Source organism: Myotis myotis, unplaced genomic scaffold (genome assembly GCF_014108235.1).
Source record: "Myotis myotis isolate mMyoMyo1 unplaced genomic scaffold, mMyoMyo1.p scaffold_m19_p_6, whole genome shotgun sequence".
Lineage (NCBI taxonomy): Eukaryota > Metazoa > Chordata > Mammalia > Chiroptera > Vespertilionidae > Myotis > Myotis myotis.
In genome coordinates, this window is record NW_023416368.1 from 98,550,853 (window position 1) to 98,815,262 (window position 264,410).

The 264,410-nt window shown below is 47.3% G+C and overlaps 3 protein-coding genes and 2 pseudogenes across 7 annotated transcripts; 3 read left to right on the forward strand and 2 right to left on the reverse strand.

The window, feature by feature from the left end:
* Window positions 1–1,000: 1,000 nt before the first annotated feature.
* Window positions 1,001–146,215, reverse strand: RNF130 (ring finger protein 130). Of its 5 annotated transcripts, none has more exons than XM_036315152.1 (9): window positions 145,884–146,211; window positions 122,407–122,601; window positions 94,033–94,283; window positions 51,233–51,304; window positions 46,447–46,529; window positions 37,555–37,651; window positions 35,081–35,285; window positions 31,899–31,992; window positions 25,267–25,321 (listed from the first exon to the last, which is right to left on the reverse strand). In XM_036315152.1, the coding sequence occupies exons 1-9, from the start codon at window positions 146,128–146,130 to the stop codon at window positions 25,306–25,308; spliced, it is 1,260 nt and encodes a 419-aa protein (XP_036171045.1). In that variant the 5' UTR covers window positions 146,131–146,211; the 3' UTR covers window positions 25,267–25,305. The 5 variants fall into 5 exon arrangements, with proteins under 5 accessions (XP_036171046.1, XP_036171048.1, XP_036171045.1 ...); XM_036315156.1 differs by lacking the exon at window positions 145,884–146,211 and adding an exon at window positions 122,941–123,078; XM_036315154.1 differs by lacking the exon at window positions 25,267–25,321 and adding an exon at window positions 30,083–30,238 and having other exon boundaries at window positions 145,884–146,212.
* LOC118659101 (brain protein I3-like) lies at window positions 11,413–12,141 on the forward strand. Its single transcript, XM_036315157.1, has one exon. The coding sequence runs from the start codon at window positions 11,493–11,495 to the stop codon at window positions 11,868–11,870; it is 378 nt and encodes a 125-aa protein (XP_036171050.1). The 5' UTR covers window positions 11,413–11,492; the 3' UTR covers window positions 11,871–12,141.
* Window positions 146,216–165,063: 18,848 nt separating the features above from the next.
* LOC118658620 lies at window positions 165,064–166,114 on the forward strand (annotated as a pseudogene).
* Window positions 166,115–192,276: 26,162 nt separating this feature from the next.
* Window positions 192,277–217,650, reverse strand: RASGEF1C (RasGEF domain family member 1C). The gene is given in 14 exon segments (XM_036314682.1): window positions 192,277–192,301; window positions 193,188–193,260; window positions 197,534–197,657; window positions 199,837–199,932; window positions 201,356–201,451; window positions 201,518–201,612; window positions 202,077–202,179; window positions 203,373–203,461; window positions 209,052–209,157; window positions 210,173–210,315; window positions 210,318–210,369; window positions 215,979–216,116; window positions 217,173–217,295; window positions 217,474–217,650. Coding segments are annotated over 14 exon segments (1,440 nt in total).
* Window positions 217,651–226,266: 8,616 nt separating this feature from the next.
* On the forward strand, window positions 226,267–227,826 carry LOC118658421 (annotated as a pseudogene).
* Window positions 227,827–264,410: the final 36,584 nt, after the last annotated feature.

Genomic DNA, 264,410 nt, shown 5'->3' on the forward strand with positions numbered 1-264,410 from the left:
ATGAGAAGAACTTATAAAGCCCACAGGAGACATGAAGTTAGTTAATTTAGCAATCTTATTTTGTTTAAACCCTTTGTGACTGTATCTCTTTTTAAGTTTTCACTGGAGGATATGTTTTTATTGATTTGAGAGAGAGAGAGAGAGGGATAAATCGATGTGAAACATTGGATTGCCTCCCGCACTCCTGGATGTGCCCCAACTAGGGATCGAACCCACAACCTACGTATGTGCCCTAACTGGGAACTGAACTGCAACCTTCTGGTGTACGGGACGATGCTCCAACCACCTGAGCCACCTGGCCAGGTACAACCACATCTTTGGAAGCCGGGCTGTGGCAGGCGCGGGTGCTGGCGGGTGTTCAGGGGAGTGCCTCCTGGGCGTTCTCTGAGTCAGGCCTGAGGAGGGGCAGGGAGATGGAGCCTTTCTTAAAAAGTGGAGCTCACCAGACATTACAAGGTACTGCTAACCCCCTGGTGGTAGAACTGGTGTTCCCCTGAGGGGGCAGAGGCAGGTGGCCCTGGGTGGACAGCAGCCCACTAGCACCACCCATCACCCCCACCCTGCCATGGGTGCCCAGCTTGGGCCTCCGCCTGTGACCAGCTGGCCAGCCACCTCTCCTCTGTCCCTGAAATAACGGAAAAGGAGGGCTATGGAAGTTCTTCCCTCAGGAAGTTAAAAATCACCAAATTGTAGGCATTGGCATTTTAACTGTCAACCCAATTCCTGCTGCTCCGGACCTCAGCCCACATGCCCTGGGGCCTGCTGCCAGCTCAGAGCCCACCGCAGGGACAGAGGTCTGTGGTGGAAGTCACGGCTCTGCCCCCTCTATCTTCAAATAGTCCCCCCACCGTACCCCCCAAACGATCAGAGGTTACCATACACTCCCCGGGGAATACCCGCGGTGGCTGGAGATCTGCGACAGCGGAGACACTCCTATGATGTGGGAAGAGCCCTCTCCGCACCCCCAACCGCACACGCCTGGCCCACAAGCTCTGAGACTTGAGCTTCTCACCCCCACGGTCACCCCCAAGCAGCCCTGCTGCCCCTCCAGGCCCCTGGGTGGCTCGCGAGGGTTTCCCTCAGCTCAGCTGCCAGCAATGAGGCCGCTTTGGAGACAGTCATGCCTCCCTCGCTCTGCCCGACGTGACGTGCGTGGCCTGCGCGGAGAAGCCACTGTCCCTCCGGACAACGCGGGGCACTGTGGAGCTGAGAAGGAAAGCAGCTCCGACGTCCAGGAAACAGTGTCTGCCTGGACCTGAAGCACCGCCCGCAGGGACTCCCTGTAAGAAACGCCCCCTCGGTTCTCCGGCAGGAAGCGTGTGCCCTAGATTTGCCAGAAATTCAAATACGACATCAAGAAGTGGACTTTTAGGGGCCTGAATTTTACATTTCTTCCCAAGTAATTTAATTGAAAGTAACTGCTTTTGTGAGACCGCACAGGTCGGAAGAAAATGCTGCGCTGGGATCTGAGTTCTGGTTCAGAAAAGCCGGTGTGGTGCCCATGGTGAGAGCGGCCCCTTCCCCGCGGGAGGAGCCGAACCAAACCCCGAGGCAGGCGCGAGTCTGGGGCCTCCGCAGGCCAGACGGCGCCGGCGCCCGGACCCCGTGCTCTCGCCAAGCCGGTGGCCAACCTGTCCATGAACGGGGCTGCTTGAAGCTGTTTTTTATAAGAAATATTTGTGTAGTGCAGTGACTATAACTAGGAAACGAACAAAAGCCCTTGGCTAAAGGGAAAAAGAAAAACCTGCCAAGACCTTAAAACTCTGCACTGGTCCAACCTGGAGCGATGAAACCCCAAACCTGCCGAGACGGGGAGCCTCAGGCTGCTCCGCCGGGTTCTGTGCGGGCTTTGCTCCTGGCCTAACTGTGTCCGAGGCATCTTAGCGACAAATCGCAAGCAGAGAGGCTGTGAAAGAGAAGCCGGGGCGTGGGGAAGGGCGAGGGTCCCCTCACACTCCTGTCCGGCGGGTCCGTGAGAAGGGCGGCATGGGGACGCGTGCGGTTTGCTGCTGGTCTAACTCTTGGCGTGCGGAGACTGAAGGTCCGTCCTCATAAACAGACAGGCGGGCTCTGACACTCCGCGGTGTCACCAGGAGAAACAGCTGGACTAGGGTGCGTCCTTGAGCAACAAGGATGTCTAGATTTGTTTCGTAAATTTGCTCATCGTGATTCTGTGTTGGGATTACTCTTAAAATGCATGTTTCTTGTGAGGTTAACTTGATGTCATCCCAGGTGAGTCAGGGCACGAGTCCCAGATCTGCGCTGCGCGGGCCACCAGCATTATTCTGTAAGCTCCCGCGCCTTCCTCATCCGACCCGAGGCTGGCGGAGAGCACTGGGCTGGACCGGTGAAGCCTGAAGCGAGGTGCTCGTCCGGTGTCTGCCAGCGAGGGGGTGATCCAATCTTCTAGAAAAAAGCACGCAGAACCCTTCCGATTTTGACACCCACTGGCTGTCACGCTGGGATGATTGCCAGGCTGGCCTCCTGGGTGCCACCTCCCCACGCGCCTCAGTGGCTGCCAAGCAAATAAGTCACAGGCCTTGGGGACAGAGCCTTCAGTGTTCGGTGGTCACAGAAGCGTGTGACACCTTCTGTCATGCTCTGTGACCGTGTGGACGATGCCTGTCCGGCACAGCCTGCCAGCAGCCTGTGGCGACGCTCTGGGTGGTCAGTCTCAGAGGAGGGACAAAAGGCGAGACTTTCTCTCAGGAACCTTCAGAAAGAGGCCTTTTAACAGGAAGTAGATTAAGAGACAGGAAAATACAGAGTGGGCCATGCAGCAGCAACTCGTGCCCACGTCGGTAAGAAGCGCGCCTGTGGGCGTTAGGACGCATCCTAAGTGAGGAGCACAAAGGTATTTAAAAATGCCAGCATCGCCCGGCACAGACAGCATGTGGCTCTTCAGACACATGTTCACGATGTACCATGAACCCTGGGCTGCCTCCTCTGCAAACAGCCAGGCTTGTCGGGGCCATGGTCAGTGGCCAGCTTTGGGCGGGGTTTGGCTGCCACCAGGTCACCTGGGAACCAAGGCTGTTCTCAAAGCCTCACCAGGGGGGAACCTCGCAATTTACCCCTGAGCCCCCACCTGAGCTTGGAAAGCGCTGCCATTCTTCCAAAACAGACGCTGACAGAAGAATACAAAACAAGGAAGGTGATCGTAAATCAAATCACCGAAGAGGTGACCCCCAACGGCCCCTTTGTAAAAAATCAGGTTTTGTTCTCATCATACATGTCCAAGGAAGGCTCGAGTGTGGAGAATTCACTTTCATACACCAGGCTCCGAGGGGACAGAGAGCTGCGCTGAAAGAAGTGACCACCTGGAGAGGGGACAAGAAGGACAGATCACTAGGTCATCAGGCCTCTACTCCCCACATTTCCCACGTGGCTTGGAGGAAAGAAGGTGAATTATCTTCAAAGCATCACATTGTCTCAAATATGTGTCTATATTTTGGGTTCTTGTCATGAGAAAAGTGCAAAGAACTCAGGCGCCCCTCAATTTAAGCCGCTTTAAGCAGGCCAGTTCCAACGTTTGGGTCCTCAGAAGATGACCCACTGGAGCTCTTCAGAGCAAAAGCTGCCTGGTGCGCTCACACAGCCTCCACTCGCAAACCTGAAGACTCTGACCGAGGGCCTGCGATCACATGGGAAATCCCGTGTCTCCTGTCTGAGCCCGGGGTCGGGGCACACAGAGCCGCTCCACCACCAGGCAGACTGAGGTAGTGACTCTGAGGCTCTGGTAGTGCCCTACAAGTTCTTATTTATATTAAAGTTATACCTGAACATGGTTCAGACAGTTCCTCCCACATGTGCTAAGACCAGTAATCTGCGACCCCCTTCCTCAGAGACAGCCACCGGGAGCCGACTCGTGGCATACTTCCCCCCACGTCCGTAAACAGCATGTTTCCAGCCTTAGACTTTACCTGCTGAACCCCCACTGTGGAGGACTCCCCCATCTAGCCCTTTACACAGCCACACATCTCTCTGTTGCCTCCACATAATTATATTTTAAAGAAAATTCAATGTTTACATTATTTGACTATTTGTCCTATTCAGAACTAAGCCATGCTTGCATTTCCTTTTCTGAATAACTGTGTTTCGTGTTACAGTTTTATTGGGGTATAATTGACATATAACAAAATGCACATATTTAAAGTGTGTAATTTGCCCTAACCAGTTTGGCTCAGTGGATAGAGCGTCGACCTGTGGACTGAAAGGTCCCAGGTTCGATTCCGGTCAAGGGCATGTACCTGGGTTGCGGGCACATCCCCAGTGGGAGGTGTGCAGGAGGCAGCTGATCGATGTTTCTCTCTCACTGATGTTTCTAACTCTCTATCCCTCTCCCTTCCTCTCTGTAAAAAATAAATAAAATATATTTTAAAGTGTGTAATTTGATGAGTCTTGACCTATGTACATGTCCCTGAAACGATCGCTGAAATCAAGACAGCAAGCAAAACATCACCCCCAAAACTTCCTGGTGACTCATAATTCTTCCTTTCTTTCCACCCTAGTCGTACCCCCAGGTAAATGTAGGTAAGTTTTGTATCTTTCTAGAATTTTACGTAAGTGGAGTCGTATAGTAATTTATTGGCTGTTACAAATAAAGCTGCTATGAACATGTGTGTGCGTCTGACTGCCACTGCTCTCGGTGGGTTTCTAGGAGTGAAAGGCTGAATAGACGTAAGTCGACGTTTCTAAAGCGGGTGAACTACTGAGCATCCTGCCAGCTGTGTGAGTTCTACCTCCCAACACGCACACAGTCAGTGTTTTACGTGTTAGCCATGGAAGGAGTGCAGTAGCATCTCACTGTGGCGTAATTGGCATTTCCCTGATTTCTGGCATTTTTCATGTGCTTATGTACCGATTGTATATATTTTGTGAAGAATTTTGTTCAAATCTTTTGCCCATTTAAAAAATTGGGTTGTCTTCCTTATTATTGAGTTGTAAGAGTTTTTTTAAAAATATTTTGGACACAGTTCCTCTGTCAGATATACATGTTTTGCAAGTATTTTCTCCCAGTTTGTGGCTTGCCTTTTTATTTTCTTAACAATGCCCTTTGAAGAGCAAAAGTTTGAAATTTTAATAAAATCTGATTTATTGATTTTTCCTTCTATAGGCGATGCTTTTGTAGCAGGATAAAGAAATCTTTGGAAAACCCAAGGCCATTAAGATTTTCATCCTATGTGTTCATCTAGAACTTTTACAGTTTTAGCTCTTACATTTAGGTAAACCACTTCAAATACATTTTTGTATATGGTGAGAAATAAAGGTTGAAGTTCATCTTTCTGCCGATGGATATGTTCAACAGTTTCAGCATCGTTTGTTTAAAGAACTAGCCTTTTCCCATTGAATTGCCTTGAGACCCTAGTTGAAAATCTATTGCTCTTATAGGTATGGGTTTTTCTGGGCACTATTTTGTTCCAGCAATGCGTTTGCCTATCTCTACTACAGCTTTAATTGTTAAAGTTATCCATCTTGTCATTGGTCTCCTAAATGTACTTAAAGTTATTTTAAAGTCCATGTCGGATATTTCCAATATGTGTATTTCTTGTGGATCTATTTCTGTTCTTTGTTTTTCCTCTTTTTGGTCATCTGGTTTTCTGGTACGCCTGTGTTTTTGTTGTTGTTGTTAACCCTGACCTGAGGATATTTTTCCATTGATTTTTAGAGAGAGTAGAAGGGAGGGGGAGAGACACACAGAGAGAAATATCAACGTGAGAGAGACATCGATTGGCTGCCTCCTGCACTGGGGATCGAGCCCACAACCTGCACCGGAAATCAAGCCCACATCCAGGGCATGTGTGCCCCAACCAGGAATCGAACCGTGACCTCCTGATTCATAGGTCGATGCTCAACCACTGAGCTACACTGGCTGGGCTATGCCTGGTATTTTTTATTTTATTGTATTATTCTTTCTTTAAAAAATATTTTTATTGATTTCAGAGAGGAACGGAGAGAGATAGACATATCAAAGATGAGAGAGAATCATTGATTGGCAGCCTCCTGCGTGCCCTCAACTGGTGATCCAACCTACAACCTGGGCATGTGCCCTTGACCAGAATCAAACCTGGGACTTTTCAGTCTGCAGGCCTACGCCCTATCCACTGAGCCAAACCAGCTAGGGCTGTATTATTCTTTCTTTATTAAAGTATACTTGACATACAATATGATATTATTTTTAGGTGTACAATACAGTGATTCTACCCTTATATACCTTACAATATGATCATGGTAAGCCTATTATCATCTGTCACCATACAAAGTTATATTATATTTACTTGTTTTATTTATTTTTGTTATTTTTCCATTGATTTTAGATAGAGTAGAAGAGCGGGAGGAAGAGAGACATTGATTGGTTGCCTCTGGCACAGGTGCCAGGAATCCAACCTGTAACCCAGGTATGTGCTCTTGACTGGGAATTGAACCCAAGACACTTCAGTGTGCTGGCTGAGGCTCTAACCATTGAGTACAACAGCCAGGGCCAAAGTTATGACATTATTGATTACATTCCCTCTGCTGTACATTATATCCTGTGACATTACTTTATAACTGGAAGTTTGTACCTCTTAATCCCCTTCCCTTTTTTCACCCCTTCCCCTCTTTAACCCCTTCCCCACTCCCTCCTTTGGCAACCATCAGTTTGTTCTTCATATATATAAGTCTGTTTGTCCATTTGTTTTCTTAGATTCAACATATAAGTGAGATCATATGGTATTTGCCTCTGAGTTATTTCATTTAGCATAATACAAGGTAGGTCCATCCATGCTATCACAAATGGCAATATTTCATTCTTTTTTTATTGCTGAATAATATTCCATTGTATCCTATATAATCCTATATAATAAAAGCCTAATATGCAAATCAACCGAAAGGCAGAACGACTGGTCACTATGATGCGCACTGACCACCAGGGGGCAGACACTCAACACAGGAGCTGTCCCCAGCCCACAGGCCTCAGGCCAGCCAAGGCGGGTGCCAGTGGGGTCCCCCGATCGCTCCACCGGTTGCCCCACAGAGGAAGCGACTGGTGGCAGCAGCAGGTGGTAGGGCTGGCAAGCAGGCAGCACTAGGCTGGCCAAGGCAGGTGCCAGCGGGGGTCCCCCGATCACACTGCTGGTCGCCCCACAGATTGGCCCTGATTGCCATCCAGGCCTAGGGACCCTACCTGTGCACGAATTTTGTGCACTGGGCCTCTAGTCTCTCTATATAAAACCCTAATATGCAAACAGAACGAATGGTGGAACAACGGAACAACTGGTCGCTATGATGTGCTCTGACCACCAGGGGGCATGTACGGAACATGGCAGGCATTGGCAGCAAGCAGCAGAGCGTGAACATGGTGGGTATTGGCTGTGGTGGGATGGTGGAGCAGGTGAGTGGAGGCACCAGAACAAGGTGGGGCACCGGTCGCTGTCACTGGGGAAAGCCTCTGGTGGTTACTGAAAACTCTTTTCTCCCATGTGCCACGGTCCCGCCCAGTGCTCACACCTGCTGCCGGCGCTGGAGCCACCGCTTGCACCCACTGCTGGCACCTGGCGCTGGCCCCGATTACCCTGAGGGCTTCCAGCAGACAGGGGACTGGGGACTGCAGTGGGAGGGGCCAGGCAGGGGCGTGGAGGATGGGCTGAGACCCACTCCTATGCCCACTGCAGCCTCGCAGCCCACAGTTCCTTTCAAGGTGCACGAATTCATGCACTGGGCCCTAGACTATAATAATATGCCTGTTATTTTTGATGGATTGCTATACATTGCATGTGAAAAATGTGGAGATAAATGGAGGCTGCTGATGGTGGTGTCTTCCACAGGTTTCTTATTGCCTTAAGAAGGAATATATCCCTTTTAGGATATGGAATGCCACTTGAATCCAATTAGAAGTTAAGCAGAGGCAGAGTTGGGCTGGTCAGATTCTGGTTCACCCTCAGTTGCGGGTGCAGACGTTGGGGAGTCCAGTGGAAAGCCTTGGTGTTTATCAGAGCTGGTTCTCCTCGGTGGGCCCTGAGCACCCCAGTTCGTCTCACAGGCACACTAAGCCTGCTGGGCTCTCCTCGCCTCTGTGGCTTTCACCCACATGTAGCCACTTCACAGTGTTTGTTCATGACAGCAAATGCCTGAAATGCCCAGTGTTGAACTTTCCTTTTCTGGGCTCTTAGTACCTAAGGTCCTCACTGCATCTATAGCTCTTCAATGGCTTAAAATCAAATATTCAAAAAAAGGCTTTTCCCTATTTGCTGTTTTTGCTGGTATGCTGGTTCCACTACAACAAGCTAGAATGACATTTCTAGAAGCAGAAACCTAATCAACTTATTATCAATGGCTTCGGGTTCCCTTAGTGCAGTGGTTCTCAACCTTCCTAATGCCGCGACCTTTAATACCGTTCCTCATGTTGTGGTGACCCCCAACCATAAAATTATTCTTGTTGCTACTTCATAACTGTAATTTTGCTGCTGTTATGAATCGTAATGTAAATATCTGATATGCAGGATGTATTTTCATTGTCACCAATTGAACATAATTAAAGCATAGTGATTCATCACAAAAACAATATGTAATTATATATGTGTTTTCCGATGGTCTTAGGCGACCCCTGTGAAAGGGTCGTTCGACCCCCAAAGGGGTCGCGACCCACAGGTTGGCGACCCACAGGTTGAGAACCGCTGCCTTAGTGTCTTAAAAGTCCCTTCTAGATTTTAGAATCCTGAAACTGACAAATGCAATTAAAAAAATAAGAAATTTTGCAGTTTAATGATTATTCAGTCTGCAGGCTGACACTCTCTCTACTGAGCCAAACCGGCTAGGGGACAACTCAATATACTTTATTTCTGTCTCTTCACACTGTGCCCATAAACACTACATAAAGCTGAGGTGACGGATGTATATCATCCCAATTAGGGGTAACTAATTTGTGTCCAACTAGTTTTAACTTGGAACTATCTCAGCATGAATAAAAAGGGCTTTTACACTAAGAGACAATCAAGAACCCAGAAATTAACACTAGAAAGACTGAAACTTAGTATATACCTGTATTGCCCAGAAGCAGTCAAAATGACTGCACTGTGAAAGAATAATATCGGAGCACTCTTCACTTATGTTCCTTAGCTTTTCCAATAACTCACTTCTATTCGACATTTCTTTCATGAATTTAGGGCGCAAAAGAAATAAAATAAACAACTTATTAGAACAAGTATCACTGCATAAAGATTCGAATAACAAGTACTAGTTTAGCTTATTGAGCAACTGCAACTTATCAAGTATCGACAATTTATCATGTACTTGTATGTTATGTGACGGTAATCGAAAAATAATGAAAACTGTTATTTCAATACAGAGCCGAACTGGTCATATAAGAAATTTACTCAATTCAATAATAAGAGCCATTTGATTATTTAAAATCCCCCCCCCCCAAGCAGTCAAAATGACTGCTTTTGGGCAATATAGGTATAACACATATATATATACCGGAAATGAAGGAGGGGGAGGTAACTACAATTATTAATAAACGCATTTATATGTTGTACAAAAAGTCACAAAATTCTAAGACATTGTGTCCTTATATACATAATTGTTTTTCTAATTGAAATTAAAAAGCAGTCAAAATGACTTCCTTGGGCAATCTAGTGTTAACCACCCTTGCTATTTATGTACATCATCAGTTTTGGTAGTTATATGGCCTCATAGAAATTATGAAGATTCTCAAATAACTGAAATGTCCATCAATTTAGAATTGATTCAATATAAAATGCATTTATTAATATTAAAGAGGAGAGTGCAGATGGATCTATATGCACTGATGTAGAATAATCTCCAAATATTGGGGAAGAAGAATATTATGATCCACATATTCTTTTTTTGAATAATCTATTGTTTCCTATATTCTTGGTCTCAAATTTTATTAAGTACTCGTTTTCTGATTCATTTCTAGCAAAGAGAAATGGAAGCTTGTCTATACCTTGAGGGAACTGTTGATGTAGATGCAAAATGGGAAAAGAACTGTGTAGAGTTGAGCTATTTAGGAGAAGCCTGTCAGGTTAAGATGAAGACAGGAAATGTTTACAAAAGCATAGGTCCCTCCTACTTACAAATGTAACCGTTAGAGAGTCTGTGACAGTATTACGGAAACCCTTTTCTGAGATTTCTGATCTTCAAAGATGTAGTATTCTTCTGGGATGCTACATTTAATTCTTAAGGCACCCTATGTTGTCCTGGCTGGGTGGCTCAGTTGGTTGGAGCATCGTTCTGTACACCAAAAGGTTGCAGATTCCATCCCAAGTCAGGGCATGCACGGGAGGCAGCCGATGATGTTTCTCTCTCATGTCAACGTTTCTATTGCCTCCTTACTCTCCCTCTCCACCCCTGTATAGGGGGAAGGACACACAATAAGAATAGGATCACAGTTGTTTAATGATTATTCACCTTACTAACTATAGACAAGAGGCTTTCTTACAGACTCTGGGGCTGTAAAAAAAATAAGAGATGGGAGATTTGAAGATGGCAGCAGAGGTAAATGCCTGCACTTGCCACCTCCCACAACCACATCAAAATTACAATTAAAATACAGAACAGCCATCATCCAGAATCTATAGAAAGCTGGCTGAATGGAAGTCCTACAACTAGAGAAGTAAAGAAGATAGCACACTGAGACTCATAGGAGGTGCGAAGGCATGGGACAGGTTGGTCTGGCACCCACATGTGCCTTTTTTAAATCGGGAGGGTGATTGTCTCTGCAGAGGCTGCCTTGAGGAGCAAGGGGTCCTAGCCCCACACAAGATGCCCAGCCCAGGGTTCCAGAGCTGGGAAGAGGAGTCCCTATGGGCAGTAAGAACTATGGGCTGTAAAAACCAGTACGGATTGGGGCTCAGTGACACAGAGGCTGCTGGAGACCCAGCTGTTCCTCTTTAAAGGCCTGCACCATGAACTGACCTTACAAGGTCCCACTGCCTCTGAGCTCCAGCACCAGGGTGAGGCTCTGGGGGACAGACACATATGAGGAGAAAGTGGATTGGCTGGCATTGTGGTGGCTTTCTCCCAGATGGAGGTGCCCACAGGGATCATTGTTCCTATGGTGGGACCTCCCGGGTTGCAGAGCTAATTGGCAGCCATTTCTGTTTGCTCTGCCCTTGTGATTCCCTAAGACCCTATCTCATCCAATTTACAACCACACCCAAGCTGTGTGCAGTGTCTTTTGCATATGAATGGCCTGTCCTTGCTCAGGCTAAAATCTGTCAAACAAGCTGCAGGTGGGTCAGGAAGCCCTAAAGCTATCAATAAAAGGCCCACGACCCAGCACCAGCACCAGCCTGCCTTGCTTCACAGCTGGGCCTCATCTGGGCACTTCCAAACCTGATACAAAGAGGAGGAATCTAAAGATCTCTCTGTGAAGCCCGCCCGCCGCCCGCCGGGAGCGGGACTCGTCCGGGTGTCCCCACGAGTCAGCGTCTGAGCCAGAGCGGGAGTCAGAGCGGGAGCCGAGCCGGGCGCGGTGGGCGCCGCCCGCTATGGACCACAAGTCGCTGCTGCAGGACCGGCCGCCCACCTACAATCTGGAGGCCGGCCAGGGCGACTTTGCGTGCGGCCCGCACGGCTACGGCGCCATCCCCGCCGCGCCCCCGCCACCGCCCTACCCCTACCTCGTCACAGGGATACCTACCCACCACCCCAGGGTCTACAACATCCACAGTCGAAATGTCACCCGGTACCCTGCCAATTCCATCGTTGTCGTTGGCGGCTGCCCAGTCTGCAGAGTCGGGGTTCTGGAGGACTCCTTCACCTTCCTGGGCATCTTATTGGCCATCGTCTTTTTCCCCTTTGGGTTCATCTGCTGTTTTGCCTTGAGGAAGCGAAGATGTCCCAACTGTGGAGCAAACTTTACCTAACGGGAACAGCACACCTGGCTTTCCTTCATCCAGCTGTCTTTTTCTAATGTATATGTCGTGTACAGTAGCTTTATTTGATTAAGCTTCAGGACTGTTTTGTAAGGGAGGTGGGATAGATTTGGCATGTGCGAGCTGGGTTCAGGGCATAGGTCACGGAGTGTGGACACGCGGCAACACTGCTCCCAAGGTTAACGACAATTCAGAAAAGCACTTTTATTTTTTGCAGTCTTCAATTTGAGAAGGTGAGAAATTGTTTTAAATAAATAAGATTAAATTATTAAAAAAAAAAAAAAAAAAAGATCTCTCTGTAGCTCCTGCTGAGTGGCCCCAGACAGTGGCTGACTTTGCACCTTCCTAGAGACCCAAGAGCCAGTGCACCAAGTGGTCAGTGTGAGACCACACCAGGTTACAACTCTACACATTCATAAGCGACACACTCAAGGGGCAGACTCAGTGAGCACCAAAGCCCCACTGAAGCAAGTCCTGCTCCATAGGGGTGCCTCCTGCACAGCAGCTCCCCACTGTAGTTGCAGCTGGTCCTCACAGCCAATTGGCCTGGAGGTCAATTCCTCTTGGTGATGGTGGCATGAGGACATGACTGATGTCCCCTGAGGAAGCTGCAGTCCCTGTACTTGTCAGCCTTTCACTGTGCTTTGAGAGTTTTTAGAAAGTAACTGGGACGTTTTACTTTTTGCCTTTATAAACTGCCCTAAATCCCTAGGATGTAACCCCCTATTACAGTTTGTTAAGTACGTGACCAAAAGCGAGGTGCTGGAAATGCATTTTTCTGGGTTTGAAGAGAAAGAAATCACTTGTGTCTTTGAATTCTGCAGGACTCTTCTCTGTCCATGAGCCTGGGCCATTCCTATCGTAGTCATGTGCGGTGTGTGTTGGTCACGAGGAAAGAGCCTCCGGGAGGGAGGGAGGTGTTGGGTCGGCTGTGGCCAGGACCCCTTTGCCTCTGCCCAGAGCAGGCGGAGGCACCGTGGGGGGCGGGGGTGGGGCACGGGGGGCGGGGTGGGGGGGCGGCAGCCTGCCTGAGGCTCTGACCCAGGCGGAGGAAACCCTTGTGCCTTCGTGGTTAGGTAAGACCAACTGACACTTTCTTCAAAGGGAACTTGTATAAAAAACTTTAAAGGAAGCCGGAGTGAAGGAACTGTGTAACTTTTACAGACCTGCTGGACTTCTGGGCTCCAAAGCCTCCTCAGAGACTGCGGGCCATTGTTGCCGGCACAGCTCCCCTCCTGGGCATCTTCTTACTCTGGGTTACCTTTATCCTTTTCCTCAGGCTGAAGTCGGTTCTGATGTTATCTGGACCTGTTCTTTAGGCCCATCAGTAGGAAAGCGCTCTCCAGCAAGGTCTCCAGCTTCCCTCTCGGGGCAGTTCTGCTGCTCTCCTGTCCGAGGGAGTCTTCCCAGAGGTCGCTTTACCTATGGGTGTCGAGAATCTTCCTCTTGTCACTGACCCAAATGTGCCAACCCTATTTCTTGCCCGTGGGCTTGTCTGTTAGGTAGCTCTGAGCTATAATGTTCTAAACGTTTTCTTTTGTGACCCCATTCTTTTAATTCCAGAAGCCAACCCACATCTACTTCACTCCTTCCAAAATTCCTGGGCCTCCCCGTGGAAAGCCATGCTCTGTGAATGTTACAGAAACTCCTGGAAGTTTTTGTGATCTTCAGTTACATAATCGTTTCCTAGATATGACACCTAAAACACAAACCAGAGAAAGAACAGACACTCTGGATTCCCATCAAAATTAAAACTTGGGAGGCGGGCCCAAGATGGTGGTGTAGGAGGATGCTGCGCTCGACCCTCCCAAGAACACACAGAATGTACACCTCTACTAGAGCAATTCCTCCTGAGAGGCAAGAGAGGGCCAGTTGAACAGCTTCGGCACAACAAGTGAGACGGACCACATACGGCAGGCTGGGTGCCTCAAGAGTGCAGGGCTGCTGCAAGGAGTCTCCAGCCAACCCTCCCAGAGCTGACTCCAGCAGGAGTGTGCGTGCACGGGGCCCCTCGGCTGGAGACTCATCCAGTGCACCAGCAGGATGCAGCTGCAGGCACCCACTGGGTTGCACACTCAGGGGGTGCTCCCCTGACCAGAGAGAAGGTGAACTAGAGTAACACTGTGGTACCTCGCACAGGGCTGTCCTGTGGAGAAAGCGCAGAACAAGTAGGGCCGTGCGATGGCAACAGACAGTTAAAAAAATGGGGCGCACCACATGCGCACTGGGCAGCCCGCCTGGATCAGAAGAGCAAGGAAGCACACACCGCTGCCCGACCCGGGACTCACTCATCCTGGCCACGTAGCACACCAGGTGCCCACATGCACCGCCCTGACAAGGAACAGCCTACCCAAACCATTGGCACACAGTCTACATAGAGACCACATTTGCAAGATTGGGAGAGAGAGCTATTTCATCTAACTCAGGAACAAACACAGAAAGTCAAACGAAAAATGGGAGACAGATGAACATTCACCAAATGAAGAAACAAAAAATACCTGGAGAAAAACACTAGTGAAACAGAGATAAGCAATTTGCCGGATAAAGAACTCCACAAAGAGGTAGAAAATATAACAAAGAGCCAATCAGAGATGAAAAAGACCGTAACTGAAATGAAGAACACATTAGAAGGAATTAGAAAAGGGGCAGAAAGTATAGTTGAAGAAATAATGGCTGAAAACTTTCCTAATTTGGGGCAGGAAACAGACATCCAGGTTCAGGAAGCACAGAGAGTTCCAAACAAGATGAACCCAAAGAGGCTCATGCCAAGACATACTGTAATTAAAATGGCAAAAGTTAAAGATAAAAAAAACAATTTTGAAGGCAGCAAGAAAGAAACAAGTCACATACAAGGGAAACCCCGTAAGGCTATCAGCTGATTTCTGAGCAGCAACTGTACAGGCCGCAAGGGAGTGACAGGAAATATTTAAAGTGCTGAAAGAAAGGAACCTACAACCTAGAATACTCTACCTGGCAAGGTTATCACTCAGAACTGAAGAAGAGAGAAAGAGTTTCCCAGATAAGCAAAAACTAAAGGACTTTATCACAATTAAACTGGTTTTCCAAGAAATGTTAAAGAGTCTTCTTTATGCTGAAAAGAAAAGGCCATAACCAGAAATAAGAAGATATAAGAAAAAAAATCACAATGGTAAAGGCAAATATATAACAAACGCAGTAAATCAACCACTTAAAAAGCTAATATGAAGGTTAAAAGACAAAAGTAGCAACATTAACTATAACTAAATAGTCAAGGGATACACAAAACAAAAAGATATAGAACATGTATCAGCTTAAAATAGACTGCTATATATATATATATATATATATATATATATCAATAACTATATATATATATATATATATATATATCAATAACTATATATATAGATGAATATCTATGAACCTCATGGTAACCACAAACCAAAAACCTACAAAAAATATAGAGGAACCCAAACAAAACACTAAAGAATATCTGCAAATCAAAAGGAAAGGAATTAAGAAAGGAACAGAGAACAAAAACAGCCAAAAAAATTAACAAAATAAGCACATACCTATAAATTATTACTGATTTTTAAAACAGATTTTTCAGAGAGGAAGGGAGAGATAGAAACATCGATGATGAAAGTTATCAATCGGCTGCCTCCTGCATGCCTCCTACTGGGGATTGAGCTGGCAGCCCAGGCATGTGCCTTGACTAGGAATTGAACAGTGATGTCCTACTTCATAGTTTGACTCTCAACCACTGAGCCACATCAGCCTGGCTCAATTATTACTTTAAATGTAAATGGAATAAATGTTCCAATCAAAAGACATAGAGTGGCTGAATGGATAAAAGAACAAGACCCCTCTACATGCTGCTTCCAAGAGATTCACTTTAGATAAAACACACACACACACACACACACACACACACACACACACACACACACACAGACTGAAAGTGAAGGGATAGAAAAAGAAGAGTCCATGCAAAAAGAAACAAAAAGAAAGCTGGGATAGCAATACGCATAGCAGGCAGAACAGACTTCAAATCAAAGAATGTAAAAAGCCCGGCTGGCATGGCTCCGTGGTTGAGCATCAACTTATGAACCAGGAGGTCACAGTTCGATTCCTGGTCAGGGCACATGCCCAGGTTGTGGGCTCAATCCCCAGTCATGGGATGTGCAGGAGGCAGCAGATCCATGAGTTTCTCTCATCACTGATGTTTCTATCTCTCTCCCTCTCTCCTCCTCTCTGAAATCAATAAAAATATATTTTAAAAAAAGGAGAGACAAAAGGATATTACATAATAATAAAGGAGTTAACCCAAAAAGAGGATATAACAATTATAAATATTTATACACTCAACATAGGTGCAAGTATCAATGGACATAAAAGCAGAAATTAACAGTAATATAATAATTGGAGAATTTGGTACTCCACATATGTCCATGGATAGATCATCCACACAAAAAATCAACAAGGAGATAATGGCTTTAAATGCCACACTTGACTAGACTGACTTAATAGATATTCAAGGAGCATTTCATCCCCAAACTGCAGATTACACAGTTTTCTCAAAGGCACATAGGACATTTTCTAGGATAGACCACATATTAGGTCAGAAAATAAGCCTCGACTTTACTAAGATTAAAGTTATATCAAGCATATTTTCTGACCACAGTGCCACAAATCAACTACAGGAAGAAAGCTGGAAAAAACACACATATGTGAAGATTAAACACCATGATACTAAACAACCAACGGATCAAAAAGGAAATCAGCCCTGGCTGGTTTTGCTCAGTGGTTAGAGTGTTGGCCTGAGGACCAAAGTGACATGGGTTTGATTCTGGTCAAGGACATGTACCTCAGTTGCACGCTCAATCCCCAGCCTAGGTCGGGGCATGTGCCTCGCAATCAATGGATGTGTCTCTCTCACATGGATGTTTCTCTCTTCTTCTCTCCCTGCCCCCTCCCTTCCACTCTCTCTAAAAATCAATGGAAAAAATATCCTTAGATGAAAATTAATAACAACAAACAATCACAAAAAAATCCCCCAAAACTTCCTTGAGACAAATGAAAATGAAAACACAACTTTCCAAAAGTTGTGTTTTATGGGAAGTTCATAGCTTTACAGGCCTACATTTAGAAACAGGAAAAATCCCAAATAAACCAAACAATCCACTTTACACCTGAAGAAACTAGAAAAAGAACAAAATCCAAAGTAGAAGGAAAAAAATAATAAATATCAGAAACTACAAAACAGAGACAAAATAAAACAATAGAAAAGATCAATGAAACTAAGAGCTAGTTCTTTGAAAGGATAAACCTCTAGCAAGATTCTTCAAGAAAAAAGAGAAAGTGCCCAGCTGATGTGGCCCAGTGGTTGAGCATCAACCTATGAACCAGGAAGTCACAGTTTGATTCCCGTCAGAGCACATGTCTGGGTTTCAAGCTCGATCCCCAGTAGGGCACGTGCAGGAGGCAGCCAATCAATGATTCTCTCCCATCATTAATGTTCCTGTCTCTTTTTTCCTCTCCCTTCCTCTCTGAAATCAATAAAAAATATATAAAAAGAAATAATATTAAAAAAGAAAAAGAAAAAAGAGAAAGAGCTCAAATAAATAAAATTAGAAATGAAAGAAGAGGGATTACAATCAACATCACAAAAATACAAAGGATCATTAAAGAACACTGAATAATTATATGCCAAAAAACTGGACAACTGAAGTGGATACATTTCTAACAACAGACAACCTTCGAAGACTAAATCAGAAACAAACAGCAAATCTGAACACACCGAATACTAGCAATGAACTTGAAACAATAATAAGAACTACAAAATACAAAAGCCCAGCACCTGTCAGCTTCACAGGTGAATTCCACCAAAAATTTAGAGAAGAATTAATACCTATCCTTCTCAAACTATTAAAAAAAATTGATAAGATAGGCTTCTATACTCATTCTACAAGAACAGCATTAACCTGATACCAAAACCAGGCCAAAAAAGAGAATTACAGGCCACTATCTCTGATGACCATAGATGTAAAAATTCTCAACAAAATACTAGCAAACCCAATTCAACATACATTAAAAAGCCTATACACCATGATCAAGTGGGATTTATACCAGGAATGCAAGGGCAGTTCAATATCCACAAAACAATTGATGTGATACATCACATCAACAAAACCAAAGATAAAAATCATATGATCATCTTAATAGAAAAAGTATTTAACAAATTTAACATTCATCTCTGATAAAAGTTCTCAAAAAAGTGGGTACAGAAGGAACTTACCTAAAATGATAAGGGCCATACATGACAATCCCACAACTAACATCATACTCAGTGGTGAAAACTGAAAGCTTTTCCTCTAAGATTAGGAACAAGATAAGGATGCCAGCTCTTACTACTATTATGCAGTACAGTATTGGAAGTCCTAGCCACAGCAATCAGACAAGACAAGAAAAAGAAAGCCATCTAAAATGGAAAGGAAGAGTAAAACTATCATTCGCGGATGACAAGATACTATGTATAGAAACCCTAAAGAATCCACCAAAAAATTAGCAGAATAAATGAATTCAGTAAAGTATCAGGATACAAAACTAATACAGAAATATGTCGCCAAAACCGGTTTGGCTCAGTGGATAGAGCATCGGCCTGCGGACTGAAAGGTCCCAGGTTCGATTCCGGTCAAGGGCATGTACCTGGGTTGCGGGCATATCCCCAGTGGGAGATGTGCAGGAGGCAGCTGATCGATGTTTCTCTTTCATCAATGTTTCTAACTCTCTATCTCTCTCCCTTCCTCTCTGTAAAAAATCAATAAAATATATTTAAAAAAAAAAAAAAGAAATATGTCACACTAATAATGAATGATCAGAAGAAGAAATTACAAAAACAATTTCATTTACAATTGCATCTAAAGAATAAAATAATAGGTATAAATTTAATGAAGGAGGTGAAAGACCTGTACCCTGAAAACTGTAAGATGCTAAAGAATGAAAATAAAGAGGACATTAATAAATGGAAAAATATACTGTGCTCATGGACTAGAAGGATTAATATTGTTAAAATGACCACTAAGAAGGCTACAGATTCAATGTAATCCCTATCAAAATACAAATGGCATTTTAAATTAACAGAAGTATAACAAATAATTTTAAATTTATATGGAATCACAAAATACCACAAATAGCTAAGCAATCTTGAGAAAGTAGAACAAAGTTGGAGATATCAGGCTCTCTGATTTCAAACTACTACAAAGCTATAATAATCAAAATAGTATGGTAGTGGCACAAAAACAGAACCCAGAAATAAACCCTTGCATATAAGATCAATTAATTGAAGACAAAGGAGGCAAGAATATACCATGGAGAAATGACAGTCTCTTCAACAAGTGGTGCTGGGAAAACTGGACAGACATGTGCAAAAAAATAAAATAATATTGGAGCACTGTCTAATATCATATACAAAAATAAACTCTAAATGAATTAAAAGACTTAAATGTAAGACCTGAAGCCATAAAACTCCTAGAAGGAAACATAGGTAGTAAACTATCTGACATCAACATTACAATTATCTTTATGGATATGTCCCCTTGAGCAAGGGAAATAAAAACAAAAGTAAATAAATGGGACTTGATCAAATTAAAAAGATTCTGCACAGTGAAGGAAACCATCAACAAAACAAAAGGACAACCTACTGAATGGGAATATATTTGCCAATGATATATCTGCTAAGGGGTCAATATCCAAAATATATAAGGAACTCATACAACTTAACACCCAAAACCAAACAATCTAAGTAAAAAATGGGCAGAGTACCTGAATAGACATTTCTCTAAAGAGGGCATACATATGGCTGATAGATATGCGAAAAGATGCTCAACATCATTAATCATCACCACAATTTGGAAATGCAAATCAAAACCACGATGAGGAATCACCTCACACCTGTCACAATGGCTACCATCAATAAATCAACAAACAACAAGCACTGGTAGGATGTGGAGAACAGAGAACCCTCATGCACGCTTGGTGGGACTGCAAAATGGCGCAGCCACTAGGGGAAACAGTATGAAATACAACAACCATATGACCCAGCAATCCCACTTCCGGACAGTTATCTGAAGAAAACAAAAATACTAATTTGAAAACACATGCACCACTATGTTCACTGCAGAGTTATTTACAATAGCCAAGCAAGGGAAGCAACCAGGTGTTCATTGATAGATGAATGAAGAGGATATGGTATATATACACAATGGAATATTACTCAGCAATTAAAGAATGAAGTTTTGCTATTTGAGACAACATAGATGGACCTAGAAGGTATTGTACTAAATGAAATAAGACAGAGAAAGACAAATACTTCATTTCACTGATATGTGGAATTTTTTTAAAAAGCAGAACAAGCAAAACAAAACAAAAACAGATTCAGAAACAAAGAATAAACTTATGGTTGTCAGAGGGGAGGGGTGAAAAAGGTGAAGGGGAATATAGTCAACAATAGTGGTAAGTTGGCATGGTGACAGATAGTTACTACACTTAGTGTGATGAACACAGTGTAAGGTATATAATTGTCAAATCACTATATCGTACGCCTGAAACTAATATAATACATATAGTTAACTATCTAGGTACTTGTGGCCTGGTGCACATTGAAAGGAAATTAATTAGAAGAAATATTTTAATATTGCTATTTGCCCTTTCTCTATAATAGAAGTGTCAACCAAATTCACGATTGACAATGACAGATGGAAACACACGCATGCGATTGGCACCAGCAACAGCTTTATATGTATCATGCATGCGCTAGTCAACTTAGCTTTTTACAGATATAGAATAAACTTGCCAAAACCGGTTTGGCTCAGTGGCTAGAGCGTCGGCCTGCGGACTGAGGGGTCCCAGGTTCGATTCCGGTCAAGGGCATGTACCTGGGTTGCGGGCATATCCCCAGTGGGAGATGTGCAGGAGGCAGCTGATCGATGTTTCTCTCTCATCGATGTTTCTAACTCTCTATCTCTCTCCCTTCCTCTCTGTAAAAAATCAATAAAATATATATATAAAAAAAAGAATAAACTTGCTTAATTAGACCTGCTTTCTGATGTAGCTAAACTTTTTCTAGCCCAATGAAGCACCCCAACTTCTCTTTCAGGTAAGTGTCAGCACACGGCAGTAAATATCAACATGAAGCAGATTATTATTATAGATCACGCAGGGAGAACAAAGGGTAAAATATTTAAGGGCAGCAGTGTTTGACTATATTATGTGCAGTGAGAAAACCTGAAGTCATTTTCAAGGTCCACCATTTCTTACTTCTTTTCAGTCGGGTCAAGTTTCTAAGCTTTCTAAATCTCCATTTTCCAGCTAATGAAAAGAAAATAGGATTCTACTGAGTCTCCTATCTACTTACTCCAGGACTTCTGTGAGGATCAAATGAGATGAGACATGTGAAAACGCTTCACAGCATTTAGTTAAAGTATAAATGCTTGCGCCTGGCTATAAAGCAAATCGGGTTCCTGGGCTGAAGAAACTGCAAGGAGCTAGTCCAGGGGTGGGCAAACTTTTTGACTCGAGGGCCACAATGGGTTCTTAAACTGGACCGGAGGGCCGGAACAAAAGCATGGATGGAGTGTTTGTGTGAACTAATATAAATTCAAAGTAAACATCATTACATAAAAGGGTACGGTCTTTTTTTTTTTTTTAGTTTTATTCATTTCAAACGGGCCAGATCCGGCCTGCGGGCCGTAGTTTGCCCACGGCTGAGCTAGTTGCTAAGGAGAGGAAGCCGGATGTTGCTACGTGAGGTCATTACCCGGATGGTCGGACACTTAGCATATTAGCCTTTTATATATATAGATATAAAAGCCTAAGCAACCGTCCGACCGGTAGCAATGATGTGCACTGACCACCAGGGGGCAGACACTCAATGCAGTAGCTGTCAAGCTGTGGTGACTTGGCAGCTGTGGTTCTTGGGTGACGCACCTGGAACCAGAGAGGAGGGAGCCTGATTCTGGGGTGCGTCACCTGAGAACCGCTCTCTCACAATCCATACCCCTTGGGGGTGTCGGAGAGCCAGTTTTGGCCCAATCCCTGGAGGCCAGGCTGAGGGACCCCACCTGCCAGAGGGACCCCGCTCACTCCGCAGATGCCCTTTGAGCCCTGGCACCGCCCCAGATGTGGCTGGCTGGGGAGGGACTGTGAGAGGTTGGCTCCAGGGCGTGTCCAGCCTGTCTTGCCCAGTCCTGCCCTGCAGGCCACCTGCTAATTAATTTCCTTTCAATGTGCACGAATCTGTGTACCGGGCCTTTAATTAATATATAAAATATATATAATATATAATGAGTTGACCCTCACCTGAGGATATTTTTTCCATAGAATTTTTAGAGAGTGGGAGAGAGAGGGAGAGGAGGGAAGGAGGAAAAAGAGAGAGAGAGAAACATCAATGTGAGCAAGATATATTGATTGTTTACCTCCTGAATGCACCTTGGCTGGGGATTGAACCTGCAACCCAGGTAACATGCCCTTGACCCGGAATCAAACCTACGACCCTTCTGTGCGTGGGTCGACACTCTAACCACTGAGTACACCAGCCAAGGCACCAACTATATTTTAATTAAAAACAAAAAGACAGGGACGACTGCAGGGGAAGGGAATGCGGTTTTATAAAGGGCAATTGTAACCCAACGGGGGTGGTCCAATGACTGTCAACCTGTGAACCAGGAGGTCACGCTTTGATTCTCAGTCAGGGCACTTGCCCAGGCTGTGGCTCAACCTCCAATGTGGGGTGTGCAGGAGGCAGCTCTCATCATTGATGTTTTTATGTCTCTCTCTCTCTGAAATCAATAAAAAATTTATTAAAATAAAAAAGAAAGGAAAAAAGGACTTAAAGGGAAAATGCTTGCAAATCATACGTCTGATAAGGGTCTAATACCTGGAATATATAATGAACTCTTACAATTCAACAACAAAAAGTCAAATAGTCCAATTAAAAATGTGCAAAGGACTTGAATAGACGTTTTCTAAAGAAGACACTCAAGTGGCCAACAAGCAAATGAAAAGATACTCAAATCATTAGTCATTAGGGAAATGTAAATCAAAACCAAAATGAGGTGCTACTGTACACTCACTAAAAATATGGCTGTAATTCTTTCAAAAAGAAAAGTAGTAAGTGCTGGCGAGGATGTGGAGAAACTGGAACCCTTGTACATTGTGAAATTGTACAGCTGCTTTGGAGAACACTTTGGCAGTTTTCAACAACTTAAATTTATCAGGTTACCCTATGGCCCAGCAATTCCACTCCTAGAAATGTGCCAAGAGAACTGAAAAGATAAGTTCACACAAAACCCATTCACTAATGTTTATACTAGCTTTGTTTACAACAGTCAAAAGTGGGAACCCAACAGCCATCACTGGCTGACTGGATGAATAAAATGTGGTGTATCTATGTAATGGAATATTATTCAACCACAAAAAAGAATAAAGTCCTGTTACTGCTACAACATGGATAAAACTTGAAGACATTAGCCAGACACAACAGGCCACATACTGCCCAACCAGCATGGGTCAGTGGTTGAGCATTGACCTATGAATCAGGAGGTCACAGTTTGATTCCCGGTCAGGGACATGTGCCCCGATTGCCAGCAGGAGGCAGCCAATCAACGATTCTCTCATCATTGAAGTTTCTATCTCTCTCTTCCTTTTCCTTCCTCTCTGAAATAAAAAAAAATACATACATATACACAGATATGTCTGTGTGTGTGTGTGTGTGTGTGAGTGTGTGTGTGTGTGTGTGTGTATACATTAGAGGTCCGGTGCATGAAATTCATGCACAGGTAGGGTCCCTAGGCCTGGCGGGTGATCAGGGCTGATCTGTGTGGTGACTGGTGGGGAGACTGAGGGGGCCCTGCTGGCACCTGCCTTGGTTGGCCTGGCGCCACCCGCTCGCCGGCCCTATCCTCCACTGCCACCTGTCGGGGCCTGTGGGCAGCTCCTGTGTTGAGTGTCTGCCCCCTGATGGTCAGTGTGTGTCACAGCAACCGGTCGTCCTGCCGTTCAGTCGATTTGCATATTAGGCTTTTGTTATATAGGATTAAAAGGCCACATACTGTATGACTGTATTTATAGAAAACGTCCAGGGTAGGTAAATTCATAGAGACAGAGAGTAGATTAGTGAGAGGTTACTGTTAATGGGTACAGGACTTCATTTTTGAGTGATGAAAATGCGACATAGTTAGACAGTTGTGATGCTAGTGCAACCTTGTGAGTATACTAAAAACCCCTGAAATGGCTTACCCTTTAAAAGGGTAAGTTTTATGGTATGTGAATTATAGCTAAAAAAACAAAAGACTAAACAAAGGAAAAAAATCTTCAACCCAGCCTACCAATTTGAGCATGACTGCTGAAGGAACCTGCTACCAACAGGAATATGTTCTCACCCTCAGGTATGCTGAGGTGGAAGGCTGAGAACTCCGTGCTCAAAATGTCACACATATGACCCCAGTCAGTGTGGCTCAGTGGCAGAGCACTGGCCTGTGCACAGAAGGGTCGCCGGTGGGGGCGTGTGCAAGAGGCAGCCACATCAACGTCTCTCTCACATTGATGTTTCTCTCTCTCCCTCCCTCCCACTCTCTCCAAAATTATCAATGGAAAAATATCCTCGGGTGAAACACAGACTGATAATTCTTCAAGCTCATATGATTCAATATAACAAAATATTTCAACGTCTTGCTCATCAATAAAGCAAAAATATACCATTTATATACGTAAAATTGCTTTCATCCAACTTTTTAGAATTTGCTATATTTAAATGGATGCTGTAAAAACTAGGTTTAAAAAAGTCAGACAGACTTATTAATCAGCGAGGCTTTTGGAGATTTTTTTCTTACACTTAACCCTTCATCCCACAAATATTTATTGAGTACTTACTATGTGCAAAGCACTCTACTAGGTAGGCGGGTAGTGGCAAGCGATGCAATGTCATGTCCCTGGAGCTGCCGTTGTGGCTGGAGGGATAGCAACCACAAACAAAGGAACAAGATGCGATCAGAGTGAATGGTGACCTTGAAGAGCCCGAAGGACATTACCACACACAGGCTGGGGTCCTAGTCGGGCACAGTAGGAGCCAACATGAAAATGCCAACAGAATGAGTGGCACTGGTCCTCCCAGGGGGAGTCGCGAGCACGTTCTGTCTCTGAAACAGAAACCTGGGCATGTGACCTCCAAATCAGCCTTCCAAACACACGTGGGCGAATAACACGCAACAGCACAGCCTTTCACTTTATTATTTATTTATTTTAATACAAAGCTTTGGCATTAGCAATTTATGAAAAAATAAAATGTACTAAAAATAAATGCTTGTGTGGCATGATTGGTAAATGATGCACAAAAATAGGTTCTTTTTTCCCTTCAAGGCAATCAGTCAGAAAGCAGTTTGTTTCTTCTTTAAAACCATTCTACCCTATGGAATAAAAGGAAAAAAGGTCAGGAATTAGTGAAAGGGTAGTTGTCAATGTTTTAAAATAACAGAGGAAGGGATCCTAACCGACAGTGGCTGAGGGTTGCCCCCGCTTTTCCCAAGCTACTTCCCAAGCCCCCCTGGGAAGCCAGCAAGCCATCGGCATTTCCCTGAACTCAGCAGCCTCAGATCCACGTCCCCTTAGAATGTGTTAGTATTCCCAGAGAAATGCAGGGGACAGTGTAGGCTAACAGCTTCCTGTTTAAAAGGTGGGGACAACTCCACAATTGAACTGTTCCTGGCTTGAACACATGCTCAAACTGAGTGTCCTGAAATCTGCCGCTGTTGTTCTTAAAACATGCTCCTCTTTTCCTCAAACAAGAACGCCATTATTTATTTTGAAATAATATGTGAAGAGCACGGACTTCCAGGGAGGTATGGCTCTTATGGGAACTCCCCGGATCATGGGTACGTGTGCCTGCATCAGTGCCTGAGGCACCTCAGGTCCTCTGCTGCCTCCTCACTGCCCTGGGCTAGTGCTGCCTGCCTGCAGCCGCACGACGGGACCAGGACCGCCCTCCTTCCTGAACCCTGCGCTGCCCGGTTCACTTCCAGGTTCCCAAGTCCGGTCCCCAGTTCTGCCCGCTTTTCTCTTTGCTGAGTTCCAGGTCCGTAGTTCAAACCATCACCTTTGTTACCACACAATCGCTAACATTTCTTGACTTCATCTCCTCCCTTATCACCCTGACTTCCTCATTCAATTTTGCATTTTACCTCCCTTATCTTCCTGCCTCCAGTCTACCAGCCGGAGCAGCTTCTCAGCCGCCAGGAATTACTTTCTGCTGAAAAGCCTTACACATTACGCACCGTTTACAAGAATAACGTTCAAATTCTAGAGTCCGCCTACCACCGCCACTGCCACCTACAGCAGACACATCAAACACGACTCCCTGAGCTGCTCTGCCTTTCCCTCGCTTTGTGCCCAATGATGCCCAGCCTGCGTCTAAGTCACCCCCTCCAGGAAGCCTGTGCACCCCCACCCGTGCGGTACTGAGCTACCCAGCTCACCTCCGGCGGCAAGTGCTCGGCCCAGGCCAACGCCGCAGGGCACTGAGCGGCACAGCCGGGCCCCAGGCTGCATGCGGGCACACTGGCATCTGAGCAACGAAACACCGTTCACCGCAGCTTCACGTAAGCTCTAGGCCTTATTAATCGCTCTAGTGCCGTGGTCGGCAAACCGACTTCTGCGCACGGGCCACGAAGTGTCAATCGCACTGTACGTGCGCTCCGCACGTGGTGTTCTGTGGAAGAGCCACACTCAAGGGGCCAAAGAGCCGCATGTGGCTCGCAAGCTGCGGTTTGCCGAACCGCAGTTTGCCGACCACTACTCTAGTGCATATGTAAGATACATTGCCTTGGTAGTATTTCCTCAGAAAAGCTGGCTATCAGATATGAGGACTTTTAATGGGTGAATCAAAAATTTTAAACTTACTTATTATAAACTAATGCAGCCATAACATTAAAGGTACTTCTGGAAAAAAATAAAAAGCCCACTGCCAAAGACAGTACAGAAGTCCAATCAAAGGTCCCACTGCTTTTAATTCTTTTTGTCATACTGTTTTTAGAAAACCAAATCTGTCATCTTCCCCCACACTGCCTGAGCCCTTCAACGGCTCGCTCTCCGGAGCAGCAGAGACACGCGGTGCAGGGAAAGGACTGACCCAGGACGCCGTTTCAATGCCAGGCTCCGCTTCCTACGCCATTTCTCGGGGTCACTTAGGCCAGACAGGCCTGAGGTTACTCCTCTGTATGTATCTCAGGCTCAGGGAGGCTAACAGGAAAAGCAAATGCTCAGATGAAGAAGAGGGTTCATTAACCCGCTCGGACAAGTTCAAGTCTTTGCTGGCATTGTTACAAGAAAGGCTCTCTCAGAAAAATAAACAAAGATGGGCGCTAGTGTGAGCAATTCAAAGTTCTTTAGATCAGAGTTTTTCAAACTTATTCATGGATTGTAAATCAATGTACGAGCTGACGACTAGCATTAGCAACCAAGTACTGAACAGATCAGAGTGCTGCACGAGTAAGGACAACGCCTATGAAATTTCTGCTCCAGCTGTACACAGGGCAGTCCTGGGTCACATGCAGAATGGACCTCACAGTGGGAGATGGTCTAAAACGCCCCCTCCTCTGGCTCTCATCGCTCCGGGAAGGGCCCATTTGGGACGCTCCGCTCAGGAGGGACTCTCAGACCGACAGGAACCTTAGACTTCCGCTTGATGCAGGACCTGCCTCTGAACAGCTCCAGCTTTGTAGCTTCTGTCTGATAAGCAGGTCCAGGCGGGCTCACTAGCCTTCAAGACATGCTGTCCCGGGGGACAATTCTGACAGCAGTTCTTTCTTACGTCAAGTGGAAGTCTACCTCCCTGCGGATGCCTCCAGAAGGTGTCACAGTAAGTGTTGCTTCTGTGAGCCCTGGGGACTCACCAGGGACTGTTCGGAGTATTAACGGGGCCAGGTGGGAGAAACAGAGCCCAGTGCAGGAATACGGTCTCGGTAGGGGCTATTCTCATCTTTGGGAGTCCTCCCAGCAGCTGGAGACACCTCTCATCTCACCCAGGTTCCTCTTTTTCTAAGCTAAGCTTCCCCAAGACATCAAATCTTGAATTTTCAGACCCTTTTATATTGAGATATGTCAGTGCTCCTCTTAAAGTCTGAGCAGAACAATTCAGAAATATTGAGTGGAGAGTAAACCAGAGTCATCAATTCCTTTGATGTGGTCTAGACCAGCAGAAGTTTGATGTGGGCAAACTACGGCCCGCGGGCCGGATCTGGCCCGTTTGAAATGAATAAAACTAAAAAAAAAAAAGACCGTACCCTTCTATGTAATGATGTTTACTTTGAATTTATATTAGTTCACACAAACACTCCATCCATGCTTTTGTTCCGGCCCTCCGGTCCAGTTTAAGAACCCATTGTGGCCCTCGAGTCAAAAAGTTTGCCCACCCCTGGTCTAGACGCTTCTACCGTGACCCACGGAGGACGGCTCAGGAAGGGTGCTGGGAGACAACCCAGGCCACTGGCCTGCTGCAGAGCCGGCGGCTGGGTCTGGGGCACTGTCACAGGATTTGACATTTGTCCCAGTTGCTTCATCATGCTAACCACAGCCGGCTTCTTCCTCCTGCCGAGACTGTATCAATCTTGAATGTATGGGTTACACTCTGCAAATTTTAGGACATGATTTCCATGAATCCAAATTTAGGAACTGAGAATGGGCTGTAGAGCCTATCTAACTCATCCTTCCGCTCAACTCAAAATATCTCCTACATCACCCACAGATTTTACTTATAACTTGTTCCTCAAAAAAAACAAAAAAAACAAAAAACAAAAAACAGTATTTACTTTTCTTCTGTTGAGAGAAAATTAGCTTGACACAAATATAAGCCTGTAAATGCTAGGCTTTAACAAGGTTCATTTGAATAATAAAGTAGAGGAGAAAACCTCCTTGGAAACTGAACTTCAATAACCTTGCTTGCTTAGGTACTAAGAAACAGAGGTATGAAACTCAAATATATAAAAATATATTTACCTTGGTTTATTTGCTTCTTTGACTACTATCCTGTTTATATTGCAAAGTCTCAAAATTCACTAGATTTGCAATGTTAAAAAAATTAAAAAGCATAATTAGTGATGGTTGAGTACCTGGAGTATTTCCTCACAGTAGGAGTGACCCCAGGTACATGGACTTTTGATTGACTCCTGATTAAGCCAGTAGCGTCAAGCCCTGGGTAACCCTGCAGAGGGGGTGAGGGAGATGGCAGTGCGCTCGCCCCTGGGGGCAGCAATCCTCCCCGTGGGTGGAGGCCGAGGCCCGCCAGGGGGTGCCGCATGCCTGCCCTTTCAGCCGGACAGTGCTGCTTCACAAATTTTCACAAGTGACTCGACTGGGTCTAGGTCTGGCTTAAATCACAATACAAGTTCAGTGTAACAGGGTCAGAAAAGTAAACTGTAATAGAAGATTATCTTACAAATGAATGAGGTTACCTAGAAAATTAAAAGCGAACTATTAAGTTGCAAAGGCAATCTCATTTTGGTTGTAAGTTTTTGGTAAAGGCAAAAAGGGAAGTAAGATAGATTTAAAAAAATTCATTAATGAAGAATACTTACAAATTTATTTGCTAAAATAAACTTTTCTCTGGAATTAAAATTTTTCATCAACATTTTGGGGGAAGAGACATTGAGTGACTATTATCTCTTACAATTAAAAAGGCTTTTAAAAATTAAGTCATTCATGCTATAAAAACATCAACACATAAAAGCACAATAGGAGAGAAAAACACCGTGAGTCTACTAAATTAAGATTCACCATTAATATTCTGGTGACCATCTTTCATGCATCTCCCCACACTCTCTCTCACACTCTCTCAATTTCTCTCTTTAAATGGGATCATGAAAATCATCTTTCAGAATGGCTCTGATCGAAGGCACAGACATAATATTCAAATGAATAATTGCAGCATCAAGGCTAACGGGAGAAAGGTTGGACTAAGACATGGATCTAAGATCTATGACTTAGATTCTAGGCCATGCAGGCGTTTACGCATGGGACTGAAATAGGATGTCTCAGGTACTCGGGTTTCTAACAGGTGACATGGCTGTTGAGCGCTCTCTAAAGCATCTGCTGCGCGAACGGAGCATCTGGCCGACTCGGAGCGGCTGCAAGCTGACCACTGAATTACCTTAAAATCTTCTAAGCGCCCACAGTGGCACTATTTGCTGTGACTGGTTCTCACCATCTGTGAGATCACCTAGCCTGATGGGTCAGCATGGGAGTAAGCAGAAGAGGCGACTACAGGTGAAATGCGTACTTCCCTCCAAACTGGCTTGAATCACAGGCACTCGCAGAGCTCCTGACTCTGTCATCTATTTCATGAAAGAAAATGATACGGGCAGATGGCTGTCTTACTCACAGGACCTAAAACAGCTCAGTGGAATTGATGGGCTAACATTTATTGAGCACTAATTATGTACCAGGCACTGTGCTAAACACTTTAGGTGCTATGATGTACTCCTACCATTATCCTTGTTTCATGAAGGACTGAAATGAGCTTCAGATAAATATAACTTCCCAGCTCAGGGAATCATATTCATGTATGTCTGCCTCCAGAGTATGAGCAGTTAATATTGTGTGTGTTTGAAGTAAAACTGCATCAGCTGGGCCCAACAGAAACAGCCAGCTGGTGACCTGTTGGGTGAGGCTGAAGAATCTGAAGGTTGAAGAATGCCTACCGACTATGACACTCCCCAACACGTCATCCTTCAGGAATGCCAAGGGCACTTCCTATAAGCATCTAGCCAACAGATCAGGTGAGAGGTAATAAAATCATGTCACTGAACTGGAGGTTACTTATCCATAGTTTCTACGGCTGAACAATGAGCATTTAATTGAATCCATTACATGAGCTTGGTTGGTTATGAAATGGCAGACATAACTGAATGTGGGCAGCATGTGAATCCCACCTGTACCATTTATGTTCAGACTAGAGGCCCAATGCACGAAATTCTGCAAGGGCTTGGCCCTCGCAGCCACAGCGGCTTGCCTCAGCCCTCGCAGCCCAGGTTTCGTCTGGAAGGTTGTCCGGAAGGTTGTTCAGCTGTCCAGTCTAATTAGCATATTACGCTTTTATTATTATAGATTTGGGCAGTGTCCCAGGGGTGCTCCCGTCTTGAATTAGTTTGCCTGAATACTGGTAAGTGACTGAACATTATCCTACAGTAAATGCCCAAACAAAACAAAAACCGTTTTCTATCTTACCCTATGGAAAGCTAATCTTGGAAAATCACTGGATCAAAATGGATGGGAACAGCCATCTAACCCATTGTTCCATCCTCTGAAAAACCTCACCTAGAGCAGCCCTGACAAGTGACCTCCAGCTCGCTAGTCCTGAGCACTCCCCGCTCTCCACAGCAAACCACCTCCCTGGCAAGCAGCCTCCGACAGAGTCTTCCTGTCACCGGGGTGACATCTCCTTCCTGTAACCTACTCTTTGGTCCTTGTTTTGCCTCTGGATATACAGCTTACAGTTACTTCCTCCTCCCTTCACTCCTGACTGTTTCCTGATCACATCTTTGCCTCTTCCTTGCAGGCTAAACATCCACGTCCCTGTTCCGTGACCTTCGGCCAGGGTGCAGTGCTCCACCCAAAGCTCAGGGCATAGACTCCAGGTCACGTCCGACAGGTACGTGGCCTTTAAAGGGGCTGTTCCTGTCAGTGACCAGGACACAAATGCCTTTATCCTCAGCTGTACCGGCTCCCGTGGCATCAGCATCACATGGTTGATTCACTCTAAACTTGTGGCTAAGGAGAAGCCCTGGATCTTTTCTCAAGTGAGCTACTGTGGCTGAGCGAGGTGAACTCCCAATCTGAGTGACTGTTCCTGAAATAAATGGTTTTGCTAGGTGTGATCCCATCAGAATCAGTATGAAACGGGTGAAAGCCAATTCTCACCATCTTTATTAAAGTTTCTCTACATATTTTCCTGGGATCTGGCACATGCAATCCAAAAAACAATTTGTTACTTACTCATTAGCATTCAAGCTAGCTGTGGCTCTGATGATCATGTAGCAGAGTGTGAGAGCACTGAGGAGGCCAAAACTGGCAATAATAAACCATTCTTCTGTTGACAAAGGAAAGGGAGGAAATCACTCTGGGGAGAAGGCTTAAGTCAAATCGATGTCAACATTTCCCTCAAAAGCAACGACGCAGACGTCAACGGAGGTGTGAGCCCAGACTGGCTCAAGGAAGTGAAGCAGGAGGAGGTTTGCCAGAGAGCTACTAACTGGAGAAGGTTAGTGGAAGGAGTGGTGAAAGCTGCAAGGGAGAGAGGAAAGCATGGCCCAAATATTTCTTCCAGTTCAGGTCCTGAGGTCTGTGAGGAGTGTGGCCATCAAAAACTGTAGTGAAAATATGTATATAAAATTGCACATGGATGTCGATTTTTTCACTTGTCAAATTAAGTGACAGTAAAGTGGGCTAGCCGTACATGAGACCTTTCCTTCTTCATTCTGTCACGTCTGCACGGTTATGTCATTCATTCTTGGAGAATGGCTTAGAAACATGGAGTGGCGGCTCCCAAGGGTCTCGTGGGCAGTCCGCAGGCTGGCCTTCGGCGGCATTCACTTCCACCTTCTTTTCTCTTATGCGAGGGCCACTCAGAGTCTTTACTTAACAAGCACATGCTATTGGCGTCTCCCACGAGGACTGCCCTCCCAGCCCCAGCGCTGGAAGCGGCCCTGGCTGGTCTGGCTCTGTCAAGCTTTAGGAAGAAGGTAGGTGACTCACAAGACACCTGGCCCATCACAGAGTTGAAAGCCTCTGGCACACAGAACTCTAAGGATTTTTATCTAGTCTCACTCTAGGTCCAGGAAGTCAGTTTATATTTTCCCTAACTTTTCAACGTCTGTATTGCAAATTTCCAAATACAATATTTACTGAGAATCTTGAAAATAACCCGAGAATCAATCTGACGTCCTAAAAGTCTGAACTCTCAAATGTCTGCTACAGTATACACTGACTAGGGCTGGCTTACCAAAGTGTCACACAGTAAAATTCCTACATGTCTGCATTAAGGCAGAGAGAAGAGATTCCTGCTTGAAATGACAGCTGTTTATATGCAAAAGCTGTGTGCAACTTGTGTGTTTCTTAATTTGGTTTTCATGAATCCTACAACTTTGCAAAACAGTGTGTGCAATTCTAGAAATTTTCTAGAAGAAGGTGATTCTACTTTCATTGGATTTTAAAAGTGGTGATCTTTAATTCTCTGCCCACCTTGGTTTATATTATTAAAAAAAGACTTGGCAAAGTCATTCTTTTTAAATAACAATGCAGCCACTGCTCCTTGGATTATCGATTTCTCATTAGAGTGAATTTATGAGTTTTTTTTAAGTCAAAATAAACATTCAAGGACCCATACAAAATGCACCATTTTACACGCATATATTTTAAGTTAGGAAAAATGTATAATGGCATTTAAAAAAATTAAGAGATGATTGGTCATCAGTATCAAGAAGCGCAACACAGCATTTTCATTTTTTTCTACCTAGAGACTTTTATACAAGGTAAGGAGACTAACTTTTAGAACTTCAATGATTTCTGAGTGTACCATCCATATATGTGTGGGCTGTCAGTGATAAAAACTAGTAATCAAAAGGAAATGAACACCTATATCATAACAATACTGATGGGCTCAGGGGTGTTTTAGCAAAGGGTTTACTGCAGCCGGGGTCTCGTCACCTCTGACCTCCAGGGTGTATTAGCACAGTGCCTTGCACACAGTGGGCGCTGTCTGAATCACTGTAGTTGCTATGGTGCTACAGAGTTTTGAGGGAAAATAGAGGCAGCTGTGGCGTGATTTAACCACATGAATTTTATTTATTAACATGCATAAATTCTTCTCACGGTGATTAATTTGATGAATGAAGTAGTATCTTTTATCATCAAAATAGGCGATTTTGAGAGGACATTTCTACATAAAATATAATGGAATAATCAGCACTTAATGTCGTAGTAGGTGCTCAATAAGTGTTGATAATGAAGGGCCTACAAAACTCATCAACAAACACACAGCTTTTTGCTACTTGATCAACTAAAAAAATCTAGAGCATAAAACCTAAATACCAACAGAGAAAAATATGAAGTGCTGTTAAAATAAATCACTTGGAAATGGTCAGAAATGAGTCAAACCATATGGAAGACTAGTTTTACTTATTGTATAACTGAATGAAGTCTCCTTGAGTTTAGACAAATGATAGAATAAAACCTGGCAAATCATTTTCTAATAACTTCTGGTTGCTGAGAAACATATATACATTAATTGAACAGTCCACACAAGTCTTACTATGTGAAGGGGAAAATATTTCTTAACAGCTTTACTATTGCACTGACTCTGAGTTAAGCGGAGTCTCATTAGGTTTAGGGCTTGAAGCTAGAGGCAAGCAATAGCACATTCTGGAAAAGGCAGCATCAGAGTGGTGATGAGATGGGGTGATGAGTTGTTAGATGAAAATAACAAGGAAAGAACAGAACTGAAGAAACAGCTGACTGGCTACAGGTGAATGTCCACAAGGCCACATGCACGCCCACCAGCCACTCACACGGACTTAGGTCTGGCATCCAAACACTGGGCTGCTTCTCTTTTGTCAATGGTTCGGCACTGACGATGCTCACAACGAGCCCAAGAGCATTTCAGGCAGATCCCCTCTGGCTCTTCTCCCGCCGTGTGTACAATCATACCAACGCGGCGGGCGCCGAAACACCGGACTCCACACAGAGTGCGAGATACAGTGAGCAGCGAGAGGCCGCCTCAGCTAACCCTGAAGTCGTGACTTGTTAGGTCCAGATTCTGGGTTGGCTTCTCAGGAGGCTGTGCAGCCTGGGAACCAGTGCTCAGTCACACCCTCCCCCATGCTGCAGGGCCTTTTGAAATGCCTGTCTGCATCACATCATTTCAAAACATGTTTCTTAAACAGCTACTGAGACAAACCTCTGAACAACGACTGGTCAGGGCAGCTCGTCATTTAATTCCACACAGACACACAAGCCCCTTTCATAAAGCAAGTTTCTTATCTCCAACAGCTGTTTTAACAAAAGTACCCATCGGCTACAGACGAAGTCACTGTCCCGTGACTCACTCAACTCTCCTCCGGACTGTCAACCACCAAACGGCAGCAGAAGCCTGCTGCTCGCCGGGCGCAGGGCCCACTTACTTGTCACTGCAATGTTGATCTCTCCCGTCCTCGGCGTGAGCTCCCCGTCCTGGGGAAGAGGCGAGATCCCCGACGTGCGAAGCGGCTCGAGGCCGAGGGCGTTGTCGTTGGCGAGGTCAGCGAGGGCTGATCTCCGGTTCACGGCCTGGGTCCTGGTGAGCCTTTCCATGTCGAGCACTACGTTATCAGTGCAGGGCAAATTTGGCTGCAAAATATTTCCAGATTGAAAGGACTTGTAAGAATAACCATTTCTAAAGGTTTGACACTGTGTTGAAATGACTTCACCAAGTTTTTTCCACAGGATTTCCTCTCATTTCTCTCCCCATCTACCTTTTCCACTACCTTTTCCCAAGAGGTTTTCTTTAAAATAAAAAGGTAAAAAAAAAAAGAAAAAACAGGTAATTTCCTCCCAAAAAAGGTACTAAGGAAAATCCATTGCAGAACTGAGAAAACTGGATTACTTCACGTTTATAAAAAAATGACAACCTTGTGGATGCGGCTCAGAGGCAGAGCACATCTATATAAAAGCGTAAGCGGCTGTTATGACTGAACAACCGGTCGCTATGCACACACTGACCACCAGGGGGCAGACGCTCAACGCAGAAGCTGCCCCCTGGTGGTCAGTGCGCTCCCACAGCCAACCTCTTGTGGCCAGCCAACCACCGCCCACAGTCCACCACTCCCCCCCCCCCTGCCCCCCCCCCCCCCCGCCCCATGCATGAATTCCTGCACTGGGCCTCTAGTCTTAGCATAAAGCTGACCGATAGTCAAGGGTGTAACTTTGGTTCAATGCTCAAGGACAGCAGATAACATACAACACCCCTTCATCCTAGTAACTTCTCTGTAATGCCCCATTTATCTAGTCGTCAGTTTTTAAATATCTTCCTCCTTTAAACACAAGTAAAGCTTAAAACCAAGAGCAGATAATGCTGAAAAGACTTTTGAACTGTAAGAAAATGGTTTCAAAACCTCAGCGTCTAATCCTGGAGAGGCACAGAGCTGCCTTGGGGCCAAAGCTTACCAACTGACAAGTGGATATACAAGTCTTCTGATTTCACAATATGGATGTTTGGTTTCCCTAGCAACCTTCATCCTTTTAGCCGACAGCAGATAGCATATTAGAAGCAGGGTTGGGAATGGTGGCTGAGAGCAGCTTATAAACAGAGAAGTGACAGCAAACCACACCTAACACAAATAGCTTCCTAGGCAAAATAATTTCGTTCTACATCAGCCCAAAGCCCAACTGTGTAATCACTGGTGCTTATAATGACAGTTAGGTTTATTATTATTATTATTTTTAACATACAAGGAACCATGGTGGCTTGTAATACATTTTAGAAGAATTTTCATTAAAACGGAGGAAAAGTATTAACAGTTGAAATAGGATTAAAAACAAAACAAAAAACCACCAAGGAGGCTGGAGGCAACAAAAGAGGCTAAGTTAGTATTTTCCAGTGTCTTCCACATGCAGACACGATGGCAGCTCTATGTTACACCCCACAAACGGGGGAGACTTTGTCCCTCAAGGGACATTTGGCAATGTCTGGAGACATTTCTATAGCGTGACCAGGAGGCCATGCTCCTGGCATTTAGCCGAGGCCAGGGACCCTGCGAGGCAGTCCGAGTGGCCACGGTGCTGAAAACCCTGTTCAACTACGTCAGTGAGCTCTGAAGACAGAGGCTAAACGGGGAGGAATGTCCCTCTAGGGCTGCACCTGAACTGTCACCTGAGAGCGTATGTCAAATAGGAATGCTTAGGCCTGCTCTGAACTGTCACCTGAGAGCGTGTGTCAAACAGGAACGCTTAGGCCTGCTCTGGGCTGCCAAGCTAAAATGGGGATTCGTCTGTTGGGTCAAACTAAACTTTTCGCTCCTAAGGAGATTATCCATTCACTCTTTTTTTTGGAGACAAGAGAGTATTTTTTTTTTTTTGTCTAAAAAGCAATAATCCTGGATATATACCTCTCTTAATGAAGGAACTGTAACTGTAGGAAGTCTCGGGGGTCCTCGCGGCTCAGCGCCCACTCTCCCCGCCAGAGCTGAAGTGCTCTTTGTGCCCCGACCAACGCCACTGCGGGGGTCAAGGTTCGCCCAGGGGTGCCACCGCCCACCTTCGCTGCTGCCACTTACCAACACCCAGGAGAACAAAGCCAAATTCAAGAGGAAGGAACAGAAGTGATGACACAGTTTTATGTTATGCTGAACGCAGGAAAAATTGCTACTGGAATGAAGCCCATCTACATTCTGTTCCTTTTTCCAGTTCTTCCCCACACGCCCACCACCCGACAGGCGCCCTTGGGGGCCAGCACAGCGCCTGCCCTTCTCTGTGGGAGTTCCCCGAGATGGGCTGGGAAAAAGGCGCGGTCGGACACCACGCCTGGCAAAGGAGCCAGTGTCTTCTCGTGAGAGGTAACTGTCCACTTGTGCTGTTCAGTTACACTGAGAGATGATACTTCACAAAACAGGCAACATACCACAATTCCCAGGGCCTTCAAAATGTTCAGTTTGCACATAGGACAGGTACAGTGTTCACTAAGCCAGGGATCCACGCAGGACTTGTGGAAAACATGCCTATAAGAAAATGGAGAATTGCATCAGAAATTGTACACTGAAAAACTATTAGGTCCAAGTGCAAAGGAACTGTATTAACATAGCTGACAGAAAAGCTCCTGAGTCCAATCCTATCTAATAATAGAGAAACATGGTAATTAGATGTACCTCCGCTACCCTTCCCATTGGCTAATCAGGGCGATATGCAAATTAACTGCCAACCAAGATGGCGGCCGGCAGCCAGGCAGCTTAAAGCGAACAGGAGGCTTGCTTGCTTCAGTGACGGAGGAAGCCAACGTTCCCCGCCTGCCGCTGCCGGCCTCTGAGCTTGCAGTTTAAGAAACATTGTAACAAATATAGAAGATAAACAAAACCCCAGAAAACCTGCTTTCAGCCAGCCGGGCCTCAGGGCTGGAGTTGAAACAGTGTTTCGATTATAGAACCCAAACAAACCAGATACCTGCTTACAGCAGCCGAGGTCTCAGAGCTAGAGCTGAGCCTCAGAGAGAAAGCCGGCTCTCAGTTCCAGTGACAGCCATAGAAGGTAAATAAATCCAAGAATAAAAAGAAAAAAGAAGAAGCCGAAACCGGTTTGGCTCAGTGGATAGAGCGTCGGCCTGCGGACTGAGGGGTCCCGGGTTCGATTCCGGTCAAGGGCATGTGCCTGGGTTGCGGGCATATCCCCAGTGGGAGATGTGCGGGAGGCAGCTGATCGATGTTTCTCTCTCATCGATGTTTCTAACTCTCTATCTCTCTCCCTTCCTCTCTGTAAAAAATCAATAAAATATATTAAAAAAAAAAAAAGAAAAAAGAAAAAAAGGAGAGGTTTGGAGGTTCAGTTGCCTGCCAGCCTGAAAACGGCCCTCAGCCCCTTACCCAGACTGGCCAGGCACCCCAGTGGGGACCCCCACCCTGAAGGGGGTGTGATCAGCTGGAAACAGCCATCAACCCCTCACCCAGGCTGGCCAGTCACCCAGTGGCGACCCCCACCCTGAAGGGGGTGTGATCAGCTGCAAACAGCCATCATTCCCTCACCCAGGCTGGCCAGGCACCCCAGTGGGGACCCCCACCCTGAAGGGGGTGTGACCAGCTGGAAACAGCCATCATCCCCTCATCCAGGCTGGCCAGGCACCCAAGTGGGACCCCCACCCTGATCCAGGACACCCTTCAGGGCAAACCAGCCAGCCCCCACCCATGCACCAGGCCTCTATCCTATATAGTAAAAAGGTAATATGCCTCCCGGCACCGGGATCAGCGGAGCCACGAGGCCTCCTGGCCCCTGGAATAGCATGACAGGGGGCAGAGCCCAAACCCCCTGATCACCCTGCGGCTCTGAGTGTGACAGGGGGCGGGGCCACAACCACCCTATCCTCCCTGCTCTGTTCATGACAGGGGAAGGTGCCCCAACCCCCTGATCGGCCCTGTTCTGTGCCTGATAGGGGGGAGTTCCCCAACTCCCTGATCAGCCCTGCTCTGTGTGTGACAGGGTGTGGTGCCCCAAGCCCCTCATAGGCCCTGCTCTGTGTGTGACGGGGTGGAGCCGCAACCTCCCCATCGGCCCTGCCCTGAGTGTGACGGGGGAGTGCCCCAACACCCTGATCGGCCCTGCTCTGTGGGTGACAGGGGGTGGCGCCCCAACCCCCTGATCCGCCCTGCTGTGTGTGACAGGGTACGGAGCCCCAACCCCCCTGATGGTCCCTGCTCTGTGCGTGGCAGGGGGCAGCGCCCCAACCCCGATCGGCCCTGCTCTGTGCATGACAGGGGGTGGTGCGGCAACCTCCCCATCTACCCTGCCTTGAGTGTGACAGTGGGCGGCGCCCCAACTCCCCAATCGGCCCTGCTCTGAGCCCGACCAGGGGCTGCACCTAGGGATTAGGCCTGCCCTCTGCTACCCGGGAGCGGGCCTAAGCCAGCATGTTGTTATCTCCTGAGGGGTCCCAGACTGTGAGAGGGCACAAGTGAGGCTGAGGGACACCCCCCCACCCCCGCCAGTGCACAAATTTTTGTGCACCGGGCCTCTAGTCTATATATGTAAGTGCACTGGCAATTTAAAAATAAATGGTGACTCACGCATGCGTGATACATATAAAGCTCTCGCTGGCGCCAATCTAGACAGAGTAGGAATATTACTAACTGAACCCGTTTTTGGACATGGTCAGTTATATGTTGCTTTCTCTCGAGTTCGAAGAGCATGTGACATTAAAGTTATAAATACTTCATCACAAGGGAAATTAGTCAAGCACTCTGAAAGTGTTTTTATTCTTAATGTGGTATACAGGGATATATTAGAATAAGTTTAATCAATTTATCATTGTTTTTATCAATGTTGTGTTTATGTCATGTTTTTGTTGTTTTTCTATCATGTTATTACTTATTAATCAATTTATATATTATTTTCATATGCATTTTACTAATTTTCTTTCATCTCTGACACTTCTACTATAAGAGTCTCATGCTCTACCGACTGAGCTAGCCGGGCACTTCCAACACACTTCTACTATAGAGAAAGGGCGAATAGCGATATTAAAATATTTCTTCTAATTTCCTTTCAATGTGCACAAATCTGTACACCAGGCCACTAGTCTTATATATCGATAAGATTGTATAATGAGAATGGATAAGTAGTATTTGGCTGTTTGGTCTTTTATTCCACCAAATTCCAAAAAAGACCTGAGGAAACTTAGGAGGAAATTAAGAATGAAGACAGTGAATGACACTTTATACACTGGTTATGTTTTCTATCGGTTAAAGCAGAAAAGTGGAATTTCAAAATATATTAAATAAAAGTTAAATGGAAAGAGTTCTCTGTATAACTATTAATTCATTTCATGGAACTCTGTTTAAATATCATTTAAACATTATTTAAAAAGACTTCTAAGCAACCTTATGCTAAGTGGCTGCACAAGTCACAGGGTAGTTGGGACCATTTTTAGAGATGAACTGTATTTCAGAATCAGATAACACTTAGCTAGCAGCTTCAGCTGTAATGTTAAAGGGAGAGAGAGGACAGGTGATTCTCTTTTATTCAGGAGAACAGAAAGTCACGACCTGGTGACTGGAAATAAGTCAGCCACGGAGGGTTTTACGTTCCTAGAAAAGAACCTGTGTCCCTTGAAGGGAGAAAGACGTGAGGGAGCTACAGCAAACACTGTCCTCCTCAAGGCCCCCCGCGGCAGCTCTGAGGCTGAGACAGGCGTGCGAGCCGGGGGCCTGGCCACGCAAGACATTCCAGGTGCCTTTGGAGGAACTGGAATTTGAGTCTTGGGATAAGATGAAGACATTTTGAGAAAGATACCAAACTGAACCATGGTGTGTCTTTAAAACCTTGTTAATTTGCATCTGGCTTATAGTTATATTCAGCTATTTAAAAACGCAGTTTTGACTTAAACAAGAGCTGTGAGAACTCTTGCCTCAATTGGGATTTGAAAGCACTATTTGTGCTGAGAGCTTCAGCAGAACAACGCACACCCACCTCCTACTGCCCAGGCGGTGGCCTTGCATCCATTTTGTGGGTAAGAAGCTAGATCTTGAAGAATGAATTTATCAATCTAACCTGAAGCCTGCAGAGGATGCACTGAACCAGAGCCCAATGGTCCCTGAAGGCGCTCATTTAAATCTGAAGGTTTGGACTTAAGAGGTGGAAGTCACCAAACAGTAGCTGAGATCTAAACACAGGGTGTCCCCCCAAAACGTAAACACACTTTGGATCGTTATCGATTCCCATGCTTCATCCTTTTCAGATTTAACCCACTGGAATTAACAACGATTCAAAGTGTGCACACATTTTTGGGGACGCCCTGTACGTGCGGTATTCACAAGGCACCATGCCCGCTTCTTGCTCCTCGCATCTTCGTCCGAGTGCTCCCAGAGGGAGACGAAGGCCTGAGCGCAGGCACCCTGAGGGCGTGCTCGTGCTCGGACTGGGGACTACCCCATAGCTGACAACTGTGCCCTGCTGGCTGCAGTCCAACCAAGACCAGAGCTAGGCTTTCAATCCTTTTAGGGGGTAGAGACCCCTTTAGGTTTAACATAAATGACAGATCCTCCCCTTACAAGGGGGCATCTGCTTCATACCTGGCCTAGGTTTCTGGGAGGACCATGGACAATGAGGGCTTGGTTAGTGCTGGGGGTGGGGGTGGGGTGGGGGAGGTGGGAGGTGCTCTAGGCCAGTCCTATGTAGGGTGGACAATGGGCTTTGGCCGGGTGACAGGTGATCTGGACAGGTCACTCTGGTCCAGGGATGGGTGGGCCGCTGACTTTGAGCAGATGTGTGTGGGGACCTCAGTTTAAACAAGCAGCAGTGGCCTGGGGGTCTGCAATGGTTTGGCTCTGGCCTCCCACTCTCGCTAGCATTTTTGCTTTCCCCGTTTTTGTCCTGCCTTTCTTTTCTATTTCTGGTTATTCAGGAAGAACAAAACGGCATCCTCCCATATTTAATTTTTAAAGCTGTAAGAGCTGAGTATTTCCTGCTCATCTCTTCCTTTAAACCAGCGGTTCTCAACCTGTGGGTCGCGACCCCTCTGGCGGTCGAACGACCCTTTCACAGGGGTCGCCTAAGACCATCCTGCATATCAGATATTTACATGACGACTCATAACAGTAGCAACATTACAGTTATGAAGTAGCAACGAAAATAATTTTATGGTTGGGTCACAACATGAGGAACTGTATTTAAAGGGCCAGAAGGTTGAGCACCACTGCTAAACCTTAGTTACAGATTTCTCTTAAATTGGGTTTGTTGATTTAAGAGAAAGTGTTGGCCCTGCTATGGGGCAGCCTAATGAAGGACAACAAAGACTACCTGGCTCTCAAGGTACAAACTGAGAGCGCCCTCCTTCCTTAGATAAGTCAAAATCCAGAAGGAGTATTCTCTTTAAAAAGTCCCCAACCTTTTCCTTGTGACTGTCCGTCCACCCATGGCTTTCCCAGCCCCCACCCCCACCTGTCAGCGAGCTGCCCTCCCCCCTCCCCTGACCCACAGCACACCCCTCTCTTCTGAAAATAAACCCAGCAGCCTTCCTCTTCCCCCGCTGGCCCTTCTGACACAGCCAGTCCCTCTCCTGGCGTCACCAGCATTCTCTTCCCCCTCCGGCTCTCTCTCCTCAGCTCTACTGTTTCACAAGCTCCGCTGGGCTGTTCCCTCCCTCCGGGCAAAGCCCTTCGAGTCTGACCTGGACAGCTGCCCTTTCCGACTCCCAGCTGTCTCTTCTGGAAGCCGGGTGGGGGGTGAGGGGTGGGGGTGGAGAGTAGGGGGGCTGTTGGAAGCAGTAAGTGAAACACTGTACACATGGCATGCTCAGAGCGGCATCAAGGAGTGCTACTGAAAGGTGTTACTAAACACACATTCAGGGAAAATAACATGAATGTTTCACACGGTATCACAATCAATGGGCAGGGCGCCTGAGCATGCCTGGCACCGGAGTGACCCTGGCCAGCTTGCGGGTGGCCACAAGCATCCAGACACCTCAGGGGGGACACCTGGGGCCAGTCTGACCTTGCAAAGGAGCCCCTTCCCAGGTTACAAAAGACTCGATAAAAGAATAAAACAATAAAAATACACACAGAAGCAGAGAAGGGCCCTACATGGTCAGGGCAGAGTGGCGTCCTGGGCTGGGAAGCGGGTGAGTTCAGGACAGGGACATGGGAAAAGGACAAGCAGATCAGACTTCAGCGCAGTCCTTTATTCCTGTACGGCGGATGCTTTGGGATCCAGAATGCGAAACGCATGGCACATGAAGGGAACGACACCCACAGTCCTGGGATAGAGCCCCCCTTCCCCACTCCCCCGCTGCTAACTAGAGTGAGCAGAACGCTGGGGTGGGTGGAGTCTACAGGGAAGGCGACTTGCTTTCACAGCTCTGCAGCCTCTCGGTGCCGTGCAAGAACCTGGCAAATATAAAAGGATCCAGGATTATTCAAGGTCAGAGACAAGCACTTGCCCCGCTGGGACTGGCAGCAGACACTGTGGTAAAGAGGCCACCCTCTGAGGCGGGGCAGCACAGGGCCAGCAGCCAGAGGCCTGACCCATTTCAGCCCTTAAAGTGGCATCTCAGGCCTGTTCACCCACAGGCAGCACTCTGCTTATGGAGAGTATTTTTATCTTATGAAAAATGTGGCTGACCTTTAAATAAAAGGTCTAAGGCGACTTTTTCAGCTTCTAAGGCAAGTTGGCTAACATCCAAAGGATGATCAGCTGCCGTCAACTGACACAGCAGCAGGTCCCAAAGCAACACCAACACCGTGTCCACAGAACAGTAACCTGGCAGAAGGTGGGAAGCAAAGGCCATGCACAAGCCAGCAACCCAGAGGCGTGCTTTCGAGAGAGGAGTCAGTTCAGGCTCCACACAGGCTTGTTAGCCCTGGGGACAGACAGACACAAAAGCACTGGGCTTTCCCTCTCCCCTTACGGGCAAAGAGGGGACGGCGAGTGCAGAGCCTGCAGGGATGTCTGGAGGTGGGTGTGAGAGCTGTGAGGACTGGAGCAGGAGGGCCTGAAAGCTGATGAGCAGATGGAGGGAGCGGTCTATAGACTATAGTAAAAACGAGTACGTGTGCAGCCATGCTCTAGGCCAGTCTCCACTGGAGACACCCAGAATGGTTACAGTTATGTGCGGGGCTGGGGGTGTGGGGTGTGGGGGGGGAGTGCTCCTGGCATCTACGGGCTGGAGCCGGGGATCCTGCTAAATACCCTGCAGGGCACAGAACACCCGCCGCCCCCAGCCCGTCACCATGCCAAGGCTGAGAAACCCGGCTCCAGCCCAGAGGCTGTCACCTGGGTCCCACAGCATGTCTCAGTGTGGCTGATTTGTATAAACCCCAGAGCCGTGCATCGTTGCCATCTCAGTGAGGTGACATGCTTTGCTGAGCAGGGTGTGCGGTGTAGCTTAGAGAAAGCTACGACTGAAGACGTAAGTGTAACAAACAACCTGCTCCAATGCAGAAAGGGCAGCGCAGAAGTGAGCAGTGCCCTAGCTATGGGTGTAAAGAAATGCTGTCAAGTTTGCCAAAATTCTGATACTCAAAAACAGAGCATGGCCCTGGCCGGTGTGTTCAGTGGTTAGGGCGTTGGCCTGTACACCTGGAGGGTTGTGGGTTTGATTCCCAGTCAAGCTCAGTTGTAGGTTCAACCCCCAGCCCCGGCTGAGGCACATGCAGGAGGCAATCAATTGATGCCTCTCTCTCACATTGATGTCCCTCTCTCTCTCCCCTCTCCTCCCTTCCCTTTTACTCTCTCTAAAAATCAATGGAAAAAATATCTTCGAGGGAGGATTAACCAAAATAAATAAATAAATAAAAAAAGCAGGGAGCAGCTGACCATCTTTATCACGTACCCTGCTGACCTTTTCCTGATTGGTATTTGCTTTCACCCCATGCTTTAGGCTGTAAATGACTACATAGAACAGAATACTGGAAATGCATAACTTAATTTCTATAGGACAACTCACATTTAATTTTATAGATTTATCTTCATATGTAAAGTAGGTATTCTTAAGTTCCATGATCTTTTAAAACAGATATTTCTAGGCTCAAAATAGGCCACTTTGTGAATAAGAAATAATACCAGTAGTTCATGGAGAAAACGCTTATTCATTATTTCATTCATTCCCATCTGGCATTATCAGAGGCGTGGGGTTGTGGGGATGTGTTATAAATTAAGGGAGAAGGAAGAGAAAAAAATCTTTGATTTTAGGCTTCTCAATAGGTACTTCCCTATTCTTCCAATCAATAGTTGGACAGTGTTGCCCTAACCGGTTTGGCTCAGTGGATAGAGCGTCGGCCTGCGGACTCAACGGTCCCAGGTTCGATTCTGGTCAAGGGCATGTACCTTGGTTGTGGGCACATACCCAGTAGGGGGTGTGCAGGAGGCAGCTGATCGAGGTTTCTCTCTCATCGATGTTTCTAACTCTCTATCCCTCACCCTTCCTCTGTAAAAAATCAATAAAATATATTAAAAACAAAACAAAACAAAACAATAGTTGGACAGTGTATCTTCATGTTTCACATTCCCAGGTATGGGGAGCACCATGCAGGGACTGGCACGCTAACAGAGGACGTGCTCCAGTCAGGCACCGAAGTGCAGGCACACGCCTCCTTCTGAGACAGGTCTGGCCCTGTGCCAGGGGCCCAGCATTGAGCAGACCTCCGGGCATGTGCCCTGACCAAGAATTAAACCCTGACCTTCTGGTTCACAGGTCAACGCTCAACCACTAAGCCACACTGGCTAGGCAGCTCAGCCATTTCTGAATAGCATGGCATTGGCAGGTACTGTTGGCTTCACTACCCTCCATGGGGAGAAAACACTGACCCCTTACAGGAGACTGGAAACGTGAACTGCACAGAGCAAAGCACCTGACCCAGGTGCCCACCCAGCTCCCACTCTGCATGACCAGGCTCAGAAAAGGACAACCGAGGTCCCTAGGCTCTGGCACCCCGCCCACTGCTGAGGCATTATCACAGGGACTAGGGGCGTGCACTGATTCAAGGAGAGGAATGGTGGCTCGTTTTGAAACCCACAGAATTCACAGAATTAAATATTTTTGACCTTCATGCTCTCTAGCCTACAGAAGTGGCCAGAGGTCGTGCCCTTGTGTTTCTCATAACCAGAGAAACCTTGTGCAATCAGCTCTGGCGGGCAGCACGGCTTGCCCCTGACTGCAGCTCCAGGTCCAGCTCCAGCTCCAGCTCCGTGCAGGCGCAGCGGCCGCGCCTGCAGGAAAGCCCGGCTCAGGCGGCTCGGAAAGCAGCCGCCTCCCCACTCTGAGGGAGACATACACGCCACCACCAGTGTTTCTTTTAAACCGAGGAGGCTGACATACTTGCAGGGGAGAACCCGGACAACATCATTCTGCTTATAGCTCTCTATGCAGACGGCACAGTGATCGAAGTCTGGGTCTGTTTCCTGAAACGCAAAGCATAGGAACCAAAGTCACACGCTGCAGCGAACAATGTATAAACGAAGAGAAGCAATTCAGACAAGAACCTCCCTGTGGCAACTCGAGGAAACGAGTGATTATAAAGTAAAAGGTTATAAAAACAATTTAATGTTTCTATTTGCTTAACTGGATCAACCCAAATGATATCTAAACCAGCCTACTTTGTCTTTATACTATGTTGTAACAATTCATACTAATGCTGTTTGTGTAATATCTTAGAAGTCAGAATTCCAATTTCCCCCCTACAACACATCATCTGTGCACTGTATTGTGTTCATCACCCCGTCAAGTCTCTGTCCTTCACTGTTTACCTCCCCAGACCCTCTTCTATGCCCCCTTCGCCCTCTGAATTCTAATTTCTTTTAAGATTCAAATGAGCTGTCACCCTGACCATTTTCCTATCTCCTTCCCCAGTCCCGCTGCATCCTATTCAGGTCTAGGAGGTGCCACTGCACACCAGGAGTCGCCTGTGGCTAAGTGCAGGCAGAGAAGACGACGAGCCCCCAGACGCTGGCTCTCCAGAAGGCCGCCCCAAGGATGGTCGCAGACTTGGGGTAGAAAACTCATGGGCTCCCCTTGATACTGGATCTTTTCCAGACTCAGGCAGACTCAGCCAGGTACTGGGTCATCCAGAACAACGGATGTCCCTCCTTCTCTGGTTTGGGGACAGGTTTCCCTGATTTGTCATTAGACAGAGCATTTCTAAGAACCTAAGCCAGGAAAGGTGACACTGTTGTGCCACCACCACGTGGACTGGAACTCAGGGGTGAACTCGTGGCAGGTCTAGAAAACACACACTGAGAAGAGGTGTTGGTTCTAGTGAGGAAGGAGTGCTTTGTGCTGGCCTGAGCAACGAGGCAGGATGAAATGAATGTGGCAGCTGAAGACCAGGCCAAGAGAGCGCCCAGGTGACAGTGCAGCTGTTATCATGCTGCTTACATTTTCTGCAAGTGCCTTTACTCTTTTCTTTCCCGAGTGTACAGTAAAGTTTACTGACCACGTCTCCACTTTCAGAAGCTGTGTCTTGAAAAATCAAATGTGGTGGTGTGAAGGCAATAGGAATAAAAGGGAGTCCAGGCAACACAGTGGTAAACCGACACTGGACAATAGCTGAATGATCCTTCCAGAGCTCTTTGCTAAAACATGAGAGTGGGTGCAGGGCAGAAGGTGATTTGACTCTATACTTCCGAAGATGAAATTTTTTCATTCTAGATAACCGTGACTGTACAGGATCAGGGTCTAAGTTTAAGTTGCCGCCCTGTCCTCATGGAGCAGAAGCAGGGCTGTTAACTGAGACTCCCCTGAAATCTGGACCTCTAGGTTTCCACGTAATGCTAAAGAAATAAAACACAAGGAGAGCTGGTGAAGTCTGAGAAAGCATAGCCAAAAACTGCAGGAGAAAGAGCGTTAGTCGATCTCTGCAGAAACATTTCAGGCCAGAAGGGGTGGCAGGAAACATCAAAGTGATGAAAAGCAAGGACCTACAACTAAGACTGCTTTACCCAGCAAGGCTATCATTTAAAATTGAAGGAGAAAGAATAAGAAACTTTTCAGAAAAGAAAAAGCTAAAGGAGTTTGTTATCACCAAACCAGTATTACAAGAAATGTTAAAGGGCCTGCTTTAAAAAGAAGAAGAAAAACCAGAAGAATAAAAGAAAAAGAAAATGGCAATAAATATGTACTTATTAACAATCACTTTAAATGTAAATGGCTTAAATGCTCCAAACAAAAAACAAAGGGTAGCTAAATGGATAAGAAAACAAGACCCATATATATGCTGTCTGTAAGAGACCCACTTCAGAACAACAGATACACATAGACTAAAAGTAAAGGGATGGAAAAAGATATTTTACGCAAATAGCAGGGGGCAAAAAAAGCTGGAGTATCAATACTTATATCTGACAAAACAGACTTTAAAACAAAGGCTATAGTAAGATACAAAGAAGGTCACTATCTCTATTATAAAACCCCTGTGGCCGTGGCACCATCACGCCGTAACGACCAAACGCCAAAGGCACCTGCTGAATGTCATATGATTTCCTCATGGGAACAAGGAAGTGTTGCTCTGTTCAATTCTCATCTTCCAATGGAGGCCAATTTAAGTGCTCCCGAGAAGGAACGGTTAGAGCAGGAAACTATTCTTATATCTGTCCACAACTGTCTTCAAGGTGGGTGGGTCTGTGTGCGCGGCGAGGCGCGCATGGGTGGGTGGGGATTTGACACTGTGTCCCACGGTGCACTGGGTCCCATGGTGCGCCGGGTTGGGGTCTTGCGCGATTTCGCGCAGTGGGCCTCTAGTATAATGATAAAGGAAGCAATCCAACAAGAGGATATAATCCCTGTAAACATTTATGCACCAAAACATAGGAGCACTTAAATATATAAGGCAAATCATGATGGTCATAAAGAGAGAGATCAACAGCAATGCAGTCAAAGCAGGAGATTTCAACACCCCACTGACATCAATGGATAAGTCTCCTGGACAGAAAATCCACAAGGAAACAGTGGCCTTAGATGACACACTAGATCAGATGGATTTAATTGATATTTCCAGAGCATTTCACCCCAAAGCAGCAGGATATACATTCGTTTCAAGGGAACATGGAACATTTTCTAGGATAGACCACATACTAGGATACAAGCATCTTCTCTGACCATAATGGTATGAAACTAGAAATCAATCACACAAAAACCCTGAAAAACATACAAAGACATGAATGGGTTAACAGTGAGATCAAGGAAGAAATCAAAGATAACCCTGAAACAAATAAAAATGAGAACACAACAACCCCAAATCTGTGGACACAGGGAAAGCAGTCGTAAGAGGGAAATTGGTAGCATTACTGACCTATCTCAAGAAACAAGAACAATCTTGCCCTGGCTGGTGTGGCTTAATTGATTATCATCCCGTGTACTGAGAGATCTCCAGTTCGATTCCTGGTCAGAGCACACGGCCAGGTTGTGGTCTCATTCTCCAGTAGGGGTTGTGCAGAAGGCAGCCAATAGATGTTTCTCTTTTTCCCTCTCCCTTCCTCTCGCTCTCAAATCAATAAAAACATATATTAAAAAAAAGAGAAACAAGAAAAAGCTCAACTAAACAATCTAACTTTATACTTAAAGGAACTTGAGAAAGAACAAGAAATAAAGCTCAAAGTCAGTAGAAGGAAGGAAATAGTAAAGATCGGAGCAGAAATAAACAAAATAGGCTCTAAAAAAAATTCAGCCTGGCCAATGCGCTCAGTAGTTGAGCCCTGACCCAGAAACCAAGAAGTCACCGGTTTGATCCCCAGTGGGGGGCGTGCAAGAGGCAGTCAATGATTCTCGCTCATCATTGATGTTTCTACCTTTCTCTCTCTCTCCCTTCCTCTCTGAAATCAATAAAAATATATTTAAAAAAAATAGAAAAGATCAATGAAACAAAGAGTTAGTTCTTTGAAAAAATAAACAAGGCTGATAAACGTTTAACCAGACTCATCAAGAAAAAAAGAGGACTCAAATAAATAAAATCAGAAATGAAAGGGAAGAAACAACTGACACCAAAGAAATACAAACGACTGTAAGAAAATAAAAGCTGTGGTATGTTTACACAATAGAATACAACTTGGCTGTAAAAAAGAAGGAAATCTTACCCTTTGCAACAGAATGGATGGACATGGAGAGCATTATGCTAAGTGAAATAAGTCAGTCAAAGAAAGAAAAGTACTATATGATTTCACTCATGTGGAATCTAATGAACAAAATGAACTACAATAGACATTTTCATAGTAGAGAGCAGGCTGACAGCTTGGGGGTGGGTGAAGGGGTTGAGTAAAATAGAAAAAAGAAACACGTATGGACACAGACAACAGAGAGGTGATTGCCAGGGGTGGGGCAGTGTTGGGGGTGATAGAGGAGGGTATAGGGTGATAAATTGTGATGGACAGAGACTTGACTTGGGAGTGGTGAACACCCAATACAGTGTACAGATGATGTATTACAGACTTGTGCACCTGAAACCTGTATAATTTTGTTAACTAGTGCCATCCCAATAAATTCAATAAAAAAGAAAAGAAAAAAAGAAAGTAGAGCAAGACAACACATGTTCCTGGCTACTTAGTGCATAAACAGCTCCATCAGAGTTCTTCCCAAAAGGATGCTAGGTGTTGCAGAAGAAAATTTTGTTGAATACCCTAAGTAAGGTAACTGTAAGTCATCGGTAAGCTAATAATAGCAAGCGCATTCAAAGTCCAGGAAAGGTAGAGAACTACACGAGGGTCTCCAAATGGCAGGCATAGTGAGAATAAGATTTCAGCCCGGCCGGTGTGGCTCAGCAGTTGGTTGAATGTCGACCTATGAACCAGGAGGTCACAGTTCGGTTCCTGATCAGGGCACATGCCCAGGTTGTGGGCTTGATTCCGTGTGGGGCGTGCAGGAAGCAGCCCATCAAGGATTCTCATTATTGATGTTTCTATCTCTCTCTCTCCCTTCTTCTCTGAAATCAATAAAAAAAAATACATAAAAAAATATTAAGATTTCCAAGAGAAGCTAGTTTAAAATAAAGCATTAGAGTATACTTGGAGAAAAATAATAGACTAACAAATGAGACACAATTGATATATTCTCTCCCACTAAATCAAAAGCAAATCTACGTTGTTGTTTTAATAGTGTTAAAGTTACTTCATTACTGTACCTTATCACCCTTCTTCACTGTTCTGGTTGTCAATTTGCTGATGGCTTTCTTGGCTGCATCTCCAAGACGACGCTATGGACATTGCAAAGAAAAGTAGACATTAAGTGCAAGATCTCCGAATAATGTTCTTTACTTTAAAATAATTAAATGTATAAAGTCCCTATCTACATCACTCTCCATGTCACAGCATATGAGAGGGCTCCAAAAGAGAATTGAAAGTTAGAGAAACTGGCAGTTTTCCTATAGACTCAGTATTCTGGTTGAATAACTAAAAAGGGAATATAGCTAAAGGGCCAGATGGCATAATCACTGCTGCGTTTTGTATTTAATAAGCATTGGGAACATTCCAGCATTATCAAAATCTACTTGTTGTACATGTCAGCGCTCCCAATAGTTTTTTATTCTGCTCCATGGACACCCTGGATGATGTTAGATGTTTAAGCTCCGTCTTGGTGAAAGGAAACCTCCAATGCTCCTTGAAATAGCTCATCACATTACCCGGTGTGGGAGAAGGGGCCTGGCCATGAAGCCTACTTCTGCCTGTCACTCAGGCTCTGTCATCTTAGGAAGGTCTATTTACCTTTCCAGGGTTGAGTCATTTTCATTTATCCGAGAGGGTTAAGTCAGAGAATCTCTAAGGCTGGACTGATGCAACATTTTGCCAGGCACAGAGAGCTAGTGCTGCCAGATACCAAGAATCCAAGATGAACAGACAGTGGACCTCTGATCTCGCAAAGCAAACGGAATTGGGGCCAGCCTCCTCCAACAGTGCGTACCCTCGGAGCATGGCAGTGCCATGCTGACGCAGGCCCGAGGGAGAGGGCCGAGGAGCCGTGCAGAGGAGGTGCTGAGGAAATGCCGCCTGAGCTCAGGCTGGGAAAACGGGCAGGAAGGAGTCAGATAAGGAAAAGCATAAGGGTCACCAGGGGGATTCCGACAAAGAAGAACCTAGTGAAGGCAGACAGTGTGACATGCAGGCACGTGAAGGGAGTTACAGGTCAACACAACCAGGCTGAGCACCATTTCACTGTTCAGATTAGAATGCTTGGCAGTCAGAGGCCCTACTAATAATTACCCGGGACGATCGGTGCGAATGGGCACCTGGGGACAAATGGTCCCTTGACACACAGCCAGATTCTACACTGTGGGGATCACAGGAGGAATACCTTGGGTTCTGTCCTGAGGATAAACAGTCATAAAAACATAAAAAATTAGGGGTAATTAAAAATATGCAAAGAAAATAATTTAACGAACTTCTTTGCACCCACAAACCAGCTTCAATGATCATTGTTTTATCTATATTTTTCAGCTATTCTCCCTCTTTACTGTATGAGAGGTTTTCAAAGCACATCACAAGCTTGTATAATTTCACGTATAAAGCCTTCACTATATTTAACAATGGGCTTTCATTTGGTGTCACTGTCTTATCTAACAAAATTAACAATAATCAATCAACCTCATCAAATACTCAGACTATACTATAATTTTCCTAGTTGTCCCCAGAATGTCTTTTTATAGTTAGCTTGTTTGAATCAGGATATGAAGTCCAAACACTGCATTTGGTTGCTATGCCTCTCAAGTAAGTCTCTTTTAATATATAAGAGTCCCCTCCATAATATATGTATATAAAAATGTATATATATATACACAGAGAGAGAGAGAGCCTCCAGATGCTTTATATCATTCTATCTAATAAAAGAGAAACATGGTAATTAGCCGTACCTCCGCTACCCTTCCCATCGGCTAATCAAGGCAATATGCAAATTAACTGCCAGCCAAGATGGCGGCCAGCAGCCAGGCAGCTTGAAGCGAACATGAGGCTTGCAGTCTGAAACATTGTTACAAATATAGAAGCTAAACAAAACCCCAGAAACCTGCTTTCAGCCAGCCAGGATCTCAGAGCTGGAGTTGAAACAGTGTTTCGATTATAGAACCCAAACAAACCAGATACCTGCTTTCAGCAGCCGAGGCCTCAGAGCTGGAGCCAAGCCTCAGAGCTAAAGCTGGCCCAGAATAAAAAAGAAAAGAAAAAAGGAGCGGTTGGGAGCTTCAGTCACCCGCCAACCTGAAAACAGCCCTCAGCCCCTCACCCAGACTGGCCAGGCACCCCAGTGGGGACCCCCACCCTGAAGGGGGTGTGACCAGCCGCAAACAGCCATCATCCCCTCATCCAGGCTGGCCAGGCACCCAAGGGGGACCCCCACCATGATCCAAGACACCCTTCAGGGCAAACCAGCCGGCCCCCACCCGTGCAGCAGGCCTCTATCCTATATAGTAAAAGGGTAATATGCCTCCCAGCCCCGGGAAAAGCAGAGTTGAGAGGCCTCCCAGCACTGGAATCAGCGGAGCAGCGAGGCATCCTGGCACCGGGATCAGCGTGACAGGGGGCAGTGCCCAAACCCCCTGATCGCCCTGCAGCTCTGTGTGTGACAGGGGGCGGCCCCCCCACCCCCTGATTGGCCCTGCTCTGTGTGTGATAGAGGGCGGCGCCCCAACCCCCCGCCACGGGCCCTGCTCTGTGTGTGACGGGGGGGAGCTCCCCAACCCCCTGATCGACCCTGCTCTGTGCGTGACAGGGTACAGAGCCCCAACCCCCCTGATGGGCCCTACTCTGTGAGTGACAGGGGGCAGCGCCCCAACCCCCTGATTGGCCCTGCTCTGTGTGTGACAGGGGGTGGCACCTCAACCTCCCCATCGACCCTGCCTTGAGTATGACAGGGGGCGGTGCCCCAACCCCCCATCAGCCCTACCCTGAGTGTCACTGAGGGTGGCATCGCAACCTCCCGATCCGCCCTGCTCTGTGCATGACAGGGGGCGGCACCCCAACTCCCCAATCAGCCCTGCTCTGAGCCCGACCAGGGGCTGCACCTAGGGATTGGGCCTGCCCTCTGCCACCCGGGAGCAGGTCTAAGCCAGCAGGGCTTTATCTCCCGAGGGGTCCCAGACTGCGAGAGGGCACAGGCCGGGCTGAGGGACCCCCCCTTCCTCCCGAGTGCACAAATTTTTGTGCACCAGGCCTCTAGTATATAATAAAAGGGTAATATGCAAATTGACCTAATGGCAGAACGACCAGTCACTATGATGTGCACTGACCACCAGGGGATAGATGATCAACACAGGAGCTGTCCCCATCCCGCAGGCCCCGATTGCCCGATGGGGAATGGCGAACTGGGGGTGGTGGTGGCAGACACAGGTGATGCCAGGCCAAGCCCCCACCCTTCTGGTCACTCCACACATAGAGGGCGACTGGCGTCGGGGACAGGGCTGGCGAGCGGGCGGGAATAGCCAACCTCTTGGTCCCTCCCCCCAACCAGCAAGCTCCAATTGCTTGATGGTGAGGAGGGAACCGGGGGTGGGTGGCAGAGGGGGGCAGAGCCGGCAGCCGGGGAAGATGGCCCTGATCTCAGGTCAGGCCTAGGGTCTGTACCCTGTGCACAAATTTCATGCGCCAGGCCTCTAGCATAAATATATATGTAAATAAGTATCAGCCTCATGGAGGTATAACTGACTTGTAATAAACTGCATATATTGTGTACAATGTGACGTTTTTACACGATCCAAAAAACTGTCACTATGATCAAGATAGTGTATCTAGCTCTAGCTGCTTTGGCTCAGTGGATAGAGTGCTGGCCTGCACACCGAAGGGTCCCGGGTTCAATTCCAATCAAGAGCTGGTACCTAGGTTGCAGGCTCCTCCCGGGCCCTGTTCGGGGCTTGTGCCGGAGGCAACCAATCAATGTGTTTCTCTCACATCAATATTTCTCTCTGTCTTCCCCTCTCTTTTACTTTCTCTGAAATTTCTGATTTTCCATAATCAATGGAAAAAATCCTCAAGTCAGGATTAAAAGCAAAAAAGAAAGATAGTGTATCTACCATTCCACCAATGCCCCTGTGGTTCTTACTCCTTTGTCCCCCCACCCTCCCACCCCATTGCCGGTGACTTATTTTCTGCTACTATACCTGCATTTTCATGAGTTTTACATAAGGGAATGATATTTACATTTATTTACATAGATGGAATGTACTGCTTTGTGTATGGTTTTTTTACTCAGTATAACTATCTTGAGATTAATCATGTTGCTGCATGTATCAACAGTTCATTTTTCCCTTATGCTATGCAGCATCCCACTATGCAGCATCCCACTATACAGATACACTGCAATTTACCTTTTTATGGGGCAGGAGTACTATTTTCGAGATTATAAAAACAACAACTTCCCCCAAAGAGTGAGGATATTTATTGATGAGAGAGAGAGAGAGAGAGAGAGAGAGAGAGAGAGAGAGAGAGAGAGAGAGAGAGAGAGAGAGAGAGAAACATTGATTTGCTGTTCTATTCATTGGTTGATTCTTATATGTTCCCTGATCAAGAATTAAACCTGCAACCTTGTTGTATCAGGACAACACTCTAAAGCCAGCGGTCGCCAACCTTTTGGACTTTCCGTGGATCACCAGTTGGTGACCGCTGCTTTAACCAACGAAGCTACCTGGTGTTCTTAGAGAAAAATCAATAAAGTTGATAAGCCTCTGGCCAAACTGAAAGGGGAAAAAGAGAGAAGGCATAAATCAGCAATATAAAAAAAGAGAGCTGATTGGTGGTGTTACTCTTATATCAGTCAGGGGCAAAGCAGATGTACAGTCCTTAGTTCATCCTAGCTTGATGCCTGTGTCAGTGGCCAGAGCTGTTTCATGCCTAGGCACATAAAAAAAAAAAAAAAAAAAGAGAGACCTGGCCAATGTGACTCAGTGGATTTGAGCTTCGGCCCCTGCATCAAAGTGTCATGAGTTCGATTCCTGGTCAAGGGCACATACCGGGTTGCAGGTTTGATCCCTGCCCTATTGGGACAAATGGGGAGACAACCAATCGATGTGTCTCTCTCACATCGATGTGTGTGTATCTCTTTCTCTCCTTTTCCTTCTACTCTCTCTAAAAATCAATGGGAAAAGTAGCCTTGGGTAAGGATTTAAAAGAAGAAAGAGATAATATCACTGCTGACTGTAAGGATCATAAAGGGAGTATTATGAACAACTCAATGGACAAATTTCAGGAAAGACACTAATGACCAAAGCTTACTCAAGATGAACAGATAAATTAAATAGCCCATATTACTAAAGGAAATTGCACTTGTAGTTTAAAACCTTTCCCCCAAAAGAGAACTCCAGGCAGATGGTTTCTGGGTATTTCTAACAAACATTTAAGGGGGGAGGGGAACTCTACACAAACTCTAGAAAATGGAAAAGGCAGGAGTACCTCCCATTTTCTTCTGTGAAGCCAGCATCATCCTGATACCAAAACTAGACAAAAGCATTCCAGGACAGAAAGCTACAGACCAGAATCCCTCTTGAACATAGATGTAAAAATTCAAAAAAACCCCTCAGCAAATTATATTTAACAATATATGAAAACGATAATTCATCATGACTGGGTGGGGTTTATTCCAGGAATGCAAGCCTGATTTAACATTAGAAAGTTAATCGAAGGTCCTGACTGGTTTGGCTCAGTGGATGGAGCGTTGGCCTACAGACTGAAAGGTTCCAGGTTCGATTCCAGTCAAGGTCATGTACCTTGGTTGCGGGCACATCCCCAGTGGGGGGTGTGCAGGAGGCAGCTGATGGATGTTTCTCTCTCATTGATGTTTCTAACCCTCTATCCCTCTCCCTTCCTCTCTGTAAAAAATCAATAAAATATATTAAAAAAAAGTTAATCAAAGGAGACATATGTAAAACTTTAGACAATAAATAAATTAAAAAAGTTAATCGATGTAATTTGGCATATGAACAGATAAAGGGAACCATATGATCTCTGTAGATGAAGAGAGGAAATTTTGCCAAAATTAAACATCAATTCTGGATTTTAAAGCTTTTAGCAAAACAGGAATAAGAGGTAGCTTCCTTATGCTGATGAGGAGCACCTATGAAAACTGACAGCTGTCATCATACTTATGGTGAAGACTAAACACTCTTTCCGAAGATGAGGAACAAGAGATCTGTGCTCTGACTTTTATTTCTACATTGTACTAGAGGTTCTGACCAACACAACAAGGAAGAAAGAAAAGAACCATTATTAGAAATGAAGAAGTAAAACTGTATTCATACACAGATGATATTACTGTCTATGTAGAAAATTTGAATAAGTCTCTTAAAAAGCTGCTAGAACTAATATGGGTTTGGCAAGGCGAGAGATACAAGATCAGTACACAAAAATCAATTTTATTTCTATATAAGCAACGAATGGGAATTGACTCTTTTCAGAATATCATTTTCATTAGCTTTTGTTAAATGGAGTGTTCTACAAATGTCTGTCAGGTCAAGTTAATTGATTATGTTATTCAAATCTTTTATAAACTCACGGACTTTCTACTTATTCTTCCAGTTATTGAGAGGGAGCATGGGAATCTCTGGCTATCACTGCAAGTTTACTTTTCACTGCAGTTCTATCAGTTTTCACTTTACTGGCATATTATCTTGAAGCTCTGCTATTAGCTGTGCAAATGTTTAGGTGCAATATCCTCTTACTAAATTGACCACTTTATTATTAAGAAGTGACTTGGTCCCTTGCAACAGCTTGGCTCTGAAATCTCTACAGTTCAACTTTATTGTGAAATAAAGTGGCCCGGTGCACAAAATTTGTGCATGGGGTGGGGAGGGGGGATGTCCCTCAGTCCGGCCTGCACCCTCTCCAATCTGGGACCCCTTGGGAGATGTCCGCCTGCCGGTTTAGGCCCGATCACACAGGGCCTAAACTGGCAGTCGGACAACCCTCTTGCAATCCAGGACCGCTGGCTCCTAACCACTCACCTACCTGCCTGCCTGATCACACCTAACCAGTCTGCCAACCAGCCTGCTCGTACACAACTACCCCCCCACCAGCCTTCTCACCCCCAACTGCCCCCCCTTGCTGGCCTGATTGCCCCCAAATGACCCCCTCTGCTGGACTGCTCGCCCCAAACTGCCCTCTCCTCCTGGCCTGATTGCCCCTAACCACCTCTGCCTCGGCCCTGCCACTATGGCTTTGTCTGGGCAGCAGGCACAGAGCTGGCTGGAGCGACCAAGGAAGCCAAGCCTCCTGCCCGCTCATCTTTGTCATATTAATTTGCATATTCCCTCTTTATTGGCTGTGGGTGCCGCCATCTTTATTGTGAAGTGATGGTTAATTTGCACATTACTCTTTTATTAGATAGGACTAGAGGCCCGGTGCACAAAATTCATGCATGGGTGGGGTGGGCGGTCCTCTCAGCCCAGCCTGCACCCTCTCTAATTCGGGACCCCTCGAGGGATGTCTGACTGCCGGTTTAGGCCCGATCTTGGGGATAGGGTCTGAGTGTTGGACATCCCTCTCACAATCCAGGATTGCTGACTCCTAATTGCTCACCTGCCTGCCTGCCTGATTGCCCCTAACCACCTCTGCCTGCCGACCTGATCACCCTTAACTGCCCCCCGGTCTGCCAGCCTGGTCACACCCAACAGCCCCCCCTTGCTGGCCTGGTTGCCCCACACAGCCTGCTGTTCAGTCGTTTGGTCATCCCTCATTAACCCCCCTGCCAGCCTGGTCGCCCCACGCAGCCTGCTGCTCAGTCATTTAGTCATCCTGCACTAACCCCCCTGCCGGCCTGGTCACCCTACTCAGCCTGTACGGTCGTCCGTTCGGTTGTTTTGGATGTGATGGCCCCTGGCTCTTTATATATATAGATGGTGTAGCAATTTTCATCCTTTTGATCTGTTTGTTTGTTTTTTATTTTTTCCATTGATTTTTAAAGAGTGGAAGGGAGGGGGAGAGACAGAGATAGAGAAACATGGATGTGAGAGAGACACATTGATTGGTTGTCCCCCGCACATGCCCCGACCTGGGTCAGGAATCGAACCTACCACCGAGGTGCATGCCCTTGATCCTTCAGTCTGTGGGCCAACACTCTTACCATAATCCAAACCAGTTGGGGATTATTTGTATTTTTACCGGTAGGCATCATATGGTTAGGTCTTTTTTTTTTTTAAATCCAATCTGTTAATCTCTCCTTTAATTGGGGTGTTTAAACCATATACTTTAATACAATTATTGATATGGTTATGCTTAAATCTACTATCTTGGTATTTGTTTTCTATTTGTTCCATCTGTTCCTTATTTCCCTTTTTGTCTTCTTTTGAATTATTTTCTTTTTTAATTGTGTTAAAACATAAGTAACATAAAATGTACCACAGTTCAGTCATCACCACCATCCATTCCCGTAACTCTTGTAAATCTGAAAGACTGTTCCCATTAAACACAATTCCCATTCCTTCCTTCTCCCAGTCCCTGGCCACCATCATTGTATTTTCTATCTTTATGCTTTTGTTTTTTTGTGATGGCTTCTTTCACTTAGCATAATATCCTCAAGGTTCATCCATGTTATGCATTTCACAAAAGTTTTTCTTTTATAAGGCTAAATAATATTAAACTATATGTGCATATCACATTTGCTTATCAACTCATCCACTGATGGACAGACACTTCAGTTGCTTCTATGTTTCAGCTATTGTGAACAATTCTATGAACATGGGTATACAAATATCTCTGAGGCTCTACTTTCAATTCTTTTGGGTATATATCAAGAAGTGAAACTGCTTAGGTCATAGGGTAATTTTATTTTTAATTTTTTGAGGAAACTACATACAACAGCTGTTCCATTTTACATTCCCATCAACAGTGCACAAGGGCCCCAATTTCTCCATATCATCACCAACATTATTGTTTCTTAGAGAGTAGCCATTTTAATGGGTGCAAGGTGGTATCTCACTGTAGTTTCGCCTTATATTTTCCTAATGATTAGTAAAGTCAAGCATTTTTTCATGTGCTTATTGGCCGTTCATGTATCTTTGGAGAAATGTCTCTTCAAGCCCTTTGTCCATTTTTAAAAATCGGTGTTGGCTCTTTTGTTGTTGAGTCGGAGGAGTTCTTTACATATACTGGCTATTATTCCCTTATCAGTTATATGGTTTGCAAATATTTTCTCTCATCCTCTCGTTGCCTTTGCATTCTGTTGATCGTGTCCTTTGATGCTGTTTTAAATTTTGGTGTAGTCCAATCTATCCCTCCCCCTCTTTTTTTTTACTTGTGCTGTTGGTGTCATATCCAAGAAATCACTGCCACATCCAATGTCATGTAGCTTTCCCATGTTTTGTTCTAAGAGTCTTACTTATGTTAAGGTCTCTGATCCATTTTGAGTTAATTTTTATATAAGGGACCCACTTCATTCCTTTGTATTTGCATATCCAGTTTTCCCAGAACCATTTGTTGAAAAGACTGTTCTTTCTGCGTTGAATAGCTCTGGCCCCAAGTCAAAGATCATTTGACCATATACACAAGGGTTTACTTCTGGGCTCTGCATTCTAGTCTACTGGTTCCTCTGTATTCCTGTGCCACAGTTTTGATTACTGTAGCTTTGTAGTAAGTTATTAAATCAGGAAGTGTGAGACCTGCAACTTAGTTCTTTTTAAAGACTTTAAAAAAAAAAAAAAGAAAGAAAGAAAACAAAGAGACTTTTCCCAATTTGGGATCTCTTGAATTTCCATATGAGTTTTTTAGGATGTATTTATTGCCGCAAAAAAGTCATTTGGTTTTTTATAGGGGTTGCACTGAATCTGTAGATCCCTTTGGCAGTGCTGATGTCTTCACAGTCTTAATGTTTCCCAGTCTGTAAACACCGTATGTCTTTCCACTCTGTGTCTTCTTTCATTTCTCCCAGCAGTGCCTTTTCCTTTTCAGTGTATGCCTTTCACCTCCAGCGTTAAGTGTATTCCTAAATAATTTTTTCTTTTTGGTGCTATTATAAATGACATCTTCTTAGTTTCCTTTTGGGATTGTTTGGAGTTAACGTATAACAGGGTATATTTTGAAGGCAGTTCCGAGGACTGATGGGTCAGATGTGGGGTTTAAGAGACAGAAAGGGGCCAAAGATGACACTGGCTTTGCCCGGGGCAGCTCAGGGAACAGACGGCATTCAGTGACAGGGGACGATGCAGGAAGAGCAGGTTTGGAAGAATTCCGTTTTGGACATATGACGTTTAAGGTCAAGGATAAGGAGAACTAAGAATTGACCACTGGAGATGGCAAAGAGAGGTCCTGGTGGCCTTGGTAAGAGCTGTTCAGTGAAGGACAGGAAGAAGAGCCTGACTGAAGTGGCCTTCAAGTGGGACCGGTGGTGGTGCCTGGGTAATTTTTAAAATCTTACCAAATTTCCTCATCAAACCACACAGAGCAACTTTAAAAGTAAAAGCAAAAGTCCACAGACAGCACCTTCAACAAAACCAGGAGCAAGGGCATTGCCACACCCCAGACTGCAGTGGGGGGGTCTGAGCGCCGCAGGGCGTTCTGCATAGACACAGCATCACAGCTGCGCTGGGGCCAGGGAGGGGAGAGGAAAGGGGTTCTGCCTGACAGCCCCAGGGCCCAGAGCTCAGACTGCTCAGGCTCCTTTACAGATAAGCCAACAGAACAACACGGGGAATCCACTAGGAGCTGAGAGATGAGGGAAAAGCTAGGGCTTCCCGGGCCTGAGGATTTCAGAAATACCCAACAAATCAAACTCCGCAAGGAAGAAACGGCTGAGCCATCAGGGCAGGAACACGGGGGAGTACAGGCAGAGACGCTCCCCACCCAGAGATCGTCTCTGCCCTCAGTCGTCCTGGAGGGGCTTCATGGAGACGGCAGCAGAGGACGGCTCTGCACCTGCCCCGCACACAAACACAGGACAGTCACGTCACTTAAATGGGAGCAACATTCTAGGTGCCGCAGGGAAGGAAACAAACCAAATAACCCCTCGCAGACAAAGAAGGCACAATGAATGTTTTGTTAAATTGTAGTTCTTTATATATTCTGATAGGAATCCCTTATCAGATATGTTAGTTGTAATAATTATCTTTTAAAAAAATTTAAATGAGAAAAATGTCAGGTACCTGCATACTAAACATACTTCTCGTGCCTACCCTCCCTCTCTCCCTCCCTCCTGTACTTCCACATCAGTGATGCCATCTTCCTTCTGCCTGGGGGACACCTTCTTTAACGTTTCTTTAGTGTAGGTCTCAGGCGATTAATTCTTTCAGGTTTGTATAGGCGAATTTCACCTTCATATTTGGAAGGTATTTGTGGTGCATATAAAATTAAAGATGTTGCTCTAGCGTCTCTCCCTGTGTTGATCTCAGCGAGACAACTGCACTGTCCTCAGGCTTATTCCCTTGTATTTTTTGGCTGACATGCCCCCATTTCTATTGGTCTCTAATGACATCTGTATTGGGTTGCGTGAGGTTGTCCCAGAGCTCACTAATGGTCTGCTCACATTTTTGTGTAATTCAGCATTTCATTTTTGGTAGTTTCTATGGCCATGACTTTATGTTCACAAACCATTTCTTCTACAACGCCTAATCTGCCATTAATATGTCAGTTTACTTTTCCTTTCAGACATTAGTTTTTATCACTACAATTTTGATTTGGATCATTTTTTCTTGTAACTACCTTGCTGTTTCCAATTAATTATTTGAATTTATGTGTGATAGGCAGAGTGATGAGTCCCCCAAAGATGTCCAGATCCTAATCCCAGGAACCCATGAGCATGTTGTCACATGGCAACGGGAATTAATGTTGCAGGTAGAGTTACGGTTGCCAAACAGCTAACTTTAAAACAGGAGAGGAGACTGGACTATCTGGGCAGGACCCATGTAATCACAAGGTCCTGGGAAATGGAAAAGAACAGGAAGTGGGAAGCTGAGAGATGGCAGTGTGAGGACTCAGCCTGACACTGCTGGCCTTGAAGATGAAGAAAGAGGGCCATGAACCAAGGTATGCTGGGGGCTTCTGGAAGCTGGAAAGGTAAGGAAACAGATTCTTGTCTGGAGCCTACAGAGACGAATGCAGCCCTGACAACACCTTGATTTTTAGCCCAGTGAGACCCATCCTCTGCCCTATGGATTATGAGGTTCTGTAGTCTGGGACCAGGCATGGTTTCCTGGGTGCTACCCTCTGAATCCTTATGGTCTTCTCCCAGCCTCAGGGAGGTTCCGCACACACAGGGCTGATCAATACTAAAGGTGGTCAGACCCTCGCCAGACCTCAGGGCTTTGCTTTCTCTGCATATTTCTCTCCTCTTCGCTAACTGTCCTGTGACTCCAGCGGCCTCATTCCAAGTCACAAATCAGGCGGCGACTGGGCTCTGCTCTGCGTCCCCTCAGTGCACTATGGACTCTTGCAAAACCTCAAGCTAAACAATGCTCATCTCTTTTGTCCCATTTTCCAGGAATCATCTGCCCTTGTTGTCTGCTGTCTAGTGTCTTGAAAACATTGTTTTCTATCTTCTTTCTGTTGTTTATTTTTAACTGTTTCAGACAGGAGGGTAAACCGAGTCCATTACCCATCTTAGCCATAAGCAGAAGTCTCTACCATACATTTTAAAAATGCTGTTTTTAAAAGGGAACACTGGGTTACTTGTCCCACATTCTGAATTTGGCTGCTGTTTCCTTCTTGTGTCATTTTACTTGGCTCATTTATTATAAAATGGTTGTTAGATTCAGGTTCAATTGCTTTGACAAGAATACCTCCTAATGCATCCCATCATGAGGACAAATGGTAGACTGTCCGGCTTTCAGTGATATCAAGCATGATCAATAGTTCCAGCTCTGTCAGTGTGATCCATGCATTGTAAGTTCCATCAATCAGTATTTCATCTGATTTTAGCAGCCATCAACGATCACTGCCTAAATACATCATTTCATTAGGGATTACAAAATGGTGATTTCTAAGTCTATAATTCATTTATTAGTTGGAATTCTTCTATAAAGAACTTTCCCTCATCAACTAGCTGGTTACTATGCAATATAATTTGTACAGAAAAAACCCCCAGGATGAATCTTTTTTATTTGTATTTATTTTTTAATCCTCACCCAAGGATATTTTTCCATTAATTTTTAGAGCGAGTGGAAGAGAAGGGGAAAGACAGACAGAAATATCGATGTGAGAGAAACACATTGACTGGTTGCTTCCTGAACGTGCTCTGACCAGGCCGGGGAGGAGCCTGCAACCGAGGTATATGCCCTTGATTGGAATCGAACCCAGGACCCTTCAGCCCGCAGGCCAACGCTCTATCCACTGAGCCAAACCAGCTATGGCAGGATGAATCTTTTTTAAAAACCTGATTGTTAGAACAGCAAGTTGGTCTTCTATCAGCCTCCTGTTTCAATGGTCTGTCTCATCTTTGGATAAGGCAAGCTCCTTTAAGGAGGAACACAGGTCCTTTAGACACCATTTCGGTAGTTTCAAGTTTTCTTGCTTTCTGAAACTACATTCATCTCACACATATTTGCTGCCCTAAATCTTGAATAGGCCATTTCTCCAAGAACTCCTGGTTCCTTTGAGTGGGCAATGGCATTTAAAGATAACCCCAGAGCAACTTCAAGGTGGAATGAGATGGGGCAGAGATTATTTTATTAAGGATATAAAATGGTACTTTTCTAATTCTGTCATTCTCCACTTATTAGTTGGAATTCTATAAACAGGGGTACTGGTTATTGGGCTGTCATGGGCAGATGAGTGCTGCACTTTTTAGAAAAAGGAAAATAAAGGACTTCATAGTGATATTTCCAATTCAAAATTAAGATTATAGGGTTATAACTTAATTTCTTTGATTTTAATATTTTCTCTTATGCTGAAAATCTTGATTTCTAATATCATTAATATAATCACATCCATTTTATCCCACAATAGACATATACTAGTTTCAAACAATCAATACTACTAACAATAAGACTCTAAATGCACTTAGACTTTTTTATATTTTAAAAATATATCCCAATAGAAAAGTACTGTCAAAAATAATTTCCCTAAAATAATTCATTTTTCATGTTTATGCCACCATCTTCAAATATATTTAGTTGTTTCCATTTATTTTCAATTTTTATTTCATTTCTTTCTTTTAAAAAAAATTATCTAAAATACTTACATGGTTCCAAAGTCAAACCATAAGACCAGGTTCAGGCAAGTCTCACTTATCTCCTCTACCCTGTTCCCTTTCCTTTAAAGTAATAACTGTTTATGTTAATTTTGCTTTATCCTTACATTTTTTCCTTTGAAGTTATAAGCATATATGTGTATGTGTGCATATATGTAGATATGTGATATGTAATCCACATAAAGGAATGTGTTTTCATAGTTCCCGTCTTTCTTACAATAAACTAACACTGTTCTGCATGAAACCCCCAGCAGCCTGTGGAGATCTCCACAGAACCCCCTCTTTTACAGGCATGTTCTATTCCATTGCAGAGTATTTTACTGTGTAGAGCACAGTTTATTCAAGCAGACTCCCACTGATGGACATGTGGGTAGCCCAAGTCTTTTGTTGCTATAAATAATATCATGATGAACAGTATGGCATATGTGTCATTTTTAATTTCTGTAAGTTTATCATCCGGCTATGGGGTTACAAAGACTACGGCAAAGGATAAGCATCTATCTGATTACACTAGTTCCACCACAAGAACTGTATCATTCTGTGTTCCCATCATCAATGTATAAGAACGCTTGTTTTCCCTATTACTTTGTCAAGAGTGTGTTGTCAAACTTTAGATTTTTTTTTAAACAAGCTGATCAATATGAAGTGGTATCTCCAATATGGTTTTAAGTTACATTTAACTTGAGTGCAGTTGACAATCTTTTTAACATTTTAAATATCATTTGAATTTTTTTAAGTGAACTGTTTTTTTCTATCAGGTTTTTAGTTTTTTTAAAAAAATATATATCAGGGACACTAGCCCTCTGTGAAATGTTGCAATTATCTTTTTCTAGTTTGTCATTCAATTATCTTTTGATTTTCCTTTAAAAATACAGTCATTTTTCTTTTATTTTACTGGATTTTGAGTCATAATTCAAAGTTTTCCATATTCACCATTATAAAGGGAAATTTTAGCCCATATTTTCTTCTAATATTTAAAGTTTTGCCTGGCCAGTGTTGCTCACTGGTTAAGCATCGACTTATGAAACAGGAGGTCATAGTAGGGAGCATGTAGGAGGCAGCCAATCAATGATTCTCTCTCATCATTGATGTTTCTATCTTTCCCTCTCCTTTCTTCTCTGAAATCAATAAAAAATATTTTTAAAAGTATTTGAAGTTTTATTATAATTAGACTTCTAATTCATTTGAAATTTATCCTTGTGTACAATCCTTTTCCAGTCCCACAACCATTTATTAAAAAGTTCATTTTCGTCTTGGCCAGTTTTGCTAAATGTTCAGAGTGTCGACCAAAGGGTTGTGGGTTTGATTCCTGGTTAAGGGCACATAGTTCGGTTGCAGGTTCCCCAGCTCTGGTAGGGGTGTGTGCGGGAGACAACCAATCAATATGTGTGTGTCTCTCCCCCCATCCTCCCTTCCTTCTATGCTCTCTGAAAATCAATGGGAAAAATAACCTGGGGTGAGGATTAAAAAAAAGAAAGAAAAGAGTTCATTTCCCCCCACTGTTTGAGATGATGCTTTCTATTACATACCGTATTAAATTTCCATATGCAGTTGTAGTTTTAGATTTTGCATTTGTTCTATTGCTCTATTCATGGGCTTTTAACACTCTTTTAAATAAGAGGCTTTGTTGTACTAGAGGCCCGGTGTACGACATTTGTGCACTGGAGTGTGTGTGTGTGGGGGGGAGTGGGGGGGCGGTCCCTCAGCCTGGCCTGTGCCCTCGTTCAGTCCAGGACCCCTTGGGGGATGTCCACTTGCCGGCTTAGCCCCTATCGGGAATCAGGGCTAAGCCGGCAGTCAGATATCCCTCTCGGTCCTGGGCTCTCGCAGTCCGGGACTCCTGGCTCCTTACTGCCCGCCTGCAGTGGAGGTGGGAGAGGCACTGACCACAGGGGGGCAGCTACTGCGTCGAGCGTCTGCCCCGTGGTGGTCAGTGCATTATCACAGCAACCGGTCGTTCTGCCTTTCAGTTGATTTGCATATTACCCTTTCATTATATAGGATTATGAAAGTTGGTGTGGTTAGCCACTGGTCACTGCTCCTCTTTTTCAGTTTTTTCCCCCTGGCTATTCTTAATTACTTATTCTTCCATATGAATCTTATAATTACATTACCCAACCCCCCAAAATATGTGAAGGTAATTTTATTGGGATCAAATTATAAATGAACTTAAGGAAAACTGACATCTTTACTTTATTGAATGTGTATATTCAATTGGAACAAAGTATGTCTTTTCCATTTGTTTAAGTACATCCCTGGGTCTTTCAGGAGTGTTTTGTAGTTTTTCTCACATAAATTTTATAGTTTTGTTAAGTTGATACCTAGATTAATTCTCTATCCATCTGGCTGTCTATCCGTCTGTCCATCCTTCCATCCAGTTGTAAATGGTGCCTCCCCTCTCATTATATCTTCCGATTATTTCTGCATGTTAATTTTATATTCTGTTCTTTTTTGTTGTTTTGTTAACCCTCACCCGAGGATATTTTTCCATTGATTTTTAGAGAGAGTGGAAAGGAGGGGGAGATACAGAGAGAGAGAAACATCGATGTGAAAGAGATACATTGATTGGTTGCCTCCTGCACACGCCCCAACCAGGGTTGGGGATCGAGTCTGCAACCAACGTCCATGTCCTTCACCAGAGTCGAACCTGGGACCCTTCAGTCCTTGGGCTGAGCTCGATCCAAACCAGCTAGGACTATATTCCATTCTTTTACTAAATCTTTTCTGTTTGTAGTAGTTATTCTATTGATTCTTTTGAGATTTTCAGATCAATGGAAAATAGAGATACTTTTCCAAGTCTTATGCATCTCACTGCTTTGGCCAACACCTGCCGCTTATCGGAGAGCAGAGCAGCACACCAGCGTAACATGAAATGTGTATACATTCATCCAGTGAGTAAGACGCTGGCTTTCAGTCTGAGTGTGTGCGCATGTATGCTCCAGGGCCGCGGCTGCCCCGCCACCTTCGGTACCTCTGACGTTCCCAATTGGGTTCCAAGGTCTTCCTCACTTGTTCACGAATTAAGAGTCTGTGGTGCCACCTCTGTCTCACAGCTGTTCTCAGATCTACCTGCTCAGGCTTTCCCTCAGAGCGAACTCTTCTCCCAGTTCCTGGGTTTTCATTCTCAGGGCCCCTCTTCTTCCCCTGGCTTCCTTCCTCGGAGCTGCAGCGCTGGTCTTCAGGCTGCCTGGAGTGTGTGGCCTGATCACTCCTTTTCCGGGAGTTCTTGGAGGTGCCATGCTGCTTGGCATCCCTATCCTGTCTGTGGGGTTTCTTTTTGCTGTGCTAGAAGCTCTTGTATTTTAAAAAAGAGATTTGGGGAGATTAAAAAAATATCTACTGCTTCCCTGGTGTTCAGATCAGAATTCTACTGAAGAATTTTAAACACAAGATTCCATAGGAGATCTGAATTTTGGAGAATTCAGATCTGGCTTCCTGAGCAGAATGTAACATAGGAAAGACCAGGGGGCAGCGAGACCAGGTAGGGTCTAGTATTTCAGCGAGAAAAGGAGGACCTGAATTAGGCAAACTGAGGTGGGGAGGGGACTGGACAAAGTTAAGAACCATTTAGGAGGTAAAAGTGACAGAACCTAGTGACTGACGGACGTGGGGGCATGAGAAGGGAGTCATGGATGGCTGTCCCAGCTTTCTAGTGAGGTGTGGCATCACATCCGATTGGGGAGTATCAGAGAGAGGAGAGCCGGCACTGCGGGAGCAGGTGTGCAGCCTTCAGCAAGATGCTAGGGATTCAGGTAGCGTGTGTACATTAGGTATCACCCACCAATTCCTGGACATATCACCCCTTCCACTTCCGAACATCTTTTCTCTGTGTTTGATATTAATGTCACATATCTTCACGGTAATATTTTTCTTTGGACTTGGCTTCTGTTACTACCTTCTTATGGATCATCCCTTGAGTTTTAAATCTCTCAACATTTCCTGCCACTTTTGACAGGTATGTCTCGCTATGATTGTGGTCTCTCACTTACTGTCTACAAGCCACTACTTCCCCTCCCCCTCACTAGGTTGTAATGCTGTTAGTGTCTTGCTGACTCTCAAATATCTAAGGCAGTGGTTCTCAACCTTCCTAATGCCGCGACCCTTTAATACAGTTCCTCATGTTGTGGTGACCCCCAATTTCATTGCTACAAGTTGAACATAATTAAAGCATAGTGATTAATCACAAAAACAATATGTAATTGTATATGTGTTTTCCAATGGTCTTAGGCGACCCCTGTGAAAGGGTCGTTCGACCCCCAAAGGGATTGTGACCCACAGGTTGAGAACGGCTGATCTAAGGTGAAGCACAAATTCCTTTTGTGAAGATCATTTTTTTCATGAAGGCCCCTTACCTTCACCTGACCACCATGCCATTAAGTAACTGTTTTTCAAGGTGTGGTCCACGGGCAAATGTTTGTTTTTTAAAAAAATATATTTTTATTGATTTCAGACAGAAAGGGAGAGGGAGAGAGAGATAGAAACATCAATGATGAGAGAGAATCATTGATCAGCTGCCTCCTGCACGCCCCACACTGGGGATGCAACCCGGCATGTGCCCTGACAGGAACTGCACCGCGACCTCCTGGTTCATACGTCGATGCTCAACCACTGAGCAAGCTGGTCGGACTATGAGCAAATGTTTTAAATCTACCACAAATGCTTAATAATATGAAACAAAGATGACATGCATAGCAACTAAGATTTATTCAGTACGTACAATGTGCTAGGTTCTAAGCTCCTCACATGTACTGACTCATATAATCCTCACAATCATTTTATGAGAAAGGAACTACATTATTCCCATTTGTAGAAGAGGAGACTGAGACACAGAGAGATTAAGTGATGTGCCCAGATCGAAAGCTGATAAATAGGTCCAATCCAAACTTCCCCAATCAGACTGGAGAGAGGCGTCTTGGGAATTTGCAGTTTTAAAGTGTGCCCCCAGGAAAAGAAGGATAATGAGGGTAAGAGGAGGGAAGAGGAGGAGGAGGAAGAGCTGGAGCGGAAGGAGCAGGAGGAGCAGTGGTGATGCCGTTGTAATTGACCTAGTTATTAATAACAGGAAAGGAGAAAGGGAAGGCCAAAAATTAAGCATGTCATTTAGGCATATTCACCAGGAAGCTACAGCCTTACACTCTCCAGGGAGCCACCAGTCTCGTCCCTGAAGAATTGAAGGGGGAAGGACTGGACTGGGAGGATTGACGCATGTCCAGTAAAGCTGGAGGGACTAGCGAAGGTGCTTGCTGTCAGTCACACCTGGGAAGAGGTCACTGGTCAAAGTAGGCGTGGCCACTTCAAATGAGCAAAGATTTGAGATACTGAAGTCCCTAAACAAAGGAGCTCGCTCCTTGGCCCTCGTGTGCTCCTGGCTCTCTTGGCCATCATGCGATCTTGGTTTTCTTGGGACTCTTGTGTAGGAGGCACGCTCTCTTGGCTCCCCTACATTCCCGACATGGCCTATTGCCACATGGACCCCCCGGCCATTCTGCTAGTGCAGAATGGACTGCACTAGCCGATGCTGAGCTGGAGCTCACTGCAGCTGGCTGCAACAAGGAGCAGAACCTCTGGACACTGGCTTTGCTTCCAGCTCTACTGAGGCCCCAGTTATACTTCTTCCAGGACTGGATTAAGGGCAATGGGATCTTGAAAACCCAGGGATGTAATTCCATGCAAATAAAAGCCACTCATCCTCCGGTATGAGTCTCAGAAAACTCTTTTTCTCAAGATATCATAAGGACTCCATTCCCAGCCCTTAGTGGGGAAAAGGATATCCCACTTCCACTGATAACAGAAGGAGAAACAGGAGGAGGAGAAAAAAGAGGAGTTGTTGTGGTGGGAGAGGGAGGAGGTGTGGGAGGGGAAGGAAGAGTGAGAAGAGAAGGAGGAGGAGAAGGAGGAGGAGGCGGAGGAGGAGGAGGAGGAGGAGGAGTGCCTCTATATGATTCTTTCGCATACTAAAGCTTGAGACTCACTATCCTATCTAATAAAAGAGAAACATGGTAATTGGCATACGACCGCTACCCTTCTCATTGGCTAATCAGCGAGATATGCAAATTAACTGCCAGCCAAGATGGCGGCCGGCAGCCAGACAGCTTGAACTGAACATGAGGCTTGCTTGCTTCAGTGACGGAGGAAACCAACGTTCCCCACCTGCTTTGCCGGCCTCTGAGCCTGCAGTTTAAGAAACATTGTAATGAATATAGAAGCTAAACAAAACCCCAGAAATCTGCTTTCAGCAAGCCTGGGATCTCAGAGCTAGAGTTGATACAGAGTTTCGATTATAGAACCGAAAACAAACCAGATACCTGCTTTCAGCAGCAGAGGCCTCAGAGCTGGAGCCAAGCCTCAGAGCTAAAGCTGGCCCAGAATAAAAAAAGAAAAAAAGGAGCAGTTGGGAGCTTCAGTCCCAGTCTGAAAACAGCCCTCAGCCCCTCACCCAGACTGGCCAGGCACCCCAGTGGAGACCCCCACCATGAAGGGTGTGTGACCAGCTGCAAACAGCCATCATCCCCTCACCCAGGCTGGCCAGGCACCCCAGTGGAGACCCCCACCCTGAAGGGTGTGTGACCAGCTGCAAACAGCCATCATCCCCTCACCCAGGCTGGCCAGGAACCCCAGTGGGGACCCCCACCCTGATCCAGGACACCCTCAGGGCAAACCAGCCAGCCCCACCCATGCACCAGGCCTCTATCCTATATAGTAAAAGGGTAATATGCCTCCCAGCACCGGGATTAGCGGAGCCCAGAGGCCTCCCGACACCGGGATCAGCGTGACAGGGGGCAGCGCCCAAACCCCCAGATCGCCCTGCAGCTCTGTGTGTGTCAGGGGGCGGGGCCACAACCTCCCTATCCGCCCTGCTCTGTTCGTGACAGGGTAAGGCGCCCCAACCCCCTGATCAGCCCTGCTCTGTGCCTGATAGGGGGGAGCTCCCCAACCCCCTGATCGCTCTGCGGCTCTGTGTGTGACAGGGTGCGGCGCCTCAACCCCCTGATCAGCCCTGCTCTGTGGGTGACAGGGTGCGGTGCCCCAATCCCCCCCCCAATGGGCCCTGCCCTGAGTGTGACGGGGTAGAGCCATAACCTCCCCATCGGCCCTGCCCTGAGTGTGAGAGTGGCGGCGCCCCAACCACCTGATTGGCCCTGCTCTGTGGGTGATAGAGGGTGGCGCCCCAACGCGCCCCCCCCCCCCACGGGCCTTGCTCTGTGTGTGATGGGGTAGAGCCATAACCTCCCCATCGGCCCTGCCCTGAGTGTGACAGTGGCGGCGCCCCAACCCCCTGATCGGCCCTGCTCTGTGGGTGATAGAGGGTGGCGCCCCAACCCCCTGATCCGCCCTGCCCTGAGTGTGACAGGGGGCAGTGCCCCAACTCCCCTATCGGCCCTGCTCTGTGCATGACAGGGGGGGAGCTCCCCAACCCCTTGATTGACCCTGCTCTGTGAGTGACAGGGGGCAGCGCCCCAACCCCGATTGGCCCTGCTCTGTGCATGACAAGGTACGGAGCCCCAACCCCCCTTATGGGCCCTGCTCTGTGCGTGACAGGGGGTGGCGCCGCAACCTCCCCATCGACCCTGCCTTGAGTGTGACAGGGGGCGGTGCCCCAACCCCCCAATCGGCCCTACCCTGAGCGTGACTGAAGGTGGCATTGCAACCTCCCAATCTGCCCTGCTCTGTGCATGACAGGGGAAGGCGCCCCAACTCCCCAATCGGCCCTGCTCTGAGCCCGACCAGGGGCTGCACCTAAGGATTGGGCCTGCCCTCTGCCACCCGGGAGCAGGCCTAAGCCAGCAGGTCGTTATCTCCCGAGGGGTCCCAGACTGCGAGAGGGCACAGGTCGGGCTGAGGGACCCTCCCTCCCCCCCGAGTGCACAAATTTTTGTGTACCGGGCCTCTAGTACTAAGTATAAACAATTAACCCTAATGCCCAAAGCATTTCCACTAAATCCTTTTCGGTACTTCTGACTGTGCCCTAGTCATTAGGTAAGAAAACTACTCAAGTTTCCACCTTGCCCAACACAGAATATCAGAATGGGACAAAGCCACAGGGACGCATCAGTTTACAAAGCAGAAACTCCAAGCCCAGAGAGAGCTGAGGTGACCTGCCTAAAGTTGGTGAAAGTGCTGGGGCCAGAATCGGAGGTCTCCTGACTTTCTGGTCCTAAAGCATTCCCATTGTAAATGCTTAAAGACCTCTCATACTGCAAATACACAGGGATACCGATCGCCAGGGGCCAGGTTATCTCATTTCACCTGGTTAAAGACACCAGTAATACCCTGTGAACACTACTCTATAGTGGGACACCGAGTGCCAAAAGCTTTACATTGGTAGAAAACAGCGTAAAACAGCGTAAAACAGCTCACACTGCTTAATCTAATGGGAACCATTTGCTCAAAGACAGAGGGTTCCCAATATATTGAGGACAGGTCCCTTCAAGGAGACTCCCTCAGGTCCCTGTTTACGTTACCAGAGCTCTCCCACAGGAACGGAATGAGATCTGTCAGCATCCAGCTGGTTCTGCCTTTAAACAACGTGAAATGCAGGTGCTGGGAGTGTAGTTTTCCTGAACCTGCCTTGTAGTCTGCAGCCGCTTCCATTCACTATCATCACTACCACCTTTCCTGTCTCGAAAAAAGCATCCTCATGCTTTTCCAAGGGAAACATCTACCTATGCCCCTTCTCCCCAGCTCTCTGCACAAACTGCCTTTATTAATATTATCTTCTTTTGCTTTTCAATATTTCCCTTTAAGAGCTCCTTTCTCCTAAGCTTTTCCCATTTAAAAATAAAATCTTATATTGCTCCACTGCTGAAAACCTCTGATGACTCCTTCCTGCTTAGAGAACAAAGTCTAAATTCTTCAGCATGAGATTCAAGGCCTTCGTCTCCGAGTGCCGACAGGCTAGTCCAGTGTCGGCGCACAGTCTCGGTCTCCTCCCACCACTCCTGATGTTGTTCACCTCTCCTGTCTCTCCTTTTCTCCTTCCACTGCTCTGAGGAAAATAGCCCCTTGCCCGACTTTCCTTCCAGTCTCTCTGTGATGAAGTCTTATTCATCCTTTAAAATTCAGCTCAAATGTCACTGCCTCCTCTGCAAAGCACCCTGACTTGTCTAGAGTAATATCAATCTAACCTCACCAGTAACTCTTATCCCACACAATATTTTGATGGCACCTGTATGCTTTCCCAATAATTCATTCTTTAATTCATTTAAGCAGTTACTGAGTCAGTGTGACATGCCAGGCCTGATGCTAAACCCCCACCCAGTATCCTATCTAATAATAGACAAACATGGTAATTAACCATACCTCTGCTACACTTCCCACTGACTAATCAGGGTGATATGCAAATTAACTGCCAACAAAGATGGCGGCCAGCAGCCAGGCAGCTGAAGCAAACATGAGGCTTGCTTGCTCCAGTGATGGAGGAAGCCAAGGTCCCCCGCCTGCCGTGGCTGGGCTCTGAGCTGCACTCTAAGCAACAATGTTGCAATTATAGAAGCTAAACAAATCCCAGATACCTGCTTTCAGCCAGCAGGCCTCGGAGCTGGAGCTGCAACAAAGTTTCAATTACAGAAGGTAAATAAATCCCAGAATAAAAAAAAATAAAGAAAAAAAGGAGAGACTGGGAGCTTCAGTTGCAGGCTTGGCCTGCCTGAAAACAGCCACCAGCCCCTCATCCAGGCTGGCAAGGCACCCCAGTGGGGACCCCCACCCTAAAGGGGGTGCGAGCAGCCTGAAAACAGCCATCAGACCCTCAGCCAGGCTGGCCAGGCACCCAAGCGGGAACCCCACCCTGATCCGGGACACCATTCAGGGCAAACCAGCTGGCCCCCACCCGTGCACCAGGCCTCTATCCTATATAGTAAAAGGGTAATATGCAAACTGACCCTAACAGCAGAAGGACTGGGAATGACTGGTCACTATGACACACACTGACCACCAGGGGGCAGACGCTCAATGCAGGAGCTGCCCTCTGGTGGTCAGTGCGCTCTCACAGGGGGGAGCTCTGCTCAGCCACAAGCCAGGCTGATGGGTGCCAGTACAGTGGTGGTGGTGGGAGCCTCTCCTGCCTCCTCAGCAGCGCTAAGGATGTCTGACTGCAGCTTAGATCTGCTCCCCGCTGGCAAGTGGACACCCCCCGAGGGCTGCCGGGCTTCCAGAGGGATGTCTGATTGTCATCTTAGGCCCAATCCCCCGGGGAGCAGGCCTCAGCCAGCAGGTGGTCATCCCCCTAGGGGTCCCAGACTACGAGAGGGCACAGGCCGGGCTGAGGGACACCCCCCTGCCGAGTGCACAAATTTTTGTGCACCAGGCCTCTAGTGTAAAAATAAATGTCTTAGAAACACTCTAATCTCAAGGGCATATTTAGTGCTAGAAAAACAAAATCTTTAACTCTTGATGTATAATGTTTAAAAGGCACATAGTCTCTCTATAGAAAGTGGTATTTATGTAAATGGATCACAGTAGCAGGACATAAAACAAAAAAGACAGTTATTGCAGTATATTAAAAAAGTAGTAAAATAATACATTCTCAACTTAAACATCTATTTTCCTTTCCCAGTTCTTCTGGGATTGTTAATCCCTAATAAACACAATAAAATTCAATCTACCATCCAACAATGAGTGACAGAAGAAGTCTATTTCTTTTGACTGCATAGTATTTTCCTAGGGGAAAATCCTGACAGTGTGCAGAACTCCCCCCCCCCCCCCAACTTTGGAAGGGAGATCTTTTGAACCCATCATTTTTCAAAGATCAATGGTATATATGCAAAGTATTAGCCATCCTCGTCTACACTCACATGCAAGTGCATCTCCAAATAGCTGCCTTCCAAGAGAAAAATAGGCAACAAAAGCATTTTTTGTTCCAGTAAACCTGAGATATTTATTAAGTCTAAGAATACTGTACACACATTTTGCCAAGGAGCATTAAAAAGTTTTAACCGGCCCGGCCGTCGTGGCTCAGTAGTTGAGCGTTGACCTATGAACTGGGGGTCACGGTTCAATTCCCAGTCAAGGGCACATGCCTGGGTTGCAGGCTTGATCCCCAGTGTGGGGCGTGCAGGAGGCAGGTGATCAATGATTCTCTTTCATCATTGATGTTTCTATCTCTCTCTCTCTCCCTCTCCTTTCCTCTCTGAAATCAATAAAAATATATTTTTAAAAAGTTTTAACTGTATGCATTTTCAAAGAGAATTTCCATTAGGGGACATTCTAAACTCAGGAGTCCATTAGGTCATGGAATTTTTTTTTATATCTGCCCTATTCTTCAACAGTAAAATTAAAATCTATTATTCTTTTTGGGAATCAAACCTGACTACCGTGGGAATAAAGGTGTAATATTAACCACGTAATTCTGAAGCAGTTTACATTTCTCAGAAAAACCTCAGGCACCCTTTCAACATAAACATACCGAACAGCCATCCTCTTGTGTAACAACAATCACTGACTCGCGAGAAGGTTTAAGTTTTCCGTGAGCCATCATCGGAGCTATTTGCACTTATTTGGGTGGGTTCTAGCGGTTTTTCAGAAAGAGCAAACCATAGACACTCAGCAGGATACTGAAAAGCCAAAGCCTTAGACTCTGATTTCACAGGTAAAATGGTGTCAATTGTGTGCAATGCGCTGTGCTTAGAAGGTTATTGACAACGCACGGCTCTCGGTAGCATATTCTGTACAAAAGGCTGCTTCCTGATGACAGTTTATGGGCGACAAGGAGTCGCTCCTTAAACTCAGTGTTTCCTCTGCTGATAGTGCTGGCTTCCTTTTTAAAAGAGCCAAAGGTTTCCACCTTCTTATTAAACTTTAATAAACTAAGCTTTTTATGCCACATAATTTTTGTCGAGTGTTTCTCAACGTTAGGAAAAACGCGAGGAGGAAGGGAGGTCAGAACATCACTTTCCACGGCAGCTGCGCCTGGAGAAGAATGCTCTGGAAGCCTGCATGCCGTCAGCTGCAAACGAGCGCTGGGAAGCAAGTTCCCATTTGTGGCCTGCACCAGATGGTGACCGCGCCGAACCCACCGCACACAGGCCCGGCCAGTGCTAATTAAAGCACACGGTCACACAGCAGGCTCCTGGGGCGAACCATCCGCTCTCTGAAAAGTCCTTGAGATGCTACATTCAACCCTCCATTGTAAGGGCTTTTTGTCAAGAGCACCATTTCAGAGCAATTCTTGATCATTTTACTTTTAGTGTTTTATAATAGTATCATATTAACAATCTTTATTTTTTAAAAAGGAATATAGCATGCTACTTAGATATCTGAAGTTCATAGGACAGGGAACAGATAAAGGAGTTGAAAGGGGTGACTTGTCTCTGGGAAAACAGAGTTAGGAGTAGGAAAAGACTGGGCAAGGAACAAAGCCTTGTGCTACTACTTACTTTTAAAAATCATGCTCATGTATTATGGCGTTCAAAATTTTAATTTAAAAATGAAGCAACATCACAGAAGAACTTCAACTAACGTCTAGTTTCTTCAAACATCGTTAGACAGAATTTGTCAGGTGCTTTTATGATAAATACACAAATGCCGTCATTTTGCTAGTGTTGATCTGCCTCTGTATTCCTCCATTCATTAGAATTTGATTTCACATATATTCATTTTGTCAAAAATCCTGTAAAACTGATGCATTCTATTTTAAGGCTGTAAATCTGATTTCATACATGTATATAAAATAATCTTATCTATGGAAGTAGCATATTTTAGATCAGTTAACACTTTCATCTAAGAGTTCTTCATTGTGAGGTAGTAGGGGATTCAGGCCATCCGCTCATACCTAAAACCCCGGAACCAGACCCACACGGGCACAGGGAGCCTCTGAAAGGGCTGCTGCAGGACCTGGAGACGTGAGGAGCACAGGCCAGCGCGTTCCCTGGCTTTCCTACGGCCTCATCTTTCCCAGACAACGTGCTGCTGAAGCCTCCATCTGCAGCTGCAGACAGAACAGACCAACTGGGAGGGAAAGCCGGCTTCTTGTAGCCAAAGTACCAGGAAGAGCAGCCTATACCTGCCTACTCCAGCCAAAAACCAATGAAAGATGCAGCCCTCTTCCCACAACAGTGGAAGGTGACCTTTCCACCTCACCTTTTCTCAGAAGTGAGCTGACGGCACCGATCTAACTGCCAGCAATAGAACACTCCACCCAACAGCAAAACACACATTTTTTCCAAGCACCAAGGGAATATTTACCAAGCCCGACCACATCCTGGGTCTAAAACAAACCTCCACAAATCTAAAAGAACTGAAATCAGACAGGGTATTTCTCTGATTATAATGGAATCAAACTAGAAACCAGTAAGAGACAACAGCAAACAAGTGAAAATTTAAAAAAACATGCTTCTAAATAATACAAGGGTCAAAGAGAAAGTCTCAAAAGAAAATATTACATATTATTGAATAAAAATGAAAATACAGAATATCAAAGTATGTGGGACACAGCTGAAGTAGTGCTGAAAAATGTCCATCACTAAATGCTTACATTAGAAAGACAAAGGTTTCAAAGAAATAACCTAAGTTCATATGTTAAAAATGAAATGGAAAAAAGCTGGTTCTTTGGAAAAAAAATCAATAATATCTAGAAATTTCTAGCATAACTGACAAAGATAAAAAGAAAAGGTACAAACCATGAAAATCAGGAATGAACAGGGAATACTGATACAAATACTGCAGCCATCAAAAGGAGAACAAGGGCATTCTATGAAAAACTATGCTATGAATTTGCTATATGAAAAATGGGCCAGCCCTAACCGGTTTGGCTCAGTGGATAGAGAGTCAGTCTGCGGACTCAAGGGTCCCAGGTTCGATTCCGGTCAAGGGCATGTACCTTGGTTGCAGGCACATCTCCAGTAGGGAGTGTGCAGGAGGCAGCTGATCAATGTTTCTCTCTCATCGATGTTTCTAACTCTCTATCCCTCTCCCTTCCTATCTGCAAAAAAATCAATAAAATATATTTTTTTAAAAAAATGGGCCAATTCCTCAAATGCCAAAATCACCAAAATTCAATAAAGATGAAACAGACAACATGAATAGTCTTTTAACTATTAAACAGATCCAATTTTTAGAATCCCCACCCAAACTAGTATCTATAAAACTCAACAAAATATCAGCCAATAGAATCCAGCAATGCACAAAAAATTATATACCATAACCAAGTGGGATTTATTATAGGTATGCAAGGCCAGATCATGTGCTAGTCAAGGTATGCAAGTCTGGTTCAACATTCAAAAATCAATGAATGCAATTCACCATGTCAACAGGCTAAAGAAGAAAACAAACAAAAAATATATGATCACATTAATTGACACATAAAACCATTTGACAAAATTCAACACTTGTGATAAAAACTCTCAGCAAACTAGAAGTAGAGAGGAGCTTCCTCAACTTGGTAATAAACATCTATAAACACAACAGCTAACAACATTACTAATAATGAAAGACTGAATCCTTTACTCTAAGATCAGGCAAGAATGCTCACTCTCACCACATTATTTAAAACAGTACTGGAAATTCTAGCCATTTCAATAAGGCAAGGAAAAGAAAGATTGAAAAGGAAGAAATAAAATGGTTCCTATTTGCAGATAAACATGATGGTTTATAAAGAAAATACCACGTAATCAATCCTATATAATAAAAGCCTAATATGCAAATAGACTGAACGGTGGAACGACCAGTCACTATGATGCATACTATCCACCAGAGGGCAGATGCTCAACACAGGAGCTGTCCCCAACCTGTAGGCCCCAGGCCAGCCAAGGCAGGTGCCAGCGGGGGCCCCCCAATCACCCCATCGGTCACCCTATAGATTGGCCCTGATCGCCGGCCTGGCCTAGGGATCCTACCAGTGCATGGATTTCATGCACCGGGCCTCTAGTCTATAATAATAAGTGAGTTTACCAAGGTTGCACAATAAAAAGTGAACCACATTTCAATATACTAACAATGAACATATAGAACTTGAAATTAAAACACACTTACAGTCCATTTACCTTTATATTACCGTTAATGGTCACTCCAAACAAAATTACATTCTTAGGTATAAACCTAAAACATATATAGGATCTGTATGCTAAAACCTATAAAGTGCTGAAGAAAAAAAATAAAAAATGACCTAAATAAATGGAAAAAAATGCAAAGTTCACAGACTGGAAGATTCAACATGGTAAATATATCAATTCTCTCCAAATTAATCTATAGGCTTTATTGGTTTATTTAATGTTTTAATTGATTTTTTAGAGAGAAAGGAAAGGGGAGAGAGGGAGGGAGGGAGGGAGGGAGAGAGAGTGAGAGAGAGAGGGAGAGAGGGAGGGGGGGAGAGAGAGAGAGAGAGAGAGAGAAACATTGATGTGAGAAACATCAATAGGCTGCCTCCTGCACACCCCCTACTGGGGATCATGCCCTGACCAGGAACTGAACTGGAGACCTTTTGGTGCATGGGAAGATGCTCAACCAATTGAGCCACACCAGCCAGAGCATTAATGTATAGGTTTAATGCATTCATATAAAAGCCCAGCAGGGGTGGTGTGTGTGTGTGTGTGTGTGTGTGTGTGTGTGTGTGTGTGTGTGTGTATTTTTTTTTTTTTTTTTGCAGAGATACAGACAAGCTTATTCTTAAATTTGTATGAACAGCCCTGGCCAGATGGCTCAGTTGGTTGGAGTGTCATCCTGTAAACAAAAGATTGCATGTTAAAAAAAAAAAGAGACTGCAGGTTCGATTCCTGGTCAGGGCACATACCTAGGTTGTGGGTTCAATCTCCAGTTGGGGCACATATGGGAGGTAACTGATGTTTCTCTCTCACATCAATGTTTCTCTCCCTCTCTCTGTCCCCATTCCTCTCTATAAAAATCAATAAAAACATATCTTCAAGTGAGGATCACAAAATTTTTATATGGAGAGGCTCTAAGACCAAGAATAGCTAAAACAATCTTGAAAAATAAGGATAAAGTGAGAGGAATCACTCTACCCAATACCAAAGCCTAATATACAGACAAGACATTGTGGTATGGACAGAGGAACATCGGTGGAAGAGAAAACCCAGAAACATACTCACACAAAATATGCCCAATTGACTTTTGAAAAAGGTGCAATATTGGAGATATATAAGCTAAATAAGTAACCTCAACCTAAACGTCACACTTTCTATAAAAATTAATTCAAGCCGAAACCGGTTTGGCTCAGTGGATAGAGCGTCGGCCTGCGGACTGAGGGGTCCCAGGTTCGATTCTGGTCAAGGGCATGTACGTGGATTGCGGGCATATCCCCAGTGGGAGATGTGCAGGAGGCAGCTGATCGATGTTTCTCTCTCATTGATGTTTCTAACTCTCTATCTCTCTCCCTTTCTCTCTGTAAAAAATCAATAAAATATATTAAAAAAAAATTAATTCAAAATGGATTATGAACTTAAATGTAACATGTAAAACTATAAAACTTATAACTATATACTTTTAGAAAAAGAAATCTTTAGACTTGACTAGAAAACCAAGACTCATAAAAGAAAAAAAATCAATAAATTGAACCTCATCAAAATTTAAAAATTTTGCTTTTCAAAAGAATCTGTTAAAAGGTTGAAAAGACAAGATACAAACTGGGAGAATATATTTGCAAACCACAATTCTGACAAAGGACTTGTATCTGGAATGCATGAAGAACTCTCAAAACTCAACAGTAAAAACACAGCCCAAGTGGAAAATGGACAAAATACATAAATGGGCACTGCACTGAAAAGGTTATACTGCTGGCAAATAGCATGAAAAAACATTCACCATCAGCAGCCATTAGGGAAACGTAAAGAAAAACCACAAAAGAGGTATTCTATACCTACCAGAACGGCCAAAATAAAAAGAGTGACAACATCAAATGTCATCAAGAATACAAAGGAGGAACTGGATCAGGGAAATGTATCTAGTGGGAATGTGAGAGTGATCACTGGGGCTTCTTACGAAATTAAATAAATGCTTCCATAATAACCCCCAATTTCAGGGAAATGAAAACTCATGTCCACACAAACGCCTGTACATGAATGTTCATAGTCACTTTATTTATAACTACTGGCCTGGTGCACGAATTCGTGTACATTGAAAGGGAATTAATTAGAAGAAATATTTTAATATCGCTATTCACCCTTTCTCTATATAGAAGTTTCAGAGATTAAAGAAAAGTAGTAAAATGTATATGAAAATAGTATATAAATTTATTAAACAATAGCAACATGCTATAATAAAGATATGACATAAAACATGATATAAAAACAACAAAAACATGATATAAAAACAAAAACGTGATACAAAAACAACATTGATACAAATGACTGATAAATTGATTAAACTTATTCTAATATCTCCCTGTATACCACATTAAGAGTAAAAGTACTTTCAGAGTGCTTGACTGATTTCCCTTGTGATGAAGTATTTACAACTTTAACATCACACGCTCTTTGAGCTCAAGAGAAAGCAACATATAACTGACCATGTCTGAAATCAGGTTTGGGTAGGAATATTCCTACTCCGTCTAGAGTTTGTCCTTGTGATTTATTAATTGTCATTGCAAATGCTGGCATCATGGGAAACTATCTTCAAATTAATTTAAATGGGAGGCCAGTGTCAGATGGGAACAAATCAATTCTTAGAATCAGAACCACCTCTCCCTCTGCAGATCCTGTTAATACTTCAGCTTCGATTATGTTAGGTTGCAATCTTGTGATAATAAATCTAGTACCATTACAAAGACCCCATTTACTATTAACACATTGTATGCGGGAAACGTATTTATACGTTTTACGTTGACTGGTAGTAGTGCGGCGCGGGACACGTATTAATACTTTTTTTACAGACTGGCGGTAGAATGCGGGTAACGTATAAATACGTAAACTAAAGTTATCGTAATTTTACTGAATGTTGCCATTTGTCAAAAAATTAGCAAAAATGGCCCGCGCCACCTGTTAGTGCGCGATAAAAACTACACGCAAAAAATGTGTTAAGATATCTCAGTAGCATGATGATTGCAACTACTTTCAATTTTAATTTATGACACAGCATTCCCGAAGGTGTAATACTATTAAGAAATTCGATGGGAAAATTTTCCTTTTCATCGTCATCTGTTAAATCGATGGAATCAACACTCAAGTAGGTGTGAAAATCTCTGAGTATATCCAAAATTTCTTTATTTAATTTATGAACGTGCTCATTTTTAGGATAAAGAATTGCACGTTTAGATATATTTTTAATATTACCTATAGATATACTATTTCCTATGGTAGCTTCAATAATAGATCCATTACAAATCATTTCATGGAGGATTTCAATAATATCCATTCCTAAATGAAAACTGCTATCAAGTTTGCCATCTCCAAGTTTTACTAACCATCCTATCTAATAAAAGAGAAACATGGGAATTGGCGTACAACCGCTACCCTTCCCATTGGCTAATCAGGGCAATATGCAAATTAACTGTCAGCCAAGATGGCGGCTGGCAGCCAGGCATCTTGAAACTAACATGAGGCTTGCTTGCTTCAGTGACGGAGGACTCCAACGTTCCCCGCCTGCCGCTGCAGGCCTCTGAGCTGCAAGCAACTATGTAACAAACATAGAAGCTAAACAAAACCCCAGAAACCTGCCGGGCTTCAGCCAGCAGGATCGCAACATTGTAAGCAAAGGCCAGAAACCTACTTTCAACAGCGGAGGCCTCAGAGCTGGAGCCAAGCCTCAAAGCTAAAGCTGGCCCAGAAAAAAAAAAAGAAAAAAAGGAGCGGTTGGGAGCTTCAGTCACCCCCAGCCTGAAAACAGCCATCAGCCCCTCACCCAGGCTGGCCAGGCACCCCAGTGGGGACCCCCACCCTGATCCAGGACACCCTTCAGGGCAAACCAGCCGGCACCCACCCATGCACCAGGCCTCTACCCTATATAGTAAAAGGGTAATATGCCTCCCAGCACCGGGATCAGCGGAGCCTTGAGGCCTCCCGGCACCGGGATCAGCGTGACAGGGGGCAGCGCCCAAACCCCCAAATCGCCCTGCGGTTCTGTGTGTGACAGGGGGCGGGGCCACAACCTCCCTATCTGCCCTGCTCTGTTGGTGACAGGGGAAGGTGCCCCAACCTCCTGATCAGCCCTGCTCTGTGCCTGATAGGGGGGAGCTCCCCAACCCCCTGATTGCCCTGTGGCTCTGTGTGTGACAGGGGCCAGCGCCCAAACCCCCTGATCGCCCTGCGGCTCTGTGTGTGACAGGGTGCGGTACCCCCCCCCCCCCCACCGGCCCTGCTCTGTGTGTGACGGGGTAGAGCCATAACCTCCCCATCAGCCCTGCCTGAGTATGAGAGTGGCGGGACCCCAACCCCCTGATCAGCCCTGCTCTGTGGGTGATGAGGGCGGTGCCCCAACCCCCTGATGGGCCCTGCTCTGTGCGTGACAGGGGGCTGTGCCCCAACCCCCTGATGGGCCCTGCTCTGTGCGTGACAGGGTACAGAGTCCCAACCCCCCTGATGGGCCCTGCTCTGTGAGTGCCAGGGGGAAATGCCCCAACCCCCTGATTGACCCTGCTCTGTGCATGACAGGGGATGGCGCCGCAACCTCCCCATCGACCCTGCCTTGAGTGTGACAGGGGATGGTGCCCCAACCCCCCAATCGGCCCTACCCTGAGCGTGACTGAGGGTGGAATCACAACCTCCCGATTGCCCTGCTCTGTGTATGACAGGGGGCGGCGCCCCAACTCCCCAATTGGCCCTGCTCTGAGCCCGACCAGGGGCTGCACCTAGGGATTGGGCCTGCCCTGTGCCACCCGGGAGCAGGCCTAAGCCAGCAGGTCGTTATCACCCGACCTGCCAGACTGCGAGAGGGCACAGGCCGGGCTGAGGGACCGCCCCCTCCCCCCCGAGTGCACAAATTTTTGTGCACCGGCCTCTAGTCCTATATAATAAAAGGGTAATATGCAAATTGACCCTAACAGCAGAACAACTGGGAATGACTGGTCACTATGACACACACTGACCAACAGAGGGCAGATGCTCAATGCAGGAGCTGCCCCTTGGTGGTCAGTGCGCTCCCACAGGGAGAGCTCTGCTCAGCCCCAAGCCAGGCTGATGGCTGCCAGCACAGCAGTGGTGGTGGGAGCCTCTCCCACCTTCTCAGCAGTGCTAAGGATGTCCAACTACAGCTTAGGCCTGCTCCCCGCTGGCAAATGGACATCCTCTGATGGCTGCCGGAGGGATGTTTGACTGCCAGCTTAGGCCCGATCCCCAGGGGGGGGTAGGCCTAAGCCAGCAGGTGGACATCCCCCGAGGGGTCCCAGACTGTGAGAGGGCACAGGCCGGGCTGAGGGAGGATCCCCCCACCCCCCCGCTGAGTGCACAAATTTTTGTGCACTGGGCCTCTCTATACTAATAAAAGAGAAAGATGCAAATGACCATCTTTGGATGGTCAGTTTCCACAGCTGTGATGAGGAAGCATGGCCCCCTCCGTCACCCCAGCTTCCTCACCACAGCTGTGGAAACTGACCATCCCTCTGCAATGCCCACAAGCCACACCCACCAACCAATCAGGAGTGAGCATGCAAATTAACCCAACAAAGATGGTGGGCTAATTTGCATACACAGGTGTCAAGCACCCTGGGAGGCAACGGCAGCCAGGGGCTCCCGGAACCTTCGCCAGTGGAGAGCAGAGCAGGAGAGTGGGCGGAGAGTGGGAGGTTTGGAAGACTTGGCAGAGCAGGAGGCCGCTGGACATAGAGCAGAGCAAGAGGGTGGCTTGGAGGGCGTGGCTCCCTCTGTCACCCCAGCTTCCTCATCACAGCTGTGGAAACTGACAGCAGGGAGGAGGAAGTCCCACCCCCTCGGAATCAGCCAGAATCAGCCATTGGTCAGACAGCCCTCAGCAGCCTGAAAGCCAGGACTCTCATTCACCTGCATCTCAGATCATGACAGTAGAGAGGTGGGACTATGTCTAAAGAACAACTGTTGATACAACGTAGCTCTGCAGCCAAAAGATGCCGGCGTTATCGACAGAAAATGTCTGAAGAGCAACGTACGTCTGATCTTGAAAGAAGGCAGCGCCTGCGACAGAATGTATCTGAAGACCAGCTATTGGAAAAACATTGCTCTGATGCTGAAAAACACCGGCGTCATCGACAGAAAATGTCTAAAGACCAACGTGCCTTTGAAGTTGAAAGAAGGTGGTGGAGACGACAGAATATGTCTAGGGAAGGGTCATCAACAAGTACTACCAATTCTGGTAGGAACTGCCTTCTCAGCAAAAATGGAGTACATGAGGATGCAATTCTCGAACATAGTTGTGGTGGAATGACTGTTCGATGTGAGTTTTGCCTATCACTAAATTTCTCTGATGAAAAACCATCCGATGGGAAATTTACTTGATGTTGTAGCAAAGATAAAGTCTGTCCAAATGATATATATTTTCCAGATTATCCAGCATATTTAAAAAGATTAATGACAAAGATTCTGACAGTAAAAATTTCATGGAAAATATTTGTTCCATAAATAGTTCTTTTGCTTTTGCTTCCATGGGTGCAAATATTGCATCACCATCAGGATATGGGCCATACTGTTTTAGAATACACGGACAAATTTATCACTGTACTGGAACTTTACATCCTTTGGATGGTATTTCTCAGAAGTTTGCTCAACTCTTTATTTTTGGATACAGCTGAAGCTACAAGTAAAAGATTAGCAATGCCAAAAAACCAGGGCTGCTCAGAAAGACTCATGATCAACATCAACAACCTCATGCATGACATAAATGAATTAACAAAATTGTACAAGATGCTACATGAGGTAGAAAAGGAAGCCCAATCTGAAGCAGCAGCAAAAGGTATTGCTCCCACAGAGGTAACAATGGCAATTAAATATGATCGTAACAGTGACCCAGGTAGATATAATTTTTCCTGTGTAACCAAGGTTGCCATCATTTTCAGAAACAAAGATGGAGAACCTCCTTTTGAAAGGGACTTGCTCATTCATTGTAAACCAGATCCCAATAATCCAAATGCCACTAAAATGAAACAAATCAGTATCCTGTTTCCTACATTAGATGCAATGACATATTCTATTCTTTTTCCACATGGTGAAAAAGGTTGGGGAACAGATATTGCATTAAGACTCAGAGACAACAGTGTAATCGACAATAATACTAGACAAAATGTAAGGACACGAGTCACACAAATGCAGTATTATGGATTTCATCTCTCTGCGCGGGACACATTCAATCCTATTTTAAATGCAGGAAAATTAACTCAACAGTTTATCATGGATTCATATTAAAAAATGGAGGCCAATCGGATAAATTTCATCAAAGCAAACCAATCTAAGTTGAGAGTTGAAAAATACAGTGGTTTGATGGATTATCTCAAATCTAGATCTGAAAATGACAATGTGCCGATTGGTAAAAATGATAATACTTCCATCATCTTTTGAGGGTAGTCCCAGAAATATGCAGCAGTGATATCAGGATGCTATGGCAATTTTAACAAACTATGGCAAGCCCGATTTATTCAAAACCATGACATGCAACCCTAAATGGGCAGATATTGCAAACAATTTACAACGCTGGCAAAAAGTTGAAAACAGACCTGACTTGGTAGCCAGAGTTTTTAATATTAAGCTGAATGCTCTTTTAACTGATATCTGTAAATTCCATTTATTTGGCAAAGTAATAGCTAAAATTCATGTCATTGAATTTCAGAAATGCGGACTGCCTCACGCTCACATCCTCTAATTAATTCCCTTTCAATGTGCACGAATTTCGTGCACCAGGCCACTAGTTCACTATAAGCAGAATCCTCTGATCTGCTGACCTCCTCCCTGCTGTCAGTGTTCGAGGTGTGCGTGAACGAGATTGGGGCTGTCAGGGCTCGGACAGCAAGCTGACCAACGGCCGATTCCGTGAGGAATGGGACTCCCTCCTCCCTGCTTTCAGGGTCCAGGGTGCGGGTATCCGGCTCCTTCCTCCCAGCTGTCAGGGTCTGAGGTGCAGGTGAATGGGATTTGGAGCAGTCAGGGCGCCAACAGCTACCTGACCAACGTCTGATTCTGGGAGGAATGGGACTCCCGCCTCCCTGCTGTCAGGGTCAGGGGTTCAGGTATCTGGCTCCCTCCTCCCTCCTGTCAGGGTCAGGGGTTTGGGTGAATGGAATTTGGGGCTGTCAGGGCGTTCACAGCAAGGTCTGGCTCAGTGCTTGTCATAGCTACAGGCTGGTGGTCTGGCTGGTGGTTGTTCTGGTTTTTAGACCATAACAGTTGCTGGGCTTTTATTATATTGGACTAGAGGCCCGGTGCACAAAAATTTGTGCACTCGGGGGGGGAGGGGGGGTCGGTCCCTCAGCCCGGCCTGTGCCCTCTCGCAGTCTAGGACAACCTCAGGAGATAACGACCTGATGGCCTAGGCCTGATTCCAGGTGGCAGAGGGCAGGCCCAATCCCTAGGTGCAGCCCCTGGTCGGGCTCAGAGCAGGGCTGATTGGGGAGTTGGGGCGCCGCCCCCTGTCATGCACAGAGCAGGGCAGATAGGGAGGTTGCGATGCCACCCTCAGTCACGCTCAGGGTAGGGCCGATTGGAGGGTTGGGGCACCGCCCACTGTCACACTCAAGGTAGGGTCAATGGGGAGGTTGCAGCGCCACCCCCCGTCATGCACAGAGCAGGGCCGATCAGGGGGTTGAGGAGCTCCCCCCTGTCTCTCACAGAGTAGGGCCGATAGGGGAATTGGGGCACTGCCCCGTCACACACAGAGCAGGGAGGATAAGGGGGTTGGGGCGTCGCACCCTGTCACACTCAGGGCAGGGCCGAAGGAGAGGTTATGGCTCTACCCTGTCACACACAGAGCAGGGCCTGTGGGGGGGGGATTTGGGGTGCTGCCCTCTATCACCCACAGAGCAGGGCCAATCAGGGGGTTGGGGCACCGCCACTGTCACACTCAGGCAGGGCCGATGGGGAGGTTATGGCTCTACCCCGTCACACACAGAGCAGGGCCCGTGGTGGGGGTTGGGGTGCTGCACCCTGTCACACACAGAGCAGGGCCGATCAGGGGGTTGGGGCGCCGCAGCCTGTCACACACAGAGTCGCAGGGCAATCAGGGGGTTGGGGAGCTCCCCCCTATCAGGCACAGAGCAGGGCTGATCAGGGGTTTGGGGTGCCTTCCCCTGTCACCAACAGAGCAGGGCAGATAGGGAGGTTGTGGCCCCGCCCCCTGTCACACACAGAGCCGCAGGGCGATCTGGGGGTTTGGGCGCTGCCCCCTGTCACGCTGATCCCAGTGCCGGGAGGCCTCGCGGCTCTGCTGATCCTGGTGCTGGGAGGCATATTACCCTTTGACTATATAGGATAGAGGCCTGCTGCACGGGTGGTGGCCGGCTGGTTTGCCCTGAAGGGTGTCCTGGATCAGGGTGGGGGTCCCCACTGGGGTGCCTGGCCAGCCTGGATGAGGGGATGATGGCTGTTTGCAGCTGGTCACATCCCCTTCAGGGTGGGGGTTCCCACTGGGGTGCCTGGCCAGCCTGGATGAGGGGATTATGGCTGTTTGCAGCTGGTCACACACCCTTCAGGGTGGGGGTCCCCACTGGGGTGCCTGGCCAGTCTGGGTGAGGGGCTGAGGGCTGTTTTCAGGCTGGCGGGTGACTGAAGCTCCCAGTCTCTCCTTTTTTTCTTTTTTTCTTTTTTTTATTCTGGGCCAGCTTTAGCTCTGAGGCTTGGCTCCAGCTCTGAGGCCTCGGCTGCTGAAAGCAGGTATCTGGTTTGTTTGGGTTCTATAATCGAAACACTGTTTCAACTCCAGCTCTGAGATCCTGGCTGGCTGAAAGCAGGTTTCTGGGGTTTTGTTTAGCTTCTATATTTGTAACAATGTTTCAAACTGCAAGCTCAGAGGCCGGCAGCTGTAGGTGGGGAACGTTGGAGTCCTTTATCACTGAAGCAAGCAAGCCTCATGTTCGCTTCAAGCTGCCTGGCTGCTGGCCGCCATCTTGGCTGGCAGTTAATTTGCATATCGCCCTGATTAGCCAATGGGAAGGCTAGCGGAGGTACAGCTAATTACCATGTTTCTCTTTTATTAGATAGGATAGCCCCAAACTGGAAACAAGTTGGTTAACCAAATCTTGGTAGATCCAATCCATGGAATACCACTGAGCAGTAAAAAGGAATAAACTTTTGATACACACAACTTGGAAGGATCTCAAAGGAATTAATTAGGTTAGGTGAAGAAGTCCAAACTCTAGGGTTAAGTATTATGTGATTCTCTTTATATAGCATCCTTGAAATGAAAAAGTAGTGTGTGGGACAGATTAGTGGTAGTCAGGGATTAGGTAGGAGGTAAGAGGGCGGTAGGTGGCTGTGGCTATAAAAGAATAGCACAAGGGGTCCTGGGGACAAACTCTCCTGTACCTTGACTGCAGTAGTGGTCACCCGATATTGCGGAGACATAAATACACACACAGACACACATACACAAGTACAAGTCAAACTGGAGAAATCTGAATAAGATCAGTGGATTGTATCAATGTCTATATTCTGGTTGAGTATTTACTAGTTACGTAAGATTTTACCACTGGAGGAAAATGGGTGAAGGGTATATGAGATCTGTCTCATTTCTTATAAATGCATCTGAATCTACAACTATCCTATATAATAAAGGCCTAATATGCAAGTCAACCAAACGGTGAAATGACCGGTCGCTAGTACGTGCAGTGACCAGCAGGGGCAGACGCTCAAAGCAGGAGCTGCCCCCAGCCAACAGGCTCCAGGCCAGCCAAGATGGGTGCCAGTGGGGGTCCCCCCAATTGCCCCCCGGTTGCCCCGCAAAGGGAGGCGACGATTGGCAGCAGGGCAATTGGGAGGAGGGGCTGGCAAGAGGGCTGTGCCAGGCCGGCCAAGGCGGGTGTCAGCAGGAGGCCCCCGAATGCCTCACTGGTCACCCCACAGATTGGCCCTGATCGCCGGCCAGGCCTAGAAAACCTACCCATGAATGAGTTTCAGGCATCGGGCCTCTAGTCTTAAAATAAAAAATTTAGTCCTGGCTGGTGTGGCTCAGTTGGTTGCACCAAAGGGTCATGGGTTTGTTTTTTTAAAAAATATATTTTATTGATTTTTTACAGAGAGGAAGGGAGAGGGATAGAGAGTTAGAAACATGGATGAGAGAGAAACATTGATTAGCTGCCTCCTACACCCCTCCCCCCACTGGGGATGTGCCCGCAACCAAGGTACATGCCCTTGACCGGAATCGAACCTGGGACCCTTCAGTCCACAGGCCGACGCTCTATCCACTGAGCAAAACCAGTTAGGGCAGGGGTCGTGGGTTTGATCCCTGGTTGGGGCATGTATAGGAGGCAACCAGTCGATGTTTCTCTTTCTCTCTCTTCCTCCCTGTCTTAAAACAAAACAAAACTTCAGCAGATGTAAAAGACTGGTATTGCTTGTCTATTAAAAAGACCTTGAAGGAATCATATTTAAAAGACATTATTTTTTTTTATTATGTTACCTGTAGTTGGTGGAACTTACCAGACATCCCACTAGATATCTACAATGTATTAAACCATTATAATCTACTGTGCCTGCCTGCTCACCAAATCCTAAAAAGTTAACCAGATGATATTTTTCTTCTGTGACCTCTAGAATCAAATAAAATAAACATTGTTGACGATATTTTCTGAGGCTTTATTCTCCCTGGTACTGAGGAAAAGGCACTCGTATTCATTCTATTCTGTAAGCTCCTGGCATGTGGTAGGTGTTTAGGAAATGCTGGCAGAATACAGGAATGAATATGTCAGTCTTTTTTTTGTTACTAAGGGAGGAAACTTAACCCTTTAACGGCATCTGGTAGAGCCAGTGTCACTGAGACACCAGATGGACAGCCTTAACGCTGAAGAAAATACAGTTTTTTAAGGAGTTAATATTCATATTAAAAATAATGTAAATGGTTTTAACTAATTTTCTTTAATGTTTGTCTGACTTTTAATTTCTCATTTATTCAATAAACATTGAGACTCTCTAAGTATGAAAATAAAAGTTAAATGTGATATAAAAAAAAAAAAAAAAAAGACTGGTATTGCTGACAAAAATGCATGTAACCTGGATTTAATCATGAAGGAGTAGCAGGCATCAGACAAACTCAAAAACTGGCCTATCCTATATAATAAAAGTGTAATATGCTGACTGCTTAACCAGTCGCTATGACATGCACTGACCACCAGGTGGTAGATGCTCCGACCGGTAGGTCAGCTTGCTTCTGAGGTCCAGCCAATCAGGACTGAGCAAGAGGGCTGGACACGCCCCAGTTGGGGCCTGCTGGCCAACCTCCCATGGTCCCTCCCCAGACAGCCTGCCCCCATTGGCCCCGACAGGAACTGGGTGAGACGGCCCCAATTGGCCCTGATCGCCGGCCAGGCCGAGGGACCCCACCTGTGCACGAATTTGTGCACCGGGCCTCTAGTAACTCTTCATAAGTGTCAATGTCATGACACAGAAAAAGAGACATGACTAGTACATGCAACATATAATCTGATAGAATAATCCAGGGTTTTCTTTGCTACAAAAGACATCATTAAGACAATTTTACAAAACTCAGAAAAAATCTATAGATCAGATTAACAGTACTATATTAGAAAATACATAATGAAATATTTAAGTTTGGGGCATCATATCCCAAACTTACTCTCAAATGGTTAAAAAAATGAATATACACATAGAAAAGGAAATATATGGCAAAATGTTAACAGCTGTAGAATCTGGGCAAGGGAATACTTTAGACTATTCTTGCAATTTTTCTGTAAGTCTGAAATTATAAAGAAAAATTATAATAAAAAAATTTTAAAGGGGTACAAGATACTACACAGAGCCTGGTAGACAAACATTCAATAAAGTAGTTTTCAGATGTTTTATACTGATTTTCAGGTGAAGAAACAAGCTGAGAAGCTAATAAACTGTCAGGAGGAACTATGGCAAGTTGGTGGCAAGGTCGGGATCTCACTCAGGTCCTCACATGTTCCAGACCGAAGTCTGTGCTCCTTTCCTGAGAATGAGGAAGGATGAAAGCGTCACCCCTCCTTCCCACCCAAGGATGTGTATGGGCTGTTTAAAGAGAGGATGGCGTTATATAAAAATTGGCTTCAAACCGCCCTCCAAACAATTCACTTCTTAGTTTCCTATGAGAAAAGCCTAAGGCTGTGACAGGGACTTAATACCACGAACTCAGCTCTCAGGGAGGATATTTTGCTTATAGCACATCAGACATTCAAGTAACAAACATACTGACTTCTGTTTGTAGGGGCTCCACTACAAGCGGCAGGCACCCTGTCTTTCCCGTGTCTTTGCTCACCCGTTTGAAGTCCACCAAGCGCCCAGGCTGCGCTGGTCAATGGGCTATCTAGGATGGCTATCGTCATACAGCTCTTCTGCCAGTCCTTCCCGTCACCAGCACCCCATGGCTACACTTAGATAGGATAGATAACTGATTTTTAACAGTTTTATTTTTTTCTGAATAGATAATACACAGTTCAAAATTCTCATGGAAAGAGATGTGTATCGTCCTTCCCCTCCCACTGACAACCAGTGCTACCAGTTTAAATACGCAACTTTCTGTATTTCTTCATGTTACTAGAATTAGCTAGATCACATTATGATATTAAGCTAACCATCTACCTAAAATACTCCAAGTGATCACTATAATTTAGTAATTTCCCCAGGCAGGCAATTAAAATATCCTTAAAGTACTCGTGTGGATATGTTTTCAACATTAAAATGACTGAAGGTTACAACTTTTTTAAAAAGTGAAAATATATTTGTATTATGTACGATCACAACAGGTATCTACGAACTCCATGGCTGGTAAGCATCAATCACTAGCGTACTGGTGGCTCACCTGGTTCCTGTCGCGAGCATTTGTGTATCTGATCTTCTGGATGAAGTAGAATATGAGCCATGCTGAAGAAATAATCATCAACACGATGAAGGATATTGACACGAAGACCAGAGAGCCTCGGCTGAAGTTCTTTGGCGGCATCCGCGTTCCAACAGCTATTGTCATTTGTACAGAGATGTTTTTCTCCAGGTAACTCAAAATATCCTTACCCCTCAGTTCTGTAATCATGACAGCAATAATATCGCCAGTGCCTGTAATGTAAAATAAATACATATACATTTAAAAATCACAGGAACATCAAATACATAAAAATGCTTAGAAAAACTATACTACAATTTCTGCTAAAAGCAAGAGTTTTCAGATTCAACTTTTTAAATGAAATGAAGTCACAGTTGGGTATATGTATGCTGGCTCCACTTGAGAAAAGGAATTTGTTTTGTAGCACTTAAGACTTATATTTAAAGCATAAACAATTGCAGGGTTAAGAGCCATATTAACTTGTATTACAACTATATTTAAAGAAAGTATATCAGTCAAATGTGAAAACAGACAATACAGAATACGTAATAAAATCATGGCAGGTTTTCTTTGTTAAATGTTTTCCATCTTAAAATGCTCTTTAGGAAGTCCAACTCCTTCAGAAAAGGAAAAAAATGCCGTTATTTATAGTACAAAAATTGGTACTTTTCACACTAATCATTCTTAGAAACATTTCTGTGACACCTGTTGTGTAGAACTAGTACAAGAAATAGAAAGAAAACAGGCGGGGCAGCTGCATAATAGCACTGAACGTTAGGACACAAATCTGGTAACTGAATTAACAGCAGCAAAATGCCAAATGGTGGTATCTTTTATTAAGAACAGCTGAGCCGGCTGGCATGGCCCAGTGGTTGGTTCGACCTATGAACCAGGAGGTCTCAGTGTGATGCCTGGGTTTCAGGCTCAGTCCCCGGTAGGGGGTGTGCAGGAGACAGCCAATCGATGATTCTCTCTCATCATGGATGTTTCTATATCTTTCTCCCTCTTCCTTCCTCTCTAAAACCAATAAAAATATATTTTTAAAAAAAGAACACTGAAACTAACTTTGGTCCTAAGTCCAGGCCGACTGGAGGAAGGCGGCGTTCCAGCTCACACCAGAGCCCGGGGGAAATCAAACTTCCTGAGATAATCCACCTCCAGCACTCTGGAGGAGTTGGGCATCAAGCTGCTTCCAGCTCCTCACAGCTGTCAGAGGTTCTGCCACAGTCACAGACCATCGAGTCCCACATAATAAAAGCCTAATATGCTAAGTATCCAGTCGTCCGTTCAACCAATCAAAGCGTAATATGCTAATGATATGCTAAGGCGGTTCAACCGCTCACTATGACGTGCACTGACCACCAGGGGGCAGATGCTCCAACCGGTAGGTTAGCTTGCTGCTGGGGTCTGGCTGATTGGGACTGAGCGAGATGGGCCAGACACAGCCTGGAGCCCTCCTGTGGTCCCTCCCCCACCCCGATCATGCACTGGTGGGGTCCCTCGGCCGGGTCTGTGCCCTCTCACAATCCGGGAACCCTCGGGGGATGTCAGAGAGCCGGTTTCGGCCTGATCCCACAGGCCAGGCCGAGGGACCCCTCTGGTGCACAAATTCATGCACTGGGCCTCTAGTTTAATTATAAAGATGTTTTGAAGTTGCACTTCTAGTCATCTAGTTCTTTCACTTACATAATTTACTGTAGTTCAGTAAAGGCAGGTGACTCTCCTATGCATAGCACAAAATTACAGTCCGGAAAAAGGGAAGCTTTTTTACCAAAAATCTAGCTTGTGATTAATTGTCCTGTCATAAACTGAAGCTGTCTGGCCAACATGCAGCTTTTACAATTTGCTTTTCTCAAAGAGCTCCAAAGACTCTGGCCAGTAGAGGAAGGAGAATAAACATTTTATTTGGGGGAAGAGAAAGTTATAACCACTTACACAAATTTGAATAAGGTCTGCACATATAAATGTAGACCACCAAGACAAAATACCCCCCATAACTTGCCCTTTCAAAGGCTTCTTCAATGAATACTACTACTGAATATTTACTTTATATGTTTAATTTATGATATTTAACTAAAAGGACTATCCTTGTATCATGTGCAGTCAAAGATCACATGCAACTGAAAATAAACTCAAAGTAGCTAATTAAAAGTAGTTTTATGAAAAATTTAATCCAATGGAACATATACCTTTGTATTATCTTATTCAAAATTGTGCCATCCACTTTATCAGAACAGCAATTCATCAGAATACTGATTAAAAACCCCAAAACAAAATGAAAACTGCAAATTTAAAGCAAGCAACAAAGTTAACATCTTAATTATCTTTCTGAAATAAAAGTTCTGATCAGTAAGTTAGAGCAAATCATAATATTATGCTAAACCATTTAAACTTCAATTTAGAAACCTTAGGTTTGTGCTTTTAAAATGTTGTTCAACAGGCAATGGTCTGTGGTGTAAGATACGAGGTATGGCTATAAAGTAACTGAGACGGATCCCACACACGACACACGACAATCAGTCTCATTGCTTTATAATCACACCAGGTACAAGCAGGGTTTTAGAAATCAGTTCTGAGGCTCCCTCGTGAAGACTCAAGCCGGAAAAGGAGCAGGGAAAGCTGCACAGGTAGCCAGCAGGGGAAGCCATCCAGTCATCTCATTCACTCAGAGAACACTACGAGAGCACCACCTCATTTCAACGGGAAAGCTGTGTGGGAGAAGAAGTGTGTAATTATTTCAGCCATCCCTTCAGCAATGTTTATTGAGCACATACTATAAGCAAGGCTCCTTAACATCCACCTTTCAAAGAGAGCGGAAAATTACCTACTGTGAAATAAAAAATACATATATTTATCTCTACCCCTGGTTCCTGGCACAGGGCGCCTAAAACCCTTGAAATTTCCTAAGTGATAAGCGTTAGGAACCTCCTTTGTCTTGGCCTTTGACACTGGTTCCTGACACAGAACTTAATCCCTCGGAATTTTCTGGGTGATAGGAGAGTCTTTTGTTCTAATGAGTCCTCTCCTGATGGCTCCTGGATAGCTTGAGGATGGGGACTGGTCACCAGTAAAACCAAGCCAGGGTGAGACGCCTGGAACTTCCTCGGGGGAAGGGAGAGGGCCTGGAGGCTGACTGAATGACCCATCAGGGCTAGGTGACCAAGACGCCACACAAACCTTGGGTTGGAGAGCTTCGGGCTGGTGAACACGTGCAGGTGTTGGGAGGTGGGGTGCCAGAGCCCTTTCCCCATACCTTGTCTTCTGTAAGTGTTCATCTGGTTATTTATCTGTATCCCTTACAGGGGTGGGGAACCTTTTTTCCTGCCAAGGGCCATTTGGATATTTATAACATCATTCGCAGGCCATACAAAATTGTCAACTTAAAAATTAGCCTGCGGTATTTGGTCAAACATTTAATTAACTCACCCCAACGCCTTGGCATGGCCAGGCCCAAGGAGGGCCTTACACGGCCCAGGGGCCACACGTTCCCCACCCTGCTTTATTATATCCTTTGTAATAAACCAGTGCATGTAAGTAAGTATTTCCCCTAGAAAGGGGTTGTGGAAACCTCGATTTATAGCCAGTTGGTCAGAAGTATAGGTGACAATCTAGGGCTTGTGAAGGTTTCTGAAGGTGTGTGTATGTGAGGGGCGGGGCCTTGTGGGACTGGGCCCCTAACCTGTCGGAGCTGAAGCTAACTCCAGGTAGTGTCAGAATTCAACTGAATTATGGGACACCCAGCTGGTGTTGCTGAGGTTGCTGGTACAGAGAAAACCCATACACATTTGGTGACCAGAAGTGTCGGAAGTGAAGTGCTCGTGCGAGCAGTAAAGGAGATACAGGCAGGAGGGTTTGCTCTTGACTACATAAAAACTCAACCCTCAAAGGGCAAAGGACACTCTTAAAGCAACTAGAGAGAGAAGCCAGGCTCAGATAGTCTCATCGTGCGAGTACAGAGGAGGAAAACCCTGCAGGTGAAGCGAAATGAAAATAATTACAGATCATCAGAATACTAGTGAAGGCGCTAGGTTAATCATTTTAGGTTGTAAATCCCTTGAAAATCTGATAATACCGGATCCCTTCTAGAAGAAAAGTATCCCCCCACATCATGGACCTTCTCCTCAATCCTCACTCCTAATGCCAATCTGGCCTCAAGACCTTGATTTAAGGATGTCTCAGGCACCTGATTTTGAAGATTTGCAAAGACACAGCAGGATGCAAAATAAATACCCAGAAATCAGTTGCATTTTTATACACCAATAATGAACTATCAGAAAGGGAAAGAAACAAACAAAAACCCCAATCTCATTCACAACTGCTTCAAGAAGAATAAAATCCCTAGGAATAAATTTACCAAGGATGCAGAAGACCTGCACTTGGAAAACTGTAAGACACTGAAGAAAGACAACGAGGAAGATACAAATAAATGGAAGCACACACCATGTTCATGGACGGGAAGAATGAGCATCATTAAAATGGCCATAAGGCCCAAAGCCATCTACAGATTCAACGCAATGCCTATGAAGACACCAGTGGCATATTTCACAAAACGAGAACAAATGTTTCAAAAATTTATATGGAACCATAAAAGACCCCAAAGAGCCACAGCAATCTTGAGAAAGAAGAACACAGTTGGAGGAATCATGCTACCTGATATCAAACTATATTACAAGGCCACAGTAATCAAAACAGCATGGTACTGGCATAAAAAAACAGACATACAGATCAATGGAACAGAATAGAGAGCCCAGAAATAAACTTATGCCTTTATAGTAAATTTATATTTGACAAAGGAGTCAAAGCATACTATGGATTAGAGACAGTCTATTCAATAAATGATGTTGGGAAAATAGGACAGATAACGTGCAAAAAAATGAAACCAGACCACCTTCTTACACCATACACAAACAAATTGGACTCAAAACCATAAAAATCCTAGAAGAAAACATAGGCAGCAAAATTGAACATTTCTCAGAGCAATACTTTTTCTGATACAGCTCCTCAGTCAAGGGAAACAAAAGAAAAAAATAAACAAATGGGACTACATCAAACTAAAGAGTTTTTGTACAGCAATGGAAATCATCATCAAAATGAAAAGACAATCCATTGAATGGGAGAGCATATTCACCAACGATACATTTGATAGGGGGTTAATACCCAAAATTTGTAAAGAACTTATAAAATTCAACACCAGAAAAAGAGAGTCCAATTAAAAAATGGGCAAAGGAGCTGAATAGATACTTCTCCAAAGAGGACATACAAATGGCCAATAGACATTTGAAAATATGCTCAACATCACTAATCGTTAGAGAAATGCAAAATAAAACCACAATGACATATTACCTCACACAGGTCAGAATGGCTATCATCAATAAGTCTACAAACAGCAAGTGCTGGCGAGGATGTGGAGAAAAGGGAACCCTAGGGCACTGTTGGTGGGAATGCAGACTGGTGCAGTCACCGTGGAAAGCAGTATGAAGTTACCTCAAGAAATTAAAAATGGAACTTCCTTATGATCCAATGATTCCACTTCGGGAATTTATCCAAGGAAACCCGAAACACTAATTTGTAAGAATATATGCACATTATGTTCACTGCAGTGTTATTTACAATAGCCAAGATTTGGAAGCAGCCCAAGTATTCATTATTAGATGAGTAGATAAAAAAAGCTGTGGTATATTTACTAGGTATACCGGTTAATAATGACGGATTTTGTAATCAAAGAAAACACAGTAATTTCAAGAGAAACATCAAAAGTGCTTTATTCAAAGTAATGTCCATCACTAGCTACACATTTCCCCCATCTTTCAGGTAATTTGTGGGTACCGTCCCAATAGAACTTCTCTTGTTTTGAGGAAAACCATTCAGAGACCCAATTCCACTTCTTCGTGTGTTTTGAAGTGCTGCTCAGAAAGTGCGTGTGCCATCGATTGGAACAAGTGGTCATCTGAAGGAGCAAGGTCTGGTGAATACGGCGGGTGGGTTCATACTTCCCAGGCAAGATCTTTTAATGTGTCTTTAACTGGTTTGGAAGTGTGTGATGGTGCGTCATCATGAAGCAAAATTACTTTGCCGTGTCTTCTGGCAAATTCTGGTCGTTTCACGATCAAACTGATTATTTGTTGCCGGTAGCAATCAGTATTTACGGTTTCACCTGGTTTTAGAAACTCATAATATGCCACACCTTCCTGATCCCACCGAACGCAGAGCATTGTCTTCTTTCCGAAGCGATTTGGCCTTGCAGTAGATGTTGATGGTTGACCTGGATCAACCCATGATTTTGTGCAATTGGGATTCTCAAAATAAATCCACTTTTCATCGCCAGTCACAATTCGATGCAAAAAAGCCTTTCTTTCGTGCTGTTGAAGCAACATTTTACTGATGACTTTTCAGTTTTCCATTTGTCTTTCGTTCAGTTGATGTGGCCCCCATTTTCCTTCCTTTACAATCTTTCCCAGTGCTTGTAAATGATCAGAAATTGTTTGCTGAGCAGCGTTTAATCTTTCTGCAAGTTGTTTTTGAGTTTGACATGCACCTTCATTCAATAATGCTTGTAACTATTGGTCTTCAAACTTTTTTGGTTGACCTGGACGTTCCTTGTCTTTCACATCGAAATCATTACTTTGAAAGCATTTAAACCAGCGTTCACAAGTATTCTGAGATGGAGCATGTTCACCAAAAGCTTCCTAAAGTATACGATAACTTTTTCTTTAAAGTAACGTAATGAATTAAAACTTCCCACAAATGCTCTTTCTTTGGCACAAAATTCGACATCTTTAAGTGTAAAAATATCTATGATGTTAACACTTTTAGCAAATTTGACATATGAAGTTTTGTTTTTTTGGTTTTTTAAAAATATATTTTATTGATTTTTTATAGAGAGGAAGGGAGAGAGCTAGAGAGCTAGAAACATCGATGAGAGAGAAACATCGATCAGCCACCTCCTGCACATCTCCTACTGGGGATGTGCCCGCAACCCAGGTACATGCCCTTGACCAGAATCGAACCTAGGACCTTTCAGTCCGCAGGCCGACGCTCTATCCACTGAGCCAAACCGGTTTTGGCAAACATATGAAGTTTTGAAGCTTGCTGTCAATACAACAAAATAGCATACATATCAAATCGCATATATATCAACATATGTGTAACTCCATCTATTGGAAAAAATGTGCATTATTAACTGGTACACCTAGTACACAATGAAATCCTACCCTGCCGTCAAAGGAAGAACATTTTACCCTTTGCGACAGCATGAATGGGACTTGGAGAACAAACATTATGCAAAGTGAAATAAGCCAGCCAGAGAAAGTCAAGTACCATATGATTTCACTCATATGTGGAATTTAATGAACAAACTGTACCAAGCAAAAGTGAGAGAAACTCACAGATAGAGAGCAGGCATACAGTTATGGTGGTTGGGGTGTGTGTTGGGGGGAGGGGTTAGGTATTGAGCAAAAAAGAAAAAAAAGAGAACTCATGGACATGGACAACAGTGTGGTGATTGTGGGGGTGGTGGAGGTGGAAAAGGACATAGAGGAGAAAAATGGTGATAAAAAAATAAGATAAATAAATAAAATTTTGCAAAAGACTTGGCCTAGCTCCTGGGGGGATATTAATGCAAGAGAAACATGTAAGCTTCAAGATAAAACTAGGGTTAGATCAAGTAGTGAGTGATAAGAGTTAAAACTAATCCTATATAACAAAATGCTAACATGCAAATCAACCGAATGGCAGAATGACAGGGGGAGCACTGCTCAGCCAGAAGCCAGAGTTCACAGCTGGCGAATGCAGCAGTCGTGGCAGGAGTCTCTCCCACCTCTGTGGCAGTTGGACATCCCCTGAGGGCTCCCAGACTGCAGAGGGTGCAGGCTGGGCTGAGGGACCCCCTCCCCCACCCTGAGTGCACGAAGCTTTAGTCCTATATAATAAAACCCTAGTATGCAAAGTGGCAGAACAACTGGTCGCTATGACACGTACTGACCACCAGGGGGAAGACGCTCAAAGCCAGAGCTGCCCCCTGGTGGTCAGTGCGCTCCCACAGGGGGAGCGCCTCTCAGCTGGGCTCACAGCTGGCTAGCACAGCAGTGATGGTGGAAGCCTCTCCCACCTCCGCTGCAGGTGAGCAGTAAGGAGCAAGGTGTCCTGGACTGTGAGAGGGATGTCTGACTGCTGGCTTAGGACATCTCGGGAGTGGGCCTAAGCCAGCAGTCGGACATCCCCCGAGGGTCCTGGACTGCGAGAGGGCACAGGCCAGGCTGAGAAAACACCCTCCCCCTTGCCACTGCACGAAATTTCGTGCACCGGGCCTCTAGTTAGACTATAACGGTTACACCAAGGAGAGAGGACAAATATCTGGAACATCCATCACCACTCTCACATCCCAAGCCCTTGGCAAAATACTGCTAATAAATCATGGATGTGGCCTCAGAATCCCGTGCATTTCAATATGCTCGGCAGCCAAGATTAATTTACCAGAGATGACAATTAAGTAAAACCCTAGTTGTGATCCCTGCTTTCACCATTTTTTTTCTAAATAGTCTCCATTATTATTCTTTAATGTGAATCTATGCTTCCACTGCTTGAGTTTGGCTACTTTCACACACAATTCCCTCTTATTTGGTAATTTTTAAGCCCCCCAAAATATTTAATACTATATGAACACACATGCACTTTTCATTCAGATTTGTCAACTGGCAACATTTTACCTTTTCTATATGTATTTATTTTTATTGAACCAATTGAGAGTAATCATGACATTCCCTCCTTAAATACTTCAGCTTATCTCCTAAGAACAGGACACAACTCATTTATCATACTCAAGAAAATGAACTCTGATACACAGTGCTCTGTAATATACAGACCACACTCAAATATCTCTGCCTAGCTCTAATAATGACTTTCCGAATTATTTAGTTTAGCACCTGGGATGCAATCAGGTTGGTGGGCATGTGCTTAGTTATCTTGTTAGTGTCTTTGTATCTAAAGCAGAGGTGGCCTGTGCGCTGTGGCTCAGTGGTTGACTCTCGATTCTTGAACCAGGTGGTTACGGTTCAATTCCTCGGTCAGGGCACATGGCGGGGTTGTGAGCTTGATTCCTGGTCGGGGGCGTGCAGATGGCAGCCTATCAGTGATTCTCTATCATCATTGATGTTTCTATCTCCCTCCCTCTCCCTTCCTCTCTCTGAAATCAACAAAATCATATTACAAAAATAAAATGTTTAAAGCAGGTCCTCAGTTACTTTTGGTTGCTCACAACATTGACCTTTTTGAAGAGTTCAGGCCATGTTTAGAAAATGTCCCTATTTTGGATCTGATTGTTTCTTCATGATGAGATCTCAGAAGTAAACATTTCTGGTCGGAATGCTACACAGGCAACATTCTGGCCTTCGAGCACGCACACAGAATTTTGCCTTTCCTGGTGATGGCAAATTTTGTCAGTTGGTTACTCTACTACAGTGGTTCTCAACCTTGGCTGCACATTAGAATCACCTGGGAATCTTTTTAAAATCTTGATTTCTGGACCTCATCCTCCGGAAATTCTGTTTCTTTGTTATGGGGTGGGGACACAACATTAGTAACAAAGAAACAGAATTTGCGGAGGATGAGGCCCAGAAATCAGGATTTTGAAAAGATTCCCAGGTGATTCTAATGTGCAGCCAAGGTTGAGAACCACTGCTCTACTACCTGCCAGATCTCTCTACTGTAAACAAATGCTTTTCTCTATTTATTTATTTATTTATTTATTTTTAATTAAATCTTTATTGTTCAGATTATTACATTTGTTCCTCTTTTCCCCCCCAATAACTCCCCTCCTCCCAGTTCCCGCCCCACCCTCCGCCCTCACTCCCCACCCACTGTCCTCATCCATAGTTGCACAATTTTTGTCCAGTCTCTTCCCGCATCTCCCACACCCCTTTCCCCCCCAAGAATAGTCAGTCCATTCCCTTTCTATGTCCCTGATTCTATTATGATCACCAGATTATTTATTCACTTGATTCTTAGATTCACTTGTTGATAGATGCATATTTGTTGTTCATAATTTGTATCTTTACCTTTTTCTTCTTCTTCCTCTTCTTAAAGGATACCTTTCAGCATTTCATATAATACTGGTTTGGTGGTGATGAACTCCTTTAGCTTTTCCTTATCTGTGAAGCTCTTTATCTGACCTTCAGTTCTGAATGATAGCTTTGCTGGATAAAGTAATCTTGGTTGTAGGTTCTTGGTATTCATCACTTTGAATATTTCTTGCCACTCCCTCCTGGCCTGCATAGTTTCTGTTGAGAAATCAGCTGACAGTCGTATGGGTATTCCCTTGTAGATAACTGGGTTTCTTTCTCTTGCTGCTTTTAAGATTCTCTCTTTGTCTTTTGCTCTTGGCATTTTAATTATGATGTGTCTTGGTGTGGTCCTTTTTGGATTCCTTTTGTTTGGGGTTCTCTGCGCTTCCTGGACCTGTAAGTCTATTTCTTTCACCAGGTGGGGGAAGTTTTCTGTCATTATTTCTTCAAATAGGTTTTCAATATCTTGCTCTCTCTCATCTTCTGGCACCCCTATAATTCTGATGTTGGTACGCTTGAAGCTGTCCCAGAGGCTCCTTACACTATCTTCGTATTTTCGGATTCTTTTTTCATTTTGCTTTTCCAGTTGGGTGTTTTTTGCTTCTTCACGTTTCGAATCTTTGACTTGATTCTTGCGCTCCTCTGGTCTGCTGTTGGGTGTCTGTATAATATTCTTTATTTCAGTCAGTGTATGGTTAATTTCTAGTTGGTTCTTTATGACAACATCGAGGGTCTCATTAGATTTCTTGAGGATCTCACTACATTTATCGGCGGTCTCACCAGTCTTTTCGAGGGCCTTACTAAGTTTATCGGCAGCTTCTAGACAGTTCTTGAGAGACCTTAAAAGTGTGGTTTTGAGCTCTGTATCTTCCATTTCTGACATTTGCGTCCTGTTTCTTTGTCTCCACATTTTTTATGCTTTCTTGGTGCACCCCCTAGTGGTCTTTGTGCGCAGTCTTGTTGTAATTAAGCCTTGATTGTTGTCGGCAATACCAGGGGTGATTTGACCTCCAGGCTAACTGGCTATGAGAGTCAGCTGTGTCTGCAGTGGGAGAGCTTCTCGCTTTTCTCTTTTTAATTAATAAGCAAACTATGGGGTACTTTCAGTTCTCCAATAGGCTTTCATGCAATGCACTCAGCACCCACTGATGCCCACGTGAATCAGTTTCAATAGTTTGAAAACAGTGATTTTCTAATGCTAAAATTTCTTCTACACCGTGTAAATCAGAGGCACTAACATATTTTGGTACCTATCTTTCTTCCTGTTTTAAAATTATGTAACTGCTGGATGGGCAATTTTTCTGTAAAAACCAGCCCCCCCTCACAACAATTCTATTTTGTAATGGGAAAAAAGATAAGTAGGAAAATAGGGTAATGCTGCTATAATCCAGACTACAAAATCAATTTTCAGTGGCCAACAAAAGGAAGCTCAGAATTAACCTCCTTTGGGCGTTGGAGTCAGAATGTCTAGATTCAAATTCCAGCATGACATTTAACATCTCTGAACTACCACAGAATGCTGGGGCTGCTAGTCCCTCTCTTTAATTCCTCCCCACACCCTGGGAAGCACTCAGGCACCTGCCGACAACACAATCCGCGTGGCTTCCAAGAGGATTCGTGCCTCAGCTCAGAGAGTCCTCCCAGCTGGGAACTATCAGAAATCACCCCCTCCACACTGTCTCTCACTCCTGGGCATGAATCTCAGAGCAAGCCCAGCTGATTCCTTCACCCCAAAAAGGCAAACTCAGAAAGCACATGAATTTGTGAGGCATTAGACCACAGTATATGGGGAGCCGGCACGGCCATGGCATACTCATGCCAGCTCAGCCTGGTTCAGTGACCCTGAGTGGGGGCGGTGAAAGGCTTAGAAAAGACAGACATGAGAATGAAAGCTGGGTCTCGGTGGGACGCTGCCCCTCTGATGGACGGCACCAGCGCCCACAAGCCGTGTCTTTATTTTAATATATTTTATTGATTTTTTTTTTTTTTTTACAGAGAGGAAGGGAGAGGGATAGTCAGAAACATCAATGAGAGAGAAACACCCATCAGCTGCTTCCTGCACACCTCCCACTGGGGATGTGCCCACAACCCAGGTACGTGCCCTTGACTGGAATCGAACCTGGGACCCCTCAGTCCGCAGGCCGACGCTCTATCCACTGAGCCAAACCGGTTTCGGCAGCCGTGTCTTTATTTTATAGCAGATGCCACGAGGAAAGTAAGGGCGTGGTCAAGATGTTTACAACCTTCTCGTGGGTTTCAACCCTCCTCAACTACATGCACCTGAACTCTATCACTCAGGCACGTGGGCCACGTGTTCGGACCACAGGTTCAAGCTCACATCCATAGCTGTTGGCTGTAATTGTGCTGGGGAGGCTCTGCCCTCCAAGCTGGGACTTGCACGTGGCCACGAGAGGACTGTGCCCTCTCATCAGTCCGAGGCTTGAACCTGGCCACACGCTGTGGCCGCACCCACACAAGTGGAGAGAGGTGCTTTTACTATACCAGTAAGCTTTTTTCTTTCCACTTTTTACTATAAGCTTACCTGTTTAAGGGGGAAATCCTGTGCAAAATCCCACTTAGCGGAGGTTCTACGCTTTAACTTGTTTGTTCAGTTCAAATCAACTGCTCAAGTTTTAAGAAATTTTAAAGCTCTTAGATAATTCTAGAAAATGTCCCATAAAAAAAGGTATTTTTGGAGGGATGCTGCATCCTCACATTAAAATGTGGATTGCTGATAGCTCCAAGGATACCTTTGTGACTTCTGGTAGGTTACTGTCAATGGCATGAGAGTTATTCCTACAGGATTTAATGCCCTATTTATATGTAAAGCAGAACACTATATGCTGTAAGTCAGAGATGAAAACTGCTTTAAGATTCTAGAATGCTGCTGTGGAGGGAACCGTTAAGTGTGACGCAGGGATTTTCTGTAACAGTATCTCAGCCAAGTTGCACAGATCAAGGCGCCCTGCTGCTCGTGTCTCAACGAGTCTGCTCACTCAGGTCGGAGGCCTTCTCTCCACTCCCACTGACTTAACTGAGCTCCTTCTCCAATCCGTATCTACCTTACCTGCACTTCTTCAAACCCAGTACTCCCCATTCTTCTCTTCACTAACCCCTTAAAGAATTCAAGAGAGAGCCCTGACTGGTTTGGCTCAGTGGATAGAGCATCGGCCTGCAGACTAAAGGGTCCCAGGTTCGATTCCGGTCAAGGGCATGTACCTGGGTTGCGGGCACATCCCCAGTTAGGAGTGTGCAGGAGGCAGCTGATCGATGTTTCTCTCTCATCGATGTTTCTGGCTCTCTGTCCCTCTCCCTTCCTCTGTAAAAAAATCAATAAAATATATTTTTTAAAAAAGCATATACCCTCAACAGGAGTATCCTTCCCTTCTTTCCACAATGCATCTTAAAAAAAAAAAAAGAATTCAAGAGAGAAAACAGGCTACATTCTTTTATGAAATGAGTATAGCAATAATCCTGACAGATATAGATGATAGGTTATATCAATTATAGATTTCCTGCTAAGATTTATCGGTGGTTTGTCTAACATACATTTGTCATTTCTCTCCTCTGTTCAAAGCCTCTGATGTACCCTTTCTGCCAGCTAAATAAAGTTCAAACTCCTTACCCTGACATTCAAGGCACTTTGGAGCTAAATGAGCCCAAAGGTAACTGACAGTCAGGTGATAGCAGACACTCCTTATTGACCAAATGAAACTGCTGGTCCAAGTGACTAAAATAGTGGCTCACATGTTGTCTAAAATAGAGGAATGGAGGATAATGGAGAATGGGTTCAAGGAACTGGAAGCATCAACAAAACCAAGTGACAGAGAAAAGGGAAGAAGCATCAGTCAGATGACAGACACTGAAGTTGAGGGTCAAAAGCTACAATTCCAGGAGACAATGAGGCCCAGGGAAGTAGCTATGGGACCAGGCTTCAGTGTGGTGGAATGGTCGAAGGACGAGGGAAGGAATTTGGGGTAGGATTGTCACTTTCCACGTGGATCCTGAAGCTGGCAGATGACGGCAGGGTTTTATGTGAGAAAGCCAGGAGCCAAGGCCTCTGGTGGATGTGAAGTGACGGGCAAGGCAGTGAATGACCGCGATACAGAGGCACACCGGTGTGGAAACAGAACGAAAGGTGAAGTTCTGTCACTGTGAAAGCATATTAATCTGAAACCAGCTGTATGGAATAAAAACACACCAGCACCACGGTATCTAGTCAGTGCCCACAAAGACTGTCAAAGTACAGCGGGAAGGCCGGGGAGGGTTGGGGGGGGCGGGGGTAAGAGATCAACCAAAGGACGTGTATGCATGCATAAAAGCATAACCAATGGACACAAGACACTGAGGGGTAGGGGAAGCCGGGGGAAAGTCAAGGGGGGGGGAAAAAGGAGACATATGTAATACTTTAAGCAATAAAACAAAATTTAAATAAAAAACAAAACCAAACAAAAAAACCAGTAACTTGTAACTGCGCTAAAGCCTGAACCTGAGGCTGACGTGGGTGCTGAGGACGTTCTCCAGTCTCACAACGTAGAGCTAAGGCGCAATGCCCAGCACTCAGACGTGTCTTTTCTTCGGATACTGTCTCCTGACTGCATGCACCCACCACGGAATCGGTTTGTTTTTCCACATCATAAAAAGGGAAAGACGGCAGAGCAAAGACCTGCACAGAGAGAAAGCCACCTTCCTTCACAAGGATGGGGTTGGGTTAACTGGGAAGACAAATCACCAGGAAGCAGAGCCACAGAATCTTGTAGTTAAAAGAGTTTTAGGGGTCACTGTCAACACAATACAAGATCCCTATAAATTACTGACTCTTTTTGGGCAGCTGTTTCTGTACACAGGTAGTTTTGAGTATTAGAAAGGGCTACCTGAGTCTTGAAAATGGTGACGGAGTAAGTAGAAGCTACACTGACACTCCTCCAGGACAAAACTGAAAATACAAATAAATACGGAAAAGCCACCCTGAAGACTCGCTGGAGAGCACCCTGGTAACCAAGGACGGAAAGTGGAGATGGCGTAGAGACTGGTAGGAGGGGCAGAGACGCTAAGGGCTGGCCGGCTCCCACAGGCAGCATGCGAAGGTCCGGAGGGATATCTGAGCTGTGAGGGGTTCCCACTGAGAACTCTGGGGTCTAAACCCCAAGCTGGGCTCTGCAGCCCAGAGAACCAGAACTGAGAAAGGAACCCACATAACATCTGGCTTTGGAAAGCAGCAGGGTTGTTGTCTGCCAGGGAGATATGGCTGGAAATGCAGGCACCCACCTAAAGGGCCAACACACAAAATTTCGTGTGTAGCCATTCACTTTGGACTCCGGCAGAGTGGACTGGAGTGTGTGAGGAGAGTCCAGGGTTGCAGGCTGTGGGGTTGGAGCCAGGAGGGCAGCCACCTCGGTTTCCTGTGCTGAGTCATTCCCTTACACTGTGAAGGACATCTTTCTCTGATGGACCTTTGCTATTCCAGCAGTTTTTGCCTGGGGGGAAGGCAGTTGCCCCACCCTGTTGAAAGACCTCTCACCCACACCGTGGCCGATACACTGAGGCTAATCAAGCCTGAATACAATCGGACTGCAGGCCGAGGCGGGTCTCTGGAAGCTCTGAGTCTTTGCCTGATCTCCTCCTGGGCCCAGGGTTAGGAAAGGCACATCTCGGTTCTCTCCAAAGGCACCGGCCCCAGCAGAGGGAGCCACAGCTGTGAATTGCTGAGAGCCCCAAACAGGATACGCAGGGCCAGTCAGAAACAGTGTCTGACATAGTCCTGCACTAGAGATTGGGAGTCGCAGCAGATCTACCTAATACATAGGCACAAACCCAAATAGGCAGCCAAAATGGGAAGACAAAAAAGCAATCCCCACTTGAAAGAACAAAGAGAATTCTCCAGAAGAAGAGTTAAACAAAATAGAGATAAGAAATTTATCAGATATAGAGTTCAGAATAATGATAGCAAAGATGCTCAACAGCATGAGAAAAGATAGCAACTATGAAAAAAGACGAGTCGGAAATAAAGAATGACACAGCACTAATAACGAGCACACTGGGAGGAATACAGCAGATTAGGGGAAGCCGAGGATCAGATCAGGATTGGATATACTAATATTGTATACAAGAGATCCACCTCAGAACAAAGGACTCAAATAGGATGAGAATGAAGGGATGGAAAATAATTTCCATGCAAATGGAAACAAACAAAAAAAGCTGAGGCAGCAATACTTGTATCTGACAAAATAGACTTCAAAACGAAGACCATCACAAGAGACAACAAAGGTCACTACATAATACTAAAGGGATCGATCCAACAGATATAACCCTGGTAAACCTATATACACTCAATATAAGAGCACCTAAATATATAAAAAACTTCTAGAGGACTTTAAGGAAGAGATCGACAGCAATACAGTCATAGTAGGGGACTTTAACACCCCACTGACTTCACTGGATAGGTCTTCCAGACAAAAAATTAACAAGGACACAGTGACTGTAAAGGACACAATGGATCAGATGGATTTGATTGACATTCATAGAACATTTCACTTCAGACTATACATTCTTTTCAAGTGCACATGGGTCATTCTCAAAGATAGACCACATGTTAGGACACAAAACAAGGCTCTACAAGTTTAAGAACATTGAAATCATATCAAGCATTTTCTCAGATAACAATAAAATGAAATTAACTACAGTAAAAACACTCAAAAACACTCAAACATATGGAGGCATAATAGCATGTTATTAAAAAATGAATGGGTTACCAACAAGATCAAGAAAGAAAGAAAAAAACTTCCAGGAAACAAATGAAAATGAACATGCAATAACCCCAAATCTCTGGAAAAGAGCAAAAGCAGTCTGGAGAGGGAAGTTCATAGCACTACAGGCCTACCTCAAAAAACAAAAAACAACACACAAAAAAAAACCCAAGGAAAATTAATAATAAACTATTTAACCCTATACAACTTAAAGAATTAGAAAGAGAACAACAAGAAAAGCCCTAGGTAAAAGAAAGAAAATAATAAAGATTAAAACAGAAATAAATGACATAAGAGACTAAAAAAAAAGATACAAAGAATCAATGAAACCAAGAGCTGGTTCTTTGAAAAGGTAAACAGATTGATGAAACGCTAGCCAAGAAACAAAGAGAGAGGACCCAAATAAATAAAATCAGAATAGAAAGCAGAGATGTAACAACTGACACTGTAGTAATACAAAGGACTGTAAGAAAATACTATGAACAACTATATGCCAACAAGCTGAACAATGTGGATGAAATGGAAAAATTCCTAGAAAAATACAATCTCCCAAAACTTAATCAGGAAGAATCAGAAAACCTGAACGGGCCAGTAACAACTTATGAAATAGAAGCAGTAATAAAAAATTTCCCAGCAAACAAAAGTCCTGGTCCAGACAGCTTCACAGAGGAGTTTTAAGAAACATTCAAAGAAGAACTAACAACTATCCTCCTCAAACTATTCTAAAAAAATCTAAGAGGAAGAAATACTTCCAACCTCTTTTTCTGAGGCCAGCTTTATCCTAATTCCAAAACCAGATAAAGACACTACAAAGAACGAGAATTACAGGCCAAGATCCCTGATGAACATAGATGCTAAAATCCTCAACAAAATATTAGCAAATCAGATCCAGCAATATATTAAAAGATTATACACCATTACCAAGTGGGATTTATAACAGGGATGCAAGGCTAGCACAATATTCACAAATCAATAAACATGACACATCACAAAAACAAACTGAAAGACAAAAATCACATAATCATATCAATAGACACAGAAAAAGCATTCAACAAAATGCAACATCCATTTTTGGTAAAAACTCTCAGCAAAGTGGGAACAGAGGAAGCATATCTCAATATAACAAAGGCCATATTTGGCAAACCTACAGCCAACATCATACTCAATGGGCAAAAACTAAAACCATTTCCTCTAAGAATAGGAACAAGACAGGGATGTCTGCTTTCACCACTCTTATTCAACATAGTACAAGAAGTCCTAGCCACAGCAACCAGAGAAGAAATAAAAGGCATCTAAACTGAAAAGGAGGAAGGAAAGCTGTAATTATATGCAGATGACATGATATTGTAGATAGAAAATCAAAAGACTCCACCAAAAAAACTAATAGATTTAATTAATGAATTTGGCAATGTAGCAGGATACAAAATTAATACTCAGAAATTGATGGCTAGCCCTAACCGGTTTGGCTCAGTGGATAGAGCATTGGCCTGCAGACTGAAGAAATTGATGGCATTTTTATACACCAATAATGAATTCTCAGAAAGAAATTAAACAAACAATCCCCTTTACCACTGCAACAAAAATAAAATTAAGACACTTAGGAATAAACTTAACAAAGGAGGTAAAAAACTTGTACTCAGAAAACTACAGGACATTGAAAAAAGAGATAGAGGAAGATATAAACAAGTGGAAGAATATACCATGTTCATGGATTGGTAGAATTAAAATCATTAAAATGTCCATATTATGCAGAACAATCTACAGATTCAATGTAATCCCTATTATAATATCAATATCATATTTCACATATCTAGAACAAATACTCCAAAAATTTATGTGGAACAAAAAAGACCCTGAATATCTGTAGCAAACTTGAGAAGGAAGAACAAAGTTGGAGGGATCACTATACCAGATACCAAGTTATACTATAATGCCACTGTAATCAAAACAGCTTGATAGTGGCACAAGAACAGGCATATAGATCAATGGAACAGAACACAGACTTCAGAAATCAACCCAAGTAATTACGCTCAATTAATATTGACAAAGGAGGCAAGAGCATACAATAGAGTCAAGACAGTCTCTTCAATAAATGGTGTTGGGAAAATTGGAGAAATACATGCAAAAAATGAAACTAGACCACCAGCTTACACCATACACCAGAATGAACTCAAAATGGATGACAGACTTAAATGTAAGTCGAGTCCATAAAAAATCCCAGAAGAAACATAGGCAGCAAAATCGCAGACATTTCTTGTAGCAATGTTTATGGACACATCGCCTAGGGCAGTGGTTGGCAAACTGCAGCTCGGCAAACCACGGCTCGCGAGCCACATGCAGCTCTTTGGCCCCTTGAGTGTGGCTCTTCCACAAAATACCGACTTCTGCGCACGGGCCACAAAGTTTCAATCGCACTGTACGTGCAACCCCGCACGTGGTATTTTGTGGTAGAGCCACACTGAAGGGGCCAAAGAGCCGCAGTTTGCCGACCACGGTCCTAGGGCAAAGGAAACTAAGGAGAAAGTAACGGGACTACATCAAAATAAAGGCTTCTGCACAGCGAAAGAAACCATCAACAAAACGAAAAGGGAGCCCATTATATGGGAGATCATATTTGCCAATGATACATCTGATAAAGGGTTAATACCCATAATACATAAGGAACTCACAACTTAACAAAAGGAAGACAAATAATCCAACGAAAAAATGGGCAAAGAACCTAGACACTTCTCCAAAGTGGACATACAGATGGCCAAGAGACATATGAAAAAATGCTCAAAGTCACTGATGATCAGAGAGATGCACATTAAACGGCAATGAGGTATCACCTCGTATCTGTCAGAAAGGCTATCATCAACAAATCAACAAATGACAAGTGCTGGCAAAGATGTGGAGAAAAGGGAACCCTCGTGCACTACTGGTGGGAATGCAGACTGGTGCAGCCACTGTGGAAAACAGTATGGAGTTTCCTCAAAAAGTTAAATATGGAGCTGCCATTTGACCCAGTGATTCAACTTCTAGGAATATATCCTAAGAAACCCAAAACACCAATCAGAAAGAATGTATGCACCCCTATGTTCATAGCAGCACAATTTACAATAGCTAAGATCCGGAAACAGCCCAAGTGCCCATCAGTAGATGAGTGGATAAGAAAGCTGTGGTATATTTACACCCTGGAATACTATAGAGCAGTAAAAATGAAGGATCTCTTACCCTTTGAGACAGCATGGAGGGACCTGGAGAATATTATGCTAAGTGAAATAGCCAGTCAGAGAAAAACAAGTATCACATGCTCTCACTCATATGTGGAATCCAACGAACAAAATAAATTGATGAACAAAACAGATCCAGAGACATGGAAGCATAGAACAGACTGTGGAATCTCAGAGGGAAGGCAGGGGAGGGTGGGTGGGTGGGAAGAGATCAACTGAAGAACTTGTATGCATATATGCACAACCCAGGGACACAGACAACAGGGTGGAGAAGCCCTGGGGTGGGGGGTGGGGGCGGGCTAGAGGGGGAAAAAACAGGAATATGGAATATTTTCAACAATGAAGGTTTAATTAAAAAAAAGAGAAGGGGCTACCTTATAACTAAAATCTTGGTTCCTAAATGCCCATTCGTGGTCCTTGGTTCTCTTCTCTGGAGAAGCACCAATGAAGAGATAAATTGTATTTCACTTATTTATCATGTAAAATACCATAGACCATAAGGTACATCATTACTGCATAATGAAGAAAAAATTCCTCTCAGTAAACTGTAAGATGCCATTAAATATAAGAAATACCCCAACTTCAAGCTGTACACCCCAGGACCAATGAAAATCCCTCTTCCACAAAACAGTCGTTCAGATGGTCAAATACATCTTCCCTGAACTCACCTCCATATTAACTATTCCTAGAGACTCAAATTATTCATTTAAAAAAATATCATTAAAGACTCTCTTACAAAAAACTTGGAACTATATTAATACCTCTTTTCCTAAAGCCATTGAAAAGTTACAAGCATGATGCCTCATCACCCCGTTTACTGTGTATTCTACAAACAAAGATTTTGTAAACAGAGTATAACCACCAAAAAAATCAAGAAATTAACACTGACACATTACTGCTGTCTAATGTGAGAGTCCCTTCAAGTCTTCCCAACCCCCAACAATGCTCGTATAGCAGGCCAGACAGAGCCTCACGCGCATTAGCCAGCACATCGCATTACTCTCTGTCGGTCTGGAAGTCTCCCAGAGTTTCCTTGATGTTCACGACCTTGACACTTTTGAAGGTTTCAGCCCAGCTGTTTTGTGGAATGTCCCTCCATTCTGGATTTATCGGACGTTCCTTGTGGCCAGGTCAGGTCACGCACCTCGGGTACACAGGACAGAAGGGATGCTGTGCTCTTTTCCGCGTATGCTGCCGGGTGGCACATTTTGCTATGTCTCGTCCTGCTCAAGTTCACTCTGATCATTTGGTAAAAGTGCCATTCTCCAGGCATTTCCACTGTGAAATTGCTCTTTTTCCCTTTGTAATTATTGAGTACTCTGTGAGACCAGATAAATTAAACTTTCAATTTACTCTTATTTTTGAGATCAGTATAAACTCATGGTTCCTGTTTTATTTAACGGGCTGAAATAATTACTATCATTATTCATTTGGTGATCAAATTTCAACTTGTTTTTGATAAAACACTGTTTACAGACTTTTTCTATCCTGTTTTTTTTTGGGGGGGGGCATCAGTTTATCAATGTCTTTATTAAAAATAAAATGGTAAAATGAATACAATACTTCTAATAATAAAAAATGAGACCAACATCTCACTAACATCTGAATATTATATTCACGGGATACAGCTCAAGCCATATATATGTGTGTGTGTGTGTGTGTGTGTGTGTGTGTGTATAAATATATATTTAATTCTCACCTGAAGATCTATTTTTATTGATTTTTTACAGAATGAGAAAAGGGGAAAGAGAGAGAGAGAGAGAGAAACGTTGATGTGAGAAACACCAACTGGTGCCTCTCCTATGTGTCCTGACCAGGGATCGAGCCTGCAACTTTATCTGTACGGAGACGACACTCTAATGGAGCCACTGGCTGGGGCTCAAGCTTTCAATGTATGTTTTTAGCGGCGTGGCAGATGTTAGCGTACACTCAGCTTATGTGAATGAAGGTTGCTAGGGGTCCTCCACTTGAACTGCTACTGAAGCCAGGCTTGCACAAACCATTGTTACTAATTTTTGAACCCATCTGGAGGTGGACTTAATAAATACTTCCTTTTTGTTATATGTTTTCCAAGATCCACCTAGTTCTGTGTCATTTTCAAGTTAAAGATACTTCTAAGTTTTCTTACAAGTTTTTGATAAAAGAGTTTTAAATGGGTGGAGAAAAAGGTTAAGCACAGAGTTAGGTATTCCGATCGAGGAGATTTACACTGAGAGGAAAGCTGCCTGCATTGGCTTTCACACCAAGCACCGGAACTCTAACAGCCTTCAGGTCTGTTATGTATGTTTTAGAGTAATAAGCCTGAGAACTCAGGGAAATGAACAATTAAGAAAATTGATGGTGGGGGCCAGGTTTCTTATTGCTGGAGTGGGAGTTTACAGATAACAAAAGGAGGAGGCTTCATGAACCATGTGGTAATGGGTTCGAGCTGGAGATATCAGTATCAACTCATTCTTAGGTTAACACAGATCAGAGATGGCGAACCTATGACACGCGTGTCAGAGGTGACACGCGAACTCATTTTTCTGGTTGATTTTTCTTTGTTAAATGGCATTTAAATATATAAAATAAATATCAAGAATATAAGTCTTTGTTTTACTATGGTTGCAAATATCAAAAAATTTCTATATGTGACACGGCACCAGAGTTAAGTTAGGATTTTTCAAAATGCTGACACGCCGAGCTCAAAAGGTTCGCCATCACTGACATAGATAGAGATGGTTACATATGGAAATATTTACAGACATGTGTGCACAAGGGTCAGTATGCACACATATATTTCCCTGCTCTGTCAGCTGAGAAGGCCCAGAAGCAACAAAAAGTGAATAGTAAAAGCACATGTGATGCTCGGGCCTTGATTCCTAGTATCATTCTCCAATAAAACAGGAGTTCCTTGGAGTAATGGCTGAGTCCAGTACTGTGACAGGAAACAGAAACAAGATGAGCCTAGAGCATCTTATGGCACCAGAAAGGAAGTAAACGCAAAAGGCCAACCAACCAACCAACCAACCGATGGCAATGGGTACAGCAAAGGCAGAGTAGCCAACTGAAAGAGCTCCCAATGGCCAAAACCAGAACAATTTGAGCAACAAAATAAAGGAGTACTGTATGATAATACAAAGTATAAATATCCATGAGTTCACACTGATATAAAAGGAAATGAATGAATAAATTTATAAATGGAGAAGGAACAAGTCATCTATGCAGAATAATTCCAAATAAGTATGAATACCCTGCCCTAAGGGGGCGGGGCTAGCTCCCTGTGTACAGTCATCTCCTTCCAAAGAGCACCGTGTGGAGAGAGCGGAGAAGCCGACACACGCTTCAGCCAGTGCGTGCCCTGGATCCACTGTGATAAGAATGGCACGTCACCTGTGGTCTTCCTCCCCAAAACCATATCCTCAGTCTAAACACGAGAAAAACATGAAATAAGTCCCTACTGAGGGGCAGTCTATAAAATCACTGAACAGGACTCCATAAAAGTATTTATAGTAAGTCAGCAAAACAAAAGAAGTCTGAGAAACCGTCACAGCCAAGGGGAGCCTAAGGAGACACAGGACTAATGTCAAGTGGTGCCCTGGATGAGATCCTGGCACAGAAAAGGACATTCAATAAAAACTAAGAAAATCTGAAAGAAGTATAGAATTCAGTTAATAATAATGTATCGATACTGGTTCGTAATTATAACAAATGTACCGCTATGTTAAGATATTAATAATAGGGGAAACTGGGTGCAGAGTCTGTGGGAATTCTTTGTAGGATCCTTGCAATTTTTCTACTGTAAAACTGTTGTAAAAAATAAAGTTTATTTTAAAAAGGTATTATAAAAGAGAACAGTTTCTCATAAAAAAAAAAAGGAGGCAAGAAAAACAACACCACTTTAAAGTGCTGAAAAATGATGGCAAAAAAGACATTTTCAGCCCAGCCTGTGTGGCTCAGTGGTTGACATCTACCTATGCACCAAGAGGTCACCAGTTCGACTTCTGGTTAGGGTACCTGCCTGGGTTGTGGGCTCAATCCCTGGTGAGGGGCATGCAGGAGGCAGCCAACTGATGTTCTCTCTCATCAATGTTTCTATCTCTCTCTAAAAAAAAAAAAAAAAATCAATAAAAATATGTTTTTAAAAAAGGGCATTTTCAGATAAATGATGAGAAAATTCATCACTAGCAAGAGCTGCACTGCGCCCTGGCTGGTTTGGCTCAGTGAACAGAGCATGAGCCTGTGGGCTGAAGGGTCCTGGGTTCGATTCTGGTCAAGGGCACATGCCCAGGTTGCAGGCTCAACTCCCAGCAGGAGGCAGCTGATCAATGATTCTCTCTCATCATTGATGTTTCTGTTTCTCTCTCTCTCTCTCTCTCTCTCTCTCTCTCTCTCTCTCTCTCTCTCTCCCCCCCTCCCTCCCTCCCTCTCTGAAATCAATTAAAAAAAAAAAGATGTGCACTGCAAGAAGTGATCAAAAAAATGATCTGGGTAGAAAGGGAAATGACAAGATGGGACTGAGAACTCCAGAAATGTTAGTAAGTGGGAAATACAAAGCCTATCCCACTCTCCTGCCCCATGAGGGGCCCCTTTTCATTCCTCCTCTAAAGCAGTGGTTCTCAACCTTGGCTGCACATTAGAATCACCTGGGAATCTTTTTAAACTCTTGATTTCTGCCCTAACCGGTTTGGCTCAGTGGATAGAGCGTCGGCCTGCGGACTGAAAGGTCCCAGGTTCGATTCCGGTCAAGGGCATGTACCTTGGTTGCGGGCACGTCCCCAGTAGGGAGTGTGAAGGAGGCAGCTGGTCGATGTTTCTAACTCTCTATCCCTATCCCTTCCTCTCTATAAAAAATCAATAAAAAAATATATTAAAAAAAAAGAATTTAAAAAAATAAAATAAAAATAAAATCCTGATTTCTGGGCCCCATCCTCCCGAAATTCTGTTTCTTTGTTACTAATGTTGTGGCTCCACCCCATAACAAAGAAACAGAATTTCTGGAGGATGAGGCCCAGAAATCAGGATTTTAAAAAGATTCCCAGGTGATTCTAATGTGCAGCCAAGGTTGAGAACCACCGCTCTAAAGGTTCCTTAGACTTAGAGTCTGACAGGGTCTCAGCAGGGGCAGAAAGCCTTCCTAGGGAGCGTCAGTCTGGGATCTATGGGGAGGGTTTTATACTGAACAAACATGGAGGGAGGCCACTGGTCTTAGGCATGGGCCTTGGGAAGCTAACCATTCTATAATGCAAACTTCCTGCAGAGCAAAGAATATCCTGCGCCAAATACCTCTTTATCTGCACCCCCTTCAAGAAAAACCTGAATTGGGGCGCACGCTAAGGCATCAATCAAGGGGTAAGGGAGCCCCACCAGACCTCTAACACATGCAGCCAGGCCACATCACCTTCCTTAGCATCTGTGCCGGAGGGACTAATGCTGAGTGTGTAGCATAAAGTCCAGGGTCATCATCATCTGAACAGCTATCAAGTGAAAAATGTCTTCCAACCTATACCCGATCGGGCTGATTTCTCAGTCAGTATTCTTAACCCAGACCCTTTCTATCACTGTAGCTCCCTCCTCTTCTGCTGCAGGAGAGGAAGGGGGAGCACGAAAGATAAAAAGGTAAATCAAGCGATGAGTTCCAACTGCTCAGGACTGCATGGAGCCTGTAATCTCTAAGTCAGAAGGAAGGCTTGTAGAAAAACCATCTCAAGTATCTGACAGAGGTAGGGGCTCTCTACATCCACCTAACATTTAGAGACATAAAAGAAGAATTCGGAGCTTATGCAAAAGTTTTAAAACAAAACCATCAGCAGTTATTTTTTAAAAGCTATTTTTATTTTTTAAAAGCAACTACCTAAGTGATTCAGTTTTAGATAACTTGGGGAATAATTATGAATTTTTTAAAAATATATGGATCACATAGAAGATAAAGTAGAAATATCTGTAAACTAAAGCAAAAGGAATACATAAAATTTAAACTCTTACTTCCTGCCATAGCAGTCCATTTATACTTCAGGTTCCGCCTTTACTGAAGTAATTAAATCCACATTCAATTAGAACCTAAAAGCTTTAAAGAATAAAACAATAGTATGACTATTATGTTACTCATTTTCTTGATGGGCTTTTAGAATAAAGGTAACAGATTTATATTAAGTAGCCCAAATTATTGATACTAAAGGTGTTTTGCAAAGTGTTTGTGATTTATCTTGCTTTCATAAAGTGTGATTTTTATATTCACTTAGTGAATATTCTACATTTTCTAGTCACTACTAGATAATACATTTAAGAGAATAAGATGGATAAAAGGTGAAGAGGCACTCAACTAATTCTGTTCAACCAGCTGAAGAAACAATAAAAAGCATTTGACACCGCTGACTGAAGAAGATAGAAAAGCAACATCATTATTTGGCTACATGTTTATCTAAATTGCCTCACTTTTCTTTAAACAATGAAAAGAATATCTATAAATTATTACAGAGACACAAATAAAACTAAGAGATTTTCAATTTGACAATAATTTGACAAATTTAAGACTGTTAAATAACAGTAAAATCTATATACATTTTTTTAAAACCAGGAAAATAAACCCTTAACTTCTCCCAAATGTGCATTATTTTAAACTATCCAAGAGCCTATAACTTCCCCTTTATCCTACCACATATCCACTAACTCATTCTGCTTAACAAATAAAACCACGAACTGAGCGTCCTTCCTGTCAGTGATGTCACAGCGCTGCATTGGGAAATGTCCTTCAGGGACCAGATGAAGGGCACTGACGAGGACAAACATGAGCAACCTCTTGAAACATCGACAGGCAAGAAAACAAAGTGCTTACACTTCAGTGTGGAATCTGAACATCAGTTTATCACGTGTATCTTAAACTCAAAGAAAACTGAACAAAACGACGTCTGTATGAAACCATTTCCGTGCAGGACACTCACTCTGTTCCAGGTATGCTGCTGACTACTGCACAGAATAGAAAGTAAGACACAAACTTTAAAGAAACCTGCAATACTTTCCATACTGCTATCAAGTACACAAATAATGACGACATGAAAGGAAAAGGAAATGTTGTCAAGGAGGCGCAGAAAAGGCCCCCTGGAGCCTGCTGGGGCCTTGGGTGGTAAACTCATGGGGGCGTGGCCCGGGAGTCTTCCCCAGCTCTTACCAGTTCGCTTTAGAGTGCACAGCACAAAGCTTTCTTCACTCAAATGAAGGGGCGACAACTGACATGGGAGCAAGGGAGGGCTACACGGGGCTCTCTGGGCGCGGTGGCTCTGAGGCCAGTGTCCTTAGCCCTCACGTGGGCCGTGCTGTCCTACAGGAGAAGGGCAAGAGCAGCTGTGCCGCATTCATGAGCCAGGAAAGCAAGTGCTTCTCGGCTCATAAAGACGTGCTGCTGTCCTCCCCAACAGACTCGCCGCGGCTTCCCGCTCAGGAGGCGGCGGGGCCTCTGTCGCCGAGGAAGGTGGTGGAAAATCTGGGATTAAAACCCGTGTTCCTGTCTTTCCCTCCTTGTTTCTCAAAGCGAGATCTGGGGACCAGAGTGGCATCAGCATCACCTGGAAACATGACAAACACAGAAGCTCATGCTGGCCCCCAGATCTACTGAACCAGAATTTGCATTTTAATGAGATTCCCAGGTGACTGATAGCATATTTAAGTTTGAAAAGTACTCTAGAGTATGTACCTAGAACTACAATGTCTGCGTTCTTTAACATATCAGATAGTGCCAACTTTCCCTCCAAAGTATTGTACCAATTTACTTTCCCACATTATTCTAATTTTCTATGTATCTAATTATAATATAAATCCTTTTCCTATTGTTAAAATTGCTCTAAAGATAAAGTCTATTTAGCTCATATTATAGTGCCTGGCAATGAATTAAATCTATTGTTATTAAAACAATTACATTAGAAATACCCTAAATGTTTCTGCAGGAAATTAATAATATTGTTCCAACTGTAATTATGCTATACCTAAGTCAGTTTCAAAATTGATTCTGACAAGATAAAAGCATCTTCTCAAAGAAGTAACCCTTGAGAATTTATGAGATACCTGGATGAATGATTCCAAATCTAATACGTTATTTTTCAAAGCTTCCAAGCGAAATGTAGAAATGTAAAATGACTAATGATTCCATCACAGCCAGTTTCTTAGTAAGTACAAGTTTTATAGGTTCGTATGGCCATTATTTAAGAAAAAAATTCAGCTAAGGGGAAAAGACAAATGGTAATATCAAAAATAAATATAATCACAGAATTATGATGAAAACGATATGGTTTCAGCAGAGGGAGGCCTACCTATGAGGCAATGGTTTCTAGGAGGAAAGCAAATCTCCCGCCGCCTTTGCTTGCTTACCTGGGTGAGTCATGGTGACTGGCTCCTCTTTGGACTTATTATTGTAGATGACTACAGCAACTGCATTGTGGAAAGCAGCCCGCGATATTTTCTCCTTAAATGTGCAATTTCCCCTCTGCAGCAAGGCAATCCACTGTTTGATATTAGGAGGGACAAAGAACCGGGTTTGAGGATCACAGCCCAGATGATCAGCAACTACAGGGAAAAGGAAAAAACACATTAATTTTTTTCTGAAGTAAAGATAAATAAAACCAATCAACTCTTTCTCTGAAGCACATCAAGCAGCTCACTGACAGCAGAGCTATGAATACATCCAGAAAGGGCATTACCCGGAATCTAAATCCTCATCTGTAAAGGGAGAAAGATGCCCCTTAACCCAATTAAAAGTGGAAAATCCTGTTTACAGAGTGACACGAATAAAGAAGACTGTAACACCCAGTGTCGGGTGGTGAAGAGAGGAGGAAGAAGGGGCAAACAGAGAACCCCCCGACACCCAGGAGAACGAGCGACCCCTGATTTCGCTCATTCACTTGCCTTTACTCATCTCTCCTGCCCCACCTCTCACCGCCTCCAGGAGGAGCCGATTTTGCTGGGGTAAGTAAGGAAGGCAAACTAATCTTTTGTTCAGCTATCAAGTGGTCTTCTTGAAATCCAAGCATGCTTAAAAAAAGAAAAAAGAAAAAGAAATTCGAGCATGCTTGAACAAATTTCTTAGTAAGTATAAGGAAATTAGAAAACTTCACGTTGGGCTTGCATCTGAAAGGTATAATAGCTAAAATAACAATTAGAATAGGTAGATTATTCCTCTAATTTACATTTATTGTTAAAAATTACTCTACAATTAATTCCACATTAGGATACATATTAACTTACTACTCTTCCTGTCTAAGGGGATACACCAAGACTATCCCTTGAGATACAAATTACATGGTCACTGTCCTAGATTTGGGGGAATAGCTTGTTTCAAGAACCCTCAAATACATGTGAAGTGGTTAGGGCAAGCACCTCGATTTTTGATTCTGCAAATATGAGCATCATGGCTCTGACGCCCTTTGTAAGTCTTGAGACCCTGTGTCTGGCTGTTCTTCCCATTCCTCATCCTGCATTTATAACAGGTTAAAATGAAAGGGGGGCAGTGCAGGGGAGGAAGAAGCCACCAAGGTAAGCTTGGAGACTGCGGCTCCCAGGGCCAGAGGACAGCGGGCCCTCTGCCTCCTGAGTCAGTCCCTGCCAGCCCTGTGCAGGCTGGGGGGAGGGGGAACAGCACAAAAGAGTAACACTGGAAGCAAATAAGTAATAAGAACATCAAATAAGTATTGATAAAAAATAAAGTGTGAAAAAGACACCAGCGGGGAAATGTTTGCTTTCCCTGAAAGCACACTGTTTACTAAAAGAAATGAAATGTTTACATTACTTAAAGAAACTAAAATGGAGAGATGCCACTAACTACAGAGAAATGTTACATCTATCATTTCCACTTAAATATCTTTCCCCAAATTCTCTCATCATGGCGAGGGGCAACAATGAAAACGGATTTGCTACCAGAGGTCTCTTAGTACACAGTAAGTGGGTGGCCAACGATTTCATAGTCTGTCATGACGAATACTGTCTGCAACTGATTCACCCTTTCCCTTACACAGTTTAGTTCTTTCTTAAGCAAATTAAACTTCAGTAGTCAACTACTGAAAGACACAGTCAAGGCACTGTGAAACTTTGAAACTGTGAAACACTTTACTGTCAGTGATGTCGGTCCGTTTCACCGATTACTATGCTGTTTTAAAATATAAGCATTTAGGTGATGTGTTAGGATAACCTCAGTGTCTTGGGAAAATTTCCAATACTATATCCAAGTAGGCGCAAAGAGCTTGTTTTAAGTGCTCCATTTGTGATTTTTCAAAATACACTGCTGCACAAACCTTGAGGAAAATGCAGAATCAAGAATATCTAAAGAGCGCTGGCCAATGTGGCTCAGTTGGTTGAGCGTTGTCCCGTGCACCAAAAGGTCACCATTCGATTCCCAGTCAGGGCACATACCCAGGTTGTGGGTTCGATCCCTGGTCGGGGTGCATGTGGGAGGCAACTGATTGATGTTTCTCTCTTATATCAATGTTTCTCTCCCTCTCCCTTCTTCTCTCTCTCTCTCTCTCTCTCTCTCTCTCTCTCTCAAAACAAAAACAAAAACAAAAAACCCACAAAAAAACCCCAGTAAAAACATAAAAAAAGAATACAGAAAGAGATCTATATACTTGTCTTCTGTGAAACATTCGTTTTTCTGCGACGTTCCTGACCCCTCTGCTTTCCTATTGTTCACTGTGGTAAAGAGGAAACAGCACACTTAGGGACCAGCAAGACCCGGGGTCCAAATTCTCCAATCTCCCACGTTTACTTATTTGTAAAACTGAGATAAAATTCTTACCTCACAAGAGTTATGTTTATGTGAAAAAGTCTTTAACAATTCCTCTACTCTTGGGTGCCTCCAATCCATTCCCTTCCGTTAGTGTTACGGGTGCCCACCTGTCCTGTGCTGGTGATCCGGCCTGGTGACTCGGGGACTGTATGCTGACGTTCATGAAACCCACCCAGAGCTGGGCAGCACATCCTGTGTCCCCTCTCCCAACAGCTCCCCAGTCTTACCCTTCCTCCCTGTGGCTCTGACAATGTCACTGTCCACTGAGAAGGACAGCCTTTCAGTAATGGTCACAACGTCTAAGACTAAAAGAGACAGCAAGGGGTGCAACCACGGAGCACAGTCTATCTCTTAAAGGAATCTCCATCCACTAAGAACAGATTCTGTGCACAATCCAAACAGATTCCAACAACAGGCTGTATGAGCAAAAAGAATGCCCCTGTTCCCCCAAACCACCACGTGTGAAAGGTCTCAAGACATGTGTGTCGGTGAGAACAGAATACGCGATGATAAACAAGAATAAGATGTGCAAGTTCCTGTTCAAAGAAGCCGTTTTCATTGTTCAGAAAAAGGAAATAAGGGGTTTTCATAAGCATTTAATACTATAGTATGCTTAATTTTATCCATTTACTCCTTCCTGTAGTTAAAAATTAACTTGAACAATAAAAATGTTAACAGCTAAAAACCCCACATTTCACAAGAGGAATGATGACTATGGCTGGTGATCAAGTGGCAAAATTTAATACCAGTTATTTGTAATTGAAGCAATGTATTAAGTGAAGACATAAAACATCTATATAATTATGAACCATAAAATATGTCAATAACAATTTTGCTCAAATTCAGAATTTTTTTTTTTTTTTTTACCTTAAAGTTTAGAAGAGGACATCACCTCTGACTTCTTTGCATTTATTAGTCACAGTGTCAGGAAAAACTTACTTGAAGTTATCACAAAAATGTGAAATCATATATAATAAAAAATATTGTACTACAATACCTTAAAAATTTGACAATTATACCCAATAAAGCTGAAAAATACTGTATTATAGAAAAACTTAACTTCAATTTTTTCCCCTGTATGGCCTTTCCTATCAAATCCAGAAATAGTCTGCGACTTTTACTAGTATTTACTCCTTGACTAGAACCAAACAATTCTCAATAGGAACAATTATGGAATCCTCACCTTAATGCACAATAACTTAGACATTCAGCAACATACTAAGTACCGCAGAGAATTAGAACAGAACCAAAGAGTTTGGTCTTGAATCTTGAAGCACCTCTGAATGTACCGAGGAGGCATGCCGGGCCCAGAATGAAATGCTCACAGGTAGCATGGAGCACCAGCATGAAGAGTGCTTCAACATCCGGAAAGGAAAAGAGCAACGTAACGGCCACGGAACCTACACGGAATGCTGAGAAACTCCAACCGAGAGCAGAGTGTGCAGAAGTGAACAGCACAAGAACACAAGAGAAAGATTAATCCCTTCTCTTAAACTCTAGAGAAAATCAAGTAAAAAGATTATACAGCCAAAGTTACGACATTATACAAATTTTAAGATAATCAAGTTCTAAAAAGAAGACCTCCACTGTAAAGGGAAAAGAGGAAGACTATTCTGGTACAAAGACTATGTAAATATTGAAAGGGTTCTGTGAGTGAATAAGTAAAAAAAAAAAAAAAGAAAATTTCTCTTCCCCAATCCAGCGGCCTGAAAGGCTCCACTAGGATCCATTTGACTTAATAAGACCTCATCTTTTAAAAAAGGAAACATCCACCTAAGAGTAGCCGTCCCCAGGTTATGACCTGGGTGATGTCTCCTCCCCCGCCCCAGACCGTCAGTCTGCTGCTGTACGAGTCATATGGGGCTGGGACACAGGACGGAAGGTCAGACTTCTCCAGGCGCACAGCGCAGGTGCCCCAGTGTGTCTCTCACTCTCAGAGCCCGTGTCTCATTTTCTCCGCCTGAAATGCCAATGCCAATCCTCCTTTGCTGACCACCTCCTGAGCCTCAGGATTCTGCTAACATCTTCCCCGACACCCTACAGCGAAGCGGGTGCTGTGTCCATGCCTCCCAGGCACCCCGAGATCACAGCCATCTTAGCATTCACTGCACTGCATTAGTAACTGGCTGCTTATTCTGAGCGTCTCCTAAGTGTGAGATCTCGCATCGCCTTTAACATGTCTGGCATGTAGACACTTACTGTACCTGATGAAGGGAGAGAGGGAAGGACAACAGGGGGACTAGGCCAGAACGAATATAAAGGAAAACCTTGTGCCAAAGACCTCTCTGCTTCATGTGGAAATATTCTGACTTGGGCAATATTCTATCAGCTGTTTCCTACAAAAGAAGTAAAAATAAAAATAAGCCTAACTAGTCCTAGCTGGTTTGGCTCCGTGGATAGAGCTTCGGCCTGCAGACTGAAGGGTCCCGGGTTCGATTCTGGTCAAGGGCACATGCCTGGATTGTGGGCTCGATCCCCAGTAGGAGGCAGCCAATCACTGATTCTCTCTCATCACTGATGATTCTCTTTCTCTCCCTCTCCCTTCCTCTCTGAAATCAATAAAAATATATTTTTAAAAATAATAAAATAAATAAGCCTAACTAGTTACCCAGTGCGCCCCTACCGGTTGTCCAGAGAAACAGACCAATAAGGGTGTGTGTGTGTGTGTGTGTGCAAAGATAGCTATTATAATGAACTGGCTCACATGATTATAGACTAGAGGCTGACACCTTCCAAGATCTGCAGGGCAATTCAGCAAGACGGAGGGCTTATCGCAAGCTTGAAATCCAAGAAGAGCCAATGTTTCCGTTTGAGTCCCAAGGCAGGAAACAAGCTGGTGTCCCACTCTGAGGACAGGCAGGCAGGAGGGATTCTCTTACTGGGAGGAGAATCCGATCTTTTGTTTATTCGGCCTTCAACTGATTAGAGGAAGGACACCCTCTTTGGGGAGGGCAGCCTGCTTTAATCTGCTTTACTCAGTCTAACAAGTTTAAAGTTAATCTCGTCCAAAACAAGCTTACAGAAACACCAAGAACAATGTTTATTCTACATCCTTTAGAAGGTCTTTCAATGAGGATCTATTAAGGTAAACTTGTCCTCTTACATCCGAAATCATCTTTCATTTGTCCTCATTCTTGAATGGTAGCATAATCAGGCAAAAAATTCTGGATTATTATTTTCTCTTAGTATTTTGAAGACATTATTCCATTGTCTTCTGCTTCTTATGTTGAGAAGAGGCTGAACAAAACATTTTCATTGTGAAGGCTCTCAAATGTTAATGTATTTTTAAATTTTGAATCTAGCATTTTTAAAAAGTAAAATATGTATTTTTAAAATTTTTCTCCTAATCTATAGTTTTACTTCTTTGGTTACATTCTAAAGAAACACATTTTTACAATAAATATCAGCCTTTCATTGAGAATTTTTAAGAAGGCAACAATAAAATATCTTTTATATCCCTATAGTGCTGAATATATCAATCAACATTGGAAGAAGGGCTATACACAGCTGAACTGTCAGCAAGTTTAATTGTCAATAGCCATCCATTATCATTTGTCTTCTATACTTAGTTACTGTGTATTTCAAATGAATTTTGATTATTTTTCACATCCTTAGAACTTAAATATATCTGCTGAATGTTCTCCATGACATAATAAAAAAATCTTAAGAGTAATTCCAAATGATGGCTAATAAAAATCACTTCGCTTACAAAGACAGATTCAAAAATAATTTCTGTTACAACTCACACAACAAATAAGGGTGGGACAAAAGTAGGTTTACAGTTGTAAGCACGTGAGCAGAGTTTATTCCTGTATTATTATTTATTAATTATGGCATTTTCCATATGAACAACTATAAATGTTTGCCTTACCTTGTATTTTATGCAAAACAAAATAACTAAAAATTACAGCTAGATCCTTGTACAAACATGGCATCATAGTACAACGTAAGTGTTAATTATTTAACTCATATCATTTCTCACTCCATAAAAGCATTAAATATCAAGTACAACTCTTTCTGAGGCTCTCTTTCCTACTTGCTTCTATCCATCGCCTTTTCCTCCCACTTCTCGGATATTCTACCTCATTTTTCCATTAGTAGCCTCTTAAGCTGAAGGTGTTCACCAAGGTTCTGCCTTAAGCCCTCTTTTCTCAGTGGGCAATCTCATCCATTCCCATGGCATCAATTATTACCTATAGGTAGATAATGTCTATATCTCAATCTCTCTCTTGAGCTTTAGTTTTTAAATTTCAACTGCTTGCTGGGTATTTCTGCACGAATAGTGAGTATCTCAAACTCATTATCTTCACCCCTCAAATGTGATCTTTCCATGTGGAATTCCTGAGTGACAACATGGTCATCTACACAAATACACAAGATTGAAATCCTTGCTGAAAAACAAGGACGTGGCTATTGAGAGACTCAGCTCAGTCAATAGTGTTCAGTGTTTCTGGCTGCCACCAAGAGCCCATCAGGACAGAGCAGAGCCACTGACTATAACTCAACACTGTTGATGCACAGAAAGAAGTCAGAACACCACCAAGGGCCCAGAGGAGGTCTGAAGGCATTACTTTCCCCCCAGATTAAGGTATAATTAATGAACAAACTAGTATATACATATATATATTACAATCTGATGATCTGATGTACCTATACTATGTGAAATGTGGTATACTATACCACATCAAGCTAATTAACATATCCATCACCTCATATAGTTACTTTTTTTGTGGTGAAAACACTTAAGATTTACTTTTTTAGCAAATTCCAAATATTCAATACAGTATATTAACTACAGTCACTATACTATACATAAAATCCCCAGAACTTACTCATTTTATAACTGAAAGTTTGCAACATTGGAAGGCATTTTAAATTTGAGCATCATCCTGATATGTCAAAGTTGTAGGTTCGATCTCTGGTCAGGGCACATACAAGAATCAACCAATAAATGCATACTAGTAAATGGGTGGAACAATAAATCTATGTTTCTCTCTCTACCCCCCTAAAATTAATAATAAAAAAGTTTAATTAAAAAAACCGTTAGAACACACCTATTTTGTTTTATTTATCACTTCTTTTTCTAGTACTAGTACTTCTTGTACTATTGATTCTGATATGATGACAGTTTTGACAAAGACTGGGCCATCTGGAACATAATTTCAAAAATAAGAATGATAGATTCAACAATACATTAAAAGGATCATATATCACAATCAAGAAGATTTATTCCAGCGATGCAAGGATGGTTCAACATCTGCAAATCAACATGATACAGCAACTAACAAAATGAAAGATAAAACCCATACAATCATATCAATAGATGCAGAAAAAACTTTTGACAAGCTTCAACATCATTTATGATTTAAAAAACAACTTTCAACAAAGTGAGTATAGAGGGAACATAATACCAAAGACAAGGATGCCCACTCTCACCACTCTTATTCAACACACAGTATCTGAGCCACAGCAATTAGGCAAGACAAATAAACAAAAGGCATCCAAATCTGAAAGGAAGAAGTAAAAGTGCCTCTCTTTGTAGATGACATGATATTTTATATAGAAAACTCTAAGACTCTACCAAAAAATTAATTCAGTAAAGTCATAAGATACAAAACTAATATATAAAAATCTGTTGCACTTTTATACACTATAACAAACCATCAGAAAGAGAAATGAAGAAAAACCTCATTAACAACTGCATCAAAAAGACTAAAATACCCTGAAATAAATTTCACCAAGGAGGTGACAAACCTGTACCCAAAAACTGTAAGACATCAATGAAAGAAACTGAAGACAACACAAATAAATAGATATGTTTACTCATGGACTGGAAGAATTAATATTGTTAAAATGTCCATACTACCCAAAGCAATCTATAGATTCAATGCAATCCCTATAAAAATTCCAATGGCATTTTTCACAGAAAGAGAACAAATAATGCTAAAATTTGTATGGAACTACAAAAGACCCTGAATAGCCAAAGCTATCTTGAAAAATGAAGAACAAAGCTATATGCATCAAGCTTCCCAATTTCAAAGTATACCACACTGTTATAGTAATCAAACATTATGATGCTGGCATAAAAAAACAGACACAGATAAATGGAACAGAATACAGAACCCAGAAAACAAACCCACACATATATAGTCACTTAATTTATGGCAAAGGAAGCAAGAATATGTAACGGGGAAAAGATAGTCTCTTTGAGAAACAGTGTTGGGAAAACTGGACAGACACATGCAAAAGAATAAAACTGGACAGCATTATCTTACACCACCCATAAAAATCAACACAAAATGAATGAAAGACTTGAATGTAAGATGTGAAACTCCTAGAAGAATATACAAAGCAGTAAACTCCTTTGGTCTAGGCAATAATTTTTTAGATTTGGCAACAAAAGCAAAAATACATGGGACTAAAAAGCTAAAAAGCTGTTCAAGCTAAAAAGCTTCTGCCCAGCAAAGGATACAATCAACCAAATGAAAAGGCAGCCTAAGGAATGGGAGAAAATATTTGCAATTCATAATCTGATAGGGGGTTAATATGTAAAATATATAAAGAACTCATACAACTCAAAAGGAAAAACATTTCTTCTTCCTAGGGTCCCTATTTTATGCAAATTTCTATTCACAGTTTCTTATCATTCCTTGCTTCATAGGTTTCATCTATGTGTGTAGTATTGTTATCCCTTGAATTAATATGTGAATTAAAAGAAATGACTCACTCAACACACACACACACACACACACACACACACACACTAGGAAGAGTGTAGCTCACACTATCAGAGGAGAAGTATGTGTCCAGAGGTTGAGCTAAACTGCTGAGGAAGGAGGTAGAAGAACATGAAAGTAAAAACATGAAATTAAGTCCTTATGGAGGACAATTAGAAAAGAAAATAACACTGTGGGAGACAACTCACATGACAAAACAAACAAAGAACTTGTCAAACAAGGAATTAACTATTGTCTATAAATATTTGAACCAGTCGCTTTTTTCAGATGAAATAAAGACTTTCTAACATTCTGCTTCCCAGGGAGACACGTGGTGGAGCTGTTACTCGTTTGTTCTAGCTTGGGCTGGACAATCACAGGATATGAATGCTGAGGCCCAGGCTGGGGGCCTAAACTTGACGACTGATCACTGGTGACCACTAACTTCTGAAATTTTAATTCCTCTCTCATGACCATCTGCCCCTTTAACTGGCCATTAAACAGAACCAGAGAACAGTAAGACTCTATTAATACAGCAGATACTGTGTGGGGGCAGTGGGGAGTGAAGGTGAGTGAGATGGCAGCCAGAAGGCACACACCTGTAAAGAAAACGTAGAGCCAAAACCGGTTTGGCTCAGTGGATAGAGCGTCGGTCTGTGGACTGAGGGGTCCCAGGTTCGATTCCGGTCAAGGACATGTACCTGGGTTGTGGGCACATCCCCAGTGGGGAGTGTGCAGGAGGCAGCTGATCGATGTTTCTCTCTCCTCGATGTTTCTAACTCTCTATCTCTCTCCCTTCCTCTCTGTAAAAAATCAATAAAATATATTTAAAAAAAAAAAAAAAAAGAAAGAAAACGTAGAGACCCAGGAGCAGAAGCTGATCAGAACAGCTTCCACATGGTGAACAAGGGCGAGGTGAACAGCCTGAGGGAAGAGGCTGCAGTGGACGGAGCAGTGAGTGCCTGCACCAGTCATGAGCTCAGCGTTCCACTCAAAGATGAGAAGCCACTGAGGGGGTTTAAACAAGGAGTAACATGACTGGTGAAGCTCTGAGCTTATTCTGACTACTGCAGGGAGAAAAGATTGATGGAAGTTAAGAGAACAAAAAAGAGTAAGAAATGACAACCTGAACTAAGAGAGATACAGCCTGAAGGTAAACTGCAGCACAGACTAGATGTGAAATATGAGGAAAGAAGCAAGGATGGCACCTAAATTTGTTTAAATAACAAGAATGCCATTTGACTGGGGAGCAGTAGTAGCAGACTAGAAGGCAAAACCAGAACCCAAAAAACCCAACTCCATTTGAGACTTATCAATTTGGAGGTGTCCTCGAGACATTTAAAGATACCAAGTAGGCATCGACTGTGTGAGTCTAGAGGTCAAGGAGAGAACTAGACTAAAAATAAAGATCCAGGAAGAGGTAATAGGAGGCACATGGACGTAAAAAAAATATGTTGTCTCAGAAAGTTACATTATTTCTTTATGAGAAAATATTGGATTACTGCACCATGTTAAGTGCCCATTTGTTTTTGCTTCCATTTTCTGATCTTAAACTTGCATCAGTTGGGTTCTGAGATGTTCTCCAGCAACAGTCAGCTGCTTGGAGAGAGCAAGCATGGGGAAGATTAATGGTACATGGTTCATCCAGAATTGAGATTTTACCAAGTGAGTGTGACACAGGATAAAGGGAAAGGGGGGTGAGTATCACAAAGGAGAGAAGTGAGAAGCCAGGAGCAGGTGCCTGATGGGGCCCAAGGAACGGGGTCATACTGTGCCGGGTTCAAATAATGCTGAGGGTGGGCGTACCACAACGGTCGGGGAGGGGGAGAGTTGCCAGAGACAAGGGAAACGCTGTGAGCCAGGCCCTGTAGCAGCTGCTAAAATAAACTGTCTTAGGATCCATGGACTTTGATCTGTTCATGAAAGACCACCAGTTAACTCACTGGTTTCGCATCGTCAGTGCCTAACTAAGCAGGTCTCCTGAGACAGGGCTTAGTTTCTGCAAAACCCTACATTCCACAGCATGTCACTGGCGTTGGGGAAGAATCAGATGTTGGGAAAACATGAAGCTTCTTCAAAGGGGAAAAAAAAACAGGGAGCAGAATTAATTTGCAGTGCGCAAAGGAAAAGGAGTGGGAATCTTACTGCACACCTGGATGAAAGGACAATTTCATCCCCGGCATGCCATGAAGTTCACCTGCTGCATTCACCCCGTCGCCCGTCACCAGCGTGTGAAAAGGATTAATGATAACCCGGGTACCATGTTTGGCAGCATTCTCGGCACGCAGTATGCACCCAACACGTGCTTACCACGTCACTGCCTGGGATAAACCGAGAGCAACAAACAGAAAATACCACCTTCCAGGTGCACCCTTTCCCCTCCACTCTGTCAATATAAATCCCACACTTTTCCAACTTGGAGTTCACTGCTCGAAGTTTGATGTGGGTCTTTTTTACACCCATTTCTCTCACCATGATCATGTGTTGTTGGTTTTTACCTCTTTGAGTAAACTGAATATATTTATAATACTTTTAACAGCCTTATCTGCAATTTCATCATTTGTTCCATTTCCAGGCCTGTTTCCACTGAGTGTTTCTGTCTAGTTATGGGTCATATTTCCCTGTTTCTTAATTTTTGATTGGACGTCCGACTTGAATTTTATGTTTTTGGGAGCCAGATTTTATTGGATTTCTTTCAATATTATTGTTGGGCTTTGTTCTGAACCAGTTAAATTACTCCAACTCAGTCTGATCCTTTTAAGATTTGCTTCTATAGGTGGGTCCAGCCAGGCTTTTCTCTAGGGCTAACCTGGCCTCACTCCATGCCCCATGCACTAGGAAGTCTTTCTTCTCTGGCTAGTGGGAATGTGAGCGACTCCCAGTTTTGTGTGAACGCCACCTGCTAGTTTTTGACAGTCCTTCGTAAAACGTGCAGATCAGTGAGGAACCCACTGTAGTTCTCCAGAGCTGGACCTGCACTCTTTTCTCATCAGGTCAGGAAGCCTACCAGGTTCTTTTGGGACCTCCCACCCCCACTGCACTGCAGCTTGGAAAGCCTCCAGGTGGTAGGCGAGGGCAGTTACAGGGCTCTTATTTCCTTTCACTATCCTGTGCAGTTTGTTGACCTATTTCTAAAATTGCTGTTTCATAATTTTGTCAAGTTTTCCATCACTTAAGGTAGTAAGGTAAACCTGATGCTTGCTACTCCATGACTGGAAGCAGAACTCATCAAGTTTGACTTCAAATTCCACCTTTTCAATGAAACATTTCTAGACTACAAGCCCAAATACGTTATTTCTCTGGTCTCCATGCCACTTACATTCTAACACAATAACAGAGCCCCTACAATAGTCTCTGTCCATCAATTCTCCCCTCCCCCACCTTCCTACAATGCCTGCCATCAGTTCCAGTACAGACCAAGCACCACAGAATTAAATTCAAATCATACCAAAAAAAAAAAAAAATTCAAATCATACATTCCAGTGGCTTGCTAGAGTAAGGCTCAGTCCTAGGTGTTTATTTGAAACAAAGAAGAGACTGTCCCTAACTTCCAGGAGGACCTCACAGTTTGGGAAAATTTAGTTTAGGTAGTAATCAAATTCCCACCCAAAAACCCATAACATACTTTTTAGTGGGAAAAACGAAGGTATAAGTGAATCTTTAGAACAGGGGTTGTTAACTGTTTTCTTAAAGAAATCATTTGAGAGTGCATGCTGCTGAGTTTCTCAGGTAGGGCCTAGAAGAGCGACTGCTGGGTCATATCTTAATTTCTTGGGGAATCGCCAGACTGTCTTCCATAGTGACTGTGCCGGTCGATATTCCCACCAGCCTGGAATGAGGGTTCCTTTCTCTCCGCAACCTTTCCAACACTTATCATTACTTGTTGATAATAGCCATCCTAACAGGTGTGAGGCGATATCTCACTGTAGTTTTGATTTGTGTTTCCTAATTGCTAGTAAGGCCATTTGTATGTCTAACTGGGAGATGTCTGTTCAGGTTCTCTGCCATTTTTTAAGTGGGTTATTTGTTTGATGTTGAGTTTTATGAGTTTTTATATATTTCGGATTTTAAACCTTTGTCAGAGCTATTGTTTGCAAATATCATCTCCCATTCAGTCAGTTGCCTCTTTGTTGTTGGTTTCTTTTGCTGTGCAGATTTTTAGTTTGACATAGTCTCATTCATTTATTTTTGCCTTTACTTCCCTTGCCTTTGGGGTCAGGTTCCTAAAATGTTTACAACCAAGGTCCATAAGTTTAGTACCTGTTTTCTTCTATGTAATTTATTTTTACAGACCTTCTATTTAGGTGTTTGACCCATTTTGAATTGATTTTTGTACATGGGGACAACTGCAATCTAGTTTTACTCTTTTGCATGTGGCTTCCTTTGTTGAAGAGGCTTTCTTTACTCCATTGTGTGTTTCTGGCTCCTTTGTTGAAAATTATCTGCCCACATACATGTGGTTTTATAGCTGGATTCTCAATTCTGTTCCATTGATATGCGTTGTCTGTTTTTCTACCAATACCATGCTGTTTTACCGTAACTCTGCAGTATAATTTGAAGTCAGGTAGTGTGATACCTCCGGCTTCATTCTTTTTTCCCTCAGGATTATTTTGGCTATTCAGTCTTTTGTGGTTCCATACAAATCTGATGATTTTTTTGTTTTATTTCTTTTAAAAAAAGACATTGAGATTTTGATGAGGATTACATTAAATCTATATATTGCTTTGGGTAATATAGCCATTTTAATTATGATTCTTCCAATCCATGAATATGGGATATTTTTCCATTTTGTTGTGTCTTCTTCAATCTCTCTCTTTTTTTAAAAAAAATATATTTTATTGATTTTTTACAGAGAAGAAGGGAGAGGGATAGTTAGAAACATCGATGAGAGAGAAACATCGATCAGCTGCCTCCTGCACACTCGCACACTCCCCACTGAGTATGTGCCCGCAACCAAGGTACCTGCCCTTGCCCGGAATTGAACCTGGGACCGTTGGGTCCACAGGCTGACGCTCTATCCACTGAGCCAAACCGGTTAGGGCCAATCTCTCGTAATGCTTTTAGTTTTCAGTACTATATAGGTCTTTCACCTCCTTTGTTAAGTTTATTTCTAGGCATTTTATTCTTTCGGCTGCAGTTGCAAAAGGAATTGTGTTTGTTTGTTTTTTCATTTCTTTTTCTGAAGCTTTCTTGTTAGTATACAGGAAGGCAGTGGATTTTTGTGCATTGATTTTGTATCCTGCAACTGTACTGTATTTGTTTGTTGTTTCTAACAGTTGTTATTTTTGGTGGAGTTTTAGGACTTTCTATGTACAGAATCATGTTGTCTGCAAAAAGTGAAACTTTTATTTCTTCCTGCGCGATTTGGATACCTTTTCTTTCTTTCTCTTGCTTTATTGCTCTGGCTAGGACTTCCAAGCTATGTTAAGTAAGAGTGGTGAGACAACGGGGGGAAAGGGGCATATGTAATACTTTTGATAATAAAGAATTTAAAAAAAGTAAGAGTGGCAAGAGTGGGCATCCTTGTCTTGCTCCTGATTTTAGAGGAAAAGCTTTCAGTTTTTCGCCAGTGAGTGTATTGGCTAAGGGTTTGTCATATATGGTCTTTATTATGTTGAGGGACTTTCCTTCTATTCCTACTTTATTGAGTGTTTTAATCATAAATGGATATTGTATCTTATCAAATGCTTTTCTTGCATCTATTGATAAGATCCTGATTTTTATCCTTTTGTTAATGTGGTGTATTACATTGATTGATTTGTGTATGTTGAACCATCTTTATGCCCATGGAATGAACCCCACTTGATTGTGACATATAATTTTCTTGATATATTATTGTATTGGATTTGCCAGTATTTTGTTTAGGAATTTTACATCTGTATTCATCAGAGATATTGGTCAATAGTTTTCTTTTGTGTGTGTTACCCTTGCCATGTTTTGGTATCAGGGTTATGTTGGCCTTATAAAAAGTGTTAGGAAGTTTTGCCTTCTTCTCAATGTTTTTGGAAGAGTTTGAGGACAGGTTTTTAATCTTTAAATGTTTGGTACAATTCACTGGTGAAGTCATCTGGTCCTGGCCTTCTATTTTTGGGGAGGATTTTGATGGTTGTTTCAATTTCCTCGCTCCTGATCAGTCTATTTAGATTTTCCAATTCTTCATGATTCAGTCTAGGCAGGTTACATATTTCTAGGAATTTATTCACTTCTTCTAGGTTGTTGAATTCGGTGGCACATAGTCTTTCAAAGTATTTCATAGTATGATCATTTGTATATCTGTGATGTCCGTGGTGACGTCTCTTTCACGTCTGATTTTGTTTATATGGGTCTTTTCTCTTTTTTTCCTTATTGAGTCTAGCCAGGGATTTACCAATTTTATTAATCTTTTCAAAAGACCAGCTCTTGCCCTGGCCAGTGTTGCTCAGTTGATTGAATGTTGTCCCATGCACTGAGAAGTTGCCAGTTCCATCCCTGGTTAGGGCACATGCTGATTGATGTTTCTCTCTCACACTTACCTTTCCTCTAAAATCAATAAAAAACCGTATTTTTAAAAAAGGAACCAGGGCAGTACAGCATGGAAGGGGTGAATGGGAAAAAGGGGGGGAGACATATGTAATACTTTCAATAAATTTTTTAAAAAGGAACCAGCTCTTTGTTGTATTGATTTTTGTATAGTCTTTTTGTCCTCTATTTCATTACATTCTGCTCTAGTTTTTATTATTTCCTTTCTTCTGCTGAGTTTGGGTTGCTTTTGTTCTTCTTTTTTCTAGTACTTTAAGATGTAATGTTAAGATTGTTTACCTGGGATTTCTGTTTCTTGAGATAGGCCTGTAATGATATAAAGCTCCCTCTTATTACTGCTTTCACTGCATCCCAGAAGTTTTGATATGTTGTACTGTCATTCTCATTTGTCTCCATGTATCTTAAAAAAATTTTTTTAATTTATATTTTGGTTAATCTTCACCCGAGGATATTTTTTCCACTGATTTAGAGAGAGAGTGCAAGGGAGGGAGGGTATAAGGGAGGGAGGGAGGGAGGGAGAGATGGGAGGCAGAGAGAGAGATATTGGTTTCCTCCCACATGTGCTCTGACCATTGCCAGGGATCAAATCTGCAACTCAGGTATGTGCCCTTGACTGGGAATCAAACCTGGGACCCTTTGGTGAGTGGGAATACTCCCTAACCACTAAACAACACTGGCCAGGGTTGCATATATATCTTTTGAACTCACCTTTTATTTCTTCTTTGACCCAGTCATTTTTTAGCAGTATGTTGTTTAATCTCCCGGTATTTGCTGGTTTCTTTACTTCCTCTTTGCAGTTGATTTCTAATTTCAAGGTATCGTGTCAGAGAATATGCACGGGGTAATTTCAATCTTCTTGAATTTGCTGAGGCTAGTTTTGTGACCCAACCTATGGTCTATCCTTGAGAATGTTCCATCTGCACTGGAGAAGAATGTGTAATCTGATGTAAATGTCAATTATGTCCATTTGGTCAATTGTGTCATTTAAGGCTGATTTTTTAAATTGATTTTTTGTTTGGGTGATCTATAGAGCTGTCAATGGAATATTAAGGACCCCAACTATGACTGCTTTGATTGGTTTCTCCCTTTAATGCTGTGAGTAGTTGCTTTATATATTTTGGTGCTCCCTGATTGGGTGCATATAGATTAAGAAGTGTTGTTTTCTTGAAGTAGTGACCCTTTTATCACTATATAATGTCCATCTTTGTCTCGTTGTCTTTGTTACCTTGAAATCTATTTTGTCAAATATAAGTATGGCTACACTTGCTTTTCTGTGGATGTTATTTGCTTGGAGAATAATTTCCCATCCTTTCATGTTGAAACTACCTTTGTCTTTGCAGCTTCGATGTGTTTCTTGAAGGCAGCATATGGTTGGGTGTTGTTTTTTGATCCAATATGCTCCTCTGTGCCTCTTTATTGATGAATTCAGTCCATTTACATTTGGGGTACTTATTGATGTATGAGGATTTCCTGGAGCCATTTAATCCTTTCTTTTCTGAGAGCTCTGTGCCTCCATTGGTTCTTTTCCTTTGTGTTTCTGTCTGTTGTTTTTGTTTGGTGGTATTCCATACTTCTTTCCTCTGATTCCTCTCTTTTTAAGTGGTGTAGCTTACTTTTGGTGTTCTTGTGTGTGGTTACCATGATGTTTATGAAAAAGAAAGTTGCATATCTACAGTTTTTTTCCTTCTAAGTGCATCTGATCTCCATGTTCCTTTGCCAGTTCAGACCTTTACCTCCCTCCCCTTTTATGTTTTTGTTGTCACAAATTATCCGTTTATGTTTTAAGAGTTTTGGTGATCTTACATGTAGTGTTGTGACCTTATGCTCTTTGTTTCAGGTAGAATAACCCCGAGTATTTCTTGCAATGGAGGTTTTCTGATGATAAATTCCTTCAGCTGCTATATGTCTGGGGAAGTCTTTATTTCTTCATATCTAAAGGATAACTTTGCTGGATATATTGTTTTTGTCTGGTAATTTCTCTCTTTCAGTTGTTTTGAGTATTTGGTTCCAGTTTCTTCTGGCCTGTAGATTCTGCTGAGAAGTCCAATGATAATCTGATGGGTTTTCCTTTGCAGGCCACTTCTTTCTTTTCCCTGGCTGCTTTGAGAATTTTTTCTTATCATTAATTTTTGACTTTTAATACAATGTACCTTGGAGAGGGCCTCTTTGAATTGAGGTAACTAGGTGTTCCGTTTGCTTCTTGGATTTGAGGATCTAGTTCTTTCCATAGGTTTGGGAAGTTCTTATCGACTGTTTGAAGAGGCTCTCCGTTCCCTTCTCCCCTTCTTCTTCCAGTATGCTTATTAGTCTTGCATTGCTTTTTCTGGTGTAGTCAGATAGTTCTTGTAGAGGTCTTTTTTTTAAATTATTTTTTTAATGCTCAGGTCTCTCTCTTCTTCCCTCTGCATCATTATAGATTTCTATCTTTACTATCACTAATTCTTTCCTCTATCTGGCCAGCTTCGTTTCCTGTGCTCAGTAGTTCACCCTTAATCTCCTTAACCGAATGCTTCATTTCCAGGATTTCTGATTGGTTCTTTTTTAAAGTTTCAATCTGTTTGGTAAAGTACTCATTTTGTTAATTTGCCTTCTGAATGCATTAAGTTGCCTGTCTGCATTTTCCCACATCCTGGTATTTTCAGAACTGCAATTTTGAATTCTCTATGTCATTTATGTCATATATTTCCATGTGTCCCAGTTTGCTTTTGGAGATTTTTCATTTTTTTATGAATACCATGGTTATTCATAGTATTCACTGGTCTCCTCGGTCTCGGCACTGTGTGTCATTGGCCTTTCTCTAGCAGCTTTCCCTGAAGAGGTCTATTATTTTCCAGTAGGTGGCACTGAATCATACGATTTTTACCTCTGTGACTCCCTCCTTTGACTTCAGCAGCTGCCCTCAGACAGAACAGCACAGCCATTCTGCTTGCTGCCTGGGGCTGGGATTTGTTTGCCCTCACTATAATGGTGGCCCCGGACCTCCAACTGGTCCCCCTCCCCCCACATGCTCCACCTGAGGATCACTCACGGAGGGAAACAGTGATTCTGCTGTAATACTTCTCAGTTTGCAGATAATGTGCTCCTTGACCTGTCACCAAAGGCAAAGGAAGCAAGCTTTCGGAGTCCAACCGGTGGCAGGGTTCTGCGGCTCCATTCTTTGGAACACCGACAGACGGACAGCATGGCAGAATCCCTGCACTGTGTCCTCGCCCAGCTGTCCTGGCTGACGCAGCTGTAGTTTTCACAGCCTGCCCTGCTGGAACGCCCACTGAGGCTCTCTGCCCCACCAAGCCGAAGGAAGCGCCTGCTACCGCCACCTCGGCTGCAGGGCTGTGTACGTGGCCATCTGAACTGTCCTCCCTCCTCGCCTCCCTGTTTGCTCCCCTTTGCCCACCTTCAGACGCGTCAATGGTGGGTCTCTCAGGAGCGCCTCTATATAGAGCAGGGAATCCTTTGTTGAGCTCTAGTTGATCAACTTGTTCAAGTTTCTGGGGGAGAGGCCGGGGGCACCTCTCACTAGGCCATTCCTTGGACGCCACTCCTCACAATAAACTATTTAAAACAACAGGTGGCTGGCCTCTGACTGTAGTTTGCAGAACCCTGCTTCAGAACAAAATGCCCCTGCAGGCTGGAGACAGCCACACCACCTTCTGCAATGGCACGTCCTCACTGTGCCCTCCAGACAAGGCTGATGTTCTCGGCAAAGGGATGACGTTCTCTCAGGCAGGAATTGCATTCCATGTCTTTTGCACACAGCACAGGACTTGCATTAACACAAGCACAGAGTAGGTACATATTAAGTATTTTAATTTATTTCATTTGACATTTGAAGGGTCCCCTTTTATTCAAAATTGCCTCCAACCCTAAAGAAAGCTATACTTACTAAAATTTATGGGAAATATGACTAATGAATAAAATATCTCAAGGAAGATGAAACACACAAATGTTGACCGTCCTGAAAACTAAAGTTTCCTTTTTATAAATCAAGATTGCTACCCTTAAAAGAACCAGCTCTGAGGGCCATGCATTCACACCAGTGATGCAGAAATGGCGCAAAACACAACTGAACTCCTCTTTGTGCATCAGCTAAAGAGAGAGTTGGTAAGCACAGGAGAAAATAATTGCTTCAAAATAGCTGTCAACTGTCAAAATTCAAATCTAGAAAAGACAAATATCTGTTATACTGCACATAGGTAATCTCACAAAGCAAATTCTTAAAGTTTTTGCATTTATGTTTTCATTCCTGCACAATATGTGCATGTGTATGTGTGTACACATATATACACACATATGTGATTGGTTTGAAAAACACACACACTACTCTCCTTAGTAGTTATATTCTAGCAGGTCCTTTTTAAAAGATTTTTTTAGGGACTTCCGGCCCAGATGATAGCGTAGGTAAAAGCAGTACTCACCTCCTCCCACAACCTCATCAAAATTACAACTAAACTACAGAACAACCATCATTCAGAACCGCCTGAAATCAAACTGCAAGATCCAATCCTGAAAATTTCTATGCAAAGCAAAAAGTGGCTGATACCAAATTTTTCCCATCAGCACATCTGCATACACAATGACATCATCACCACAGCACCCTCTCCTCTCGCGACCCCACTCTAGGCCCAAACAAAAAGTTAGTGTGTGCAGACATAAAGCACATTTACAGTGTCTGCTCCACAGGAGACACTACACTAGCTACTTTCCATCGTTTCTGGTTCTAAGCTCGCCCTTTGCAAAATAAACTAAAAACAAGACATGCTCCTTCAAATGTCCATTTCTAAAAATAAACTCTACCAGTTAAAATATGCAACTTGTTAATACCAAACAAAGGAATCTCCATTTACAAATGCATTCTATTTAAAAACAAAAAACATATTTTCAAGGTACACTTGTGTTTATGATGTATTTTATAAATTTTAACACTTTCCAAAATGTACTTTTTAAATACCACAGCATCTAAGGAAAAATTGCCAATCTGCTCTTCAAAAGTATAGGACAAATAAATCTTGTTCAGTAATTCACACATATTTAATTGATAGTAAGCACTGAAAAATAACAAGGAAGGTTTCTAATTTCACAAACCAAGTCAGAGATTTAAAATGAGTCATTATTATGTTTTTTAGCTCTAGGAAAACTGTAGTTATTTTGACTTTATGTTCATTTCTACCAAACATTTATCCTCAAAATGACTTTTCATTAATTTCACATCTATTGATCACAGCTGTTTTATTTTTGCCCAGGAACTGTCTCAGACTTTTCGTTTTTGTAATTTGAACATCCCTTTGTCCTCAATAAAGGTGTTAAGAATTTTCTTCGAAATTATAAAAGCATGAAGGTCATAAAGAATGGAATATTTTTTCTAAAAACATAAAAATGTGTAAACTCACTAAATCAAATATCATAATGTGAAATACCCCAACATTATTCCAATTTTAAGCCATTTTCAAAAATTGAAATAGACATATCATTTTCTTAAACATGAAAAATTGTAACAGATTTCCGCCACCATTCTTGTTTTTAAAATACATTCCTAAGTTCCTGCTGTAAATGCAGCAAAGTGTCTTGGATTTCATGTAAACCCATAGGTTTAGAAACAATTTACAGGTAAATTGACTTACAAAGACCCCAACTAGAATGGGAACTTCAGGAAGGGAAAAGATATTTCTCTGTTTTGTTCATGGATTTGCCCCTTCCTCATCCCCAATACCTTGCCTGGCACGCAGGATTTCAACGCAGAAGGGTTTCAATTCGTATTAGCTGGACCGAGAGAACTTGTGTGTGTAGACCCCTTAGCACAGACTACATGTAGGATCCCACCAACACCAGGAGAAAACCTGGAGTAAACTCATGTGCAAATATAAAATAAGCCCCTAGTACTCTAGCCAGTTTGCTCGGTGGTTAGAGCATCGGCCCTCAGATTGAAGGGTCCTGGGTTCGATTCCGGCAAGGGCACATACCTTGGTTGCAGGCTGGATCCCTAGCCCGGGTGGGGGTGCATGTGGGAGGCAACCAATCAATGTATCTCTCTCTCTCTCATAGATGTTTCTCTCTCTCTTCCCTCTTCCTCCCTTTCACTCTCTCTACAGATCAATGGAATAAATATCCTCAGTGTGGACGAGCAACAACAAAAATTTCAAAATAAGCCCCTGGCGAAAGGAGGGGGGAGAACAGAAAGGCACTCCGTCTTCACTCACTGCTCCAACGTTTACACTTCGATGCAGTGTCTAACCCACAATTCAGAGGTTCATGCAGGTTAACAAGATCCCTCTCTTAAAAACGCAGGGACCATTTCAGCCTCTCGCCAACCTTAGGAGGTAAGTATTTCATCATTCCATTTTGCAGATGAAACTGAGGTTAAGGGGCCAAACTGCTCTCCTAGTGTCACACGATTTGCCTACAGCATGACACAACGTTCAACCCCGTGACAGGGGAATAACCTTCGTCCACACTTAAGTGCCCTTCTATCCGAACACTTCAACAAGCGTTCTCAATGACGGGGTGACAGGCAAAGCAACAAGTCGGTGAGCACTGTGGAGCGATGGTCATGGACTCGGGGCCCAGGGGAACCCAACCCCAAAGACAAACCACAGGTTCAAAACACTGTCCGGGGCCAGTCTTGCTCCAGAACAGCTCGCTGGCCTGGCTTCCTCTTCCTACCTTCCACGTGACGCGCAGGGCTTTCCTCCGCATCAGAAAAGAGGCGACCATTGTCACTGCCACAGTGTGGCAACAGTGTGTGTCCCAACCACAGTGACTGGCACAGACGAGGCACGCAAATATTGACAGGATGAATCAAAGACCAGGCTGTTTCCGCGGGCAGCCTGGGACCGTTTTTGTTTAACCAAGTGGAGATGAGAAATGCACCCTAAGCACCTGGTTATTGGTAGGAAAGTGGACGTTGCAAAGGCCGGTCTAAACTGGGGACAGACTGCAATGAAATCCTAGGCGATGCTCTTTCCCGCAGCCAGACAGCCTCAACGAAGGAAGCGCCTGGCAGGTTAGCACAGAGACCTCACAAGGGGCTGCCTGCGTGTCAGGGCACAAGGCACGCACCGTCGCTCACACAGGCCGCCCGGCTCAGGTCCCCTGAACGTGAAGAGCAGCTTAACCCCCGCTCAGCATTCTCAGGGCGAGAGCGGCGGGGAGAGGGCAGCAGGCATTTCCCAAAAAGTTCCCGCTGGGCCAACAGCAGCCGAGAACCGCGCTCCCGGAGCGGGAGAGGGTGCCCTTGGAGCAGGACCAGCAATTTCTACAGACACGTGTTTTATTCCAAATAATTAAACGGGGCCCGTGTGTATGCTTAGGAGAGGATGAGCCAAATGGCTTCAAAGACAATTCGGAGGAAATGTTACCTATTTCCCCTTCGGCCAGCCCTCCCCGTCCCCCAACACCTTGGCGATCAGATTCTCTCCACCCGAGGTTTTCAGGCGTCAAATAAAAGTAAAACTGCGGGGGCAGAAGAGGAGCCCAAAGCAACAGGAAAGGTGTCCCTCTCCTCTCCCATCCCCGCCGCCTCCACCTGCCCCAGAGAAAACCCGCACGATTTCACGCGCGGCGCGGGCCTCCTCCGAGGTGCACTGCAGCGTCCAGGGGGGCCCGGTCCAGCCCCCGCCCCCGCCGCCGCCTTTGTCTGCGCCGGCCCCGCGCCCCGCAGCCGGGCGCCCTGCGGTAAACCAGCTCCCGCGCCCCGCGGGGCTCCCGAGGCTTCGGGGGAACGCAGCCCCGCGTCGCTCAGCCCGGAGCCTCCCGCCCCGGCGCCACCAGGCCGGGCGGCGCGCGCCCGAGACCGCGCCCGGCCCCCGCCCCCCCGGCCCGGCCCGGCCGCCCGCACTCACCGCCGTGGAGGGGCAGCGGCGCCAGCACCTGGCCGCGCACCTCGGCCTTGGGCGAGTCGAGCCCGTAGCGCCCGCGGTCGATGCGGAAGGTGAGCGGGGCGCCGCGGCCCGGCTCCTGCACCGTCACGTTGATGAGCGCCGTGTAGTACTCCTGGCTCGCGTTGTCCGCCCGCGCCGGCCACAGGCTGCAGGCCAGCAGCGCCAGCGCGGCCAGCCGGGCCGGGCCCGCCCGCGCCGCGCCGCTCATCGTCCCTCCGCCGCCGCCGCCGCCGCTCGCGGACCTGGTCCCGGCGGCGCCGAGAGGCGGGGCGGGCGCTGGCGGCGCGCGGCCGAGCGCAGGGCGGCCTCCCGGCGCCGGCCCGCCGCCGCCCCTCCCCCACGCCCGCCGCCCGCCCGCGGGGACGCGCCCACGGCCCTCGACGAGGCCGGCGGGTCAGGTGGCGCGCGGTCGTCCCCGCGGGGCCGCTCCGGGGCCGTGCGCGCGGGCCCCTGCCATCCCCGGGGCCGGGCCGCGGAGCGGGGGCACCTGTCAAGGACGCGGGCGGGACGCACCCAAAGGAGCGTCTGGAACACAGGACAGCGCTCCCGCCGCCTCCCGCCCGCAGGCCCCGCGGCAGCGCGCGGGCCTGGCAGCCCCGCCCCGCCCCGCCCCGCGCCTGCGTGCCAGCCCGCGCTCCCGCCCTCCCGCCCGCCCGCCCTCCCGCACGCGGCCCGCGGCGGGTCGCTCGTTGGCCCGCACAGAGCCCTGCCTGTCTGTCCTGCTGGTGGGAGCAGGGCCTGCAGCCTGGGAACGCTTCCAGGGCCGGTGGGAAAGCCTGAGACGCACATACAGAGGAGAAAGGCTAAAGCTTTATCATGAAAATGTCTGAGATCTCAACCCCAAGGCGCATCAGTGACATCATGGGGGGGGGGGGGGTCCTGTAAATAAGTAGAGGGAGTCGCCAGCCGCGTGGCTCCGTGCTCAAGGCCGACCTGTGGACCAGGAGGTCTCGGTTCAGTTCCCCGTAGGGCACACGCCCAGGTTACTCTGTCCCCAGTGGGGGGCCCGCAGGAGGCAGCCAATGGATGATGCTCTCTCATCATGGATGTTTCTCTTTCCCTCTCCCTTCCTCTCTGAAATATCTACACTAATAAAAGAGAAAGATGCAAGTTGACCTTACACCAGCCAATCAGGAGTGAGCATGCAAATTAACTCCACAAAGATGGTGGGTTAATTTGCACATGCAGGTGCCACACTGCCTCAGCCATTGCGGGCCTCTGGGCAGCGTGGGAAGGTGGAAAGGCAGCTCCGGCGGGCGAAGGCGGTGCCGGCAGCCAGGGGAAGGAAGGCCCATTCTTGCATGAATCTTCGTGCATCGAGCCTCTAGTATTTACATAAATAAGTAAAGACCATCGGGAGCCCAGCAGCCTGGACCTGCGAGGATACCTGAGTGGTGAGGAAGGACCTCTACAGACCAGTTGAAACCAACCACCCGAGGCCTTGGACAAGGAGGCGATGGTGGTGACCATCTCTACACCCCCACACACTCCCCCATCTGCACCCCCCCATGTGCCTGTCAGTTATGCTCTGCACCCTTCCGGAAGGGTACACGAAGGGGAAGGAGGTTCCCGTGCTGCTGAATTCAGCAGTTTTTAGGATGTTGGCAGTGTCCTCATTATTGCTCAGGGGTGGCCAGGCCTGTATCCCTGCCTCCTGCAGTGAGAAGGGGTGGAGCAGCCTTGGCCAACCAAACAGACTGAGAATTCCGGAGTTTTCCCCAAGGAAAACAGAGGTGCTGTTTCCGGGAAAGGATATGGATGCAACCCAGGTTGAATCATAAGGCCTCCACCCGTGCCTTAGCGACATTCTTCACAATGTCTCTCCACAATGTTTTCCCTTCCACCCTCTCACGCTCCACCCCCACCATCACCAATGGTCTAGTCTATGGCCCCGCCCTTTGAGACTGGATTTTGTTTACTTGCCTCCAGGAAGTACAGTCCCTCAACCATATTAGCCAGGCCCCTCCCTAAGCCCAGCACTCACCAGTAAAGAGGCTCTGCTCTGGCCCCATGCAGCTGGCCTCCCCACAGGGCAAGGAGTCCTTGGGCCCTAGGTGCCCATGCTCAAACACCTGAGAGCTGGCATGCCTGCCCGGACAGCCTCGGGCCCTTAGGGCCTGCACGGATGGGGGTCTCCTTGCTCTGCTGCTTTCACTTGGCGTGTTCTGGCCGCTCCTGTCTGACCCCCCGTGCCCCTCCTCCCTTGTCCTTACAAGGGTCTATCAAAGTGTGGGGTGCATCATGCCCCCTAGAATGAGAAATGATTATGGAAGTCCACCTGAGGGGAGAAGGCAAGTCCCTCTAGCACGCTCTTCGGGCCCTCCTGAACTTGTCGAGGAGACAGTGGGCTCAGAAACACTTCGAACACGTCTCTGGCACTTCGCCATCTTTCTGTTAAGCAGAGTGCGATGAGGTCTCCACCCACAGCCTTAGCCGGCACCAGCATCTCGGGGGATGTGAAGACCACCCAGCATTTGCGGGGGTAAGTACCTTTGTTTTATGGAGACCTTGTTTTTAGGTCAAGAGGTTTTACATTTATGGTAGTGACACAAAAATACCTTTTAAAAATGGTGGTGACTGCTGTGGAATTGCGCACCTGAAACCTGTATAATTTTGTTAACCAGTATCACCACAATAGATTCAATAAAAAGGAAAAAAACCACACAAATAAAAATTGTGGTAAAAGACACACAACACAAAATTTACCATCTTCACCATTTTATAAGTGTACAGTTCAGTGTCATTAAACACATTCACGTTGTTGTGCAGCCATCACCACTATCCCTCCGACCCCCCAGAACTCTTTTCATCTTGTGAAACAAACACTCTATAACCACAACTTCCCACCCCCTCCCTCGGCCCCCCATTCTGTTTTTTGCTTCTGTGAATTTCACTACTTCAGGCTCCTCATATAAGTGGAATCACACAGTATTTGTCTCTCTGTGACTAGCTTACTTCACTTAGCATAATGTCCCCCAGGTTCATCCATGCTGTGGTATGTAAGATTTTTTCTTCTTTTTAAGGATGAGTGTATTCCGTTGTATGTATATACCACATTTTGTTTACCCATCTATCAGTGAACACTTGGCTGCTTCCACCTTTTGGCTATTGTGAATGCTATCAACATGGGTGTTCAAATAGTTCTTTGAGATACTGATTTAAATTTTTTGCATAAATACCTAGAAGTGGGAATACTAGAGCATATGGTAATTCTATGTTTAATTTTTTTAAAATATATTTTATTGAGTTTTTTACAGAGAGGAAGGGAAAGGGATAGAGAGTTAGAAACATCGATGAGAGAGAAACATCGATCAGCTGCCTCCTGCACACCCCCTACTGGGGATGTGCCCGCGACCAAGGTACATGCCCTTGGCCGGAATCGAACCCAGGACCCTTCAGTCTGCAGGCCGATGCTCTATCCATTCAGCCAAACCAGTTAGGGCTATGTTTAATTTTTTGAGAAACCACATTACCATTTTACATCCTCACCAACAGAACACAATGGTTTCAATTTCTCCACATCCATGCCAATACTTTGGACAAAACTACCTTTTTAAAATATATATATATATATATATATATATATATATATATATATATAAATATATATAAATAAATAAATAAATATATATATATATAAATATATATATATTTATTGATTTCAGAGAGAAAGGGAGAGAGAGATAGAAACATCAACGATGAGAGAGAATCATGGATCGGCTGCCTCCTGCACGCCCCCTACTGGGAATCCAGCCAGCAACCTGGGAATGTGCCCTTGACTGGAATCCAACCAGGGACTCTTCAGTCCATGGGCTGATGCTCTATCCACTGAGCCAAACCGGCTAGGGCAAAACTACCTTTTAAAACATTTATTTGAGTGTAAAAACATGAGTCAATTTAAAATCTTAAGTAACTAAAAGCACAGGTGGCACTTGGCTATGCAGATCTTGTGAAGGACACCTGGGGAGGTCTGAATCAGGCCCATGCTGGCCTGGGCGTGAGCTGCCCACAGCCCTTCTCTCCGTGGGGCCATTTCTGGGACTTCACCACACAGGAGTTGCCCCTGCCTCTGCCCCCAACTCCCAGCTCCTGAGAATTCCCGGTCTCTAGCTGAAACTCCCCTTCTCTGCAGAGCTCTGGTGGGCCCAGCCGCCACCTCCCAGCTCCCGTCCTGGCAAGGGTTTCCTTCGTTCAGGAGTCAGTCTGCCTCCTCTGGGAGCAATGCTGACCTTCCGGGGGCCATGAAGACGGGACCCTCTGCGTAAAGCACACCATGGAACACTAGGGGGCTCCAGGGATCAGAGGCCCAGCTGGGCTCCCTGGGCAACGGTGGATACCTCAAAGGGTTTTCCAGAGTTTCACTCTTCCCCACTCCCTCCCCCTCCCTCCCCCCTCCTCCTCCTCCTCCTCCTTCCCCTTCTCCTTTTCCTCCCCTCCCTCCTCCTCTTCCTCCTCCTCCTCCTCTTGTTCCTTTTCTTTCTTAAATGGCATATGGTCCCCTCTCATCCTAGCAAAGCCCCTATCTTATTATTTATGCGTTCCCCTTCTCACTGCCCTTCACCCCCATTCCTAACCCACAGGCAACCATTCTAATGCCCTTAAAGTGTATCTTTTGTGTTCTTGCAAAATGCGTACTATTGTTTAGTGTGCTTCTTAATTATTAAACTGAATTGGTTATAAGTATCATTCTATTTCTCACTCTCTTCACCCAGCACTATGTTGTGTGGTTTTTTAAATATTTTTCTTACATTTAATCATTAATAATATTATGTTGCCACCAAAGAGATCCAGGTGGAGAACAGGACCTGTTTTTGAATTTTATAGAAACAGAATTACACAATATGTATTCTTTGGTGTCTAGTTTCTTTTCCTTAATGTTATGTCTGTGAGATTTTTTTTTCATGCACTTGTTGGCTTTTTCTTTGTTGTATAGTATTCTAAAAATGATTTGTCCATTTTCCTATTGATGGGCATTTGCATTGATTTCCAAATGGGGCGACTGTTAGAGAGCTGCTGTGAAGACTCTCTGCCCTTTGGTGGACCGGGCATGCCTCTCCGAGAGCGTGCCCTCCGGAGTAGAATGGCTACCTTAGAGGCTGGGCACCCTTTCACTGTGGGTGGGTACCAACACTGTCTTTTCAGGCTGTCTTCCCTTCACCCCTGTCTGAGCCTCTTTCCCTGTTTCTACCCTGGGCTCTGTCCCGTGAAGGTCTTGACCCGCATTGGCTGCCCCCACTGCTGCTGCTGCTCATGGTCACACCTCCCCCCAGAGTGTGGCAGAGAGGGAAATGGTGGCGGAAACTCAGTCCACTCCCCACGGGGCAGGCTGTCCTGGAGAGGCTGCTCAGAGTGTCTTCCTCACGGACCCTAAAGTCCTGAGAGAGGCTGCAGGTGACAGGCCCTAGAGACACCAAGGTCACTCCAGAGAAGTTTCTGGATACTAGCCAACGTGTCACATGCAGATCAGAGTTGCCGTGTCCTCCTCTGGGAGGGCCCGCTGACACACCATGACCCCTCATGTGATGGCCTTTACAGAAGACAGGCCCCAGGTCTCCAGACCTGGTCACCCCTGAGTCCACGGGGCCAACATACAGAGAGGGTATTCTGGGACGTGCAAAGAACATTATTTTAATAATTAAATGTTCATTTTACGTTGCCTTCTATTTTATGGCAAGTGATTTCACTTTTGATGGCTGTAACGTCACCAGTCTTTAAAAGGTGAGGTACCTTAGAGGAAAATATTTAATAAGTAATAGGTGGAACATAGACGTGGCAACATTGTAAAAGTGATGTGCAAAGGACCAGAGTAGGAAATGCTGACGGAGGACAGAGCAGGGGTTTCAGAGACTGGGTTCAGATCAGTGGTGCAAGTCATTTGTCAAAATGACCTTTCTCTCTCTACCTCTGACAGATGGAAACCAGAAGGCGGGTGCCTGGAAACTGTAGCTCCCTATGACCCTGAGACTTGTCACTGGAGGACAGGGACTGTTTAGGGTTCAAATGGAGGCTGGGTGAGGGCTGCTTCACTGCCCTACTAGGCATCCGCCAAAGCAGGCCATCCTGAAAAGATGGCACTTGGGCCGGCCAGCGTCCCATACTCAGGTACCAGGTACCCTGCTGCCAGCAGGGACACAGCATAATGGCACCTTATGTAGAAAGATGCACAATCCACACCTTTCATTTCCTTAACAAAAAACTTCAAGAAAGAACAGCACAGGGAAGCACTGATAGCCACCACTTGGGTTCAAGCACGCTTAACATTTGGTCCTAAGCGCTTTCCCTATTGATTGTATTCTGAAATGTTTTTCCTGGACTGTTCTCTGACCCGTGGGCTGTCCCTTACTCCCCGATCAAGACAATGGATAGTCATTTCATGAAATAATCCCATGCCCTCCCTCTTCACACGTTTCCAAACATCTACACATGTCCTCCACCCCCTACTGTTTGCTGTGAATGGGATCCAGTGAAGGTTCTGAATTGGTTTGATGTTGTCTGTTTCTATAAAATTCAGACTTTGAAGGCACAGCCCTGGCTCCAGCTGATGACAAGCAGTGGGTGGCCATCCTGCAACTCTGAGCCTGTGTCCTGTCCCAGACTGCCCCACTCAGGCTTCATCAGAAGATGTGTTGAGTTCTGCAATTATCCTATATAATAAAAGCATAGGTGGTGTCACACCCTTGCACGACACCCTCCTGTCATCACAAGATGGCCACCACAAGATGGCCGGCAGGGGAGGGCTGTTGGGGATGACCAGGCCAGCAGGGGAGGGCCATTGGGGGTGACCAGGCCAGCAGGGGAGGGCTATTGGGGGTGACCAGGCTGGCAGGGGAGGGCAGTTGGGGGCAATCAGGCCGGCAGGGGAGTGGTTAGGGAGCGATCAGGCTGGCAGGCAGAAGTGGTTAGGGGCAATCAGGCAGACAGGCAGGCGAGTGGTTAGGAGCCAGCAGTCCCGGATTGTGAGAGGGATGTCCAACTGCTGATGCGGGATCAGGCCTAAACCAGCAGTTGGACATCCCTCAAGGGGTCCCAGATTGAAGAGGGCGCAGGCTGGGCTGAGGGACACCCCCCACCCCCCAGTGCACAAATTTTGTGCACTGGGCCTCTAGTTTTGTCAATAACACAAATACAAGGGTGGGCGAAAGGTTTCCTAGGGGGAAGGGCACACCATAAGGCTAGAGCCACAGTTGCTTAATGACTATCCACCTTACTAACTACAGACAAGAGGTTTCCTTGCAGACCCCAGGACACTGGAGGGTGTGTGGCAGGAAGAAAAAAGGGCTGTAAAAAGAAATACATTTTGAAAGCAGAGCAAGGACAGGACACGGTTTGACTTGGTTGCTGTGCCTGGACCCTGCCTGGGCGTTTGCCTCAGGAACGCTGACCACCCTCTGGTTCCAGGAACAGACTGAGCTGTTTGTAACATCACAGAAAATTAGCCCCCTTGCTCTCGGACTTTGAGCTCCTGAAGGCCGGACGGCAGACCCTCCCCTCCCCTTTCCCTGTTACACGCGCAGCCCAGCTCAAAGCTGTGCGTGGTTACCTTCTCCCTCGCCTGTATGTAATCAGCCAGCCGATAGGAAAAAAGTGAGAGCAGAATTTCCAGGGTGACTGATACTTCCAGCACTATTGGAATAAAGGTTCATATGTGATTCAACCCTGTCTCTGCTTAATTTGACTCAAGAAGTGACAGGTGGCCTCAGACCTGTTTAGTGTCCTGTATCAGGTTTACAGTTGTGAGTATGCGAAACACAGGGTTTATTCTTATATTATTACTAGAGGTCTGGTGCACAGATTCGTGCACTGGTCGGGTCCCTTGGCCTGGCCTGCACCCTCTCACAATCCAGGACCCATCGGGGGATGTTGGACTGCCAGTTTCGGCCAGGTCCCCACAGACCAGGCCAAGGGACCATCCTCTGGTTCCATACAAGATCTTTGGTTAATCTCTTCCCACCCTCCCTGTCCCCCCTTCCCCCTGAGATTCATCAGTCTGTTCCATGTTTCCATGCCTGTGCATTGAGCATCTGCCTCCTGGTGGTCAGTTTGCATCATAGCTACCGGCGGAATGGTGGAACAGTCACTTAGGCTTTTATATATATAGATTTATTCTTGTATTATATATTTTCCATATGAATAACTGTAAACCTAGTTTTGCTCACCACTGTATATTGCGTCATACTGTATTTTTGCTATGTACACAGTTACTGTAACTTTCATCATTTTTAATATACCAGGAACTTCAAAAAATGGAAGTGGCCCAGGTTCCTCCCTCCTCCAAGAGGTCTGATAGAGGAAGGAAGTAGCTGCCCTTCCCCTGCCATGTGGTGTGGTCTGAGGGGTGGGGTGGGAGAGGGGCACTGGCAGCTTCTAAACCCAGGGCTCACAGGCGATAACAGGGAGGGGGAGTGAAAAGCCCTGTAGACAGAGAACTGGTGAGAGACAAAATGACTCAAATTTGGAACTTGTCATGGTCCAGGGACCAGAATTCATTTCTCCTGAGGACCCTCAGCCATAGAAACTATGACACCCGTTTTGCAGATGAGGGAACTGAAGCTCAGTGAAGTGAGCTCTTTGCCCTGAACTTGGCCCAGCTGGTGAGCAGTGAGTGGTGGTGCTAGGTGAGAGCCCAGTCCAGCTGGCTCCTGGACCCTCACTCATTTCACTCCCACCAGTGGGCGCCGGGCTGAGGATTCAGACCGTGCCTGGATTTTCTTCTCGGTACTAGGCACAGCCCAGGAAGCCAGAGGCTCTGTCCAGGAATTCAGGTGGGGCCTGGGGCTGATGCTGAGTGGACACAGGCTGCCGGGGTGGCTGCCTTTTAGCAGGATCGAAGGCATTGCCTAGTCCTTTGTCAAGAAATGTTTGGTAAGAGTGATGAATGGCTGAGCAGACAGAACTGAGAGGAGACACTGGCTAGGCTGCGCTGGCCTGGCCAGCCCTCTTGTCTGACCGCTGGTCCTCAGGCTGACCTGGAGTGGCGCCTGGGGACCCCAGAGCCCCTCTGCCAGGGGCTTGGCTGTATCTGGAAGAGCCTTCTGTCCACAAGCAGGAAAGATATGTACAGAAAGAGACTCCTTTGGAAGGCTGCAAGTGAAGGCAAGACAGCCGGCCTCGGTTCAGAAAGGACAGCACCCACACAGCTCTAGGGACCCGGGCAGTGGACTCGTGGGGTGGCTTCATCAGGCACTGCTGTTGGCCTAAGTCAGCATTGCATCTCTCTAGGCGGAAAGCATCTGACCTGTCTAGTGAGTCAGGTGCACATGACTTGATCCTAGAAGCGCAGGGCACCTTGACTGTCGGCCTGTCATAGAGAAGCCAGTGCAGAAGGAATAGCCCCCAAGAGGCGACAGCCCAGTGGGCACGGGAGACTGGGCAGCTGTGTCTGCTGCCTGATCCCACATCTTGCCAGATGAATGCTATGGTTTCTTCCAGAAGTAGAGGTGGGGTTCCAAGCTGCTGTCTTCAGACAAGCCATTGCTGGGGGACCATGCTGCTTCAATTCGTTTGTGGTTGGCCAAGAGACTGATGTTAGAGGCCCAGCAGCTCCTCTGGCCAGCAGTGTGGGATTCAGGTGACGCAAGGCCATGCAAGCTGCCAGTCCAGAGCTGACACCAGCCTTTGTGTGGCTTTCAGAACAACATTCAACACAGAAAAAGAAAACAAAACTCTGTGTACAAGGATGTTTATTGCAGCATTAGCTACAATAAATAAACTCATTGAAAATAAACTCATTTACATGTTAAGCAAATTTGAGGAGATTATGCAGGTAAGGAGTGCTTGGAATGTACTGTTAAGTGCAGAAGCAGAATACAAAATAAAACCCTGGTTGTCACTACGAAGAATAAGTCTGCATGTGTGCACCAGGCCTGGAAGGGAATTAGCAAAACAAAAATAGTTTGGTTTATTGGAGGTATTATGGGTGATTCTTTTTACTTTCCTGTTTTTCCTATTTTCAAAATGTTGTGTTCTTTTTCCAAATAGAAAAAGGTGTCTTTAATGACCTATTAAAAGACCACCAAGGTCCCTATTAGAAGTGTGGGATTCTGGCAGGTGGAGCCAAGGGTAGAAGGATTGGAGTAATGTTGCGGGGGGGATGGTGGGGATCAGGCTGGTAGAGTTAGGGGTGTTCCAGGTCACCCTCAGTCAAATTCTCATTTACAGGTCATTTATTTTCCATCCATTTAATGATTCTATCATTATCCCTTGGGGAAAAATAGACCTAAATTTGGTCTGTCGACTGTGTGTACCTTTGCTAAAGATAAGTTTCACATTATTGCATTACATAAGATATGAATGCTGGCAATCCTATATAATAAAAGGCTAATATGCAAATCGACCAAACTGCGGAATGACCAGTTGCTATGATGCGCACTGACCACCAGGGGGTAGATGCTCAACACAGGAGCTACCCCCTAGTGGTCAGTTGGGGAACGCCGCTTAGCCAGAAGCCGGGCTCACGGCTGGTGAGCACAGCAGTGGTGGCGGGGGTGGCGGGAGCCTCTCCCCCTTTGCAGCGGTCAGACATCTCCTGAGGGCTCCTGGACTGTGAGAGGGTGCAGGCCAGGCTGAGGGATCCCCCTAACTGTGTGCACCAGGCTTCCTGTGTTCTTATAAGAAGTCTTTTGTTCAAAATTGCATGAGCTTGGGCTTTAATATTGTTACTGAAGGCAGAGGAAGTCAGCTCCTTGCTCTCACTGGAGTCACAATTGAATCTCATTCCTGTCAACCATTTTTGCTCCAGGATAAGTTACAGAAAGGTGGAGAACATATTTCTTCCAATGAAGCATATGTCCTGTGCTGGGTCTGAATATCCTAAGAAAGTTTGAGATGGGGTTATCCAGATCTGCTCAGATTTATAAAAGAAGAAATTTCCCAAGACATCCTACCTGTGGAGGATAAAGGCCCCTGGGGATGCCAGGAGACTGTGTGCCCTCATGCGGAATGGGTGGCAGATGTTGCAAGGGATCTCAGTGGCCATTCTAGATTCTTCTCTCTTGCCTGACTCCACTGTAGGGGCTTTAGAAGGTAAAAACTCAACTTTCCTGTATGGGCACCCATCCACCATCCATCTGCCTCCCCCATGCACAAATCCACTCACCCACACATCCACCCACCCACCCACCCATCCACCCATCCACCCATCCATGCATGCATCTACCCACCCACACACCCATCCACCATCCATCTGCCTCCCCCATGCACAAATCCACTCACCCACACATCCATCCCTTCCTCCCTCCCTCCACTCACCCCCCACACATACATTCACCCACCCACACATCCGTCCATCCATCTACCCACCCACACAACTATCCATCCTATCCATCCATCCATCCATCCATCCACCCACCCACATATCCATCCATCCATGCATCTACCCACCCACACATCCATCCATTCATCCACTCATTTATTTAGCACATGTTTACTGAGCAGCAGTTCTAGGTATGTGGAATACATAAGCAAATAATTGAAGATCCCTACCATCAGTGCATATTCCAACCAACATGGGTTTTTGCCCAATGCACTGGAAAGGGAGGTCCATTGTTGTCATATCTTCTTCTTTCTCCTACCCACATGGGATCATGACAGAAGCTACACACTAAGGGTGATGGAGGAGCAAGGCTGAAGGAGCCTGGGTTTATGCTCTGGGCATTCTCCTAAACTTCTTTATTTAAACAGCAATGTGAAAGATTTCCTGTTATTTGCATCTGAGCACGGCCTTATGCCTGGGCTCTAGGTGCTTTGGCATCCTGAAATTTCTCCCATACTGCTTTATATATATATTAGAGACCTGTTGCATGAAAAGATTTGTGCAATAGGCCTTCCCTTCCCCTGGCTGCCGGCACTGGTTTTCCTCCCACACCCGGGCCCAGGCCTTCGCTCTGGCCAGAGCCACCTTCAGCCTTCGCTTCGCTGCTTCGCGCCTACGTATGCAAATTAACTGCCATCTTTGTTGGCAGTTAATTTGCATATCTCGCTGATTAGCTAATGGAAGGAGTAGCAAAGGTATGGTCAATTACCATGTTTGTCTATTATTAGAATACTAGAGGCCCGGTGCACAAAATTTTGTGCACTCAGGGGTAGGGGGTCCCTCAGCCCAGCCTGTGCCCTCTCGCAGTCTGGGTCCCCTCGGGGGTGACCACTTGCTGGCTTAGGCCTGCTCCCCGGGGGATTGGGCCTAAGATGGCAATCAGACATCCCTCTGGAAGCCCGGCAGTCCTCGGGGGATGTCCACTTGCCAGCGGGGAGCAGACCTAAGCTGCAGTCAGACATCCTTAGCGCTCCTGAGGAGGCAGGAGAGGCTCCCACCACCACTGCTGTACTGGCAGCCATCAGCCTGGCTTGTGGCTGAGCAGAGCTCCCCCCTGTGACAGCGCACTGACCGCCAGAGGGCAGCTCCTGCATTGAGCGTCTGCCCTCTGGTGGTCAGTGTGTGTCATAGTGACCAGTCATTCCCAGTCTTTCTGCTGCTAGGGTCAGTTTACATATTACCCTTTTACTATATAGGATAGAGGCCTGGTGCACAGGTGGGGGCCGGCTGGTTTGCCCTGAAGGGTGATCCGAATCAGGGTGGGGGTCCCGCTTGGGTGCCTGGCCAGCCTGGATGAGGGGCTGAGGGCTGTTTGCAGCTGGTCACACCCCCTTCAGGGTGGGGGTCCCCACTGGGGTGCCTGGCCAGCCTGGGTGAGGGGCTGAGGGCTGTTTTCAGGCTGGTGGGCGACTGAAGCTCCCAGCCTCTTTTTCCCCCCCTTTTTTATTATTCTGGGATTTATTTACCTTCTATAGCTGTCACTGGAGCTGAGAGCCAGCTCCAGCTCTGAGGCCGTGGCCAGCTGAAAGCAGGTATCTGGGTTTGTTTATTTATTTATTTATTTTTTTAATTAAATCTTTATTGTTCAGATTATTACATTTGTTCCTCTTTTTTTTCCCCCCATAACTCCCCTCCTCCCAGTTCCCGCCCCACCCTCCGCCCTCACTCCCCACCCACTGTCCTCATCCATAGGTGCACGATTTTTGTCCAGTCTCTTCCCGCATCTCCCACACCCCTTTCCCCCCCAGGAATAGTCAGTCCATTCCCTTTCTATGTCCCTGATTCTATTTGTAATCAACAGTTCATTCTGTTCATCAGATTATTTATTCACTTGATTCTTAGATTCACTTGTTGATAGATGCATATTTGTTGTTCATAATTTGTATCTTTACCTTTTTCTTCCTCTTCCTCTTCTTAAAGGATACCTTTCAGCATTTCATATAATCCTGGTTTGGTGGTGATGAACTCCTTTAACTTTTCCTTATCTGTGAAGCTCTTTATCTGACCTTCAATTCTGAATGATAGCTTTGCTGGATAAAGTAATCTTGGTTGTAGGTTCTTGGTATTCATCACTTTGAATATTTCTTGCCACTCCCTTCTGGCCTGCAAAGTTTCTGTTGAGAAATCAGCTGACAGTCGTATGGGTATTCCCTTGTAGGTAACTGAGTTTCTTTCTCTTGCTGTTTTTAAGATTCTCTCTTTATCTTTTGCTCTTGGCATTTTAATTATGATGTGTCTTGGTGTGGTCCTCTTTGGATTCCTTTTGTTTGGGGTTCTCCGCGCTTCTTGGACCTGTAAGTCCATTTCTTTCACCAGGTGGGGGAAGTTTTCTGTCATTATTTCTTCAAATAGGTTTTCAATATCTTGCTCTCTCTCATCTTCTGGCACCCCTATAATTCTGATGTTGGTACGCTTGAAGCTGTCCCAGAGGCTCCTTACACTATCCTCGCATTTTTGGATTCTTTTTTCATTTTGCTTTTCCGGTTGGGTGTTTTTTGCTTCCTCGCATTTCAAATCATTGACTTGATTCTTGCGCTCCTCTGGTCTGCTGTCGGGAGTCTGTATAATATTCGTTATTTCAGTCCGTGTATGCTTAATTTCTAGTTGGTTCCCCAATATAAGATCGAGGGTCTTATTAGTTTTCTTGTAGATCTCATTAAGTTTATCGGCGGCTTCTAAACAGTTCTTGAGAGACCTTAAAAGTGTGGTTCTGAACTCTATATCTTCCATTGACAATTTTGTCCTGTTTCTTTGTCTCCGCATTTTGTTATGCTTCCTTGGTGCACCCCCTAGTGGTCTTTGTTTGCAGTCTTATAGTTAAATCTTGATTGTTGTAGTTAATTCCAGGGAGGGTTTGACCTCCAGGCCAAGTGGCTATGAGAATCAGCTGTGTCAGCAGTGAGAGAACTTCTGTCCTCTAGGGAGGTGCTAATCTGGCGTTTGCCTGAGGCTATCCGGCAAATGCCTGTGTGCAGGGCTTGGGCGGGGCGGGTCGCACAGGATCAACAGGGTGGGCCGGAGAGAGCAGTTATGGCGGCTCTCAGTCCTGTCCCCAGGGGCTCTGCCTCTCTGAGTCCCAGCACCCGCTGCAAAGCTCAGAGAGAAAGCTGCACTCACTCTGACCGAAGCCAGACAGTCCCGCTTCTCCCGTTTGAGTCTGGGTCCCTAAAGACTCGCCCGGATCTGGAGCTCAGAGTCTGCGACTCCCTCCCGATTGAAAACGCCAACCGCGCCCTCCGCCGCCAGCCTGCTCCGCGCACTCCGCACCTCAGAATTTGACTTCAGCACTGCGCCTCCTCTGAGTGTCCGTATGCGTTTCTCTTTCCTCCTAGTTGTAGGACTTCCACTCAGCCAGCGTTCCTGTGGTTCTGGGTGATGTCCCTTCCGTTTTTTGGTTTCACTTTTGAAGTAGTTGTTCAGAGCAGCAAACTCCGGCGTTAACCTATGCCGCCATCTTGGTTCTCCCTATCTGGGTTTGTTTAGCTTCTATAATTGAAACTCTGTTGCCATCACTGGCGCTCTAAGCTCTGAGGCCCCGGCTGGCTGAAAGCAGGTATCTAGGGTTTGTTTAGCTTCTATAATTGAAACATTGTTGCTTCCGAAGCTCAGAGCTGGGCCGCGGCAGCCAGGGGACCTTGGCTTCCTCCATCACTGGAGTAAGCAAGCCTCCTGTTCGCTTCAGCTGTGTGGCTGCTGGCCGCCATCTTTGTTGGCAGTTAATTTGCATATCCTGCTGATTAGCCCATGGGAAGTATAGCAGAGGTATGGTCAATTACCATGTTTGTCTATTATTAGATAGGAGATATATATATATGTATACATATATATACACATATATATACATATATATACATATATATACATATATACATATATATATGTATATATATTTGATTTCAGAGAGGAAGAGAGAGGGAGAGAGTGATAGAAGCATCAGTGATTAGAAAGAATCATTGGTCAGCTGCCTCCTGCATGTGCCCTACTGGGGATCAAGCCCGCAACCCATGCATGTGCCCTTGACTGGGACCCTTCAGTCTGCAGGCTGATACTCTAACCACTGAGTAGCCCAGCTAGGGCCATACTGCTTATTTTAAAAGACTCCCAAATTAGGCCTACTCTAAAAAGGGAACTCCTCCCAACTGAGGGGACCCAACTCTAAGAATAAAGAAAGAGTTGGGATTTGGGGGTATGAGCGAAGAGGGCTGTTGAGGAGGGCCCTGCAGCAGGCTGGTCGGGCTGGTGGCCATGTAGGCACAGGATGGTATGTATTAACTGGAGCCAGTTTAGTTGCAAGTATCAGAAATCAAACTCAATGTGGAGGAGCATTTACTCGCTCACTTATGAAGAGTCTGGGGTTGGTCTAACCATAGGCACAAGTGAATCTAGGAGGTCAAATGATATCATTAGAGCTGGGCTTCCTCTGGTCCCCTCTCAGCATTGCTGTCTTCTCAGTCGCCTTCACTCATTCGCAGGGAGGCTCTCCTCATATGGTGCAAGGTGACCCCCTGCAGACCCAGGGAGCACATTCTGTTCTCTCAGAATCCCAGAGGGTGCAGCAGGACAGAAGGACTTTCCGCTTCATATTCTGAGTCTCACTGGTTTGTGTCGTGTCATGAGTTCACCACTGAGCCAACTGCTGTGGTCAACTGATTTAGGTGCTCTGACTGGCCAGGCCTGACCTCATGTTCACCCTTGGAGGCAGACACGAGTCCGCTTGATCCAACCCCATGGATTGAGAATGAAGGGTGTATATAAGAAAAAATGAATATTTTTCTTTGCTCCTGGTTCCTGGAAACTTGGCATCTGTAGAGTGATAGAGTGTCTTTTGTATGCTCAGGGGAGGAGGTGCTGGGGGCCCCTCGGTAGCTTAGGATGGGGGCTGATTGCCAGAAGAACAAAGCTTGATTAGAGGATTGAAACTTTCAGACTCTCCAACCCCCAGCCTTCAGGGAGATTAAAGTAATGGCCAATGATTTCCTCAATCATGTCTGTGTATTGGAACCTCCATGAAATCCCAAAGCAACAGGGTTTGGAGAGCTCCCCGGCTGATGAACACATTGAGGCATTGGGGAGGAGGCACGCCTGGAGAGAGCATGGACACTCGTCTCCCCTCTGCCTTATCCTAGGCATCTCTTCCACTTGGCCGTTCCCATGTTATCCTATATAATAAAGAGGTAATATGCAAATTGACCATCACTCCAACACATAAGATGGCTGCCCCCATGTGGTCAAAGATGGCCAGCAGGGGAGGGCAGCTGTGGGCGATCAGGCAAGCAGGGAAGGGCATGGGGGGGGGGGGAACAGGCCTGCAGGGGAGCAGTTAGGCGTTGATCAGGCTGGCAGGGGAGTGGTTAGGGGGTGATCAGTCAGGCAGGCAGGTGAACAGTTGGGAGCCAGCAGTCCTGGATTGTGAGAGGGATGTCCGACTGCCCGTTTAGGCCTGATCCTGACTGCCATTTAGACCTGATCCCACCAGGCAGTTGGACATCCCTTGAGGGGTCCCAGATTGAAGAGGGTGCAGGCTGGGCTGAGGGACACCCCCCACCTCGCACGAATTTCGTACACCAGGCCTCTAGTATCCTTTATAACAGTAAGTAAAGTATTTTCCTGAGTCCTATGAGTCATTCTAGCAAAATATTGAACTTGAAGAGAGGGGTTGTGGGACAGAAGTGCAAGTAACCTGGGGATCTGCTACTTGTGACTGGCATTTGAAGTGGAGCACACATGTGGGGCTGAGCCCTTCACCTGTGGTGTCTGTGCTATTGCCAGGTCATTAGTGTCAGAATTAAATTGGATTATAGGACACCCAGTTGGTGTCAGAATTGGTTGGTGTGCAGAGAATTGAAGAATTTGTTGTTGATGTGAAAAAAAAAAAAAAAGCTGTAACAGAGGGTTTTCCCCGGGACACCTACAAAGCAGCTACCTGGGGGCAGGTAGCTCCAGGAACACGTCCAAGGGCAGCTCAGGCTGAGAGTCAATTAGGGTGCTTTGGGCTGCAAGTAACAGGAGCCCTGACTTAAACTGGTTCACCTGAGGAGGAAACCAGAGGAAAGGAGTGCCAGGCAGGCTCTCCTGCGTGGGTTTTGTTTCCAGGGTTTCTTCGGTCAGTGACACATAGATGCCGGCAGTAGCTGGAAAAACATGTGTTCCTGCTCCCAATGGGTGGGGAGACAGCATCTTCTCAACGGTAGAGCACAAATCCTCACCTCTAGCCCACTGTGGTGAGGTGCCCAGCTGCCCCTGAGCAAGTCGGGCCAACAAGGAAATGCCACGGCTGAGTGGGGAAAGCCAGGACCCTGGTGGAGAAGGGGATAGGGTTACTTTATTGCTCACACTAACGTCAGGGAGGAAGGGGTGCATGTACAGGGGGATGGGTGTAACGGGGGGTGAGTTCTGGGTGGGCATAGTCAATGCAGAGCTGCCGTCCTCTGATACTGCCCTGACCTCCTCACCTTCCCTCCTCTCTTCTCCTTCCCTGCCTCTTCTTCTGTTTCTCTCCATTTTACACTCTCTCCCCTCCACTGGGCTTTCCACTTCCTGTTTCCTCTTTGCCCTCTCCTGCATTCAGACGCCACTCCACACACCTGCTCCGTGAGCTAATTTTAATTCTATATATTTTCAACCTAGCACTGGCTATAGGGGTTTAGGCAGGTGACCATACCTCTTTAAGCCTCAAGTTTCTTATCTTTAAAGTGGGGGAATCAATATTGACCTCACACGGTAATTGGGAACATTTAAAGTCGTATTTATGGTTTCTGATGCTGGCCATTACAATAGGTCTGTCCCTCTGACCACCATAAGGACTCGGGATCAGGGAAAGTAAGTCTGAGGCCTCTGACATGCTGGCAATGGCAGGCAGGTGGAAGAGAAGGGCCAACGCTTGACGAATGACCCAGAATGGAGGCAACATTCCTTGTTTCTCTTTCCTTCTCTGAAGTTAGGCAGCTACTTCGGAAACCTGTGCCACTCAGCATGGCCCCAGGCCCCACCTGAATTCCTGGACAGAGCCTCTGGCTTCCTGGGCGCTCCACGTACCCGGAAATCCAGGCGTGGTCTGAAGTGGGAGGTGGGCGTGTCGTCCTGTGGGACTGAGCCCTTAACCTGTGGGATCTGACACAATCTGCAGGAAGGTAGCGTCAGAATTTAATTTAATTGTAGGACACCTCGCTGGTGCCACAGAAAATTGCTTGTTGTGGGGAAAAACCTCCACAGAACTGGCGACCAGAAGTGTGAGAAGTAAAGTGCCCCGTGGAGACTCACAGGAAGACACTCATGGTGGGAAAGAACCGAGTTCCTCCCTCAGAGGAAGGGAGAATGTGGGTGCTTCTTTCACAGCGGGGTTCGCTTGGGCCAGCCCACCTGCAGCTGGGTGCTACCATGGACCCCAGTGCATGTGGCATGGAGCAGAGGAGTCTGCAACTGAGCCCTCCTTGAACTTACGAACACCAAATTGTGAGAGAAAAGAAAATGGCTGTTTTTAGGAAGCCACTTAGCTTGGGGTAATGTCTTATGCAGCGATAGCTAACTGGAACACATTATCTTCACAGAAACCGGAAACCTGTGGCACTGGCTTTGGGATGGTGGATGGGTGGAGCTTGAGGGGCCTTTGGGGGCCTGTTGATAAGCAGCTGAGGGGCCGGTGGGCGATGCTCTCGGAGGCTGGAGAGAAGCGGGCCCTGCTGTGCCGTGGCAGGAGGTTGTCAGCGCGCCGCCTGTGGGAGGTAGGAATGGTGCTCCATGAACCTGTGAACCTGGTGGGAGAACCCTGGCAAGAACTGAGGAAGTGCCAACTGACCTTCTTCTACCTGCCTGTAATGAAACAAGAAATTAAGGAAAAAACCTACAGCTCTCGCCAGGCGTCCTCGTGGGAATGACATCGTCTGTAAACCCTGCGTGGCAATCCCTGACGCACCGCCGCGATGCCCAGGGGAGACAGGGCGACCTGGAAGTCCAACTACTTCCTTAAGATCATCCAGCTTCTGGATGGTTATCCAAAATGCTTCATCGTGGGAGCAGGCAATGCGAACTCCAAGCAGAGGCCGCAGATCCGCAGGTCCCTCCGCGGGAAGGCGGTGGTGCTGATGGGCAAGAACACCATGAGGCGCAAGGCCGTCCGAGGACACCTGGAAAACAGCCCGGCGCTGGAGAAGCTGCTGCCTCACATCCGGGCGAATGCGGGCTTTGTGTTCACCAGGGAGGACCTCCCTGAGATCAGGGACATGCTGCTGGCCAGTAAGGTGCCAGCTGCTGCCCGTGCTGGTGCCATGGCCCCATGTGAAGCCACTGTGCCAGCCCAGAACACTGGTCTGGGGCCAGAGACCTCCTTCTTCCAGGCTTTAGGCATCACCACTAACATCTCCAAGGGCTCCACTGAAATCCCGAGTGATGTCCAGCTGATTAAGACCGGAGACGAAGTGGGAGCCAGTGCAGCCACACTGCTGCACATGCCAAACCCCCCCCCCCCCCTTCTCCTTGGGGCTGATCGGCCAGCAGGTGTATGACAGAGGCAGCATCTATAGCCCGGACGTGCTTGACATCACAGAGGAAACTGCATTCCCGCTTCCTGGAGGGTGTCCGCAGTGGCCAGCCTGTGCCTTCAGATTGGCTACCCCGCTGTTGTGTCAGTGCCCCATTCAATCATCAACGGGTACAAGCGCGTTCTGGCTTTGTCTGTGGAGACTGATCACACCTTCCCACTTGCTGAAAAGGTCAAGGCCTTCTTGGCTGATCCATCTGCTGTTGTGGCTGCTGCCCCTGTGGCCGCCACCACTGCTGCTCCTGCTGCTGCTGCAGCCCCAGCCAAGGTTGAAGCAAAGGAAGAGTCGGAGGAGTCGGACGAGGATATGGGATTTGGTCTCTGATTAATTTCCAAAAAGCAACCAGCTCAACCAGCTCTATTTGAGAAACAAGGAAATAAAGGCTTACTTCTCTTAAAAAAACAACAACAAAACTTAGAGTATAGTTTTGATAAGAATTTTTAAAGCTAGGACTACCTAAACTGAACAATAAAAATTTTCATCCCTAATCTTTGCCAGCAGAACATTCTCCAGGCGAGGGCACATACCTGAAATACTAAGGAGGGTTTAAGGGGACACCCAGTAGGCTTCCATGATCTCTGCAAAACAGGAGGCTCTCTAAGAATCTCAGGAGCGTGTCTCCCTGATTCTTTTAAACGAGGTAAATAGGCTTCGACGAATCCTGGGAACCTTCCCCACAGATTCCCATTCTCTGCCAAGAATTGGAAAGGGCTGATTCAGAGAGAACACGTGTGGCTTCTGTCTACTGACGTGGCTGCAATTGGACCCCCAGCCCTGCACATCCACACACTTTGCACAGATGGGTGAGGAGGCTGCTGGGGGGAATTGCTGTCTGGAGACGTGGCCCAGAATTAGCAGATGGTGCAGCATCTCAAGAGAAGCCTGGGACCCCCTTGCTATGCACACTCTCCAATTCTAAATGTTTGCTGGCAATGAAGTAGATTGTAACCATCACGCAGGCTGGGCTAAGGGCGTCTGGGGTGTGGGTCCCCACTGCGCCTGTGTGGGGGGGCCTTTAGCACTGTGCTCGGCAGTCCCCAGGCTGCTGTTTTCTCAGCCTGGGGACTGTGGACCCCTGCACCAGCATCAGCTGGGGACGCGTGTTGCCAGTGTGTCTCCCAGGCACACCTGGGTCCCTGAGCCTGAGTCCTAAAGGTGGGGTCTGGGACCCTGCGTCTGCCAGAGTGCCATAGCCCTGAGTCCTTTAAAACTGCTGGATTCGAGACCCTGTCCAAGGTCCACGGTGGATCCCTGAGGAACCCAGGCATCCAGAGCTGTTTAGCCCCAATCAGTGTCATGTTTGGGACTTACATCTACTCACCTAGCTCTACCCAGGTGGAGGGTGGGAGCATGGAGAACCTTGGCAGACAGAGCCATCTGGATCTTATGAAAACGACTCCAGCCATGGCATTGTTTGCTTACACCCTGCAGTAGCTGTACGTGCACCCACAGTCCAGTTCTGGGTCCTCTTACAGCCTCGGGCCATCGCTGTTAGGATCCTTTCACATTTCTGTTGTCATTCTCCACCATTGCGCTTGCCTCTGCTCAAATGTCACTTCTCAGGAAGGCTTTCTCTGACCACCTAGCCCAGCCGTGGGCAAACTACGGCCCGCGGGCCGGATCCGGCCCATTTGAAATGAATAAAACTAAAAAAAAAAAAAAAAAAGACCGTACCCTTTTATGTAATGATGTTTACTTTGAATTTATATTAGTTCACACAAACACTCCATCCATGCTTTTGTTCCGGCCCTCCCTCCGGTCCAGTTTAAGAACCCACTGTGGCCCTCGAGTCAAAAAGTTTGCCCACCCCCCTCCCACTCTATACTCTCTTCCCTCCCTACTTAATTTTCCTTCCTGGCCCTTAGCTGCTTTCACATTCTGGCATCATATTATAGGATGGTTTGTCCCTTGTGGTATCCCCAGGGGACAATGTCTAGCCATCAGTGCTAAAGAACTATCTGTGGAATGAATGAATGAATGAATGAATGACTCCTCAACAGTTATTTCTGCCTCAGGGCCTTTGCATGGGTTGGTGTCTTTGCCTAGAATGATCTTCCCCTAGTTAAACCCACAGTTGGCTCCTTGTCATTCAGGTCCCATCAAGTGTCCTTACATCATAGAGGCCTTTCTGGTCTCCCTGATAACCCATCCCTCAGACTTTCCTATCACCTGCTTTATTTTATTTTTCTTTAACTTGAGATGTTCTTTACATAACATAAAATTTCACATAACATAAAAGTCACTATTTTACAGTGTTTTTGTGTATAGTCACAAAGTTGTGCAACTATCACCACTATCCAATTCCATAACATTCTGTCACTTGAAAAAATCCCCCCCAAAACCCATGCTGATTAGCGGTTGCTCTTCATCCCCCTCCCCCCAGTCCTCATTATTTACTAATCTACTTCTTTTCTCTCTGGATTTGCCTGTTCTGGACATCCTATATAATAAAAGCTCAGCGACCGAAACGGTGGAACGTCCAGAATGAACAGAGACCAGAATGACCACGACCCCTTCCCCTGCTGGCCATGCCCCCCAGGGAGCGGTTAGGAGCAATCAGGCAGGCAGGCGAGTGGTTAGGGGTGATCAGGAAGGCAGGCAGAGCTGGTTAGGGGCAATCAGGCAGGTAGGCAAGTGGTTGGGGCAATCAGGCAGGCAGGGGTGGTTAGGGGCGATCAGGCAGGTGGGCAGGCAGTTAGGGGCAATCAGGCAGGCGGTAGAGTGGTTAGGGGCAATCAGGCAGGTAGGCAGAGGCGGTTAGGGGCATTCAGGCAGGTGGTAGAGTGGTTAGGGGCAAGGCAGGCAGGCAGAGTGGTTAGGAGTGATCAGGCAGGAAGGCAGAGGTGGTTAGGGGCAATGAGGCAGGCAGGTGAGTGGTTGGGGCAATCAGGCAGGCAGAGGTGGTTAGGTGCGATCAGGCAGGTGGGCAGGCAGTTAGGGGCAATCAGGCAGGCGGTAGAGTGGTTAGGCAGGTAGGAAGAGGCAGTTAGGGGCATTCAGGCAGGCGGTAGAGTGGTTATGGGCGATCAGGCAGGCAGGCAGAGGTGGTTAGGGGAGATCAGGCAGGCAGGCAAGCAGTTAGGAGGAGCTAGTGGTCCTGGATTGCAAGAGACGGATGTCCAACTGCCAGTTTAGGCCTGATCTCGCCTGGGGCTTTGAGGGGCGTCAGAGGGCTGTGGCACCGGGCCTCTAGTTTCATATAAATGGAACCATTCGGTATGTGGCCATTTGTGTCTGGCTCCTGTCACTGTTTTCAAGATCATCCATGCGGTAGCACCTGCCAGAGCTTCAGTTTTTATGGCTGAATAATACACCATTGTGTGGACAGCTCACAGGCTGTTCGCCCATTTGTCCGTTGCTGGGCATCTGAGGTGTTTTTACTCTTTGGCTACTATGAATAGTGCTGCTATGAACGTTAACATACGAGTTCTTGTGTGGAGATCCATTTTCACTTCCCCTGGGTGTACACCCAGGACAATTACTGGGTCATATGGTGATGTTTTAGTTACTTTTTTTGAAAGCTTTTATAACTTTCTGAGGTAATTACTGAGCTTACTTGTTTACGGATTGTATCTTCTGGCCGGGACGAGGGTGAAATGAATAAAGCACTTGCCTCAGGTACTACATTTAAGAAGGCTGCTCCAGCCGAAACCGGTTTGCCTCAGTGGATAGAGCGTCGGCCTGCGGACTGAGGGGTCCCAGGTTCGATTCCGGTCAGGGGCATGTACCTGGGTTGCGGGCACTTCCCCAGTGGGGGATGTGCAGGAGGCAGCTGATCGATGTTTCTCTCATCGATGTTTCTAACTCTCTATCTCTCTCCCTTCTCTCTGTAAAAAATCAATAAAATATATTTTAAAAAAAAAAAAAAAGAAGGCTGCTCCAAACCTCAGTCATCAGCACAAATAATATTTTTATGCAATATTTTAAAAAATCAAAGACAGGATCACTCAAAGTGCTGGAGTCTGAGGCAAAAGGAAAAATTTAATCCCGTCTTTATTGAAAATGTTGACATTTTGGGTGGCTCTGTGGGGCAATGGATTGTGCACTGGACTTCTAAAGTGTTGATATTTTCGCATTCATTTTTGCATTAGTTTTGATTTTAAAAATTCACATTAGGTATTATTAACCCCGATGACTGAGTTTTTGTACCCTCATGCATTTCACGGGGGAGGTAGGTGTCTTTGTGGCCCCCGCCCCTCAGTGTAAGCGTCATGGTGCTTTATCTCTGGCATGGACTGGCTCCCAGGAAGTGCAGGTCTGACTGGAGAAAAGGGTTGCCTGTGAGCAGAGTGTACGGTCAGCTTTGACTCTAGGGTGAGCCCTCAAACTGAGACCACAGCCCCTCTGACGCCCCCAAAGCCCCAGGCCAGAGGGGCTGAAGTTAGACCTCAGGGAGTTGTGCGACCAGTGCTGTTTGATGGAGAGGACGAAAGAGATCCCAGGACATCTTAGAGAAGAAATGGGCACAGGCCGGCAAGCAGCTGATGGCGGGGAGCTGGCAGAGGGCTTTTCCCAGTCAAGTGCACATCTGACCCCTGGCATTTGTGGTGCAGGAGGCCCAGCATGGCTTTGGGGTCAGGGTGGCCAGGACTGGGATAGTTGGGGCTGCTTCTCAGACGCATGTCTATTTGGGGGTGACAGGGAGGGTGCCTCCCTGGTGGCTCCATGTGTGCCATCTCCGGCCATGGCCTCTGTGAGCCTCCAGGTAAACAACTCAATGGAACCACAACCCATATGCAGAATTTAAAGGGGCACCAAAAAACCCGGTGAACAAGATCCGTATTTTTAATGCAGTATTTAAAAAGTTAAACCAGCAAGCAACTTACTGCCTGTGGGATGGCCACCTGCTTATTAAAATAAAATCTTATTGGTAATTAGGCAAAAATTAGAGAGCAAAGGCGTCTGGTGCTGCCCATAGCATCTGGCAAGGGCACTGTCCTGCACTCTGTGCTGTCCGGTGTCCTGGAGACACAGCTTCTCTTTGGCTGTCTCTTTTCCCCATGACTGAGGAGATTGGGTGTTGATGCAATTTTTTTGGAAAGTAAATTTTTATATAATAAAAGCTCAATATACTAAGTGTCTGACTGTTCGTTCGACCATTCGACCAGTTGCTAAGATGTACACTGACCACCAGGGGGCAGACGCTTCCACTGGTAAGTTAGCTTGCTGCTGGGGTCCGGCCAATCAGGAATGGGCGAGAAGGGCCAGACAGGCCCTGGAGCCCTCCCGTGGTCCCTCCCTGGTCCCGATTGTGCACCGGTGGGGTCCCTCAGCCTGGCCTGTGCCCTCTTGCAATCTGGTACCCTTCGGGGGATGTCAGAGAGCTGGTTTTGGCCTGATCCCTGCAGGCTAGGCCAAGGGACCCCACTGGTGCACAAATCTGTGCACCAGGTCTCTAGTTTGTCAATATTTATTAAAGTTTAAACCTTACTTCTCCTTTGGAGTTGTTATTGCATTTTTTAAAAAATCCTCACCTGAGGCGATTTTCTCCACTGATTTTCAGCGAGTGGAAGGTGGGGGAGAGCAGGGGAGAGAGAGAGAGAGAGGGAGAGATGGGGGGGGGAGAGAGGGAAACATCAACATGAGAGAGATGTGCAACGGGTGCTGGGGATCAGACCATAACCAAGGTATGTGCCTTTGACTGAGAATTGAACCCATGACCCTTCAGTCTGCAGACTGACACTCTAACCATTGAGCAACCAGCCAGGGCTGTCTTTACATTTTTAAAAAATCCATTCAATTTCCTTTTATCAGCCCTCTGTACTTCCACTTGAAATGCTAGCGTGATTTTTATTTTCCTGTCTGGATTCTGATGGATTTGTGTCCTACATCCCCGTGCAATCATTTTAGGGACAGCAGGAATTATATCCAGGAAATATGCACACATAATTTTTTTGAAATACTGTTAAAGTGCTTGCCAGCCTGGCTACCACACAATCTCTCTCAGCAGGGACTGAGAGCCACCCATCACAGTCTCATCCATATCTCATGTTTTCTACCTTCCTAATTTTTGACATTTGGGTATAAAATGGTATTTCACCTTGGTTTTTATGTGCTTTTCCCCCCGATGTTTTAGTTTAGTTTTCTTTTTTAAAAATAAAAGTGTTACTCTTTCAGGACTCCTATTTTTGCTGTCTGTCTTCTCTGCTTACTTTTAAATTGTGTTCCCTACCTTTATACTGCTGATTTACAGAAGTTGCTGTGGAATCTATGTGTTAGACCTTTGCCAATTTTAGACTTCACAAGTATTTTCTCCCAGCCTATTATCTGTCCATTTTCTTTGTCATTATGTACTTCTTTGAACAGAAATCCTTAATTTTATGCAGTCAAATTTAATGATTTATTTTTGCTGCATTCATTTAATTTCTATAGAATTACAAATATAGTACAGCAGGACATGCACACACAATATTTTAATCTTGTTTATAGTGACAAAAAACTGTGCCCTTTCCTGTTGCTTCCCCCAGTCCCATGCCATCAGTGGAAGAGAGGCTGAATACATGGAGAAACACCCATACTTGGTGTCATGCGGCTATTTTTAAAAAGTGAGAAGCACCTGTATATATTGCATTCAACAGAGAAGAGCCAGTTGTAGAGTAATGTGGGCAAGATCCAATATTGGTTAAAAATTGCTCCACCACTATCTCTATATGTTTATAAGAACAAGGAGAAGATGAGAAAGGATTCCCAGGAGGCTGTAAATATGTTACTGAATTTACTGGGTGACAAAATTACACAGGTTTCAGGCGCCCAATTCTACCACATCGTCTGTACACTGTGGTGTGTGCTCACTACCCCACGTCAAGCCGCTGCCCATCACCATTTATCCCTCTGCCCTCCTCCACCTTCCCTCACCCGCCTCCCCAGCAATCACCACACTGTTGCCTGTGTCCATGAGGTTTTTCTTTTTGGCTCAATCCCTCTACCCTGCACCCAGCCCCATCCCCCTCCCCCCTCTCCTGCACTGCCCCCCCTCCCCCCGCCCCGAGAGCTGTCAGCCTGCTGTCTATGAGTCTGTCTCTATTTTGCTTGTTCATTTTGTTCATTAGATTCCACATGAGTGACATCGTATGGTACTTGCCTTTCTCTGACCGGCTTATTTCACTTAGCATAATGCTCTCCATGTCCATCATGTCACAGAGGGTAGGATTTCCTTTTTTTTTTTTTTTTACAACCAAGTAGTATTCCACTGTGTAAATGTACTTCATCTTTTTTACCCATTCAGCTACTGATGGACACTAGGGCTGCTTCTAAACCTTGGCTGTTGTAAATAACACTGCGATGTACATAGGGGTGCATATATTCTTTCAAATTAGTGTTTTAGGTTTCTTTGGATAAATTCCCAGAAGTGGAATCACTGGATCAAATGGCAGTTCCATTTTTAATTTCTTGAGGAAGCTCCATACTGCTTTCCACAGTGGCTGCACCAGTCTGCATCCCCACCAGCAGTGCATAAGGGTCCCCTTTTCTCCACATCCTCGCCAACACTTGTTGTTTGTTGATTTATTGATGAAAACCATTTTGATCTGTGTGAGGTGATATCTCATTGTGGTTTTAATTTGCATTTCTCTAACGATTAGTGATGTTGAGCATCTTTTTAAATGTCTATTGGCCATTTGTATGTTCTCTTTGGAGAAATGTCTATTCAACTCCTTTGCCCATTGTTTAATTAGATTCTTGTGGTGGTTTTTTTGTTTTTTTGGTGTTGAGTTTTATAAGTTCTTTATAAATATTGGATATTAACTCCTTATCAGATGTATCATTGGCAAATATGTTCTCCCATACAGTGGGTTGTCTTTTCCTTTTAAAAATGGGTTGGCTTCTTTTGCTGTGCAAAAAATTTTAGTTTGATGTAGTCCCATTTGTTTACTTTTTCTTTTGTTTCCATTGCCTGCGGAAATGTACCCCCCAAAATACTGCTACAAATGTCCTAGTTTTTACTGCCTATGTTTTTTCTAGGATTTTTTTATGGTTTTAAACCTAATGTCTTTAATCCATTATGAGTTAATTCTTATGTGTGATGTAAGAAGTTGGTCTAGTTTCTTTTCTTTTTGTCTTTCTTTTCTTTCCTTCTTTTTTTTTTTTTTTTGCATTTATCTGTTCAACTTTTCTAACACCCTTAATTAAATAGACGATCCTTACCCCATTGTATGTTTTTTTTCTCCTTTGTCAAATATTAATAGACTATAAAGGTATGGGTTTATTTCTGGGCTCTCTATTCTGTTCCAGTGATCTGTATGTCTGTTTTTATGCCAGTATCATGCTGTTTTGATTACTATGACCTTGTATAGTTTGCTATCAGGTAGAGCGAGTCCTCCAACTTTGTTCTTCTTTCTCAAGATTGCTGTGGCTACCTGGGGTCTTTTGTGGTTCCATATAAATTTTTGGAATATTTGGTCTAGTTCTGTGAAAAACACAGTTGATACCTTGCTAGGAATTGTGTTGAATCTGTAGATAGCTTTGGGTGGCATGGGCACTTCTATCCACGAACAGGGCACATGCTTCCACCTATTTGTGTCTTCTTCATTTCCTGTAGTTATAGTGTTTTATAATTTCCAAATACCTGCCCTTTACACCCTCGGCTAAGTTTATTCCTAGGTATTTTATTCTCTTTGAAGCAATTGTGAATGAGATTGTTTTGTTAGTTTCCCTTTCTGATAGTTCATTATTGGTGTATAAAATGCCACAATTTCTGGATATTTATTTTGTATCCTGCTACCTTACTGAGTTCATTTATCAATTCTAACAGTTTTTTTGTTGGATTCTTTAGGGCTCTCCATATACAGTATCGTGCCATCTGCAAATACTGACAATTTTACTTCTTCCTTTCCAATTTGGATGCCGTTTATTTCTTCTTCTTGTCTGATGACTATGGCTAGGACCTCCAGTACTATGTTGAGTAGTAAAAGTGGGCATCCTGTCTTGTTCCCAATACTAAGGAAAACACTTGTAATTTTTGCCCATTGAATGTGATGTTGGCTGTGGGTTTGTCATATATGGCCTTTCTTACATTGAGGTATGTTCCCTCTATTCCCACTTTGCTGAGAGTTTTATCATAAATGGTTGTTGGATTTTATCAATTTTTTTTTCCTGCATCTACTGATAGGATCATGTGGTTTTTATCCTTCACTCTGTGGTGTAAGCCAAAAGCTGTGGGACACTTATACAATGGAATGCAACTTGTCTGTAAAAAAATACTACTTGGCTGATTTGCAGATTTTGTACCAAATTTACATTCCCAGAATAAATTCCACTTGATCATGGCATATGATCTTTTAAAGATAGTGCTGGATCCAGTTTGTTAATATTTTTGTTGAGGATTTTAACATTTATGTTCATCAGGAATATTGGCCTATAATTTTCTTTATTTTTTAAATATATTTTTAATTGATTTCAGAGAGGAAGGAGGATGGAGAGAAATATAGAAACATCAATGATGAGAGAGAATCATTGATTGGCTCCTCCTGCATGCCCCACAATGGGATCGAACCCACAACCTGGGTATGTGCCCCAACCAGGAATTGAACTGTGACCTCCTGGTTCATAGTTCAACACTCAACAACTGAGCCACACCAGGTGGGCTAATTTCTTTCTTTGTAGTGTCTTTATCTGATTTTGGAATTAGGATAATGCTGGCCTCCTTAAATGAGCCTGACAGTCTTCCCTCCTGTTGAATAGTTTTAGAAGAATAGGAGTTAGTTCTCCTTTGGGTATTTGGTAAAATTCACTTGGGAAGCCATCCAGTCCAGGACTTTTATTTGTTGGGACTTTAAAAAAAGTATTGCTTCAGGGAGAAAACCAAGATGGCGGATAGGTAAACACCAAACTTGCTGCCTCCTACAACAACTTCACAAATACAACAAAAAGACAAAACGGATATCATCCAGAACTACAGGAAGGCTGGCTGAGTGGAAATTCTACAACTAGAAGGAAAGAGAAAAGCACACTGAGAGTCAGGAGCTGCGGAAGTAAAGTGCAAAGGTACGGAGGCTCCAGCGCACGAGGAAAGGGGCTGGTACCTGAGGACGCGGCTGTCTTTTTGAATCAGGAGGGAGTCACAAGCTCCCAATTGCTCTGAACTCCAGTTCTGGGAAGTCTCTGGGGACCCAGGACTCATACCAGGAGAAACTGGACTGTCTGGCAGCGGGCAGAACTCGGAACTCGAGGGCGACTTTCTCTCAGAGGTGCTTGCAGCAATTAAATTACGGGGACACTGAGAAGCGCAGCCCCTTAGGGCAGGGCTGAGGATCTGCCATAGCTGCTTGCTCCGCCCTGTTGATTCCTTGAGACCCCGCCCCACCCAGGCTGCGGCAGAGGCTTTTGCATATGAATGCCCTGGCCCTTTGCAACCTGAAAATTACCTAACAAATTACAGCTGGGCCAGACAGACCCAGAACTTCCAAGAGAAGGCCCAAGGCCCCACAGCAGCTTGCATTGCTTCACAGCTGGGCCTCATCTGGGCACCTCCAAACTCCAAAAAAAGAAGGGGAATCTGCAGGTCTCTTCATAGCTCCTGCTGGGTAACCTCAGGCAGAGGCTAAATTAGCACCTCCTTAGATCCAAGAGCCAGTGTACCCAGTGGTCAGAGTGGGACCATCCAGATTACAACTCCTCAGATCCACAAGGGACACACTCAGGGGGCAGACTCAGTGAGCACCAAAGCCCCACTGAAGCAAGTCTTGCCCCAGAAGGGTGTCTTCAGCACAGAAGTTCTCCCACTGCAGACACAGCTGATTCTCACTGCCAAGTAGCCTGGAGGTCAATTCCTCCCAGTGATACCTACAACAATCAAGGCATAACTACAACAAGACTGTGCACAAAGCCCACAAGGGGGTGCACCAAGAGTGTTCACCTCAGGTAACTGGAGAGGCTGAGCCACTTGGCCCTATAGGACACCTAGCACACAAAACCACTCTATCAACACAGGGAAGCATAAAAAATGCAGAGACAAAGAAACAGGTCACAAATGACAGAAATGGAGGAAAGCAAACGACTGGATATAGAGTTCAAAACCACGTTTATAAGGTTTTTCAAGAATTTTATGGAAACTGCTGATAAATTTAGTGAGACCCTGGAGGATATGAAAAAAGACCAACTAGAAATTAAGCATACACTGACTGAAATAAAGAATTATACAGAGATCCAACAGCAGACAAGAGGATCCCAAGAATCAAGTCAAAGATTTGAAATATGAAGAAACAAAAAATACCCAACTGAAGAAGCAAAAAGAAAAAAGAATCCAAAAATATGAAGATAGTGTAAGGAGCCTCTGGGACAGCTTCAAGCGTACCAACATCAGAATTATAGGGGTGCCAGAAGAAGAGAGAGGGCAAGATATTGAAAACCTTTTTGAAGAAATAATGACAGAAAACTTCCCCTACCTGGTGAAAGAAATAGACTTACAAGTCCAGGAAGCGCAGAGAACCCCAAACAAAAGGAATCCAAAGAGGACCACACCAAGACACATCATAATTAAAATGCCAAGAGCAAAAGACAAAGAGAGAATCTTAAAAGCAGCAGGAGAAAAAAAGTCAGTTACCTACAAGGGAGTACCCATACGACTGTCAGCTGATTTCTCAACAGAAACTATGCAGGCCAGAAGAGAGTGGCAAGAAATATTCAAAGTGATGACTACCAAGAACCTACAACCAAGATTACTTTATCCAGCAAAGCTATCATTCAGAATTGAAGGTCAGATAAAGAGCTTCACAGATAAGGAAAAGCTAAAGGAGTTCATCACCACCAAACCAGCATTATATGAAATGCTGAAAGGTATTCTTTAAGAAGAGGAAGAAGAAAAAGGAACTCTTACCATTTGCCACAGCATGGATGGAACTGGAGAGCATTATGCTAAGTGAAATAAGCCAGTCAGAGAAGGATAAATACCGCATGATCTCACTCATTTGTGGAATATAATGAACAACATAAACTGATGAACAAGGACTGATCCAGAGACAGAGAGGCATTGATTGGACTGTCGGGCCTTGGAGGGAAGGTAGGGGAGGGTAGAGGTAAGGGGGAAAGATCAACCAAAGGACTTATATGCAAGCATATAGGCCTAACCAATGGACACGGACAATGCGGGGGGGGGGGGGGTGAGGGCATGAGCGGGGGGGGGGTAGGGGGTAACGTGGGGATCAGGACACATATGTAATATCTTAATCAATAAAAAATACATTAAAAAAAAAAGTATTGCTTCAGTTTCACTAGTTGTATCTGTCTATTCAAATTCTCTGGTTCTTCCTGATTCCATTTTGGAAGATTGTATTGTATCAGGCAATAAGAACTTTACACTACTCTGACTAACCATGATGTGGAATTAGAATAAAATGTACTAACAAACTGCTAAAAAGAACTCACACGGACAGTGTCCTTAGAAACATACTGTAGGCATCCCAGTTCCTGCTTGTACAAAACGACCTTTGCCACAACGTTGGTTGACACGGCTTAACCAACTGCAGGAATGTGGTTGGCACTGAGCAGGTTCAGTATGCTGACATTGAAGATCCATATCGGGGCCAGCGGAGACACAACCTGCACATTCACAGCCGTTCAGCAACGCATCATCTACCGTTCTGACAGGGGATGAGAGTCTGTTGCTTTAACACCTGATTTCTCCATGGGAGGAAGTTAGTTTCAATTTGAGAGTTCCCTTCTGTCTGTTCTGTTTGCGAGCTCTCTGTGAGCTCTCGTCTGAAATGAAACGTTGGTTACAGTTGTTCTCTGCTTGCTTTCCTATCCTTTGGGGACTTGGTTTAATCATTGCTGTTTTGTATATGGAGGGAATCCTCGGTCTCCACCATTCGGGATTCGTGCCATTTAGATCTGTGAATGTCACTCACAGCACCAATTGCTGTGAGGCAAGAGTCTAAGGCTAGTGTCCCAGTCCGTCCTTTTAGAGCAGCGGTCACCAACCTCCCGGACCTCACGGGCCACCAGTGGTCCATGGACCACCAGTTGGCGACTGTTGTCTTAGAGGATTTAGTTTGAGAGCACTCGTTTGTTTGACCTTTGTCTTTGCTTTAAACATTGTTTTTGTTTCTGTTTTGGAATGAGCAGCTATGCCTCGATCCCATCAGAGTCCATGGGATCGCATTTTAGCTGACTGGTCAACTTGCAGCTATACGCCAGTAACTAATTGGAATTGTGTTGCCAAGGGTCTGGTAAATAGGATACGATCTCTTATGTGCAAGCTTTCATCATGTTATTTAGCTTCCATGCCTTTGTGTTTTTTCAGTCTTTTTCTTGTGATTGATTTCTAGTTTCATACCATTATGGTCGGAAAAGATGCTTGATATGATTTTAATCTTCTTAAATATATTGAGACTAGTTTTGTGTCCTGACATATGGTCTATCTTGGAAACTGTGCCATGCACACTTGAAAAGAATGTATATTCTGTTGCTTTGGGGTGAAATGCTCAGTATATGTCAATTAAATCCACATGATCTAAAATGTCATTTAAGGCCACCATTTCCTTGTTGATTGTATGTCTGGAAGATCTATTAATTAATGTCAGTGGGGTGTTAAAATTTTCTACTATGACTGTATTACTGACAATCTCCCTCTTTATGTCCATCAAGATTTGCTTTACATATTTAGGTGCTCCTATGTTGGGTGCATAAATGTTTACAAGGGTTATATCCTCTTGTAGGATAGCTCCCTTTATCATTATGTGTGTCCTTCTTTGTCTCTTACTAGGCTTTGTTTTAAAGTCTATTTTGTCAAATATAAGTATTGCTACTCCAGCTTTTGTTCCCTGCCATTTGCATGAATCTTTTTCCATCTCTTTACTTTTAGTCTGTGTGTATCTTTTGTTCGGAGGTGGGTCTCTTGTAGACAGCATATATATGGGTATTGTTTTCTTATCCATTTAGCTATCCTATGTTGTTTGAAACATTTAAGCCATTTACATTTAAAGTGATTATTGGTAGGTATGTATTTTTTGCCATTTTATTCTTTTACTATATTCTTCTGTGTTTTTTTTCTTCCTTTTTCTTAAAGCAAGCCTTTTATCGTTTCTTTTAATACTTGTTTGGTGATAATAAACTCCTTTAGCTTTTTCTTGTCTTGGAAGCTCTTTATTATTTCTCTTTGAATTTTTTTAAATGATAACCTTGCTAGGTAAAGTAGTCTTGGTTGTAGGTCCTTGATTTTCATTGCTTTGAATATTTTTTTGCCAATTCCTTCTGGCTGGAAGTGTTTCTATTGAGATATGAGCTGACAGTCTTATGGGAGCTCCTTTGTAGGTACCTAACTGTCTTTCTCTTGTGGCTTTTAAGATTCTCTCTTTATCTTTAACTTTTTCCATTTTAATTATGATATGTCTTGGTGTGGGCCTCTTTGGGTTTGTCTTGCTTGGGACTCTCTGTGCTTCTGGGACTTGTGTGTCCTTTTCTTTCACCAGGTTAGGGAAGTTTTCAGTCATTATTTCTTCAAACATGTTCTTGATCCTATGTTCTCTCTCTTGTTCTCCTGGTACCCCTATGATGCGAATATTGTTACATTTCATGTTGTCCCAAAGGTTCCCTAAACCGCCCTCATTTTAAAAAATTCTTTTAATTTTTACTGCTCTGATTGGGTGTTTCTTCTACTTTGTCTTCCAAATTGCTGATTCAATCCACTGCATCATCCAACTTACTGTTTATTCCTTCCAGTGATATTCTTCATGTCAGATATTGTATTCTTCATTTCTAACTGATCCTTCTTTATGGTTTCTACTAGAGGCCCTCAGCCCGGTCTGCTTCCTCTCGCAGTCCAGAACCCTTCAGGGGATGTCCACCTGCCAGCTTAGGCCCACTCCCCTCAGCAGGCAGACATCCCTTGAAGGGTCCTTAGCACTGCTGCAGAGGCAGGAGAGGCTCCCACCACGGCTGCTGCGCTAGCTAGTTGTGAGCCCGGCTTCTGGCTGAGTGGCACTCCCCCCATCGGAGTGCACTGACCACCAGGGGGAAGCTCCTGTGTTGAGTATTTGCCCTCTGGTGGTCAGTGAGCATCATAGTGACCGGTCGTTCTGCTGCTCAGTCGATTTGCATATCAGGGTTTTATTATCTAGGATGTTCTTTTTCATACTGTTGAGCATCCTTGTAACTATTACTTTGAACTCTATGTTTGATAAATTGCTTGCCTCCATTTCATTTAGCTCTTTTTCTCAAGACTTCTGTTATTTCATTTAAGGCTTGTTTCTTATCTCCCCATTTTGACTGCCTTTTTGTGTTTGCTTCTATTAAATAGATCTGCTACAACTCCCAGTCTTTGAGGGGTTGCCTTATATAGTAGGTGTCCTGTGGGGTCCAATGGTGTAATCTCCTTGATCACCTGAGCTGAGTGCTCCTGGAATGTCTCTTGTGTCAGTTATGTGGGCCCTGCTATTAAAGTTGAGCCCAGGGGTGGGCAAACTTTTTGACTTGAGGGCCACAATGGGTTCTTAAACTGGACCGGAGGGCCGGAACAAAAGCATGGATGGAGTGTTTGTGTGAACTAATACATGTTAACACTGCTGCTGGTGAAGGAGCGGAGGGGAGAGCAGGAGAACCCTCTGCTCTTTCGGCTCCGCGGGCCGGATAGAACAGCCAAACAGGCCGGATCTGGCCCGCGGGCCGTAGTTTGCCCACGGCTGGTTGAGCCTCTATTGCGATTGGCCCATTCATGCTTGGGGTTGACCCTTAGGCTGGCTGACTGTGAGGCTCAATCCTGACCCCGGTGTGTGAACTGCTTTGCAGGGGCTGAGTACCCAAAGTAGAATTTGCCTCAGCAGGGTTTGGTGCCTGCTGAGACTGCCCTGTGGATATGCCACTGTGAGGCTTCACGGATCCTGCTCTGATGGTGTCTAAAGTTGGCCACTGGGTCTGTTTGTTCTGGGCTTTTCAGAAAGGGCTCTGGTGCAGCAGTATAAAGTGCTGCCTGTGACTGGCCCGCAGTAACCTGTTTGGAGCTACAAGTGACCCACAGTTTTTGGCTGCCTCTGCTGGGCCTGGGTGCACATGGGAAGGACCAAGCTGTGCACCAGGGCTGGATGTTACCGGCACTGGGCCTGGGGTCAGGTCAGCAAAAGTTCCAAGGCACTCTGAGATTGCCTCTGCCTACCTCCACCGCTGGCTGCCTCTGGTGGTACTCAAGTTACATGAGGTAGGTTCACAGTGAATTACCAGGTAGAGCAAGTCATGTTTACCAAATTGATACAGGTTCAAACTCGGTGCCATGATGAGTCTGACGCCACTCAGCAAATGTGCCCAGGTTTACCAAGTCCAGCCGCCACCCACTGGGTGCTTGCACACCTTTGTGTGGGAGCGGGGTCTCAGAGAATTGTCAGGGTGAGGTCAGCAAAATTTTTCAGGCCCAAACGAAATTTTTCAGACCAAGATTTGACCACGTGAAGGGAGGGCTCTGCTCCGGTTGGGTGTGTGAGGGAAAAATGGTCCCTGTTCTAGAGCCACACAGCTCAGTCTGTCCCAGATTCTTCCAGGAGGAGATGGTGGGGCTGCCAAGAGTTGGGAGGATGGGGCTAGGAGATCTCCTATGAGGGGGAGGTGTCAGTAGGTCACGGGGAAGGTAGGAAGTGTTGCCCCCACCCCAGAGCCACATCACTCAGTCTGCCCCAGATTTTGCCCTAACCTTGGCTGGGTGGAGCCACTAGGAGTCCAGTGCATGGGACCTCTGAAACCAGAACCAGAGCTCAGAGGGTGGTTCTAGTGGACCTCTCATGAGGGGCAGCACCAGTCAGGTACACAGGAAAGTGGGGGAATTGGCTCCCATCCCAAAGCCACACAACTCAGTTACTGACAGCACTCCTCCCTCACCCCAGTCTGCCCAAATCTCTACACTCTGGCCAAGGCAACTGACTCCTCAGCAGGAGGAAGCTCTGCAGGGTGGGGCGAGAGGAAGTGTAGAGGGTGGGGCTGTTGCTTCCCCACAGGCTGATGCCACGCAGAGGGGAATGCTGCACCCAAGAAAGATGGCATCTGTGATATGGGAGAATGGCTCGGCACAGGGATCCTGATGGCTGTCCCTTCATCTCTCTTCCTAGAGTCACAAAATCCCAGACTCTCATCCCACAACTCCAGGCCACTCTGTCCTCCCTGTGCTGGAGCCCAGAGTGAGTGGCTGTGAATGAAATTTTGTGTGTTGGCCCTGTGTCTGTAGTGGACTCCCATCTCTCCCTGAGGGACAGAAGCCCTTCTGCTTTTCACAACCAGATGTTATGTGAGCACCTCTTCCTCACTCTGGTGCTCTGGGCTTGGGAGTCAGGCTTGGGGTTTAGACCCCATGCTTCTCAGGGGGAACCTCCCGCAGCTGAGATATCCCTCCAGAACCTCAGCCACTGCCCAGGGAGCAGGGCCAGCCCTGTGCGTATCCCCACCCTTCCTACCAGTCTTCTGTACATCCTTGGTTATAAGACTACTCTTCAGCTAGTCTTCAGTTGGTTATTCAGGAGGATTGTTCTATCATTTAGTTATAATTCTGGTTTGGCCCCAGGGTGTGGTGAGTGTAGCTTCCACCTACTCTGCTGCCATCTTGAACCTCTTCTCCCAGGCTGTTCATATTGATTAACTAGGATATAAACGGGGTGCGAGTGTAGGAGCAGAGGGTGGTGGGCAGTGTTCTGCAGGTTGTGTTAGAGCCCTGGGCTTCAGCACTCTACTCCCTCTCTGCCCCTGACATCCGTTCCCAGCTTGTTGTCCCATCTATCCAATCATCCCATTTTCCCTCCCCTACTCTCCCCTTTCTTCCCTCCCTCCCTCAATTCACCCATCCATCCCATCCATCCATCCGTCCATCCATTCACCCATCGACGTAGGCAAGCTTCGCCCCCTAACTCTTTACCCACTTTCCTTTTTCCATGTTGGCCTGTCTGCCCTCAGGGGTACCCTCTTTCCCAACTGGTACACTGACCACATGGAAAAGAATGTGACCCTTTCAGGGACCATGACCCTTCAATGGCTCCCAAGGACCTAAAAGGTAAAAGCCAAAATTCTCTTCATGCATCAACCATCTACTTCGCTTTCCACCCCCTCATTCTTACACCTGCCATGTGGTCACAAGATGCTTCCCAGAGCTCAGCCTGCGTTTCTTGGCTTGTCTCTCCCAATGTGGAACCTCCACCCTACAAGTGAGCTGGGGTAAGGGCAATCAGGGCTCAATATTCTCTGAATTTCCGTTCTGTGAATGTGGGAGCTGGTGGAGGAACGGGGCCTAGGCCACTCAACTTGTACTTACTCAGGATTTGCCTTTGGCAACACATAGCTGGGGGTAGGGATGAGACATGCTGGCAGTCTGTTCCGCTTGGGGACATATGGTGGCCTTTGACTAGGACCTGGTCGGGGAAGAAGCCCTGTGCTCTTGGCTCACCTGCCTGGAGTGGAGCGTCTGTCATGCTGAGCTGAGAGTGAAGACTGGGAAAGTGGGTCATGGGCCAGATGACATACACTCTCGCTATTCTGAGTTTTAGTATATTTTTTTTCTTCACTTACTCTATGCTCTGAAGACAATTTCCAGAAGCTTTTTCTCTTAAAATCATTTTCACCACTGAGGCTTGTTTTGATGGGAGTGGGTGGCGCTCCTTTTACCACCACCTGCTCTGTGGGATTTCTGCTCCTGACGCTGGGAGAAGACCCTCTCCCCTCCTTTGTTCCATCCCCCAGAGGCACTCTGGGGTACAGTCAGGATGGCCATGCCGGCCAGCCTTCTCGGATAGAGGTCTGCCCTGGTGCTTTCTTGACACTGTCCATCTCTCTCCCCAGGACTTGCCTTGTTCTCTCCCGGGGTTGGATACTATGATTTCTGACTGCATCGTCTTTCTTGATTCATTTCCTCATTTTGGTTGGTGCACATATCTCGCAGCAGGAGCACATCCTAATGATATTAACTGTTGGTAAGGACTTGGGGGATGGGGTGGTTCCTGGGATAAGTCACTGGTCACAACGAGATGCCCTCCCAGGGAACTGCAGGGCATGGGAGATGCTGGGATGGTGGGGGGCTCTCCAAGGATGTCACAATGTGTGGCAGGGCAGCAGAGGACCCCAGATCATCCATGTGAGAACCAATTGATTCTGAATCCCAGTCAGCTCTGTGGCAAGCCCATCAGGGAGGTTCCGTTCCCTACCCCACTGTCCCCTTCCCAGAGGGCTCAGAAGGAAAGTGCGGGCAACAAAGGAGAGACCGTGACCACGGCCCTTTCCTGGCCATCCCGGAGCCTGAGGTCCAGGCACCTGCCGCCTGGCTGAGCTGGCAGCTTTCAGCCCAGGGATGGGTGTTGGGTGTGTGTTACCTGGCACTGAGCCGGTCCGCAGGGGTGTCGATCTTGGGCATCACCTGTGCCGCTGACACCTGCCCCCAAAGTGTAGGGCCCACCCAAGATGGCGGAGGGCAAAGGGGTCCCTGCAGGGAAGGGTGCGAGTCCTGGGTGTGGCTAAGGAGCCATCTGTGTGGCTGTGGGCAGGGTGCCATCCCTCTCTAGGCTCTGAAGCGGCACCCACAGAAAGGGCACCGTGATCCCCACGTGGGGAGGCGGGGCTGCTGGGTGGGCTCTCTGAGGGAAGGCCCTCCTCCTGGCTACACTGGGGCCTGGGCCCGAGTGGCTGCTCAGAGAGGTGAGAGCAGCCCAGGGCCCTTCATAAACCTGAGGCACAAATGCATCGGCCTCTGCAGGGCTGGGAGCAGGCCGCCTCCTTCCCTCCTGTTCTGCGCCCTCCCCAACCTGGGGTGAGCCCAGGCCTCACCTCACCGTTCTCCCTGACACCCATTCTGTGCTGGGCCCTGAGGGGCTGGCAGGCTGGAGGGAGCAGGTGTGAGGGGGGGTGGGGAAGGGGGGCTGCGTGTCAGGAAGCCTGCCCCAGAGGCAGGAGCTCTGACCAGATCAACAAGGTGGGGAACAACACGCCAGGCAATGGGAACAGACGTGCAGGGCCACAGAAGCAAGGCCACAGAAGCAGGGCCACAGAAGCAGGGCCACAGAAGCAGGGCCACAGAAGCAAGGCCACAGAAGCAAGGCCACTGAAGCAAGGCCACAGAAGCAGGCCTGAGGGCAGCAGTGCTGGCCACACCCTCGATTCGCACTGACAAGCTTAACTGGCCTCTCGGGCGTGTCAGCCAGGGGCCCTACACTTCCTTCTCCAGCAGCCTTTCCTCAAGCTCCTCGCAGCTGGGAGGAGGCTGCTGCTATCACCTCAGAAGGCAGAGATGGCAGAGCTGGGCCTGGCTGCAGGGGCGTGGCTGTGGGAGGCACCTGGGGATCAGCCTTGGAGAGAGGGCTGGGTGGTGGGCTTGGGTGAGGGATTGTGTGAGGCAGGGGGGGACACTGTGGTCAGTGGCCCCCAGGCCTCTGGGCCTCACCTGCTGTCCCTGAAGCTCGGCATTCCCTCTGGGATTCCCTCACTGGCCCCTGCAGCGAGTGACTCAGGGCTAAGAAGATGGAGCCAGGTGACCGGCAAGGCCTCAGCCCTTGGTGTGGCCTGGGAGCCTTCTTTAGAGTGTTCTGTCTCCCTGTGGCCGGGATAGGACACAGCCTGCTCTGGTGGGAACTGGGCCCTGGGCAGGCCTCACAGAGCTCCAAGGACATTAGCCCCGGAGCTGCCATCATGCATCTCCAAGGCCACTAACTCCTGTGCTGCGGCCCCTGATCCTGACGGCAGACCGCAGTGTGACTGGGGCAGAGGCTGTCCCAGCTGAGGTCTGCCGGGCACCGGTCTAACGTTGCCCCAGGGAAGGCCAGGCACCGAGAGCACGTTGGGTGGGGATGAGAGGATGAGGAGGTGCTTCTGGCCACTCTAGGGATGCCCAGGACTCCTGGGGTTTGCCCCGGAGGAAGGAGCTGGATGTAGTGTTGTTAGGGGCAGAAAGAGAATACTAAGGACCAGCTATAAATATAAGAAATATTAATCATGCTCTGTTAACCGTGATTGTTTTGTTCTGATTAAAGAAGGCACTTTCCAACCTGGCTGAGAGTTACACACGGGACCTGGGAGCTCACCTGGAAATGCAGCCCATCCTCCCCATCGGGAGATGCCTGTTATCATGGAAAGATTAACAACCTTGTTGCAGAAACCAGAGGCACCAGGACTTTGCAAACCCCCAGGCCTTTGGTACCCTCAGCCCACATTGCCTGTAAACGGCCTGTTTTGCATACCCATTCTTAGCCCTTTTGCTTGCTTCCCCATGTAATCTTTGTCCTTCTATCCAATATAAGCAGCTGGCTTATGGTGGGGGGCAGAGCAGATTTTGTGGATGACCTGCTGCTCTCCCTGCTGCCGGCATCGTACTGCCGACAATATTGGAATAAATGCTCATGATGCAACCCTGTCTCTGCTGAATTGGCTCAAGTAGTGACAGGCGGCCCGGATCCCTTGGTTGTTTGGCTTCAGTGTGAGGGAGGCAGGAGCCTGGGCTTGGTTAAAGTCCAGTCCCTGTGCTGCCACCTGTTCCCTGCATGACTCACCCTCTTGGGGTCTCAGATGGAAAGGGGTGGGCTGGCTGGGGCACAGATCAGATCCTGCTTTGTTGTGGCAGAATGCATGGGAGAACCATCAGCCAGCTCTGAGGGAGGAAAGCTTAACCTTTATTTCGCAGATCTGCTAGTCCAGGGCGTTCCGGATCCAAAGCCTGAACTGAACTATGGGGAGGCTCTGGCCTCTATATCTCCTCCTGTGGCAGGTCCCTGAGGGTCTCCGAAGCTCTGCCCAAGTCAGCTGTGGCAGGGCCTGGGGTTAGGCTCTGCAGGTCCCCCCAAGTCAGTCAGAGGGGAAGTAAGACTACAGTTTTAACCAGATACTGAACTAGGTTGAAAGCCCGCCCCCCCCCCCCCCCCCGCCATTTTCCTTTTTATTCCTCCCTCTTGTTCCACAAGCTATTCTTAGCCTTGAGGATTACAAAAGACTCAGGAATTGGGGATAAGGTCGATGACCGCTCTAGCTACTTCCTGCTGAAGGGGGGAGCGATGAATAAAAGGGGGGTTCAGTATCCCGAGTCTTCCCCACCTTCCCCAAGGGGGTCTTTGGAATAGCAAGGGCAGAGAAGTTCTCCTCCCAATACCAGTCTGGGGTTCCGGGGACACTTCTATGAAGACAGAATAAAACTGTTAGAAAACCAAAACAAAAACATTAACTATCCAGATAGGAGGGAATAAGGAGATTCAGGTCGGTCAGCTGGGTCCACTGTCTTCTAGACGATGATCTGCAGGGGGTGGTTCAGGTCAGAGGTCACCTTCCACTCTGGATGCTGACTGTCCAGCTTGTGGGCTGCTTTTACCTGGGAGTGGTGGATCCAGGTGCTCAGTCCTGCAACTTTGAGAGCTGAGGGCGTGGTTAGTACGACTGGATAAGGTCCCTTCCAGGTTGGCTTAAGGGGTTCCTTTTTCCAACCTTTTACCCAAAACTGGTCCCCAGGCTTGTGAGGGTGCACAGCTGTTCCTAGAAAGATGGGCAATCGATCAGTAACCCATCTGTGGACTTTAAGGATACTTTTCCCAAGTCCTTGTAGCTGTTTCTGAATTTCTAAGTTCCCTATTTTCCCCAAATCTCCCTTTGGCCAAATTAAGGGAGTGGGTCTGCCACATAGAATTTCAAATAGAGAGAACCCTACCCTGGCTCTTGGGCACAGCCCTCCCACAGGAGCACAAGTGGTAAGATATCTGTCCAGGGTAAGTTCATCTCCTGGCTTAGCTTAGCCATAGCCTGCTTGAGAGTCCAGTTCATGAGTTCTACTTTCCCTGAGCTCTGGGGCCTGTAGGCTGCATGTAAGTTCCACTTAATTCTAAGGCCTTAGCTACCTGCTGTACTGCCTCAGTCACACAGGCTGGGCCATTATCTGACCCTATGGTTAATGGCATTCCAGACGCGGAATTATGTCCTTCAGTAATGCCTTAGTGGCTTCTCTCGCCTTCTCCGTGCAGGTAGGGTATGCCTCAACCCAGCCTGAAAAGGTGTAGACAAAAATTAAAAGATATTTATTTCCTCTACTAGGCCCTATTTCTGTAAAGCCTACCTCTAGATCTTCAAAGGAAGCCTGCCCACAGCGCTGAATTCCTATCGGTTCTACAGGACCTTGCCTTGCATTGTTCTGTGCACAGAGGCGGCAGTGCTGAGAGACTGAGGCGCAAAAGGAGGGGAGATGGGCAATTAGATAGTATCTGCTTAACAAGGCTTTTAGAACCATTTTCCCTAAATGGATAAATTATGCTGCGGCAGGACTACTCTACGAGCTAACTGTTCTGGAACGTAGACCCTACGACCTGGAAGTATCCACCAACCTTCCTCCGTCCTTTTACCTCCTTCTCATTGGGCCCATCTTCTTCTTGAGGGGTGTATTTCGGAGGTTCAGGTAATTCAGGAACCAGCATGATCCTCGATGGCGCCGCCCGCTCCTTAGCAGGTAGCCTTGCCGCTGCATCTGGGTGACGGTTCCCTTCTGAGGGCGAGTCTTTTCCTTTTTGGTGTCCTCTACAGTGGGTGACTGCTACTTCCTTGGGCTCCCAGAGTGCTTCTAGTAACTCAAGATCTCATTCTGATTTTTGATTCCTTTTCCTCCGGCTGTCAGGAGCCCCCTTTCCTTGCATATGGCCCCACGGATACGAGGGAGTGAAGGAATAGCGCGAGTCAGTGTAGATGTTAGTGCACTTATCCTTATGGAGCTTTAAGGCTCTGACTAGGGCCCAAAGTTCTGTCCTCCGCACTGACCATCCTTCAGGCAGGGCCTGTGCCTCTGTTATCTCAAAGTTTGATACCACTGCCTATCTGGCTCGTCTTTTCCCTTCACCTGGGAAGCTACTGCCGCCCGTGAACAATACTAAGTCCAGATTCTGTAGAGGCCGGTCTGTTAGATCGGCCGGCTGGAGTAGACCTCCCCTAGGACTTCCAGACAATCATGCTCAGGGCTCCCTCTGCGATGGGTAGGAAAGTGGCAGGATTAAGAGTTCTTACTGCCTCTAATCTTATTCGTGGATTTTCACATAGGAGCCTTTGGTATTGAGTCATCCGAGCATGAGTCAGCCAGTGCTGCCCCTTAGCTTCCATGGGGTGACAACAGCATGAGGCACTTAGACATTTAAGTTCTGTCCCAGAGTGAGCTTGTCTGCCTTTTTGACGAATAAGGCTGTGGCTGTAAGGGCCCTGAGGCATGGGGGCCACCCAGCAACCGGGTCAATCTGTTTGGAGAGGTAGGCTACTGGCTTCTGCCAAGGTCCCAACTGCTGAGTCAGAACTCCTAGGGCTGCCCCGTTGGAAAGTCCGGCGTCACATCTGGGAGCCCCAGGGCCTGCGCCTCAGTGAGCTTTGCCTTTATGGTCGTGAAGGCTTTTTCCTGGTCAGGACCTCAGTTAATGGGTGCCTTTTCCTTTCCTTCTCTTCTGCCTTTTTCAAAGGCGGCCAGACTCAGACCCTTAGCCAGTCTGAGCTTTGACTTCCCGCCCGGGAAGTCCCAGAGACGGTGAAAACCGTCCAGAAGCCGTTCCTTCAGAGCCGTGGTTGGCAAACTGCAGCTCGCGAGCCACATGGGGCTTTTTGGCCCCTTGAGTGAGGCTCTTCCTAAGCCTTGGGAGCACCCTAATTAAGTTAATAACAAGGTACCTACCTATATAGGTTAAGTTTAAAAAATTTGGCTCTCAAAAGAAATCTCAATCGCTGTACTGTTGACATTTGGCTCTGCTGACTAATGAGTTTGCCGACCACTGCTCTAGGGACCCGAGCCCTCCTGAGGTCAATAGGTACCTAGGGAGGGGCCAGCTGCCCCTTCTGTCCATAGGACAGGCCAGAACTCGGACCCGTTTCCCGGGGAGAACTTCAGTTTCAGACGTCTGATTCTGACTTCCCTCTGGGAAGTCCCAGAAAGGTGTTTCCTGCCTCTTTTGGGTCCACCTGAGCGCAGAGTCCCTGCAGTCCCTCTGGGCCCCACAAGTTCAGGAACCGGAGGCAAATGTGCCGGTGGCGCCTTCCTTGGGTCCCAGAGCCTGAAGCGAGTGCCCTGAAGTCCGCTCTTGTCAGCAGTGGCCTAAGAGCCAACTCCACTGACCTTTCTCGGCCAATGCACCAATGTCATGGCAGAATGCACGGAGAACCACCAGCCAGCTCTGAGGGAGGAGAGCTTATCCTTTCTTTCGCAGATCTGCTAGTCCAGGGGATTCCGGATCCAAAGCCTGAACTGAACTATCGGGAGGCTCTGGCTTATATATCTGTTCCTGTGGCGGCCCCTGAGGGTCCCTGTAGTTCAAGTCAGCTGTGGTGGGACCCTGGGGTTAGGCTCTGCAGCTCCGCCCAAGTCAGTCAGAGGGGGAAGGAAGACTGCAGTTTTAACCAGGCACTGAACTAGGTTGCAAGCCCCTCATTTTCCTTTTCAGCTTGACCCTTATATGCTGCTTTGCCCACCTCTGCCAAGCGGCTGGGCCCTATTGCAGGGTCCTGGGATAGCTGGCGTGGTCAGGAGCCAGCAGGCTGTGTCAGTGCACCCTCAGCACACCACTCTCTGCCCAGCAGATCCTGACCAGGAATAGGAGTGCACATCACACCCCCTGACTTCCTGGCTGGGGGACCTGGTCACATGCCAGGTGAGGGCTTAGCGGCTCCACAGCGTACCTGCTTCCTGGCTCAGGGTAAGGGCTGAGTGGGGGCCCATGGGGGGACCTTGTGGTGGGCTGAGGGCCTTCCCCTGCTTCATAATCCCCCCTACTGCCCACTCCCAGAAAGAGAGGCATCTCTTGGGGTGGGGTGGGCCTCAAGGACTGCCTCGAAGAGGAGGCTGGGACCACAGGTCTTCATAGGACTGTCAGAATGTCCACCTGAGGTCTTTCAAGCAGGCACTATGCCCCAGGTCCTGTCAGCATGGCTTGGGGCCTGTGGCGTGGACATGGCTACCCTACCCGCTCTGCCCCAAGGCCACGCCATTCCCAGGCCTGCGTCCTGGCAGAAGCCCGCGGTGAGAGACGGTACGCACGGTATACCAATGTGTTTACACCAGCGCTGTAGTTTACGGTGTGCTGTACCCGTGGTCATCTCTGACTCGCATTTGTCCTGCTGACTGGCATCCCAGCTATCACTAGAAAGCTAACCCCTGGGACCAGAAAGGTCCAGAAAGGGGGTCCATGGGGCTGCAGAAACCAGCCCATCTCAGGCAGGGCAGGGCCTTCTGCAGAACCGCAGGGCCCTGTGGGCTCGGGCCCCTCACAGCCTGCTGGGGCTGTGAAGGCTCCCAGGCACCTGGTGGCAGAACCTCCAGGGCTTGAGACACTAGTGAGCTGGGTTCTCCCTGAGGATGGACAGAGCCACGTGCCACCCGTGTGGCTGGAGGTCCTGGGCCCTGCCAGGCTGAGGGCCCACAGAAGGAGAAGAGTCTCCGGAGCCTTGCGGTCACTGTGGCAGGCACCAGACCATGGGGGCACCGTGTGCAAAGCGGTGAGGCAGCCAGGCCTCCCCTGGCCCTGGGCCAGCCTGGGCAGGGCTGCAGAGGGCGTCTGCGGTCTCTCCTCCTCCTCTTCCTCCTCCTCTTTCTCTTCCTCCTCCTCCTCCTCCTCCAGCTCCCCGAGCCTCACGTCTTCCCCCAAATAGAAGACCTATAGATTTAAGCAGGCCCGGCGGCCTGTGGTTATGTTTCTTCCCCTCCAGGTGTTACCTTCTCAACAGGCGGCCCCCCACCCCAGAGGGCATCGTGCAATGTCCTTGGCTCAGGCTCCCACTGGGGACCCTCTCCGCTCCTCTCTGTGCGCTCACGGGCTGAGCGAGCAGGAGGTGTGTGTCTCACCTTCCGGCATAAGAATGTGGACTAGGGCTTCCAAGGACGGGACATACGTCTTCATTACCCACAGGTGCAGCCACCAGCCCTGAGGGGTTGTGGTCCCAGCCTCCCCTTCTATGCAGTCCTTTCGGTCCACCCCCACCCCAAGATTCTGGCCAGACCAGCCCTCTCCTCATGGGCTGGGGACACTCCTAGGAGGCCAATGAGCTGGGTCTGATGAGGTTCCTCAGCCCTGTTCTGGCCCCAAGCACCCCACCCCTCTCCTGCATCCTGTCTTGGCACACAGACTCCCCCTCCTCCACCCACCATCTCATCTAGACACACACACTCACCTTACCAGCGGTTCTCAACCTGTGGGTTGTGACCCCTTTCACAGGGGTCGCCTAAGACCATCGGAAAACACATACATAATTACATAATGTTTTTGTGATTAATCACTATGCTTTAATTATGTTCAATTTGTAACAATGAAAATACATCCTGCATATCAGATATTTACATTATGATTCATAACAGTAGCAAAATTACAGTGATGAAGTAGCAGCAAAAATAATTTTATGGTTGGGGGTCACCACAACATGAGGAACTGTATTAAAGGGTTGCGGCATTAGGAAGGTTGAGAACCACTGATCTAGACACACTCACCTTAGAGATTTCCACCACTCCCCCCCCCCCCCCCATCTCATCCAGGCACACGGACTCACCGTAGAGATTTCCATCTCTCTTTTTCTGTGTGGCTCTCTGGACTCTCATTTTCATAGGAAGCCAAATAAAGACCTAGCCAGAAAATGAAGTGAAATTACACAATTATGGTTGATGATAATAACCTGTTCTGCACTCAGAGTCTGACCTACTTTTTGGTTTTAAAATTAAACTTGTGGTTGGGAGATAATTGTAGATTCACATGCAGTTGTAAGAAATGACACAGAGAGATCTGTGTACCTTTACCAAGTTTCTCCGAATGGCAGTCTCTTGCAAAACTGTAGGACAGATGGCCACTGGGATATGGGCCTGTTACAGTCAAATGCTGCACATGCATCACCACTAGGACCCCTCACGTTGCCCCTCAGTGGCCACACCCACTTCTCTCCCATTTCCACCCTTTTCTTAACCCCTGGCAACCACCGATCTGCTCTCCATATCTAAATTTTGTCATTTCAAGAATGTTATATAAATGGAGTCATTTTTCACTCAGCAGAATTCTCTGGAGATGTGTCCATGAGGTAGTGTATCAATACTTTACTTCTTGGTGCCGAATAGCATTTCATCGTGTGGATGGACTAACCGTTGTTTAACCGTTCACTCCTGAAGGGCCCCTGGGTTATTTCCAATGTTCGGCTATCACAAGCTAAGCTGCTGTAAACATCAGGGTTTTTGTGTGAATGTGAGTATTTATTTCTCTGGAAGAAACGTCCAAAAGTGGAATTGCTGAGTCATATTTTGTTTTATAAGAAACTCTTTGTTAAGTTCTACATCTTAAAAGATTTTCTGTTGTGTGTTTTTTTTTATAGTTTTACATTTGAGTCTGTGATTCTTTTGTTATTATTTTTTGCATAGAGACTAAGATTTTGGTCAAGGTTCATTTTGGGGCCTATGGATGTTCAACTGTCCAAATCATTGGGCATATCTGTGTGGGTCTACTTCTGGGACCCCTGTTCTGTCCCATGGACATATGTCCCGCCAACACCATGCTGTCTCTATTACTGTGGCCTTAATATTGGCCTTAATATTGCGTAGAGTGATTCCTTCCATCTTATTTTATCTCCCCGACATTATTTGAACTATTCTAGTTCCTTTGTTGCTCCTTATAAATTTTAGAATAAACTTATTTATAACTATAAAAGAGAAATCTTGCTGGGATTTTGGTAGGAATTGCATTAAACCTGTACTTAAATTTGAGGAGGAGAATTAGCGTCTTTGCTATGTTGAGTCTTTCAATTCAATTAATCTCAAGAGAGATCAATTCCCTTTTACTCTTATTTTTCTGAGAGTTTTGTGCAGGCATGGGTATTAAAATTTGTGAAATGATTTTCTGCATAGATTGATATAATCGAGTGATTTTCTCCGTTAGTCTGTTAATATAGTGGATTACATTTATTGATTTTCTTTTTTATTTTCAAATAGTAAACAGCCTTGCATCTCTGGATTATAATTATTTTTATAATTATAAAATTATAATTATAATTGGTCATGATTATAATTATTTTTATAAATTGCGAAATTCTATTTGTGAATATTTTGCTAAGGAATTGTTGCATCTGTATTCATGAGGAATATTGGTCTTTATTATTGTTTTTAATACTCTATTTATCTTGTTTTGGTATCAGGGTAACACTGGCTTCATGAAATGAATTAAGAAGTTCCCTCTTCTATTTTTTAAAAGAGATTGTGTAGAATGGTATTAATTCCTCTTTAAATGTTTAATAGAATTCTCTAGTATAACCATGTGGGCTTAGTGACTTCGTTTTTGGGTGTTTTGAAATTACAAAATCAGTTTCCTCAATTATTTTTTATTTCCCTGGGAACTTCTTTTTTAATGCATTTAGAAGGGTGCTGCTTAGACTCTAAGTGTTTGGAGATTTTCCTGTTGTCTTACATTACTGATTTCAAAAGTACTGATTTCTAGTTCGATTCCATTGTGATCAGAGAACACACTCTGTGTGATTTCAGTTATTTTAATTTCTTGCTGCTCGTTTTCTATGCTCAGGATATGGTCTATTTTGGCACCTATCCTGTGGGCAGTTGAAAAAGTGTACTTTGTAAATGCGTAGCTGTAGGGAGTATCTATAAATGTAGATCATGCTATTTGACAGCATTGGTGAGCTATTCTATGTCTTTGCTGATTTCCTGTCTAGTTGTTCTGTCAATTGTTGACAGAGGCATATTGAAGTCTCCAACTATAATTGTGGATCTGTTTATATCTTTTTCAGTTCTACCAGTTTTTGCTTCACAACTTTTGCAACTCTGTTGTTTGGTGGGTACATAGGTAGGATTGCTATGTCTTCTTGGAAGATTGGCCCTCTTGTCCTATATAATAAAGAGCTAATATGCAAATTGTCATCATGCCCTCGTGCCCTCGCGCTGGGGCTGGGGGACCTGAGGCCATGCCCTCAACTCTGGCTCCAGGCCAGGGGATCTGAGGCTGCGCCCCCCGCCCTGTGGGGCTTGACAGGAGTGGGGCCGGCCGGGTCTGGGTCTCGCGCGATTTCGAGGCACACGCGGGTGGGCGGGGACTTGACTCTGGATCCCGTGGCATGCCCCAGACTCTGACAGGAGGGAGATTTTCTAATGCTCTTTCATCTCTAACACTTCTATTATAGAGAAAGGGCAAATAGTGATATTAAAATATTTCCTGTAATTAATTTCCTTTTAATGTGCACGAATTTCATGCACGGGGCCACTAGTTATTGTATAAAGTCCTTCTCTATCTCTGGAAATTTTCTTTCCTCTGAAGTGTACTTTATCTGATATTAATGTTGTGATTCCTGCTTTCATTTGGTTAATGTTTCCCTATTTTAACTTTTCTTTTTTCTTAATCTTTACCCAAGGATATATTTTTTACATTGATTTGTAGAGAGAGAGGAAGAGAGAGAGAAACATTGATATGAGAGAGAAATATCTATTGGTTGGTTGCCTCCTGTATGCACCCTGACTGGGGATTGAACCTGTAACCTAGGTATGTGCCCTGACCAAGAATCAAACCAGGAACATGTTGGTGTATGGGATGACGCTGTAACCAACTAAGCCACCTGGCCAGGGCCCCATTTTTAACTTTTTAACCTGTCTGTACTATTATATTTGAAATTAGCTGCTTATAAGCAGCATATAGTTGGGTCACGATTTAAAATTTTTTAAATTTTATTTTAGAGAGAGAGGAAGAGAGGGAGGGAGGGAGAAAGGGAAGAAGGGTGAGAGGGGGAGAGAGAGAGAGATGAAAGAGAAACATCTATTGGTTGCCTCCTGTATGCACCCTGACTGGGGATCAAACCTGCAATCTAGGTATGTGCCCTGACCTGGAATCCAACCCATGACTTTCTGGTGCATGGGACAATGCTCCAACCAACTGAAATCACAGTGGCCAGGGCAGGTCATGCTTTTTAATTTACTCTGCCAATGTCTTTTACTTGGTATATTTAGACCATTTACATTTAGTATATTTATTGATGTGTTAGAGCTTGAGTCTGCTATTTTATTTATTATTTTTTTGTTTGTTCTCTCTGTGTTTTGTTTCTGTTTTATTTTTTGTCCTCCTATGGGTTACCTGAACAGTTTTTTAAAATTCAATTTTGATTTATCTATAGTGAATTCCTGAAAGATAATTTCACTGAATATAAAATTCTGGGTTGATATTTGTTTTCTTTCAGCCGTTAAAAAGCATGCCATTGCCTCTGGCCACTAGGGTTTCCGATGAGGAATCTGATGCCATTTGGATTGTTTCCCCCTTGTAGGTAAAGTGTCACGTCTTTCTCAGTGCTGTAAGAGGATCAGTTAGTGCTGTTTTGAGTCACCCCATTTGTGGTGATTTGTTTCAGCACCAATAAGAAACTAATACAACTAGAGTGGAGTGTAGTCCTATGGGCTTTGCTGTGCCGACTCAAGTAAATCTCACTTGGCATTGGGAAGTAGGCTCTCTCAGTCCCCCACTTTCTAGATGCAGCCGAGCAGGCTCAAAAAAGGTGAGGGACCCGCCCAGGGTTACACAACATACAGCACACACTCACACCAGCTCTGGAAAGATCCTAACATGAGCTCTGAGAAGGCGGTCCTTACCATCACCTCCACTTTTCTGAAGAGGAAGTGGGGTAAGATAGATTTACAATTCCAGGGGGAAGCCTGGGCCTGGGGTACCCAACCTGCAGCTCCGCAGGCTCTTGGGGAGGCAGCCAGGCGGGGGGCCGGTGAGGGGGGCAGACTTCTCTGCTCCCTCCCAGAGCCAGCAAACATGGGCATGGTGTGTTGTGCTCAAAGCTGGGGCCCTGACTGGCACTGCGACGAAGAGGCCACATAAGAGTCCCAGGCCCAGCAGTCAGTGAGGCCAGGGGTACCTTACCGTCCTCACTGAAGGCGGGGGCAGCGCACAGGTAGTGGGTGATGCTGGGGTCTTGCTCGAAGGGACACTCCACTTGTTTCCATGTGATGAACTCTCCAACCTGCTTGGCCAGCTCCAGAAATTTCTGCCAGGGTCACAGAGACACAGGATGGTGGCACTCCTCTCCCAGGGCTCGACATTCCCTGGGAGAGCGGGGTTGGCACGACTTCTCTCACCACCTCTGGGTGAGCAAGTTGGAACTCGGGGCAGTAAATGGCATCGCCAGCATCAGAAAACCTGGGTGTTCATCACCGCTCTTCATCCCCTCTGAGGAATCAGCCACACCTGACACCTAGGACTCCCCAGCCCCTGGGGCCTGGGCTATGGCCCTCAGTAGCCAGTGCCTCTAGCTAGAGGTGAGCATTACTTTAGTTTCATTCTGTTTATTTACTAGAGGCCCGATGCACGAAATTTGTGCAAGAGTAGGCCTTCCTTCCCCCGGCTGCCAGCACCGGCTTCCCTCTGGTACCTGGGACCCAGGCTTCCCTCGCAGCCCCAGCTTCATCTGGTCTAATTAGTATATTACCCTTTTATTATTATAGATGTGGTTATCCCTACTTATGGCAAGTTTGTTTATTTAAAGAACTAGAGGCCTGGTGCATGAATTCATGCATGGGTGGGGTCCGGGTGGCCCGCCCTGATGGATTGAGGCCTATCGGGCCGGGCTGGCCAGGGGAGGGGCCACGGGTGGTTGGTGAGCAGGCTCCACCCCCTCGTCGAACTCCCAGTTGAACTCCCGGTGGAACTCCTGGTCAAGGGGACAATTGGCATATCAGCCTTTTATTATATAAGATATGCAAATAAATTTAAATAAATGTATTTAAATAAACCAAGAAAATTCATTGACGTAGAATTTTTTAAAGTGAAATTTAAAAACATTTATTTAACTAGAAAAATATGTGCTTACTTAAAGAAGGATTTTAAATAAATAGCAGCACCAAGTCATGACTGGGTGAGAGCCCCATTCCTGGTCTCCTGTGATCAGCCCTGGGCCAACTCCGCCCCCACGGTTTCCAACCTGAATCTGGGGCCCCGCAAGCAGCTTGCAGTCTTGCTCTTGCCTGTCAGCCTTGTTCTGAAGGCCAACTCAAGAAGGCAAAGGACAGGATTCCCATAGCTGGTGGGTGTTGGGGTAGCCTGAAGAGGGAGCTCCCAGGCCCCTGGGCCTCTGTGGCCTCTCTCAAGCCAAGCCTCTGCCATGACACCTCCAGCCTGGACTGCCTCTGCCTGCTGGACTGGCCCTCCCCTCGTCACACTTGCCCTCGGGGTGACCAGGCCTGCTGGGTGTCTGTGTGAGGCCCAGGTGCCTGCTGGGGCCCGTCACCGGAGGGCACCGGCAGAGCCCTCTCCCAGCTGCCCAGCATGTCCTCCTGGGCCCGCTGTGCTGCCTGGTGGAAGTCTGGTTTTACAGGAGAAGAGACTGAAGCTCAGAGCAGGGGCCAGCCCAGGACTGACGGCCCTTGGAGTTGGAGGCTGGGTGGGGCCAGCTCCAGGGGGGCTGGCCCCCCCTGTGGGAGAAGAGCCCTCCTTGCTGCAGATCGAGAATACCACTGCTGCTTGGTGTGCGCTGCTGTCCGACTCAGTGACTGCCTGCTGTCAGCCCCACACGCACAGCTACTTAGAGCCACGTGTGCCTGGTGGCCTGTGTGGGGCTCGAGGGACAGAGTGGAGCAGCCTTGCTGCCTCTGAGGAGCCTGGGGACCGGAGCAGTGTGACCGAGGGTTGCCCGGCCTATTTTGCAGGGTCTCCCAGGCCGTCAGACCCGTGGCCTCTCTCAAGCCCAGCCTCTGCCATGACACCTCCAGCCTGGACTGCCCCGACTGCTGGACTGGCCAGGCCTATTTTTCAGGGTCTCCCTCTGCCTGGGAGGTCAGGGGGCCTCCTGGAGGAGAGGACACTTGAGCTGACCGTGGTGAACGTCCCTTGTGCCCATTCTACCCTCCGCCTACTTCCTCCTGTTGCTCAGCGCCCCTCCTTTGGGGGCCTCCCCGGGCCCCTGCACTGCGCCCCTGTGCCCCTGTCAGCACCTCGCCAGTTGTCAGCCTGGTGCTCTTTGAGGGCCGGAATGAATTCTGCCTCACACGTGCTGGGCCGAGGCCTGCAGAGTGGGAATCAACCCTGCGTGAGCCTCAGTTTCCTGCGGAGGATGTGGGTGGGGAGATGCCAGTGCCCCTGCCCTGACATGGTGGTGAGTGGTGGTCAGGCCAGCACTCCTGCTGGCGGAGCTGTTCCGTCCTGTCTGACCCCTGGGCCCTGGACCCTACCTCAAAGTTGACGTGTCCGTTGGGGAGGCGGTTGGCACAGCCCTCGTTGAGGAAGTAGATGTCTTTGATGAGCAGGCTGAAGAAGGGAACGACGATCTGGAAGGGACAGGGTAGGTCAGCCCTTGCCGGTGCCCCCAGCCCGTGGCCTCGGTGCATGCTCAGGCTAGAGAGGGCGGGAGAGACTTCCTGGGCCCAGCTGGCGGCTTGGGGCTGCGTGGGGATCAGGCTACTTAGTATGCACCAAGGGGCAACGTGGAAACCACAAAGGAAGGGGGTAGAGGTCTCCTTCCCTGAAGCCAAACGGTTTCCTCCCAGGCCCCGTGCTGACTGAGCTCCTGCTGTGGGTGGTGGCCCTGGAACATTTCCTCCACCTCCTGCTTCGGGGACGGACGGACAGACGGACGGACGGAGCACGCTGAGCACAGAGTCAGTCCATAGGGCCTGGGGGTCATCTGTGGCCTCCTTTTAAACACATACTTAACAGCTTGTCCTTGTATGTCCTTCTTGGTGCTGAAGATCTGAACGCGCTGTGCTATGGTGAGGCCAAAGGCGTGGCCGCAGCTGCTGACGGTGGGGCTGCCGAGCTCAGCCTGCGGGGCCCCTGCCTCACTGCCATGCCGTGCGCCGTGCTTCTCCCTCCCTGCTCTGCCGATCCCTAGAGACCCCTGCTCACGGCTCAGACCACCCCGGAGAAGCAGCCGGCCCTACCCTGTGTCCTGCTTCAAACTGTGTCCCCCCAAAGACATGTTGGTGTACCAAGTCCTGGTGGGGCCTTGTTTGGAGCAAGTCTCTTAAGACGGAATCAGGTTAAGGTGAGGTCACACTGGCCATGCGGGTCTAATCCAGGGACTGGTGTCCTTGTAAAGAGGGGACTTTGGACACGCACAGGGACGATGGCCATGGGAAGGCGGAGGCAGCGATGGGGCAATGTGGCCACTAGCCAAGGAGCGCCGAGGCCACCGACGCTGGAAGGATCCCTGGGGCCTCCGGAGGGAGGCGGCCCTGGCGCCCTGATAAGGCTTCAGCCCTGCACGAGGACAGGCTCTGTCCGAAGCTGCCTGCTTGGGCACAGCCCCAGGATGCGAGCATAGCGGCTCCACCCTGGGGCCAGAGCTGGGCGCCTGCTGCCAGGCCAGCCCGTCACCCTGGGGACCAGACACCTTGGCGTATCTGGATCAGGGAGTGCTGAGCCCACCCCCACTTCCGCCCCATTCAAGTCAACTAAGGCTTTGAGGTGAGGACCTGGGCGCTGGCCGCTCTGCACAGCACAGAGCGTGGATGGCTCAGCTGGACGGGGCAGACAGGGAAACTGAGGCCCGTGGAGTGGGCTGATCTGTTTGGGAAGGTGGCGAGTTCTCCGTACTGGAGACGGGCAGCATGTCTGTCACACAGCCATAGAGGTGCGGGGGTGGACCAGGTGACCTGGGAGTGAGCGTCCAGGTTCTCTGATGCAGCCCACCTGGACCAAGGTGTTTAGCGCAGGCAGGAGCCTTGAAGACCAGGCAAGCCTCTGACCTACCTTCTCCTGGCTGCTGTGGGCGGTCAGGGAGCGGTGGGCGGCCCCCCGCAGGGCTGCCCTGTAGTTGCAGAAATTCCCGGTTGGATCCATCTGGTGCTGGAAGGAGACAGGGACGCAGCTGGGCACTGTCCCTGGGGAAGGCCGGCGCCCCCCGCTGCCAACACCATGCTCACCAGGCTCCAGGATGAAAAGCTTGGCTGTCTTCACTTTGGCCCAGGTCTTCTTCAGCCTGGACACGGGGCTCATGTTCATGCCAGCTGCAGAGGGAGGCCGAGCTGGGGAGGCTGCCCCGGGCTGCAGTCCCATCACTGCCCCGGGCGGAAGGCTTCTGTGTGGGCCCCCTGCCCAGCCTCTGCGGCTGCAGCCTGACCTGGGCTGAGTCTGCAGCAGCCTCGGCCGCCAGGCAGCAGGTAGGTGTGTTGGGGTGACCTGGCTTCTGCATGTGCAGGCCCCATCCCAGTCCTCCGCACACTGGCCCACACGGCGCCAGGGCCAGCTTTGGGCCCTGCTCTCCCTGGATCCGGGGTCATACTGCCACACCCTCGCCAAGCACCCCGAGCAGGCTGAGCCTCAAAGTTGGCACCCTTCCCGGACCTCTGGGTGGGGATGCGGGCCCAGCTGGCACTCACTCTCTGCTCAGAGGAGATCTCTGGCTCGAAGCACGCCTGCCCAGGTGCCCACGCCCGCCTGCCCGGGTGCTGGACTCAGGCCAGCTACTCACAGACGATGGCCATGAGGGAGTTGAAGTTGCCAATGTTGAAGCACTTGCGGGCCACGTCGATGAAGAACTCGATCACTTGGGCCCTCCGCTTCTTCTTGGACAGCTGGGGACAACACCCGAGCCTCAGCAATGACCGGTCCCTGTCCTACTGTGACCACCTACCCTGCCCACCGGCCAGTCCCTCCTGCGGGCTGGGATGTGTGATCTGGGCCATCTGCCGCCTCGGGCTCAGGGCTCTGAGCAGCGCAGCGCAGGCCACTGCCAGCGAGGGCGCAGGGGGCCACTTCCAGCAAGGGAGGCCCTTTTCCCAGGCCAGCGCCACACCCTCCAGAGGCAGAAGGCACGCTCGCCCCTCCTTCCTCCCAGCATCGGGCTGGTCTCCCCAGCCAGGACCACACCCGACCCCGGACCACACGCCGACTCCACTCAGGTAAACCCGCTGCCCGCTGCCGGGGACACTCCAGGCCCCACCGTGCTCTTCCCGCAGATAACACTGGCCTGGGCCTGCTGCCCCCAGCAGCGCGCTGTGTGTCTGCAGAGACGGGCCCCCCGAACCCCTCAGACAGCCCTGCCTCCGGCCTGCCTGTCCCTCAGGGAGCAGGTGACTGTGCTGGCGGCAGAGCGAGGGGGCCCTGGGACAGGACCCTCCCACCGCAGAGGCATCGTTTCCTTCTGGCCAGGCCTCGTCCTCTTCGCCTGCCACAGGCGTTGGCCCCCGAAAGCCCTTGCACCCCAAGCTCTGTCGCAGCATCTGGTGCTGGAGAGCCCACGGGCACGCGTGCTGCCTACAGTCCTTCCCGGTGACGCGTGGCCCGGCCTCCCCTGATGCGGGGTGGCCAGAGGGGGGCCCTCTGCTGTGAGGAGGAGCCGCCTGGCTGATGGACGGTTCTTGCTGACATGCATGTCGGTTTAGACTGGCCCGGTCTACCTGCTTCCCCGGAGAAGCCAGAGGCTGGACTTGGAGCGTGCAGTCTCCTCGCTCTTAAAGGCTGCGCCATTCTACCTCTAAATCTGAGGGAGCCAAACAACGCGCTGCAGGCCCGCGGCCCAGCAGGCAGGCACCGTGGAGGCAAGCAGCCCCTGGCACCCTCTGCTAGAGGCCGGAGGGTCCGTGCTGGCTCTGCCCAGAGGGGAAATGTCACTGCAGGCAAGCCCGGTGGCAGCTGGTGTCCCGGGGGTGCCCAGCCTGGCCGGGCTTGGGGACAGATGGCTCCAGAAGCCCTTCTGGCTCCCCCCGGGCGAGCTCCTCCCGCCTGCGTGCTCTGCCACGCCCGCTCCGTCCCGGGTTCTACGCACCATGCAGACCTCAGTGGCCACGAGGTAGCACAACCTGTTGAACCATTTCACGTAAGCCTCCAGGTTCTTGGTCTTATCACCGAACAGGGCTAGGAGAGATGAAAGGACTGCACTCAGTCTTTATGTTAATGATTTTTGGAACATGAAGTCAGTTCACGATCATGATAGACAATTTGGAAAATGTCGGAACCTCAAAACCACCCACAAGCACCAGTGATCTGATGTTCACCTTCTAGTCTTGCTCCAATGCATGTGGAGATGTAGTGTAACATGATATATATCAATATATGTAACCATCAGTCCTCATTATCCATAGATTCTGTATTTGTGACTCTACCTACTCCCTAAAAATTCATTTGTAACCCCCAGCGCCTCACTTTCCCTCTCACTCACGGACGTGTGCAGAGTGGCAAAATACTGGAGTCACCCAACACAGGCTGGGGTTAAGCGAAATGGTGCCTGGCCTTCTTGCTTCAGCCCCGTGCTGACACGTGTCCTGCCTGCCGTCCATCGGGCGTCACGGTGATTTCACGCGTCCTGTGCCCAGCGCAGTGCTGCCGGGCTGTCTTGCCTCCCCAAGCAGGAAGCTTGTGGTGCCCGAAGGGAACGTAGGCGTGAGATGCGCTTTCAGGCATGAGTCATAGTGCTACTGGCAATGAGTTCAATGTCATTGAATGAACAATATTTATTGAAGAAGATGTCTTTAAACAGAAACGCACATAAACTAAGGCTCTTTGTTGATTGGTTGATGACAATGTTGGGATGAGAGGCTCGCAAGGAACCTAACCCTCCGTTTCCCTTAGGAGCAATGGGTGCTTGCTGATGCAGAGTTCCCGACAAATTTGTAGGACATAACTACCATGAATAATGAAAATCGGCTGTATCTTCCTTTTGCTATGTAACTATATATATATTTCCATATTTTTCCACGTGAACATTTCGTGTACCATACAATATCCTTTGGAATGTTTTCAATTGATGTAGAACATTCCACTGTATAAATACACCACAATTTTAAAAATTAAACTTAAATATAGAAGTTAAAATTGAGAGGTGACTTTCAGTAAATAGTGGGGCGGGGGGGGGGGGGGGGAATGGGGGACTTATCCAAGAAAGCAAAGAAAGGAGAAAAACAGGGACAGGAAAGGTAAGGGAGGCCACCAAAGGCAGGCAAGCAGACAGTTAGCACAGACCCCACACAGCAGTAATCACAATCACTACAATGCAAAACCCAGGTGCATGCTAGTTTCAAGAGACACACCCCAAACCTAAGGAGATAAGTAAAAATATAGAAAAACAGATATGATAAACACCACAGTGATGTGTTAATATTAGACAAGACAAACTCCAAGGCGAAAAGCATTAGAAGAGATTAGAGGGTAGTTGTATAATGATAAAAGGTTCAAGTTATCGAGAATATGTCGCAAGTCTAAACTTGTCTGCATCTAACAACACAGCTTCAAAATATGAAGGCAAAAAAAAAATCAGATAAAAAAATTAAAAAGATAGAGAAGATTCTGAATAACTTTGTCTATAAAGTGAAAACTTGGGAGGAACGGTCAAATTCCTGGAAAAATATAAATTACAAAACAGTAAAGAAGAGGACATACCGATGGCCATTAGACATATGAAAAGAGGCTCAACATCGCTAATCATCAGAGAAATGCAAATTAAAACCACAGTGAGATATCACCTCACACCTGTCAGGATGGCTACCATCAACAAAACAGCAAACAACAAGGATGTGGAGTGCTGTTGGACTGCAGATTGGGAAACAGAATGGAGGCCCTTCAGAATATTAAAAATGGAGCTGCCTTATGACCCAGCAATTCCGCTTCTGGGACTGTATCTGAAGAAACTCCCCAAAAACCGTAAAGGGAAAGTTTAGTAACTTTCACTAGGTTTCAGTTAAGAACACACACTGATCGGAAGACGTAATAATGGAAATGAAAACCAAAGACACTAACTAGGAGAGGAAAATTTGCAGTCCATCTAGTTGACAAAGGATAATTATCTAACGCAAAAACTCATAAAAATCCTTCAGAAAAAGACAAATCCCCAATAGAAAACTGGATGAAAGTTAGGGACAAGCATTTCACAGGAGAGAAAACAAGAATGTCCAAAACCCACGAAAAGATGGTCCATTTAACAGTTTGACAAAAATTAAGAAATCTGACAATTTCAAGTATCAGTGAGGATGCAGAGCAAGAATAGCTCCCTGCTGGCAGGGTGAACGGGTACAGCCTCACTGGCACCACCCTGGAAGGCTGGCCACGTGCCCACCTGCGAGGGAGGCAGTACTTCTCTCCGAGGTATATCCTAGCCCAGTGGTCGGCAAACTCATTAGTCAGCAGAGCCAAATATCAACAGTACAACGATTGAAATTTCCTTTGAGAGCCAAAATTTTTAAACTTAAACCATATAGGTAGGTACATTGTTATTAACTTAATTAGGGTCCTCCTAAGGCTGAGGAAGAGCCACACTCAAGGGGCCAAAGAGCCGCATGTGGCTCGTAAGCCGCAGTTTGCTGACCACGGTCCTAGGGCAACAGTTCCCAGAGTGCTGTGGGGTCACAGGGGCAAAACCATTTTCTTATTTACACAATGTTTTCGTCTTTTCACGTAGACACCAGTGGTGCGTCAGAGAATGATGGGAAAATCGCTGCCACCCAGCCCGGATGGAGCGGTCGTGGTGTTCTTCCCTACTAATCACACAGGGAAAGAAAAGCAGCCAGTGTGACTTAAGAACGTCCTCGAGGAGACAAACTTTTTTCAATTTTATTAAATTTTGACCCTGTGTGACTGACCTGAGAGCCGACACCTTTCTCAGGGGACAGTGTTTACTTGAAAGCGGGACTGACCCAATATAGTTATTCGGTCGTCAGTATTTGGCAGTGATTGTCTTGAAAATGAACAAATTGAGCCTGTCTCTTCTGAGGACAATTGATAGTATTTGTGGCCAATGATAGAGTTCAAGTTTTCAAGAGGAAATTGGGAATTTGTAAAACACGTGCCCACCTTTGGGAGCTCGACAGCTTCCCATGAGTAAGGACTTTTTTATTTTTAACTAGAGGCCCGATGCATGAAATTTGTGCAAGAGTAGGCCTTCCTTCCCCTGGCTGCCAGCACCGGCTTGCCTCTGGCACCTGAGACCCTGGCTTCCCTCCTGCCGCCAGCAGGCACCCAGGACCCAAGCTTCCCTTGCAACCCCTGCTTTGTCCAGAAGGTTGTCCGGCCTAATTAACATATTGCACTTTTATTATTATAGATGAGACCAGTAAGTGTTATTAATGAAGGTGATTTTAAAATCTTTTATAATAAAATGTGCCAACGTTTGGAAGATCAGCTTGATTCAGTGGAGCCATATTTTCCAAATGACCAAGGTATAATATTACAAAATCATGCCTGGGCAAAAGGGAGCTACTCAAGATGCAAGATGGCCCAATGGATTTAATGTAATAGAGCTCAGAAAGTCCACTGATGTATTTTCATATTGCACATTGCAACTAATCTTTAAAGACTACCACTCGCCCAGTTGCAGTGTAGCATCAAAGAACATTCCCAGGGGGGTGGGTAAGAGATCAAGCAAAGGACTTGTATGCATGCATATAAGCACAACCAATGGACATAAGACACTGGGGGGTAGGGGAGGCCAGGGGATTGTCAAGGGCGGGGGGGAAAAAAAGGAGACATATACTTTTGTAATACTTTAAGCAATAAAAAAAAAAAAAAAAAGAACATTCCCAATTATCTAAAACTAAAGGCCTGGTGCACAAAATCATGAATGGGTAGGGTCCCTAGGCCTGGCTGGGGCCTTCTGGCTGCCAGCCAGGGCCTTCCTTTCCCTGGCTGCCAGCTGCTGGCTGGGGCCTTGCTTCGTTCTGTGCCACCCCCTGGTGGTCAGTGCACATCATAGAGAGCAGTTGAACTCCTGGTCAGTCGAACTCCCGAGGGGGCAATTTGCATATTAGCCTTTTATTATATAGGATGATGGCTGTAAAATACCCCTCCCTTTTCCAACTACATACTTTTGGAGGTTAGATTTTCCACCAATAATGTCAAAAGATTGAATGCAGAACCAGATAAGAAAATTCAGCTGTCTTCTAAATCAGTCATTAAAGAGATTTGTAAAAATGCTGTAAAACAACGTCACTTTTTTTATTTCGGAAAAGTAAAAACTAGTTTTTTTTATTTTGGAAAATATAGTTATGTTTCATAAAATATGGTAACTATGTGTATAGTGGGTTACTATGAATAAATAAATAAGTTAAAAAGTTATCAGTTTTAACAGCTAATATGATGGCCATTTTAATGATAAATATCAGTACAGAAAAATCAACATAAACAAAAGTTCTTTGGAGTCCTCCTTAATTTTTTAAAGTGGGAAGCTGTCCTGAGACCAAAACATTTGCGAACTGATGGCCTAGGAAAATGTGTACCAGGAACGTGTAAGAATGTTCCCAGCAGCAATACCTATTATGGCAAGAGACCAGAAACCACACAAATGTTCACCTCCAATAAAGTGGGTAAATAAATGTCATGTGTGATCTTGACGTACTTCACAAAAAAAAAAAAAAAAAAAAAATGCTTGAAAATGGCCAAATAATGCTTGAGGAACAAAAAGCCAGCAAAGAGTGGCCAAGTCTGCTTCCCACCCCTGCTGGGTTCCCTAATCACTGTGGTTGACACTAGGAGAGGAAAATTTGCAGTCCATCTAGTTGACAAAGGATAATTATCTAACGCAAAAACTCATAAAAATCCTTCAGAAAAAGACAAATTTCCAATAGAACACAATGACCGCAGTGACAGTCTTCTTAGAGATCGTCTCCACAGCTTGTGCAAGTGGCTACGAATCACGCTCCTGCCTTCCGTTGTTGTTACAAACGGCCACACACTCTGTCACTGCTGTTCACTCTACTCCCCTCTCGCCAATGCATCTTGGGATCACTCCATACCGACAGCTGCTTTTATTCTCTTTAACAGTTGCGTAACACATAGAATGAATGGATGCACTAAAATTTTAAATCCGTTTCTATGGGTGATAAGGTAGTTTGCTTCCAGCCTGTGGACATTATAAACACGGTTTATCTCAAATCGTCGTGTGCACATCTCTGTGTGCGTGGGTGTGTGCTAGCATATCTGGTGGGTAAATGATTAGGTATGGAAAGCTGGCGTCCAGGCTGTGCATTTCAAGTGTTGATGCTATGGCCACACTGCCCTCCGAAGTGGCTGCGCCAATTTCCCCACCCGCCGCGGGTGAGAGTTCCCTCCCTACACAGGCACAGTGTTCACCTTGCTAATCTGATCGGGGAATGCAATCGCGTATTTAATTAATTTATTAGGTGCTGGGCAGAAGACACACTGTCTCCGTTCTGATTTCATTTGACCCCGTTGGTCCCCTGCTGGTTGGGCTCTGAAGGGGGAGGGCAGCTCTGAAATCTGTGTGAGGACCTCGCCCTGCGCGCTTGGCCCAAGGGCCACGCCACCCTCCACCCTCGGAGGGAAGCTTCCCTGGGCAGCGCGCACCAGCCTGCACTTCTCTGAGTGACCGCTGGAGGGAACCCCTCGTCCACCGAAACGCACCCTGTTGGGGTCGCCTGCCCTGGGTCGCTAGGAAGCTGGCCCGGCTGATGTTAGGGGGATCGCCCCTCCCCCCACCCCCCGGGGGACGGTGGGTCACTGCAGGGACAGCGCGTCCGAGGGCCTTCTGCCTTGGTGCTGGCCAGAGGGTCCTTGTTCACAAAAGCCTGGACAAACTCCTCGGGCCCGATGTGTCGCAGCCGTGCCTGCACCGGGAGGAAGAGGAGTCTGAGAAAGGTCTGGGGAGGGGGTGCCCGCTGGAGGCCTGGCATGGTGCTCCCTCAGCCTCCCTGCCTCCAGCTACCCCAGGAGGATCTCTGGGCACCTGCCCTTCTCACGAGGGCTCTGCAACCCCGTTCTGGGTGGTCACGGAGCCCAGCAGACCTCCTTCCCCAGGCCCAGGGCTGCCTCTGATCGTGGGGCCGGGGGCAAAGGCCCTGGGAGGGCCCGTGGGACGCGACACCCCGGAAACCAGGCTGGAATCAGGGACTTGGTGACCTGCTCCCTCCAGGGGAGGCCTGGTGGTTGAGAGTTTGGGTCAGAATTGGATCCTGGCTCTGGCCCTCCTGCCGTGTGACGTCTGGCACTTCACAGCCTCCTGGTTTGTGAAAAGGGAGTAACAGTAGCACGCGCCCGGCGGGTGAGGAGGGTGAGAGGGCATGCAAGCATGGAGCACAGCGCCGGGGAACAGCAAGGACCGGCATGGCGGAGGTGTCACAGGAAACACCCCCCACCGCCCCTCTCCCTGGGGGGGCCCCTTGGCCGCTGCCTCTGCCAGGACCCCGCACGCTGCACGCTTGGCAGAGGCGTCCCCTCCCCCGCGGGGGGCCTGGGCTCCTCTGGAACGCTGGGGGCGGGTGCAGTGCGTTCTGGGTGGGGAGGCCGAGGGTGGAGAAGGCACTGGTGGTGCGAGGATCACACAGCGGGTGGGGTCAGACCCAGGGTTTGAACCCAGTTCTGTCCCAGGCCGGGACTCGCCTGCCGGCTACGGGTCAGAGCTGGGCAGGGCTGGAGCCTCAACCCTCTGTTCTCACCCCCGGTTGCTGAGAACAGCTTCAGAGCCAGGGACCTCTGGACAGGCCTGGCTGGCCCTGCCCCGGCGGGCTCAGGGCTTGGGTTATGCTGAGACAGGGCCTGGGCCAGAGGGGGGGCGAGGGGTGGCCGGTGGCTCTCAGTCTGTCCCGCTCTGGGTCTAGGCCGAGGTGGCACCAGCTTCCTCACCAGCTCCACGAGGGTCAGCTGCTGGGCCAGCCTGTAGGGGTCGCTGCAGACGCCGAGGAGCTCCCTGCGGATGGAGGCTGGCAGCTGGGTCCTGTAGGAGACGGGCCGGTCGGTGCCCAGCAGGCTTTCCGGCCCCGGGCCGGGGCTGCCAGCTTCTGGTGCAGAGCCTGCAGGACCTGGTGCCTCGCTCTGTATGCCTGTGGGTGGGGAGGGTCAGGGCCGGCACCCCCTCCTCTCTAAGGTCTGAGGCAGGCGCCCTGGCTGGCGGGGAGCGGCTGTTACTGGGCGTGCCCGCCTCTGCCTCATCCTAAAGCAGCCCCAGGGCAGGAGGGGCCACAGTCGAGGCCAGTGGGAAAGCAGGCTGCAGGGCTACCAGTGGGAGCTGAGAAGAGCAAGCACAGGGAGGGGACGGGGTCCAACGCGGCCCCAGCTGCCTGGGCAGGTGGGCTGGGCAGTGCCAGGGAGCAGAGGGAGGGCGGGAGGCCGGAGGGAGGTGTGGGATGGGCCTGCCCCGGCAGCTGGCCGTTGGTTCAGCTTAGTCTTCAGAGCCAGGCTGGGCACTTGACACCAGTGACTGCACGGACAGAGTCCCTCCCAGGCAGCGAGGGGACGGTTCCTCTTTGCGCCATGCTGGGCTGGTGCAGGGCACCCACCCTCTCACCCAAGGCAAACTGATAACCCCCCTCAGGGACCCTATGTTCAAGGAAGGTGCCGGGCTGGGTTTATAAGCAGATGTTCACACATTCCCCAGGACGTGGTCAGTAACCTAGCCCGTCAGCACACGCCCCCCCAGGGGGACTCGGCCCTCCATGAGCCAAGGTGCTGACAGGGAAGGCATTGGGCGCAGGGCCTGGTCTCCAGGTAGCACCAAGGTGTCGGGCAGACAGGTGTGTGCGTGGGCAGGGCCTGGCCCAGAGGCCTGGGAAGGTAACGCTGGTGAATTGTGGGCACCGCCAGGTAATTGCAGATCAGGTGGGCTCAGTCATGCTGCTTTGACACATACCCAGTGGCCTCGTGCAGGTGGGCACCTACGTGCCGGGGGCCTGGACAGCTCCAGGCTCTGGGGGGCTCAGGAGGGCCACTGAGATCTGGCATTGGTGGTGCCAGAGCTCTGGTGACAGGTGATGGAAGTGCCTCTGTGCAAAGTGGCCACAGGGGCCTGTGGCAGGGCCCGCGGGACACAGGGAACAGGGCAGGAGGCTGCCTAACCTGAACCCCAACCCGAACCCTCACGCCCAGAGCCATGGGGGCAGGCCCAGAAGGCACCCGCTGGCCAGCAGGACAGCCCAAAGCGTGGTCAGCGTGCTGCCCTGAGTGCCGGGAAGATGTGCGTGCGTGGGGTCAGCCGTGGCCAGCCTGGGTGACAGTCACTGGCCTGTGAGTCCTGACACCTCCACTGGCCCCACCTCTCTCCAGTGGCCTCTGGGGTGGCTACAACCGGCCTTCGAGTACCCTCACTCCCCCACTCCCCCCGCGGGCTCCTGCTGTCACCCCGGACTCCCTCTGAAAGCCAGGGGCCCTTTCTCAGCTCGTGTCCCCCTCGGGATGTTTGCTCGTCTGTAGGTCCCATGACTGGGTGCCGGTTCCTCCTGGCTCCCTCTTGTCCTCCGTCCTCCATTCCTGGAAGCTGGCTCACGTCCAATGTCACTGAGCGTTCATGTGTTTACGCGAGCAGCTTCTCTTCTGATCGCCAGACCCACGTGGCCCAGGGCCACCTCCGTCCCACACGAGCGAATGCTGCCACCAGCCCCCTGGATCTGGCATCTCCCCTCTCCACGCTCCATCTTCCTCCAGGTCTCCGTGGTCCAGGCTGTGGTCCCCGCCCCAGTGGCTGCAGAGGCCTCCTCAGTGGCCCCGGCATTGGTGTCAGCTCTCTCCACGCCACTCTGCGCCAGCGTCTGCTCAAGATGCTCTCTGACCCTGGCCTCCTCCTTAATGTCTACACTTTCATGAGGACAAAGCCCTGGTCTTGGAGGCCCTGAGGTCCGCCCTGGCCTCGCTCAACGGCCTCACGTGGCCCTCACTCCCCTTGCTTGTGCTGCAGACACGGGCACTCCTACTCCTTTGACCCCTCCCCGGCCTCCCCCTGCTGCCACAGGCCTTGTCCCTCTGGGCACACCCTCTGGCCAAGGGGCATCAGCGCCCCTCCTCACAGCCCCTGCCCACGCCCCCCCGGGGGACTGTCCCCCCCACCCCCGGCCGCTCTTCTCACTGCTCCCCACGTCACACTGGCCGCGTGGCTCAGCCCCGGCATGAAGGGCAGTGCCTGGCTCGCCGGAGGGGCCCACACACCTTTGCTGACGGGTGGACGTGGCCTTTGCCTGCTTCCAGGCAGCCGGCTTCTCCAGGGTGGACCACGGGGTCCTCCTGGAGCCAAGGGCCTGCAAGCTGTGCCTGTGGTTTGGTGGCCCACACGCTTCCCCACACGCAGAGTTCAGCAGGAACGGCTTCTGCTGGACCAGCACTCATGCCAAGCAGTTACCATTTCCCAGGTGCTAGCCACTGAGGATTTCCCAGTGTGCTGCCCTGCAGCTGCTGGTTCTCTTTCCCAGATCTCCAGTGCCGCCTCTGAAAGTGGGAACGGCCGGCCCTTGTCTCTGACATTCCTTTTTCTCGCTGGCTTGACACCCTGCAGCTGGAGGCTCGGAGAGCTCCGCGGGACAGCTGGCTCCTCGCGGGACAGCAGGTGCTCCTTGTCCCGCAGGGACACCAGGCTGTGCCAGCACGGGCACCCCCCTCCCCACAGCTTGCCGGCAGGCCTGGTCTATCTTCTCCATCCATGTCCACAGAGCCACCTGCTCCAGGCACACAGTCGGGTTCAAGTGCAGAGGTCATCCAAGGGTGCGGCTGGCCCCCGCTCCCCAGGTGCCTCCGAGTTCTCCTGAACTGTGTGTTTCGTGGTTAGAGCCCCAGTCTCCGGCCGGACAGGAGGCCTCTGTTCTCTGAACTTCTTGAAAACCTCCCCCTAATCCGTCCCGGGGCCAATGTCCAGTGGGCTCTCCGACCCCGCGGTTTGTTGCCAGGTGGTTTGTTCTCCGTCAGCTTTCCGCCACCTGTGCCCTCGGTGGGGTGGGGTGGGGGGTGGGGCCAGCGGGGTCAGTCCAGCAGGCGGTCGTGAGCCGGTGGGAAAGTGAGGTCAGCTTCCTTGCACAGGCCAGTGGGTGGGCCAGGGCGCCAGGGGCTCTCTCCCTTCTCAGGGCTTTGGGCCGTCCCTGGGCTCCTGCGCCTCCCTCACCTTGGGCATTGGCCTCCTTGAGTCTGAGGCTGGGTACACAGGAGTCCGCGGCTACTCTTCTCTGTTTGTATGTTTGAAATGTTCCATAAGAAAGTTTCACGAAGTTAAAAATAGTCCCCACATGCCTGAAGTTTGGATAGAATTTTTTTTTTCTCATCAGAGCTCACATTTAGCAAGCGCACCTGACTTCAGGGGCTTTGCCTGGAAGCTGTGTGGTGGGCGCCGTCACCATCCTCGTTCTACTGATGAAGCACTGAAGCTCGGAGAGGGGCGGCGTCCTGCCGAGGTCACGCCGCTGTGGTTCCCGGGTGTCTATCTGGGCTCAGGTGGTCTGACCCAGATCCCTTCCCTGAGTCCCAAGGGCCCTTCCCCGTCAAGGAAGGAGTGGAGACCACCCGCTCCCTTCTGAGATGGGCCCCGCCCATGGGTGGGGGGGGGCGCAATCAGCCCAAAGTCCACCTGCAGCAACCAGGGCGGGGTGCCAGTGCCGAGAGGTCCTTCCCTTGGGGTGAGAGCTCTCTGGGGAGGGACAACCTGGGGTCATGAAGACACTGGGGGCCCTGGCCAGGCCTGTGTGGGGTCGGGGGGCTGGGGAACCCTGGTTCTAGCTCACACCACTCAGCACACTTAATTGTATCCCAAGGGAAGGGTTGAAAAATGTCCTGAATGAATTATTTCTGCTCCAAAAACCCAAACTGGTGGATGTCTGCTCTCAACAGCCCATTCATGGGTCTCTTCCCACGGGGTGTGAGAAAAGATTTCTCAGCACAGCCCTGGCAGCGTCTCGGGGGGCGGAGGGGGGTGTCCGTGAGGAGGCATGGCTTCTCAAGGCAACCAGCCCAGGCCTTCCTCCCATGCCCACCACTAGGACTGGACGGCAGGGCCTGCCCCTGAAATGGCTGTGCCGATGGCAGGGGCAGCCTGGTGAGGGCAGATAGTCATGTTTGTCAATGGCTTAGACCTCATCTCTGCTGAAGGCCTCTGGGGGGAGGGAGAAGAAGCAAGAGACTGAGTTCTCATCCCCTCATGTACCCTCTGTTCCGTCCATCCATCCATCCATCCATCCCTGCACCTATCTCTTCTCCACAGTCTGCTAGTGTCCACTGCCCCTTTCATACGGTTACCCACCCACACATCCATGAACTCACTCATCTATCCTTCCTCCCATCTTTCGAACATCTACCCAGTCACCCTTCCACCCACCGATCCAACCACTCATCTATCCACCCCTACAACATCCCACACCACACATACCATTCACCCACCCATCCACACACCCTCCCATCCATGTATCCATCCATCCCCACCCGCCCCCAGCCATCAATCTCCCATGTCCACTCCCCCATAAACCCACCTGCGTATCCAACTACCCAAGCATCTATCTCCCCCCTGCCCCACCCCCCATTAGAGGAGCATCTATTTATCCAGCCCGTCAGCCAGCGTCTCCTCTCCCTGCTTCTACGCCTGCCCCACCTGACCAATCCCATCACTGATGGATTGGTGCCCTGTTTCCTGCTGCATCCTAACCACGCATCTCGACTCCCAGAGGGACCGGGGGTGCAGAGATCACTTCCTCTCACCAAGTGCTTGAACAGCCAAGTCACTTGCCTGCTTTGCGAAGCGCCCCGGGCAGGGCTCCCCGCTCTGAGCTAACTTTGGGAGCAGGCTCCCCCACGCCCAGCCGCCTCCGCAGTTTTCCTTTGCTCCACATGCAGCTGCCTCTGCCGTGTCCAGGCCCACCGTGGGGCACAGCGCCAGCTACCAGCTTGCCATGGTCAGTCTCCTCTCAGGGCAACGGATATGCACTGACCCTAACGTTCCCTCCTTCCAGGTGAGACACGCCAGTGCGCCACAGAGCCGCTAAAGGTGCCGCTAAACCTGCCCCTAATGAAGGTGCCTGGAGGCCCCCCCCCTTTGTATCCATAATCCTGGGGGGTTTCTGTCCTCCTGTTACCATAGAAAAGAGGCTGGAGACTCTGAATGTCTTTCCCAGAGTAACCCAGTTGGGAGCGCTGGGCCGGTCACGGTGGCAGAGGCACCCGATGCCCAGTACACTGGCTGCCTCCCAGACCCTGGGGTGCAAGGGCGGCCCAGACTCTGGGGTCTGGTGGGAGCCACAGAAGCCTCCTCTCCTCCTGCCCGTCCTGCAGGACCTACAACCACCCCAGAGGCCGGAGCCCCAGGATAACACAGCCGCCGTGGCTGTTACCTCCCATTGCTGTGAGCTTGTCCTGCAGAGCCCTTTCCCTGGCCTGGTGGGCGGGGCCTGGTCCAGGGGGCTGACTGCCCGCCAGTCCTGGTGTGGCCCCAGGACAGGAGGGGGAGGCCTGTGGCCCGAGGCCCAGACCAACGGCTGCCAGACCAACGGCCTGACCAGCAACCACAGAGCGGAGGGTCTCCCCTCGCCTGCCATTGGTGACAGTGAGAACAAGGCAGGAGAGGGACAGGATGGAGGCCTGGATTCTCTGCCAACTCCCAGAGAGGGGCTGATGCTCGGGGGCTGAGTGAGCAGGTGGGGGCAGGCTCCGGGCGGGTGAGGGTGCGGGCGGGGAAGGGCTCCAGCTCGCCCACCTCGTCACAGCGGGCGAGGCGGCCCACCACGTCCTCCAGGAGCCCGACGGCCGCCTCCTCCTGGAAGTCCCGCCGGAAGGTCTCCGTCCACTCGGCCAGCAGCCGGAGCAGTTTGGGGCCAAACTTCCGGACCCGGGCCTGCAACAGGAGATCCCCGGAGCTGATGTTGGGGATCGCTTCCTGGGAGGGGGCAAGGCAAGGTGCCGGGCACCCACACCCGGTGAGGGGTGTTGGGCCTGCACGGGCAGCGCCCCAGCCACTCGGCCTGATGGGCTGCCTGGGCACAGTGTGGCTGCCCGGGGGGGGGGGGGGGGGGGGGGGGGGGGGCCGGGGGGCTCCAAGTGCCTTCCCGGGCCAGCTGCGGGGAGGGGGCTGCCCCCCCCAAGCAGAGGGGCACACATGGGGAGCGGTCATCTGTTTTGCCAGGCGTTCATCCCCTTTTTGTGGTGATGCATCTGAGTTGCCTTTGGAGTCTCCCTGTTCCCAGTCAGTGGGGTTCAGACTGCGGAGCCCCCCAGTAGTGGGCGCAGACCAGTGCTGGCCAATCAGGCCAGGGCACCCCTCAGCCTGCACAGCGGGTGACTCACAGGCGGTCATGTGCCCCAGGCTAAGCCAATAGGATCAGGACTGTCACGGGCCCTATTGCGGGTCAGGCGGTGAGCCTGGAGCACAGGGGCAGGTCAGCTGGCGGGTCGGACCTGCTGGAGCAGGAGTGAGGGGCCCGGAAACGAAGCAGAGGCTGGAGGGGGAGAAGGACGGTGCGTGAAGGAGGCCATGTGCACCCCTGCGGCCAGCGGGACATGAGCTTTTGCATTTACAGGCGCCTTTGCCTTAGGCCAGTTGTGGTTGGGTTTCCATCACTGCAGCCTGACACCTGCACGAACAGTCACAGGCCGTGGGGCCAGGGACGAGGCCCAGGGAAGGCTGGCCCACAGAGGAGGGGCGGGGAGGGGGGTGTGCTGGGGGCAGCAAGTCCTATTGACAGGCTCTGGGCCCGGGTCTGGGCTTGGTGTGAGCTCCAGGCTGGAAGGCAGTCCCCTGGGTGGGAGATGCCAAGCCTTCCCTCTGGCTCCGCACCTCAGGCCAGCAGACCCTCCTGTGGGCTCCTCAGGGGAAGGGGGACAATGGCTCCCTCTCCCAGGGCCGATGCGGGAGGGCCTGCAGGGCAGTGCCAGGACAGCCAGAGGCCCTCACCTTGTCCAGCCCTGGCTCGTCCAGCTGCTGCTGCTCGATGCACAGCTGGCAGACCCGGGCCAGCAGCTCCCGGGGCTCGATGAAGAGGCGGGAGCTCAGCAGGAAGGTGAAGATGTAGGCTTTCTGGGGACATGGGACAGGCGGTCTGTGTTCACCTGCTTCTCAGCCCGCACTCCGCCCCGCCCCCGGCCCCAGGCCCCAAACCAGTACCAGCCCCGGGTCTCCCCACGCCTGGTGGAGGAGCGCTCATTCTGCTCCGTCCCCGCCCTCCCCCCCCACCCCCCGCCCACCGGCCACCCACCTCAGGGCAGTAGTCGGCCGTGGGCACCAACTGCTGGATCATGGGTGTCCAGGGGGCTGAGGAAGGAGCCCCGCCCAGGACAGGCTGCTCGGCCTGCTCACTGCCCCTGGGCTCAGTGCGGGGTGGGCGAGGGCTGCCGGGGACGGCCATGTCCGAGGCACGCAGTGTCCGGGGCATGCCTGCCTGCAATGCAAGGAGCTGAGGGGCACACCTAAGCTGGGCCTGCTGGCCCCCTGGCTCCTGGCTGGACAGGCCCTGACTCCACTGGCACTTCTGTGCCCACCTGTGCCCAGTGGTCACTTGCTGGGAGGGCTGCCAGGGGCCCCCAGCCCACGGGACAGCACCCCCAGCAGCCAGTTCTTCCCACTCTCATCTGAGCGACGTAGGGACTGCATCCCCAGTGAAGGGAGTTTGGGACAAGGCCCAGGCAATCAGCAGATCCCTCACCCCCGGCCACAAAGATGGGGCCAGGATGAGTCTGATCTAAACTGGGGCCTCAGGTGCAACCCCAGAATTCTGTGGCCCTTGGGAGCTCTTTGGCCCAGGGTCCCTGAGCTGGTGGAATGTCACTGTTGGGATCATCCACCCCCACAAGCAGCCAGGAAAGTGAGCACATTTCCGGGGTCAGCGTGCGAGGCCCTGGGTCCTGCTGGGCTTGACTCTGCTCGTGAGCTTCTCCATCGTGAGCCCATTAAGCCGGTGTCTCCAGGGCAGCCAAACAGTGGCCCTTCGAAGCCTGGCACTCTGGGCTCTTCGTGGTGAGGCACCAATGACACCCAGCTGCTCCCTCCTCCATCCTCCTCCATCCTCCGGACCAAGGACACACACAGCTGCTCCCTCCTCCATCCTCCAGACCAATCACACATCCAGCTGCTCCCTCCTCCATCCTCTGGACCAATGACACCCAGCTGCTCCCTCCTCCATCCTCCGGACCAATGACACCCAGCTGCTCCCTCCTCCATCCTCCGGACACGGTGAACATCTCTTCTCTGGAGCCTTCCCCACTTCCCTGAAGTGACGCCACTCTCCCCCTTCCCGCTGAGACCAGGCCTGATGCTGGTCTCTTCTGGGGACGTCGTGAGCAAGGTCATGATTGAGTCGGGAAACAGGGTTCTCCACAGTCAGGTGCACTGGCGTGTGGACCAGGTGTGGGACATGCAGTGGAAGAGTGGTCAGAGGGAGTGGGCTGCTCTGTACTCCCCGCCCCTGAGCCCACGTGGCCTACCTCCAGCGATGAGGGGAAACTGAGAACTTCTGCGACTGACATGCATGTCCTCAGCTGAGCACGAGGGGAGAGGCCGTCATCGGCACGTGGCCATGACAAGCCAAGTACTGATGAGAAGCTGGACCATTTTAAGTGGAAAATGGGTTCTCCTAGGCACCTGCCCTCAGGTTGAGATGGCTTGATGGAGCTGGGGGTCTTGGCTGTGGGGGTCTCTGGAGTGACACGGCTGCAGGATGGCTCAGTTGCCCACCTGTCTGCAGGGCTGTCATCCTGGGATCACCTTTCACCATCTGCCAAGGACCCCTTGTCATCTCTCATGTTGGTCTCCTGCTTCCTGTCTCGTGTCATCTTCTTTCTTGCTTCATTCTTTAGTTTTGGTGGAGCACATCCTCCAGTAGCTTCTTGATACGGTGTGCTTAGGAAATAAAATTTTCGAGGCCTCACATGCCTGGAAATAGTCTCTTTACCATCACACTTGCTAATGTGATTGACAGTTCAGCAGGGTATAGAATTGTAAGTTAGAAATGATTTTTCTTCAGAATTTCAAAGGCATTGTTTTCTGTCTTCTTTCTGAACTTTGTAAAGTTGTTTTTCTCCCAGGAGGGTGGACCAACCATTCTGATTTGCCGAGGACTCTCCTGGTTTCAGCACTGAAAGTCCCAAGTCCCTCAAACTGAGATGGTTCATCCTCATCCCAAGTGACCTGGAATTTCACAATGATGTGCCTGGATATGGGCCTTTTCCTTCCCTGGTGTGGAGCACTCTGCAGCTAGAATCTCTGCCCCTCAGTGCCGGGAGGTGGTATTAAGTCATTTCACTGGGGACATCCTTCCCTTCTTTTACTGTTTGGAGCTCTCAGCTTTCATATTGGACCTTCTAAACTTGCCCTCCAATTTTTTATCCTTCATCTCCCATTTTCCATTTTAAAAATCCTTCTGCTCTACTTTCTGAAGGAGTTTTTTAGTTTCACCTTCCAAACCTCTATTGTCTGTTTCAGCTGTCAGCGAAGGCTACTGGGTCCAGTCAAGGCACCCGCCTCCTTCCATGTGCAGTTGGTCTTTGGAGCCTCCAGGCACCTGCCCATGTTGCTCTGTGAGCCAAACACCCTCGTCAGACTGCGCGAAGGGTGGGCTCTGTCCTGGGGAGGGCTCTGTCCTGGGGAGGGCATCCCCTGTGTTGGTGTCACACACTGGCCATCACTTCACCACCTGGGATCACTCTACCTAGCTCCCTGCAGCAGAACCTCCTGGGAAAGATGCCTGGGCTGCCCTCTCCCGGATTCCTATCCCAATACAGTTCCAGCGTCATCCCCCTCATCCATGTCAGCTTTGCTGGGGGGGGGGGGGGCGCGGACTGGCCTGTTATTTCAGATAAGCCATTATGCAATATACCTGCCACCAGGGATACAGTATAAGGGAAGCTTTTAAAACGTCTTTAAAGCTAACCTCTAGCTAGAAACCTAACCAGGGGAAAACCTGAGGATTAGACTACCTACTCCGGGAAGGGCCTCACACGAGCGTCACCATCCAACACCACAGGAGAACTTGCCTGTGAACACCAGGTGGATCTCATGCTGATTCATACACGCTTTCTCCAGATGGTCTCAGACATTTCCCTGCTGTGCTGACATTTAAGTGCATATTTATAGCATGTGTATTTACCGTATAGCACATGGTGGTGATGTTATGGAAATGCGTCAATAGACAGATGACAGAACATGCTGAAAGGCGTGTGCCCACAACTAGCCCTCCCCTGGAAGGTCAGGATACTGCAGGGAGAAGGCGCATCACTTAAGAGTTTCCAGTTTCCCCAGAAACACTCCCTTTTCCTCACTCGCACAGCCAGTCTGTGCTTAGAGCCCCAGGGAGGAGAGCAGAGGAAAAGGGGCTCTCTTCCAGGCCTTTGCATTTTATGCCTGGACACAGCAAGGCTCCTCCACAGCCTCAAATAAAAAGATGTCTCAGGCTTAGGGGAGGCGAAGGGGCAGCAAGGAGGGCTGGGGCTGGGAGAGGGCCCTCCCTTGGCCTTGCATTTTTTGGGAGGTGAAAACAGCCAGGTAGGTGAGGGGTCTCTGAAAGCAGAGGAACCTGAGCCAGTTTATAAGGGAGGTACCCCAGGGTGGTGAGGAGAAATGGCCGGGGGTGGGGACAGGGATCTGTCTCCAGCAGGTCCCAGACTGCCTGGTGTCATGATGATCAAGGGTGGCCAGGTGGGAATTGCCCAGAGACCCATGGGTGGAACTGGTTCACCAGTGTGGACCAGATGAACCATGGGCATCACTGTGGGAGCCTGGGCTGCCTGATCCTAGATCCCCACACCCAGTACCTTGTTTGTAGCCCTGCAAGGGACTGGGGGCAGATGTACATACTGACCGCAATCTGGAATCTGAGAAGGGTGAGGACTAACCAGGGCTGTAAAGAACAGCTGGAGGGCAAGAGAGGTGAACCAGGTATAGTCTCACCTCCTCCACATCAGTCTGCTCCTGGAACACGTGTCTTGTGCCTGCATTTGCAGGTCTCTCTGCCAGGAGCACCCTTCCTTCACTTCACCTGGCTGACTTCCCCTCACTCGGAGCTCACTGGGATGCCATGCCAAGAAACGACTTCTGTGATATTGTGATTTATAATAAGTATATTCATCTGCTATTCTGGCACAGAGACCCTAAAACCTTTGACATTTCCTAAATGATAGGAGTGATAGATTATAAAGAACCAAGATGGTGGCATAGGTAAACACCTATACTCACCACCTCCCACAACCACATTAAAATTACAACTAAAATACAGGACAACCATCATCCAGAACTGCCTGAAAGCTGGCTGAATGGAAGGCCTACAGCTAGAGAAGTAAAGAAGGAAGCACACTGAGACTGGTAGGAGGGGCGGAGGCAAAGAATGGCTGGTCTGATACCCATGTGCAGCATTTTTATAATCAGGAGGGATATCTTCAAGGCCTCCTGTGAGAATCATGGGGTCCCAGCCACACACCAGCCCCCCAGCCCAGGGTTCCAGAGCTGGGAAGAGAAGTCCCCATAACTTTGGGCTGTAAAAACCAGTGTTGTGGCTGAGTAACACAGAGGCTGCTGGAGTCCCAGGTATTCCTCTTAAAGGGCCTGTGCATAAACTTTCATGTTCTCACTTTTTCTGAGCTCCAGTGCCAAGCTGTGGCTTTGGGGGGATCCAGGGACATATGGGGAAGAACTGAACTATCCAACATCAGGGCAGGAACTTGGGGGCGGCTTTCTCCCAGACAAGGATGCTTGCAGGGGTCATTGTTCCTGTGCTGGGACCTCCCCCGTTGCAGAGCTGACTGGCAGCCATATCTTATTTTCCATCAGCATGGCCCACACTGTTCCCTGTGCCCTGGTGATTCCCCATCCAATTTACAGCCTCATCCAAGCTGTTTGCAGCTGCTTTTTCATATTAATGGCCTGTCTGAGCTCATACTTCAGACTTTGCTAAAATCTCTTAAACAAACAGCATCTGGAGTCAGTGTGCCCCAAACCTATCAATAAAAGACCTGGCACTAGCACCAGCCTGCCTGCTTCACAGCTGGGCCTCCTCTGGGTACTTCACCAGTGCAATACAAGTAGCAGCCATCTGCAGATCTCTCTATAGCTCCTGCCGGGTGGCCCCAGGCAGTGGCTGACTTTGCACCTCCCTGGAGGCCTTAGAGCCAGTGTACCTCATGGATAGCTTCATACCAAACCAGATTATAATTCTACACATCCACAAGCAACACACTCAAGGGGCAGACTCAGTGAGCACCAAAGTCACATTGAAGCAATTCCTGCTCCATAGGAATGTCTCCTGCACAGCAGCTCCTCCACTGTAGCTGTAGCTGGTCCTCACAGCCAATTGGCCTGGAGCTAAATTCCTTCCAGTGACACCAACACCAATCAAGGCTCAACAACAACAAGACTGGACACAGCCCACACAGGGGCACATCTAGAATGCCCAGCCAAGGTGAGTGGGGAGACTGTGCCACTGTGCCCTACAGGACATCTAATACACAAGGCCACTCTACCAATTCCAGGAGACATAATAGCTCTACCAACAACATAGAAACAAACACAGGGAAGCAGCCAAAATTCAGAGACAAAGAAACATGTTACAAATGAAAGAAATGGGAGCAAGCAAACACTTGGACACAGAGTTCAAAACAATGATTATAAGGTTACTCAAAAATCTTAATGAGAGCTTCAAGGGAATTAATGAGAGCATCAAGGGACTTAGTGAGACTTTCAAGGATCTAAGTGAGAATGTCAAAGATGTGAAAAAGGACCAGTCAGAAATTAAGCATATACTAACTGAAATAAAGAAGAATTTACAGGACTCAACAGGAGATAGAGGATTCTGAGAATCAAATCAATGATTTGAAATATGAGGAAGCAAAACGACGGCAACAACAACAATGAAAACACAATCAGAACAGCAAACAGAAAAAAAATACGAAGATAGTGTAAGGAGCCTCTGGGACAACTTCAAACATACCAACATTCACATTATGGGCGTGCCAGAAGGAGAAGAAAGAGAGCAAGATATTGAAAACCTATTTGAAGAAATAATAACAGAAAACTTCCCCTACCTGGTGAAAGAAATAGACTTATAAATCCAGGAAGAGCAGAGTTCCAAACAAGAGGAACCCAAACAGGCCCACACCAAGACACATCATAGTTAAAAAGCCAAGGGTTAAAGACAAAGAGAGAATCTTAAAAGCAGCAAGAGAAAAGCAGTTAGTTATGTACAAGGGAGCACCCATATGACTGTCAGCTGATTTCTCAACAGAAACTTCTCAGGCCAGAATGGAGTGGCAAGAAATATTCAAGGTGATGAATAGCAAGGACCTACAACCAAGATTACTCTACCCAGCAAAGCTATCATTCAGAATTGAAGGTGAGATAAAGAGCTTCATAGACAAGATTAAGCTAAAGGAGTTCATCACCACCAAACCAGTATTACATGAAATGTTGAAGGGTATTATTTAAGAATAGGAAGGAGGAGGAGGAGGAGGAAGAAGAGGAGAAGGAGGAGGAGGGATAAAAGTATGAACAGAGAATGGAAGTCACCTCTGAGGATCTGCACGTCAGCAGCTGAAGAGGCTGCGCTGCGATGAGTCACTTAAATGCCCTGGACCGTCGGTGGGCCCTGTGTGGAGTGGGCCCTGGCCCTCACGGTCCTGGTCTGGCGCTGGCATGGAGGCAGATGCGGGCTCTGCCCCGAGGAGCTCACGGCCAGACACAGGTGAGCTCCTGGAGGACAGGGAGAGCGGCTGCCAGATCCAGGTCCACACTGTGCAGGGGAGGCCTCCCAGAGAGGAGGCTCATGTCTCGATGGCGCTCCTGCGAGTGTAGTGGGGCCTGTGGACCCGACTCAGGTGTTCACTGCCCAAAACAGTCCACGGGACTCACAGGCACAAACGGAAAGGTCCCAGAATATGAGGAAGACCACCGGGGCTTAGTGCCACCTGGTAACCAGCCACCGCGGGGAGCTGCGTGCAGGCAGCCCTGATGTCCCCGCCCACACAGGCCCTCGCAGCACCCACAGTGAAGGAAAGGCTCCGCTGGGGCCAGAGACGGAGAAAATACTTATTTTTTTTTTCTTATCCAGGTTCAAACTCCCCGAATTTGTGAGACGGGGCAAAGAACAGAACCCCAACCAGAACCCAGACCCCCAAGCCCTGGCTTTGACACTGCACGAAGTCCTGGGACAGGGCAGGCCCTTCCTGGGACTCCCCCCGACAGCGCCTGCCTCCTTCCCTCTGGGCTTGGAGGGTTCAGACCTCGGAATCTGACCTCCTTCCTCAGCCCAGTGATAGGGCTGAGGAGTAAGGTCTTGTCACAGGTGGCAGCTGGAATCCCGTCTGTGCAGGACAGGCCAGGGCTCCCTGACCACGGCCCTGACCTCCACACATCCTGGCTGGAAGAGTTTGGAATCCACGGGCCTCAGCTCCTGTGGTGCGGGCACACTGGCCCTTATCAGAGACGCGTCAGGACAAAGGCCACACGCCTGGCCAGAGCCATCCCCCAGGCACCACAGCATGGCTCTGCACTCCGTAGGCTGCAAGCAATAAACACCCTGAGCTGGACACCCGGCTGTTTGAAGAGGGGCGGCCACAGCACCCCTTTAGTAGCCAGGCTGAATTCCAGGAGCACCTGGGCTTCATTATTACCTGACAACCAGCAACTGCAGGGAGAGCAGTGACAATGCAACCTCCTTGTCTTTTAACCCGAGAATGAAGCAGGTTTGCTAATGTCAACAGGCACTGGAAAGCCGAAGGCAAGCGGATCACAGCCCTGGGCACAAAGCCAGGCGGGAGAGGACCCTCCCCCACACCTGTTCAAGGTCCCAAAGCTTCACCCTGGCCCGGGCCAGCTCCTCAGCCCCCCGGAGAGCTGCAGCGTGGTCCATGTGGTTCGCACCACGAGGCCAGACTGTTTGCGAAGCAGGCCAGCCCAACCCTCCTCCTACCCCCAGGGCTGAAGGACAAGGAGGAACAGCCTGGCGGGAGGCAGACCTGCTATGCCCTGAGGGTCGCTTTTCACAAGGTCCAACTGGGTCACTGGAGACAAGGTCTCCGATATGAAGGTGTGATTTCCCGTGAGTGCACGTCACCATTTCACTCAGGCACAGCCCATCCAGTCCCTGTCCCAGGAGGGCCTCCCCTTGGGCAGACGGATGGGAAGAGAGGAGGCACTGGGCTAGGCCTCTGGGAGAGGGATCCCACCGGGCACACCTCAGGGCTGAGCCAGCCAACAGCCCCTCCCCAGGACTCAGGCCTGATGGGCGGGAATTCTAGGCCGCCCCTCCCATCAGTTAGGATACCCGGCTGCAACCCCAAGGACTCAGGGCCCGGAAGCAGTTTTGGTCCAATGTGGAGCTGGGAACCCCAGCCTCCATCAGAGCACCGCGGGGGCAGTGGTCCAGGGCACAGCTGGCCTGGTGTCTCAGGGGACAGATGTGAAGTTCCAGGTGGGGGTGGATGCCGGAAGCCGTTCCATCCTTGCTGCTTGACACAGTCACTGCAGGGAAGAAACATCTGCACAGCATATGTTTCAAGGGACCTGGCGTTTATGGCATACTGATCTTAATATGTTTGCTCCCCTTCTTGGCGCTATGTGTTTTAACCAAGGTCACCTCTCTGAGAAAGGTTGTTTCCCCAGGTAGGGATTTTTCCCTGAAGTTAGGGAGGGAATAAAACCCCTTAACTAAGTGCCAGGTGGGTTGTTAATCACTTTAACTACAAACAATCATGCTTAAGGTACATAATCTTTACTCCCTGGAATGGAGATAAGAAACACCCTAACCTTTGGAATAGAAATTGATAGGATTAAAATCAACTGGTATAAATACAGATGTAACAAGACAATAAAAGACAGAACTTGGCTGGAGATCCTGGCTAGGCTGCTGATCAACTGAACACTGTCTCCATGTCATTCCTTTTTCGCCGACTCCATCCACACCTTTGGGAACCCTTGGACCTGCTGGGGTTGGACCCCAACAATTGGCACCCGAACAGGGACCCTTAGGTACTCAAGCAGCATCTGGAGTTTCGGCGGTAGAGAAAGGATGGAGACAATTTTGGAGCAGCAGTGGCGCTATCATGAGGAGAAGGAACGGCTCATGGACATCATGGCCAAAGAGATGCTCACTAAGAAGTCCACACTCCGGGACCAGATCAATTCTGACCACTGCACACGGGCCATGCAAGACAGGTATATGGAAGTCAGTGGGAACCTGAGGGATTTGTATGATGATAAGGATGGGTTATGCAAAGAGGAGCTTAATGCCATTTCAGGACCCAATGAATTTGCTGAATTCTATAATAGACTCAAGCAAATAAAAGAATTCCACCAGAAGCACCCAAATGAGATCTGCGTGCCAATGTCAGTGGAATTTGAGGAGCTTCTGAAGGCTCGAGAGAATCCAAGTGAAGAAGCACAAAATTTGGTGGAGTTCACAGATGAAGAGGGATATGGGCGTTATCTGAATCTCCATGACTGTTACCTCAAATACATTAACCTGAAGGCCTCTGAGAAGCTGGATTATATCACATGCCTGTCTATCTTTGACCAATTATTTGACATTCCTAAATAAAGGAAGAATGTAGAGTACAAGAGATACTTGGAGATGCTGCTTGAGTACTTCAGGATTACACAGGTAGAGTGAAGCCCCTCCAAGATCAGAATGAACTTTTGGGGAAGATTCAAAATGACTTTGAGAAGAAGGGGGAGAATGGTACCTTTCCCGGATGGCCAAAAGAGACAAGCAGTGCCCTGACACATGCTGGAGCCCATCTTGACCTCTCTGCTTTCTCCTCCTGGGAGGAGTTGGCCTCCCTGGGTCTGGACAGATTGAAATCTGCACTCTTAGCTTTAGGCCTGAAGTGTGGCGGGACCCTAGAGGAGCGAACCCAGAGGTTATTCAGCACCAAAGGGAAGTCCTTGGAGGCGCTGGACATCTCCCTGTTCGCCAAAAACCCCAAGTCAAAGGGCACCAAGCGAGACACTGAGCGGAACAAAGACATTGCTTTCCTCGAAGCCCAGATCTACGATATGTGGAGATTCTTGGGGAACAGCGACATCTCACTCATGAAAATGTCCAACGCAAGCAGGCAAGGACAGGAGAAGAGCGAGGAGAAGAGGAAGAGCAGATCAGTGAGAGTGAAAGTGAAGATGAAGAGAACGAGATCATTTACAACCCCAAACACCTGCCCTGGGCTGGGACGGCAACCCCATTCCCTGCTGGTTGTACAAACTCCACGGCCTGAACATCAACTACAACTGTGAGGTCTGTGGAAACTACGCCTGCCGGGGCCCCAAGGCCTCCCAGCGGCACTGTGCTGAATGGCGTCATGCTCATGGCATGAGGTGTCTGGGCATCCCGAACACAGCCCACTCACCAAGGTGACGCAGACTGAAGATGCTGTCTCGTGTGGGCCAAGCTGAAGCTGCAGAAGGCATCGGAACGATGGCAGCCTGACACTGAGGAAGAGTATGAAGACTCCAGTGGGAATGTTGTGAATAAGAAGACATATGAGGATCTGAAGAGACAAGGACTGCTCTAGTGTTCAGGAGTGTGTCTCAGCTTTGGGCTTGCCCAGGCTTCCCTGAGGTCTGCTTTTTCTATGTCTCCTGACCACATGCTCCCAAAGACTCTCTGCTGCTTGGTCTTACGGTCTAGCATGCATCTTGTAGAGACAAGGCATGAGGCAGATTGTAGGGTTGAGATGTGTTTTGTCTTTGTTTTATATAAAAAAACATTGTCAGAAAATCAAACCAGCCCTTGTTCTGAAAAAAAAAAGAAAAGTATGAACAATAAAATGGCAATAAATACGTATCTACCAACCATTGAATCTAAAAATCAAAATAAACAAACAAGAAATCTAATAAACAAAATAAACTGATGAATAACATAGGACCAGAGGCATGGAAACATGGAATTAGACTGATGAATCTCAGAGGGAAGAGGGGTGGGGAGCGGGAAGAGATTAATCAAAGATCTTATATGCATTACCGACGGACACAGACAATAGGGTGGTGAAGGCCTCGGGTGGGGAAGGAACTGTGTGAAGGAGGAAAATGGGGAGGGGGGAAAGGGGACATCTGTAATACTCTCAACAATAAGCATTTTAAAAATAAAATAAAAATAAAAAATAGTGATAAAGCTGTCTTGATATTTATAACAAACCGCTTTTAACCAAACCTGATTTGTGTTAAGGAGGTGACTTCTGGATGCACCTAACGATAGGGACTGGTTGCCAAGTGACTAAGGGGTAGAAACTTTCAGTGCCAGCCTCCTGACCTCCAGGGAAGAGGGGTTGGAGGTTGAGCCAATCACCAATGGCTTTAATGATTTAATCAATCATGTCTATGTAACGAAGCCTTTGTAAAAACCCAGAAGGACGGGGTTCAGAGAGCCCTGGGTTGGTGGATATGTGGAGGTGCTGGGAGAGTGGCGCACCTGGGGGAGGGCATGGGAGCTCTGCACCCCTTCCCATGCCTTGTCCAATGCACCCCTTCACCTGTATCCTTTATAAGATCCTTTACAATCAACTGGTCACGTAAGTCCATGTTTCCCCGAGTTTTGCGAACTCTAGCAAATTAACAGGATCGAGGGGAGTGTGGGAGCCTCTGATTTATAGCCAGTTGGCCAGAAGCACAGGTGACAACCTGGACTTTCTATCCGAGTCCCAAGAGGGTGGAGAACAGTCTTGTGGGAGCCCTTCACCTCATGGCCAGACAGCATACTTTGTATTAGTGTGACGTTGTTGTGATTGTTGAGTTGTATGACCCCAGATATGATCTGACTTGCGGAATATTCCATGTGCACTTGAGAAGGATGTTGGTTCTGCTGTTGGGTGGAGTGTTGCATACATGTCCGTGAGTCCCGCTGGTCGGTGGTGGTGCTCAGTTCTTCCGTGTCCTTGCTGACTTCCGTGGACGAGTCCTGAGGGTTCATGGGAGGCGTGTCTAAGGCTCTCCCTGCAGTTGTGGATTTGTCTACTTTGCCTGTCGGTTCTGTCTGTTTTGCATCATGTATTTTGGCGCTCTGTTGGAGGTGCATCCACACTTGGGATTGTTGTGTCCTCGCCATAAATGACCTTTTATCATTATGTAACGTCTCGCTTCCATCTTCGGTGATTTCCTGAGGTTTACTCTGACTGTTAATCCTGCCACTCCAGGTTTCTTTTGATTAGTATTTTCACGCTACGTCCTTTTCTGTTCTTTTTCTCCGAACCTATCTATGTCATTATAATGGAAATGAATATTTTTAGGCAGCATAAACTTGGATCATTTAAAAAATACATTCCAACAATTTCTGTCTTTTAATTGGTGAGTTTAGACTATTTCCAGTTATTGAATTAATTGATGTGTTTGGATGAAGGTTGATATTTTATTATTTTTTCAAAATAGACTTTATCTTCTAGAAGATTTCAGGTTCACAGCAACCACTTTATTTTTTATTGCCTGTTTTAAATTCTTCTGTTCCCCCTTTCTGCCTTCTTTTGAATCATTTGAACATTTGTTAGCATTCTTTTTCAATTTATCTAGTTGGTTTTTGACTATATATCTTTGTATAGTTCTTTTCAAGATTGCAGTAGGAATTACAATGTACCTAACTAACCTCAGAGTCTATTTAGATCATGTCACCCCTTCAAGTGGAATATAAAAAATCTAACCACCACGGACAGCTTTAACCTTTCATTTATGTTGTCAGCGTCTGTGTCTTACATTTATGTACACTGACAAGACCATTTGACAATGTTATCATCTTTGGCTTCAAACATCAAAAGGGGAACAATCTGTTATTTTATACAGACGTCGATCCTTTCTGTCTTTCTTCACTCTTGGTGAGTGTCCTTCTGGTGTCTTTCCCTTCTACCAGGGAACTTCTGTTAGCGATGCAACAGAGCAGGTCTGTTGGCAATAAATTCTTCACCCGAGCATCGCGTACAGCATCTTCGTTCCTAAAGGATATTTTCTGTGTATATAGAACTGTGGGTCGACAGTTCTTTTCTTTCAGCACTTTAAATGTTACTCCACTTACTTCTGACTTCTATGGTTTCCACTGTAGAATCCACAGTAATTTGAATCCTTCCTTCCTTATAAGAAAAGCATAACTTTGCTTGATTTTTTTTTCTTTAGTCTTTCGTGTTCAGCACTTTGATGATGATGTGCCTGGGCATGGATTCCTTTTTGTTCTGTTCTGTTTGGGACTCGCGCTGTTTTGGGGTTCTTGAATATGTGGGTCTATGTCTTGGATTAACTTGGGAAGTTTTCAGCCACCATTTCTTCGAATACTTTTCTGCCCTGCACTCTTTCTCCTGTCCTTCTGGGACTCTAGTGGCATGAATGTTAGACCTTTTGCTATTATCCCACAGATGTTTGCGGCTCTGTTAATTTTTCATTTTTCCCCATAGTCAGACGGAATACTTTCTATAAAACCATCTTCAGTGTCACTGGTCATCTTCGCTGTCCTCTCCATTCTGCCGCTGAGCCCATCCGGTCAGTTTCTAGATTTCGGTGATGGCACTTTTCGGTTCTAAGATTCCCATTTGGTCCTTCATGTCTCTTACTTCTTTGCTGAGACTTCCTATCTGTCCATTTGCTTTAAGAACATTTACCTTCACTTGCTGGTGCATTTTTATAATAGTTGCTTTAAAGCCTGCGTCAGATCATTTGAACACCTGACTCACGTTAGCATTCGCATCTGTTCGTTACCTTTGCCACGGGAGTTGACTTTCCTAGTTCTCTACATGTCAGATAATTTCGGATGGTGCTCTGGGCATTTGGGATGCTATGCTGTGGAGTTCGGGTCTTGTTTAAATCCCATGGAAAACATTTATGTTTTTGTTTTAGCAGACAGCTGACCCGAGCAGGCTTGGGCCCAATGTGCTGACGAGGCTCCTGGCGGTTGCAGTTTTCATGTTAGTTCTGTGTTTTAAAGCCACTCACTTGGCATTCAAACGCGTGTGCCATCTCCTGGACAACCCGAGGCCTGGGCCGTGGTCTGCTTAGGAATTCAGTTAGCATGGCCCCTGTGCTGTTTAGGGTCAGACCCACACTCACGCAGCCTGGGAATGAGTCCTGGAGCCGTAGCGACGTTATGGGGGGTTGCTTTCCTGAGCTCCCCCTTTCTACAACCTCCAGGGCATTTCCCGGGCTCCTGGACTCCCATTGTTGGTCTTCCGGCCAGAAACAGGGCTTTACTCACCCCGTTCTGCTGTGCGCTCCCCGTGACCGTGCAGCGCCCAGGGCCACGTGGAGGACAGACAGAAAGGAAGACAGCGAGGCCGCCTGCGCTCTGTGGGCAGCTCCCCTGCCAGGGCTGTAGGCACGTGCGGGCTTGTGGGCTGGGGTGTGAAAGGGCAGAGGGAAGAGATTTTAAAATGGCTCAGTGGTTGAGTGCTGACCTATGAACCAGGAGGTCACGGTTCGATTCCTGGTCAGGGCACATGCCCGGGTTGTGGGCTTGATCCCCACTGGTGTGTGTGTGTGTGTGTGTGTGTGTGTGTGTGTGTGTGCAGGAGGCAGCTGATCAATGATTCTCTTATCATTGATGTTTCTATCTCTCTCTCCCTCTCCCTTCCTCTCTGAAATCAATAAAAATATATTTCTTAAAAAAGTGGATTTTCCTACTCTGTCTGAGCAGAAAGACCCATTCCTGCTCCTTAAGCCAGAACTTTCTCTGCGGGTGCTGATGTCCCTCCTGGGTGTCAGGCTGCCCTGGGTCAGGCTGAGCTCCTGGGAGGAAACGGGAGGAAACGGGAGGAAACGGGCGCCCTGCTCCGTGCACTCGGCAGATGTGAAGCTGCAGTCGGTGGGCGAGGCAGAGCAGCGCACGTGTCTGTCATCCTGGAACCGGGATGCGGCACTTATGCTTTAACTTTATTCTTGTTAAAAATCAGTGTTTCGCCGAAACCGGTTTGGCTCAGTGGACAGAGCGTCGGCCTGTGGACTGAAAGGTCCCAGGTTCAATTCCGGTCAAGGGCATGTACCTTGGTTGCAGGCCCATCCCCAGTGGGGGATGTGCAGGAGGCAGCTGATCGATGTTTCTCTCTCATCGATGTTTCTAACTCTCTATCTCTCTCCCTTCCTCTCTGTAAAAAAATCAATAAAATATATTAAAAAAAAATCAGTGTTTGTTTCATTGCATTAACTTTTACGATCGCTTTCGGATTATGAGGCATGATTTAGGTAAACTGTCATTAAATATATGTTTATTTAAATGAATACATTGATTTTCCTGAAAACAGCAAGCGAGACTGCACCAGACCTGTCTGCCCGCTCGCTGAGCCCCAGCCTCGCTGCGCCCTCCCTTTCGAACCCCTTTCTCCGCCCGAAGGCCCAGATGCCTTCCCCTCGCGGGGGAAGACGCCTCAGAGATGCAGGCGGCCCCCAGGGCTGGGCAGAGGGTCCTCTGGGCAGCGGAGTGTTGGGGTGTAGACCGAGAGGCGAGGGCGGAGTGCGTGGGCAGACGGGAGAGGCGAGTGTGTTTTCTGGGTCTCCCTCCCCCCCCCAGCTTCAGCCCCTCCCCCTCATGCACTGTAACGGTTTAGAGAGGCTGTGAGTGAGCCCCCAGCGCAGCACTGGGTCTTGGTGAGCACCATCGGCTTGTCCCACGTCAGGCCTGGCCCCTCCCAACTGGGCTCCAAGCCCAGCTCTCTGACCCGGGCCAGACTCTCCTGTGCGAGCTCCCTGCGCTCATTGCTGCCTCCCGGCTCTGTTCCTGCTGTCCTCCCACAGGGCACCGCTCCCTCCGGCTCTGTGCCTGCTGTCCTCCCACAGTCCCACAGGGCTCGGCTCCCTCCGGCTCTGTGCCTGCTGTCCTCCCACAGGGCGCGGCTCCCTCCGGCTCTGTGCCTGCTGTCCTCCCACAGGGCGCGGCTCCCTCCGGCTCTATAACTGCTGTCCTCCCACAGGGCGCGGCTCCCTCCGGCTCTATAACTGCTGTCCTCCCACAGGGCGCGGCTCCCTCCGGCTCTATAACTGCTGTCCTCCCACAGGGCGCGGCTCCCTCCGGCTCTGTACCTGCTGTCCTCCCACAGTCCCACAGGGCTCGGCTCCCTCCGGCTCTGTGCCTGCTGTCCTCCCACAGTCCCAAGGGCTCGGCTCCCTCCGGCTCTGTGCCTGCTGTCCTCCCACAGTCCCACAGGGCTCGGCTCCCTCCGGCTCTATAACTGCTGTCCTCCCACAGGGCGCGGCTCCCTCCGGCTCTGTGCCTGCTGTCCTCCCACAGTCCCACAGGGCACGGCTCCCTCCGGCTCTGTGCCTGCTGTCCTCCCACAGTCCCACAGGGCTCGGCTCCCTCCGGCTCTGTGCCTGCTGTCCTCCCACAGTCCCACAGGGCGCGGCTCCCTCCGGCTCTGTGCCTGCTGTCCTCCCACAGGGCGCGGCTCCCTCCGGCTCTGTGCCTGCTGTCCTCCCACAGGGCACGGCTCCCTCTGGCTCTGTGCCTGCTGTCCTCCCACAGTCCCACAGGGCTCGGCTCCCTCCGGCTCTGTGCCTGCTGTCCTCCCACAGGGCACGGCTCCCTCCGGCTCTGTGCCTGCTGTCCTCCCACAGTCCCACAGGGCTTGGCTCCCTCCGGCTCTGTGCCTGCTGTCCTCCCACAGTCCCACAGGGCACGGCTCCCTCTGGCTCTGTGCCTGCTGTCCTCCCACAGGGCACGGCTCCCTCTGGCTCTGTGCCTGCTGTCCTCCCACAGTCCCACAGGGCTCGGCTCCCTCCGGCTCTGTGCCTGCTGTCCTCCCACAGGGCACGGCTCCCTCCGGCTCTGTGCCTGCTGTCCTCCCACAGTCCCACAGGGCTTGGCTCCCTCCGGCTCTGTGCCTGCTGTCCTCCCACAGTCCCACAGGGCGCGGCTCCCTCCGGCTCTGTGCCTGCTGTCCTCCCACAGGGCGCGGCTCCCTCCGGCTCTGTGCCTGCTGTCCTCCCACAGTCCCACAGGGCTTGGCTCCCTCCGGCTCTGTGCCTGCTGTCCTCCCACAGTCCCACAGGGCGCGGCTCCCTCCGGCTCTGTGCCTGCTGTCCTCCCACAGTCCCACAGGGCACGGCTCCCTCCGGCTCTGTGCCTGCTGTCCTCCCACAGGGCGCGGCTCCCTCCGGCTCTATAACTGCTGTCCTCCCACAGTCCCACAGGGCTTGGCTCCCTCCGGCTCTGTGCCTGCTGTCCTCCCACAGTCCCATAGGGCACGGCTCCCTCCGGCTCTGTGCCTGCTGTCCTCCCACAGGGCGCGGCTCCCTCCGGCTCTATAACTGCTGTCCTCCCACAGTCCCACAGGGCTTGGCTCCCTCCGGCTCTGTGCCTGCTGTCCTCCCACAGTCCCACAGGGCGCGGCTCCCTCCGGCTCTGTGCCTGCTGTCCTCCCACAGTCCCACAGGGCACGGCTCCCTCCGGCTCTGTGCCTGCTGTCCTCCCACAGTCCCACAGGGCTCGGCTCCCTCCGGCTCTGTGCCTGCTGTCCTCCCACAGTCCCACCGGGCTCGGCTCCCTCCGGCTCTGTGCCTGCTGTCCTCCCACAGGGCGCGGCTCCCTCCGGCTCTGTGCCTGCTGTCCTCCCACAGGGCGCGGCTCCCTCCGGCTCTGTGCCTGCTGTCCTCCCACAGTCCCACAGGGCTTGGCTCCCTCCGGCTCTGTGCCTGCTGTCCTCCCACAGTCCCACAGGGCTCGGCTCCCTCCGGCTCTGTGCCTGCTGTCCTCCCACAGGGCGCGGCTCCCTCCGGCTCTGTGCCTGCTGTCCTCCCACAGTCCCACAGGGCGCGGCTCCCTCCGGCTCTGTGCCTGCTGTCCTCCCACAGTCCCACAGGGCGCGGCTCCCTCCGGCTCTGTGCCTGCTGTCCTCCCACAGTCCCACAGGGCGCGGCTCCCTCCGGCTCTGTGCCTGCTGTCCTCCCACAGTCCCACAGGGCGCGGCTCCCTCCGGCTCTGTGCCTGCTGTCCTCCCACAGTCCCACAGGGCGCGGCTCCCTCCGGCTCTGTGCCTGCTGTCCTCCCACAGTCCCACAGGGCGCGGCTCCCTCCGGCTCTGTGCCTGCTGTCCTCCCACAGTCCCACAGGGCGCGGCTCCCTCCGGCTCTGTGCCTGCTGTCCTCCCACAGGGCGCGGCTCCCTCCGGCTCTATAACTGCTGTCCTCCCACAGGGCGCGGCTCCCTCCGGCTCTATAACTGCTGTCCTCCCACAGGGCGCGGCTCCCTCCGGCTCTGTGCCTGCTGTCCTCCCACAGGGCGCGGCTCCCTCCGGCTCTGTGCCTGCTGTCCTCCCACAGGGCGCGGCTCCCTCCGGCTCTGTGCCTGCTGTCCTCCCACAGGGCGCGGCTCCCTCCGGCTCTGTGCCTGCTGTCCTCCCACAGGGCGCGGCTCCCTCCGGCTCTGTGCCTGCTGTCCTCCCACAGGGCGCGGCTCCCTCCGGCTCTGTGCCTGCTGTCCTCCCACAGGCTGCCTCCGGCCTCGCCTCCCTGCTCCCTCTCAGCATCCATCACAGGCCTTCCCTGGCCGCTGGGCAGTGGCACTGGCTGCCCAGCCGCTGTCCGCCCTGGACCCGGCTTTGTGTCCCTGAGGCTTAGATCTGAGTCGGTAGCTATCGTGCGTCTTGTTTACCTGCTAGTTTCCCGTGCTCCCCACGGGACCCGAGCCACCTGGGGCACAGCTCTGTCCATCCTGCTCATGGCTGCACCGCCAGCACCCAGAACAGGGCTGTCAGCACTTGCTGGATCAGGGAGTGAGTGAGTGAGTGAGTGAATGAGTGGACGGGGAGGTGAGTGGGTGCAGCAGCGGGCGGAGGAGGGTGGAGAAAGTGATGCCTCGCTGCGGCCACAGCTGGCAGTGGTGACCAGGCTGCCCACAGGCGGCCTGCCCGGCGGCAGCTGCTGGGGAGGAGCGTGGCCTGTGTGAGGGTACGAGCCTTGTATTTACCACGGGAATGACTGTCGGACTCTGTGAGAAGCACAGTTGCCCCTGAGGCAGGAGCAGGAGGACGAGGGATGGAAGCACCAACTGCTCCTGGCAGAGCGGCTCTAACTGCCCGGCCCAAGCTCAGAGGCACAGCCCCGCCCCCTCCAGGCCGGGCCCTCAGCCCGTGGGCCCATCCCCATCGCCCTGGCCAGGATCCCCCTCTGTGACGCCCCAGATTCCTCCCCCATCATATCAGTGACGGCTCCTGTGGCCCCAGCCCTCACCGCTCCCCACACAGGGGCCACCTGGACCAGCCAGCTTCACTGGCACCGGCTCCCCTGTCCTCCGGGCCCAGCCTCCCAGCGGGTGGCAGCTGCGGGATCTGCTCCCCGGGGCATGGCTCCTGCTCCGGGATCCCCCTCCCTCCTGCAGGTGGAGTCAGGACGCCCACACGGTGGCCCCCACCAGCGAGGGCCTGGAGCGAAGGGCTCTCCTAAGCAGCATGAGCTACTGCAAATGGGGGCCCGTGAGTCCCGGAGAGCTGGGGACAGCCGGGGTCAGAAGGCCGCAGCCCGGTTCCAGGGCCAGGGCCACACGGGGAGACACAGGCCGTGGCCCCAGTTCCAGGCACCCGTGACCCTCCCCCAGCCAGGAGTTGGACTCCTGACCCCCTAGCCCAGCGGTTCTCAAACTGTGGGTCATGACCCCTTTGGGGGTTGAACGACCCTTTCACAGGGGTCGCCTAAGACCATCGGAAAACACAAATATAATTACATATTGTTTTGTGATTAATCACTATGCTTTAATTATGTTCAATTTGTAACAATGAAAATATATCCTGTATATCAGATATTTACATGACGACTCATAACAGTAGCAACATTACAGTTATGAAGTAGCCACGAAAATAATTTTATGGGTGGGGTCACCACAGCATGAGGAGCTGCATGAAAGGACCGCGGCGTTAGGAAGGCGGAGAACCACTGCCCTAACCTCTTCAGGGAGGGAGCTCCCAACACCGCACAGGAGAGGAACCGTTCGCAGCTTCTGAGCAAAGGAGCCCGGGCTTTGGGCTCTGGCTTTTGAGCACCTACAGTGCGGCCAGGGAGCCTGGAAGCAGGGGTGAGCCGCGGGGTGGGCTGCTCCCTGGAGCGCAGGGCGGGGGGAGGCTTGAGTTCCGACACTACAGACGGCAGGCAGGAGGCAGTAGCCAGGACCGCCCTCGGCCTAGGGCCCAGCATCACCCCTGAGAGGACGGGCAACCCCGGGGCCCAGCATCACCCCTGAGAGGACGGGCAACCCCGGAGCCGACAAGCGTCCAGCAAACTCGGAGCCTGTCCTTTGGGCCGAGGGATTTGCTTGGCAACGCTGACCGCATCGGGAGCATCTGTCAGTGCCCACCTGCACCCGCATCGGGGCGGGCACAGCCCGTGCCCTGCAGCTGTCGCGAGTGTCGCTCACACCTGCGGACAGGCACCTCTCAGGCCTCAAGGGCCGGGACAGCGGGTGAAATCAATGCCTGTTTTCTCCCTGAGTCTGGGAGTGGTTTCAGGGTGGGCTGGGGAGCACGCCTGTGAGGCCGGGCCTGCTTTGTGGCAGGGCAGTGCGCTGCTTGCTCAGAATCTTCCCCACTGACTGGCTGTGTGACAGCCCTTCACCTGTCTGAGCCTCAGTTTCCATAGCTGTAAAGTGGGCTCATAACCGCCAGCCTGCACGTGGATCTAGTGGGGTTAGGAACAGAGTCAGCGCTCCATCAGTGAGTGGGCCCTGCTCACCACCCGTCCTGCCCCTGCCCCTGCCCCTGAAGGTGGGCTGAGGGGACGAGTGGGCCACTTTCTCTGTGACAAGAGACACTCAGGCCCTGTCATGCCCAGATGGCCGGGTGGTTACCAGCCTGCTGCCCCACTGCTCCCGGGCAGGACTTGCCCCCAGCCCTCCACTGCTGCTTGTGTTGCCGTGGCCCCTCACCAAGACCAGACCCAGGACCTGGCCATGTGTGCTTGGGCTGTCCGGTCAGGGCCCGGAACCCAGGGTGGTGAGGGAAGCAGAGGACACAGGGTGCAGGGTCCCCGGCAGTCAGGGCAGCGTGGAGGCGGCACAGACGTCACTCTGGGGCTGTGTCCTTCTAGCCAGAGATGTCTGCCCAGGGTCTGGAACCCCTTAAAGGACAGAGAAAGAATTTCATTTCTCCCTGAGTTGGGGGATTGAGTTAAAACCCGGGCAGTTTTAATGAGCGGTGATCTGTGACGGAGTCACAGGTGTGGGGCCCAGTCACGCGGGTGGCCCAGGAGGGGTGGCCAGGGCAGGTGGCAGGGGCGTCCCCAGCTTCCCTCCCCGGGGATGGCGGGACGCGGGCGTGGCGGCGAGCCAGCAGGGGCCTGAGTGACACCCAGCAGGGCCACTTCTCTGAGAATAGCTTCCAGAGCAGAAGCTGCCCTTACGTGCTCCTCATTCTTGCTGCCAGAGGAGGCTCTCGCAGCTGAACTTCAACAAACTCTTCGTCGTCTTTTCTGGGAAGAGCCAGGGCTGATGAGTCACCCGTGTTACACTGAGACAAAGGAGCACTGTCTTCCTCTGGCTTCTCTCAGAAACAGCCAGCGCAGGAGAAAGGGCCCTTGTCAGACAGCTGGGGAGACGTGTGTTCGCGTGCGCCCGGCCCGGCAGCTCCGCCCGCAGCTCTGGGCTCAGCCTTTGGGACAGTGGGCCCTTATCCAGGCCAACACCCGGGTGTGGACGCAAACATGCGATTGGGAATCTGGTTTCCTTGAGACCAGCTGAGAAGCGGTTTTGTCGTTACCTGCATTTCACAGAAGGGGAAACTGAGGCTCAGAGAGAGGGCCTGACCTGTGATAGTCCCAGTGGGGGGACAGGCCTGCCTCCACCCACCCCTTTCACAGACTCAAGCTGATACTGGCAGATTCTGACTTGAGAGGGTCTCCATGCAGAGAGCCCAGCAGTGCGTGTGGGGTACGGCCCAGGCTCCACACACCCTGCGCTCTGGAGGTGGTCCGGCGGCCCAGGGTCAACCCTCCCAAAAGCAGGGAGGAGGGGATGATGTAGGAAGCCGAGCCCTGCCTAAGAGGCCACTGGAAACTAAATCACACACTTCTAAATAACTTAGAGATGAAAGAAAAATAATTTAAAATTTTCTAAATTAAAAACGCCGAAACCGGTTTGGCTCAGTGGATAGAGCATCGGTCTGTGCCGGGAGCGGGTCCATCTTTGCTGTTTCAAGGGACCTGGCATATATGGCATACTGTTCTTAATATGTTTGCTCACCTTCTTGGCACTATGTGTTTTAACCAAGGTCTCTGAGAAAGGTTGTTTCCCCAGGTAGGGATTTTCCCCTGAAGTTAGGGAGGGAATAAAACCTCTTAACTAGTGCCAGGTGGGTAATTAATCACTTTAACTACGAACAATCATGCTTAAGCTACATAATCTTTACTCCCTGGAATGAAGATAAGAAACGCCCTAACCTTTGTAATAGAGATTGATAGGATTGAATCAACTGGTATAAATACAGATGTAATAAGACAGCTAGAGACAGAACTTAGAATACGGAACCAGGAGAGACGGAACCTAGGCACAGAACCTACACAGAACGTTCTCAAGAGACAGAAGAACTTCACTGGAGAGAACATGGCAAAAGTCCCTGGACAGAAACTGGCCTCAGAACCTAGAGACAGAACCTAGCGAGAGAACATGGCAAAAGATCCTGGACTGAACCTGACTACAGAAATTGGCAAGAGAACCTGACTAGAACCTGGTAACTGAACCTGGCTGGAGAACCTAGCGAGGGAACTTGGCTACAGAACCTGGCTGGAGAACCTGGAGAACCTGGCTGGAGAACCTAGCAAGAGAACATGGACACAGAACCTAGCTGGAGATCCTAAGCAGAACCTCTCTGGAGATCCAGACCAGAACTTGGATGGAAATCCTGGCTGGAGATCCTGGCTAGGCTGCTGATCAACTGAACGCTGTCTCCGTGTCCTTCCTTCTTCGCCGACTCTGTCCACACCTTTGGGGACCCCTGGACCTGCTGGGGCTGGACCCCGGCAGGTCTGCGGACTGAAGGGTCCCAGGTTCGATTCCGGTCAAGGGCATGTACCTGGGTTGCGGGCACATCCCCAGTAGGAGATGTGCAGGAGGCAGCTGATCAGTGTTTCTCTCTCATCGATGTTTCTGACTCTGTCCCTCTCCCTTCTTCTCTGTAAAAAAATCAATAAAATATATTTTTTTAAAAATAAAAAGACACAACATATCAAAATACGTGGGAGGTAGTTTAAGTGGTACTTACTGAAAGTTTTACAGCAGTAAGTGCCTAATTTAGTAGAAAAAAGATAGGTGTTAAATCACTTACATCAATGACTTCTGCTTCTACCTTAAGAAACTAGAAGAAGAAGGACAAACGGAACCTAAAGTAATAATATAACAGCAAATGAGAATATTCAGAGCAGAAATCAATGAGATATACAACTCAAAAAGAGTAAAACTAAAAGCTGGTTCTCTGAGAAGATAAAAAAAAACAAACCCACATAATCACCTTCTAATCAGGCTAATCAGAAAAAAGAAAGAATACACAAATTACCAACCCTATCTAATAAAGAGGGAATATGCTAATTGACTGCCATGCCCTTAAAGATGGCCCACAAGATGGCCAGCACAGGAGGGCAGTTAGGGGCAACCAGGCCAGCAGGGGAGGGCAGTTAGGGGTGACTGGGCCAGCTGGGAGGGCAGTTGGGGGTGACCGGGCTGGCAGGGGAGCAGTTAGGCATCAATCAGGCTGGCAGGGGAGAGGTTAGGGGGTGATCAGGCTGACAGACAGAAGCAGTTAGGGGCAATCAGGCAGCCAGGCAGGCGAGTCGTTGGGAGCCAGCAGTCCCGGATTGTGAGAGGGATGTCCGACTGCCAGTTTAGGCCCAATCCCGATCAGGCCTAAACCGGTAGTTGGACATCCCCCAAGGGGTCCCAGATTGGAGAGGGTGCAGGCTGGGCTGAGGGGACCCCCCCCCCCCAGTGCACAAATTTCATGCACCAGGTCTCTAGTATAAAAAATAAGAGAGGCGACATTACCACAAATTGTAAAACTATCAAGAGGATAGCATGGAAAAATTTCTTTAAAGACACAAACTATCAAATCTCATGGAAGAAGAAACAGTTAACCTATTGAATAGCCCCAAATAATAAAATAATGGGAAGAAGGACTACTATGGAATAAAAGTGACTTAAGGTTCATAAAAATCAAATGCAATGTGTGGAACTTGCTTCAATCCTGATTTGAATAAGTGAGCTGCCAAAGATCCTAGTATTTTTGAAGAATTGGGGCATCTGTGATTATAAACTGGTTGTCATATTAGACAATATTAAGAAATTATTATTAATTTCACTTGGTGTGTCAGTGTCAGTGCTTATGCTCATCAAACCCCCGAGTTTAGAGCTGCAAGTCAGGGTCATTACATCACATGATGGGTGTTTTGGATTTGCTGTAAGAACCTAGCAGAGTGGAAGGAAGATAAAGGAAGATGGGCTGATAGGCTTGGAGTCAGGAGACGAGTTCATGGCGGTTCATGTACATCCGGTCTATTCTTCATATGTTTATGGCTTTGAAAATTTCCTAAGGAAAAAAAGGGACAGTCCCACGTGGTCTGTTGCCGTCCCTGCCCCCCACGTCCCCCGCCATCGGAACCGGGCAGAGGCTGCAGGAGGGAGGGACGGGGCTTCCTCGGTGTGAGTGGGAACGCTCTGATCACGTCATTCCATGTGTGTGCGTCTGTCGACTCCTCTGCTCACGGCTGCAGCACAATAACCTGGCTTCTTCCTCCTGGCACTTGTTTGCAAAACAGAAAGGCACTTTCCCTGGCAAACACTCAGAGCTGCAACATGCAGACACTTAACGTCCGTTTCATCACACAAAGTGCTAACACAGTTCGGCTGTGTTCATGCAGAAACATCTGTCAAACTGCAGGCCCTGCCACCCCCCGCCCAGAGCAGCTGTCACGCGCTCTGCCATCGCAGCCTCTTTAACCCTCCACGGCCCCGGCACAGCCACGGCGTGGGCCGTGTTTTACTCAGGGGCTCGGCAGCCCAGCGGGTGTCAGGTCGCTGAGCTGGGGGAAGCCCGGGCGCCCTCAGGACCCGAATGCCTCCGATGACTGACGGGCACCGCCCTGCATGTAGAAACACGGAACAGGGGAGTCCAACCATTTCCAGGGGAATATGTGACGAGTGGGTCACACCTCCCACCCGGGGTTCTGAAGCAGGGTTACCTTCTCCCAGGACCAGTCAGCCACTCCCCAGCCACCTGCCCGGGGGGGTCTGGCTGTCTGAGTGCAAGGTGGCCGCTTCCGCCCGCAGAGCTGCCTCCCTTCTCCTGGCCCCTCTGACCGCCTCTCTTGTGCTCCGGGTCTGCCGAGGGCTGACGGGGAAACCAGAAAATGGCTGGCTAAGGGGGACCAGAGCCCTCCGTGCGTCGCATGCCAGACTCCCAGCCCGCATGCAGGATGGTGGCGACAGAGTGCCCGGGTGCCTGTCCTTGAGCTGCTCACAGTGGAGGCACTGAGGACTGGCACTGAGCTGCCAGGATCCCTCGTGCCGGGGGACTGGACCTTGCGCCCCCTCCCCTCCTTCCCATCCATCCACATTTGCCTGACTCCTGTTTGACCGTCCCATCCAGAGTGGCTGGGCATGGCTTTCTCCTCAGAGCTTCCCTTGACTACCTGACTCCAGCCCTCTTCAGCCCGGCGTGAGCTCAGGACGCCCTGGGCCTCCCACTAGGGCCTCTGCAGAGATGTGCCCGGGTGACCACGTGGTTTGATTAACTTAGTGGTCTCCACAGTGGGAAGTGTGTCCCCAGAGTACAGACCAATAGGAGGAGAATGGGAAGAAGCTATGGGAGCCCCTTTTAGCAGTCATTGAAAGGGATTTTGTTAGATAATATTTGCAACATAAAAAGATGACCTGTCACACGTATGTAAGTCATAATGCATGACAACAACCTAGATTGTGGGGGACCTCCACCCACCAGACAGTGCAGCATCACCAGTTCCTCCGATTCCACCTGTGTCATCCTCCCTACTCACCCCACTCCCATCATTCCCACTACCTGGAATTTTAAAAATATTTTATCTCTTAGATTCTACACTACCTGATATGAAACTTCTAGAGGCCCAGTGCACTGATTTGTGCATCGGTGGGGTCCCTCAGCCTGGCCTGCTGAGAATCAGGCCAGAACTGGCTCTCTGACATTCCCTGAGGGGTCCGAGATTGCGAGAGGGTGCAGGCCAGGCTGAGGGACCCCACCAGTGCACAATCGGGGCTGGGGAGGGGTGTGTCCAGCCCCCAGTCTCCAGCCAGACCCAAGCAGCAAGCTAACCTACCGGTTGGAGGGTCTGCCCCCTGATGGTCAGTGCGCATCATAGCAACCAGTTGAATGGTTGGAGGGACAATTAGCATATTAGGCTTTTATATATATAGATACTACAAGGCCGTAGTAATTAAAACAGCATGGTACTGCATAAGAACAGACGCATAGTTCAGTGGAGCAGAATAGAGAGCCCAGAAGTAAACCCATTCCTATAGAGTCAATTAATATTTGACAAAGGAGGCAAGAACATACACTGAGGTAAAGACAGTCTATTCAATAAATAGTGTTGAGAATGTTGGCTAAATATATGTAAAAAAATGAAACTAGACAATTTTCATATATATAAATAAACTCAAAATGGATTGAAGACTTAAATATAAGATTTGAAACCATAACACTCCTAATAGAAAACATATGGAGCAACATCTCTGACATTCTTCTATGTCTTTATTAATTTTAGAGAGAGAGAGGAAGGGAGAGAGATAAATGTTGTTGTGAGAGAGAAACATCAATTGATTGCCTCCTGTACACACACTGACCAGGGATAGAGCCTGTGACTTACTATGTGCCCTGCCTGGGAATTGAACCCACAACCTTTTGGTGTATGGGATGATGTTCCAATCAACGGAGCCACCCAGCTAGAGCTCTCTTAGCAATATTTTTTCCTGATATGTCTCCTCCATAAAAGGAAATAAAATTAAAAATAAATGAGACTACATCAAACTGAAAAGTTTTTGCACAGCAAAGGAAACCATCAACAAACAAAAAGACAACCTACTGAATGGGAGAAGATATTCACCAATGATACATCTGGTAATGCGTTAATATCCAACACTTATAAAGAACTCATATAACGCAACATAAAAAATATAAACAATCCAACTAAAAAATGGGCAGAGGACCTGAATAGACATTTCTCCAAAGAGGACATACTGATGGCCAATAGACATATGAAAAGAGGCTCAACATCACCAATCATCAGAGAGATGCAAATGAAAACCACAATGAGGTATCACCTCACACCTGTCAGAATGGCTACCATCAGTAAGTCAACAAACAAGTGCTGGCGAGGATGTGGAGAAAAGGGAACCCTGGTGCCCTACTGGTGGGAATGCAGACTGGAGCAGCCACTATGGAAAACAGTATGGAGGTTCCTCTAAATGTTAAAAATTGAACTGCCTCATGACCCAGCAATTCTACTTCTGGGTATATATCCAAAGAAACCCAAAACACTAATTCAAAAGAATATATGCACCCCTATGTTCAATGCAGTGTTATCTACAGTAGCCAAGGCATGGAAGCCAAGCAAGTGCACATCAACAGACAGCAGTTTAAGAGGCTGTGGCACATATATACAACGGAATATTACTTGGCCATAAAAAAGAATGAAATCTTAGCATTTTGACAACATGGCAGACCTAGAGGGTATTGTGCTGAGTGAAATAAGTTAGTCAGAGAAAGACAAATAACATATGATGTCACTTATATGTAGCATCTAAAGAGCAAAATAGATGAACAAACAAAATTAAAACAGACTCATACATACAGAGGACTGATGGTGGCCAGAGAGGAGGGGAGTTGGGGGATTGCGTGAAAAAGGAGAAGGGATTAGAAGTATACATTGGATGCCCTGGCTAGTGTGGCTCAGTGGTAGAGTGTCAGCCCACACACTGAAGGGTCTTGGGTTCAATTCCTGGTCAAGGGCATATACCTAGGTTACAGGTTCAACTCCCAGACCCAGTCGGGGTGTGTGGGGGAGGCAATCAATTGATGTGCCTCTCTCACATCAGTTTTTCTCTCTCTCTCCACCTCCCCGCCTTCCACTCTTTCTAAAAAGAACCAGTGGAAGAAAATATTATTGGGTGAGGATCAACAACAACAACAACAACAACAACAAAAGAAGTACACATTGTACAGTTGCAACATAGTCTTGGAGATGTAAAGTATAGCATAAGGAATATAGTCAGTAATATTGTAATAACTATGTCTGGTGCCAGCTTGTTATGGAAATACTGGGGGGCGCTTTGTAAAGTACATGATTATCTAATCACTATGCTGTACACCTGAAACCAATCTTCTATAATAATAAATGGTAATATGCTAATTAGACCAGACGTCTCCTGGGCGTCATTCCAGACATCCTTCCTGATGAAGCTGGGGCTGGAGGGAAGCCATCCCGGTTCCTGAGTGCCTGTGGGCAGCCCGAGGGAAGCCAGCCCGGGTCCCGGGTGCGGAGGGAAGCCGGTGCTGGCAGCCGGGGAAAGGAAGGCCTACTCTTGCATGAATTTTTGTGCCTGGGGCCTCTAATACTAAATAATGTTGAACATATACTATAATTGAAAAGTATGTGCATGCACTGCACAAAATAAAGTTGCAAATAAGTGAAGAGTTACATGTTCTTTTAAAAGTTAAAATGCTACATGATCATTAAAAAAATAGGTAATTATATATGTATCCTTGGAATAGATGTTTAACCAGGGAAAATATCATGTGACATACGGTAGACTATGTTTATGAAGCAAGTGAATGAAAAATTTTATATTTATGTTAAATTAAAATTCATATTAAGTTTTAATTTTAAGTTCACTTAATGTTTATATATAAAATTTTAGTACTAAAAATATTTTATTGCAGCCCTAACCGGTTTGGCTCAGTGGATAGAGTGTTGGCCTGTGGCCTGAAGGGTCCCAGGTTTGATTCCGGTCAAGGGCATGTACCTTGGTTGCGGGCACATCCCCAGTAGGGGGTGTGCAGGAGGCAGCTGATAGATGTTTCTCTCTCATCGATGTTTTTAACTCTCTATCCCTCTCCCTTCCTCTCTGTAAAAAATCAATAAAATATATTTTAAAATTTTTCTAAAAAAATTTTATTGCAAAAATATGTATCTCTAAACAATACACTGTATAACTGGCTTGCTTTTAAGTTTTATAATCATGTTGTCGCCTAAATGAGGCATGTGGCCCGCCAGCTGTGAGTTTGACATGCTTGCCTGTGACTTGATTTTGTTCACCTAACATGTTTCTAAGAGTCTGCTGTCAAATGGTCCATCATGTGAGTGTCCCACAACTTCTTTTCCAGCCTCCGCCAATGGAACTAGGGCTGGTTCTAGTTGTTGCCACCAAGCGCAGGGTTCCAGGAGTGCGCACACACACACACACACACACACACACACACACACAGTTCAGCAGGGACGTCGGGGACATAACTGCTCCATCACAGGGGACGCAACAAGTATTAGACTAGACAAGATCATTCTCAGTTGTTTTGCTAATGGTCCGGTTGTGACCCATTATGGCATCCTGGCTAATTTGCATATTACCTCTTTTATAGATAGATAGATAGATAGATAGATAGATAGATAGATAGATAGATCCCATCCTAAAGTCCGTGTCCATCCTTCTTCATGGGAGAAGTACTAAGGCCTTTTTACTAAGGTCAGGAACAAGGTAAGACTGCCCATTATATTCAGTATTTACTATTGAATTAGAGGTATTTAGCCAATTTAATTAGATTAGAGAAATCAAGTAGGTGCAGCAAAATCAGTAAAGAAGAAGTAAAACTATTTCAAATTGCAGGTGACAGAATAACTGAACTATAATGATAAAACTTAGTGAGATAGCTAAATATAATGACATACATACAAACAATGACCAGTTGCAAGATATAGTGGAAGCAAAAACACATTTATATTATTAACAAATAAAGTAAAATACTCCTGAATAAGCTTAACAAGAAATGTGAGGAAAACTTCAAAATGCTCCTGAAAGTAGTCTTGAACACACAGAAGGACACTCCTTGTTTTTGGATAAGATGATTCAACTTCATACCGATGTCAATTACCCTGAAGTCATCAATAAATTGAATATGATCCTAACAGGACACTGGCAAGATGCAGGAATCGCCGGAAACCCCTGAAACGAAGAGCAGGGGGAGGAGGATGCGCCCCACTGATTATTCAAACACGGTGAAGCCAGTTGAGTTGAATCTGCCCTATTGCAATAGTTGTGGATAGTCTTCCTCGCCGTCCCTGTGCTCACAGCGATGTTCCCACAATTCCCATACGTGAAAAGACAGAGCTGCGAGACACACTCGAAAACCCAGCCATAGGTCTAATGGTGTTTGGGTGTTTAGTGGATGATACAGGTGCGTTTATTTCCGTCACTGAAGAAGAGATGGCCTCTCAAATCAGTGGTGATAGAGGGCTAGACATTTGGAAAAAGATTAAGTTGGTTCCATAAATTAAGTACAAAACCAAACAAGTATTGGAAAACATGGTACATTCATTAAGGAAGCCCTTCTAACTAGGATTCAAAATCTAGATGTGATAAAAGAAAAGCATGATTAAACCAACTACATAAAAATAGAAAGCTTTTAATGGCAGAACCTACCATACATAAAGTTAAAAAAAAACTGGGAGAAATATTTGCAATGTAACAAAGATAAAATACTAATAATATCTCTAATATGTAATTTAAGTAAACTTAAATGCAAGGGTAAAAAATACCCCAAACTCACCCTAGCCAGTTTGGCTCAGTGGATAGAGCGTCGGCCTGCTGGCCAAAGGGTCCCACGTTTTATTCCGGTCAAGGGTACAAGCCTGGGTTGCAGGCTCGATCCAACATGCAGGAGGCAGCCAATCAATGATTCCCTCTCATCACTAATGTTTCTATCTCTCTCTTTCTCTCCATTCTTCTCTGCAATAAATAAAAAAATATTTAAAAAACCCCAAACTCCAATAGGAAATGGACAAAACATACAGACAGGAAACTCACAGAAAAAGATAACCAAATGACTCATAAACATATTTAAAATGTCTAATTTCATTCATAATAATAGAAATTTAAATTAAAATGCACTGAAATACTTCCTGGCTCTCAGATCAGCAAAGCTGTGAGGGAAACAGTCATATATTACTGGTGAGAGTGCCAAATTTGGGAAGAGGGCAATTTGGGAATAACTAACAAAATAAATACATTTTTACTGGGAATTAAAGATACACCTCCACAAATGTAAGCAACCTATGCGCAAGGTTATCCATTACTTTATTATGTTTTAATAACAAAGGCCTGGGAGAATCCAGATGTCCAACCGTCGGACACAGTTAAACAAGCATGCCAGCCATCATGCTGTCCAAGGGAATGAGAAGAGGTTCTGTGGGCTGGTCAGAGATAGATTGACTTGAGGAAAGCAAGGTGCAAAGGAGATGTAAATGCTAACTGCTGTGACATCCAAACGTTTGACCTATCGCAGGGTTTTTGAGTCTGTCTCGCAGCTGTCTTTTCACTGGTGGGAATTGTGTATAAATGGCTTGTTTTGCAAAGAAACCCAGGAAGGATAAACCAGATTTCAAACGGGAACAAGGAGGAAGACACAGAGATGTTTATCCAACAAATAAAATTATCTTAAAAACTAAAAGGGGGAAAAATAAATTGTATGCAAACAGAAACAGACGAAGCTAACGGTATATGAAACCGATAACATACTCGACTAGTGCCGACTACCCAAAGAAATCCTGACCTTGACCTAGTAGTATGCTTTGGTTGGTTGTGGTTTGGATGCAGTGATTCAGAAATTACTTGGGGTGCATGCTAGGATTAAGCAAATGATTAAATATATTGATGTTTTGGGGACCCAGGTTCTTACTGTTGGAGAAAGGAGATGGATATATTAAATTTTAGTTAGAAAAGATTTCTGGCCCCGTCCACTGAGAAGGCCCGAAGGCCATGGCGCCAAGGCAACAACAAGCACATCTGAGGCCCAGATCCTGGCTGCCGATCCCACCCCCGCCTGAAGGGTGCCCAGGCCTCTTGGAGGGATGGCTGACTGTAGGCCTGGGTCAAAGCCCTGTGAGAGCTGGGACAAAGACTCATGGGAACATGTCAACAGGGCACAGAGACCAGCCGGAACAGCCGTCCCAAACACCCAGCGTCCCATCTTTGCAAACTCTACAAAGGCGCCTCTCCCCTGCTGGGCACAGGGAGGGTGGGAGCCCTGTAATGCAGGGAGAGAGCAGGGCTGGAGCCCAAACCTGGCTCCCCTGTCCATCACAGCTGACCACGGGACCAGAAGACCCTGTCCTCCTTGCCCGCCAGGCCCTGCGGGCACAGAGGAGGCCTCTGTGTGGCCCTGGGCCCAGGGGGTGGACACACTTAGGGGCAGCCTGTGGATTCCTCCTTGAAAATCCCTGGCGGACGCCAGCAGCCTCTCCCCTGTTCTCCCCGCTCCCTCCTTTGCACCCAACTCGGGTATGCCAAAGCGAAAACATGCTCAGGGGGTTCCTTTCAATTCTCAAATGTGCCACCCTCTGTCGACGCCCCCCTGCACCAGAGGAAACCCAACCCCACAGCTCCCTGCTGCAGCTCTTCCCACCCCACCACGGCCTCAGGGCCACGCACCTGAAGGCCCCTCCGACCTTCCACTGTCTCACAGCCGGGGTCACCCACTGCTCAGGGCCACTCTCTCTAATTAGGCGAAGGTGCTGCCCCCACCCGTCTCTCTCCACCCCAATTTTCCTGTTTTATTGTCTCCCCAGCACTTAGCCTCCGCCACGCCTGCTGTGAGCACTCGGGCCAGGGCAGAGCCTCTGGGAGCTCAGTGCCTGCGTGGGCGAGCGCAGGGACAGCTGCAGCCTGGCCTGTCGCCGGCACGGTGGCAGGCGTGTGGCTTTCGGAGCCCGTCCTGCCACGGTTGAAACCCCAGCTTTGCCCCTTCCTGGCCCTCAGACCTCCAACAAGTCCTGTCACCTCTCAGCCTCAGTTACTCCAACTGTGAGATGGGGACACGCACCTCCCGCCGGCACCTCTTCCCAGGGCACGTCTGGCCCCGAGCCCAGCAGCACGTCTGCCTCTCCGCGCCCAGGAGGAGGAAGGGGGACGGTGGGCCCCTCCGGCGCCCACACTGCCCGCCACACTGAGCAAGGCCCCCCTGCCCCCTGAGCACAGGATGAGGGGACTGGGTCCCCTGGCCCTGCCCGCTCTCACGGGGGACACCCCAGCCCCGCTGCCCCCCGCCCCGCGGCTCTCCATCCGGTCCCAGCTCCGCACAGCAGCGCCCTCCTCCCGCGGACAGGCCCTCCCCTTCCTCACCAGCACCGGCAGTCAGCCCTGCTCGTCCCATTGCAGAGCCCGGGACACTGAGGCCCAGCGGGGCCGCGGGCGCAGGCTGGCTTTTCCGGCCGCCGGCCCGCGCGCCTCAAGAAGGGCCGGGCTCTCCGGGCCAGCGGTTCTCAACCTTCCTCACGCCGCGACCCTTTAACACAGCTCCTCATGCTGTGGTGACCCCCAATTTCATTGTTACAAATGGAACATCATTAAGCACAGTGATTCATCACAAAACAATATGTAATCATATATGTGTTTTCCGACGGTCTTAGGCGACCCCTGTGAAAGGGTCGTTCGACCCCCAAAGGGGCCGCGACCCACAGGTTGAGAACCTCTGCTCTGGGCGGCAGCGGGGGTCCACCGCCTCCTGCCCGCAGCCCCTCCCGCCGCCGCCACCCCGGCCCGCCCGCCCGCCGGCCGACCACAGGCGCACCTGTCAGGCCGCGCCTCCCCGCCCCGCGCCTCCCCGGCCCGCAGCGCCCCCACTCACCGGCTCCCGGCGCGCCCGGACCGGGGCCCAGCACTTGGCCTGCGCCTCCGGGTGCCGGCTCCCCGCCGCTCTATGGAGGGACTGCGCGCGCAGCGCCCCCTGGCGACCGCACGGGGAGCGCGGGGCGCGTGGATCTGGCGGGGCTGTGGCGCCCTTCCCACGCCATCCGCCCGTCCCGCCCGTCCCGCCCGTCCCGCCCGTCCCGCCCGGGGCCTCTGAACCCGAGGCCCTGCCCGCCCATTTCTCCCCGGCTCCAGGCCTCAGGGTCAAGGGTAAGCGTCCGGTGTTTAGGGCCCTGGGCTGTGGCATTCTCCCACCCCCGTGCCCTGGCCATGGCTCCTTCCTGACTTTATCCCCGATGGGCTCTCTTTCCTGGCAAACCCCTGGCACCCTGTTACCCGGTTCACCCCTTTCCCCAAGGCTGTGCCCTGGCTGCCCCTCTGGGCTCTCCTGACATGGGTACTGCACTGTGATTGCTCTGTTGTCTCTGAGTCTTGTGGCACACGGTGGGCATCTGGGGGCAGGGTATACTCCACTCCACGCCCCCAGCCCCGCGCCGTTGTTGGGGGGGGGGGGGGGCGGCGGGCGGCAGGCTCAGGAATTGGCCTTGACCTGGGCTGGGCTCATTTACAAGACAGTTGCCCAAGACTCTGCCGAGACCTCAGACTCGGGGCTCTGGGTGGGTCCTGGAATCTGCCTCTGGCAGCCATGGTAACATCATTACAGGTCCCCGGGTTCACCCACCTTTGACTGCAGAAAAGGCACGGGGTGTGGTTTAGGACACCCAGGTGTCTAAATGTGATGCCCGCACCTTGATAATGTAAAGTGAAGGTAGGTGGGAGCAGCGTGGTGTGGGGACTCAAGGAGGCAGTGACAGGTGCTCACAGCTGCGTCCTAGGAGGCCTGTTCGGGTCGGGTGAAGGCTGGGCAGTAGCTGGACAAGAGCGGAAGCCAGGGTACCCTCAGCCAGGGCACCACTGTCCCGGGCAGGAGGACTGTTTGCAGGCAGGTGATGATGGCCGAGGGAGGAGGGGCGGAGCTGAGTTACCTCTGGGGGATGGAGTCTGCAGGATTAGACCCTCCTTCACCCAGGCAACTCCGGTCCTTAGTTGACAACGCAGCTGGACTAGTACTTAAACCTGCAACCATGGAGGGAGGTCTCCAGAGACAGGCACACGTGTCTCATTTATGACACAGGAACCTTCAGGGGCAGTTGAAAATGGGTGAAGGAATGGCATGCAGCTGGGTGAGGGCAAGAGGGAACCGAGGGGTCCTGACAGTGCGGGGGAGCATCACAGCCCAGCTGCGGGGGCTGCGCAGGGCCCTCCTGGAAGGATGCGTGTGGATTTGTGCAGAGGTGGCAGCTGGCTGTTTCTAGAACAGTGGTTCTCAACCTTCCTAATGCTGCGACCCTTTAATACAGTTCCTCATGTTGTGGTGACCCCCAACCGTAAAATTATTTTCATTGCTACTTCATAACTGTAATTTTGCTACTGTAAACAATATGTAATTATATATGTGTTTTCTGATGGCCTTAGGCGACCCCTGTGAAAGGGTCTTTCAACCCCAAAGGGGTCGCGACCCACAGGTTGAGAACCGCTGTTCTACAATGACTGGCAGGCCAACCGGATGCACACACCGAGCCTCATCCTAGCTGCCCGGCCCCACTCAGCAGGGCGCAGCCTCCACCCAGGCCTCAGCGGATGAGCCCCTGTCCTCTCCTTGCATGAAGCCAACAACAAAAAGAGGTTATTTATGGAAATAGTTGTGCTGAGTCATCTTTGCATTTTGAAATAAATGATACAATGTTGGGTTCAGTTAGCATCCATCTCCACCTGTATTTGCTCAGTTTTGGAATAAAAATGATAGTAGCCTCCTAAACTGGGTTGGGTGGTTTGACAACCTTGGGTAATATAGGGTTTGTCCATTTCTTACAAGTTTCGTGAAAACTGACCTGTAAGATTAATGTGCCCTCGGGAGTGTCTGGGGCGCCCTTTCTCTGACAGTCGCGCTCCATTCAGGTTTGCTGGAGGCCATCGAGCACACTTAGCAGCCAAGAGCTGGGGCTGGGCACCAGCCTCAGGCCTCAGGCCTTGCCTCGCACACATGGCCGTGGGAGCTCCTCTTCTCTTCCTGCCTCGTCTCCCAGCGTCTCCATAAAGACGCTGCCGACCTCAGAGGAGCTGCTGAGAGGAGTAAAGTTCATGTGCAGGATGTGCTGAGTGTCACCATTCTTTCTGAGATCATTTCAGTGCTTGGTACAGACATCTATCTGCTCCTTGCAGATTGCCACATTAGAATTCTGTAAATTTTCTGTTTACAGTTCTTTGCTTTTCCACTTTGCATGTTACATGCATACTTTTTTTCCTTGATCAGTATTGCCAGAGGTTTATTTACCTTGTTAAGCCTTTGGTTTTGCTAATTTTTTCTCTCATTGTTATTTTCTATTTCCTTGTCCCTGCACTTTTCTCCCCCCCCCCCCCCGCCCCCCACTTTATGAACTTATTGAGGTGACACAGATGAACAGAATTATCCAGGTTTCAGGTGCACAATTCCACAGCACATCATCTGTGCACTGTACTGTGTTCACCATCCCAAGTCACGTCTCCATCTATCACCATTAGCCTCCCTTACCCTCTTCTACCTACCTCCACCACTTCCCCCAGCAATCTCCAAATTTTTGCCTCTATCCATTGGTTTTCCTCCTTTTTTCTCTTTGCCCAATTCCTCCCCCCCGCCCCACCAAGCCCCCCAACCCCTGTTTTCTGACAGCTGTAAGCTTGCAGCCTATCTGTGAGTCTGTCTCTGTTTTGCCTGTTAGTTCATTTTGTTCATTAGATTCCACATATGAGTGAAACCATATGGTACTTGTCTTTCTCTGACTGGCTTATTTCATTTAACATAATGCTCTCCAGGTCCATCCATGTCGCAAAGGGTAAGAGTTCCTTCTTTTTTACTGCTGAGTAGTATGCCATGGTGTAAATGTACTACAGCTTTTTTATCCACTAATCTACTGATGGGCACTTGGGCTGCTTCCAGATCTTGGCTATTGTAAATAATGCTGCAATGAACATAGGAACTAGTGTTTCATGTTTGTTATCCTCACCTGAGGACATGTTTATTGATTTGAGAGATAGAGGAAGAGAAGAAGGGAGTGGGAGGGAGAGAAGGGGGGGAGAGAGAGAGAGAGAGAGAGAGAGAGAGAACGTGCGCCTGGACTGGGGATCAAAGCTGCAACCTTTCTGGAGTATGGGACGATGCTTCAACCAACTGAGCCACCCAGCCAGGGCAGTGTTACCGTTTTCTGTTTTATTTTCTTTCAGGTAAGGCAGTTTCATTTTTAATTTTTTGAGGAAGCTCCATACTGCTTTCCACAGTGGCTGCACCTGTCTGCATTCCCACCAGCAGTGTGCTAGGGTTCCCTTTCTTCACATCCTCACCAACATTTGTTGTTTGTTGATTTATTGATGACTAGAGGCTCAATGCACAAAATTCGTGCAAGGGGCTCAGCCCTCACAGCTCTGCCTGCCTCAGTGGGACCTCACAGCCCCGGCTTAGTCTGGAAGGTCGTCCAGAAGGATGTCCGGAAGGTTGTTCGGCTGTTCAGTCTAATTAGCATTATGCTTTTATTATTATAGATAGCCATTCTGACAGGTGTGAGGTGATATCACACTGTGGATTTAATTTGCATTTCTCTGATGATTAGTGATGTTGAGCATCTTTCTATATGTCTACTAGAGGCCTGGTGCACAAATGCATGCACAGGTGGGGTCCCTTGGCCTGGCTGGGGGGACGGTGCGGGAAGGACTGTGAGAAGTGGGCCGGCCATGGGAGGTTGGCTGTAGGAGTGCACTGACCACCAGGGGGCAGCTACTGCATTGAATATCTGCCCCCTGGTGGTCAGTGCGCATCATAGTGACCGGTCGTTTGGTCATTTGGTCACTTAGGCTTTTATATATATAGACTAGAGGCTTGGTGCATGAAATTTGTGCTCGGGGGGCGGTGTCCCTCAGCCCACAGGGATCGGGCCTAAACCGGCAGTTGGACATCCCTCTCACAATCTGGGACTGCTGGCTACTAACCGCTCACCTGCCTGCCTGCCTGATTGACCCTAACTGATTCTGCCTGCCAGCCCGATTGCCCCCTAACCGTTCCCCTGACGGCCTAATTGATGCCTAACTGCTCTCCCCTGCTGGCCTGGTCGCACCCAACTGCCTCCCCACCCCCGCCAGCCTGGTCACCCCCAACTGCCCCCCTGCCGGCCTGGTCAGCCCACGCAGCCTGGTCGTCTCTCACTAACACCCTGCCGGCCTGGTCGCCCCAAGCAGCCAGCTATTTGGTCGTTACTGTGACAGTGTCCCAGACAATTTGGACATTCCTCTATTATTAGTATAGATTAGCCATCTGTATGTCCTCTTTGGAGAAGTGTATATTCAGATCCTTTGCCTGTTTTTTAATTGGATTGTTTGTTTGTTTGGTGTTGAGATTTTTTAAAAAATATTTTATTGATTTTTTTACAGAGAGGAAGGGAGAGGGATAGAGAGTTAGAAACACCGATGAGAGAGAAACATCGATCAGCTGCCTCCTGCACACCTCCTACTGGGTATGTGCCCGCAACCAAGGTACATGCCCTTGACTGGAATCGAGCCTGTGACCCCTTAGTCTGCAGGCCGACGCTCTATCCGCTGAGCCAAACCGGTTAGGGCTGGTGTTGAGATTTTTAAAGTTCTTTATAAATTTTGGATATTAACATTTATCAGATGTATTAGCGAATATGTTCTCCCATTCAGTGGGTTGTCTTTTCATTATGTTGATGGTTTCCTTTGCTGTGCAAAACTTTTTAGTTTGATGTAGACCCATTTATTTATTTTTTCTTTTGTTTCCTTTGTCCGAGGAGATCAGAAAAAATATTGCTCTGAGAAATGCCCAAAATTTCACTGCCTATGTTTTCTTCCAGGGTTTTTATGGTTTCGAGTCTAACATTTAGATCTTTAACCCATTTTGAGTTTATTCTTGTGTGTGGAGTAAGAAGATGGTCTAGTTTTATTTTTCTGCATTTATCTGTCCATTTTTCCCAACACCCTCAAATGAATAGACTATCTACTCTATTATATTTTTTTTCTCCTTTACTTAATATTAATTGACTATGAAGGTGTGGGCTTATTTCTGGGCTCTCTATTCTGTTCCAATGATCTATAAGTCTGTTTTTATGCCAGGACCATGCTGTTTTGATTACTATGGCATTGTAGTATACTTTGATATCAGGTAGTGTGATTCCTTCAACTTTGTTCTTCCTTCTCAAAATTGCTGTGGCTATTCAGGTTCTTTGCGGTTCCATATAAATTTTTGGAATATATGGTCTAGTTCTGTGAAAAACACAGTTGGTATCTTGATAGGAAGTGCATTGAATCTGTAGATAGCTTTGGGTGGTATGTACATTTTAATGATGCCAATTCTTCCTATTTGTGAACATGGTATATTCTTCCACTTATTTGTATCTTCTTCAAGTTCTTTATTCAGTGTCTTATAATGTTCTGCTGTATTAGCAACAGCAGAACATCATGAGTACGAGTCTTTTACAACATTGGTTAAATTTATTCCTAGTCACTTTATTCTTTTTGAAGCATTTGTGAATGGGATTGTTTTCTTAGTTTCCTTTTCTGATAATCCATTATTGGTGTATAAAAATGCTATCAATTTCTAGATATTTATTTTGTATCCTGCTACTTTACTGAATTCATTTATCAGTTCTAGTAGTTTTTTGTGTAGTTTTGTTTGTTTTATGTGGATTCCTTAGGGTTCTCTGTATACAGTATTATGTTATCTGCAAAAAAATGACAACTTTACTTCTTCCTTTCCAATTTCGATGCCTTTTATTTTTCTTCTTGTCTGATTGCTGTGGCTAGGACTTCCAGTACTGTGTTGAATAAGAGTGGTGAAAGCGGACATCGCTGTCTTGTTCCCAGTCTCAAGGGAAACGTTTGGAGTTTTTTCCCATTGAGTATAAGTTGGCTGTAGGTTTGTCATATATGGCCTTTATTACGTTGAGATGTTTCCTCTATTTCCACATTGCTGAGAGTTTTTCATCACAAATGTGTGCTGGATTTTATCAAATGCTTTTCTGCATCTATTGATATGATCATGTGATTTTTTTTATCTTCCATTTTGTTTTATGTGGTGTAGCATTTTATTGATTTGTGAATATTGTACCACATTGCTGGATGTGTTTGCTAATATTTTTGATCCTAAGGGATATTGGCCTATATCTTTGTGATGTTTTTATCTTATTTTGGAATTAGGACAATGCTGGCCTCATAAAATGTGCTTGGGAGTCTTCCTTTGACTTGAATTTATTGGAATAATTTGAGAAGGATAGGTGTTAGTTCTTTGAATGTTTGGTAAAATTCACCTGTGAAGTCACCTGGTCCAGGACTTTTGTTTGTTGGGAGATATTTTTTTATTGCAGCTTCAGTTTCACTAGTTGTAATCCATCTATTCAGAATCTCTGATTCTTCTCGATTCAGTTTTGGAAGACTGTATGTTTCTAGGAATGTATCCATTTCATGCAGATTGTCCACTTTGTTAGCAAACACTTGTTCGTAATATTTTCTTACACATCTTTGTATTTCCTTGGTGTCAGTTGTTACTTTTGTTATTTATTTCAAAGAACCAGCTCTTGGTTTCATTGATCTTTTGTGTTTTGTTTGGTTTTTTTTAGACTCTATTTCATTTGTTTCTGCTCTAATCTTTATTATTTCCTTCTTTCTACTGACTTTGGGCTTTGTTCTTTTTCAAGTTCCTTGAAGTGTGAAGTTACATTGTTTATTTAATAATTTTCTTGTTTCTTGAGATAAGCCTGTAATGCTATGAATTTCTCTCTTAGTACAGCTTTTGCTGTGTAAAAATAACTTGGAAGTCATCCTTCGTCTTGAATTTTCTGGAATATTTGAGGAGGATAGGTGTTAGTTCTTCGAATGTTTGTTAAAATTTGCCTGTAAATACATTGGTCCAGGACTTTTGTTTGCTGGGATTTGCTTTATTACTTCTTCAATTTCATTTGCTCTTATTGGCCTATTCCAGTTTTCTGATTCTTCCTGATTTCATTTTGGAAGATGTTATGTTTCCAGGAATTTGTCCATTTCACTCAGATTGTACAGTTTGTTGGCATATAGTAGGTGTACCGGTTAATAATGCGGATTTTTTTCACTAGATGGAGTTACACATGTTGATATATATGCGATTTGATATGTATGCTATTTTGTTGTATTGACAACAAGCTTCAAAACTTTATATATCAAATTTTCTGAAGGTGTTAACATCATCGATATTTTTACGCTTAAAAATGTCGAATTTTGTGCCAAAAAAAGAGCACAAAGTTTTAATTCATTACTTTATTTTGAAGAAAAGTGCTGCTGAAAGTTATCATATATTTTGGGAAGCTTATGGTGAACATGCTCCATCTCAAGATACTTGTGAACGCTGGTTTAAACGCTTTAAAAGCGATGATTTCGATGTGAAAGACAAAGAACATCAAGGTCCATTTGGACCACGCTTTGATCGTGAAACGACCAGAATGGGCCAGAAGACATGGCAAAGTAATTTTGCTTCATGATGACGCACCATCACCAGTTAAAGACACGTTAAAAGATCTTGCCTGGGAATTATTAACCCACCCGCCATATTCACCAGACCTTACTCCTTTGGATTACCACTTGTTCCAATTGATGGCACATGCACTTTCTGAGCAGCATTTCAAACCATGCGAAAGTGGAAAATTGGGTCTCTGAATGGTTTGCCTCAAAACAAGAAAAGTTCTATTGGGATGGTCTCCACAAATTACCTGAAAGATGGGGAAAATGTGTTGCTAGTGATGGACATCACTTTGAATAAAGCACTTTTGATGTTTCTCTTGAAATTATCGTGTTTTCTTTGATTACAAAATCTGCATTTTTTAAAAATACATTTCTTTATTGATTTCAGAGAGGAAGGGAGAAGAAGAGAGAGATAGAAACATCAATGATGAGAGAGAATCACCGATCGGCTGCCTCCTGCACACCCCCTACTGGGGATTGAGCCTGCAACCCAGGCATGTGCCCTTGGCCGGAATCGAACCTGGGACCCTTCAGTCCGCAGGCTGGTGCTCTATCCACTGAGCCAAGCCAGGTAGGGCCAAAATCCGCATTATTAACCAGTACACCTAGATGCTCACAGTATTTTCTGACAATCGTTTGTATTTCTGTGGTGTCAGTTGTTACTTTGCCTCTTTCATTTCTGATTTTATTTATTTGGGTCCTCTCTTTTTTTTCTTCATGAGTCTGGCTAAAGGTTCATCAATCTTTTTTATCTTTTTTAAAAATATGTTTTTAGAGAAAGGAAGGGAGAGATAGAAACATCAATTGGCTGCCTCCTACATGTCCCTCACCTGGGATCGAGCCACAACTTGGGCATATGGTCTGACCAGGAATTGAACTGGTTCATGGGTTGATGCTCAACTACTGAGCCACTCTGGCCTGGCACTGTTTATCTTTTTGAAGAACCAGCTGTTGGTTTCAATGACCTTTTTGATTGTTGTTTTTTTCGTCTCTATGTAATTTTCTTCTGCTCTGCTCTTTATTATTTCCTTCTACTTCCTCTGGCCTTTTCTTCTTATTCTCATTCTAATTCTTTTAGTTTTAGGGTTAGGTGGTTTATCTGAGCTATTTCTTGTTTCTTGAAGTAGGCCTGTAAAGCTATGAACTTCCTTCTCAGGACTGCTTTGGCTGTGTCCTATAGATTTTGGGCGATTGTGTGTTCATTTTAATTTGTTTCCAGGAATTTTTTTATTTCTTCCTTGATTTCATTAGTAACCCATTCATTGTTTAATAACAGACTATTTAGTTTCCATGTGTTTGGATGTTTTTGAGCGTTTCTATTGTAGTTGATTTTTAGCTTCATGCATTGTGATCTGAGAGGATGCTTGATATGATTTCAATCTTCTTGAACATGTAGAGACTTGTTTTGTGTCCTAATATATGGTCTATCTTTGAGAATGTTCCATGTGCACTTGAGAAGAATATATACTCTACAGCGTTGGGATGAAATCCTATATAATAAAAGCCTAATATGCAAATAGACCAAACAGCAAAACGACCGGTGGAACAACCAGTCACTATGACATGCACTGACCACCAGGGGGCAAACACTCAATGCAGGAGCTGCCCCCAGGCCACAGGCCCCAGGCCAGCCAAGGCGGGTACCAGCAGGGGCCCTCCGATTGCTCACTGGTCACCTCACAGATCTGCCCTGATCGCCAGCCAGACCTAGGGACTGTACTCATGCATGAATTTTGTGCATCGGGCCTTTAGTGATCTATAAATATTAATTAAATCCATCTGATCTAGTGTGTCATTTAAGGTTGCTATTTCCTTATTTATTTTTTTATTTATTTTTGTCTAGAAGATCTGTCCAGTGATGTCAGTGGGGTGTTAAAGTCCCCTACTATAACTGTATTGCCGCCTACCTTTCCCTTACAGTCCTCTGGGACTATTTAGGTGCTTCTGTATTAGATGCATATATGTTTATCAGGGTTATATCCTCTTGTTGGATCAATCCTTTCAGTCGTATGTAGTGACCTTCTCTGTTTCTTTTATGGTCTTTGTTTGAAACTCTATCTTGTCAGATATACGTATTGCTACCCCTCCTTTTTGTTTCCATTTGCTTAGAAACATTTTTCCCATCCCATTTTCAACCTGTGTGAGTCTTTTTTTCTGAGTTGGGTCTCTTGTAGACAGCATATACATGGGTCATATTTTCTTATCCATATGATTGGAGCTTTTAATCCATTTACATTTAAGGTTATTATTGATATGTACTTATTGTCATTTTTTTCTTTATGCCTATATTTTTTCCCCTCTCTATTTCTTCTTCTTACCACAGTCCCTTTAGCATTTCTTGCAATGCTAGTTTGATGGTAATTTTTTTGGGGGGGGGAGAGGGGGTCTGGGAAGCTCTTTATTTCACCTTCAATTTTGAATGATAGCCTTGTTGGATAGACTAGTCTTGTTTGAAGCTTCTTGCTTTTCATTACTTTGAATACTTCATGCCATTCCCTTCTGGCCTGTAGTGTTTCTGTTGAAAAATCAGCTGACAGACTTATAGGAGCTCTCCTTGTAGGTAACTCACTGTCTTCCTTGCTGCCCTTAATATCCTCTCTTTGTTTTTAACATTTGACATCTTAATATAATGTGTCTTTGTGTGGATCTCTGTGTTTCTCTGGACTGGAACTCTGTGCTTCCTTAACTTGTGTGACTTTGTCCTTCATCCATTTAGGGAAGTTTTCTGTGATTATTTCTTCAAACATGGTCTCTATCTTTCTCACTTTCTTCTCCCTCTGGTACCCATATGATGCAGATGTTTTGTTTCATGTTGGCCCAACGTTTCCTTAAACTCTCCGCATGCTTTTTGGGAAAAAAAAAAAGAAAGAAAGAAAAATATATATATATATATTAGAGGCCCATTGCAGGAAGATTCCTGCAAGAATAGGGCTTCCTCGGGCCTACTCCTGCAAGAATAGGGCTTCTTGAGACCAGAGCGAAGCAGAGAAGGGTGGGCTTTGCTCCCTTCTCTGCTGCCTCACTCCCTCCCTTCTCCACTTCGCCCTCAGCTTCCTCCCTTCTCTGCTGCTTCGGATCCCTCCTGTGTCCGCCGCCTCGGCGCCCTCCCTTCCCCGCCCCCTTGGCTCCCTCCCTTCCCCGCCCCCTCGGCTCCCTCCCTTCTCCGCCAGTTCGCTCCCTCCCGTGTCCTCTGCCTCAGCTCCGCTCCCGTCTCTGCTACCTCCGATCCATTCCCTTCTCCGCCACTTGGCTCCCTTCTGCAGTTCTTGGCTTCCTTCTACACTGTCTTCAGTCTTCGCTGGGCACCTGTGTATGCAAATTAACCGCCATCTTTGTTGGATTAATTTGCATACTCTTCTGATTGGCTGGTGGGTGTAGCAAAGGTACGGTCAATTAGCATCTTTGTCTTTTATTAGTGTAGAATATATATATAGTTTATTTCAGAGAGGAAGAGGGAGAGACAGAAATAAACGATGAGAATCATCAATCGGCTGCCTCCTGCACACACCCTATTGGGGACTGAGCCCACAACCTGGGCATGTTCCCTGACTGGAAATGGAACCATGACCTCTCTGCCTTGTCTTCTAAATCACTGATTTGATCCTCTGCTTCATCAAGCCTGCTTTTAATTTCCTCCAGGTATTCTTCATTTCTGATATAGTATTCTTCATTTATGACCGGTTCTTATTTATGGTTTCTATTCCTTTTTATCCTCTACTAGAGGCCCGATGCACGAAATTCGTGCATGGGTAAGGTCCCTAGGCCTGGCCGGCAATCAGGGCTGATCTGTGGAGTGGCCAGCAGGGTGAATGCGGGGTCCCCGCTGGCACCTGCCTTGGCTGACCTGGTGCCACCTGCTCACCAGCCAGCCCCACCCCCTGCCACTGTCAGTCACTTCCCTCTACAGGGCAATGGATGGGGAGATCAGGGGGCCCCTGCTGGCACCCGCCTTGGCTGGCCTGGGGCCTGCAGGCTGGGGGCAGCTCCTGCATTGAGTGTCTGCCCCCTGGTGGTCAGTGTGAGTCATAGCGACTGGCCGTTGCACTGGTTTTTCTGCTGCTTGGTCAATTTGCATAGTAGGCTTTTATTGTATAGGATAGTTCCCACTAAGTTCCTTATAGTTCCCATTAAGTTCCTTATTGTTTTCACTAAGTTCCTTGAGCATCCTTTTAACCGTTACTCTGAACTCTGTTAAATTGCTTACCTCCATCTCCTTTAGGTCTTTTCCTGGAGTCCTCCTTTTCTTTCCTTTGGGGGTTGTTTTTTCTCTCTCCATTGAAGTTGTCTCTTTGTGTTGTGTATGTGTTACAGATATGCCTGCTATGATCCCAGTCTCTGCGGGGAGGCCTTTTGTAGGAAGTGTCCCGTGGGCCCCAGTGGTGCAGTCTTCTTGAACTCCTGAGTTGGATGCTCTAGGAGGAATCCTTTTGTAGATGTTTGGGCTCTCCTGTTGTAATTTGGTCTTGACTATTATCCTGTTCATGTGTGGGATCTCCTCTCAGGCTGGCTAACTGTGAGGCTCAGCCCGAACCATGTTGTGTGAGCTGTTGTACAGGTGCAAGTGAAGTTCATCTTGGCAGATTTTGATGCCTGACAGGGTTTCCCTTTGCATCCTACTGTTATGTTGTCTGAGGCTGTTTTGTATGCTTATTTTGGGTCTCCTAGTAGGTACTTTTGTGCCAGCCAATGCCAGAAGCTGTCCAAGTTTGGCTCTCGACATCCTGTTTGAAGCTTTAAGCGATCCACAGCTGCGGCCGCTTTTACTGGGCTTGTCTGCCCATGGGAAGGGCCAAGCTGAGCTCCTAGGTCAGTGGTTCTCAACCTTGGCTGCACATTAGAATCATCTGGGAATCTTTTGAAAATCCTGATTTCTGGGCCTCATCCTCCGGAAATTCCGTTTCTTTGTTATGGGGTGGGGCCACAACATTAGTAACAAAGAAACAGAATTTCCAGAGGATGAGGCCCAGAAATCAGGATTTTAAAAAGATTCCCAGGTGATTCTAATGTGCAGCCAAAGTTGAGAACCACTGTCCTAGGTTGGCTTTTTAGCAGCACAGGGCCCTAAGTCAGGTAGAGGGTGTGTACCTGTACTATTTCCCTGTCCTCAGCCAGGTGGAGACCCTTATCGGCAGGCTGTCTGGGTCTGCTGGAAGTCAGGAGCTTATATCAGCTCTCCTGTGTGAGGGAAGTGCCAGCCAGGCTCCCAGGCATGTGGAAGGAAGATCTCTAACTCACAGCCAGCCAATGACTGGCTGCTCCCCGAGACTGCTGCTCCCTGAGGCTGCTGCCTCTTCAGCTGGGTTAGTGGTACCAGGTAGGGCCAGCTGGATTCCAGAGTGTGGGATGAGTGGGATTCCTTAAGGTGGGATGAAAGGTATTCCTGAGTCGGATTCCTTAGGGTGGGATGAACTCCATCCCGGTGGTGGAGCATTTGCCATTCCCTAGGCTTCACCTGTTGGGAGGGGCTTATGTCTCAGGAGAAATGGCCACTGGGATAGTAGGAGGATGACTCAGCACAGGTATCCTGGCAGCCATCCTCCCAGCACTCTCCGCAACTCCCCCCCCCCCCCCCCCCCCCCCCGTCTCTCCTCAGGCCATTCCAGTCCACATGGCTCTTCCTCTGCAGAAACCGGGGTGAGTGACTGGGAACGAAAATTCTGTGCACCTGCCCTCAAAAATAGTGGCTTTGCCTCTGGGAAGCTCAGTTTTCTGGCTGCTAGAATCTCCAACACAGGTCGCTATGTGGGCAGCTGTTGCTGACTCTGGCTGTC

What these genes read in the sequence shown, in the direction of transcription:
- RNF130 (XM_036315153.1), bottom strand. Translation starts at nt 146,130, where the DNA reads ATGAGCGGCGCGGCGCGGGCGGGCCCGGCCCGGCTGGCCGCGCTGGCG. An exon ending in CAGTGAAGAAGGGTGATAAG is followed by an intron (nt 46,530 to 51,232) that starts GTACAGTAATGA and finishes TTTGCGTTTCAG; the next exon opens with GAAACAGACCCAGACTTCGA. An exon ending in GTCCGGGTTCTCCCCTGCAA is followed by an intron (nt 37,652 to 46,446) that starts GTATGTCAGCCT and finishes ATTTTCTTATAG; the next exon opens with GCATGTTTTCCACAAGTCCT.
- LOC118659101 (XM_036315157.1), top strand. Translation starts at nt 11,493, where the DNA reads ATGGACCACAAGTCGCTGCTGCAGGACCGGCCGCCCACCTACAATCTG.